The 288,358-nt window shown below is 34.9% G+C and overlaps 5 protein-coding genes and 1 long non-coding RNA gene across 9 annotated transcripts; 3 read left to right on the top strand and 3 right to left on the bottom strand.

Moving 5' to 3' along the window:
* The first annotated feature begins 5,814 nt into the window (after positions 1 to 5,814).
* Positions 5,815 to 7,635, top strand: LOC149569273 (uncharacterized). Its single transcript, XM_089816859.1, has 2 exons — positions 5,815 to 7,431; positions 7,528 to 7,635. Exons 1-2 carry the CDS (start codon positions 5,815 to 5,817, stop codon positions 7,633 to 7,635), a joined length of 1,725 nt encoding a protein of 574 aa, XP_089672985.1.
* Positions 7,636 to 85,723: 78,088 nt separating this feature from the next.
* Positions 85,724 to 87,715, top strand: LOC149569272 (uncharacterized). Its single transcript, XM_089816858.1, has 4 exons — positions 85,724 to 86,407; positions 86,806 to 86,958; positions 87,005 to 87,140; positions 87,252 to 87,715. Exons 1-4 carry the CDS (start codon positions 85,724 to 85,726, stop codon positions 87,713 to 87,715), a joined length of 1,437 nt encoding a protein of 478 aa, XP_089672984.1.
* A 4,549-nt stretch (positions 87,716 to 92,264) lies between these two features.
* LOC149569269 (uncharacterized) lies at positions 92,265 to 195,607 on the bottom strand. Of its 3 annotated transcripts, none has more exons than XM_089817721.1 (7): positions 194,817 to 195,607; positions 194,162 to 194,205; positions 193,881 to 194,063; positions 193,668 to 193,749; positions 132,172 to 132,230; positions 92,636 to 92,749; positions 92,265 to 92,555 (listed from the first exon to the last, which is right to left on the bottom strand). In XM_089817721.1, exons 5-7 carry the CDS (start codon positions 132,172 to 132,174, stop codon positions 92,316 to 92,318), a joined length of 357 nt encoding a protein of 118 aa, XP_089673847.1. In that variant the 5' UTR covers positions 132,175 to 132,230; positions 193,668 to 193,749; positions 193,881 to 194,063; positions 194,162 to 194,205; positions 194,817 to 195,607; the 3' UTR covers positions 92,265 to 92,315. The 3 variants fall into 3 exon arrangements, with proteins under 3 accessions (XP_089673847.1, XP_089673849.1, XP_089673848.1); XM_089817723.1 differs by having other exon boundaries at positions 193,881 to 194,034; XM_089817722.1 differs by having other exon boundaries at positions 193,881 to 194,034; positions 194,162 to 195,607.
* LOC149569271 (uncharacterized) lies at positions 94,412 to 95,530 on the bottom strand. Its single transcript, XM_089817720.1, has 2 exons — positions 95,177 to 95,530; positions 94,412 to 95,081 (listed from the first exon to the last, which is right to left on the bottom strand). The coding sequence occupies exons 1-2, from the start codon at positions 95,450 to 95,452 to the stop codon at positions 94,506 to 94,508; spliced, it is 852 nt and encodes a 283-aa protein (XP_089673846.1). The 5' UTR covers positions 95,453 to 95,530; the 3' UTR covers positions 94,412 to 94,505.
* Positions 113,889 to 117,237, top strand: LOC149569270 (uncharacterized). Of its 2 annotated transcripts, XR_016361742.1 has the most exons (4): positions 113,889 to 114,140; positions 114,305 to 114,549; positions 115,944 to 116,033; positions 116,854 to 117,237. It is a non-coding gene; the product is annotated as an uncharacterized LOC149569270 (long non-coding RNA). The 2 variants fall into 2 exon arrangements; XR_016361741.1 differs by lacking the exon at positions 113,889 to 114,140 and having other exon boundaries at positions 114,170 to 114,549.
* A 52,742-nt stretch (positions 195,608 to 248,349) lies between the features above and the next one.
* On the bottom strand, positions 248,350 to 252,920 carry LOC149569268 (uncharacterized). Its single transcript, XM_089822011.1, has 4 exons — positions 252,669 to 252,920; positions 249,395 to 249,606; positions 249,071 to 249,245; positions 248,350 to 248,974 (listed from the first exon to the last, which is right to left on the bottom strand). The coding sequence occupies exons 1-4, from the start codon at positions 252,700 to 252,702 to the stop codon at positions 248,772 to 248,774; spliced, it is 624 nt and encodes a 207-aa protein (XP_089678137.1). The 5' UTR covers positions 252,703 to 252,920; the 3' UTR covers positions 248,350 to 248,771.
* Between the last annotated feature and the right edge of the window lie 35,438 nt (positions 252,921 to 288,358).

Raw genomic sequence — 288,358 nt, 5'->3', positions numbered from 1 at the left:
TAGGTTATAATTTCTTCAAACACCAAAATCTTCTCTAGATCAGTTGTTCAACATTTTTTCAACACTTTTCAAGCAAGCTCTAATACCAATGTAATATCCTCTTAGAAGGAACCAATATGCAAGTACAATTCTTTTGGTATTTTCAATGCAAATACAAGGAAACTAGATATGAAACACAAAACAATTGACATACAATAATGCCAAAATTTGATTCTAAATTATCACAACAAAATCATATGCTTATGAAGTACAATGATAACTACTCATAGTTACAAGAGGAACCTGATAATAGTGATGCCCAAGAATGGAAATGAATCAGACATAGATACTGCAACACGACATCATGCATGCATACTGTAGCAGCCAAAATATATTCTCTAATTTAAGCACAAATAGAACTCTTGAATTGATGCTCTCCTGAATACCAAATTCAATGGATATTTCACCACCTCAAATGGTTTCAACACTAAAGAGATGATGTTCTCCAATGGCTGACTGAAATCGAAAACCTTAGTTTCTTCTCCCAACTTAACATCAAATGCAATTCACAATAATTGGATGATAAACAATGAAGCTCTCACCTCTATTTATACTTTTCCTTCACCCTTCTAAAAGGAAATAAAATATTTAATAATTGCATTCTCTAGAAGTTTATCCCTTTCCAATAAATAATGTGCTTTAGAAAATTTAATTACTAAAAATTTCCCCCTTCTAATAATTAATGCACTCGCTAGAAGCTTCGCTCTTGCAATACAATAATTAATCATGCTTCTAGAAAATTAAATTACTAAAATTTTCCCCCATCTAATAATTAATGCACTCTCAATTAATTTAATTAATTAAATATAAAGTCACCTTTTAATTTTAAGTTATTTAATGATTTTATAAGAAATTAATTTAATCAATTTCTCCTTATTTCTCCACCTAACCTTCGGAGAATGTCAAAGCTAAGAACTCCACTGAGATGCTAAAATGATGGGAACATTACACATGACAAATTACAATATATGTTCTATTTCAATGGCCAAAAAATTTAATTTTTTTTTTTCAATAAAACATCATTAGCATGCTAAGGCACATAACTAAATAGCATCAACAATTATTACAGATATTATTCACAAGTAAAACAAACAAACAAAAATCTAAAATGCTTGGCATCTTTAATAAAAATTTGGTCACTCAACAAATAATTCAGAGATTTTTTTTTCAAAACTTTTGCAAGAGTCAAACATTTATTTTACTAATATTTTTTCGTAGAGCATACAATTTACCTTTTAACTAGCATGATGGTTTTCGGGAGGCAACGTCTGTACAGCCACGAAAATGCACTTCCATACAAAGGAAAGGACTTAGTTAATTTTTAGAAAAGTTAGAAAAAGCAATGTAAAGGAAGTGCATTTTCGTGGCTGTATAGCCACGGGCTTTTCGGGAAACATAGCCTTATAACGAATATAGAGGACCAATGTGGCCACTCTTGAAAGAATTGCTTTTGATGCATGATTATGCAAGGTGATGATTTTGCCTTGCAATACATTATTACGACAAAACGATCCTTGACTAGAGCCAAGTTGTGGCAATCAAAGCTATTGATAAAGAGAAGGTTCTTAAAGTGCACATAATAGAGCAAATCAAAAGAAAAATTTATGTGATTTGTCTAGTCAGGCATCCCATCTATGCGATTAGTCTGCTCAGGCATCCCATCTATTTGAAGTTATGACAGGAAAAACCAAATAGCTAATGGAGGATGTGAAGGATTAGTGCAGTAGATTTCTGCCAGAGCACGAGACTTTACTACAGAGATTCAAAACCAAAAAATTTGCTTCTAACAACAACGACAATCTTAAAGTTTCTACAGGCGCTAAATTCTGAGGTAAGGCACCAATGCTGACGAACAAACATTACAGTAAACAATGTAGTAGTTCTAAGAGGGGACCTTTCCAGAAAGCTATATCCCCAAAGATGTCAAAGCTTTGTAGTTCATTGTAATTTTTGGCTTATTTTTGTTAGTAAAATTGATTTTTTTTCCTTGCCATTTTTCCAAAGAGCCAATTACGTAAAGCATAATTTTTTTTTAGAACTCACGGAGCGGGAGACGAGAACGCGGAATCGCCCAGAAAAAACAAAGGATTGGAACAAAGAAGAATTGGGATCGCAGAGAATAGAACGCGTACCTGCATGAATCCGTCCTCAGGTCTTTTTCGCATAGGTAGCGGTTTCAGTTCGAACCAGGGTTTGTTGGAACATTTTAGGGGTCGCCATCGCAATACCTCTGTTAGGGTTTCTGTGGACGTTTGGGGCCGCACTTTCCTTTCCCTTGGGAGATGAGGCTTAAAAACGAAGCTTGAGGAGGCAGCAATGCCAACATTGGGGATGTCTCAGCTACCGTCGGTACTGATTCCACGATCGTCGGGGTTGTTGCTGTTGTTGATAAATCTGGATGTGTCAAGCCTGACGGCCTTCAGATTAATATGCCTGAGGAACTGGGTAATAAAGAAGCGGGAAGCATCATTGGTGATTGCTCGATTCTTCAGGTCTCAGGAGAACCTGATGACAAGGAGCCTTCCCAATCTGAGGATCTCTCTGGTGTTGATCCAGGTAAAACCCTCGATTTTTTCCTTCCAGATGATGTTATCGATAGCATTGCTGATTGCCAGGACAGATCTGTTATTCTATTTTTCTTAAGGGGGGTTCCATCTGAAGCTGACTTCAGTAAATGGGCCAAAATGAATTGGGAGAACAGGGGATGGGAGATTGAAGCTTTGAGGGATCTGGGTAAGGGTTATGTATCCTGTAAATTCAAGCACACAGAACATGCTCAAGCCGTTTTGCAATATGGGACATGGGTTATCTGTGGACAAATCTGTTACTTGCAAGCCTGGACTTTGGACTTTCATCCAGAAGGGCCCTCTAGGTCACGTTATCCAATGTGGGTGGAGCTTCCTTTCTTAAATCTTACCTTTAGACCTTTTTTAAACAAAATTGTTGCCCAACTTGGTAGGGTCATCTGGTGCAAGAATAATACTGATAAATTTGCTAGCTTAAGGGTGCATCCAAGAGTATGTGTTGAAATGGACCTAACTAATCTTTGCCAGAGAATATTAAGCTCATTGGCTCAGGCTTTGAGTTTCTACAGCCTTTAGTGTACTTGAACAAGCCTAATGCATGCTTTTATTGTCGTCAAGACGGGCATCTAATCAGGGATTGTCCTACCAGAAGGCTTCGAATGAGTCATGCCCAAGTCTCTTCTCAGCCTAGACAGCCTTACGTTATGCACCAGTCATCTGATTCTTCCTTGCCTAAAGATACCCATCAAGAACAAAAGAATACTAGAGATCCTTCTGTCACTAACATGGAGGAAGATGATGCTCTTCTAGCATCCTCTTATAAAGATGTTGTTATGGCAGATGGCTGGACAACGATTCGGAAAAGGAAAGAGCGGTCTGAGCCTTCTAGTAGGAAGACTAGTCACCCCACACAAGGGGCTAACAAATCCCATCATACCTCTAGTTCATTGGTTCGCCCCTCTCTTGGTTCCCCTTCTTCTAGGCAAAGATCTAAATCTCCTACCCCTAAGGACTCAATCATTCCTTCAGCAGGTTCTTTGGAGAGGCCTAGATCTAGGTCCCCGCCTAATGCCAGACCTGATTCAGGTTGTCCCGATCATGCTGTAGCTTTAGCCAATCAGTTTGAGGCCTTGCCACAAGAAGATGCTCCTTCTACCTTGTCATTGGCATGAATTTCAAAAAAATTTCATGGAATGTAAGAGGGATTTCTCTCCCTCACCGCAAATATGGTGTCAAAGATGCTGTAGTAACATGGAAACCAGATATTGTTTTGCTCCAGGAAGTCAAAATTAGTGGTCCTCGCCTCTCTTCTTCCCTTTCTCATATTTGGAGAGATGCTTTCTTTTTTCAAACTTCTCATTGTGAAGGTAGGGGTGGTGTTGTTATTGGTTTGGCTCCTTGGATCCATAAGTTTGTCATTAACCATGGTGAGGATCCTTCTCATAGTTGTGTGTGGGTTCTTACCTTTGTTAATGGTTAGCCTATTGGGTTATGTTCTGTTTATGCTCCAAATTTCTCCAAAGATAGAGGTCAGTTATGGGATTGGATGGCTAGGAACCTCCCCCAGGCTGATTGGGTAATAGGTGGGGACTTTAACATGGTAGAATTCCAAAATGATCGTAGTTGGCCCAACCATTCTAAGCTTAGTATTGAGGAATTTGACAAGTGGCTTTTATGTCGTAATTCCATTGGGGTGATAGATCCTATCCATGACAAAAGCTCCATCCATGACAACAATTGGTTCACTTGGTCAAATTGCAGATTTGGTGATGAAAGAAAACTCAGCAGGCTTGATCGATTTTATATTTCTCCCAGTCTTCATATTGCTCAAGATGTTGCTGGTCTATCGGTTAGAGTAGACTATTCCCGCACTCTATCCGATCATTTCCCCATTATTTGCTCTGTTTCAGGTACTCCTATGGTTTTTGAGACTTCCAAGCTGCCCTACAAACTCAATAATTCTCACCTAAAGAATCCTTCTTGCGTTGCTGCTCTCATTGGATTATGGAAGTCCATTCCTAAGGACAGCAAGCAAGTCTCTCAACGAGATTGGTGGAATCAGGCTATTCTCAAGAGTGTTGATTTTCTTCGTGCTTTTGGTAGAAGGATGGCATGGCAACGTAAACGTAAAGAAAAATATCTAAAAGGAAAACTTGAACATGATAGAAAATTATTGAATAGCAGACCTAGTGACATAAACTTACAAAATTCTATAGCTGCATTAGAAGCCCAAATTCGGAAAATGGACAATTATAGGGGCCAAGGTGCTAAAATCAGGGCAAGATTACATTGGGCCAAGGAGGGGAATAGGGGTTCTAAATACTTTTTTAATTTTCTTAACTATAAACATAGGAAGGAACACATTGGGGCTATTCGAGATGATAATGGCATTATCCATTTGAGGCCTGAGGAGATTAAAAATTTGTTTCAGAATTACTATGAGGATCTTTTTAAAGAGGATAATAATTGGCTAGATGTCCAATCTATATTAGAAGATAACGTTAAAGATCACATTCCTATGAAAGTGGATAAGGACTATAGCCAATATTTGGATCGAAACCTTACCATAGAGGAGTTAGAACATGTTGTCTTTTCTATGCCAAGCGATAAAAGCCCAGGAGTTGATGGCCTCCCAATAGAATTCTACCAAACGATGTGGGAATATATCAAGGATGACCTTTATCGTCTTTATTTAGAGGCTGTGGAGGTTGGCTCATTAGGGGCTGATATCAATAGAGGCATTATTAAGCTCATTCCTAAAGGGAAAAATGAGGATACTATATCCGGGTGGCAACCTATTTCTTTATTAAACACTTCTTATAAGATTATTGCTAAAGCCTTGGCTACTAGGATCAAACCCGTGGCTCAAAACATTGTTAGACCAGAACAAACACGTTTTCTCGGTGGGAGGTTTATTCTTGACAATCTAATTCTAGCATGGGAAACAATAGACTGGGCTCAACACTCAGGCCAGAATGCTATCCTTGTGAAGTTGGATTTTGACAAAGCTTATGATCGAATGCATTGGAGGTTTATTCTTAAAATGTTACATTGGTTGGGATTTGTTCCTAAGCTGTGCAAGCATGTTGAAATGCTCTTTGCTGATGCCAATGCTCAGCTGATTATAAATAAGGAATTACTTAATCCCTTTCCTTTGCAGCGCTCTATTAGACAAGGTTATCCGTTATCCCCCTTCCTTTATGTGCTCACAGCTGATGCTCTCAGTTACTTGCTCCAAAAATATAACTAAATGAATCTTATTAAGGGTATTTCCATCCCCGATAATTCGGTGGTATTAAACTCTCACTTTGCTGATGACAACATGCTTTTCTTGCAGAATTATGAAGCTGAGATTTCTAATACTGTGGAGGTGATCAATCTTTATTGCGAAATCTCTGGTTCTAAGTTAGCACATCATAAAACAGAATTTATCATGACTCATATAGATGTAGTCCCTTCTTGGATTCCTAAAGAATGGAAGCAAATAAAACATGGCCAAATCTCTCGTTATTTGGGCATTCCCTTTGGACTGGGCGTCTCTTTGGCTGATATGTGGAAATGGTTTCTTAACAAATTCAAATCCAAGTTGTATGTGTGGGAAAATAAGTACTTATCTCTAGCTGGCAAGATCCAAGTGGTTAATCGTATTTTTTTGGCTTCTCATGTCTATTATTCTTCATGCTGGATGCCATCCAAAAAATGCTATAATGATCTTACTAAACTTATTCGAGGCTTTCTATGGTCTAAATGGAGTGGTAATGTAGGTTATACAGTTACCTCATGGTTGCATTGTATTCAACCTAAATCTAAGGGGGGCTTGGGCTTATTGGACCCTCAAACTCAAGGGGTTTGCCTAGCTGCCAAGTGGATAATTAGAATTATTGATGGGGAGGAACCTTGGAAGAAGTTGGTTCGGTTCCGTATTTCTCAAGCATCTGCTCATAATAGATGGCAATCAGTTAGATGGGTGGATAAAATTCTATTGGCCCCTTCCTTTCAAGTTAAAGCTTCCCTTCCTTTGCAGTCTATCTGGAAAGCTTGGCAGTCAGTTTGCAAGTTTTTGAATTGGAGAAATCCTTCCTTACAGCATGGTTTCAGTTTCAGTGATTCTTCTATTTGGTGGAACAAATTGGTTCAATATCATGAACAACCTCTTGCTGTAGCTTTTCATAAACATGCTCATTATCTTTTTAAGAAAGGAGTTCGTAAGTTCAAAGATTTGTGGGACTTCAATTCTCTTGATTGGGCGTCTTGGACAACCATTAAACACAATTTTCTTTTGCACAGCAGGTTCAAAGACTTTATTATATTTGTTAAATCACTAGTCCCTATCGAGCTTGCCATGAAAATCTACACTCCATTGGAATGCAACTTTTCAAAGGACTGGTTATGGCTGTCTACTCATCAATTTGGCCACCTCCCCCTCAGGAAAATCTATTTAAATCTTGTGCCGCCAATGCCTTTAAATCCACGACTTAATTATAAATGGAATTGCAAATTCAATGAAACCACTTGGAGTAATTTGAGTGCCCAGATTTGGCTGTCTAAAGCTGAGGCTAATGCTCAACTCTTGGCCTGGAAAGTTTTACATTTCAAATTGCCAGTTGGTAGTAGGCTGAGATGTTTGCTGACCCAACCTGCTAAATGCCCATTTTGTTTGCGAGAGGAAGATATAAAACATCTCTTTTGGGATTGTATATGGGCTAAGAAAAAGTGGAGTGCTGTCTTCACCTTTCTTCCATCTATCTTCGAACATTCTTTAAGTTGGAAGGAAGCTATTTTTGGTATTAATCTTAAAAGTAATATTGTGGGCGACTCTTTGCGGCAGATCATTTTACTTAACATTTGGAAGTGCAGATGTAGGGCTGTATTTTCTAATTCTACAACGTATCTTGAAGGAGAAATTTTTTAGTTTTACTCTGACATCATTTTCCAGATAATTTTTTTGTGTAAACTTTTGCAGGGAGGACCCAAGGCCCAGTTGAAGATTAGTAACCAGCTTGACAGGATTAAATACCAGCTGCTACAGCTTTTTAAAAGAGATGCTTTTTGCTCGAAGGAGCTTCAATGAATTTTAACATTCAAGCTGTAATGTTTGTTGTTCAGTTGTAGCTCTTTTGAGCTGGTTGTGTTAACATTCAGCTGTAATGTTCTTTGTTTGGTCATAGCTCTTTAGAGCCGGTTAGTTGCTGATTGGTTGTAGCTCTTTAGAGCCGGTTAGTTGTTGATCATGCTGTCCACTTTATGAACATTTGATTGACTTTCTGTATATTATTCTTTTTGGATTATTCAATATAAAAAAATAAAAAAATAATTATCCTTTGAAGAATTATAAAATATATTACGATAAAAGGATCCTTAACTGGAGCCAAGTGTTGGGTGATGGGACGCGCTCCCCTGCTCACAAGTGGTTAATTATGTGGTGTTTCATGTTCACTAACAGTCATGGCTTTTGGTGCAACGGCAAATGGGCCCTACAATTGGTATTAGAGCCTGGTTTTAGGCCTGGTCATGGGTTCAAATCTCCCCGGTGCCTTTCTGACCCACGTAAGCACCTGGTATGCGCGTCGAGGGGGAGATTGTTGGGTGATGCGACGCGCTCCCTTGCTCACAGGTGGTTAATTATGTGGTGTTTCATGTTCACTAACAGTCATGACTTTTGGTGCAATGGCAAATGGGCCCTACACCAAGTTGCGGCAATCAAGCCTATTGATAAAGAGAAGGTTCTTAATGTGTACGTGACAAAGAAAATCAAAAGAGAAATCTATGTGATGAGACTAGTCAGGCATCCCATCTATTTGAAGTCATGGCAGGAAAAACCAAATAGCTAATGGAGGATGTCGAGGATTAGTGCAGTGGACTTTTGCTAGAGCTCGACACTTGAGACCAAAGAATTTGCTGACAATGACAATGACAATCTTAAAGTCTCTAGGGGCGCTAATTTTTTAGAGAAGGCACCAATGTTGACAAACAAATATTATAGGAAACATTGTAGTAATTCTACGGGGAAGAGCTTCATTGTAACTTTTGGCTTATTTTTGTTAGTAAATTTGATTTTATTCCTTACCATTTTTCTAGAGAGCCAATAACATAAAGGATAATTATCTTTTGAGGAATTATAACATATATATAAATTCATAAACTTTAGGTCAAACTTAAATGTTTGACAAATAATTCAATGTAATTGGTTGGTGATTCACTAAAATAATTGTTAGGATTAAAGATACAAACAAGTATAGGAAAATATAACCAATATCATAAAATAATAAACCACACAGAAGAGAACACAAGGAAAAAATATTTAACGCGGTTCACCCAATTCCTGGACTACATCCACCAACAACAAGTCCAATATTCTTATTATCTAGTCCTAATGCTCTGCCCCAGGAAGCGGCGCTTCTCATTGACCCCGTCTTGGGGACACTACCCCTACACCTTTCTAGTAAAATTTGGGGGGAAACAACATTAAAAAAGTGGGGAAAAATTAACCTCTGAGTCTAATTAGGCTACACAAAAAATTCCCCCACTTGGAGACTGATCAAACTCCACAACAATATTAATTTACTATATACATTAAATGAATTCAATAGTATCATTTTGTCAATAGGAACTAATAGGTAAATGCATAATTGTTAGAATTACTAATCTTTTCTTGGTTGTATTTATTTAATTTGGATAAACCAAGGTATCCCTTATGTATTTTGTCCTCTTTTCCATGTGTGAGGACAAGTCATTTTTGTAATTCATTTATTAAAGAAAATAGTTTATTCCTCTGTAAAAGGATAATGGCACTCAAGGTATGCAGGCACTTATGAATATGGAAATCATTCACATGGGAGTTACTAAATAACTCATCTTCTCATCTCTACATAAGAGATGTTCCTCTTTCATTCTCTACAACACACTTATTATGTAGTTTTTGTAATGAGCCTATGGCTCCATCTCTCATTATCTCCCTCTTTCATTCTTTAAGTTTTTGTCACATTCATATAATACACAAGGCATTTTCTTTACTTTCCACTTTCAAAATCTTTGGCCCTTTTGTTTCTTCCTCTTGGTGTATGTGTTGAAAATACATTGATACAAGTATGAGAATATGTTTTAATCACTGTTTTGTCACTGATGTCAAACCTATTATGTTGGTAAGACAATTGTTTATTTGAGTTAAGCAGTATCATTTATTTGATTGATGAAGAGGATTTGATCAAATAAGATAACAAGAACACCTAGAGGAAAGGTTGAGTTATGATAAAGAAAAGAAGTACAAAGACCAGTTAACACAGTGATATTGCAGTGCATCGATTTTCTACTTAAAATTGCAAAAGATTGGATACACTGACAAAGTCTAGAAGAAAAAGCAAGAATAATTCAGTCTGCCAAGCTTGATCGAGTGGATAGTAGGTGTCGAGCAACACTAGTGCAAGCTGAGCAAAAAATCAGTTGAAGCCAAGAAAAGTCAAATTTCAGTCTATGTCGAGTGATATAGCGTAACTCGAGTAAAGTTTAGTTGATGTTGAGCACAAATAAACTTTAGTTTGTGTTAAGTGATTTGATAGTGGATGTCGAGCAACGTAGTATGTGCCAAGCATCAGAAGCAAGTTAATGTCGAGTGACAACATTATGAGAAAGATCGTGAATTCAATAAATCTAAGCTGACAAGTTTGATTTCTTGTATTGTGTGAATTGTGTGGAAGATAAGCTTGATGAGCTGGTGGCATAGAATTCAAGATGGTCGTTTTGAGACGAATTCAAAGAGGATTGAAAAAGAAGTTTCTAGAAGAGAATAAAATGAAAAGATGGGTAGATTCATTGAATCTTACATAATCCTATCTAACCCTACAATGGGTGATGGAGGATGAACGACAAATGTGTAATATCCTCTTACAAGGAACTAATATGAAAATGCAATTCTTTTGGTATTAATAGTGCAAATACATGGAAACTAGATGCAAAACAATGACTATAGTAATGCCAAAATTTTGATTCTGGATTATCACAGCAAAATCATATGCTAATGAAGTACAATGATAATAGTGATGCCCACGAATGGAAATGAATCAAACATAGATATTGCAGTGTGGCATCGTGCATGTGTATTGTAGTAGTGAAAATCTTTTCTCCAATTAAGCACAAATAGAACTCCTAAAATGAAGCTCTCCTAAATAACAAATTCAATGGATATTTCACCACCTCAAATGGTTGCAACACTAAAGAGTTGACGTTCTCCAATGGCTAACTGAAATTGGAAACCTTAGTTTCTTCTCCCAACTTGATATCAAATGCAATTCACAAAATCGGATGATAAACAATGAAGCTCTCACCTCTATTTATACTTTTCCTTCACCCTCCTAGAAGGAAATAAAATATTTAATAATTGCATTCTCTAGAAGTATCTCCCTTTCCAATAATTAATGTGCTTTTAGGAAATTAAATTACTAGAAGTTCCCCCTTTCAATAATTAATGCACTTGCTAGAAGCTTCTCTCTTGCAATACAATAATTAATTGTGATTCTAGAAAATTAAATTACTAGAAGCTTCCCCCTTCCAATAATTAATACATTCTTTAATAAATTAAATTAATTAAATATAAAGTCACTTTTTTTTTGACTTTATAAGAAATTAATTTTATCAATTTCTCCTTATTTCTCCACTTAGCCTTCGGAGAACGTAAAGGCTAAGAATTCCATTGATACACTAAAACGATGGGGACATTACAGTCCACCCTCCCTCCAATTGCTTTCCCTCAAGCAGCTTCAAGTCCAGATGCTAAAAAATCTCCTCATTCTCCCATGTCACATCCTCTACTGGTAGGTCCTTCCATTTCACCAAATACTCCCTTAGAGTGCACCACCTCAAGTTCCTTTCCTTGAAATCACTGATAGCCTCTAGCACCAATATCAATTTTCCCTCATCATCCAAGTGTAGGAACACTATAGAAGAAACAATATGATGTCCTATCGCCTTCTTGAGCCATGACACATGAAAAATGTTGTTCACCTTGCTCTCGGTTAGCAAATCTAACTCATAAGCCACCTCTCTCACTTTGCTAATAATCCTGAATGGACCATAGTATCGTGGCTTAAGTTTCTCGGCACCACTCTTCTTGAGAGTGGATTGATGGTAAGGTTGCAATATAAGATGCACGATGTCTCCAACCTTAAAAGTTTGTTATGTCCTCTTATGGTCTACATACTACTGTTGATTTTGTGCCTTGGTTATATTATCTGAGAGTCTTAACAATGTCTTGACTCTCCTGTAACAAATCACCTGCACTGGGCACTCTACTACCACTCAAAAGCAGATCCATAAAGTTGGGTGCCTCATACCCATACAGGGCCATAAAGGGTGACATCTGAATAGACATGTGATAAGTAGTATTGTAGCAATACACACAGACATAAATCCACTTTCCCATGCCTTTTTTTGCCCTGCTATATAATTTCTAAGATATCCCTCCACCCATTTATTCACTATCTCTATCTGGCCATCTGTCTAAGGGTGGTAGCTAGTACTCAGAATGAGGTCTATCGCACACAACCTGAATAGCTCTTGTCAAAAATGACTCATAAACTCGTTGTCTTTGTCACTCACAATACTCTGAGGTAAGCCATGTAGTCTGAATATCTCCTTGAAGAATAACTCTGCCAACTATGTAGCCGTGTATGTAGCAGTGATCGGAAAGAAGTGTGCAAACTTCGTAAGGCGATCCTTAACCACATATATGCAGACCCTACCTTGGGCTCTAAGCAATCCTGTGATGAATTCCATAGATAACCACTCCCACTTTCTATCAGGAATCGGAAGTGGCTGAAGTAAACCACCTGGATAGGAATGTTCCTGCTTATTTTGCTAGCAGGTGGGACACTCCCTAATATACTGAAGTAATTCTGCTTTGAGCCCTTTCCATGTGAAGTGCTCTCTAATCTGCTGGCATGTCTTGTAGAAACCATGATGTCCTACCATAGGTGAATCATGAAAATATTTCAGAACCATCCTCCTCACTATTGAGCTTGGAACCAAAAATATCTTCCCTTTGTAAATGATGAGCTCATTCACAAGGGTGTATTTGTTGTCCTGAATAGTTCCATCTATGAATTTGGTGGTCCACGCATTCTTTGCATACTTTGCAAGGATCAAGTGTCTCCAATCCTCTAATATATCTTTCAATAAGCTCAAATGGGGTCTACATGATAAAGCATCAACAACTACATTTTGTGTCCCTTTGAAATATGTAATATCAAAGTCATAGGACTATAACCTGCTCACCCACTTTTGTTGCCTATCATTGAGATCTCGCTGCCCCAAAAAGTGTTTTAGGCTATTATGGTCGATTTTGATACAAAATTTGCTACTTACCAAATATTGCCTGAATTTAGACAAAGCATGCATAATGGCTAACATCTCCTTATCATATATGTTGAAGCTCCGCTCTAGCCCTCTTAATTCCCTACTCTCATATGCAATAGGGTGCTTTTCCTGCATAAGCACTGCTCCAATGCCCTCTGACTTCCTCTGCACTACTCAAACCTCAACTTCACCATGCCAGAAGTGGTGAAGCAAACCAATGGGACCCATCCAATATATCATGTCAAACCTCTCACCACCTGGATCCCAAAACAACCGAACCCCACATCCATTTTCCATATAGCGATAAAAATATCTGGAAGTGTCTATAACACAACATCTCTCTACAGCTCCTGTTAAACTCCCATGGATTTGATAACTAACCAAGCCATCATGCCAACTGACACCATAGTCATCCTGTAATCATGTGCCCATGAGAAAACTTCGTGACATGAGAGTAGCAAACCCTATTGGATACATATCAGCATGATGTATAACTGACAGTTGTCCCTGCAAGTAATCCCCCACAAACAGTTGAGCCAAACACTTGTAGTCGCAAATCCCATCTTCCAAAGATGGTGAATACCTATCCCGCAAAGGATGGTATAATTCCAAAACTAATCCATACCGACGAATCATCAAGTCCTCTGTGCATGGGTCAAAAGAAAAGAAATGGGCACTCCTCACTGTATATTCGTGGTAAAATGTGCCAACTCCTATCAATGGCTCATCACTAACAATACTTGAATCAAGTAGCTGATCCCTCTGACTCTGAAAAATAACAAGTTGGCACCCATAATCAGCTGCATGGAATGAAGTGAATGATTTCCTTCCAAGAGATGGAAAAAATCAACATGCAAGCCATACTCTCAACCAGATGACACTTTCTAAATGCCCTATGTGGATGACGAAGTAGTGTCATGTACTACCACAACTCTCAGGAGAATCCACCATTGTAACACAAGAGCTACTAGTAAATTATCCTATATCAATTGTCACGGTATTAACCTCAAGAGAAATTGATACAACCAAGGTACTCATCCCAGCTGAAATTTTTGTACCTATATCTATGATAGATATAGCCACATCCCCACTCCCCACTAGAACCCATGGGTATAAGATCCTTATCAATTGCCTCTGTATGTAACTGTACTATATTTGTAGCAAGTGGACACTGTGCAAACTCAACTCCTCTATAAGCTTCTCAATCTATAATTGTGACTCTTGAAGGGCCAACTAGGCATTCTACAACGAGTCCATAGTCACCTCAAGCTCATGAGTGAGCTTATCAAACTTCTCCTCGTTTCCCTGCAATGCAACATAACAAATGTAATCCCACTCGAGAAGAAAATCTCTATCTATAAGTAGTTGTAGGTAATTTTGTTTCATCATTCCAATCACTACTTGGAGTGCATGTATCTCTGCAAGGCAAAAAACACTATCACCGTTCTCATCTGTCAAAGGAGTACTCCAACCATAAGTGGCCAACATTTGATGAGCAACATCAAAATGCTCAATGATTGTGGAAACCATCCGATCATTAACCTTCAATTGGCTTGCTAAATGATGATCCCCTTGTGATGAAACATTTCCACACAAATCTTCCAATTTGTCATCCACACTATGATATGAGGTTGAATCAATGTCACTCAGCATATGATAAGCAACATCGTGTATGTTATCATCTATGCACACCTCAATATCTAGGATTTTGTTGCTATGCACCTCATAGGATGGCTCAATTGGCGAGGTAGAAGCTATTGATATAATAGTATCTCCAAGCACTTCCACTTCCAAGGTGTCTGTGTGTCCATCCACATCATTATATTGGGATTCTTTGTCATCAAATTAATTTGCTGATTCATTTTCTAAGGTCTGATTTTTGCTCTCCATAAGGTCAACTGTATGATGATTACTAACTATTGAGAATTCATCATAGAGGCTTCTAGATACTATAGAGACCTCTTGTTCCTCTTTCTCTTTGTTCTGTGATGTAGTCCTCTTAAAAATGGAAACCATATGTCGTGCCACTTTGTCTAGTTTTGTAGGGTCTAAAATCAATTCATTCATCCTTTTCTGATTTCCATCCAACCTTTTCAAACTTTCTTTAAGCTTCTCCATATTCTTGTCCCACTACTTCTGGGTACTTGAAGTAAACATGATTAACTAATTGATTCAATGTCCAATCTACCCAATAGGATGGCAGGTCAATAGGTCAATAGCTCTGCTACCAATGTAATATCCTCTTACAAGGAACTAATATACAAATGCAATTCTTTTGGTATTAACAGCGCAAATACATGGAAACTAGATGCAAAACAATGACTGCAATAATGCCAAAATTTTGATTCTGAATTATCATAGCAAAATCATATGTTGATGAAGTACAATGATAATAGTGATGCCTACGAATGGAAATAAATCAAACATAGATAATGCAACGCAGCATCGTGCATGTGCACTATAGCAGCCAAAATCTTTTCTCCAATTAAGCACAAATAGAACTCATGAATTGAAGCTCTCCTAAATACCAAATTCAATGGATATTTCACCACCTCAAATGGCTGCAACACTAAAGAGTTGATGTTCTCCAATGTCTAACTGAAATCGGAAACCTTAGTTTCTTCTCCCAACTTGATATCAAATGCAATTCACAAAATCAGATGATAAACAATGAAGCTCTCACCTCTATTTATACTTTTCTTTCACCCTCCTAGAAGGAAATAAAATATTTAATAATTGCATTCTCTAGAAGTTTCTCCCTTTCCAATAATTAATGTTCTTTTAGAAAATTAAATTACTAGAAGTTTTCCCCTTCCAATAATTAATGCACTTGCTAGAAGCTTCTCTCTTGCAATACAATAATTATTGTGCTTCTAGAAAATTAAATTACTAGAAGCTTGCCCCTTCGAATAATTAATTCATTCTCTAATAAATTAAATTAATTAAATGTCACTTTTTTATATGCTTTATAAGAAATTAATTTAATCAATTTATCCTTATTTCTCCACTTAGCCTTCGAAGAACGTGAAGGCTAAGAATTCTATTGATATGCTAAAAAGATGGAGACAGTACAAAATGATCTAAGTTCTCTTTATAAGGGGATAGAAGGCATGAAACAACGGTTGGCATGTGCGACAACTAAAGAAAGACAAGGAGTCTAGGGCGTTGTATCATATGGTGGTCAAACTATAAAGTCTGCAATTGGCATGCAAAGTAAAAGAACTTAAGAGGATGAATGCTTGAAGGGTGAACAAGCTATCAAAGCTAAAATGAATGAAGTCAAGCAAAATGGAAGACTGAACTGAGATCTATAATCTACAAAGTGAGTCGTAATTTGTTATCAGATCAAACCTTACTATTACTCTCTAATAATTGTATCACTTTAGGTAAAATCCATTGGATTAAGGTTGCCCTAATAGTCATTTCTAAATCATTTAACCGGGTGTAATTCTAATGGAATGACCAAGAATCCTCTAACAAGGCTCACTCCTAATAGGGTGATTGAAATCCTCTAACCAGGTCACATTTAACAGTGTGCATTGTAACCTTTAACAGGGTTGGCCTTTCACGAGGCATCACTTCAGATGAGTGAGAATTAGTAGCATGTTACTGGCAATTTTTCCCAAATTGGGTTTCCATGTAAAATCATTGTGTCAAAGGTGTTATTGAATATATTATATTTCATTCTTACATTTTTGCAAAGTTGATTTAATAGTAACCTTTAAGTTTAAGAGTTGTATGATCTAATATGGATGCATGCATGTTGAATATGTTTTATGGATATGGGTTCACTAAGTTGTGAAAAGTTTTATTTGTACATCTAGACCTTGGATAATTGATTCACCCCCCTTCCCCACCCCCCCCAACCCCTCAGTTATTCTAAAGAATTCCAACAATATGCTCCTAGAACTCGGTTATTTCATGTTAACATATCTTCACACTTAACTCACTTTGATTGATTTAGTTTCCTTGCTCTTCTTCTTTTTGTAATTTTAAGCTCTTTCTAACACTTTGTATGTATAGCTTTTAACCATTGTTTCCTTCTATACCCGTTTAGAAGACATGTCGCCAAAGGGTTATTTACTTGGAAAAAATCATTTTTTCCCTCTTGCTATGGAAGGCTTGCTGCCAAAGCAAGAGAAACTATTCTCTCTTCTCTAACATTCTTTTTAAGTAAAGCATTATTATTTGAAGCTCTTATTTCCAACAAGTGCTTTATTGCTATTTTACTATTATTATTTTCTTTAAGACATTTATTTCATCTTATTAAAAGTTTCTTTCAATATATTTGAAAATATTTATTACAAATCTTGCAAGTTTTTATTAATATTTTGTTTTTCCATTTAATCAAATCTAACTTTCTACTATATATCCACTCATTATTTTTGTGTTTTAATTTTACTTCTTTCATAATATAAATTAATAGCCATCAGAGATACAAGTGTTTAGATTTAGCCCTCTATGATTCTTTTCAATTTACATCAAATGTGTAACTCACATATCTTTATTTTCTTATATTAATTTAACTCAAAACTATATCTGTGTGTTATTTTCCTTTCTAGTTGAAGGCACACATTATTAAATAATTACATTGAGAGGCGTTCCAAATGCCCAGCATGGAAATATGCCAAGATTCCTTGTCAATAAAAAAGAAAAAGCATGAGTTACAAACTTCTAAATTAAATATTAAATTATTAAATCATAAAATAAAAAATATTCCCGAAATAATAGGCCTGAAAAAATAGGGCCCGAAAAAATAAGAGCTGAAAAAATAGAGCCCAAAAGATATGCCCCTAAAAAAGGGGGCCCGCAAAAATAGGGGCGAAACAATTTCAATATGATTTTTTTTTTTTTAAATATAATTTTGCATGCAAATTCATGCTTATTTTTTGTGGGTGGTGGAGGAATTAAAATTAAATTCATCGAATGTGAGGAGACATCTGTTGGGGGAGTGAGGAGTCTCTCAAAAGCTATCAAACAAAGGCTCCTCATTTCATTTTCATTTTATGTTTTTGCAAGAAGGAAGAGGTGGAGATTATTGGAGGATTAGATTGGAGTTTTGGAACAGGAGTAGATTGAAGTTTTTGAGTAATTTTTTTGCTAATGAGATTTCTATTTTTTATTTAGATTTAGATGTAGATGTAGATGTAGATTTAGATTCAAAATTAGTTATAATATTCTACTTTGATTTAGATTTCAATTTCAATTAGTTCCATTTAGATTTAGAATTATATTCGAAATTGTTTACACTTGCATTTGAAATAGTTTTGATTTTTATTTATGTTATTTTAAAAATTATTCATTTGAAAGAATTTGTGTTAATTATGAATACTTTTTTATTTTGATAATTTATATATGTTGATGTTTGTTTATAACTTTGTAGGTTACTATTTGAGTTATGGATGCCTCGAACAGAGAATCAAACATTATTTGATACTAGCCTGACTACTTCAATGAGCTCATATGACTTCTTTGAGACTGAGTTTGACAAATGCCTACAAATAATTAAAGAGATGTGCACAACTATAATTAAAGTTGTGGAGAACACAATATTTCCAATTGATTATGTTGAGGAAATGGAAGTAATGCATATGAAAAATGCATAAAAATTCATGTGTGACACATCTACAAAAGTGGATGGGTTTCCCTCAATGATGAAAGAAGTCTTTCATGATCATTGTTCAAACAAAGGTCACAAAAGAATCCTAATCATTGAAGAACGTGACATGTATTTACACCATTACAAAGATTTTTAATTTTTGTATATGGTTCATTCTTGTCTCCAGTTTCAGAATTTTACTTCTAATTAGTTGTATTAGCAATTTTGTTTCCCCATTGCTCTATGTAACTTTCATGAAGAAAATAACAAGAAAAAATAAATTTATTATTGTATAAAATATTCCTTTAATGGATGTGGCTACTAAATATGTTAATTAAGAAAGAAAATCATAAGTCTAAATAGATTTCCTTAATGATAAGTATATTTATTGATTACAATTCTTAATCATTGCAATAAAAATTGCATTAGAATTATTAAAAATTCAACAATATATAATGTTCTCACATTATCATGGAGAAATAATTTCCATAAAATTGATTCTTATATATTCTTTCACACTTTTTACATCATCTAAATAGCTGTGTTGGGACTTATAATTTCCCTTTCATGAATTAAAAGTTTTCCACTATTTGAGTCATTTGTATAACATATATCCCAAATTTGACCATAGTTGTACTCCAAATACTCTAACACTACACCTAAATCTCATACTTCCCTTAACCATGTCCCTTATTTTAGTGTAACATTTAACCACTTATTAACCCTAACCATAACATTCCGTGCCATATAAATGAAATCGTAAACCTTGGATCCTAACTCTTACTCTTACTCTATATATGACTATAGTAAGCATTTAGTAAATTATATACCTTAACCTAACCCGATATGTACTAGAAACTAGAAATAATATTATATTTTTATAAGTGGAATATATATATATATATATATATATATATATATATAGAGAGAGAGAGAGAGAGAGAGGTGTATCTAGAGATTAAAGAGAGGGATTCAGAGGCATATTTAGAGACTAGAGACAGAGAGAGATTAGAGGGTGTATTTAGATAGGGGGAGATATTACTAGGTGTAGTTAGAGAGAGGGAGGGAGGGAGGGAGTGCGAGGGAAGGATTACATTAGGGCATGTGCAGGATCATGGTGTACCAAACTATGACCTTAAGTGGCAGTGAAAAACAACAAATCGGGGTTATGTCAACTTGATACATAATTTTGAAGTGGATATGGACTTTATATCAAAATGTTGTAAGAAAATAATCTGTAGGAAATTGAATATAGTTTCTAAACTACTAGGCCTTATCAGGAGAAAAAAATAAATGATTGTTCAAAAGTTTGAATTTTAATGCAGTACTACAAAAATTTCAAGGCAAAAATAAAAAGTAGGTGTATGTCTGACCACCTTAATCAAAATCAAATGATAATATTTTTTTAATATAATTATAGATATGAAAAGTAGACTCATGCCTGAATGTGACGCATATTTTTTGATATTTTTATTCTAAATAAATAATTAAATATGAAATTTTTACTAAAAAAAATTTGGAAAACAAAAAGTCTCGTGTCTAACCACATTAACTAATAGAAAATTTTACCAAATTTAAATTTTATTTTATTTTTCTTATACTAGGCGAAGCATAGAATGTGACACAACTTTTAGATTTAAAAAATGTTATACCGTTTGAAAGTTATGACTATTTTTCAATCAGTATGTCAATTAGCACTTTACAATAATTTTCATTGATAATTAACTAATAAATACTTATCAAACTTAGAATTTCACAAAAATAATATTGATGGATTCTCGAGAGCGATATTAAAAAACTCTTTTCATTTCATTCAATTTCGATCAAAATAACATTGTCAAATGACTACCTGAAGTCTGAGTATCACTAAAACCCTCTTCAAACACGTCTTTTGGGTTGACCGGGTAGGCTTGTTAAATACCAAGCATAATCGAACATTGGATTTCAAATCGGATATTGAGATTTGAAATCAGATATCGAATTTCAAATTGGATATCCGATATGGTCTAGGGAATTTTGGTGGAAAATTTGAAATCCCAACCCATTTTGGAGGGAAAATCGGATTTAAGAATTATAGCTTATGATTTATAAATTATTTTTGTTATATTACTCTGTAATATGTATTATAATATATTATATATATAATAACGTAATGTAAAGATATAACATATAATATATTATGTTATTCTCATTATAATCTATAAATATAATTTTTATTATTATTTTTAATAAATATAATAACGTAATATATATATAAGTATGCTATTAATATATATATATATATATATATATATATATATATATATATATATATATAATAATGTAATATTTTTATTAAATATAATAACCATATATATATATATATATATATATATATTATTGATATATATAATAACATAATATTTTATAGCTTATGATTTATAAATTATTTTTGTTATATTACTATGTAAATATGTATTATAATATATATTATATATATAATAACATAATGTAAAGATATAACATATAATGTATTAATATATAATAATATATTATGTTATTCTCAATATAATCTATAAATATAATTTTTATTATTATTATTTATACTAGATATATATATATATATATATAATAACCTTATATATATATATATGTTATTAATATATATTATTATATTAATATGTATGTTATTAATATATATGTATATTATTAATATATATGAGTCAAAGGGGGTCATAGGTTGACCTATGACCCCCTTCGACCCATTACATAATGACATATGTTCATAGGGGTCCTAGGACCCCTAATGACATATTAGAATCATTCTTATGGGTCGAAGGGAGTCATAGGTTGACCTATGACCCTTTTCGACACATTACATGACGACATATATCCCTAGGGGTTCTACGACCCCTAAGGACATATTAGAATCATTCTTATGGGTCAAAGGGGGTCATAGGTTGACCTATGACCCCATTCAACCCATTAAATGAAGACATATGTCCTTAGGGGTTAGGACCCCTAGGGACGTATTAGAATCATTCTTATGGGTCAAAGGGGGTCATAGGTTGACCTATGACCCCCTTCGACCCATTAAATGATGACATGTCCCTATGGGTCCTAAGACCCCTAGGGACATATTAGAATTATTCATATGGGTCAAAGGGCGTCATAGGTTGACCTATAACCCCCTTTGACCCATTACATGACGACATATGTCCCTAGGGGTCCTAGCACCCCAAGAGACATATTAGAATCATTCATATAGGTTAAAGGGGGTCATAGGTTGACTTATGATCTCCTTCGACCCATTACATAATGACATATGTCACTAGAGGTCCTAGGACCCCTAGGGATATATTAGAATCATTCTTATGGGTCGAAGGGGGTCATAGGTTGACCTATGACCCCCTTCGACACATTACATGATGACATATGTCCCCAGGGCTCCTAGGACCCCTCGGGACATATTAGAATCGTTCATATTAGTAAAAGGGGGTCATAGGTCAACCTATGACCCCCTTCGACCCATTACATGAAGACATTTGTCCCTAGGGGTCCTAGGACCCCTAAGGACATATTAGAATCGTTCATATGGGTCAAAAGGGGTCATAGGGTGACCTAAGATCCCCTTCAACCCATTAAATGATGGCATATGTCCCTAAGGGTCCTAGAAACTGTAGGGACATATTAGAATTGTTCATATGGGTCAAAGGAGATCATAGGTTGACCTATGACCACCTTCGACCCATTAAATGATGACATATGTCCATAGGGGTCCTAGGACCCCTAGGGACATATTAGAATTGTTCATATGCATCAAAGGGGGTGATAGGTTGACCTATGACCCCCTTCGACCCATTAAACGATGACATATGTCCCTAGGGGTCCTAGGACGCCTAGGGACATATTAGAATTGTAAATATGGGTCAAAAGGGGTCATAGGTTGACCTATGACCCCCTTTGACCCATTACATGACAACATATGTCCCGACGACCCCTAGGGACATATGAAAATCATTCTTATGGGTCAAAGGGGGTCATAGGTTGACCTACGACCACTTTCGACGCATTACATGACGACATATGTCCCTAGAGGTCCTAGGTCCCCTAGGGACATATTAGAATTGTTCATATGGGTCGAAGCGGGTCATAGGTTGACCTATGATCCCCTTCAACCCATTAAATAATGACATATGTCCCTAGGGGTTCTACGACCCCTAGGGACATATTAGAATTGTTCATATGGGTCAAAAGGGGTCATAGGTTAACCTATGACCCCCTTTGACCCATTACATGATGACATATGTCTTTACGACCCCTAAGGACATATGAGAATTGTTCTTATGGGTCAAAGAGGGTCATAGGTTGAGCTATGACCCCCTTCAACGCATTACATGATGACATATGTCCCTACGGGTCCTAAGACCCTTAAAAAAATATTAGAATCATTCTTATGGGTCAAAGGTGCTCATAAGTTGACCTATGACCCACTTCGACACATTACATGATGACATATGTCCTTAGGGGTCCTCAAAACCCTAGGGACATATTAGAATCATTCTTATGGGTCTAAGGGGGTCATAGGTTGATCTCTGACCCCCTTTGACCCATTACATGATTTAATATGTCTCTAAGGGTCGTAGGACCCCTAGGGACATATTAGAATGCTTCTTATGGGTCAAAGGGGGTCATAGGTTGACCTATGACCCCCTTCGACAAATTTCATGACAACATATGTCCAAAGGGGTCCTAGGAACCCTAAGCACATATTAGAATCGTTCTTATGAGTCAAAGGGGGTCATAGGTTGACCTATGACACTCTTTGACCCTTTACGTGACAACATATGTCCCTACGGCTCGTAGGACCCCTAGGGACATATTCTAAACACTCTTATGGATCAAAGGGGGTCATAGGGTGACATATGGCACCCTTCAACCCATTACATGATGACATATGTCCCTAGGGGTCCTAAGACCCCTAGGGACATATTAGAATCATTGTTATCGATCAAATGGGGTCATAGGTCAACCTAGGACCCCCTTTAACCCATTACATGATGACGTATGTCCCTATGAGTCATAGGACACCTGGGGACATATTAGAATTGTTCATATGAGTCAAAGGGGGTCATAGATTGACCTATGACACCATTCAACTCATTAAATGATGACATATGTCTCGAGGGATCCTAGGACCCCTAGGGACATATTAGAATTGTTCATATGGGTCAAAGGAGCTCATAGGTTGACCTATGACCCCCTTCGACCCATTAAATGATGACATATGTCCCTAGGGGTCCTAGGACCCCTAGGAACATATTAGAATTGTTGATATGGGTCAAAGGGGGTCATAGGTCCCTTTGACCCATTACATGACGACATATGTCCCTAGGACCCCTAGGGACATATGAGAATCGTTCTTATTGGTCAAAAGGTGTCATAGGCTTATCTATGACCCCCTTCGACACATTACATGATGACATATGTCCTTACGGGTTCTACGACCCCTAGGGACATATTAGAATCATTCATATCGGTTGAAGGGGGTCATAGGTTGATCTATGATCCCGTTTGACCTATTAAATTACAACATTTGTCCCTAGGGGTCCTAAGAACCCTAGGGATATATTAGAATTGTTCATATGGATCAAAGGGGGTCATAGGTTCACCTATGACTTTCTTTGACCCGTTATATGACGACATATGTCTCTAGGACCCCTAGGGACATATGACAATTGTTATTATGGGTCAAAGGGGGTCATAGGTTGACCTATGACCCCTTTCGACACATTCCATGATGACATATGTCCCTAAGGGTCCTTAGAACCCTAAGGACATATTAGAATCGTTCTTATGGGTCTAAGAGAGTCATAGGTTGACCTATGATCCCCTTTGATCGATTACATGATGACATATGTCCCTAAGAGTCCTACGACCCCTTAGGGAAATATTAGAATGCTTCTTATGGATTAAAGGGGGTGATAGGTTGACCTATGACCTCCTGCGATGCACTACATGGCGACATATGTCCAAAGGGGTCTTAGGACCCCTAGAGACATATTAGAATCGTTCTTATGGGTCAAAGGGGGTCATAAGTTGACCTATGACCCCCTTTGACCTTTTACATGATGACATATGCCCTTAGGGACCCCTAGGGACATATTAAAATTGTTCTTGTGGGTCAAAGGGGGTCATAGGGTGACCTATGACACACTTCGACCCATTACATGACGACATATGTCCCTAGGGGTCCTAGGACCCCTAAGGACATTAGAATCATTCTTATAGTTCAAAGGGGGTCATAGGTCAACCTATGACCCCCTTTCACCCATTACATGATGACATATGTCCCTAGGGGTCATTGGACACCTAGGGACATATTAGAATTGTTCTTATGGGTCAAAGGGGGTCATAGATTGTTCTATGAACCCCTTTGACCCATTACATGATGACATATGTTCCTAGGGGTCCTAGGACCCCTAGGGACATTATAAAATCATTCTTATGAGTCAAAGGGGCTCATAGGGTGACCTATGACCCCCTTCAACCCATTACATGATTCCATATGTCCCTAGGGGTCCTAAGACCCCTAGGGACATATTAGAATCTTTCTTATGGGTCAAAGGGGGTCATAGGTTGACAATTGACCCACTTCAACACATTACATGATGGCATATGTCCCTAGGGGTCCTGGGACCCCTAGGGACATCTAAGAATGTGTCATATGGATAAAAGGGTGTCATAGGTTTATCTATGACCCCCTTGGACCCATTAAATGATGACATATGTACCTAGGGGTCCTACGACACCTAAGGACATATTGCAATCATTCTTATAGGTCCAAGGGGGTCATAGGTTGACCTATAATCCCCTACGACCCATTAAATGATGACATATATCACTAGGGGTCCTAGGACCCCTAGGGACATATTAGAACCGTTCTTATACCTATGACCCCCTTCAACCAATTACATGACCACATATGTCCCTAGGGATTCTAAGGATATATTAGAATCATTCTTATGGGTCAAAGGGGGCTATAGGGTGACCTATGACCCCATTTGACCCATTGAATAATGATATATGTCCCTTGGGTTCCTAGGACCCCTAGGGACATTACAATCATTCTTATGGGTAAAAGGGGGTCATAGGTTAACCTATGATCTCCTTTGACCCTTTATATGACGACATATGTCCTTTGGGGTCCTAGGATCGCTAGGGACATATTAGAATATTTCATATGGGTCAAAAGGTGTCATAGGTTGACCTATGACCCCTTTCAACCCGTTAAATGATGACATATATCGCTAGGGGTCCTAGGACCCCTATGGACATATTAGAATCATTCATATGAGTCAAAGGGGGTCATAGCTTGATCTATCACCCCCTTCGACCAATTACATGACGACATATGTCTTTAGGGTTCCTAGGATCCCTAGTGACATATAAGAATCGTTCTTATGGGTCAAAGGTGGTCATAGGTTGACCTATGACCCGCTTCGACGCATTACATGATGACATATGTCCCTAGGGATCTTAGGAACCCTAGGGACATATTAGAATCATACTTATGGGTCTAAGGGGGTCATAGGTCAACCTATAACCCTCTTCGACCTATTACATGATAGCATGTCCATAAGGGGTCCTAGGAACCCTAGGGACATATTAGAATAGTTCTCATGGGTCAAAGGGGGCCATAAGATGACCTATGATCCACTTTGACCTATTAAATGATGACATGTGTTATTTGGGGTCCTAGGACCCCTAAGTAGATATTAGAATTGTTCTTATGGGTCAAAGGGGGCCATAGGGTGACCTATGATCCACATTGACTTATTAAGTGATGACATGTGTTTTTAGGGGTCCTACAACCCCTAAGTAGATATTAGAATCGTTCTCATGGGTCGAAGGGGGTCATAAGTCAACCTATGTCATCATGTAACGTGTTGAATGGGTTCATAGGTTGACCTATGACCCCCTTTCACCCATAAGAACTATTCTAATATGTCCCTAGGGGTCCTAGGACCCCTAGGGACATATGTCGTAATGTAATGGTTAGAAGGGTGTCATAGCTCAACCTATGATCCCCTTTGACCCATATGAACGATTTTAATGTCCCTAGGCATCTTAGGATCCCTGGGGACATATGTCATCATGTAATGGGTTGAACGGCGTCATATGTCAACCTATAACCCTCTTTCACCCATATAAACAATTCTAATATGTTCCTAGAGATCCTAGGACCTCTAGAGACATATGTCATCATGTACTGGCTCGAAAAGGAGTCATAGGTCAACCTATGACCCCCTTTGACCTATCAGAATGATTCTAATATGTGACTAGGGGTCCTATGACCCCTAGAGTCATATGTCATCATGTAATGGGTCGAAAGGGGTCATAGGTTAACCTATAACCCTCTCTGACCCATAAGAACAATTCTAATATGTCCCTAGGGTTCCTAGGACCCCTAGGGACATATGTCATCATGAAAAGGGTCGAAAGGGGTCATATGTCAACCTATGTCCCCCTTCGACCCATAAGAATGACTATAATATGTTCTTAGGGGTCTTAAGACCCCTAGGGACATATGTCATCATGTAATGGGTCGAAGGGGGTCATAAGTCAAATTATGACCCTCTTAGACCCATAAGAACAAATCTAATATGTTTCTAGGGGTCCTAAGATCCCTAGGGACATATGCCATCATTTAATATGTCAAAGGGGGTCATAGTTTAACCTATGACCCCCTTTAAGTCATAAGAACGATTCTGATATGTCCCTAGGGGTCCTAGGACCCCTAGGGAGATATGTCATCATTTAATGGGTCGAAGGAGGTCATAGATCAACCTATGACCCCCTTTGACCCATATGAAGCATTCAAATATGTCCTTAGGTGTCCTAGGACCCCTATGGACATATGTCATTACGTAATGAGTCGAACGGGGTCATAGGCTACCCTATGACCCCCTTTGAGCCATTAGAAGGATTCTAATATGTCCCTAGGGGCCTTAGGACCCCTAGGGACATATGTCATCATGTAATGGGTCGAAGGGGATCATAGGTCAACATATGACCCCCTTTGACCCATAAGAACGATTCTAATATGTCCCTAGGGGTCCTAGGACCCCTAGAGATATATGTCATCATTTAATGGGGAGAAGGGGGTCATAGGTCAACCTATGACCCCCTTTGACCCATAAGAACAATTTTAATATGTCCTTAGGGGTCCTAGGACCCATAGGGACATATGTCATCATTTAATGTGTCAAATGGGGTCATACGTCACCCTATAACGCCCTTTGACCCATAAGAAAGATTCTAATATATGTCATCATGTTAAGAATGATTCTAATATGTCCCTAGGAGCCCTAGGACCCCTAGGGATATATGTCATCATATAAAGGGTCGAAGGTGGTCATAGGTCAACCTATGACACACCTTGACCCATATGAAGCATTCTAATATGTGTCTAGGTGTCCTAGGACCCCTAGGGACATATGTCGTCATGTAATTGGTCGAAGGGGGTCATAAGTCAACCTATGAACCCCTTTGACCCATAAGAATGATTCTAATATGTCCCTAGGGGTCCTAAGACCCCTAGGGATATATGTCATCAGTTAATGGGTCGAAGTGGGTCATAGGTCGACCTATGACCCCTTTTGACCCATATGAAGCATTCTAATATTTTTGCAGGGGTTCTAGGATCCCTAGGGACATATGTTTTCATGTAATGGTTCGAATCCTATGACCCCCTTAGACCCATAAGAATAATTCTAATATGTCCCTAGTGGTCCTAGGACCCCTAGGAACACATATTGCCATTTAATTGGTAAAAGGGGTCATAGGTCATCTGATGACCTCGTTTGACTCATATAAAGCATTCTAATATGTCCCTAAGCGTCTTAGGACCCATAGGGACATATGTCATCATGTAATGTGTAGAAGGTGGTCATAAGTCAACCTATAACTCCCTTTGAGACATACGAACGATTCTAATATGTCCTTAGGGGTCCTAGGATCCCTAAGAACATATGTCATCATTTAATGGGTCAAAGGGGGTCATGACCCCCTTTGATCTATATGAATGATTCTAATATGTCCCTATGGGTCCTAGGACCCCTAAGGACATATGTCGTCATGTAATGAGTCAAAAGGGGTCGTAGGTCAACCTATGACCCCCTTTGACCCATATGAAAGATTCTAATATGTCCCTAGGGGTCCTAGGACCCCTAGGGACATATGTCATCATTTAATGGGTCATGAACGATTCCAAGACGTCCCTAGGGGTCCTAGGACCCCTAGGGACATATGTCATCATGTAATAAGTCAAATGGGGTCATAGGTGAACCTATGATCCCCTTTGACCTATAAGAATGATTCTAATATGTCCCTAGGGGTCCTAGGACGCCTAGGGACATATGTTGTCATTTAATGGGTCGAAGGGGGTCATAGGTCAACCTATGACCCCCTTTGACCGATATGAACGAATATAATATGTTCTTAGGGGTCCTAGGACCCCTAGGAACATATGTCATCATGTAATATGTTAAAGGGGGTCATAGGTTAACCTGTGACCCCCTTTGAACCATAAAAATGATTCTAATATGTCCCTAGGGGTCCTAGGGCCCCTAGGGAGATATGTCATGATTTAATGGGTTGAAGGGGGTCATATGTCAACCTATGACCCTTTTTGACCCATATGAAGCATTCTAATACGTCCCTAGGAGTCCTAGTACCCCTATGGACATATGTCATCGGATAATGAGTTGACCTATGACCCCCTTTGACCCATTAGAAAGATTCTAATATGCCCCTTGGGGTCTTAGGACCCCTAGGGTCATATGTCATCATGTAATGGGTCGAAAGGGGTCATAGGTCAACCTATGACCCCCTATAACCCATAATAACGATTCTAATATGTCCTTAGGGGTCCTAGCACCCCTAGAACAAATGTCATCATTTAATGGGTTGAAGGGGGCATAGGTCAACCTATGACCCTCGTTTATCCATAAGAACAATTCTAATATATCTCTACGTGTCCTAGGACCTGCAGGAACATATGTCATCATTTAATGGGTCAAAGGGGGTCATTGGTAAACCTATGACCCCCTTTGACCCATATAAACGGTTCTAATATGTCCTTAGGGATCCTAGGACCCTTGGGGACTTGTCATCATGTAATGGGTCAAACAAGGTCAAAGGTCAACCTATTGCCCACTTTAACCCATATGAATGATTCTAATATGTCTCGAGGGATCCTAGGACCCCTGGGGACATATTTCGTCATGTAATGGGTCAAAGATTTTAATATGTCCCTAGGGGTCTTAGGACCCCTAGGAATATATGTTGTCATTTAATGGGTCGAAGGAGGTCATAGGTCAACCTATGACCCCCTTTGACCCATATGAAGCATTCTAATATGTCCCTAGAGGTCCTAGGACCACTAGGAACATATGTCATCATGTAATGGGTGAGAGAGGTTTATAGGTCAACCTGTGACCCCCTTTGACCCATAAGAACAATTGTAATATGTCCCTAGGTGTCCTAGGACCCCTAGCTATATATGTCATTATTTAATGGGTCGAACGGGGTCATAAGTCAACCTCTGACACCCTTTGACCCATATGAAGCATTATAATATGTCCCTAGGTGTCCTAGGACCCCTAAGGACATATGTCATCATGTAATGTGTCGAAGTCGGTCATAAGTCAACCTATGACCCCCTTTGACCAATAAGAATGATTCTAATATGTCCCTAGGGGTCCTAAGCCGCCTAAGGACATATCTTGTCATGTAATGGATCAAAGGGGGTCATAGGTCACCCTATGAGCCCCTTTGACCCATAGGAATGATTCTAATATGTCCCTAGGGGTCCTAGGACCCCTAGACACATATGTCATTTAATGGATCAAAGGGGGTCATAGGTCAACCTATGACCCCCTTTGACCCATATGAAGCATTCTAATATGTTCCTAGGGGTCCTAGGAACCCTAGGGACATATGTCGTCATGTATTGTGTCGAAGGGGGTCATAGTTCACCCTATGACCCCCTTAAAACCATATGAAAGATTCCAATATGTCTCAAGGGGTCTTAGGACCTTTAGGGACATATGTCATCGTGGAATGTGTCGATCCCTTTCGACCCACATGAATGATTCTAATATGTCCCTAGGGGTCTTAGGACCCCTAAGGACATATGTCATCGTGGAATGTGTTGAAGGTGGTCATAGGTCACCCTATGACCCCCTTTAACCCATATGAATTATTCTAATATGTGCCTAAGGGTCTTAGGACCCCTAGGGACAAATGTCATCTTGTAATATGTTGAAAGGGTTCATAGGTCATCTTGTGACCCCCTTCGACTCATATAAACTATTCTAATATGTCCCTAGGGGTCCTAGGATCCCTTAGGGACATATGTCATCATGGAATGTGTCAAAATGGGTCATAGGTCATCCTGTGAGCCCTTTCAACCCATATAAATGACTCCACTAGAAATAATATAGTAAAAATAATAATGTAGTATAACAATCATATATATATATTATTATATATTAGTAATATAAGCCATAATATTAATAATATATTATAGATTATAATTTACATATGATAATAATAATAATAATATATTATAGATTATAATTTATATAATAATAATAATAATATGTATTAATAACATATATATAATATATTAAGTTATTATATTTAATAAAAATATAGTAATAATATATTATAATAATATATATTATATTTATAGATAATAATAATAATAATAACATAATATATTATTATATATTAATAGATTACATATTATATCTTTACGTTACGTTATTATTATTATTTTATATATATATATATAATATAATATAATATAATATAATATAATTATATAATATATAGATTATATATTATTTTAAATATAATAGCTATGTTATTATATTATATATTTATAGATTATATATTATATCTTTACATATTTCATAACTCAAATTAGTTATATCACTTACAAATTTGTTTTTCCCTCTAATTTGTGTTTCTTTTCCCTCCAATTTTTATGCTGCTGATATCGGATATCGGATCTCATATCAGATATCCGATATGAGATCCGATATCCGATCTCAAATCGGAAATCCGATAAAGCTTGGGCCTTACTTTCTAGGTTTGGTACCTAGATAGGTGAAAAAAAGTCAAAGCGGATTTTGAAGCATTTTTAGACGTGTTCAAACCCTATTTTTTTCACATTGCCACTTTTTGGCACACCATGATCTTGTACATACCCATTATTAAAAAGGTTAATAACTTGTATCACAATAGCACTAATTAGGGGCACTATAATAGAACTAACCCACATAAAAATTTAACCTAACAATTACCCTGACACTAAGGTAAACTGTAATAATAGCACTAACATTAGCTATAATATGATTAATAACCTAGAAATAACTATAACTAAAATAATAACACAAATCCTAACTCTAACTCTAATTCTAACTTTAACTCTAACTCTAACTCTAACCTTAACTAAGCCTAACCCTAACCCTAACCCTTACTCTAACTCTAACTCTAATTCTACCCCTAACCCTAACATTAACCCTTTATAACCCTAACTCTATACCTAATTATAACCCTAACCCTAAGCGTTACTATAACCCTAATCCTAATTGTTATTCTAACTCTAACCATAATTCTAACCCTAAACCTAACCCTAATTTTAACCTATACTCTAACTCTAATCCTAACTCTAGCTCCAACTCTATCTTCGACCCTAACCCTACCCCTAATTCTAACCCTAACGCTAACTCTAACTCTAACCCTAACTATAATTATAACTCTAACTCTAATTGTAACCCTAATCCTAACCCCAACCCTAACCATAACCCTAACCCTACCCCTCATCCTAACCCTAACACTATATATAATGCTAATCCTAACCCTAACACTATATTTAACTCTAACTCTAACCCTAACACTAATTCTAATCCTAACCCCAACCCTAAATCTAACCCTTACTCTAACCCTAACTCAAACTCTATCTCCAACTTTAATTGTAACTCTAACTTGATCCCTAACTCTAACTCTGATTCTAATCCTAATCCTAACCATAACCATAACCCTAACCCTAGCCTCAATTGTAGCTCTAATTCTAACACTAACACTAACACTAATTATAACCCTAACCCTAATGACAACCCTAACTCTAACTATAACCCTTGTGCTAACCCTAACCCTAATTCTGACCCTAAATCTATCTCTAACCCTTCTTTTAAGTCTAACTCTAGCTCAAACCCTAACTCTAAATCTAGCCCTAACCCTAACCCTAATTCTAACCCTAACTTTATTTGTAACTTTAATTCTAGCCCTAACACTAATTCTTACCTTTACCCTAACCCTAACCTCAACTCAATATCTAACTCTAATTATATTTGTAACCCTAATTCTAACCCTAACCTTAATCCAAACTCTAACTCTAACTCTAATTGTAGCTCTAATTCTACCCCTAACCATAACCTATATATCTGTAACTCTAATCCTAATTCTAACCCTAATCCCAATTCTAGCCCTAACCCTAACCTAATTTTAACCTTAACTATACTCTAATCCTAACTTTAACCCTAACAATAACTCTAATTCTCACCCTAACCCTAACACTACTTATAACCCTAACTCTAACTTAACTCTAATGCTAATTCTAATCCGAACCCTAATTCTAACCCTAAATCTATCTCTATCTCTTACCCTAACTCTAACTCTAACTCTAACTCTAACTTTATCTGTAATTCTAATCCTATCCCTAATTCTAACCCTAACTATACCTCTAACTCTAACTCTAATTGTACCCTTAAACCTAACATTAACCCTAACCCTAACTCTAACTCTAAACCTACCTCTAATCCCTAACTCTAACTCTAACCCTTACCCTAATTTAATCCTAATCCCAACCCTAACTCTAACCCATAACCTAAATCTAATTAGGTAACTCTAACCATCACCCTAAATCTAACCCTAACCCTAACTCTATCTCTAACTTTAACTCTAACTTGAACCTTAACCCTAATCTTGTCCCTAACTCTAACTCTAACTCTTACTCTAACTCTTATACTAACACTAACACTATCACTACCTCTAATTTTAATTCTAACTCTAATTTTAACCCTAACCCTAATGCTAACCATAACCCTAATTCTAACCCTAAACCTAACTCTAACCCTAATTCTAACCATAACCTTATTTCTAACCCTAAATATAACCCTAGCCTTAACTCTAACTCTAACTCTAACGCTAACTCTAACTCTAACTCTAACTCTAACCCTAAGTTGTTTTCTAACCCTAACCCTAACCCTAACTATATTTGTAACCCTAATTCTAACCCTCACCCTAATTCTTACCCTAACTCTAACTCTAACTCTAACTCTAATCATAACTATATTTGTAACCCTAATTCTAACCCTAACCTTAATCCTGACTCTAACTCTAATTCTAAACCTAACCCTAACTCTAATCCTAACCCTAAGTCTAGCCCTTACCTTGACTCTAGCTCTAATTGTAACCTTAACCCTAACAATAACCCTAAATCGAATCCTAACTCTAATTCAAACCCTGTCCCTCACCCTAATTTTAATCCTAACTCTAACTCTAACCCTTACCCTAACCTTTAGACTATCCCTAACCCTAATTCTAACCTTAACCCTGACCTCAACTCTAACACTAACCCTAACACTAACCTTAACCATAAACATAACTCTACCCCTAACTCTAACCCTAAATTTAACTCTACCATAATTGGACTCTAACCGTATAACCCTAACCCTAACTTTAATCCTATCTCAAACCTTAATCGTAACCGTAACTCTAACCTTAACCCTAACTCAAACCCTAACCCTAACACTAACCCTATCCCCACTATAACCCTAACCATAACCATAGCGATAACTCTAACCCTAACCTTAAACATGAGCATTACTTTAACCCTATCCTTGACCATAAACATAACTCTACCCCTAACTCTAACCCTTATTCTAACTCTACCATAATTAGACTCTAACCCTAACCCTAAATCTACCCCTAACTATAAGCGTAACTCTAACCCTAGATCTGACTCTACCATAATTGGACTCTAACCCTAACCCTAATCCTAACCTTAATTTTAATCCTAACTCAAACCCTAACCCTAACTCTAACCTTAACCTTGACTCAAATCCTAACCCTAACCCTAACCCTAGCCTTACTATAACCCTAATCCTCACCCTAATCATAACCATAACCATAACTCTAACCCTAACCTTAACCATGACCATAACTCTAACCCTAACCTTAACCATAAAGATAACTCTAATTTGAACCTTAACCATAACTCTAACAATAACCATAACCATAACTCTAACCCTAACCTTAACCATAGCTCAAACCCTAATCCTAACTCCAACCCTAACCCTAATGCTAATGCTAACCCTAATTCTATCCCTAAGATTAACATTAATTGTAATGGTAACTTTGTCCCTAACCATATATCTACGTATGACTATAACATTTTACATTACAATATCCCAAAGATAAAATATATATTTTTAATCTAAATTAAACTCCTTATATTAAATTTTTAAAAATATTTGATTCAAACCCTATCCCCACTATAACCTTAACCATAACCATCACGATAACTCTAACCCTAACCTTAACCATGAGCATTACTCTAACCCTAACCTTAACCATAAACATAACTCTACCCCTAACTCTAACGCTAATTCTAACTCTACCATAATTGGACTCTAACCCTACCCCTAACCATAACCCTAACTATAAGCATAACTCTAACCCTAACCTTAACCATGAGCATAACTCTAGCCCTAGATCTGACTCTACCATAATTGGACTCTAACCCTAACCCTAACCTTAATTTTAATCTTGACTCAAACCCTAAGCCTAACTCTAATGTTAACCGTGACTCAAACCTTAACCCCTACCCTAACCCTAGTCTTACTATAACCCTAACCCTAACCCTAATCATAACCATAACCATAACTCTAACCCTAACCTTAACCATGACCATAACTCTAACCCAAACTTTAACCATAAACATAACTCTAATCCAAACCTTAACCATAACTCTAACAATAACCTTAACCATAACTCTATCCCTAACATTAACTATAGCTCAAACCCTAACCCTTATCCTAATGCTAACCCTAACCCTAATTCTATCCCTAACGTTAACATTAACTATAATGGTAACTTTGTCCCTAACCATATATCTACATATGACTATAATATTTTACATTACAATATCCCAAAAATAAAATATATTTTTTTTATCGAAATTAAACTCCTTATATTAAATTTTTTAAAATATTTTGAAGCATAATTTTATAGTAACTTCATAGAACTCTAACTAAAAATTAATTAACAATTTTATAGTAACCTTATCAAAATAAAAAATAAAAAGTAAATATTTTTCCTATTGCGTCATGACTGCCACTAGCTTATATATACCTCTATATATTACGCTTAGAGTAATCATTCTCAAGGCGCCTATTTATATTTAATCCCAAAGTTATTTAAATTGGAGTTGGGATTTATGAAAATAAAAATAGGCGCCTCGAGAACGATTACTCTCAGTGTAATAAATATAGAGGTATATATAAGCTAGTATTAACTCAACCTTATCTCTTTATAGGCCTCAGGAGGCTCTGTCACTTTGCATGCATCTTGTTGCTTGTTCTACTGCCTCCCTTGGCATACTCTCTACCATATCTTGCAACCTGTCTATTTCGCATTAGCACAAGTGCAATCTTCTTTCCAACATACGCTTCCTACTAAAATTGTCCAAGTATCATTTTTCAATTAATTTCCTTCAGCATCGTCTCTATCTAGTTCAACACTCAAAGTGTTTTACTTTCCAAAAGCTATCTCTTTTAATCGACGGTTGTTTCAACAGGTGTACGTTACTCATTTTGTTAGTAACATTATTTTCTTTTCCTCATAAGTGTGTTTTATTATTAGTTCTTGCCAAAGGCAAGATACTATTACATTCATTGAATGCAATTTTTCAATTAAACCAATCAAATCAAAGAATTTAAAAGTTTATATGGAACTTACAATCTGTATATCTATTTTTCATTTTTCGTTATTTTATAAGTGTCATTTTGTGATCATTCTATTGGTCCATACTATTTTTGATAGGGAAAAAAATCAATTTTCCATAACAAAAATTCACATATTTTTCCAACAACAATAATAACATGCATTAATGATAGTTTTTTTTTTTCGCAATTGTGACAAATTAATTAAAGTTTCCAAAATGTAATTTTATCTTCTACCTCACTACCTATGACATAAATGCATGTCTAATCAATAATAACTAAATCATTTTTCTTATCAAAGATTGTAAATTTATCAATCTAGGTTATGTCTAATCAAAACTAATTATCATATCATTTAAAAATACATTTACTTAATTTTTTCATCATAATAATTTAAAAATATTGTATTCTAATTTAAAATTAAATATTTTATTCTAGATTATAATTAAATTAATTAATAACAAAAGTATATTTTTAAAAATATGATGATTTGACAAATCTTAACTAATTTTTTAAATAAATTTTATTTTTAATATTCTATATTTTCTATTTTAAATATATTTATTAGTTTTACATTGTTCCTTACTTTTGTCAATTCGTAAAATGCTAACTTTTTTCACACTATGTTTAACTAGCTATTTTTTCAATCTTGTTTTAATTCTTTTTTGCATTTGAAAATTTATAAAACTATTATTATTCTTCAAACTTACTAACTCTTTTGTTGGTTTGGATCAAGTAGTCAACAATTTATATTTTAAAATTTAATATTTGAATTTATATTGGAAAAGATAGAAACAAATACTTCATTGATTTAACTCAATTTTATAATTGTTATTTAAACATTTCTTAAAATAACATAATCCTTAATTTTCTTTTTTATATTCTCTTCCAACTATCTCTATTCATTGTCCCTATAATAACATATCATTCTCTCTGTTTTAAATCTCTTTCTATGCTTCATTTCTATCTATAAATCTCTATTACCATTATATCTCTTTTCAATCTGTCGTCATATATATATATATATATATATATATATATATATATATATATATATATATATATATATATATATATATATATATATATATATATATATATATATATATATATATATATATATATATATATCCATTTTCATTCTTTTCAAACTATTACAAGGAATATATCTCTTTAACTCTCTCTTCAATGTGTCTTTAAAGTACAACTAATAACGACTTCTTCCTTTTTGGATATACGTGGCTCAACAAAAGAATCACGCATGTGAAATCCCATATTGTATCATTTTTTTGATAAATGATCCATTCATCGCTTTTTATGAGTTAGAAGGCCTTCATTCCAACAACTTTGTCATTGCTCCTTTGTCACCGCAATGTACTTCCATCGGTGTAGTGATCTTCTTAAAAGAATCTATAAATTTTAATGGCCAACACTCAAAAAACATTGTGGCTAGCCTAGGGGCAAGAAGTTCCCGTGCATTTGGCTATTAACTAGCAATGCGATCACTACTCCATATTCATCAATGCACATCTATTAGTTTTTTTCTTACTTCTCTAAATTTTATTTTTTCCATCTTATTTCTACTTTTTATTTTTTCAACCCACAACACTACAACCATTGTGCATATGGCAGGAACTATGACCCTTGCATCTCTTGTTAGTGTCTCAAATTCGCATTTCACTTGTTTTATTCTTTTGCCTAACATCACATTTTAAAACTTCACATCATTTCTAAATATTTATAATTCCACTTTATAATACATCTCTATTCTTTTACATTCTTAATTATTCTTAATGTTTAAAGCATACTTATATTATATGAAGTATTTTATCAAAAAAATTATCAAATCATTTTTTAAAGTATTTTTTAACATATTAAGTTTTTTAATTATCACTACTTTGGTCCTTGTGTTTTTTATGAACTCTATTTTTAGTCGCAGCCCTTCCTAATTTAGGTAGCCTTTCCTCTCAACCCTGTCCCCTTTTCATACAAATCATGTCTTCTAATGTGGTTATGTTATTCTTTGTAAATTTCTCAATATCAGTTACATTTCGAATCAGTTACTTTATTCTCTATTATCAGTTGTAGAGAAGATGCCTTTAATTTTAGTAAAAATGAGCTTAGGACCACATCTTGGTATGGTAAAGGAGCTCTTAAAAATATTTGTTTTTATTTCTTTATTTGTTTTGATAGCAAGTGGTTATGTGTTCATTACCTTCTATGGCATTCTTTCAACTGCGCACAATCTTCAAGCATATTCTCTCTTCTAAAATAATTTTTAAAAATCATTATGTTCCTTATCGTCCTGGTTTAATCTCTTTATTTTCTTGGTTATTCGCTAACATTTTCTGCAAGGCTAATTCATTAATTGTAACATTTTTCATCACTAACATTGTTCATCATTATAGTTTTCAGTGTTTGAAATAGTTTATTAGTTCTCAAATGAAATCACGAGACAACCAAGTTTGTATGAGAATAAAAGCTTTAGTAAAGTTGACTTTTCTTAATCTCTTTCTTTAAAATTAAAAATTACAAATAAAAGCTTTTTTTAACATTTTAAAAATCATACTTATTTTATAAATCATACTTTCAAAAGAATCTATTTATTTCAAATTTCATTTTGCTAGCAAGGATTGCATATCACATTAAAACATACTAAGATAAGAATAAACTGTTCACTTAAAACTATTCCAAATTAATTTATATTTCTTTTTGATATATTTTCCTCTTCATTAATTCTATTTCCAATTATTTTATGCATGAAGTAAAATTGGAAATATTGTTCTAACTCTAATATGTGTATGTATTTGGTAACAATTCTAAAGTTTGTTATCATTATTTTTAGAATGATTTTATCTTATGAAGTTATATTTATATTTATTATTTGATGGTTTTTAAAGAAAATTCATGCTCATTAGTGGATGACTTTTAGAATACTTGTATATTCCATACTTGTTATGATTTGTTTGCTTACACTCTTCGAAATATGGGTAAATATCCATTTTTCGAATTTTATCACTTGAAGCATGACTCAAAGTGCCAAATTTGGGATATTGCAAGTTTTACTATTATTATTGTTTAACATTATTATTTTATTATTACTACCTTCATGAATATTATTATTTTATTAATTAGCATGAATTCATATTATCTCTTCTATGGTTTTACACCATATATTCACATAGTTAAAATGTTTTCATGATTTGATAACAGCCTTTTTGTATGCACCTAGTTCAATCTTTTTTGTAGCATCTATTTCTATCTCTACCCATCTTTTGAGATTATATCATTTTATCAAACATCAAGATTTTTGGTATATAATTGATAGTGCTCCTTAAAAATTATAATTATGAGTCATCCTTTGTTAATTGCATGGTAGAGACTATATTGTTTTAGATATATATTTGCACTTTTCTGTGTGCACTTTTATCTATACCATCAATATGGTCCAAGACCATTTTTACATCGCACTTGTTATGGTATCTTTTTATGCATCTCTATTGCATTTTATGGTAAGGATAACAAATTTTCAAGGTTAACTATTAAGGAGAGAAGTTCTATCTGAGTCCCAGTTACCTTATCCTACGAAGGGACATGTGGAATTTCCCTCCATCTCATCTATTGGGTTCCAAGTCTGCTTTTGGATATTATCTCTAATTATTGTTTGCATATTTTTGTGTATTTTTTGGTAAGTTGTATAGGGAGCCCCAAGGTTAATTATTCAAGGCCCATCAGTTTTATCTAATTCATAGGTACCATCTTTTGGGACCCATGTAGAATCTCTCCATCCACTTATTTGGTATGCACTTATCTCAGTTATGTTTATTAGTTTTTTCTTTTGATGAGGATATTATATTCCAAGGCAATAGAAGTCTTACACTCATAATTTTTTTAACACACTACTTTGAACGATATGCCACTGAATTTCAATTTCCCCCTACAATATCTTACTTATGATTCTTTAATTATGTTGTTTTGACTATTTCAATATTGTACACTTGTTTACCCTCAATGGAGTTTTATACCTGATATCCATACATTTATATATTGCTCATTGTTCTCCCCTATTTATCTCTACATTTTCCTCAAATTATTTGGGGTTATTAGTTATTATACACAATTGCTTTCACTTTTATTATATTCTATTGATTTTCACATACATGCAGTTTAATGCTTTTATAGCATCTTTTTATGCCTATGTTGGCACTTTATGGTTATATCATTGATTTATATGATTTTTTTTGGATTTTGTGTAGGATGCATAGGGAGCCAATTTGTCAAGATCAATTATAGGGGACCCCTCAGTTACACATGACTCATATCATGAATGTCCCCTCAGTATAATTAATGCATACTTACTTTATATGGAGTTTCCCTCCATTTGATTATATTTGTTCCACATTGAAAGATGGCAATTATATGGAGTTTACCTCTACTTTGATTGATAATGTCTACTTTGAAAGGATGATCTGTATATGGAGTTTCCCTCCATTTTGTTTTATTTTATTCCTCATGAACAGGACATTATTGATGGAGTTTCCCTCCATTTTTGGTTGATTTGACCTATCTTAAACACAATATGATCTTATTTGAACACAATATGTTGTAACTCCTCATAATCCTTTCATTTGGTATCTTACGGTAATCATGATGTGATAAACATGTCTCTCATATTAATTTAATTTATATATTAATGTGATAATGATTTGTTTACTTTATTGCTTTGATCATGAGTCATGCAAGTTATGGATTAGCTACCCATTAAATTGAAGTGAGATGACTCATTAGTGGACTATCTATATAAATGTGATCAATGCAATGTTGATGCTAGTGGCATTAGTTGGCATTGTTTGTGGTCATTTATGTCTTGGTATATTACCTTCATGAGACCACTCATAAACATTTTCATATGTAATCTTTTTTAATATTTTGAGCACATGATTTATCTTGATATCAAGTTAGCTTCATTATTTTGTGGTGACCAGTTACATTTACATTTATCACTCTATCCCAACTTACTCTCTGAGAGCTTTCTTATACATATAACATTTCAAAATGATTGCTAACTTGAATATAAGATGAAATTCTCCTTGTGTATAGTTGTCTTGTTTCTTCTTTCTATTTTTCAGGTAATCCATCAAGCTACATACAAGATATTACTATTTGTTGTACATATCCTATGCACTACAAATCCACTTGAAGATGTAACACATTCAAAGAACCTATCATGTTCTTTTGGGTACAAAGATGTACCCATGTTGACAAGAGACCTCTTGCACATTTGAAAACATTTTGGTTTGATAGATTTTGATATAAACTTCCCAAGTAAAGATTAAAGGTGGGTTCATTTTTGAAATTCCTTTATTAAGGAAAATAGTGTATTCATCCTTAAGAGCATAATGACACTTGGTACATGCACACACTTATGAATGTGGCAGTCATTCACATGGGAGTTACTAAATATATCTTCTTCTCATCTCTGTATAAGAGATGATCCTCTCTCATTCTCTACAAGACACAGTCACTATGTAGTTTTTTTAATGAGTCTATGGCTCCATCTTTTTTTTCTCTTTCATTCTTTAGGCTTCTGCCTCATTCCTACAATACACGAGGGGTTTTCTTTGCTTTCCCCTTTCAAAATCTTGTCTCCTTTGTTGCTTCCTCTTGGTGTGTCCTCTTGTAACTTGGTTATTCATGGTAATATATCTACACACTTAACTCACTTGGATTGATTTAGTTTCCTTGCTCTTCTTTACTTTTCTAACAATAATATAATATAGAATAATATCAATTAATTTAATCTAATAAAAAGTCAAAAGATGTGTAATATTTGGAAATCTAAACCCTTCAAATTAAAATATAAAAGGGAAGATAGTTCATTTTAAAGAGGAAGGAGAAAGAGGATAAGATACGACTTAAAGAAGGATTAATAGAAGACAAAAGAAATGAAAAGAAAATAAGGAAATGACTTTTTCAAATGGTTGCAATGATGAAAGGACACAACTCTTTTAAAAGGTTGTAATCATGAAGTGTTGTGACTCTTCAAAAAGATTTTAATAGTGAAGTGTTGTAAATTTTTGAAACGAATGTGGTTATGAAGAGTTGTGACCTTTCGAAAGGATTCTAATTATGAGGGGTTCTAACTTTTTTAAACGTAGATCACAAATAATATAAGATTTATAAATTAGCATTGAATAAGAGAGAGAATTGTATCAAAACGAGAAAATAGAACAAGATAACAAAAGACATATAGTTGCATATCTCTTGGCATATACTTAACATGAGAATCAAGACAACTATAAAAGATGGTAATGCCATCATAAACGTATGTATATAAGGTATATTATATACTCAAAGTTCTCTTTATGTGTGTGTGTCTGTGTATGCTTGTGTGTGTTTATTTATATCACTCAATTTGAAATATATATTCATTCAAAATGATATTTGTAGGTTCGTGTATACTTAATAATGAAGATAAACTTAACGGTATTTAATGATTATTTAATGTTGCATTTATTAGTTGAATATAAAAAATATTTCGCATAGTGTCAATATAGTGATTACATGCATCTCTATATCAATCACTACATGATAGTGTAGTGTTTGAGGTTGTCTCTATATGAATGCACAAGATGGAATGAATGGAACCTCGTAGTGCTAGTGGCGGAGCTTAGTATAAGCTCGTATGAATGGCTATCATGCTAGTGTAAGAGATTAATAGAACCTCGTACAAGAGGTAAGATGAGATTGTAGTGCTTGTATGAAGATTAACATAATCTCTTTTGACCAACACCATAGAGATTAGTATTGTCCCTATAATGTTGGTATGTGAGAATGTTGTAACCTTCATCTGACTGACATAACTACAACTACTATAATCCCAATGTATGAGAATATTCTTATGATGTTAATATATGCATTTGTAATCGGCCTTATGATGTTAATATGATGTCATGTCCAAGCATAATCTTAACGGGTGCAATACAAAGAAGATAGTAGAATAACTAAAAGTTAGGAGACTTAATCTGGAGATGTCTGTCAGGTTGGGGTTAGAATAGATGGTACAATACAATAATTAGACTTATTCATAACTCTGACAATTATTTTGCAAGTATTACTTGATCGAAGATAACCCTAATGGTGCAGAAATAACAGTCGTATCATAGCATGGTCCTATCATCCTATATGGTAAAAGAGGATATAGGAAACTAATTCATATCAAAAATTAACATGGGAAGTGGATGGAGATGGGAAGGGACTCATTCATATCCATGAATTATTTTTGACTAAAAGTCACACATCTTTGAAATCAATAGAACAAATTATCCATTTGCCTGAGGACAAACAATTTGAGGAAGGGCGGATTGGCATGTCCCTATTCTAATATAGAATTTTAATAACAATTACATAACAAAATATTATTTTATAAATAATGATACTAAAATCATATTAAAATTAATATAAAAATATAAAAATAAGATATAATAATTGAGTATCTAAAGTCTATTATCAATAAAATATTATTTGTAAAGATTGAATTAGTCATAGGCAAAAGCTTACAACATAATGGTGATTTTTTCTACAGGTAATAGCCCAAAGCCAAGATTAATTATTATTTTATGTTGTGATTAATTATTATTTAAGTTCAAATAGACTCAACCCAACATCTCTAAGACAAGGGGCTCAATAAAAATTTGGTATAGCTCTAATACCATGTAAGAATTTGCCTTAGGGAAAAATCACCTAAGACTAAGAAGCTCAACAACTAGCACAAAATAGACCAACAGAGTGTGATCAAAATAACAATATGATATTCAATTTTTATGTATAAGTACACTAGGTGTGCCTAAATATAAAGGCCTCTAGAATGCTCCAAGAGTGGATTATGCTCCATTAAGCATAGGAGTTAGTGCGATGATGAGAGGATAAGCCTACAAAGTTGTGTCAAGTAAAATTATGGTGCAGACACCATGTGCCTAATTCAGAGTGTGAATAAATGTGTTGTCAACATGACAATAATTATGCAAACTCTAGTGTTGTAGACACCATGTGCTAAAATAGAGTTGCTAACTCTTGTGTTCTCAATAAGACAACTCATATGAGTACGCAAACTCCTAGGTGTCTCAGTAATGAATAATAAAATAATGTATTTATCCTAAGTAAACTTAAGTGTAAATAATCATTGTTTACACTAACACCCCCTTAACTGCAACTTGGGGAATGCACTTAAGCTCACAAAAGCTATGATGAAATGCATAATGGGTCCCAGCTACTAGGCCATGTTAGTTACCCATGTACAATGCAACGAAATCTCGTTGAAAAAAGAGAAAGAAGGAAACACCCTCCTCCAAAAAGAGAGATATGTACAATATAGAAAGATGCATGTATGGATGGAGTAATCAAGACCCCCCCCATTATGACATACATCATGCATATACAAGAGAATCCCTCCATGAAATCCCCCCCGTAGTGAAGGATCTCATGAGTGCTTGAAGACAACAGAAAATCCAATGCCAACAAACAACATTTCTCCCTTTAGTAAGAAGATACACCAAGTATAGGTGCAAATATGCTTCCCACTGTGGATAGGAAGATGGAAGAGGGATCCATATATAGTATGGTGTGGATGCTACCTCTAAAGTCTACTCATATGTCGACAAGTTATTGATGAATGTAGATGCCACAAAATAATCTGGTGATTGCCCAAAAGAAAGTGGCAAACAAGGTAACATGTCGATGGATGAAATTGAATCAACCTCTAAAGATGATGAAGCATCCTGATAGGAAGATGTGAGAAGAGAAGCAATGTCGCCTCCCCTAAATGATGTATGCACACCCATGATAGAAGCTCCTTGATGACAGAAGACGTTGCACCATGAAAGCTGAATAATGTTCCTCCTTATGGGAAGAAATGGTGCCATAGGTTTAGTAGAGAACACTCCCCAATTGTTAGGAAGAATCCTCAGAAAATATGATGTCTGAGGAAACTGGAATACAATCTCCAAAGACTGATATGTCTCCTCTAAAGTGAAAGAGTTCTCCTCCAATTGTTGTAAAGAAATGTCCATAATTACGTCAATCTCAAAAGAAAGCTCAAGTGGTTGAGGGTCAGAGTGATCCCTTGCAACAAGTGAAGAAGAGGTCTCCTCAACAAAGAGAAGATGGATGTCATCGATGATGTCTCACATCTTCAATGCAAGACTCTACAAACAGTCCTGCAATGTCTAGAAGGAAGTCATCCCATGAAGCTAAAATAGGAAGACATTGTGTATTATGTTGCAATGAGTCAGGAGCAACTGTGGATGGAACTAGATCAGTTGAAGAAACAAGAGCATCAAGAGGTGGGATCTCAACTGGAGGTGAAGGTATGATAACTGGAGTGACTAAAGGTAGAATATCCTCTCGAAATGGAGTAACTGTAGGATCTCCAAATGTTTTCCAAAGAGCCATCCAAATGTCATAAGGATCATTGAACTTGTCAATGACTTTAAAGTACCAACATTGAAATTGAAATAAATGAGGTCCTCAATTATTTTGACAGGTATAAGATCATCAAAGGACAGTTCTTTGCAACATAGATAAGGAAATACTTCCTTATGCTCTCTTCTTAGATGATCAATTATCAAGGGACTCCATTTCTGATAGTTCCTCTTTATAAACCTCGATCTTATGTACCAAACTGACATGTAAACTAAAATTCCATGAGATCAATAAATGTATGCACCCCCCAAAATGCAAAAATAATCAATGAACCCCGCCCAAAAAAAAGTGGCAAACAAGGTAACATGTCGATGGATGAAATTGAATCAACCTCCAAAGACGATGAAGCATCCTGATAGGAAGATGTGAGAAGAGAAGCAATGTCGCCTCCCTAAATGATGCATGCACACCCATGATAGAAGCTCCTTGATGACAGAAGATGTTGCACCGTGAAAGCTAAATAATGTTCCTCCTTATGGGAAGAAATGGTGCCATAGGTTTAGTAGAGAATGCTCCCCAATTGTTAGGAAGAATCCTCAGAAAATATGATGTCTGAGGAAACTGGAATACAATCTCCAAAGACTGATATGTCTCCTCTAAAGTGAAAGAGTTCTCCTCCAACTGTTGTAAAGAAATGTCCATAATTACGTCAATCTCGAAAGAAAGCTCAAGTGGTTGAGGGTCAAAGTGATCCCTTGCAACAAGTGAAGAAGAAGTCTCCTCAACAAAGAGAAGATGGATGCCATCGATGATGTCTCACATCTTCAATGCAAGACTCTACAAACAGTCCTGTAATGTCTAGAAGGAAGTCATCCCATGAAGCTAAAATAGGAAGACATTGTGTATTCTGTTGCAATGAGTCAAGAGCAACTGTGGATGGAACTGGATTAGTTGAAGAAACAAGAGCATCAAGAGGTGGGATCTCAACTAGAGATGAAGGTATGATAACTGGAGTGACTAAAGGTAGAATATCCTCTCGAAATGGAGGAACTGTAGGATCTCAAAATGTTTTCCAAAGAGCCATCCAAATGTCATAAGGATCATTGAACTTGTCAATGACTTTAAAGTACCCAACATTGAAATTGAAATAAATGAGGTCCTCAATTATTTTGACAGGTATCAGATCATCAAAGGACAGTTCTTTGCAACATAGATAAGGAAATACTTCCTTATGCTCTCTTCTTAGATGATCAATTATCAAGGCACTCCATTTCTGATAGTTCCTCTTTATAAACCTCGATCTTATGTACCAAAATGACATGTAAAATAAAATTCCATGAGATCAATAAATGTATGCACCCCCCAAAATGCAAAAATAATCAATGAACCCCGCCTCCCCGCCTCCCCCCCCCCTCATGCCTGATTTGGCACTTTATAGGTAGTGCATTTACAATAGGCCACTTGCCAATTTAGGCCTTAGTGGACTTTTGATTTTGTTGTTTACAACCTCCTCTTGGAGTTCAAATTTGGAACCTTACAATGTAACTCAAAAATACAACAATTTTGAAGCAATGCAATGCAAACAAAGGATCTATTTTTGAAAGTGGTATTTCTATCCAGACAAGCCTATAATCTATTTGTAGATCTAGAAAGTAGACAAAAAAAATTCACTTTAAAAAAAAAACGGAACTTGATTTGGAGTCCAGATGAGCCCGTACTAAGCCTTTGAGGTTGCAAACATTGGGATTTGCAATTTGCAGAAAGATTCAGGAATAGAGATCTCAAACATCTTGCATCAATATGTAGATCACGAAATTCTAGCGCAAAACAAAAAAAAATTGCTCGAAAAAAGGAGTCCATAGGAGGGAGATATCGATGTTTGAAAATCACCTCTATAATTATTTTTCTTGAATCATCGTTGTCAAACCTCCAAAAATCAATTGACTCTAGATATCACCTCAAATGTCTAATTTTGATATTAAAAAAATCAATTTAAGGGTTTTTTGACCTTTTGAATATGATGCCAATATACGATTTGCACCAACAACCTCCAATCTTGTCCTACAAAAAATCTCTCCTCCACGGGCCTGATGACTAAAAAAAATTTAAACAAAATACGCAAATCCAAAAAATAATGTAGAGAAATCGCAAAGACTGAAAAAATAAAATATGCAGGTTTAAAAATTAAATTCAAAGATCTGAAATGATCATACCAAATTCCCAAATTAGGCCTTCGGGTGCTAGTTTGAAAAAAAAAAAATTGCTTCAAATTTGACTATGGCCTAGGGTAAGCAAATTTAAACTCAAAATTCACTGAATCGATCCTCCAAACGCAATGGCTGCGGATACTCCAGATTTGAATCACGATGTCCTCAGAGAGGTGAACCAAGAATGGTCTCAAATGGCTATGAATGACACCTCTATGGCTCTGATACCATGTAAGAATTTGCTATAGCTCTAATACCATGTGAGAAATTCCCTTGGGGCAAAATCACCCAAGACTAAGAAGTTCAACAACTAGCACAAAATAAACCAACAAAGTATGATCAGAATAGCAATATGATATTCAATTAACGTACAAGTACAGTAGGAGTGCCTAAATATAAAGCCCTCTAGAATGCTTCTAGAATGCCTACGAGTTAGCAATATGATAAGCCTCACAACTAAGTACATGTCCACCAAAAGTGGATTATCCTCCATTAAGCATAGGAGTTAGTGTGATGATGAGAAGATAAGCCTACAAAGGTGTCTCACGTAAAATTTTGTTGTAGACACGATGTGTTTAATTAATACTGTGAATAATTGTGTTGTCAACATGACAACTCAGTTACTTATGCAAACTCCAGTGTTGTAGACACCATGTGCTAAAATAGAGTTGCTAACTCTTGTGTTGTGAACAAGACAACTCATATGAGTACGCACACTCCTAGGTGTCTAACTAATAAATAATAAAATAATGCATTTATCCTATATAAACTTAAGTAAAGTGTAAATAATAATTATTTACACTGACAAAAATTAACCATCGCATTATAGGCTCTTGCCTAGAATACAATGGTAAATTGAGCCTCTCATCTAGGAGGTCTCACGTTCGAGTTTTCTCCAGTCTAACACATAATAATAATTAACTTCACCAAATAATAATTAATAGGGAATAAATAATCAAGGCTCTGACTCATTACCTATCAAAAAAAAAATGGTTTAGGCATAATTTAATTTTCCCCATCTTGGGGATCCATGGTGATTATAAGAATATACATGGCAATAGTTCAAATGGACTACAAAGATTGTTATGAGGGTCAAAGTATTATTTTCATCATAGCAAGATTTGGGCCATAGTCAGTTAGGAGTTGTAGATTAAAGCACTTATTATAAACAAACTTGTTGGATCATCTAGCTCTAGCTAGAATGGATACCCCAATCTACATGAAACCTGTGAAAATTAAAATGTCCTTTTGGGACAGCATAATGATTTTTATTGAACAATGATTAACATACCTTAGTTTTCTCTCTCTAGTTGATGGGACTACACTTAATAATCTCAAATAATTTTCTAGGGTCTTATGGGTTAAATTATAGATTAGATGTAACTTCATGACAAAAAATATGTCTACGATATGATAGATTTAAGATATTAGTCTCATGTATGATTAGGCTTTATTAATTTGACATGTAATGTCTACCACCAACTTAATATGGTGAGGTAGCTTTGATTAAATTATTGCTTTGATAACTGATGAAAATAATGATTAGATTTGTTTATTATGTATTGAATAACATGTTCTATGTAGAAGTGATAGAATATATGTTTTCAGGTCTCCAGACCATTATAACAACCACAATACACAAGTTGGTATACCATCTGAAAATGGAAGCACTTCAATTTAATGATTGTTTAGCACCTTTTAATACAAAATCATCATTTATTTGCATCTCTCCCCATTTATTCTCCTTTTTATAATATTTCCTAGACTGAATTAGGGTAGGACCTATTAAATCATCATTAATGCTCCTATTTCATGATGTAAACCTTAAGTTAGGATCTGACCTTTTATGTCCTCCCTTCCCTTGATCCAATCACTCATAATCTATTTTCACACTGTAGCAGACTTTTCTCCAAATTTGCACTTGATTTTAGGGATCTAGGACAGGTTTTGGCACCCTAAGGAGATCTTGAGGGTTATAGGTTTTTCTTAGCACAGGCATAGAGCATTCTTGCTCAATAAAGGATGCAATACATCCCTGTTAGGCCAATCAAGGATGTAGTGCATTACTTCTGAAGCCCTATTTTGGGTCCACTTCTTAGGTCACATGTTTAGATTGATTTGAGGTGTTAATTTCAAGGTATAGTTGCCCTGTAAGAGAAAGTTTATTCTAAGCCCTTTATAAACCAATTCATCTACTCCATTTGAATCATGCTTTAACAATATAACTTTATTCTCATTAGCTCTCAACTGCTCAAGTTCTAAAGCACCTAAATTCTCAAGCACCTACGTTTTCAAGCATTCAAGCAAGACTTCCATTGAAGACCAAGGATTCAAGCCTTCAAGCAATTCAAGGAATTTATCTAGCATTCAAGATCTTCATCAATACATTCAAGATCCTTTGTCACATCTTCCATATCCATTCATCCTCATTACACTTGATCTAATTTGATTTGTCAAGTGAGCTCATTACATTCAATTTAAGAGATCTTACTAATATAACGTGAATTCGGGAATTTAGTTTACATTTTAGGATTTCAATTATTTTTATTTCAAGGTTAATTGCTAAACTAAGATTTGAATAAGGGGAATCCCTCATCAACAAAACAAAACCCCTTTATTGTGAAAGTTTCAAATCTCGAAAGGAAGTACAAGGTTCACATTGAGATACCCTTTTCATCAATCTTTGCAAATCCTAAAGTGGTTCTGGATTCAATGACCATTGATCAAGTTTGTATATCTTCCCAACTGCCTAAAGTGGTCCCTACTGAGAAAAGTCAACTCAGCCAAATAGTCGAAACACTTCTAGATTTCAAAGATCTTGCAATTTCAAGTTTGGAGCTAAAATTATTTCTTGATTGGAGTTGTGGAGATATAAGAAAATTAGATCCTAAGTTCTTCATCTGGAAAGGAGAGTTCTCTAATTACCTTCTTTGTTGCAACACATCTAATTTCTAAATGTAGTGTTTCAATTTCATTTCATAGCTCTTGCTACATTAAAGGATATAAGGATCTTGCATTCTTTCTCTAGTTTAATGCAATTAGATCTTTGTTTGTAGTAGTGCCCCCTTCATCACTTGGTTGGTACTAATATTCCTAGATCTAATTACCTTAGAATTGGAATCAAAAGGATTGATTTCCTTACAATCCCCTTTGAGGTATTAGGTTATGTGGTGAACATAGGTTTACTTTCCTTGATTCGTATTTCTCCCTACACATTATTGGTGAACCTCAATGTGTCAACTCTTTCCATTGTGGTGTTAGATTCCCTCTTGCATTTGATTGGGTGTTTACCTTGTATATTACTGGAGAACTCGACAGTTGGCATTTCTACTTTTGAGAATCCCCTTTGATTTCTATTTAGATATCGTGCAATTTGGGTTGGCATTGTTGCATCCAATTGTATATCTTGTTAAACATATATATTATTTTTACATTGTATACTTCAAAATTTTGTCCATACAATAAGGTCAGATTTCTTTTGCGTGAACTTTCTCTTGCATTTCTTATTCTATGAGCTTCATTGCCTTTCATATGAAACCTTAGTGATCATATGGTTTCCCATGATCCTAATCCTTCCATGTAGAATGACTCTTCTCCTCCATCTCATGATGAAGATGATGCTTTAAGGGTTCCTCCTTAACAAGTTCATAAGCTTACTAATGACATTGATAAAATGAATGATTGGCTTATTCAAGAGAATCACAATACCAATAGTATTGCTTCATTCAATGCTCTTCAAAAATCGATTTGTAATGATGAACATGATGTCAATCTTTCGTGTGGTCATATCCACTCTAATGTTAAGCCTTTGGCTCAAGCTAGATCAGATATAGGAATTGTTCCACCTATCACTCCTACTAAACCCTCCTTGCATATTTCCACACCTATATCTAGCGTTAAAAAAGTACAAGGCTGATTGAACCCCCAATGGATGTGACCAAGCCCCCAACAAACAGACACACAACGAAAACACAAATCACACCACAAGGTGTGATGGAAAATCCAAGTCTTTCATTCATCAACAACTCATTACATGTAATGTTTCAAGTTGTAAGGCCCCCACTTATGAACAAATACAAAAGAAATTACAACAATAGTTCTGCAAAATCTCACAAGATCTAAATAACTCCTAGCTAGCCCAAATCTATAACAACACAACAATCTAGAGGAAGCACCAAGCAAAATTTAAAATTGTTGTCGCAAACCACCACGAAAATTTCTTGTTTCCTAAGCCCACACTAGGTTTCTAGCTCCACTAAACTTCATTCCACTCAGCTACACCTCTCTAGCTGACTTTTAACTTCCTAACTAACTCTCTAACAAAAGTACCGAAACCATCCTTTATACTTGCACAGCCACAAGTCGACCTATTGTAAAAACAATCATGGAGAACCCAAATAAACATAACATACCCTAGTCAACTTAAAACAATTATTAAATGCACATAGGAGAAAGAACCAAGACCCCGAATAGGTCCTCACACATTGCACAATCAATTCACATCACGATCACCTGCCACACATATTAAATTCACCAAGTCAGTTGATCAAATCTCCCTAGAGCATCCATTCAGTGAAACAAACCACTAAGCAACAACATCAACAAATGAGTGTCAACAACAACCACAAAGCAAGCCAAGTATCATTGAGCTTACCTAGCAAGCACATTCAACGAGCTCTCACAAGCATTACCGAGCACCATAAATGTTACCAAGTCCCTTCAGTCATTGAGTCCTTCAATCAAAACTACAACCTAGAACTACCCTAGCAATGATCGAGCATCACCTTTTTTCGAGTTCTCCACCTCCAAAATCAAAACCACTCCAACATACAATATTGCCAACTACCCTAGGATGCTACTGCATCAGACACCCCAGGTGTGAAAAGATGTTATTAGTAACTAGACGACAATCTTCCAAGATTCAACACATAAACCCTAAATAGATTCTTCACATACGTTTTATCCAAGTCTTCTACACTCTTGGATTTGTTCCACTTCTGCCAATATTTTCCTGCAATAGTCAAATGTTTAATCGGCCTCTTCACATCCCTCCTTAGTGTACAACAACTATGTTTCGCACACTAATCTCTAAACCATTGAGAATCCTTCAACTCAACTAACCTACCAAAACTCAAGTTCCTCCTACTAAGTTTTGCATTCTACAAAGGAATTGGGGAAAATTTCTTACCACCCTTCTCAATAGTAAACATATTATTGACACAATCATGCACTGCCCCGCAATCTAGTGCAGGAGCATCCTAGATTCTTACTTAGATTCTAGTTCATTTTTGGCTTGTGGGTGGTTCTAATCAACCACCAAGGTAATAAGGACTAATCATAAAATCCCAAGGTTGTTTTGGTGTGTGTGTTGAGTTAAGGATGCTTAGAGTTTGTGATTTGTATGTTCAATTAGGCTTCGGAGTCAAAGTCCTAGGGAAGTCAATGAAAGGGTCAAAGTTTGACCAAAACCCCAAAATGGAGTGGCACTTGTGTTTTTGATGTTTTGAAGTTCTTTGGGATCCAAGGAGTCAATTTTGGAAGGAGTTATACAAGTTAGGAAAGGAAATTACTCAATGAGAAAAAAGTTACAAAAGTTGCTCATCACAATTTGGCAAAGTGGTCATGACAACTTTTCCTAAAAACTAGGAATAAACTCTACAAGAGTCCTAAACTTGACCTTAGGGTCTAAACACAAGGGGTTGGCATGTTGGACAAACCTTCACCCAATAGTTAGTTAGCAGATTGTACAAATTGAGAATGGGGAAGACCAAGAATTGGTTGTATTTGCGTAACAAACCCTTCATCAAGTAATACATGGATTGAAAGGGCTAAACTAATGCATTAAGACTTTAGTATATGTTGTGTTCTTACCTTATGTAACATTGGTTTAGTTGTTTTATATGACTGGTTACCATTTTGGTAATTTATTGTGTTTTGTTGATTAATTGCCTGGTTGAGAGCCAGCTTTGTAAATATGGATCATACTTCGGTTCATGTAGCTGAGCTTCCATGGCCTCATGGAATCAAGTAGGAAACTTTGCATATATATTGTAAATATGGTTTGTGGAGTCATGGTTTGCAGAAGAGAACATTTTTCTACCAAGCCCTAGGCAAGTACCGAGGCATTATGGCTAGGACTTTCCACAAAACAACATCAAGGAAGCTTGCAAGATTGATTGGTTTGTGACAATCAATGGTAGGAGTGCGAAAGGGCATGTGTCATTAGCAGTTGACTGCAAGGAGGAGAGAAAAAGAATTGGATAGAGCATCAAAAATAAGCCAACAACCTAGACTCATTAGCATGCCTAAAAACCCTCAAAAAAGGGGTTTGGTGAAAGTCTTATGTACAAATACTTTGGAAGACTAAGACCTAGGAAATCTTGAAGCCTACAAAGACTTTAGAGGGGATCCCTAATCAAGTTGGGGGTTTGTTTGGAAGCATTTAGAGTTATACCAAGAAATCAGGCGTGAGGAGGGCTAATTAGGGCCAAAAGGCTACAAGGCCTAAAACTACAAAGGTAAGAACTTGATAGAAAACCTAAGAGAGAATCCATCAGAATATATCAAAATGGATTCAAAACCAAAAAGGAATAGAGGGGAAACCTATTCCTAGCCTCAAGAACTATTTGGGAAGAAGAGTGGCTAATTGAGCCCATGAGTGCATAGATTCAAGTTGAGGTATGGTTGATGTTAGAAATTGGTAGAGAGTGCTAAAGGGGATAGGGATCCTAGAACTAATCTCTGAGTAGGGTAATAAGAAGTACCTTAACAAGACCAAAGAATAGGTCTTAGGGAGTGCTAGAAGAGCTCTTGACAGGTAGTTAGGACTCCCCATCACAATCTCACTACCAAAGTCTAGCAAGTAATATGTGATAACTACTCCCAAAACACTTGATCTGCATATTGTCCAATCTAAAAATCAACAAGACATTATTCCCTTACTTCCAAAGCATGTTCATCTGGCAACCAACTGATCCTATAAGGACAAGGATGTCTCACTCTTCTCAAACCAAATTTACAAACCATATCCTCAGCAACTAGGTTATTGCTACTACCACTTTCCACAATCACATTCCATAAATAACCTCCAAACTTGCATTGAGTCCTCAAAAAAATCCTGCTTTGATGGTGTTGCTTCATCTTCCTACCAAACTATACTCGTTGAACCAACAAGTTATCTTCCACCTCAGGCTCAATCACCAAGCCTTCACTTTCATTCACCACATCAATTCTTTTATAAGAAACTTTCTTATCAACATTGAAGCATTCAAATGGTCTATGTCCTTCACCACATTTGTAGAAAATACCTTTAAATCTACCCCTAACTATTATTCTCCTATGTTCAACAAGTTTTAGTTCATCCTCAACTATCAATTTATCCTTTAATGAGTCATCCCAGTTCTACTTCCCTCGGAAACTACCTTAATGTCTTCTCTTCAACTTATCTTCTACCTTCAAGACATACTAATAAGCATCCTCAATCAAATCAATCTTCAGCATACCAACCTCATCCTGAATATTGAATATCAAACCATTAATATACCTAGCCACCTTTTCCATAGAAAGTTCTCAATGTTTAGGCTAAATAGTTAACATGTAAAGCTCCTTAATATGATCCTTCACTGACATATCCTTATATTTTAGATTTTGGAATATCGTAAAAACTCAAGTTCATACTCAACAGGAGTGAACTTAACCTTCAATTTTGTCACCATCAATCTCCACCTTGTGATTTTCATTTCAACTTCCTCTTCTTTATCTCTCTGCAATTCTTTCCACCGTAAAGAAACATGCCCTTTTAACTTAGTCTATCCCAAATTCACTCTAAGTGGATCACCAATATCCTCCAACTAAAAGTAGTCTTCCAACTCACCAAAACAATCAAGGAGGTCTTCGGGATTCAAAGTACTTGAGAGATTAGAAACCTTCATCTTATACTTCAATTTCAATCAAGTGTCACATCTTATCTTCCACAATCTCTCCATGTGATTGGTTCTAGCATCACCACTAGATCTAGCCACCTCAAAGTCTACATCAGCTTCCTTAAACAATCTTTTCTACTCACATTCCTCAGTACACTAGATTTAGCTCTCATGTTCACAACAATAATAACATTGTTCATCAACACCATCTCAGATTTGAAATCTGATCTAAACTACTCTTAAATTTTTATCTCGACAACATCACAAAGATCAGTAATTGCCTTAGGGTCCAATCTTCTTGGAAGCATCCTTCAAGATCTTTTAGAATCCAAATTAACAAATAACCGACCAGACCAACCTTCAATATTAGCCACCTAACCCAATGCAAGGATAAGTGAACTCCCAATGGAGGTGACCAAGCCCACAACAAACAACCACAGAATGGAAACACAACTCACAACACAAGATCTAATAGAAAATCAAACTCTTTCATTCATAAATAACTAATTACATGTAATGTGTTGGGTTGCAAGGCCTTCCCGTTATAACCAAATAAAAAAGCAATTATAGTAACAATTTTGCAAGATCTCACAAGCCCACACTTAGCCACTAGCTCTGCTAAACTTCACTCCAGTTAGCTACACCTCTCTAGCTGACTTTCAACTCACTCACTGACCCTGCTACAACACTACCCAAACCCTCATTTTATACTTGCATAACTACAGGTTAGCCTATTGCAAATAGAATCATCTAGAAACCAAATAAACATAGCATGCCTCAGTCGGTTTACAAAAATCATTAAATGCACATAAGAGAAAGAACCAAGACCCCAAATAGGTCCTCACAATTCTCATGATCAATCCACATCACAATCGCACGCCACACATATTAAATGCATCAGTTGATCAAATCATCCAAGCACATCCATTTGTTGTACCAAAGCATCAAGCAACAACCGCAATAGCTGAGTGTCATGAACAATCATTGAGCAAGCCAAGGATCGTTGAGCTTACGTAGCAAGCCATTCACAAAGATCCCACAAGAATTACTGAGCTCTACAATTGGGTCCCTCAAATAAAACTACAATCCAGAACTACCCTAGTACTGAGGAGCACCACCTTCTTTCAACCAAGTTCTCTATCTCCCAGATTAAAACCACTCCAACATACAAGATTGTCAAATACCCCAAGATACTCTTGCATCAATCATGCCCACATATGTTTAACCTATTGTGACTCCTAATCAACTATTTAAACATCCTATCAAAAGTCTTCCTATTTCTTGTCTACCTATGAGTTTTCTACCTATTTCATTGCCCCACAACCTTTATAGAATAGTGTTCCTAATGCTTATCCTAATCCTCCTAATGTGGTTCCTAGTGTCCCACCCGTAGCACCTCCTTTTACAATTAATTCATACATTATTCGTAGTGTGTCGAATGTGTCATTATCAACTATATTTTCTAATGATTCCACTATCATTAGTCTTTCTCAAACTATTTCCTCCTTGAAACAACTTGCTTCCCTAACTCAAAACAAGTTTAATGTGCCTACTTGTGATATCAGCAGTCCTTGCCCTTTGAAATTATCTACATTGTTTCCCTTCAACAAGCTGATATGCCTCACCATGTTACTTATAATGGTAAGAGTGACCTTGTGACTCATCTTATAATGTTTCAGATTCTATGTTGTGATTATGCTCATGATGATAGGATTTTAGCTAACTTGTTTGATTATACTTTTCATGATAGTTTTCCAATGGTATGGTTCGTTGCCACCATATTCTATTGGTTCCTTACACAAACTTGCTAATACTTCCATTCAACCATTTCATAATAACATTGCTCCTCAAGTATCTTTGATTGATTTGATGCAATGTAAACAATGTCCTACAGAAAAAAGTGACTATTTTTATTGGTAGATTTAAGCATTTACATGCTTGAATTTAATATGATGTGTTTGATATTGACATAAGATATGTTTATTGCTAATTTATTAAAAGACAATGGAGATAAGATTATGCTTACTGACTTTACATCCTTTTTCACAACTTTGTGTAGCACTTAATTATTATCAATTACAAGCGAGACAGTTTGACATCACCAATTTAATGGCTCATTTACCCATTGATAAAAGTGATGTCACACCTAGCAAAAATAAATTCCACAAACCTAACAACTATGTCAAGATCAAAAAAGCCACGAATACAATAGATGAACAAGTAGTCGCTACATCAAAAAGTCTCATTTCTTCTTTCTCTCTTTTTTGGATATACCGTAAGTTTACTCCTCTTTTTTAGTCTTTGCATTCAATTATGGGAAGGTTAGTTAGTACTAATATTATTACATTCCCTCATGTTAGACAACACCTTCTATCACATCAAGTCCGCACTTTGATTCCAAAGCCTTTTGTCAATATCATCAGCAACTTGGCCATTATACTAAGCAATGTTATACCTTGAAACATAAGATTCAAGACTTCATTGATTCCAATACTTTGTATGTTGATAGTCATGATAATGGAAATTAATTAGTGGCAACTCTTAATCAAAATCTCCAAATCTATACCAATCCTTTACCTCAACATACTATAATACAATTGCTCGACCATCTTCTTCTTCCCCCAATAAGATCATTGTTTATGATAAATAATGGGAAGAGAATGATTGTAATGTCAACATAGTGGAATGTGTACCTAAACCTCCACCTCCACCTAAGCCAAAGGATCCATCTAAATCTCATGCTCAACCTAAGCCTAAACCTAATCTTATGCATATTAGAGACCTTACTATTTCATTTGACAATTATGACATTTTACATGCTCTTGACGATCCTCTTTAAATTTCTACTAGTGTTACCAAGTATCCTTCTTATGGTTGTTGTGTTCTTCCTACTTCCATGGTTGATGTTCTCAGTGAGGAACATTTATTCGCTAAGCAATTGCACTATGATTTTTATGATTCAACTTATACATGGATTCAAAATTGTAATGGTTTCTTGTATCTGCCTCATGTCTCTATTTCTTTGACTCTTGAACATTTTGGTAAAGTGGTGAATAGTACCTTTCTTGTTATTCCTACTTCCAATCAAATCCAAGTGAAGTGTCATTTACCTTGGTTGACATCCATGCAAGACATTGCTTCTCCTATTCATCAATACCAAAAAAGTTCCCATGATGATGAGGTTAAGATGTTCAATCATAGTCTTTATCATCTTTACAGGCCTAGGCATTGTGATACCCTTGATTTATTTTGGCCTTTTGTTACTACTAACCCTCCTACTCATCCTGATTATCTATTCCATTCACATCAAACTCGTAAATGTCAAAAGTTTGTTGAGTTGAGTATGTCTATAGATAATACTTGTAGTCTTTTTTCTACACCTAATTCTATTAATTCTTCCATTTCTAATGGTCAACCACCTCATGAATTTAATGCTCCTTCTAGTATGGTTCATCCTTCTAGTTCTCAACCTGATGTTGTTCCTCTTCCTATCTCCTCTAAGGATAGTAAGGAACATGTGTCTAATGATACTTCTTCTTCTTAACCAAATTTTAGAAGTACTAAGAGAAATCGACATGCTTCTAAATGTTAAAAGAATTGTACATAGAAAGTTTGCATGTTTAGGAGGACATAGAAAACTTGTACGAAGTAAGAACACGACTAGGAGTACACAAAAAGTGCATATGAAGAAATTTGTATGACACATCACACCATGGAAGATCGTATGAGGAGGCTCATACGACATAGTGGCTTGGGAGAGGACACACATTCACATGGAGTTAGTATGAGGGTGATGTAGACATACGACGCGGAGTTGTTGTGACACGAATAGATTCCACAACACAAAAAAATGATGTAAGCCATTAGTGAGGTAAATCTATAAAATGGTGATGAGTGGTTCTAGGAACCCTAGTAGGGGAACATTTGAGGTAGGCTATAAAAATGTTGGAGTAAGCAAAAACACAATACAAGGAAAAAAGGTGACAACAAGAAAAGCAAGGGCAAGGTAGAAAAGGTTGCAGTAGTAGGCATCACATTTGGAGTGGTAGGCACAAAATGCTGAAACTAGCGGGATGCTAAAAACGACAACAAACACCCATTAAAGAATGTACTACAAAATGCTAAGGTAGAAAAAATTATTTTCATGCTCATTTTTTATTTAAAAGAAGTTGAACTAGTACTCAAAACTATGATACATGGCAACGAATCCATCATACAATATTTACAACAAAATGTGGTGGTTTTTGTTTCACCAAAAGATTTTGCTAAAGTATTTGGTGTACCCAACAAAGGACATGAAGCCACAAAACCTTATTCTAAAATAACAAGTGAAAATAAACAATTACTGAAACTCATACGTAGGTTGGACTTGCCAAAGAAACAATGCGACAATATTTGGAGCTAGAGTAATACAAGGTGCCTAACTAAAATGTCATTGATAGTACGGAATGGAGATGGAATTTTCACCTAAAAAAATGCAAGCTCACATAAGGAAGTTGAACCTCAAATATTGTTTTAGATTAAGGTAAAAGCAGGTTTTGAAGGGGCCTCGAAACCCTTTACATCTAAGAGAAAGATAAACCATTAAGCACGACCAGGTTAAAAAGAAACCTAAAACCAGCAAAACAACTAAACCAAGTCAAACAGGGACCTAAGACCAACAGATGTGACCAAAAAAAACAACCAAAACAGTACTGGAACCTGGATGGTCAACAGACTGGAATAGCAACCTGAAAAACCTCCCAGACCAAAAACCAACGAACTAGAAAAGCAACCAGTTCACCAACACAAAAAACCGGTCAACATAACGAAACAAAGGATTTTCCTTTTGATATGAATTTTCCATTACCCGACCGAAGGACCCTATCTAAAGGGGGGGCAAAAGAAAAAGACTTCTTCTTCCGCTTAACTGCAACCAACTGTCCTCAATCTTCGCAGCCTCAACAACCCACGCCTCAGAAAACAAAGACCCGAGGAACCCAGGGGATGCAGAAGCCACACCAACCTCTGTGAGAGAATCAGAAGACGCCTGACCCCTAGGAGGGACATCCGAACCAGGGGAAGAGACCAAAGAATCCACCTCCACCACCGGCTCGGATAGAACGCAATCCTCAGCCACAAAGTCCTTAGAAGCATCCAAGGAAAGATCCACCAGAGCATCCTTCTCAGTCACCGGCACGGATCTAGCCTCAACCTCAGAATCGTCAGGAGCAACCAAGGAATGCTTCACCGTGTAGTGCTCAGAGGAGGCCTTTGACCACCAAGAAGGTGGTCACCTAGGTTTGGATTTCCCAGCAGCACAACGAGCAGCAATATGACTCGTCAAGTGGCATATCTTGCAACGAAAAGGGATACCCTCATAATCCAACAATTGTGTCCAAGAACCCCTCGGGGAATCCAAATAAATCGCCTCAGGAAGGCCCTTAGAGATATCTAAGTCAACAAGAAAGCGAGCACAGGTCGAGTGGAGAATATCCGAAGTATCAGCATCCACATATAAGAAATCCCCAATAGCATTCCCAATAGTTTCAAAAATCGAATCTTGCCAAAGATGTAACGGAAAATTAGGGAGACGGACCCAGGTAGGGATCTTATTAAAGGATTCCGAGAGAGGATCGAAATCCATGTGCCATGGTTTGGCCATGAGAGGAAATCCGCCCTGCCAAGAAAAATTATTGTGACACAAAATAATTTTTCTATCAATGGTGCATTGAAATTTAATATTAAAAAAACCCCTAGCACACGGGAAGATGTGGGCTTTTTTATTTATCAGTGGCAACAAGTTCTTGGAGATCCAGCCATGTAGATCGGCAAGAGAGGGCCAGTAGCCGCGGAAGCGAAAAATGGCAGCAAGAGAGGAAAGGTCTTCAGCTGTATGGAAAATGTCTTCCATACTTCCATAGGTAAATGGTCTAAGTTGTGGTAGGGATTATAACTGGACAATTAGTTGGGACTGTGAAAAATAGTTATGTTTTACTCGTTGCATCTGGATACCATGGTAGCAAGAAATATAAGGTTGTGCAAGAAAAGACCAAGGCGAGACCTCCATAGGAAGGAACACAAGGGAACAGACGTCACAGGACAAGCAAAATGTACAAGTGATGGAAGGGCCTCTTCCAAGAACAAAACCTGTAGCCCACTCTAAGCATACGAGCATTGAGTGTACGAGCATAGGTAAAGCTCTCGACCATACAAACAATAGGCGTAGCACTAGAAAGCGCATATTGGGTGAGAAACTAGTTTGTACAAATGATAGGACTAGTACAACTGGTAGAATAGATGAGGCATCCACAATAGGTGAGCAAGGGGTTTGAAACAAACCATCCTTCCCAAACTAGGAAGCAAAGAGGATAGAGTTCACACCATCCCATCTCTACCCTACAACTCATTTGGTTCCTATAAAATAGATTCCACATGCTGAAGTGGTAGATATTATAAATGCAGAGAGAGTAGTCCACACTATACACATCACTACTTCCCAAGGGGTGGAAACAACATAATCCATTGCACTTGTAGTCACACCCACAGGATTATCCCCAATTCAAGCCACTCTAACCTTTTCCACTCCTGCACCATCAATTCACTCAAAGATCATAACCCCATAGATCATACCTACTACAGACATTGAGAAGGAGGGAGACACTAGGATAGATGTTGAGAAGGAGGCAAACATAATACTTGTCAAATTACAGATGGGAGTAAAGGATATACAACCACCCTCCCCAACCTTGATAAAACAACAAGAGGGCATGGATCTTTAAGTGGAACATGTTGGCATCGAAGGTGGCATAGAAGGTAAAAGTCAGCATGTAGGAGGAGGTCGAGTCATCATAGGTATTAAGGGCCTAACATCCTAGTTCCCAAGGGGTGGAAACCACAAAGCCCATTGTACTTGTAGTTACACCCACAGGAATACCCCCAACTCATGTCACTCCAACCTTTTCCACCCTTGCACCATCAGTTCCCTCAGAGATCATAACCACACTAGTCATAGCTACCATACACATTGAGAAGGAGGTAGGCAAAAGATAGATGTCAAGGAGGCAAACGCACAACTTGCCAAATTACAGATAAGAGTAGAGGATATACAACCACCGTCCCCAACCATGATGGAAGAGGGGCATGGATCTTTAGGTGGAACCTACTGGCATGGAATGTGGTATGGAGCATGAGAATCAACATGCAAGAGGAGGTGAAGTGATCATAGGTACAGAGGTCCTTACATCCTCTGGGAGAGCAAACAAAGAAATGATAACGTAGCATCAGTAGAAGTAATGATAAGCCTATGTTATGTGAATTATGTTCATCAAACATATGCTTTTATATATATATATATATATATATATATATATATATATATATATATATATATATATATATATATATATATATATATATATATATATATATATATATATATATATATATATATATATATATATATATATATATATATATATATATATATATATCTGTTTGGATAATTCTCATAACATACGTTTCGATGATTATCATAATATTATTGGCAAACATTGTAATGTGTATATTATTGATAGACATTATAATTTTCATTAAATTAAATTATTAATTTAATAATTTAATTTGACTTAATTAATAGAAAAATCACCAAAGACTCATAAGACAAAATACAAAAATCCATCATAGAAAAACACATACAAGATCAAACTAAAGGGTTATAATCACAATTTAACGTCATATGACGCATTCGAAAGGTAAACAACTCAAATACTTGTCCCGATTTTTTAGGACAAATGGCTTAAAGGTTTAGGATTTGAACTTAAGAATTTATCTCCCCTCTCTTACCATTGAGATAATGTGATAGGGTACGCTCATCCTAGCAATTTAGGCAAGTCGATACCTTGTACCAACAATTTACATAAAATCCACACATGTACAAACACAATATTCTAAACTAAATAGGCAATGGCAACAAGTGGTGCATCATGTAGATCCCGACTAGCAGATTACTACAACTCCCTTCCTTAACCACATTAGAAATGTCATACATAAAGAAAACATACAAGCACACCATACACAAGCAGTATGAGGTAAGTATCCATAAGAAATCATATGATAATCCATCTAACTAATCATCATTAATAACTGAAAACACTACAATAATCGTCACGCATACACGAAGTATAGAATACCAAGTAATCTCATCATAAATCAACTGAATCTGAAACAATATCTAATAATCTCAAAACAATACTACTAATAATCAAGCATAAAAGTGGCCTAAAAGAGTTTGGAAATAATAACAGAAATGTAAACTAGGGGCAAGCACTACATCCACCCCCCTAGACTTAGGCTTACTCCTGGAAGCCTACAAGAAAGGTAAAACTAAAGAACTCATTGTGCGGGTCCCATTGGACCTTGTCCCCCTATAGGAGGATATGACTCCACTGAGAACACTCTCTAGGATCTACCCATGTCTCAAACCATAGGTTCTGAACCTGCGGGTCTCTGGCCTGAGAATTGTGATTTCCCTTGAGGGCAATGGGACAACTTGTGTTGACGTTGTGCGCATGAGAAACATTCTCCATCGAAACTCCTTTGCACTCTAGGTGAACTAGACTATTGAAAAATACCCCCACTAGGATAAGACTGAATACTTTGAGACGACTAGTCATACTAGTCATACCAAAGTTGTGGTTACCCTTAGGTCTTGATGTTGTAGGTGCTCCCACAAAACCCCCATGTCCTAGGTTAACACTCTACTCCACAAGAATGGCTCAATGTACTGCATCCTTGAGGGTTTTAGGTTCAAACACCTTAACACCCCCAAGTAGGCAGTTGTTCAATCCTCTAATGAAATGTTAAGCCAACTGTGTTGGTTTATCACTAATTCCTAAAAAGGGCATGAGGTCATAGAACTTGCGCTCATACTCTACTACAGTCATAAGGAACTGTCTCAAGTTGTGGAATTCATCTACTCTATGATGCTTTCATTCCTCTGGTAGGAATCTCTCACGAAAGTTTTCCAAGAATAACTCCCATGTGACATTGTTCATGTCTATGCCCAATTTCTTCTCTTCGATAGTTCACCAAGTGGCACCAAAGAGTTACAGGTTGGTAATAGCAAACTGAGCTTTAGCATTAGTGACAAAATTTTGAATTGCAAAAACCCTGTCAAGAGCAATAAGCCACTGCTCGGCTACATAATCTAAACCTAATCCATTAAAGGGTTTGACCTTGGACCTGTGAAGGTCCTTCATCTGAGTAGATAAGATCAATCTCTGTCGATCCCTCCGAGGGCTCCTAAATCTAGGTCTATGCTCATGTCTTGTTTGATGTGCTCCATCCTAACCAACACCCTAAAGAGGAGGTAGGTGATCAATGACAATCTTCATCATTTGCCTCAGGTCAACTTCCTCTGAGTCAGCTTGCTGCTCTCTATGGTTCTCTCCCCGATGCTGACTAACATGGTCTTCCCTATCGTCTTCTTGATTAAGGCCTTCATGTACAGACTCAAGTACACTGATGTTTCTGCCTCTTCCACGACCTCTAGCACGGCCTAGGCTACAACCTCTAACTGAAGATCTCGTCCCAGACACCATCCTACAATAATATCCAACAGACAAAATGCTATAATAACCATAAAACATACCATTATAAAGCATATATAAAAGACATGTTTTGAAAATAGTGAGTTTCAATTTTCAGTTTTGCCTATTTTTAAGTTTACGTATAATTTCAGTTTTGAAGTTTAAATGTTCAAGTATGAAAATATACAACTAAAAGTTTAGGTTTTGTTTCAGTTCAACTATTTCAAATTTCAGTTTGAAAAAGATATACATAACAGTTTAAACTTTCATTTGTTTGTTCAACTAGTTAACAACTAGTGGTGTTCCAATATACTCAGAGCTCCCAATGTAGAAACTTGAGCTTTGAGACCATATGTAATGCCCCGCCAAGGGATCCAAAAAAATTAACCTAAAGTTTTGATGAAGTTTGCTAAACATTTTTCTATTTTTTTTAAACAAGAAAGAATAACATACACATCAAACATAAAGTAGCGAAGCAATAACATACAATCATACATAAGCAAACATAACCGATTACATACCTCAAGGACCCCAAGTCGTTGAGTCACATTTAATTTTTAATTAATACTAAGTCTAATAAATAACACATCCACATTAAAGAATAATTAAAAGTCCAAAGTCCATTTAAATAATATACATTTGTTCTAAATGCCACTTGGCAATAAAATCGAAATGCTCAATCATCCATTGTACATGTCATAGGGTATGAAAGGCTAAAAGAATATACACTTATAAAACTAGATTACATCATCCTTTTCAGATCCATGATACAAAGTAAAGATATAACTATCCATCATCAAGATACAACAATCCATCATAAAGATACAACCATCCATCATAGTACACAAGGATAGAATGAAAGGAAGTGCAGATAAGGAACTTCAACCACGGCAACAACAGACGGATCTCAATGGTAAGAGTAAAAAACATTACCACCCGATCACATGGAACCTAAATGGCCCACTCCCACCGCGCTAAGAAGATAGTCTCAAGTCCCAAACAAGGCATCAATCCAAATATCAAAACTACTCTCTAAGTCTAGGAAATCCTATAAGTACTCTAACTCAAAGGTTCCAAGATAAATCGAAATCTAAAACCAGCAGCACACACAAACACATAGGAAACCCACTATGTAAGTGGGCAAGTGTCATCACATGAATCATGCTAGAGTTACTTTGGCAATCTCTCAAGAGCCCAGCCCCTTAGTGATCCCTATGTGGCACTAGTATCCTGTCATACTGACAAAGTATACTAACGATGCAAGGTCGCAACCAAGCATTCTCTCTACTCCCATCCTAGTCTATACTAGCACTCAAGGCATGGGCGAGAACATACAAAGACTCTTATTAAGTTCATTTTATTCTCGTTTAGTGTAGTTTTTCATTTATTAAACAACTTACAATGGGTTACTCTAGCAGCCACTTAGGGCCACGACCTCCATTGCTAGCCACTTTTCGACATTACATATAGATAACCTGCTCTAGGCTCATAAAAGTATAAATCAAAGAATCATATAAAATCACCTCAGTCCTATACAAGTGACTCGAAAGCATCAAAAAATAATTCACAATAACACATCAGTTCTCTACGAGCAGCTGGAAAGCATCTTAAAAATATTGACTGAAGACTCAAAATGGTTAAGTAAAATATGTCATAGCACAACATCACCAAAACAAGTCATAAAAACACTTCAGTCCTATAAAATCGACTAGAAAACAATCCGAATACAACTGATTGAGACTCAGAAATGGTTAAGTAGGTCATACATTCACCTCAGCATCACACAAGAACAATAAAAAGCAATAACAATCAATAGATCAACACATATCATAGAGCATACCAGACATATTACCATGGTAGAGTTAAAAGAACCAACATAAAAACATCATCATGACAACACAAACACAAAACTCCTGAGCCTCTTGTAACATCCTAAGACTGGTCACAGCTACGTCAAACTCAAAACCTCAAAGCATAGACAGTACATAGAAAACATAATAATCTCATAGTTTGGTTTGATTTTGAAAACATATAGTTGAGTTAAATGTAAGGTTTCAATTTTGTTTCAATGTACGTTCCAAGTAAATGAGTCTCATAGTTCACCTTTACAATTAACCCATTCTTATTTTAAAATAATTCGCCCAATTACCGCTATCTTATGAGATAATCCATAACTCATCATTTTAATAATTTATAAAATAAATTATTTGAAATTATTATTCTAATAAATAATGTTTATTTTATTAATCAGAATTCTTTAAAAAATAATATCATGAATAAGTTTAATCATAATCCCATTATATTTAATTAAACTTCATTTAATTAAATTCAACTAAAAATTATGAACAGAACTATATCAATACATTATTAATTATTAATTAATAATAATTAACAAATTTGTTAATAAAATTATTAGTAACTAATAAATAATTATTATTATATTTACAATTTATTAATCAATTAAATTAATAATTAATAATATTTTATTAATAACATTATTAATAAAAATAATAATTAATTTTTTAAAAAAATAATTAAACAAACTTTAAAAAAATACAAACCTTAAACAGCATCTTTAGGCCCACCGGTCGGTCTTTGAAGGCTATCGTCGTGCGACCATCTGTGGCCGCAAACGACCTGTTGCCGTAAGCAGCAGTCATTACTACTACTGCGTGTAGCAGTACATCTACATACGCAGATGTACAGCTAAGCCACAGGGGGGTAAAAAGGTGGGGGGACATGGGGGTGTCACAGCCCCACCTCCCCATTATTATATATTAAATTTTTAATTATGTTTTGTATTTTATTTTATTTTTATTTTTTAAAATTATTTTGTTTATAATATATATAATTTAATTAAACAATAACCCCTCCACAGTTTTTTTTTATATGAACATCTTCAACCTGAGTTTGATAAGAAAGATACAATTAACCATTCGAATTTTCTAATTAAAAATTTTCTTTTCTTTCAAAAGCCCTCCCAAATTTAATTTCCAAATTTTAATTCTACGGAAGGAGGATTACTCCGATGTTTTAATCTTCTCGAATATAGACGAAAACAACATGCATATCAAAAATTCCAAATGACAAGAATGAAAATTTGTCGCAGTAAAACACAGACAATCAATCCACAGTCACGAAGAAGACAAGAATGGAAAGAAAACCGTAATAAATTGTGTGAATAATCACAAGCATCTACCTGGACTATGATGTTAATCGCTACACCCAAGAAGATTGTGAAAGAAATTTCTCCTCTTCAAACCTTTTTTGTCTGAAATCATTTTGCTCTTCCAAAATTCGAGGTCCTACGAAAATGAACCCTCAATTGGTGATAAGGAGTTCTATCCTGAAATCAGAGCACTAATTGTACGTTCACCCAAGAGGACTCCTTGCTCACCAGACTTTAAATCTTATTATTTTTTCTCTATCTTTTACATGCACATTTATAAATAAAAAATTATTTAATTTTCACTTGACTTCTCTTATCAATTAATTTATTAGATTTTAATCTCATGCACACATTATGCAATTTTGAAACTTTTAATAAATTAACATATTTTCCATGTTTTATTTTCGAAACGTTAATTGATAAAATACTTAATTAATAGAAAAATCACCAAAGACTCATAAAACAAAATACGAAAACTCATCATAGAAAAACACATACAAGATCAAACTAAAGGGTTATAATCACAAATTAACGTCATACGATGCATTCAGAAGGTAAACAACTCAAATACTTGTCCTAATTTTCTAAGCCAAATGACTTAAAGATTTAGGATTTGGACTTAAGAATTTATCTCCCCTCTCTTACCATTCAAATAATGCGATAGGGTACGCTCATCCTGGCAATTTAGGAAAGTCGATACCCGATACCTGCAATCTGCATAAAATCCACACATGTACAAACAAAATATTTTAAACTAAACAGACAATGGCAGGAAGTGGTGCATCATGTAGATCCCGACTAGCAAGTGACTACGACTCCCTTCCTTAACCACATCAGAAACGTCAGAAAACATAACCGCACACCATACACATGTAGTATGGGGTTAGTATCCATAAGAAAACACATGATAATACATCTAACTAATCATCATTAATAATTGAAAACACTGTAATCATCATCAGGCATATATGAAGTATAGAGTACCCAGTAATCTCATCATAAATCAACCGAATCTAAAACAATATTTAATAATTTCAAAACAATCTTAATAATAATCAAGCATAAAATTGGCCTAAAAGAGTTCGGCAATGATAACAAAAATGTAAACTAGGGGCAAGCACTACATAAGAATTGAAGTAAAAGATCAATGTGCAACAATGGAAAATTGAGTTGATGACAAAGAACTTAGCATGATAGCATTAACAGGACTTCCTCTATCTTGGGAAACATTTATTCGAGGCCTAAGCTCTCGACCCAAGCTTCCTAAATTTGAATTACTAAAAAATGAATGCACACAAGAAGAATCAAGATTAGTCTCAAGAGCACTAAGTATAAATAAAAAAGGAGACATTCAAGCTCTTCATGCAAATTCAAACATAATAGGAGGGAAATTGACAAATCATATAAAAAACGTGATTGGTCCAGAGTTAGATGTTTCAAATGTGATAAAATTGGTCACTCTCATAACTTCTGCCCTAAACAAAAGAAAATTCAACCACGTCTACCAGAAATCAAAGAAGAGGAAGTAGAGAAAGAAGAAAAAGAAATCTATGCATTTCATTTAGCTCTTTCAAAAGAATTAAACTCAAACAACAACACTTTGATCATAGAGAATGTAGCATCTCATCACGTCAACAGTTTTAGAGACAAATTTGAAACCTTAACAGAAGACTCCTTAGAAGAAGTTACCATTGGAGATAACTCCACTCATCCTATCACAGGTATTGGCTCCTGTTCAATTTTACCCAAATTCAAGAATTACTCTCCAGCTCAAAAATGTTTTATATGTACCTAGAATAAAAAGAAATCTAGTCTCTATTTCTGGTCTTCCTGATCAAGAATTCAAAATCACTTTTCAAGAGAACAAAGTTTTATCTTGGCCAAAGAACTCTAATATAAAGAAACCCATTTCTGTTGGATTTGAAGACGAAAATCTGTATAAACTGTGTAACAATCAAAACTTAGCTCTAAGACTCGAAACATCAAACTCTATCGAAATTTGGCATTGAAGGCTAGGTCACCTTCACTATCATGCATTATCATCTATAGGATAAATTGTAAAAGGTTTACCTAGTCTCAAAATTGATCAGTTAAGCATTTGCAAAAGATGCGCCCTAGGTAAAAACACAAAGCAATCATTTCCTAAAAGTGTTCACAAATCAAAATCCATTCTTGAACTGATTCACATTGACCTTTATGGCCCTATGCCTGTACCTTCTCTTAACGGATGCCTCTTTTATGTAATTTTTTTTTATGATTACTCTAGAAGAACTTGGATCTACTTTCTAAAACAAAAAGAATTAGCTAAAGTATTATCAAAATTCAAAGAATTCAAAGCCCCTGTTGAATATTAGTCAGGATAGAAAATAAAAATAGTAAGGTCAAACAATGGAGGTGAATACATCTCTAAAAATTTTAAAAATCTTTGCATTGTTGTTGGGATTGAGAGGTAGTTTTTTGTACCATATAATCCTCAACAAAATGGAGTTGTCGAACATAAAAATAGATCTATTGTTGAGTCAGCTAAAGCAATGATGCACTATCAAAATCTTCATATTTCCTTCTATGCTGAAGCATCTAACACTGCAGTCTACATTCAAAACAAATGTCCATAGTCAGTATTAGAGAACACCACTCCTGAAAAAATATTTATGGCTATTAAACCAGATCTAAGTCATCTAAGAATATTTGGATGTCATGTTTATATCCACATTTTTAAAGAGAAAAGAACAAAACTACAACCATACGGAAAGAAAGGGATACTCATTGGATATAGTGAGACAACAAAAGGTTGCAAGGTCTTTATTCGAGGCCAAAGAACAATTGAGATTAGTAGAGATGTGAAATTTGGAGAAGATATTGCCTTTAATGTTTCTAGAAACAGTGATGAATCTATTACTGAATCTATTCCTGAACTAGACGAAAATCACCAAGCAAAAATTGAGAAGGAGAATGCTATTGAACCATCTTCTACCACTACATCTAATCATGAAGATTTTGAAAATATGAACAATAAAAAGGGGCCACTTTGGGCTAGGAAAATGATAGAAAACATCAAGTTGAACCCAATGAAGTGATTCGAGAAAGTAAAAGAATGCATGCATCTAATGGCAACATTGAAAAGTACAAAGCTAGATTTGTAGCACGAGGTTTCTCACAGAAAGAAGCCATCGATTATGAAAAAACATTTGCACCAGTTGCTAGATACACTTCAGTTAGAACCATCTTGACTATCGTTGCATCTAAAGGATGCAAAGTTCATCGAATGGATGTCAAAACAACATTCCTAAATGGAAAAATTGAAGAAGTTTATATCGAGCAACCAGAAAGATTCTGCAGTCATGACAGCAAAACTCATGTTTTTAAATTAAAGAAAGCACTATATGGTCTCAAACAGGCTCCCAGAGCGTGTTATGAAAGGATAGATAACTATCTAATGAAGTTAGGATATTCTAAAAATGAAGTTGGCCCTAACTTATACTTCAAAATAAATGCTGATGATATGATTATTCTTCTGTTATGTGTTGATGACTTGTTGATAACAAGTGAAGAACATCTCATAAAGAAATGCAAACAAGAACTCACAACAAAGTTTGATATGAAGGATTTAGGTCTTCTATACTACTTCCTTAGATTAGAAGTCTGGCAAAAGGGTAACTACATTTTTATGAATGAAGAAAAATATACAATTGATATTTTAACAAAATTTGGAATGATGGAATGTAAACTAGCTTCTACTCCTATGGAAGTCAATCTACACACATTGAAGAATGATATGATCAAATCAAAACATGTAGATTCTTCTTACTACAAGCAAAGGCAGATCATTGGATCTTTAATGTGTTTGGTGAATGCTTGTCCTGACATATGTTATCCAAATAACACCTTGAGTCAGTTTATGTGTGCACCAAAGAAGATTCATCAACATGCAGCTAAATACATTTTGAGATATCTAAAAGGTGCTATTGGCATGGGAATCAAATATGATCAAGTCAACACCAACCTTCATAGATATTCTGATTATGATTGAGCACGTAACCCTACTGAACGTAAAAGTACTTCTGGATGTTACTTTAGTCTAGGATCTAGAATGGTTTCCTGGTTCAACAGAAAATAGTCTTCAGTTGCATTAAGTTCTATCGAAGAAAAATATATTGCCTCTTCCCTTGGGTGCTAAAGAAGCGATATGGCTACGTAAGTTGTTAGTAGATTTGTTCAAAAGACCTTTGAAGCCCACTGTGATTCATTGTGATAATCAAAGTTGCATCAAGCTTTTAGCTAACCCAGTTTTCCACAATCATTCCAAACATATTGAAATTCCTTACCACTACATTAGAGATATGGGGGATCAAGGAGTCATTCAACTAGAGTACGTCAGTACTAATGAGCAAACAACAAATATCTTTACTAAGCCTTTTGCCTAAGTAAAGTTGGATTATGATTAAATTGTAATACTGAATATTAAATTTAAGTTTTCAATTCATGTGAGTTTATGCTTCTATTTTTGTTTAGTTGCATCAGATATGTAACGAAAGGTGCGATCTTTCATGGACATATATATTCAGAAGCTAATCGTTTGTAAGGTGACGATCTTGCAAATGATAGGCATGTTATCATGGAAATCTCTAGATATTGTTTCAGACAATTAGAGATTATTAATAATGAATCCATTATGATTACTCTAGATATTGTTTCAGACAATTAGAGATCATAATATATGTTATGATAGTGTTCATAGCATGATGATTTTAATTATGTGACTAGTCAATGTTTTAGAGTGTTAAGATCAAATAATGTATTCAAATATTTTATTTTGAAGGTGTATTACTTCTCCCTTGCTAAGAGGGAGTGTTGATGTATAGCATCAGTAGAAGTAATGATAAAACTATGTTATGTGAATTCTATTCATCAGATGTATGCTTATATATGTATGTATGTATGTATGTATGTCATAACATACGTTTGGATGATTATCATAATATTATCAGCAGACATTGTAATGTGTATATTATCTACAGATATTATAATGTGTATATTATCAGGGGTCTTGTGCTTTACTGTCGATCACATAATTTGTTGTATTATATTTTTTATCTTAACTAAACAGTTGGTTGGTTATGCCCTCGTAGAGGCATGAGCCTACGTGGCCAAAGGATAGGTAGAGTCATGACTCTATGGGGGCATCACCTTTCACATGTATAAATATCAGAGTAGATCGATGGGAAATTTAATCAATCTAAGGCGCTACAATCTCAGTGATCTGTACATTCATTTTGCAGGACAGCTCTCGACATTATTCATTGGAAGGCGATTTACATGTTCTCACAACAATCTCCATTGTAAGACAGTGTATCTTTAGCAATCCTCAGCACTAAAGTTAAAGACTCAACAATCACTTGAGAGAACAAACTCTGCATCTCTGGTTCTACCATTGTTCAAGTAAGGATATCAATTATAGTCTACATTTGCAGTAATAGTTTTATCTATCAGAAATCACTAAAACTAACATAAACTAGATTTGTTATGAAAACATATGTATCAAAGAGACGCAACATTTGGTTTCCTTAACCAACTGGAGTGCTATATGTATGGAATATTGGGAACATGGGAGGTATGGTAAAATGGGGAATATTGGTAATATTGGTAATCTTAATAATGTAATCCCTTGGTACACTCAAGAAAATAATATTCTTCTATTGCGTGTGTGTTCTCTCTGATATTGGTATTTCTGTTATTCCTCTAATAGTCTCTGTGTTAACCATACTTCCATATTTGGCATATGAGCACCTCCATGTCTAGCATGTAAACACTTGCATATCTTGCAGATCAGTAATTCCATATTGGCATATAAAAATAGTCAGCAAAGAAGAAACAGATAATTAAATAGTATAACATAATATTTTAATACAATATTATTATAGTAATAAATAAAAACTAATATTTTAATACAATATTAGAAATCTATATTTATATAATAATAACAATAATATACATGTCTGTGAGAGAGACAGATATCAAATGCTAAAATAAAACACAATGCTGATAGGTGGTCTACAACGAATGTAATTAGCCAAACGAAAATAAAACAAAATGAAAAGTCTCGACCAAGAGAATCCTCTCGTCAGACGGACCCTTTCACTTGGCACAAGTAGAGGGATTGTATTGAGGACATTCAGAGAATTCTGCCAAAAAAAAGACATAATCAGGGGCAAGACACAATATATCTATTTTCTGTGAAGTCTGATAACATCTGAAGATTAAGATTCATTCTGCAAAATGGTAATCAAAAAGATAATTATAAAGAATGAAACCTCAATTATTTTCCTAATTCCTTGGTAGGTTCAAACCAAATGTATTCACATTACTTACAAGACTGCACAGAGTCATATCACTGAGAACAAGAACAGACGAGTATAGTAGGAGAATCATCAGACATCACACTACGTTCTCACTTCATATTATAAATACTTGGAAAATATTTCTTCAGGTTCGCAGCCAGTGCCATTGGGGCTCATCATCAAGTACAACCAGAGTATCATAGTACAAATTCTGTAGTGAAAAGGTTTTACACACGTTCAAATAAAGGCAATCGGTGGTTGTAATATAAAACTCGATGAACTTTACAAGAGTTGATAACAATCCCTCTATTTGAAAATAGAGCTTATTACACGGTAACCAATAGAGCTTGAAACCCATATAATTGAGTCTCCAGAAAATTATTATCTGTTAGCATTTTTTTAAACTACTAGTGTGATGTGATAATACTTTAATCCACGTTTGCCTCAAATGGAAGGATGTTGGATTCAAACTGACACCCGGAGTGGAATGTGGCCTTAGCAAGGACAAAATTGCACGGAAATTTCCATGTATTAGACAAACCAAGACTAATTGTGCACTATTTATTCAAATGTTGCTGGAAAGAACAATTATCAATACAAGTCTATAGGTCAATTTGAGTTGTATTGCAGATTTTAACTGACTAGCACTGGTAATGTATACACAGTTTGATGTTAATTGGGCCTCTAAGTAAAATCATCAGTTCAAAGCAATACAATTAACTCAGAACTGGAACAATCCATTTGCAATCAGAAAACTATTAACCTCTTCCTAGTTGCGCACATCACAGTGACATGAAGATTTTAACAATACCAGCAGTCTTATATAACAAAATTACAAATGACCATGATAGATTTATGAGAATAGTATATACATTCAAATGATTTGTATGAATAACTGAGGGATGAGATATTTATAGCAGATAACAAATCAGACTCAACATGTTATATTTCCTATTTAATTTCTGCTCCCTTAAACACTTGCCTTGTTGCCACAATGCATAAGAATATAACTATAATAAGCAAGCCTTGTCTAATACAGCAGAGACCATCATAGTTGGCTAGTATGGATGAAACTTTTTAAGATCAACTCATTAATGTTACATCAAATTGTTCAAGTCAAAGATCTAAAAAGCACTGATATTAGTCGATTCACACATCATTGACTGTATATTATCAATTCACAAGTTTTCAGGATTGTAATTCAAGAAAGAATAAGGAATTCAAGTTAATTTTCCTATGATTCATGAAAATCCCATGAGAGCACATTACATGGTCTCAGAATCATATTGAATGTTAATGACCTAATTATTTCCAGGAAAGGAGATACCTTTCGTTCTAGGAATCAGAGAAGAGACTTTGACCAGTAGTGAAGGCCATTAAAGACAATCACAAACAGAGAAGGTGCTTGCAGGATCTCTTGCCTGATAGACCAGTGTTATCCACTTCAACAAAGGCTTCTTTTAGAGAAGTGTTCAGAGTGTCACAGAATTCTTTAGGAAGCCCAAATGCTGCCACGGCCACAACGAGGAATGGCCTTTCAAGTCTGCCATAGACCTTTTTAAGGTCAAGGAGTAGCATTGCAGCATTCTACTTGGATGTGTTTGCCCATTCCATGGCTTTCCAATGGGCAGATTTTATAGAATATATCTTCCCTTAATAACCCCAGTCTGGGTACTGTTCTGAGGTTTTCACACCATTGCCCCATTGCAAATGGGGATCCCCTCTTTTCGCTTCACTTCTAGCACAGATGATCTAGGAGGCTTAGGTAGTAGCGACTTAAGAGTTCCCAAACATCAGACAAGGAGTTTGATGATTGACCAAGTCAGGGAAATGAGAGAAAAATCAATACCGGTTGAGTCTTAGAATTTAAGTCAAGAATTCCTGACGTCATTTTGAGCTGAACCGATATAGTTTAGAAGCCAAATCTCATAGAGGGTTACCAATCTGACAAAGAGGGGATAACCAAGGACCAAATCAGATTTCACCATAAGCATGAAAAGGGGATTCATTTGAACCGAACCTAAGATCTTGTTTGCAACTAGGGCAATGGGCAAAAGGTCAAAAGGAAGTATTTTGCTAAGTGTGGGTTAGTATAAGAGGATAGTGGAATTCCTTTCGCTCCAGGAATTATGCCCAAAAAATTTCCACTAATCCTGAAACAATGCCTTTATAAAAGATCAAAATCTTGATAATAGCCTGAGTCCTTGAGTTGGGTTAGTATAAAAGGATAGTGGAATTGCTCTAGCTCCAGGAATTCCACCGAAGATTTTTCCTCTAATCTGGAAAACTCAGCCTTGATAATAGCCCATGTCCTTGAGTTGGGGGAGTGAAGAGTAGCGATTAAACAATGAAAGTGATGGTGTTTGGCTGCTTGAGAAATAAGGAAGTTGAGCATCATGAATTCTGGTTGGAATTCCTCTGATCAAAGGAATTCCACCTTGAAGATTCCTCTCCTTCCCAAACCTCCACCCAGCCCAAAGTCCTGAATTTTCAAGAAATTTGGAATGTTGAAAGAAGGGAGTGGGAATTGAGAATCAAATTGAACAAATGGATACTTGTTAGGAACATCGTTCTGAAGGCAAGTATATATGCATCAGTTCTGGTCAGAATTCCACTGATCAGAGGAATTACACCCATGAAAATTCCTCCAATCTCAAGAGTTCCGCCAATAATCATCATTTCTCACATTTTGAGAGCTCCACCATTACGAAGAGAGAATTTTGATGCAAACTCAGTGACCTGATATTGAAAGAAGAATGAACAAAGAGGAGACTAAATGATGGCCAAAGCGAAGCTTTGAGCGTGGTGAAGGCAGCTAGGAATTCCTCTAATCAGAGGAATTCTGTATTGGAAAATTCCTCAAAAATCAAAACTCCACCCGCCCAACCCCCAATCACTGAAATTTGACTAACACTGAAATGACTAAGTGCAGAAGAGTACGCATTGAGGATCAGAGCAATGAAATTGTTGAATTACAGGAATTTTTTTGAGTAGGTTTCTGACTATGTGATTTGGTTGGCATTTCTCTATCCTTGAAAGTTCTGCTCCTACAAGAGGAAAGATTTTAGTTGCAAATTAAACACCATTCCAAAAAGGAGAAGACTCTATGAGGAAAGAGTTTAAACAATGACAATTAGGATTGAGTTGGTAGCTGACGAGAGCCAAAATTAAAAGGTCATGGAATTCATCCCATTAGAGGAATTCAACACAAATTATTCCTCTAATTCAAGAATCTCTGCTTAGGAGAATTATATGAGCAAAGCTCCCAAAACTCAAATGTTTTACTTTTTGAAAACAATCTGAATCTGAGGGGTGAGAAAATTGCCAACTTTGGGCTAAAATTAAGAGTACAACAAGGGAAGCCCCAAGAGATATGTTGCAGAATTCCCCTGACTAGAGGAATTCCGCTCATGGCTCCCAACTAAGAAAATTACGATTTTGTGAATCATGAAAGTCATCCTTAAGCATAAAACGAATTTGAATTAAAGGATATTTATTGATTCAGGAGGTGATCCGGCCTCCGATGTATTCGTGCTTCTTGGCCCCATAATTGGCTATTTAAGGAGAGTGAATAATGTCACTTCAACAGCATCTCAACGCAAATTAAGATCTGCAATTGGCAGCGAATTTCCCCCAGACTGACCAAATTCCTATTATCTAACAGCAATCTTAATCTTTCAAATAGGTAGCAATTTTCTATACATTAAGGCAGTGGGTTACCCTTCAATTTGCTTCTATTCTTCACTGGGAATTACCTTTTGGTTGCCAGTGAACTATACTCTCAATCAGCAGCGACTTTCTCCTCAATTTAGGAAGACACTAAACCATCATTTGGAGTAGGATTGAAACCTTTTGGGAGAAACAATTCTGGGTGGCTTTTCATCAGGTATTCTGAAATGAGAATGGTGGTGTGAATAAAAATTGGAACTTGTGTGACTTATAATATGTAATGGTTCCAAAAAATAATGTTTTAAAATCAAACATATATTGAAAACCCTTTCTCGCTAAATACTGATTTGATTTCTCTTGTGAAAATGTTCATCATTCACAAACTTTACATCTTTTCTCCATTATCTTGCAAGGTAAGTTGCTGAAAGGAAGTTGGAGGACAAGGAGATCCTCTAGACTTCAAGTGCTAAGATCTAACCAAGGAACTCCAATCGAGTGAATGGATGGAAAAAAATCCAACTCGAGGATTCCAAATGAGAAGAATGACTCAAGTTATCAAAATGCAAATTCAAAAGTCAAGATTGAGATGCAAGAAATCAAAAACCTACAAGTGAACGAAATTCTATTAACTTGGATTTCTGTGAAAGGTCCAGGTTACATTAAGACTTCACCAATTCAAGGCAATATGAAGATTCAAGTTTTTAGACACAATAAAGTTCAAGTTGGAGCAGTGAGAAAATTTTGGAGGCTGAGGATGATCGGAAAGATGAAGAAATTTGAGAATATGGCATCATTTACGAGAGTTGGACAAGATGTGTATCAACAGATCTTTTCTCTTCATCAAAATATTACATAAATCTACTGCAAGATAAGGGTAAGGCTGATTATGTGCCACCTAGTTGTCTTCTCCAATCAGAAAATCCAAATTTCAAGCAAAATCAATCAAATCATGCCAAGTGTCCAATTTTCTCATTGGCTATAAAAATATTTGTAATTTCCTTCCTAGCCCATGAATTTGTGCCTTCATGTAATTGGTTAACATTTCGGGAATCCTAATTAGAGTTTGCAATGATAAATTGTGTCCCTTGATCTTGCTCCCTCATTGTAATGGAACAAATATAAAATGGCCAAGGCCTCGTCATTTGTTACTCATAAGCTCAGGATATTAGACTAGAGACTAGCTCAGGGAGAAAATTGATAAAGTTGCTGCTATAATGCTATCACAGTGATTGATAATTCAATGTTGGTTCTTCAAGATGAATTACTTAATTTTGCTTTGAAGTCTTACATGGTTTCGTCAATTATTCACTTGGAGCATACTTCATTTCATTTTGAAGTAGTTTACTTGAATGAAAGTAGTTGTGGATGTTTGTTTGCTTGACTCAAAGAAATTCGAACCACCAGCCTTTTGTTGATTGTAAGTGCGCATCGTCTAGTTAGCCAATGATTGAAAGCAATTGACTTCAATTGATATTCAAACTTTAGTTTGGATCCACTCATGGGATTGAACATGAGATATTGATTTGAAAGCCATTTGAGTATTCCTTAGAAGCTTACACTAGGTGGATGGAGTTACTGACTAGATTGCATTTAGTAGAGTCCAAGTTCATCCACACTTCATTGCATTCCTAGCCAAGAGTAGAAGTAAAAGAAAACTTAAGCTTACTTTGAAAGGAAAAAGTTTGAAGATCAAAATTAAATCTATATTTTCACTGCACATTGTGAAGCTAAATCTTTAGAAGTGCAAGCAATTGATATCCATTGAATGAATAGTGCAAATCTAATAAGTGATTACCAAAAATCACATTATTTTACTCAGCAAGTACTTACAAATTAAAGGTAGCCTTGAATTCATTTGTGATCTTACTTTGCAAGCTTAACATAAGAGATGACCTTATTCAAAAGAGGATTGAGTGTTTGGTGTTTCACTTTGAGGCATCAAGTATTTAAATTTGCAAGTTGATGTAGAATAAAACTCACATCAACAAAAAATGACACTTGCAGGGTCGAACAAACTTCATTCATGAGGATATTGTTATCTCTAAAAGTTGCACCCTTCATTCAGTTCTAAAACTCAGTCACTTCAAGACACATCAAAATTTTCCCGACTCTACGGGTTACCCAAAATTGGAGAAAATCTCCGGGTTCTAAGCCGGTTCCTATGAGATGCTTTCACCTATTTTCTCTTCAACCAGAACTTAAAATTTGGGAGGGAAAGAGATAGAAAGATAACAAAATTATAACTTAAGACTAAGATGATGCACCAAACTTCAAATGAGATTGATATTCTTAACACAATGAAACCTTCCTGAAATAGTTCAAACATGACACAATTCTAATAACAAATTACTCATTTTGTAGACGCTAAAAAACTAAAGGATTATCACTTAGGACTCAAGATGAATCACAATAATGACAACAAAATCAGTACTTTTCATACAACAAGATGAAACTCAAAAAAGCTCTTCAAACAACTCTTCCATTCAAAGTTTCGAAAGGTGAGGCAATAGCATTCCCATAATTGTTACAAAGCAATTTATATGCAAACTATTAAGGATTCAAAAAGAAATAACAACAATAGATCTCTTACAAAAAAACCGGGAACCCTTACAAATGAGACCTAAGCTCATACTTATGCTTTTTCATACTCAACTATATTTTGGAGAGCAATAACTACTTCGTCGAATTCACCCTTCAAGGCTAATTTTGAGCCACTCAAAAGTCTTAAAAAAGGGTGTAAATATGACCCAAAAGTCATGACCACAAAATATCATCATAATTGCACTTTTAAACATAGTCATATCTGTTGGGTGGATATTTTGCAATCAACAATTTTTTGGCGACTCTACTGGGGATACAAACGCATTCGAAAGCCTCAAGGTTTCGTTTGAAGTTTAGTTCCTTATTCTAATTGGCATTACTGGTTATCACACTAGCAAGTTTTGAGCACCTGTATTCCCAAAGAAAGAAGGGAGATGGTTCTTCTAGTTCTACCGGATTATTTTGGGCACAACGGGCTCGTTTTGATTTACTTACTAGCATTCCCTCTCTCTCCTGTACTACAAGTTATCCTCCTCCTAAAAAGAAGTCTCCTGTACCCAGTGAAGATTCCCAGTTTTTCCTCAAACCTCTTGTGTCCGTTGCACAATTACACCTAGCTACTACTAACCCTCCAGTCATCAATATGGCTGCTGGTCCATGGGGAACAGCTTTTGGTCCGTTAAATCTCGCAGCAGCATTGCATGGATTACTTCAAAGTTCTCGTAAGAATTTTCCCAAATTCTACGGAGATGGTAAGCAACACCTTGATGAGCACATTAAAGCCTTTTACATTGCTATAGGAGTCTTTGGTGTTGAACACGAAGATATATCTATAAGGCTTTATATTGAGACTTTACAAGGTATAGCAGCTGATTGGTTCTATAATCTAGAACATAATTCCATCACTGACTAGGCATCTCTGCATGCTAAGTTCCTTGAAAGATTCAAGCCTACAGAAGATGAGCATTCTCTCCTAGCACAACTCACGCAAATGAAGGAGGCAAATGATGGAATGCGGGAGTTTATTGCTAAGTTCAATAAATTAGCTAATAGAATTCCTTCTGCTTCTCAACCCACTGCCACAAATTTGAAGTGTTTCTTCATCAACACTCAACTTCCTAAAGTTAGCTTTTTACTTCGAAGGGCTGCCCCTGGAACATTGGCTCTCGCACAATCTTTGGCAACTGAGATTGAAAATGATCTAATTCTTGCAAGAAAGATTCGCAAAGATGCTAGCCAATTCAAGAATAATTCCTCCTCGGAATCCTCTTCATCGGGTACATCTAATCCACTAGTTGAAAAGCTGGCAAATTAACTTCTTGCCCTCAAGAAGCAAATATCTCAAGGTTCATATGCAGCAGCATATAAGGATATTCCAAGGCAACCTTATCCTAATGCGGAAAACAATTATGCAGATAAGAATCAAAATAAGCTTCCTCCTCCTCCAGAGAGGCTTGCGCACGAAGCACCACCAATTAATACAGCTACCGGTTACTTCGAAGTTGATCCCCTAAATGATAATCAAAACGAATATCCATATGAGGATAATGCTGCTCTGTATCATGATGATTCTCAAACAGTTGGCAACTCTACTATTGGTTATGTGCAGTACAATGCTAAAGATCAAGAAATTAATTTTGCACAAGCTTATGCGGTGATGTGTCGTTCACAAACTAAATTGGCTCAACAACAAGAGGAGGCTGAAAAGAAGTTGGATGTTCCTCAGATGTCTGTTACTATTGCAAAGAGGGGAACACCATTGCCCAGTCTACCTAATGATCTAGCTAAAAATCAACTAAGTGCTGATCAAACTATTCTTGCATCTACTTTTTTAAAGTCGAATATGCCTAAATCACAAGCTAAGATTTTTAATTCTTCCTTAGCAAATTCTTTTCAAGCTTTTGATATCATAGATCATGCTAAGAAGAGCAAAATTCAAATGTCGGAGCTAGAATACCTACAAGCTTATCCAAATCAGCTAGATAGACTTGCTAAATTTGTCAAAGAATCCCAGCTTACTCAAACCCATTTGGTCAATCCTAAAGTCAAGAATGTGCCAAGTAACTTAGTAACCATTCCATCCTCAGTTCCAGGGAAGATTGAGCCTTTTCTATCTTTCTCTTTTGGTCAATGGTTTTAAGTTAAGTAATTGTGTCATAGATTTAGGTGCTTCTGATAAAGTCATGCCTGCCAAAGTTGTTGATGCCTTAGGTTTCACCTTAACCAAGTCCTTTGGTAGCTGCTATTCTATGGAGAACAAACAAGTGCCTCTAAAAGGGCAAATCAAAGATGCTAAGTTTGCCTTTGCGTCCTTCCTAAAAAAAAGATCAAAATGACGGTCTTAGTTGCTAATGTACCAGTCTCCTATGGTATGTTACTTGGTTGCAATTTTTGTAAGGATGTGGAGGAGAACTCAACATGGATATGACAAAAGCTAGAATGCCTGTTAGAGGTATTATGTAGAAATTGTATCCGGAAAGAGAAACAAAGTATGTGGTAGTCAAACACAATGATGCACATGCTCAAATTCTTTTTGAATCAGCAGGAATGGGAAATTATTATCTACATGCTAATGAAGTATCTGAATTTGCCAAAGATTGGACGGACTCTGAAAGTTCTTCATTATTATCCGACACTGAGAGATTTGCTGATCCCATAAAGGAAGATGTATTCCTAATGAAAAGGCTATTCTTAAAGATGATTCTATGGATTGTTTTAAGGATGAAGAGATACATTCTGAAGGTGATTCTACTGATTCTCTTGAAGGAAGAATTATTCTAAATGATTCTGGTGCCAACACAAGTAGCTCTACTACCGTTTGGGTTATGGAATTTGATGGTAGTTGTGTTTCTATGGGAGCCGGTGCTGGAGTTGTTTTTATTTCTCCTGATGGTAAATTCTTCCCGTTTTTGTACAAGTTGCAGTTTCCTAACACCAATAACACAGCTGAATATGAAGCCCTGATATTGGGATTGAACATGGCACAGGCTAGAGGAATTCAGAAATTGAATGTTAAAGGAGATGCTGAATTGGTAGTGTGTCAAATTAAGGGTCAATATCAAGCTAGAAATGACCGACTTAGACACTATCGTGACTTAGCCTAAGATTACATCAAGTTATTTGATGCCTTCTATATTTCAGTAATTCCAAGAGAATTAAATGATAGAGCTCATGCGCTTGCTGTTTCAGCTACTCTTCTACTTCCACATCAGGATTTTGAAGATAACATCTATAAAATACAGTTGGTCTACCAACCAAGTATTACAGGTAATTGTGAACATTGGCAAGTGTTCAACGATGATAATCAGATCATCAACTTTCTTGAAACAACGGAAGGATTTGATGAAACGTACTTTGAAGGAGGTGAATATGATCCAAATGAAGTTCTCTCAAAAGTAGATCCAGAAATTGGTCATGAATTCATTCAATTAAAAGGGAATAAGATTCCCAAAGGATTAGTTTCTTTGGAAAAGTTGTTCGATAAACATGATAGGTATATCTAACAACAACAAAAGACAAGAACCAAGTTATGGAATAGTATGAGAGACACAACACTGGAACAAATGAAGCTCCAAAGTTGGTGAACATTGGTAATTGGTGCACAGAAGAAGAGAAAGAAAAGTTCTTTACTCTTCTTCGTGAATATAAAGATGTTCTAGCTTATTCTTATGAAGATCTTAAGTCTTTTCGTCCTAAAGAAGTGCAGCATGATATTCCTCTGAAGTTTGGTGCAGCTCCTTTTCGCCAAAAGCAGAGGCAATATAATCCTAAGATTTCAGGTACTATTCTAGCTGAAATTCAAAAGATGCTTGAAGCAGGTATCAATTTTCCTATTCATCATTCATCTTGGTTAGCCAATATTGTTCCTGTCAGAAAGAAGAATGGCAAGATTCGCATGTGTGGATTTCCACAATCTTAATCAAGCATCTCTTAAGGATGATTATCCATTGCCAGTCATGGACCAAGTATTGCAAGCTTTCACTGGTTCTAAGATGTTGTCTATGCTTGATGGCTTTTAAGGATATAATCAAATTGAGGTCCACGTAGATGATCAATACAAAACAACGTTCACTACACCATGGCGTACTTTTGCATATAGGAAGATGCCTTTTGGTCTTGTTAATGCTGGAGCGACTTTTCAAAGAGCAATGGATCTTGCTTTTGATGGTTTAATCAATGACAGTATTGTCTTGTACTTAGATGACTTGATTGTTTATTCCAAGAAACGTCAACATCATTTCTTTCATTTATGACAAGTTTTAGAGAGGTGCACACAACATGGTGTGTCTTTGAATACTAAGAAGTCAGTTTTTGGTTTGATGGAGGGAAAACTCCTAGGACACATTGTGTCAAAGGAAGGTATTAAGATTGATCCTGAGAGGGTACTGGCAATTCAAAGCCTATCTCTACCATCAAGTATGACAGCAATTCATTCTTTCTTCGAAAAGGTGAATTTTCTCAAAAGATTTGTACCTGATTTTCCCGAACTAACTCGTCATATTGTTGAAATGATGAAAGGCAAGACAGCATTCCATTGGAATCAAGAAGGAAGGAAAGCATTTGCAGAAATCAAGGACACTATAGCACATGCTCCTGTGTTCGTATGTCCGAATTATACTAAAAGCTTTATTATGTATAGTTATGCTTCAGAGTATACCCTTTCTGCTATCCTGATGCAGCAAAATAATGAAGGTGTTGAATCACCTATTTCATTTATGAGTTATCCTTTGAAGGCTCATGAATTGAAATACAATCAAATGGAGAAAAATGCTTATGTTTTTGTCAAGGCGGTGAAGCATTTTAGATTCTATATTTTGAATTCACATATCATTGCTCTAGTTTCAGATACTACAGTCATGACTATCCTGACTCAGCAAGATTTTTGTACAAAAAGAGGGAACTGGATTGCTACGATTCAAGAGTATGATATGGAGAGACGCCCTACCAAGTTAGTTCGTGTTAAGAGACTTTGTCAACTTATGGCTGAAAATGAACCATTACAAGTAGAAGATGAGAACTCCTCACATCCTACTGTGTTGTTTGTTACAACAATAGATGATTGGTTTTCCGACATGACTTATTATTTAAGTTATGGCGAATGTCCTCCTCACCTGACATACAAAGAATGAAGAACTCTCAAGTTGAAAGCTTCTAGTTTTGTTCTTTGGGAGAATGGGCTCTTCAAGCAAGCATTGGATGGAACATTTTTAAGTGTGTTGATAAAAGTCAGAAAATCCAACTTTTGGATTCTTTTCATAACCAAGTATGTGGTAGACATTTTTCGCCACCTATCACTGCTCATAAGATTTCGAGAGCACAATATTATCGGCCCACGCTTTTTCAAGATGCATATTAGTGGGTAAGGAAATGTGAGTTATGCCAGCAGTTTGTTGGTAAGCAGAAACTTGTTGCCCTTCCATTGAAGCCAGTAGTAATTGACGAGCCATTTCAACAATGGGGAATTGATTTCATTGGTACAATTAATCCACCTTCAAGCAAGGGTCATATATTAGTAGCAACGGATTACTTCACCAAATGGGTTGAAGCAATTCTGGTGAAAGGGCTCTACATCAGACATTATTTGTGACTTTCTGAAGCAGAACATCATCTCACATTTTGGTGTTCCAAATAAGATTATCGCAGATAATGCAAGTGCTTTCTCTTCCAAGGAGGTTATTGAATTTTGTTTCCATCATGGAGTTACCTTGGCACATGCATCTGATTATTACCCTCAATGTAATGTTCAAGCAGAATCAACCAACAAAAATTTGGTAAACATTATGAAGAAGTTGATTGATTCAAATTAGTGAACCTGGCACAAACCTTTGTTTGATGCTTTGTGGGCAGATCGGATCACTCCAAAACGAGCACTTGGAATGTCACCTTTTCAATTGTTATATGGGATCAATGTTGAGATTCCAATAACTTTAGAGCTTCCCACTCTCAATTTGGTGCGTGCTATTGAAGATGAAACTTATTCAGATGCACTGGATAAGAGAATTATGTTTCTTCAACAGTTGGAGGAACGAAGAAAAGAACTGGTTGACACGCTTGCTACTCATCAACAACAAGCGAAAATTCTTTTTGATAAGAAGGCCAAGTATCGAGAATTTCAAATTGGTGATCTTGTCCTACTCTGGGACAAGAGGCGAGGACGAAAAGGAATGCATGGTAAATTTGATTCTCTTTGGCGAGGTCTTTTCACAATTCATCAGATTGTGATCAAAAACAGTTTCTGGCTCGCATATCGTGATGGAACACCAATGTCACTACCTTACAGTGGACAGCATCTGAAACATTACTTCCAATAACTATCAGATAAGTACCCCTTGTACATAGTTTTGGTTTTTGTGTCACTAGCTTAGTTTTTGTTTTCCCTTGTCGCCTGACTCTTTTGCCCGATGGAGTGGATAAAGGCACTTAGAGAATTGGATTCTATGTCACTCTTTGTTTCCAAGAAAAAATGAGTAACATTCCCCAGACAGAGCCAGCTGTTGTCCTGCATTTTGTCACCACAAAATGTTGGTAATAGCACGAAACTTTTTCAAGCTAGTTTTGCGTTTCTCTAGGCTTGAATTTGATATTCAATTGCTTAATGTTGATCAATTGATCCATTTCAATTCGTATATCAAATTGTTTTACTCAAGACCTTCATCAAGACTTTTTCGTTTTGCTTTATATCGAGCGTTTGCTTGATTTTTTAAGCATTCATAGTCCGTTCTTTGCTTTTGAGTTTGCATTTGCTTGTTTTTAGTCCTTTGGTTTTGCTCATGTCACGGCATTCGATTTCCCCTTCAATTCAATCTAACCTAGAAGGCAATTGGAGTTGTCAGTCAAGAGTTATGCCCGTTTTAGTGCCTCAAAAATGGACATTTTAGGTGCAACAGCACGAATTAAAAATATGATGTTATGTTTTCAATTTGACATTCACTTTTTTAAAAATATAACATTATACTCACATTTTGTTATGTTTTTAAGTTACTTTTACTTTAAATTTATAACTTAAAGTGACTATAGTGCACTTTATGTTATAATTTAAAGTTGAGTTACTTTTTAATTTTTCACTTAAAGTAACTATATTTTCACTTTGAATTTTGGTTTTAAAAATCAAATACTTATTTAAATGTTACTTTAAAATGATGTTTATGTATTATATTTAATAATACGATAAATGAATATTGTTTTTGACCCATTTGGTCACATTTTTATAATTTTAAGTGAATTACATGACTAAAAGACTTCAAAAGTGGACACTTTTCATGCCATTAAATATAAAATTCACTTTGGAGGAAACTTTTCATGTCATTACATTAAAAGTTCACAATAAGTCGACCTTTTCGATGCTATGACATGAAAAGTCAAGTTTTTATGCCTAAGCATCTAAAAGGTGAGATACACTTTAAAATATGCAAATGACCTCAAAAGGTCCGGATTCACTTGAGAGCATATTTTAAAACATGTTATGCATTCTAAAAAGAGTGATTTCACTTGAAGGTATATTTTAAAATGTGCATATGACTCCAAAAGGTCCAATTATGGAAGAAAGCATATTTTAAAATGTGTTATGTCCATCGAAAAGTCTGATTTTGAGAGAAAATATGCACTTGCTCCCCAAGAATCCGATTTTGGCCATAACTCAAGATTTTCTTCATGGATTTGCATGAAATCTTTTTCATTCAAGGCAGTTTTGGTTGGTGATGAGTTTGCTTGCATCAAAGATGGATTTAACAAGCTGAAAATCGTTTTTGAAAGGCCAATCCTAGGGCACATTTTTGAAGAAAACTCCAAAAATCTTCATTTTTTATCAACGTTTTTGCATGAAGATGAAGCGATTTGCTCTTATTAGATGATTACAATACATATTGGTTCATATTTTGGTGTTTAAAGACCAAATCGATTTGCTTGAGATTCTTGGTAAAACATGTTTTTTCCAAAAAAAACGTCCCATGAATGTTTATCTTAAAATACATTGGAGCATGGAGACTTTTTACGGCACGTTTTGGGATCTTTCAACAACTTCTCCTTGTTTGTTGCCTTCTCCCATTCGAATTTGCAAAGTTGGAAAAGTCTCACCATTTTTGGAGAATTTTTCAAACATTGGAGCATCTTTTCCCTTCATTTTTGGCACTTAATCTTCACGTAAATGGAATTCTTCTTCCTTGCTATTTAATTCATGTTTATCTTGCTGATTTTATGCATGAAATTACTTGATGGTTGCCATTTGTGAAAATGTTTGTCATGGAAAGTGCATTTTTCCTTTAAATATGAAGTTTTCATTCATTTTCATGTTTTTCGCTCTTTCTCAAATCCCAATTTCAAATTTGAGATTTGAAGTGCATTGCATATCGGCATGTTTGAGTTATTTTCCAAAGGTACGTTGTTTCTTTTGTGTTTTGTGTTTTGTGTTTGCTTGCCGATTTTCTCCACTTGGAGAAATTACAAGTTTTTTCCCAAAAACTTGTTTTTGATTCATTTCATGTGAAAGCATCGTCATATTCCACATTTTGTTTCCATGTCACAACACTTCATCTCAGACTCAACGAAATGCAATTACATGTTTTCCATCTCATTCGCCATCCACACATGCATGTAATCCCATTTTCACTCATCTCACTTTTTTGTTCCATTCGTATGGCATGATTACACGAAATGTCTTACCTGAAATTGCATCCAAAAGGTTCAATTTTGATTAAAAGTCACAATTAGAAAAGTCAAAAAGATGTCATTTTCACCTCCCATAAACTTTGACTTCTCCTTTCCCCCAAAAGTGATTATAAAAGTCATTATCTCACTTTCATTTTTCATTGTCATCCCTTCATATGTATTTGCATCTTCATGAGCAAATGCATGTTCACGTTTTTCCATGCTTTTCATCTTGACCTTCATTCACACATACATGTGAAGTGCATCCTCCACTCGCATTTGCATCTCATTTCACCCTCCACCTCCCATTACATGTAGCATTTACATGTACTCATTTTTCATAAGACAAAACCTTGAAAATGCTGTCACTTTTGAAATCAGCAATTTTCACTTTTGCACGCATTCCCATGCGTTTCACTTTCACACATTCTCATTCCATTCCATTTCATTTCATCTTACATTTTCACACGTCATATCATTTCATTCCGCTTTCTGTTCCATTGCATATGCATATGCTTTCTATTTGAAATTACTTTGTTGGATTTGTGAAGTCTCCGATCCATTTTCGAATCTTCACTGCTGATCCGGAATTCACTTGTACGGAGGTTCCTTCTGATGGTGTATTTATGTTTTGGGAATTTTGTATTACAACACAAGCACAAGATATGTCCTCACCATCCAAGTCCAAAGGCAAAATGAAATATTAATATGATAAAGAATTGGCTCATGCAACTCCTTCTTCAGTCACATCTGTTTTGGATAACGTGTTGGACATGAAGATTGGTCATATAGACATGGCTGATTTTCTATAAAGAATTGAAGCTTCAGCTACTCATGAAATCAAACACATTAGGAGAAGTAATATTCATTTGGTGTCCACATTTCCTATAACGGCTATAAAACCTGACTTCGTTTATGGATGTGCACGGCAATTTACTCCCAAGACAAAAACTATCAAAGATGTTGACCGCAAGGTTATCATTAGCCTTGATCCTGAGGTTATAGAACAAATCTTCAAGGTTCCGCATAAATCAAAATGTGCTTATTTGACTAAAGGATCATTATTGGCTTGTTGGAATGAGCAAAAGAGTAATTATCAAAAGTACGTCAACCTTTACTAGGTTAGTTAATAAAATATCCAATTTCTCCAGCTGACCAAAGACTGTTCACCAGTCGAATTTCAAACAAGAGTATAAAGATCTCATCATCCTTCTCAACAGGATTTGTGGCCTTAAAGATTCTACAGATTTTAACCCATTGATGTATAAGTTCATGTTTTAGATTATTGAGAATAAAGAACACATCTTTTCGGGAGAACTTATCAGTACTACGCTTTGCCAGCAAATAGGCCATTTGGGAACATCAGTACCTTTCTATATGAATTCTTATTTAGTCTACATCGCTGCTGCTATGGCGCCTTTTTCTGGTCTTTGTACCACAGAAGATCGTCTTCAAGTTCCTATTTGGGATTACTATGACCAAATCACTTTGGCAAATAGTAAATTCCACTACAGAAGAGTCCAAGATGCCTTCTTTGGACATTTCAAGTGCTTGTTTGATAAGTAGTTGTCCATCAAGAGAGCATTTGATGTAGCGTGGGAGAAGGTGAACCAGTATGGCTGTATTTTTCTTCAGTTTTCAACTTTCACATACTTGAGAGTTGGATATTCCAAGGGAGAGTCGTATACCTTACCTAGGTATGCTACAGATTGAATCATTCTGATGGAGTTAGCTAAACAGCTCATGGACATGCAGAGTGATCAGCATGCTTCACATAGGCCCAAATTTGGCATTACCTCAACTTAGCCTTTGGCTATTGGCAATTATTCAATTGTTTCTGTGCCTAAGGGCCCGTTTAGTTGCAAGCATAGGAATGGAATATTGGGAATAGGAATGGAAATGGGGAATGGGAATGGAAAATGGTAATCCCAATCTTGTTTGGTTCACCTGGAATTCAATTGGGAATATGTTAATCCCTTGTTTGGTTGTACACAATTGGAATTGGAATAAGATTAAATTTATTTTTTATTTTTTATTTTTTACATTTTAGTTGGTTAATTATATTATTTTTTGGTTACTTTTTTAATTCATTTAAATTGATAAAGATATTTAATATATTAGAATATTTTAAACAAATAGATATAATAATAATAAATGTTATACATAATAAAATACTCATGAAACTAGTAAAATTCGTTCATCATTTATATACAAAAATATAAAAAACTTAATCCTCATTATCATAATTAAGTACAAAACAACAAATAATCATTTCAGTACTACAATTATAACCAACATAACCAATAGTGCAATTATAACAGTTAGAACATAATTAAGTCTACGGTGAAACATGATTTTGGCTTTTGCCATGGAACCAATCTCTCTAGCAGCAGTCTCTCTAAACATGCACATCTTGCAATCATTCATTTCATATTCTCTAGATTTTGATGCAGTTGATGTAGATGGGCCAACATCGACCCACTGAAAGTATCCACAACTGTTCTCACCCTATATTCGAAAACAACATTAGCTTGCCACAATAATTTTGATATTACATAAAATTAAATAAATAAAAAAGTAGCGAAAACCTTTCGTTTATTTGGACAACACATAAATTTACGTCCAAGATTATTCTCAGTGCGTGAGGTCTTCATTAAAACAGGGGGTGCACCACAGATACACTCCGGCAAAGAAGCCATCGACTGTATATAAATAATGAACAAATAGCGAATTAGCAAATAAATTTCAATAGTTTCTCAATAACATTTATGAAAATAGATAGTTGTAGAATGCTAGGAACATCAACAAGACCCTTGTAACAATTACAAGATTGATTAACATATAATAATAATAATTTAATGAGAATCACTCCTCTGACACCCAAACATCTACCAGAGAATAACAGTTATAACAACAAAGATTCATATGAGACATAAAGATGTAATTTTTAAAATAAAATTGATGTTTCTAGATTCAAAAAAGCATGCCACAAAGCGTGTTTCCCCAATATAGTTTGGACAAATGTTTTGCCTTTCCACTAATACAGAATCTATATACTTGACTATAATGTTTGAAAGATAGTTCTGACTTTGTTTTGCTTTGTTTCTGTTGTGTTTAGGGGATTCCAAGGATCATTTGGCTGGACGATAGCGCAAAAATGAACCTGATACAATGAGATGTTGTAGAAGTGGAATCTCTTTGTGGAAAGAAAACAATTAAAACCTTATAACAAGTCCCCATACAATATTTTATATATATTTTACATACAGAGAAAGAATTGAAAAAATAAGCATATATAAAGATTACTATAACAAAAATCATATTTTCATAAATTGATTGCTCATAAAATTGCTCTACATGGGAAAAGAGAAATATGCAAGCATTCTATCATAATTAATTGGTGTATGATCCAACAATAAAAATCCAATCAAAATAAATCAAAGAAACAGTACTCCAGGTGTATATGTACATTCTACTATCTTAGAAATTGAAATCCATGCTTACAATATATATCCATAGCGTGGCACAAATGCCACAAAGCATAAATCATCTTGAAGAAGCTAGTATGGCATATAATATTACAACTAAAAATCCTAAGACAATATAGAATTAGGCTTCTATTTACAGCAGCCATAACTGATAGAGAAAAACAACATAACAATATTAATAGAAGTCACAAATGCCACAAATCAGAAATCATCTTGAAGAAGCCAGTATGGCATATACTATTACAACTAAAAATCCTAAGACAATATGGAATTAGGCTAGTTTTTACAGCACTCGTAACTGATAGAGAAAAACACCACAACAATATAAATAGAAGTCACAAATGCCACAAGTCAAAAATCATCTTGAAGAAGCCAGGATGGCACATAATATTACAACTAAAAATCCTAAGACAGTATAGAATTAGGCTTGTATTTACGGCAGTCGTAACTGATAGAGAAAAACAGCACAACAATATAATAGAAGTCACCTCTTGCTGTAGAAAAAATACAATACTATTTTATATATATTTTACATACCAATGAACAGTATTAAGCATATGAAAAATTAAGCACTAGTATTTTACATACCATTGAACAGTATACAGTACCCTGAGAAACATATGAAAAACTAAGCATATATAAACTCCACTTTAACAATGAACAATATTCTAGTTGCTTACAATAGATATCCATAGCCAGCACAAATTTCACAAATCATAAAATGAAACAAAGAAGCTACAAGCATGAGGTCTTCATTAACACAATGCCAACAACAAGAATTTGCAAAATAGGATAACATGATAAATCCAATATATTTCGATTGCTTCAAACAGATTGTAGGTTCATAAATAGTCTCAAAAATTAGGATCTCCTCAATGGACGAGTATTTGAACACAAATATTTCTAATGTAGATGTATAAAAAGTTTTATTACAATAAGCACAAAATTCTCCAATTAAAGTGCTGGAAAATTATATAACTCCTCCAAATTTATATCTAATATATTCTGCCCTCTCCTCTTCAGTCATCTCTATGAACGCCCAAGCTTTTGTAGGCTCAGAAGTAAAATAGTCATATGCCACAATTAATGTTTGCGGACTAAGTCCAGGCATGGCTATAAGGGCAGCATATGCACATGATATATCACGCTTTGTTTCCCTTTTATCAACATTGACATTGTGAGCCCTACCCATTCCCTCATCTATATTATGAATACTTTCACATATGACATCTAAACAAGAAGCCATCCTTTCCTTCCTTTTCTTTGGCCTCCTTGTTGATGACATAGATGGATTTTGTCTAATGGATGGAATAGAACTGTTTACATTCTGAAAATCTTCATCAAAATCCAGAGTACCATCCATAGGCATATTGAAGCCTCCATCATCATCAAGATCAATGGCCTCATCAAGTAGGTGCTCTTTGGTCTCTTGAGCTGTTGCAGCTGCATTTCCTTCAGCCATGTCGTTCCCAACAATGATTGCTAACTCATTGAAATAGGTGAACGGTTGTCTCTTGTATACTCTGGCATTTTTTAAATCTTTTCTCTACATGATGGAAAGTTGAAAGAATTAGATATGCCTTTCATTACAATTGATAAAGCGATATATAACTTACTTAAAAAATGTCTATAGAACATTACCTTCAGCAGCTCCTCCCAGACACTATCATCAACGTCCACACATTGCGTACTTTCATTCCATGAAAATCCACTCATGTTTTTCAGCGCTTTCATCATTCTATAACTTTGTTTCCATGTTTTTAATTTGTTCTTAATGTTATCCCTTATAAGATTCAAATTCATCTCTTCATTGAACTTCTTTTCTACCGTAGTCCAAGCTGTTTTCTTAAACCCCCCTTCAGCTTTTCTTCCTAGCTGAATTTTCTCAAGGACCAAATCTATCAGTTTTCTCTCCATCTCTTTTGTCAACTGCAGTAACACGAACTTCCTCTTCCATGCTTGTTAAGAGATGAGCGAACAACATATTCAGCAATCTAATGCGAACTGCAAAACTTCATAAAAAAAATCAACATCTCATGAGGGTATCGTAGTGTTAGCTATTTTTCTTAGTCCTTTACCAACAATCACATCCATTAAGGTATTATATCCTTCAATAAAATAATGATTGACATAAGGAAATATAACGTGTTGATGTACTTCACAACTTTACTACAAACCTTGGACCATAATATTTGGGTGTCAGCCTGTTATAAAGACTCTAAGTTTTGAAATTCCTTTCACCAGGGAAATTTTTTTATACAGTTATTAGTTAAAAACACAAAAAGTGGTGGGGTTGTTTGATAGCTTATCCATGAGGGATGTTTTCCATTGAGTGCCTAGATATGTGGCTAGATTTTGTAGATTTTGAGAAATTCAGCAATTTCATAGTCATGTGGCAGGTGATTTTATGGAAATTTGGAATTCTTAGGTTTATATGGCAACTTGCCTTCAGATTTAGCAAGAAGATGTGCCAAGTGCCACAAAGTGTTTTTGGAAATCACCATGTCATGTGGCAAACTTTGGGTCAAGGTTGAAACTGACATGCCCATGTAGTAAGGTCTCAAAATGCAACTTCAGAAATTCAACCTTCATGTGGCAAGTCAGATTTGGAGCCTTTATGTGGCATGGTGAAGAGTCTGGATATCATAACCTTGTGTGATTTCAAAAAATCTAAGACTCTTACTCAGTTGCTCTTTATGATTTTCATACTCTGAATGGTGGCCATAGAGAGTCCTATGATAAGACTCTTACCTTGCTGTTTATGATTTCGATACTCTGAGTGGCTTAAATGTCAATGCTGGTGATAGTCCAAAGTGGCCTCCTTTTAAGATTTTGTTATGTTAAAAGGTTCGCTAGATATGGTTTCATGAGATACTGGTTTCTTTTTGATGATGCTGCTATCTGTATTAGTTTGAAGTTTTTGACAGTCATAGCTTGCTGTTAATGTGCTACTACTGCCTATTGTGCTTTCTTTGCACCCTCTGAGATTTTGTGTAAAGAAACAGCACCCTGTCTATGCTGCTTTTAATATGAAGCACAATAGATGAAAAAAATGCATGCAAACTTGTACATGTATGTTTAGTGGAGTGACCATGTTTTTAGTAATTATTTAGAGAAAACTTTCTCCAATTCTGAAGAATAATGAACTTGAGCAAATGGAGTAACAATTGTTTTCTCTGAATTGAACCTCTTTCATCTTAATCTTAACTATTACAAATAAAAAATATGAAAAGATGAACTAATCAGTCTGAAGCTTGCAGCCAAAGATAACTTTCAATATAATGGACAACTTTAAAGCCTGTGCTCCTTCTTTGACTTTGGCACCTAAATTAACCACCTTTAGTATCGGCATATCATGTGATCAATTACCACAGGCAAACTACCATAGAGAGACTGATTGTTCACATATCTATTTCAAAAGAAAAAACCTCAAGTTTATATGCATCATATTAAAGTTCATCCATGTAAAAACAACTTTGTATAGGAATTGCAGGAAGTGCCTTAGGAGGAGAAAATTAAAAAGGACAAATGAAAAGATGAGCTAATGGCTCTTTTATTGTAAATGGTTGGATATTCTTTAACAGCTAGCTGGTAAAATCTGCACAAAAGAAGTAATAAAAGGAGAGGGGGTGTGAGAGGGGGAGAGAGAGAGAGAGAAGCAAACGTAGCGACCAACTCACCAAAGATAAATGGAGATTAAAGTGAGCAGCTAATAAAAATTTGAAAATATAAAGAAGCAAATGGGAAATGCAAATAAAAAACCAAAAAATTAGAATTAGTTGACCACGGAAGAAAATTGTTTGGATGTGTGCACACATTAACTAAAAAAGATAACAATATTTTTTAATAGAATAATTTTGAAAACTGTGGACACTTAGCTAACAGATTCCTCCTAGAGGAACAACAAAAACTGAAAGGCAGCAGATATGTGGCTAGATTTTGTAGATTTTCATGGCATGGGAACCACAAAAACATGAAGGCATGTGCCTCCACATGACCCCTCTATGATTACACAATGGTTGCCCCTCGCTTCCCATTATTCTACACATTGAAACAAATAGAATCTGTTCTCAGCAGGGGAAATTTTATGCAGTTATAAAAAATCTAATCTTTGAAATTCCTTTCAACCATAATATTTGGGTGTCAACCACTGCTGAAATTACTAGGTGTCCTACCTTTGTTTATGCAAGCTCAAATGCTTGTTCGCAGCTCAAGTTCTCATCTAGATTTCTTAACTATCAATTTTGATCAAAGATAAGTTGTGAATTGAATTAATATAGAATACTATATTTTAAGAGATTAATCATAATGCATTTGGTAACACAACTTCAGTTTTGAAAGAATCCCCACTATTTTTATAAGGCTGCAATAGAGATAAGCATCAAAAAACTTGTAAGCCCAAGTTGTAGAACATATAACGCTGCAATGGAGATAAGCATTCATGAGCTACAAATCACATACCATAGTTTGATAACTTTATTCATACAAGTAACAGACATTGTAATGTCCCCTTTTTGACAGGCACTAGCCACTTATTTTATTTTAGCCTTTATTTTCCCCAGAGGCTAAAAAGGGAGAAATACAGGGGAAAAGATATATTAGATTAATTACTTATAAGGTTACTAAACAATGAAATATTAAAAAGTAACTTTATATTTAATTGATTTAATATTAAAGTGACTAATATAATAAAATATCAAAAAGTCACTTAAAGAATAAAGTGTTGGATTCCTCTAGAAGCTTCTTGGAGTTGCTTGTGAAATCTATATACAAAGCCTTTGGGGGGTCATTTTACACATCTTGAGTTGCATATTCATCTATTGTGCTGAGAGCCTTAGTGCTTGCATACTTGCCTGAGGGTTTGAAGACTCTAAGGTGCCAATTTCGGTTGTGAGATATCAACACTAGTTGGGAGTGGAGGAATTGGTATTCAGCCAATTCATTTCTGATTAATTGGGAGATAATATTCAGTGATTTTTGTTCAGCCCGTGCATCTAATTTTTGACATCAGTTGGCAAGGAGAAAGGTTTCAGTTTTCATAGCAGATCCGAAAAAGCAATTTGAAAAAGCAGAACCGAAAAAGTAGTCCAAAAAAGCAGATCCGAAAAAGCAATCAGAAAAAAGCAAAGCCAAAAAGCATGTTATCTCAACTACTTATTCCAGGTTCTTTTGGTATTTACATTTGGCAATTGTAGATGGATACATTTGACAAGTAATATATGTCTTTTTGTTACCAAAGTATTCAGCCATTGTAAACATTGAAGTATTGAAGGGAAATCAACTTAATTCAGTTGTTCAATTTGTATGCCAAATGTTTGTAAAAACGTCTCATTGCATAGTCATTCATAAGATGCATGCCAAGTGTTTGTGAAAATAGCTTTTGGCTGTAGGTGTGCATTTTACATCAGAATTTCATGTACTTGCATTTGGAAAATAATAAAAAGAAGTTGCATATCACTTTGATTTCCAATTAGTTATTTTGCAATCATTGGCATTCAAAAATCATAGCAAAACAACAAACATCAACAAACTGAGGCTGCAAGAAAAGTGTTTAACAAAATTCCTAAGGCAGAAAAACAAGGATAAAACTTCAAAAATTGTCAAGGCACTTTACAGACATACATACTAAAGCCACAAATCCATATTCGTAGAAATATTTCTCTATCAAAATTAATATTAGCACAACAAAAACTCACTCAAGAGTGCAATACCCATATGCTATAGAGTGTGTTTCCTATTTACTACAAAGTGAAAATCAATGTTCAAGTTTTGTGGTACAATTAAGTTCGAGAGTTGTAGTTTTTCCACATGCTTCGGGTTATTTCATCTCGAAATCTCCCCCAGTCATCTCTATCTCGCTGATTCATCCCGTAAGTCTCAAGAATTGGCACATTTATCCCTACGCGATCATCATCCTCTTCAATTTCCACTTCAGATGGAAGACCATCCTCCATTGTATTGAAGTTATGTAGTATTCCACATGCCAAAACAATCTTTGTTTGGGTAAATAGATTATAGGATGTTGCATGCCTCAAGATAGGAAAACGTTGCTTGAAAATACCAAACTTTCTCTCTATCACATTCCTAAGAGAGGAGTGTCGGTGGTTAAATAGCTCTTGGGGACTGTTGATCGAGTTCACTCTACAAAACTCTTTTAGATGGTAACGCGTACACCTATAAGAAGCAAGGAATCTTGGTACATTTGGATAGCCAACATCCACTAAATAGAACTTTCCTGCGCATATGGGTTAAAGTCAAAATAGAGAAAACAAAATTTGATTTATTATAATCACAATATAATAATCTCAAATATGAATTCATATACCAGGTGGAACCACAAGTGGATCTAATCTAGAGAGAGCTGAAGCAAGCACCCGACTATCTGCAGCAAACCCTTCCCAACCAGCAAGAATGTATTGAAACTTATAGTCAAATGAACAAACACCCAAAATATTTTGTGACAAATTGCCTTTTCTATCGTGATATTTTGCTTGGATGTCCACATCAACATTAACTAGCATATGAGTTCCATCAAGCACACCAATGCAATCCTATTATAAGAAATATTATTATCAAATACAAATTAATATAATCAAGTTTCTAGCAACAAAATACATGTCACTAGGATATTTACCTTGAAATATGGATCAAACCAGTTGTTCCTAGCAATTTTTGGAGGAGTGGTTGCAAGAGGGGGTAAAAAATAACCATTATGAAGTGCTAAGATAGCTTTTAAGACCTTGTGGAAGTGGCAACTCACTGTCTCTCCTGAGTGACCAAAGTTATGGCCAATCTTTTGATTCCTTAGATTGTGACAAAGGGTGTGGAGGAACATCACTAGTTGATCTTCCAATGTTATGTTTACTGTATCTTGAATACTCCCTTTTTGCCTTAGAATTTTGGCCAAGTGGAAAAAGGCTACTCTACTCATGCGTAGTTGGTCATGGCAATCTGTGTTATTAGAATGGATAATGCGCTTATAAAAAGGACATGTAGCTCTTCTTCGCTTATGCCTATGTCTTCTAGCCTCTTGGGAAGATACTACTATGACTACTGCAAGGGTGGCAAGCAAAACAGCAAGTATGCGCATGATCTTGATCTTCCTCACTATGGCTCCTTGAACTTCTATATCATCAATAAGATCCATCAAATGACCTCCAACAACATAACGAAGTTACTACTTATGAATACAGGTAAGAGAAAGATGTTTGTCATAATTTTGAAATAGCCAACCGTTAAAACTATTAAAATTTAAAACTTAGGTTGCAGATAACAGCAGAAACAGCAAAATATGAAAGAGTTCAAATGCCAAAGGAAACTAGCAATCAGTTTTGGAAGAGTATTGTACATCAATCTATGACCCTTAACATTTGAAAACTATTGTACATCAAAACATACTAAGATTCCTTACAAGCAAAAGTCTGAGAGATGTCTGCAAATTTAACAAAAAATGTAGGATGATGATGTTTTCCAGCATACATTGATATAATTATGTTTGAATTTTATCCCCAATAGACTACTCACTATATGACACATGCTGGATGGATAGGGATTACAAAGCCACGAGATATTATCCTTTCAAAATCCACAAGGTCCAAGTGGACATTCAACAAATTCTCAAGGTTCTACAACAACTCCCTATGGCTCTTCTATATAACGTAGTTCACATCTTAATGATTCATAATTTTTGATAGTAGAGACATATGTAATCTTAGGATGATTAATGATTAATAATTTATAATAGCAGAGACATGGAATCTTAGGATCAATAACTTCAAAGATAGAAAAATGGATATGCACTCTAATCTCATGAGAAAGTACATATAAGTACCCGACTGGTGGTTTTTCATAATTCTTCTCTCGAGTTTAACAGTCACCATTACAGTATGTGAATGGTTTAAGGATCAACTTCAATTGCAGTGGTGGGGAGTGCTCCTTTCATGTGGCCTTTGCCATATTCTTCACTCTACCAATTGCCATTATAAAGGTTACTATTGATAAGGTATCAAAGAAATCCATTTTGGAAAAGAGGACTGCTAATGTTGTGAATTCTTCCATAAATGTACTCTTAATATTTTCGGATTTCCACATAATATAAGGCTGATATCTTACAAGATAAACAGTCTATGGATTTGTCCATTGGACGAAGTGATATATGATATATCTCTGGTTTGAGGACTGATCGACCCAAGGAAAATTTTATTGTGTTTTTAACTGATCTCTTTCCTAATAGGAGCCATAGCCCCAATCTTGGCATGGCTTTTACAAATGTTATGACCTAAGAAAAACCATCACCATCCTTCCACTTCAACTATAGTTAGTCCTAGAGACTTTGCATTCGAGCATGAATCTTCTACCATCTATGGCAGGAACTTGGCTGCACTGCAGCTCTTGCTCTTTTTATATAGTATCATTATTCTAGGTTTGTTTACAAACAAGTGCCCAATAGCTTCACCACAATAACTTATCTATCCAGTCTGTGGTATGAAGCATTTAATTATCTGTTCATTCAAAGAAAACATCATAATTTCAAAACATATAGCAAATGTATTGAATTAGAATAATTGACAGCATAACTTAAAACAATGTTTGGTACCTTCGGTTACTTGAGAATGTTTTGACAGCATACCTTCAAAAAATTACAGAACATCCTCATGTATGAATAATTCACAAAAATATGAACTAGAGATATGGTACAAAAACTTTTAAATATGTTGAATTTTTAATATCTAGTTAAAATCCTTGGGCATAAAGGGACATTTCGATCTGTGCAATATATATTCAGCAGTCCATTAACTAATAATTCCACTTGTGTAATAAATATCAGTACCTTAACTAATAATTCCACTTGTATATCTATGTTTTGAGGTGGCATTTGTAAAACTTGGTATGCAAATCCATGGCAATATAACAAGATGTGCGTTTCACTCTGAAGTTACCCTGGTGAATACCCTGTTGAGCATGTATGCACAATGTCGTAACATAGAGAAGGCACGCGAACTGTTTGATAAAATGCCTACTGTAGACATGGTTTCCTGGAATGCAATGATTACAGCATATGCAAAGAATACTGTTTGATAAAATGCCTACCATAGACATGGTTTCCTAGAATGCAATGATTACAGCATATGCAAAGAATACTTCTAACTTATTTTGTATTGGATTTTTCAGAATTTAAAACGTATTTTAAATTACTGATCATGGATTAACACTGTGAACATGAAAACACAAACACAAATTCGGAAATAAAAATAAAATTATAAGTATGTTGATGCACATAAACCATTTTTATGTCACCTAAGTAGATGATTGTTAAAGGCATACATTTTGGCAAACCACTCAGTTCCAATGGAAACCCTTCAACTTGTGAGACCACTTTTATATTACGTGTTTCATTCCTACACACCTTAGTATCCTTTACTCGGGGTCTGTCATAAAACTTGTAAAAATAGAGATAGTCGTTTGGCATAAAAGCCCTAACCACATTGATTTCAAGTGAAGGAAAGTCGTTTGTGAAAAAAGCCCTAACCACATTGATTTCAAGTGAAGGAAAAAATAAAACTAGGTTAAGGAACAACAAAAAAAATACAACTTATTCCTAAAACACCACGAGATCTACTGACACGGCCCTAGCTCAAATGCTGACTAAAATCTACTTCGAAGTTTTAGATGTCTGAACCTAAAACATATCAACAATGTAGGTGAATATGAGAAGATATACCACCCAAAACAATTCCATTTCTAATGGAGAGAACACAAACACAGTGACTTACCAATGAAAATCACCAACAACGAAAATCACCCAGCAAAATGACAAATAACCACTGTATCAACAATGAGCGGGAGTTTTGCTTCTACCCGAAAAGACACTCACGCGCAACTACGGACCCGACAACTTATTAAATTTGGCATAGTGAGATTGAGTATTGGAATGGCCCATTCCAATAACAAGTATTTTTTGGAATAGATGAAAGCTCATTTTGGGGCTAAAATAGGAATACGTTTTCCTATTCTCCATTCCAATTCCGTCAACCAAACAGGCAAAAAAATTTATATTATAATTTTTAATGCCTATTCAGGTTGTATTCAAGCAACCAAACAAGCCCTAAAGCAAAGAATATGGAAGCAGAATTGCAGTTGATTACATTGAAAAAGTTCAAGGTTAGGTTTGATTTTAACTATCAAGAAATGAATTCTCAGATAAAAAGAGCCTACACTCATGTTCATCGCATCGAAGACATCTGGATAGACATCAAGACAAAACTTGACATCATGAAGATGGATTATTGCAAATTAACCTTGTAGCAAATAATTGATCTTAACATGTTGGAAATCCCTTCAAATTTTCAAGTTGAAGATGATGGCGACATTCTTGATTCAGAGTTTCATCAACCAGCTTTGATAAAAAATGCCCTTTTCCTATCCAATGGCAACAAAAGGAAGGTACATCTATCATGGACCGATTCCAATCCATCTTAGTATACACTAATAAATGGTTGAAATGTAAAGGCCTTAAAAGAGTAAATCCTAAGATTGTGGAAGTTTTGGTCCTCCCGAAAGGAAATCACAACTAGAGATTATAGGGAAAGATGGTGCCTCATCTTAGAGTGCCAAGGGTTCCTTTAAATTCAAATTGAAGAGTGGAAAAGGAAATAAATCATTTCAAGTTCCTGAGCCAATTCAAGAATCAGTGACAAAATTAGAAGAAGAATTGGAAACAGAATCTGATAACAAAGATTCAGATGAAGAAGGAGAAATCATGATCACATCTCCCCCAAAGCCTGCACAAGCCTATACGTCTTGAATACATGAACAACAATTTTTGCATGAGGTTGATGATGATGTGGATTCATTTTCCACTATTTTTACTCCTTCCATTCCAATCTCGGAGATTAATACCATGGCTCTTCCTATTTCCTATGCTGCTCTTCGTGCTCTTGCACATGAACAATATGATCATTTAGCAAATGTGTTTGAAGATTTTCCAACTCTTACCAGTGGTCAACTTTCCCAACTTGATACATCTTTGACAGGATTCGAGCTTTTCATGATGGAATCTTCTTAGCATGTTCCTATGCCTTCAGCTGTACAGACTAAATCTTGCTCAATCACTACAGATATACAATCTGGATCAATGCCAATGGTCTCCACTGTGCCTGTTTCTGCGGATGAAAGTTTCAGCCTGCCTGCATGGTTGAGTAAAATAACAACAAAGAGAAAGAAAGTGGTTGTTCCTCCTAATAATCTTCCTCTTAAGAAGACTAAATCTAAATCCTTGAAAGATAAGATTGTTTTCAAAATTTTGGTTGATTCTGATACAACCAAATTTGTTGAGGTTGTTGAGCCCTTGGTAAATAAACCTGTTGAAGAACTTACTCATTCTGATTACAAGATTACTAGGGTTGAAGTTGGAAAGCAATGACGTTTAGGTTGCTTGCAAGATGCTGAGGATGCATTGACAAATTTATCAAAAAGTAATCATGAGCTTTGGGAAAAGATGAATCAGTTGAAACCAGAGATCTCTCGTTTGAATGAGGTTATTCAGAAACAATCTTCTCGAAGTGTTGTTGTTATGTCTCAAACGTCTAAAGAAAGAAAGCTGATTGAAGCTACTAAGTCTTGGATACAAGAAATCATTTATGGAGTTTGAGCCATCACAAAGACACTTGCAGTTCCTAGACGTGTCAAAGAGATGAATGAAATGGAACAAAACTTGATTTCTCCTTTGACACTAAAAGTAGATAACCTGAAAGAAATCTTTGATAATTCGAATGAAATCATAAAATTTGATCTGGATGCTATGATTTCATATGATATTCTTCAATCATGTGAAATGTTTTTTAGATTTCAAGGGCTCATTGGTTACAAGGAGACATTAAGGAAGCCGATTACAAAGTTGCAGGTGGCCTTGGGAGATTGTCAAGCAGTTGAAACAAGTGTTACTTATGATTTGGAACAGATGGGATGTCGTGTTACTGATGATTTTGGTAATCTTTTGGCAGCAGAGAGAGTGACTTCCAAATATACAATCAGGATCAATGCTGATGTAAATTCTGAAGATTTTGGTTCGCACATGATGAACAAGTTTGTTTTGTATAAATCCTTGATAGAACACTTGTTAGACACTACAACAGCAAATTCCAAAGTTGTGCAATCAGCATATGAAAATGCAATGAGAGTTGAAGCCATATCCAAAACTATGGAAATTATTGACCTTCCCACAATGCGTGACCTCATTGTCAAATTCAAAGCATTGAGAAACAATCTCTAAGATTGTTGTTTTGTTTCATGTTAGTAGTTGTAGAAGATGCATTACATGAAAATGTATAATTACATGTAATGCGAGTTACATGTATGTAAAAGGATGTAATGCGAGTTGCATGTGCAGTTGCATCTAACCCTTTATTTTTTGTAATTAGAGTAGGTCAAAGTTGGATGAGTTGCTCCCACTTTTTCCTCCTCCTTTTTCTCAACTTCTTTGCCTATACAAAGGAGTGCCCCCTCATTGTAATATTATCATTATCTTTATGCAAGAGAGCTCTGGAGAAATTGTACCAGCAAAACTTTGTTTGTGTAAGCACTATTTTGAGAGAAAGTGAATACAAAGGAGCATTTGAGACTTAACTTTGATTAAGTAAGATTGTTATTTGTGTGAATTATAAGCTTTGTCTATAATTCATCCAAGTTATCTTTGATTCCTATTATCTTGTGTTATTGGTAATTGTATCTTGTGAATTGAATAGAAAATATTTAAGAAGCAATTGGAGCCAAAGCTTTCACTAGGAGCAGTTGTGGAAATATATAGCTAGAAGCTTTGTCTGTAGCTTATACTTCTTTCTTAATTTGCAAAATAGTTAAATTATTTTGTACTATTAGGAGTTTTTGTGCCCTAATTGTAAAGTTTTTCCATATAGAAGTAGGACCGGACTTAAAGCCAAACCTTTACAATTTCAGCTAGCCTTTCAGTTAGTGAAGGTTTATCGATATCACAGTTTCCAGCTCTTGATAGAAGTGTAGTTAGAGATTAATGCTGCCCATTACTCTCTCCACGAGTAAGTGCATTCTTATTTGAAAGTTAAGAAAAAAGTATATTGGCAACACCCTTTTTACAAAATCTCTCAACTTTTTGGTTACCTTGAGCTGATCCAAGGAACGGTGAGAAGTGGGAGACTTCTCTTTAAGGTAGGAGAGACTCTATCTCACACGCTGTGGCTGGTCCTCCTATTTTGCGACTAGAGTTTTACCCAAAACTATCAATTGCAAAATATCCACCCAACAATATCCCTTAAAAATACTTACAAAATTTTCTAAAATGCAATAACTCTTCAATTGACTTTCCATCCCATCTCTTTGTCAACTTGTCAAAAATATCTATTAACCTTTAATATATAATAACAAAATATTTATAACAAATTTAATATTCAACTGAAAAATTTATAACTTACTAATAAAGAATACTAATTATATTAATATTATTAAATGCCCATTAAATCAAATAATATATCAATATAATATATTTGTTATTAATATTATAATTTTCTCATTTAATACTTAAATGTGTTATAAATAATTTTTTATATATTAAAAGTTAATAAATATTATCAAGTTTTAAAACTAAAAATTAATCAAGTGATTTATCATTATATCAATTTGGTCAATAATGGTTTTTACATTAATAAACTGCGGAAATTTACCACTTTGGCACTTTGCATTTTAAAACCAATATTCACCAGGGTATGTAGGAGATTAACAAGGAAAGAATAAAGGCAAACATGCCTTTTCTTACCACAATACATGAGACTTGGTAAAGAAAATGAAACTTGGAAAAAGGCACAAATACCTTTCCTCATTCACATAAAAATGTGAGGAAGATATTAGGGGTTTTAACCCTAAAACATACTCTTTTTTCATTTCATTTTTTGCTCTTGCGTGAGCTTAGCTGCCATGCAAAGGATGAGGGTTTGGAGGAGACATAATGGAGGTCTGCTAGAGTTTTTATTGTATTTTCAGCTGCCTTTCTACTCTGCATTTCAAGTTTCAGACCTATTACATGCAAATTTTGCAACTACCATATTGTGAGTTGCCCTATTTTGAACTTTTCCTAAATTGCCATCCAGTTATTGAAGCTTCCTATCGTCACTTCGTGTTCCCCAGTCATCGAAAACATTGTACAAAGCCTTCCGAAGCTTCCCATCATTCCTTGTGTTTGTCTGAACCTCTTTGAACCTCGGTTCAAAGTAGTTCAAAGCAGTTCAATCAAAAGGTTCTACGCTGACCTTTCTTTTCGACAGGTAATTCGCGCAAGACTTCGGAGTGTTCTTTTGAACTACTTCGAACCCCTTTGAATCTTGGTTCGAAGCAATTCAAAGCGGTTCAACCACTAAGGCTCCTTGGCGGAAATTGATTGTGGGTTGTTGAAAGCCGACATTCTCCCATGGCATTAATTACCACATCAGGAGGTAATAATTTAAAAGAGTGCCTTAATTTCAAGCATGGCAAATCGTCATCATGATTTAAAGTGGGAGATCTTTTGCCGAAAAAGAAGGATTGGGTGTCAAACGAAGTTAGTCATTGTCAGTACAGCCAAAAAGGCAAGTATTTAATAAAAAGGTCACATCAAAAGATTTTGAACGTGTGAACCTAGCTGCAGTTGATTTGTTATCAATGCCTCATTATGAGGCTGTAATTTCACATGTATGTTCTCTTTCCCTTAAAAAGAGCATAGATTTTCCTTTTTTGTTTATCATACGAAAAAAGGATTTGAAGAAGGAGCTAGTAAGGGACAAGAAAAGAGGTTATTTCTCTCAGCAGGTCGCAAGTGAGAACACAATTTAACGTTCTTTTTGTTCTACTGTTTGTCCGCATTTCAAGATAGAATCAATTTGACCCTTTCTTTCTTTGTTTAAGATGAAATCTATGTTGCATTTCTTTGGGAATGTTTCTAGTTTGGAATGCAAGAGACCTATTATTTGCTATGTTACCCCAGGTTTCCGAGACGAGGGGACATTGGGATGAGGAAACAGGTTTCCGAGACAGAATTTTTTTTCTTAGAGCAAGGGACGGCAGTGGGAACAGCTATATAAAAAGTAGGGAAAATTTTAAATATACAAGGAAATTTTAAATATTCATATAAAAACGTGGATAATGCATGCTTATATAAATTATAGAACCTTAAAATATAATGTTTGTGTTAAATAATTTAACTTTAGAGTTCACATGAGAGTGGAAATCAAACAAATTATCAAAACTGAAACATTAATTTTATGGGACAGCCAAGGGAAAGGTTTCCAGAAGTTTCCGAGTTTCCGGGACGAGGGGATGTGGGGACGGGGACAATTTTTGCTGGAAATGCGTCCCCGAGTAACATAAATTATTTGTGATACCAATTTAGAAGGTGTTAGACTAGAAAAGTTGCAGTCGAATTTTCTTGAGCGAGTCGAAGAATTGAATGGTTGTATGGAAATTTTGACTAGTGGTCTGACTGAAGCTGCAGCTTTCCCTCCTGCACTGTTAAGCCCTGAATTGCTCAAACTCTGTATTGATCATTATGATGTGAGGAGTAAAAGTATCCTAAACAAAGATGAGGAACCTGTGTTGTCAATCTCCAAGGAAACTATTGCTTTGGTGTTACATCTACCAGAAGGCACATTCACTGCATTTTCTCCCATCCAATCCCTAGCTAAGTACCAAGAAACCCCAAGAGAATACCATAACATCCTAGCCAAGAAGTGGACAGCAACTAATTATGGTGGAGGTTCAAGGCTACCTAAGATAGTCACAAAAGATCATCTAAAACCTCATATTCATGATCTTGTAGTGCTGTTACACCGAGTTAAGGGTTCAGCCGATGTCTTCCTTTTTGAGGAATGGATATTTCGTTATGTAGAGATCATTTTAAAGGGGGAGCAATGGATGGATTGGGCTGAAATAATCGCTAGCTTATTAAGAACGTAGCTTAAACATGCTAAGGAGTCTAAGGAAAATTTCTATATGGCCTCTTATCTCACATACTGCATTGCTTGTATTAGTAACCTTACTTCTCTACCTTATGAAATTTGGAGTGAGGAAATAACAGTCTATCAAAATTGTCCCCTACTTTAAACAGATAAAGTGTTAGAAAATTTTAGAAAAGTAGATGATGTATTGGTAGAAAGTATGCATCTATCTCTGAAATACCACTTGTAATATATCTTGATGACTTGACTATATACTCTAAGAGAAGGAAACACCACTTGAGAGACTTGGGAATGGTGTTGGACCGATACAGACAACAAGGTATATCCCTCAACCCTAAAAAGTTTCTATTCTTTGTAGAGGAAGGCAAATTGCTCGGACATATCATTTCTAAACATGGTATAAGGATTGACCCAGAAAGGGTGAAAGCAATACAAAAACTAGCACTGCCCACTAATAGAAGTGATTTGAAGTCCTTAGGTCAAATCAATTTTTTAAGAAGTTTTGTTCTTGAATTTTTTGAAAAGGTAAGACATATGTTGGGTATGATGAGCGAAAAAGATACCTTCAGATGGCAGGAAGAGGACAAGAAAGCTTTTGAGGATATTAAAACAGCCATTTCAAATGCTCCCATGCTAGTGAGTCTGAATTTTGAAAAAGATTTCATCATTTACTACTACGCTTCAGAACATACTCTATCTAGTATTATGACTCAAAAGGATGATAAAGACAATGAAGCCCCAATTGCTTTCATGAGCATTCCCTTGAAGAAGCATGAATTAAACTACACCCAAATGGAAAAACATGCATTCACTGTGGTGAAGGTGTTGAAGCAATTCAGGTATTACATTCTGCATTCCCATTCAATTGTCTATGTGCCAAAAACAACGGTAAAAAGTATATTAACTCAGTAGGAAATTGTGGTAAATAAAAAAGCTGTATGGGTAACTAAAGTATAGGACTATGATTTAACTATTAGGCCTACCACTTTAGTAAGAGGACGAGGTTTATGCAAATTGATGGCCGAAAACAAAGATTCGTCTTCTGACAATAATAAAGAAACGACCACTATTTTCTTAGTAAGTTCAACAGACCCCTAGTTCTCTAATGTAGCATGATTTTTGACATATGGTGAATGCCATCCAAACATGAGCTATAAAGAAAAATAGAATCTTAGGTTGAAGGGTGCAAAATATGTGAGAACCCTATGAAAATTGTAGATTCTTGTATGTTATTCATTATGAAGAATAATATGGGCTAGAAAGAATCAATCTACAAAGAAGCTATTAAAGAAATGCAATCCATTGAAAACAAGATTGTTGGGATGCATGAGGAGCTTCTTAAGGATATAAACATAGTGAATCCTACAGGAATTCTAGAGTTTGATGATGGCAACATGTATTCTGAAGCATTAACAAAAAGCTTCAATAATGTTATTGCAAAGATTAAAGATAATGAATCGCCTACTGCTAGTGATTTCACCACACCAGCAAATATTGAATCCATGCTCTGTTTAAACAGGAACCTCATGCCGCGACAGAGTCTGAAGATCAAAGAATTCAAATGGTAAAAAAATGCTTGTAGGCCTAAGCTATTGAGTTTGAAGAACCCCCATTCTCATGCAATGCAGGAATTTATGAACACCTTCAAAAGTTGGAAGCTGGTAAGACAAACTATGGGCAAGGGGGAAAAGGCTGGCGATAAAATCTGATCGAGATAGTTACTTCCGGTTGTGTCTTTTGCATCTTTTGCAACTGTTTTTTAATTGTTTTTATTTTACCGTAACTGTTTCAACCGAAATCGCTGGGCATTAATGGAGGCCTTTCGGATATGTAAAAAGGCTATAAATGTTGGTGCATTTAACTAATTAAGGGTTAGAATAGAAAGATAGAAAATACTTTGATAAAATAGGTACTTTTTGAATAGCAATAGACAGATAGCATATATATATTTGTTTTTTGAATGACTGTGTGCAGGAAAGAAGTTATATATATATATATATATCGTCTTTGATCCCACTTTAAAACTTGGTGTTTGAAGTGATTAAATCATTGTTACTTTGCGAACATTTGATTTATCATTTGAGATATCTATTTTTGTTTCTTCTGCAATATACATTGATCAATTTTCTTGAATAGTTATTATGAAGTAGTTGTAGCATTCAATTTCTTTTGAATAAGTGGTTATGGTGAAAAGATTGTGAGCTTTTTATCTTTATTGTATGAATGAATTATCAACTCACTACCTAGTAGTATGTGAGAGTAACTTATGCGCTTTCTGGGAAAAGTGCGAAATTGGTTTTTAATTCATTGACAAGTCTTATAAAGGAAGCTATACCTATAAATACAGAAAGAAAACAAATAACATGAAGTTTTCTCTAATGTTGTCAACAGTTTCGTACTTTCCAAGTCTTGGGCATAGAGAAAATTATCATTGTGTAATTAGAAAGACAATCTATTCACTAACAGGACGCTAGGGGATAGGGTCTTTATCTCTTAAAGTCGAGAAAATAGAAACTTTATCTGCTCTTCTCTTACAGCTATCTTTGTTGCAAGATATTCGTCATGTTGCCTCTGTTGCATATCCATCTCTTGCTAATTTTGGCAGAATTCGTAAACCGATTCATCATGCTCCATATGATACCCTTGTTGCCTATCAATACTTCTCATCTCCTCTTGAAACCATAACAAATAATCATCTAAGCTCATGTTTACAATATGCTGAGAATGATTCTGAAAATCAGCATGACAGTTGGAAACAAACTGGTTCTTATGAGGGTTATGATATTGATTGGAAGGTTGCCAAAAAGCTTGAGTAGGGATGAGGTGGTAGTAAACGTATGGAACTTGATGGGTATTTGCTGCTATATGATTTTTTATATTTTGTTGGGTATAACCAGCAGCATATGCTTCTTGACGTGGTTGGCAGAATGTGAAATGGCGAGGAATTTAATGGAAATGAGGGTGATAAAGCATGCTTGTATGAAAAGAACATATGCTGAAAAATTCAAATAAGCAGGAATATCGTTCAAAACATTGAAAACCAGAAAAATCAGGTTTTGATTTTCCATATACCAGCACTTTATCTGATTGAAACCAATAGATATCCTTCCAGAGTCGCCTAGTGTGTGTCTTTGTTGCCTCCAAAAGTAGAAATTCGTGTTGTACACATCGAACAACAGCAATATAATGAAAATATATGGACTCAAAAAGCCCAAACTATCCCACCAAGTGTGCCAAAATTGTTATCTCATAAAAGTAGACACTTGATTGAGTTTTAAAACTCACTCACTTCGAGACACATGGAAATACTCCTGTGTCTGTCGGTTACCCAAAATTAGAGTAGATCTTCGGGTTCTAGGTCGGTTCCTATGAGATGCTTTCACTTATTTTCTCTTCAAACATAACTTAAAATTTGGGAGGGAAAGAGATAGAAAGATAACAAAATTAAAACTTAAGACAAAGGTGATGCACCAAACTTGAAATGAGATTGATACCCTTAACACAATGAAACCTTCCTGAAATAGTTCAAACATGACACAATTCTGATAACAAATTACTCATTTTGTAGATGTTAAAAAACTAAAGGATTATCACTTAGGACTCAAGATGAATCGCACTGATGACAACTCTTCCATTCGAAGGTTCAAAGGGTAGGACAATAGCATTCCCATAATTGTTATAAAGCAATATGTATACAAACTATGAAGGATTCCAGAAGAAATCACAACAATAGCTCTCTTACAAAAAAAGTGGGAACCCTTACAAATGAGACTCAAACATACTTATTCTTTTCATACTCAACTATATTTTGGAGAGCAGTAACTCCTTAACTGAATTCAGCCTCCAACACCACTTTTGAGCCCCTCAAAAATCTTCAAAAAGGGTGTAAATATGGCCCAAAAGTCATGGCCCCAAAATATCATCATAAATGCCCATTTAGATATAGTCATATCCCTCAAAAAGACTTCCCAAAGTCTCTGATATTCAATAACTCTTCAACTGACTTTCCATCCCATCTCTTCATCATCTTCCCAAAAATATCAATTAACCTTTAATATATAATAAAAAATTATTTATAAAACATTTAATGTTCAAATCAAAAATATATAACTTTTTAATGACAAATACTAATTATATTAATATTATTGAATTAACATTAAATCAAATAATATATCAATATAATATATTTTTTATTAATATTATAATTTCCTCAATTAATATTTAAATGTGTTATAAAAAAAAATTATATTAAAAGTCAATAAATATTATCGAGCTTTAAAACTAAATATTAACCAAGTGATTTATAATTATATCACTTTGATTAATAATAGTATTTACCTTAATAAACTTGGGAACTTTACCACTTTGGCACTTTGCATTTTAAAACCCATATTCAAAGGGTATGTAGGAGATTAACACGGAAAGAATAAAGGCAAACATGCCTATTCTTGCAATGATACATGAGAATCGGCAAAAAAGATTAAACTTGGAAAAAGGCACGAATACCTTTCCTCATTCACCTAAACATGTGAGGAAGATATTAGGGGTTTTAACCTAAGTAATGTGTATCAGAAACAGATCAGAATCGGCAAGGAGGAATCGAATCGGCCACAAATCGGCAAATTTAAAAAACCCTTGAAATTTAATGAGTAATTATTTCATAAAACCTTTATCACTGATTCACAAAAAATCATTTGGCTTGAATTGAATCACTGAATCACGCCAATCGCCACAATTCTTGTTAATATGGTTTTAACCCTAAAACATACTCATTTTTTCATATCATTTTTTGCTCTTGCGTGAGCTTCAGCAGCCATGGAAAGGATGAGGGTTTGGAGGAGAAATAATGGAGATCTGCTGAAGTTTTGCTAGTATTTTCAGCATCCTTTCTCCTTTGTATTTCATGTTTCAGACCTATTACATGCACATTTTGCAGCTGCCATAAAAGAGAAAATGGTTTCGGTGAGGCCTTTTGGAGATTTCAGTAGCCCGATTTTACTCTTGCTGGGCAATTTTTTTGTAGGTGGGCATTGTTTGGGCTCAATGGCAGATTTCTGGGTACTTTTCTGGCCTTGATTCCTCTTGCATTCACGCTGTTTGCCATGAAAAGATATGGAGGGGTTTTCTTGAAGCTTTAAGCAGGGAAAAAAACATTTTCATGCATTTTTTTGAGTTTGAATAGCAGATCTATCTCTGCGCTTTTGGGTGAAGATTATTGCACTTTCTTCTGTACTTTCATGCTTTGAGTATGAGCATTTTTGCTGTCAAACTTGGACATGCCGCCCTATAATGGAAATGAATATCTTTTGTACAAATCTAGAGCTCGAACTTAGCATTTTCTGGGCAATTTTTTGTTCTCATTTACTGAAGATAATCATGGTATGGCATATTTACTCATGTAAAATGTTGAAGATGTTTCACTACTTCCAAGAAACATTACCTCCAAATTTGCTTATATTTTTCTTGAATATTTTGATAACAGCTGCTCTCTATAGACATATAGGAACATGTTAACAATACTCAGAAATTAAGACTTTTGATCTTTTAAACGCATGTTTGCTTCTTGTGCACTTAAATTGCTTGCATTTCATAACCATTTGACACTCCCTGTCATAATTTCAGGAAAATAAAGAGAGATTTAATGTTACTATCACAAAAATGCACCCAACAGCATGCATTCTTTCCATTTTACTGTTTAAAGTGTTGCTACAACAGTCCCTTAAAACTAGTACCTTGGTATGATGAATAACCTGACTGATATCTGCACTTGGCATGTTACTCTTATGAGAATGCTTGAAAATATCTGAAAGCCCTGTTGTATTCTTAATTCAATGATTAGCTCATCTGATATTGCCTCTACTATTGCGTATTGATTTGGTACATTTTGCTGATAATTGCACTTTGAACAACCAAATAAGTTGTTCAAGTGTATTTCTCTGTTTGCTTTGATGCTTTAAAAACATGAAAATGACCTTTGGAAACATATTGCTGATTTTGATCTATTTACATATATGCTGTGTTTACCTATCCTTGTGCTCCTATCATACTTATTTCCAAATTTGCTACTTGTTGCTCTTATATGTCCTTTGTCCATGCACTTGATCTTTACCTTCAGTTTGACTATCAATTGTAACTCCTGCTGTCTCTTTTGATTTCATGCAATGTTTTCCATGTATATTGTTTATCCAGCATCACTGAATAATTCATTATAATGATGCAATATATAGATGCTTGCTTGTTGATGTTGATATTTAGTACTTGATCATTTCAAAATGTATTTCTGTCTCTTTTAAACAAGCTGGGATATGTTTTACTGCATAAGACAAATTAGTTAGAGAGCAGATCAGGGTTTGTTTTGGAAATGTGGATGCATGTGTGGGGTATAATGATAAGATAGGCTGGTCATTGCTTAGATCCATTGGATCTAATTCCATGTTTTCATGTGATTGCAGGAGTTGGCACTAGAACACGGGAAAACACGAACAACAAACCATCCAGAGCATGCATGGTCAAAGCGAGTAGCAACATTGCCAATCATTCAGGCAATGACTGGCCCCTATGACTCTTTATGCCCTTTTCTTTTTTTACATATGTATTCATGCTTTCAAATTCAAAACTTAAATTTTCACTTTAGCTAGTTTCAGAGCTTGTGTGAAACATTTGAACATATATGATCAATAAAGAAATAAATTTTCAGAAAAAGCTTGTCAAAAAAATCAGCTTTATGTGATGTTCTTTCTTCTCTAAAATGTAATGTTTTAGCTCTCTAGCCATCCAGAGCATGCATGGTCAAAGCGAGTAGCAACATTGCCAATCATTCAGGCAATGACTGGCCCCTATGACTCTTTATGCCCTTTTCTTTTTTTACATATGTATTCATGCTTTCAAATTCAAAACTTAAATTTTCACTTTAGCTAGTTTCAGAGCTAGTGTGAAACATTTGAACATATATGATCAATAAAGAAATAAATTTTCAGAAAAAGCTTGTCAAAAAAATCAGTTTTATGTGATGTTCTTTCTTCTCTAAAATGTAATGTTTTAGCTCTCTAGTTTATATGAAATCAAAGCTCTCATACACAAAAATGCACCTTTGATTGTCATAACTAAAGTTCTCCCTATATATGGCCAGGGGCAGAAATTAAGGTGATAGATATCAACAAGAGTGATCTTTTAAGTTTTATTTGAGATGTGACAGATCTGCGTAGATGTTTAAACAGTCAAAAAAAAATTGAGAATGTGAAATATATATAAGTGGTTAAAAAGTTTTAAAAATATATATATAACAGTGGTTAAATATATATAACAGATTTATATCAGATTTATATCAGACTTTACTTACTTTGGGTTAATTGAATGCAACAGGTAGATGCCTTCAGAATGCTTCCGATATGCAGTGACTGGAATGTTGAATGCTGACAAGAATGTGGTTTGTAATCTGCAATGTTACTTTGTTGATTCTGGGACTGAAAGTATGTTATGTCTTTCATTTGCCTTGTCCACCGATAAGAGTAACTATATATATAAAGGTGAAGGGTTATGTCCCCGTAGGGGCATGACTCTATGTGGCCAAAGGCCACGTAGGGTCATGACCCTACATGGTCATAATCAACCATTTGTGAACCATAATCACTCAGTGATTAATCATGTTCGATAATACTCTTAATGTATATCGACGGTAAGACAAATGAAGCCTGATCCCTGATCAATGATGACAATCAATAATTGAAAGTAATCCGATGTGAATCAGTAGCAATAGTAATATCAATAATGGCAATAACCTGAGGTGAATCAATAGCAGTAGTAATATATGCCTGATTTGAATCATCTCTTGTCTAAGTTATATATATATATATATATATATATATATATATATATATATATATATATATATCAAAGCATAATAGATTCAGATACTCAATATTACTTTGATTGATGCTAAACTTTCAACAATTAAGACTTGAACCCCAAGCTTTCATAGATCCAATCCCATCCGATGATGTATTCACTCTACGGAACTGTCATTTTGTAGCTTGAGATATGTTCGAGAAATCCACACCTCCCAAAAGCAAACGGAAAATGAAATACCAGTATGACAAGGATCTAGCACACATAACTATGTCCCATGTTTCATCTTTTGATGAGATCACATATACAGATATTGGTCATGTGGACATAGTGAATTTCTTGTAGAGAATCAAGATGTCTTCCAACCAAGACAAGTTGTCGATCAAAAGAAGTCACATCCACTTTGGCCTCCACCTTTCCTATGGCAGACCTCAAACCCGACTTCGTGTTTGAATGTACCAACCACTTTGATCTCAAATCCAAAATAGTAAAGGATGCAGATGAGAAAGTTATTTTTAGCTTGCATCCAGGCGTAATTGAGAACATATTCAATGATCCTGAAACTCCATATTATATGGATTTGACAAAATAAAACTCCTGCAATGCTGGAATGAAAATAAAACTGATTATCTCAGGCATGCTAATGCCAAGTGGTTGATCAATAAGAGGTCAAACTTCTCTAAATGGCATACACAAATTTGATTTCTCCCAAGAGATCAATGATCTGGTCACCCTTTTAAGAAGAGTCTGTGGTCTCAAAGAATCTAATCACTTTAAGACCTAGATGTACAAATTCACATACCTGATTCTCGAAAGAAGAGAACACATCTACTCGAGTGAAATCATTGGTACAACATTATGTGAACAATTGGTTCGTGTGAAGTGCTCCCTCTCATTTCACATTAATACATATTTGGTTTACATTACTACAACTATGGGAACGTTTTCAAGACTCTCTACCAAGGGAGACCGAGCCCTAGTTCCCATCTGGACTTACGATGAACAGCTCACTCTCACAAAAAGTAAACATCACTACAAAAGGGTGCAAGATGTATTCTATGGGCATTTCAACAAGTTGGTAACAAAAAGAGTATCAAATGAGGCATGGGAAAAGATGAATCAGTACGGATGCATATTCCTACAATTTCCAACTTTCACTTACATGACAGTTGGTTACTTCGAAGGAGAATTGTACATATTACCAAGGTATCCTACTGACAGAATAATCCTCAAGGAATTGGCAAGCCAACATCTCTCCGTCCAGTCATATCAAACCAAATGACATAGACAAGGATTCAGGATTTCTTCCAATAATCCTCTCCAAATCCGCAAGTATTCACTTATCTCAAGATATAAGACTAAGGCCATGGAGTCTAAACTTCAGCTGATAGTATTGAAGAAGTTCAAATTTAGGGCAGACTTACATTTTAGAGGTATGCATTCTAAAATGACGAGGGCATTCACCCATGTTCACTGCATGGAGGATGTATGACTATGGATAGATCTGCATAATGAGGTAGATATTATCAAGATCAATATCTTTCATAGCTACCATAACAATTTCAGCGGATGAAAGTTGCAACTTGCCTGCATAGTTAGGCAGCATTACTACGAAGAGGAGAAAGACCGACCTACCACGAGATGATCTTCCTTCAAAGAAGAACAAGTCTAAGCTTCCAATGTGAAAGGCAAAAGTTGTCGCAAGAATCCTTGTTGATACTAAGAAAACTAAATATGTTGAGATTGCGGAACCTCTAGTGGACAAGCAACACGAAGAGCTTCATCTCTCTAATTACAAGTTCGCCAAATTGAACCTAGAAAACAATCACAATAGGGGTTTCAATAGGACACCTAGAATGCAGTCTATAAATTCTGAAAGACAAACAAAAAACTCTAGGAGAAGCAAAATCAGCCGAAGTTGCAAAATGCTCACCTTCATGAGGTCATTTGCCAACAATCTTCAAAACCTGTTGTCACCACGTCACTTTCAAATCAAATGAATTGGAGGGCTAAAGAAGCTAAGAACTGGTTCTAGGAAATCATCATAGCGGGAGTCCAATCAATAAAAGACATGCTCAAGGTCCTTGACTGTATCAGAGGTATTGAAGAAAGGCTTCATGATATGCTTGCTTCCTTCAATCAAGAAACAAACACCCTAAACGAAGATCTAAGTATATGGGACAAAATACTAGAAGTTGCTTTTGATGTTTTAATCACATGTAACATCATTCCATCTATGGACATGTTCTATGAATATCAATGACTCATGAGTCACAAGGAACAAGTAATGGAAAGACTACTACCGGAGGTCCGAGAAGCCCTTGAAAGCTGCCAAACTGTGGAAGTTGAGATCATGGGTGATCTAAAGTTGATGGAATGCAAACCAAGTACGAGAATTTTTTAGGCAAAGAGGAGATCACTTTAAAATTCACTGACAGGATCAAGGCTGAATTCAAATCAGACAATTTTGGAGCACATAGAATGAATAAATTCACGACATACAAGTTTACAACGAAACACCTATTGGACTCCATTGCAGAGAACTATTGGATTGTCAAAACTTGTCACACAAATATAGTAAAGCTTGATTTCATTTCACTAAAGATGAAAATTCTTGATCATCCTTTGCTCCATGCTTGTATTGCCAAATATAAGGCTTTTATTGACAATCTTTGAGATTGATTCAATGTTCTCCAACATTTTCTTTATATTTTTAACATTTCAGCTTAGTAGTTTCAAAAGATAGATTGTATGTAATCTGATTACACAAACCTTCAATCATGTAATCCAATAAATCTTCTTTCCTCGTTTGACTTAGTCAAGGTGGTTCAGTTTCTCCCACCTTTTCGTACATTCTCTCAATCTTTTGCCTATATAAAGGAGCGCCCCTCATTGTAAATATCATCTATATTATATGCAAGAGACCTCCACCAAACATGTGTAAACATAACTGTGATTATGTAGTGCAATTTTGAAAATAAAAGTGACTACAAAGAGCATTTTGTTTCGAAGTTGTGTCTAGACAACAATGTGATAGAATCAAATTGGAAGCTATGACTGCAATTTGAGTTTATTGTCTTTTATTCATGGTAATCTTGTATGTATTTTAGAACATAGTGACTACGGGAACCAATTAAATTTGAAGTTGTGATTGGGAGCAATTGTGCTAATATAGACAACAAGTTGTGACTTTGGTTTATATTACCATCTTGTATTTGCAAGGAAACTCAGGTGCAGAAACAGATTCCTACACTAATCCCTTAAGGAAAGTATTGTGCAAATTCTATTTAAATCCTTACAATTTCAGATTCGATATTATGTAAACAACAATATTGTACTCAACCATGAGTATAGAAAACAGATAGAGAAAGAAAACACAAACACAAAAATATTCCAGAAGGGAAAAACCTTTCGGTAAAACAACCCCACCCCTCCAAAACCTGCACAATGTATTATCTTCAATGCAAAGGTTACAACACACTTGCAATGCAAGTTCTTTCAGGACATGGAAGACAAATCCAATTGCAACAAAACACTACCAACAATACACCTTCACTCTCACCTATCTGCAACCCTAAAGTCACTTATATCATGCGCTTTCCATTTTCAAGTGTACAGTACTCAATGATCAATTGCCACATGTCTTCACGTCTTCACCCATCATCATATCTTCCAAAGATAGCTCTTACATGTCATAGGAATCTGTCATAACCGTTTCAGTCATGATCTCCTTACACACTATTCAAGATGTCGACACATGCAAGTGGAGTGACACATCAACATGCCAACTAGACATGTACACTCACACTTAATTACATTATTTGCAAAAAAATACATTTACAAAACAAATAATAACAATAGGAATTATCATAGCTTGAGACACCTTATTCCTAACATTCTCCCACTTGTCGAATACCTTGTAAGAGCAACAGGAACATAACAGGAACTAACTGCTATAGGCCAAAAGGCCCATAGACTCCGAACACCATTTGAACTTCACTGTGCCCACTGGTTTCATCAATGCATCTACAACATTCTTTACAGTGTCTACCTTCTCCAAATTTTACCTTTCCATCTTCCACCATGTTTCTCACAAAGTGAAACTGCACATCAATGTGCTTTGTTCTAGCATGGAAAGTTGGATTCTTTGCAATGCAAATAGCACTCTAACTGTCGCACCAAATAGTAATCTGTCTTGCATCAACATCAATATTAGAACACAATCTCCTAAGCCAAATGGCTTCCTTACAAGCATGAGTAGCAACCATATACTCTGCTTCTGTAGTGGACAAAGCAACCACAAGTTGTCACTGACTCATCAAACTGATGGTACCACCAAACATAGTGAACACATAAGCACTAGTGGATTTCCTGCTGTCAATATCACCTGCCCAATCTGAATCCACAAACCCACGAACACAAACTAAATGCAGAGCTCCAAAAGAGTTACCAAGATAACAAATGGAGTAATCTGATGTACCCCTCAAATATTTGAATACTCGTTTCACTACATCCCAATGTACTCGTCCAGGATTAGCCATAAACCGGCTCAAAACTCCCACTGCCTAGGCAATGTCTAGTCTAGTACAGACCATAGCATACGTAAGACTCCCAACTGCACTAGCATAAGGTACTCTACTCATGTCCTCCACTTCACTAGGAGATTTTGGACAATCATCTACAAATAACTTGGTTCCCATAGAAACAGGAACACACAATGGTCTACAATCTGCCATGTTAAACCTGTCCAACACAGACTTCACATACTTACTCTAACTCAACCAAAGTATTTTGTTAGACCTATCTCTACTGATTTCAATACCCAAGATGTACCTTGCTGCCCCAAGATCTTTCATCTCAAACTGTGTTAACAACTAAGATTTAAAATCAAAAATCATACTCGTACCCTTCCCAAACAGCAACATATCATCAACATATAATGCAACAATAAGAAGGCGATCATTTTCAACTCTGAAATAAACACAATGATCTGATTCCGAACTTAGAAATCCAATCGACAACACAAAGGCATCAAACTCAAGGTACCACATCTTAGGAGATTGTTCCAAACCATACAGAGACTTCTTTAATCTACAAACCAAAGATTCTTTACCTTTAACAATGTAGTGCTCAGGCTGTGACATATAAATCACTTCCTCCAAATCACCATGAAGGAAAGTTGTCTTCACATGTCTTCACATGATCAATTGCCACATGTCTTCACATCTTCACCCATCATCATATCTTCCAAAGATAGCTCTTACACGTCATAGGAATCCGTCATAACCGTTTCAGTCATGATCTCCTTACACACTATTCAAGATGTCAACACATGCAAGTGGAGTGACACATCAACATGCCAACTAGACATGTACATCACACTTAAATACATTATTTGCAAAAAAAATTTACAAAACAAATAATAAGAATAGGAATTATCCAAAGTTGAGACACCTTATTCCAAACAGTATTCGTGCAATTTATTAGAATAATAGCTAATAAATCATCTACTTCAAGAAGAATGTATGCCCAAATAGCAGAGATTTTTCTTATAAATTAGAAAAACTAGACATAGATCTAAGACGGTACACTTTCAATCAGCTTGTGAGTTGGTGTTTGGTATCGGTATCACTGTTTCCAACTGTTAGATAGAAGTGTAGTTATAGAGATTAATCTTGTCCATTACTCATTCCACACATAAGTGGATTCTTTCTTAAAATAAAAGGAAAGAATATCGGTAGCACCCCTCTAAAATATCTCTTAACTTCTTGCTTGCCTTGAGTTGGTCCGAGGAACAGCGAGAAGGGGGAGCCTTCCCTTTAAGGTAGGAGGGACTTTGCCTCACACGTTGTGGCTTGTAACCCTATTTTGCAACTAAATTTGCACAATTTGTTAGTTACAAAATATCCACCAAGATGTTTTTGGAGACTCTACTGGGGGACGATTGAATTTAGAAGTCTCTTGCTTTTGCTTGAAGCTTTATGTCCTTGTGCTGATTTGTGCTTGAAAATTACAAGCTATCACACTGGAGAATTTTAAACAAGTTTATTTGCAGAAGAAGCCTTAAAATTCATCAACTTTTGGGCTCAACAAGCTCAATTTTATTTACTTACTAAAATTCCTTCTCTTTCCCGAACTACAAGTTTTCCTCCTTCCGAAAAGAGGTCATCCATTCCTAGTCAAAATTCGCAATTTTTCTTCAAGCCTCTTATTCTTGCTGCACAGCTAATTCTTGCTACTCATATCCCAACTATTATCATTATGGAAACCAGTCCATGGGGAGCATCTTTTGGCCCTCTAAATCTTGCAACACCTTTGCATTCACTCACCCAAGTTTCCCATAAGAAATTTTCCAAATTGTACAAGTATGGAAAACAACACCCAAATGAACATGTCAAGGCTTTCTAAATTGTTGTGGGTGTTCTTGGTGCTGAATACGAAGATGTCTCTGTAAGGCTCTTTATCAAGACTTTACAATGCACAGCAATTGATTGGTTATACAACTTGTAATCTAAATCCATCATTGATTAGAATTATTTGAGAATTAAATTTCTTAAAAGATTCAAGCCAACGAAATATGAACATGCACTCCTAGCCCAGCTCACTCAAATGAAGAAAGAGGGACAAGAAGTAATGCAAGAATTTATTGCCAAGTTCAATAAGCTAACCAATCAGATTCCAACTGCTTCTAAACCTACTGTTCAGAATTTGAAGTGTTTCTTCATTAAAAGTCAACTTCCAGAAGTTAGTTACTTGTTCAAAAGGGTTGCTCCTGTGAATCTAGCTCTTGCATAAACTTTGGTGGAGAAATACTTCGTAAGGATTCTAACCAATTCAAGAAAAAATTTGTTTATGGGATCTTCTTCATCATGTTCAATTGATGCACTAATTCAGAAACTAGCAAATGAACTTCTTGCTCTCAACAAGCAAATTTCTCAAGTATCGTCTCTTGTTCCATATAAGGATATACCAAGGAAGCCATATCCTAATGCTTCAAATAATTATGCAACCAAGAACCAAAACAAGCTTCTTCCTTCGGAGACGCTTGCACTTGAAGCACCACCGATTAACTTAGCTACTAGTCACTATGAAGTGTATCCTAGCTATGATACTCAAAAAGAATATCCTTTCAAGGATACTTCTGCTCAATATCATAAAGATCACCAAGCAGCTGACAACTCTACCATTTTGCGCATTCAATACAATGATGAACACCATGAGATGGATTTTGCACAAGCATACGTGGTCATGACACATTCAAAATCAAAGTTTGCGCAATAAAGGGAAGAGGCTAAAAAGAAGCCTGGTGCTCCTCAATTGGTCATTACCATTGTAAAACAAAAGGGGGTCAATGTTACCAGCCCTACCTAATGACCAAATTAAAAATCAGGTGTTGATCCTTCTACTCGATCGAATGTTTCAAAGCCTAGTATGCCTACTACCACTAAGCCTCAAGCTGAAAATTTTACTTCCTCCTTAGCTAGTTCCATTCAATATTTTGACATTATAGATCATGCTAAGAGATCTTAAATCCAAATGTTTGAGCAAGAATACCTTCAAGCATATCAAGTTCAATTGCATAGGCTTACTAAATTTGTCCAGGAATCACAACCTTCGCAAATTCATGTACCTGCCCCTAAACGTAACAGCATGCCAAATAACTTAGCCACTATTCCATCCTCAGTTCCAGGAAAGATTGAACCTTTCTACCTTTCCCTGTTGGTTAATGGGTTCAATCCAAGTAATTGAGTCATAGATTTCCGTGCTTCTAATAATGTCATGCTAGCTAAACTGGTAGATGCTTTGGGACTAACCTTGACTAAATCCTTTTGTAATTGCTATTACATGGAAAATAAACAAGTACCCCTGAAAAGACAAGTCAAAGACACTCAATTTGCCTTTGCATCCTTCCCAAACAACAAGATCAAAATGAATATAGCTGTAGACATACTTGCTTCCTACGGTATGTTGCTTGGCGACAGTAACTGTAAAGACATGGGTGGTGAGCTCAAACATGGTTATCACCAAAGCACGAACACTTGTTAAAGGTGTTATGCAAAAGTTGCATCCTAAAAGACCTAAAAGAGGAAACCAAGTATGTTGTGGTCAAATCTAATGATCCTCATGCTCAAATTCTCTAAGTCATCTGAATGGGTAATTACTATCTGCATGTTGACAAAGTGTCAAATTTTGCTAAAGACTCGACAAGTAGCTCTGGAAGTTCCTCCTTTCTTTCAAATGCTGAAAGATTTGCTTATGTTAGTGAAGATCCAAAGGAGGTTATTAGTCCAAATCAACCACTTATTATGGTTGAAAAAGATTGTTTCTCAAGAAGATTCTATGGGTTTTCTTGAAGAAAAAATTGTTCCTATGGATTCTCCTAAAGCAAGCACTAGGAGTTCTAATGAAGTTTAATCATGGAATTTAATGGTAGTTGTCCTTCTATGGGATCCAGTGCAAGAATAGTGGTTATTTCACCTCAAGAGGAGCTTTTCCCTTATTCATACAAGTTGTAGTTCTCTAATACTAATAACATGACTCAATATGAGGGCTTGATATTAAAAGGAAAGGAGAACATCCCAGAAAGCCATATGAGATCAGTATGCACATCCTGTATCCAATGATTTCTTAAATAAATTCTAAAATGCAAATACAACTACATACTAATATGCCACAAAAGCGATAACAGACATAGTTCATTTAAAGGAAAATGCTTACAAATCCAATAAATTTCAGCACCATTACAACATACAAGTTTAATATTCTACAATCATGAAACTAGAAGAATGAGACAGAATAGAAAACACAGATATACATGGGGAAAACCATCTAGCCAAAAACCCCACCCTCCAAACCATCAAACTAATGTATTATTTAGCAAAAAGCTACAAAACATTATCAACCTCCACATGGAGATTTACATCTTGCTCCATCCTAAGAAAATCCGGTAGCATAATGCTATCTCATCTCTCTTACATCTCTCTTACAATTTCTAAAGCGTCTACATTCAATGTATTTACAACTTATTTAGAAACTTCCTTTAAGAACAACTCTTGCATAAAAAGCAAACCAAAGACGAAGATAAAGAGCTTGATCACAAATTTATTGTGGTTGCCTTGCAAAAGATTTATAATCATATTACTGTGGTGCGCACGTATTTCAAATCAAAATTTCTAAGAGTTCATTGAAAACAATTCATTTAAAGATCTATATAAATTCCATGCATTCCAATTAGACTTGATAAGGTATTCGGATTCTTAAGATCATTTGCATTATTTCATCATCACTGTATATTTTTTAGTTCTTGCTCTCTCATCCTGATGATGAATCACTTAGTGTGATTCGAAACGTTGATGGTAAAAAATCCCAACACAATCTAATCCAAAAGCAATTAAGAACAATTTTAATGGATTGTGGAAATCTGAAATCTAAATGTGATATTAATTAAATTCTTGAAAATAACATATCATTAAAGTGCAACATATCATATAATGTCTCACAAGTAAATTTATAAGTAAATAGTACCATAATCTTAGCAGATCATAAGGGGGGACACTAGAGTGGTATCAGAGAATGATCTTACCATCTTGCAAGAAAAATTTGAAGACAAGGAGATGTATTTCGTTTGGATTGATAAGATAAGATAAGATAAATTTATTAATGTCCAACTAAAGACCAACCAGCATATAAGGGACTGGGACTAGTACAATATGGCAAAACACCAACAGGGGGAAACACAAAACTGTGCCCACAGAAAAAGCAAGAAAGCAAAAGAACATAAAAGAAACAAGCTAAATACTACTCACAGACGAGATGTAGTCCAGAACAAAAGGCTATGATCTACAGGGAGAAGGTGCCCTAGGTCGCTGCCCCTGGAGACTATTGAGAAACGTGTCGCTATTGAATGTGTCCTCTACAAGGTCTCACAAATCTGGTTTCACTCAAAATAGTGCACAAAGACCACTTCGTCTACAGTTCACAAGTGTAAAGAATGAGGTGAAAAGTTCCTCATGAGTTTGTCGCGATTGGAATAGAAGCTGAAGACTATAATCTCGATGCTGCAAGGTCTCCTAAAGATAAAGTGCCAGACACCATTGGTCAGTGTATCTGAAGAATGAAGAGAGGGATCTGCACTCCCTAAACAAGCAATTGAACCTCCCCCTGACCTTATAGTAGATTGGGCAAGGAAAAATGAAATAAGTCTCATTCTCCACCTCGCCAAGGGGGCAAAAGCGGCAAATCATGTCCTCTCTATCAATCTGGCCGTTTGTTTGTATACGTAGCCGATCATAACCCACTTTAAAATATCTCAAGGAAATGCGAAGGGCATGATTCCAATGACGAGTAAGATACTAAGGGCACCTAATTACCCCGTCCTAGATATCAAATAAGTGCTCAACATAGAAGGCCATCCTCAAACGGAGCCCCCCCAAAAGGGTTGCTCCAAATCGTCAGAATATACGGTCTGTAGATGTCGAGTCTAACATGCTCGTTCAGCTCCTACTGAGATAGAAGTAGGTGAGCTCGAGCATCTAACGAGAACTAGAAGTGAGGGAGGCGATCCATTGCAATACTAATTGAGCCAAGAAGGGCAGAGGCTAAGTGAACCAGAAGCAAGGCCTGCCATCAAAATCAAACATTGTGATCCCCTCTGAAGAATAGTAGGCCAAGTAGGAATATATGTGGCAACCCTCAACAAATTCAACGAAGCTCTGAAGCCAGTGAAGAAACCAAATCAAATAAAAAATAGTCCCCAGTATAAAAGGGTGAGCCCCAAATTCCGCCAAAACGATGTTGTGAGGTTTAGACCAATGACATCTAAGAATGTGCTAAAGAAAGAGAGTCTAAACTCACTCAAAAGAGGCCCAGTCTGACTCCAAAAGGGAGTGACCCCACACAAGAGAGCCATAGAAGACAATCGGTCTAACCAGAGAGTCCAAAAGCGAGATCTTAGTCATGATGTCCTAGAAATGGTAGCAGAAACACTATCTCTCAAGCATAGCAACGGAGTCGAGCCCCTTACTAACCCCAGGATGCATAGCTTGTCTCAAACTGAAGCGAGGCCCAAAGAACTTGACCCCCAAGTAAGTATATGAAGATGTGATCTCGATCTCATTGCCCTGAAACTAGAAATGGAGATGCGAGGTCTTCAAACAATTGAACACCATAACCCAGGTCTCCCCCAAGTTAACCACTAACTATCGTGAGTCACAGAAGGAGACAAGCCTATCCAAAAGTCTCTATAGACCCTCAAGGGAAGAAGCTAGGAGGACCACATCATCAACAAATAAAAGAATGGAGATCAAGACGTCGTGTAGATAGCAACCATCACTAGGGAGCAAGAGATCCCGAAGGAAGAACTCAAACTTGTCAATGTAGATACCAAAAAGAGTGGGGGAGAGGAGACAGCCCTGCTTCACCCCAATAATGCTCTGCATAGGATCCAAAAATCCTTCAAGAGTCATGAATTTGCCAATAACACTCGTATAATCTAATAATAGCCATCAAGAGAATTTGGGAAATCCCAATCACCCTAAGCCTCTTAAAGGGAGTCGCTCAAGGAATAGAATTAAGGGCTTTGCATAAGTATACGAAGCAATAATAGACTTTCGCAAAGCGGTGTCAAGAATCCTCAATAATGGTCTGTAAAGTCAAAATGTGATCCATGGTCTAAAAATCTGTGTGAAAGCCTGCCTGCCCCCTAGCCCGACATTATCCCTAGTCAAGCTCTCTAGATAACATAGTCTTCAACACAGTGGCATAGAGTTTGGCAAAGGTTCACCCAACCATAATGGTCCTATAGTTGCTAGTATTTGAGGCCGGCTTGGACTTGTCAATTGGATAGATAATATTTCATGACCATGAGTTCGAGAAACTAGTGCATACCACCCTTTTGAAGAGCATTGTGAGGAAGGAGCCCAGAACTAAAATACCAAGCTTGAAGAGCTCGTCCTGAAACCCTTCCTCATCCGATGTCCAAGTATATCATAAAGCGTGGAGGTGTGAGAAGCGAGGGAGCTATGATCGAGAGTGAAGGGCGAAGGAGGATGGCAAGGGAATATGGTGCACCAAAATAACTCCAAGGACTGCAGAAGAGAGGCATAGAGGGCTCTACACTGCAACAAGGAAAACTTTCGCTTCTTGTGGCAAAGATAGCGATAATATGCAAGCCTCAACTAAGTGGAAGAGGGAGAAGGAGTGGAGAGAGCCGAGCGAACCGAGCGATGAAAGGACTTGCAGTCCTCATCAAATATTGTTGATATATGATATTAAAAATAGGCATCAAAGTGTGACAGAAGATCATTCCTCAAATAAATATCATGATAGTAATTAACAAGCACAAGTTAGAGATAAAAATACTAATCAAGATATTACCATGAAGAAGTGAGAAGTCAATAGAACTTTGGAGATTCTCGACCATAGCCACGACAACAATTTGAGCATTCATTAATGTGTAAGTTTATTTTCATTATTATTAATAGAAAACTAAAAGGTATAAACTAAATAAAGAGAGAGTGGTAATTAAGGGAGAATTACCTATTGTTAGCACCTTCCTAAGGCCGCAATTACAAGAAAATCGTGAGGGTGCCCTATTATAGCAGCATGTTAGGGAGAAGTAGAACAATGGCAAGAGCACCCTATTGCTTTGTTATTAAGCAAGAATTGCTAGCACACACTATTACAGATTGCAATAAAGGGAGAATGGTGAAGGACACCCCAATGTAGTGGCAGTTAAGGGAGAACCATGGTAGGGACACCCTGTTGTGTTGTGAGGGAGAACTGCTAAGGGCACCCTATTGCAGAAGTAGTTGAGGGAGAACCACTCTCCCTCAGACACCCTATTACAGTAGTAGTCAAGGGAGAACTGCTAGTAGGGCACCCTACTCTATTGTGATTATGGGACAAATGCTAGGGCACCCCACTATAGGAAATAGATGATATTTTTAGAGCCTTAGGATGAGATAAAGTCTCTCCTAAGGATTATAAAGGGGGGTAGTCCTAAAGGGTATCCATAGAAACGTAGGGCGAAATAAAGTCTTTCATCAGCACTTATCAGGGGTCAAAACAATGCACTACTAGGAGAACAAAAGCACGACAACAAATCAGATAAGTTTATCATTTTGAAATATTTTTAAATTAATGATATGATTAGATATTTCAAGCCAATAGTTTATATTTATGAATCTATTGCAACTTTAACCCTAAGTTGGCATTACTATTTTAGGATTCTTTGATTCGAAGCCAATATTGCACGTCAACACTTGCATTGGAAAGTTTGAATTGCTTAACGACAAGCAGTTTTGGGAAGGGCGGACAGCAACATCCCCTTCTAGAATGAAGCTTAACAAAAGTAATAATAATATAAGATTATAGAATTAAAACAATAATATATAGTTATAATCATAAATGGAAAACTTGGACTCGACAACAACTCGCCAAGCTTCCTAAAAGTTTATTTAGGACAAACTCGGCCATTTTTCTAAAAAAACTCAGGAACCTAAAACAACCGCTTAAATTTAATTCAAAATACATTTTTTTGCAAATTTCAATGAGAAGATGCATCTAATGAGTTAATTAAAGAGAACATAAAAGAAACAAGTAGAGTTTAGATATATATGAATGCATAGTGGGTACAAAATCACATTCTCTCCCCTCCTCAAGCCTTTGATCGTACAATAGAAAACTGGTGTTGAAAAAATCAACCTGTTTTGTTGGTGTTGCCCAAGTTTTCAAATCCACGAGTTAATGGCGGAAAAACTCGCCCAACTAAAAAACTTGGCGTGTTAGAAACTCACCAAGTAAATGGCGAGTATGCCAACTATGGTTATAATTAAAATTATAACTATAGTCATTACAATAATGATAATCAAATTAATAATCACTAAATAATAAAATATTATTATATAAATAACAATATTAATAGATATATATAAAAATATTATAACATAATCTATTACTAAATATATTATTATTTTTATCAAATAGAATATAATATTACACCAATTGATATATAGTGATGATACAACATAAATGAATTCTTAAACAAATACAATTAGATAAGATAGTAATATGTATATACATATCTTAAAGACAATTAGACTTATGTATTAAATAAAGATATCTATAATTAAGCTTAAGAAATTATCATTTCCTAAATAAACTGCCAGGCCAATTAAATAATTAAAAATGGTTGTGGTTATCACCAAAGAGGCACATTAATGAATAGATGTGTCTATGAAGAGACCACCCTAGCATCATATTTATGCAGGAGAAATGGACAATCGGAAAGATTATCTAAGTCAGAAATTACAAGAGCATTGAACAAAATCTGGAAAAGCACAGAAATCAGTAGTAAAGGATCTTAAGATTAATAACGCACACACAGTAACAACAGAGAATGAAATGCAAAGGATTGTGCAAGCAGTCTTGGACAATGTATGAAGTAACAGTAAGATGGACATGAAGCATCACAGACAAAATGAGAAGTATCAGCATAAGAGAGTTACATGAGACAAGGACTAAATAGACATCTACTTAGTTTCCGATATGGAGATTTGTGGTTATCATACATTCAATGTTGTTACCAAGGAAAACAAATTTACATCAATGAGGAGAAACACTCAGTCAGGGCAAAGAGCTTAAAGGAGGATTCCCTGTATGAAAAGGAAGATCCAGTCAAGAGTTAGTATGCAGGGAGGAAAACAAAGCCATCCATTAGCGGTTAGGAGGAAAAGGGCATTTAGATAATTATTTTATTCAATCAATAGAAAACATAGAAAATGACAAAAATAAGAAATGCACCACAGAAGGTAAAGAATTGTGTCAAAAACTTACCATGCTAAATAGTTGATGAGAAACTTTTAGGCAGTGACATGCAAGAACAAGATATTGGCCTGTGAACGAAAATGGGAATTAGAAATGGAAGAAAGGGGAAAATATAATCAGAAGTGAATAGAAATAATAGAAGAAAATATATACTACAGTTGCTAACAATATCAACCACGAAAAATATGGATAGAGAACTGTACTTGACCTTTATGATTTCAGCAGTGGAAACTAGAAAGCATATCTCTTATGAATGAGTGAGTCCATCAAGCATACAATAATATGACTATTGAATATGATTGACTCAACCAAGCACCAGATTGACCAAGATCATACTATAACTCAGAAATTTTTTAAAACTCCAAGTGGGTTACAATCTCCACTAGCATAGATGACTTTACCAAATAGATCGCATGATGATAAGAACTTATTAAGAATACAAGGTTTCATGACTATTCCTTCATATGAAGTTAGCCACAGATCAGAACTTAATAAGGTTAAATGGATGTCGAACGAATTAGAAGTCATCCTACGACTGAATGCATGGTCAGAATATGTAACCAAGATTTGACAGTTAGAGATACTACGAATTAGAACATCATAAAAAAAGAAGGGAAAGGACATAAGAAGAAAACATATACACAAATATTGATGGAATATGACTTATGAAAAGATTGTATGCAAATGATAACAAAGATAATTATTACTCGCATTCAACATAGAAACATAACTATTAGAACTCTAAGAGAGATTGTCATGTACATTAAGCTTTCATATACAAAACATCAGAGATCATAGTGGTCATTAAGTATAAATTAATTTGACAGAAAACCAATCCTTAGTTTTATATCTAATTATCTAAATCAAAGATACTAAGTGGTATTGATTTTGATACATTGATATATCATTGAGATTCTCTTACTAATTCACCTGGTTATATTGGAATCAAGAACATAATCCATAAAAATGATAAAGAATTCACAGTAGTTGTACCAAATTTTTGAGTTATATTACAAGGGGACACTACATTTTGTCTGTCATACTTTTAGTTTTTGACATTTGGGTATCATACAAAGTGTTGGGAGCATTTAAGCACTTCTTCCATGCTGAACCAAAAAAAAAAATCCTTTCCTTTCTGCTGCAGGGGCATCTTGCATCATAAAATAAAAGGGGGCATGAAAAATAAATAAAAAATAACAAAAAATTGAAGAGAGAAAGTGACAAAAATTGGACAAAAAATAAAAAATAAAAATAAAAACAAAATAAAAAATTGGAGAAAAGAGGGAAAAAGGCATTTAATGTTTGTTGCCAAGTGGATTTATGGCTTGAGTGTTTGTTTAATGTAACATCCTAGCCCGACTTGTGGCTTGGTTTGGTATAACTAGAGAGTCTTGTCTTGTCATTATTCAATTCAGCATAGCGTAGCTGAGAGGAGTAAAGTTAATGAGCAGGGCTAGTAGTTGCGGCTTAGGAAACAAGAAGGTTTCTTGGTGGCTTGCGAGCCAAGTTTAGATTTTTCTTGGAGTTCTCTACCAGATTGTGGATCTGGGCTAGCTAGTGGTTGGATCTTGTAAGGTCTTGCAGAATTACTATTGTATTTGCTTTGTATTTGGCCGTAACCTGGAAGGCCTTACAATCAAGCATGTTAAATGAAAATCTTATGATTCTATTATGAGAATTGGCATTGTTGTGGATCTTAATTTATGTGTTATTATTTATATTTCATTGTGTGGTTAATTATTGGGGGTTGGGACATCTCCTTTGGGGATTCTCCTGCCTTGCACTGCATCAGGTATCAGAGCAGAATTTGATCTTGTGGTGGATATTTCTTTCTGGAGTCTCAGATATCTTTGTTGTGAGGTAGTAGATTGTGGTTCTAACTCACAAATGCAGAGGACTCATAGATGGGTTTTGATATAAAGAGATGGTTGCGAAGATGGACGCTTGATCTTTTTGAGTGAATATTGGAGTTGATTGGAGATTTGTTGCAGAGGGTTTGCGAAGATCTTGGAAGATGCCTCCGAGAAGATTTGACCTTGGGATGATTGCAGATCTCTGTGACATGCTAGAGAAGAAGATTGTATAGACATCGACTCGGTTGGAAGCTAGTTTGACTGATCAAGTTAAGGAATAGTTGAGTTTCACGGAGATTTTTGGAGCTAGAGTCTACGAGTCTGGAAGAGAGTGGTGTGGCCGGTTAAGAAAATTGTTTAGAGAAGAAGACAAATTGTTGTTGAGGAAAAGGTAAGGGACAATTTCGCTAAAGCCAGCTAAAGAGGTATGTGTGGTTGGTTTTGTTGATCAGTTTGTGCAGTCTGATATGAAACTTGCAAAGCAACTTGTGGTCGTTGTTGAGATACTTGAGCTTACCGATGTGATTCCTAACCTTGTTGAGACTGGAAAAGGGGATTTGTTTTCATGATCAGTTGTAATGTCCCTACTTGCAAGGGCTTATAATATTGTCCTATTTTTTTCCAAGGAATCAATTTAAAATATTATCATTGCAATATTTAATCAAAGATAATTCTTCATTTATGTTCATATCCTATCCAATACATTGTATCTATAGTATACGTCATTCGGGGATTGGATAAGGAGACCGCACTAAAGGCTTGACAGAACCTTGGTCCTCGCCTTTCAAATGAGTGTTTTCCATCCCTCACCATACCTCAGTCCCTGAACATTGTGGTGGGGTCCCATAGCTCGATAAACCTAAGCCCAAGAGTCGATATATTCCCCCCTTGCCTTAGGACTCAACCCTACCCTCTTATCCACCTACTTCTTACTGATTATCATAATCTTGAGATCTTTCTTGAATCATTATCTCTTCTTAATTAATTACATCGATTAGATGTTTATTTCTTTTATTTAATTATGTCAAATGAAAGAAAACGATCACTCTTATTACCTTGGTATTTTTATATAATTATGTTACCTTCTTATTATCATAATTGATATTAAACAATATTTAAAATAACAAATGTTTACCTTATTACCTTTTTTTCTTTTCCAAGAGTCACAACCTTTCATAATACAAATCCTTTGAAAGTCACAACACTTATAGTTATTATCCTTTCGAAAAGTCACAACACTTCATAACTAAAATCTTTTGGAAAAAATCCCAATACTTTATAATCACAATATTTTTGAAGAGTCACAACCATTCATAATTATGACCCTTTCGAAGGTTCACATCCTATCAATATCATTCATACCTTTTCAAAAAGTCACTTCTTTATTTTCTTCATAATATTACTTTCCTCTTCCATTTTTCCTTTTTGAACTCCTCTCTTCTCCTCTTCTTTTTTCCCCACTCTAAAATAAACTCTCCTTCCTTTTATATCTTTATTTTAAGGAATCATGTCTATTTGCTAAATCTCTCTTGACTTTTCATTAGGTTTAGTTAATTTATACTATTCTATGTTATATTATTTATTTACTTACTTGTGTTTATTATTATTTATTATTAAATTCTATTTAGAAATTTAATATACTTTCTACAATATTGTCTCTTGTATTTTATTTTATTTCTTTCTTTACTCATTGAAATTTTATTATTTTTTAATTATTTAAAATATCATACTAAATATTATTTTATTAATAATATAAATTAAATAATTATTATTTCATTGTTTTATATTTTAGTATTAGTTTAATATAACTTTATTATTTATTCAATAACATTGTATTATCTAATTATTATTAAAATTCTATCTTAAAATGGGGATACGACATTCCGCCCTTCCTCAAATTGATTGTCTTCAAGCAATTATATAACTTCTTCTATTGAGTTGAAATTTATATTTCTTTTAGTCCAAATTCTTAGATTGCTATCATGGATATGTTCGAATCATTTCTAATATTCATTAAATTTCTACATTAATCTTTCACATAAATTATTATACTAAATCCCCTTTAACCCTATAGGATGGCAATATCATGCTCTAATACCACTGTAATGTCCCTACTTGCAAGGGCTTATAATATTGTCCTATTTATTTCCAAGGAATCAATTTAAAATATTATCATTGCATTATTTAATCAAAGATAATTCTTCATATATGTTCATATCCTATCTACTACATTGTATGTATAGGATAGGTCATTTGGGGATTGGACAAGGAGACCGCATTAAAGGCTTGATAGGATCTTGGTCCTCGCCTTTCAAATGAGTTCTTTCCATCCCTCACCATACCTCAATCCTTGAACATTGTGGTGGAGTCTCATAGCTCGATAAACCTAAGCCCAAGAGTCGGTATACTCCCCTCTTGCCTTAGGACTCAACCCTTCCCTCTCATCCACCTAGTTCTTACTAATTATCATAATCTTGAGATCTTTCTTGAATCATTATCTCTTCTTAATTAGTTACATCGATTAGATGTTTATTTCTTTTATTTAATTATGTCAAATGAAGGAAAATGTTCATTCTTATTACATTGTTATTTCTATATAATTATGTTACCTCCTTATTATCATAATTAATATTAAACAATACTAAAAATAACAAATGTTTACCTTATTACTTTTTTTTCTTTTCCAAGAGTCACAACCTTTCATAATACAAATTCTTTGAAAAGTCGCAACACTTCATAGTAATAATCCTTTCGAAAAGTCACAACACTTCATAACTAAAATCCTTTGAAAAAAATCTCAATACTTTATAATCACAATATTTTTTTAGAGTCACAACCATTCATAATTATGACCCTTTCAAAGGTTCACATCCTTTCAATATCATTCATACCTTTTCAAAAAGTCACTTCCTTATTTTTTTCATGATATTACTTTCCTCCTCCACTTTTCCTTTTTCAACTCCTCTCTTCTCCTCTTGTTTTTTCCCCTCTCTAAACTAAACTCTCCTTCCTTTAATATTTTTATTTTAATGAGTCATGTATATTTGTTAAATCTCTCTTGAGTTTCCATTAGATTTAGTTAATTTATATTATTCAATGTTATATTATTTATTTACTTACTTGTGTTTATTATTATTTATCATGAAATTCTATTTAAAAATTTAATATACTTTCAACAATATTGTCTCTTGTATTTTATTTTATTCCTTCCTTTACTCATTGAAATTTTATTATTTTCTAATTATTTATAATATCATACTAAATATTATTTTATTAATAATATAGATTAAATAATTATTATTTCATTGTTTTATATTTTAGTATTAGTTTAATATAACTTTATTATCTATTCAATAACATTGTATTATCTAATTATTATTAAAATTCTATCTTAAAATGGGGATATGACATCAATTAGATGCATCTGACATGTAAATTGCAGAGCATCTTATTGTGGATGATGAGATGTTGATTATGAGGATTTGCATATGGTTGCTGATATGAATCTGCATTCATTTGTTGCTGAGATGATTGAGGATGTACCATTTACTGGTGATGTGGTTGATATGGATTTCCATATTGCTCCTGATGTGGATATGGTTTTGGATTCACATGTTGCTAGAAATTCTTTTGTTGATGATATGGATGTTGGTATTGATGTGGAGTTGGATGTTGTTGGTGTGAATTCACTAGTTGCTGATGTGGTTGAGGATCTACATGATACTGTGGATCTGTGTGTTCTTGATTTGCCTGTGGTTGACATGGCTGAGGATTTACATGTTGCTCTTATTGTAGATTTGAGCTTACATATTACTGAGATCGTTTAGGATGTTTCTGACATGGACTTGTTTGAGCATATTGTTATTGTTGGTTGTGATCAATTGCAAAGATTGTTGGTGAAGCATTATGTTCATTTGTTCCAATGCTAAGATTCATTTGATTCTAGTGGTTGAGTGGATGAAACATAAATGGTTGACTTTCAAATTTGTCTTCTTGTCTGGGATGGATTCGAAACCTTTGGTGAAGATGACATTGTCTGCAAATATTTCTTTCGGCACCAAAGTATGGGACATACTTTCTTATCTACCTGGGGAGTCTGATGTAGGAGCATCTTGCATCATAAAATAAAATGGGGCAAGAAAAAAATTAAAAACATTGGAAAGAGAAAGTGATGAAAACTAGAGAAAAAATAAATAAAATAAAAAATAAAAATAAAAATAAAATAAAAAATGGAGAAAAGAGAGAAAAAGGCATTTAATGTTTACTGCCAAGCCGACTTGTAGCTTGAGGGTTTATTTAATGTAATTTGTTAGGTCAACTTGTGGCTTGGTTTGGTAGAAGTAGGGGATCTTGTCTTCTCATTAGTCAGTTCAGCATGGAGTAGCTGAGAGGAGCAAAGTTAATGAGCAGAGAAGGTTGCTTGGTGATTTGTGAGCACAAGCTTAGATTCTTCTTGGAGTTCTCTACCAAATTGTGCATCTGGGCTAGCTAGTGGTTGGATCTTCCAAGGTCTTCAAGAATTACTATTGTAATTGTCTTATATTTGGTCGTAACTTGGCAGGCCTTACAACCAGACATGTTAAATGAAAATCTTATGATTCTATTATGAGAATTGGCATTGTTGTGGATCTTAATCTCTGTGTGGTTAATTATTGAGGGCTAGGACATCTTCTTTAGGGATTCTCCTACCTTGCACTGCATCACTTTGTCATCATGTGTCATTCTTAAGATCTGAGCCATAGTTGGCAATGATGAAATATCCCCTTAGACTAGATATATGTCTACATGTCTAGTTTCTAACACCAATCCATCAAATTCGGTTGTGTTTGTATAAATGTCATGTTAACATGTGTCACACGTCAAGAAGTGACATTTCATGGAAACATCTCAAATGTTGGCATGCCACAAAATCTTTTCCTTACATGGAATAGTCTATGCTCCTCTCTAAGAAACATAGCCCATCCCAAAAGTAACATGTGTTATCTATGTATCAGATTTGGTTTACCTAACAATGTCTATAAACTATAGATTTTTCCCGTAAAAATTTTCAAAACTTGACATTACTTGGCTTTGTGGGATCTAAACTACTAACTTTGTGTTTCGGCCTTGCCCTATGTTGATGTTAGTTTTTGAACCACTACATAACATATTAGCAATTGAATATCTTATACGTAGTATCAAACACACAATTCCTCTCTTGAAAAGTTAATACTTATGAAGACATAAGCAAAACTCCAATGTTCCTTACACCTGTGGATACTAACTCAGTATATCGATGTGATTTGTTGGTAATCACGTAGCCGGCCTTACATTGTTTGTCTGAGGAGGATTTGGACTTTGGTGAAATGATGGTGATGATGATTCGGTGTGAATGCTAGATGATGTTGATGGTGATGGTGATGGTGATGGTGATGGAGGGTGAATGTTCTTATGGCTTATGCCTTTCTAGTTTTCCTCTTCAAAACTCAAACTCCTAACTACTTGCTATTCTACTCCTACTCCTATGAATGGAAAGATTAGCAAATGGACGGGGATCGAATCTAATAAAAGTTTACTAGCGGCTCTACCTCCATAGATGCAATGATTCAAAAGAAAATGAACTAGTTTACCACACAAGGCTTCCCAACAAGCCGCTAGGATGCTAGTGGTCTAGTTATTGATCCCTATCAAACATCCACTAATGCTCCCATGCAACTATCCATCTACTTTACTCTTACTTAGCAACTTGAAATGAAATTTACTTTAACAACTTCAAAATGAAATCTAGTTCTAACTATTGGAAATAGAAACCATGCAACAACACCAAAAGCTCTTAATCACCATGCAAGTCACAACAATGAGAAAGAAAAGCAATTTTTTGGCATTATCTTTGCAACAATTTTCTCTGACCATTACAAATGAGAGCAAATGGCCTTATATAGAGGCCAAAATGTACAACCGACGGTAGAGATTGAATCTTAGAAACCCTAATTAGGGTTGCCACCCCATCGGCCAATGAGAAAATGCCACCTCATCAATGGACCAATAAAAAAAAGTGGAAAAGTAGCAACCAATACGAAAGCACCAAAATGTTGGCCAACCAGAATTAGACACTTGTCCTACCCTAGAAGATAGAGAAATTGCAACTTGAGCTTACATAAAATGATCTTCTAATATAAATCTCCCTTTTTCTTTTGTTCTTTTAGCTAAGGCAATGAACTTAGCTAGCCTTTCATTGACTTATTCCATAGGGGAGCAAGGTGTATGCTTTATCTTGAGCTCAGCCGATCTCAATCATGTTACTTGCTGCCTGTAGTGTCTTCTCATAGTCCTTCTCATACTCTTTTGCATATTCAATAAAGGCATTGAGGGAGGAAAAGGTGCCCAAATGTATTTTTTTGAGAGCAACCTTTCCTAACTCATCCAATCTCTATCCAAGCCCTGTCTCATTGATGTCCCCTTCTCTGATGTCTTCAAAATCAAGTGTCGCCCCAATGTCGCTCATCATGGTTGAAATGGAAGTGTCGACATTTGGGCCGTGCTGTGCAACTGCATTCTGTATCTCCTCGAGTGTTCTTAATCTGGTAGTCAATGCAACAAACCAAGACTACCATATTCAATCCTCCTTCATCAATAAACTTGGCCCTTTCCAAATATTTCTCGGGTAGCCCAATGAACGCCTCTAGCCTGGGAATAGCAAAATCCTTGACTAGAAGGAAATCCTTCCACTCCTCTTCAAATACTTTAAATTTGTTTCTAACAGTCACTAATGACTGGAATGTCGAGATAAAGGAAGGCAAGAAATTTCGCCCACCTTTGATTGTATCATGGATCCAATCTTTGACTTCATGTAGCTGAGCCACTATCTCTTCTATATTGCTCCCACTATCTTGAGGAAGGGCTACCTAGTGTAGCTATTGGATAGGCTAGCGATCTCTCCAATATTTGTTCTTGGCCTCCAACTCTATGATTCTTTTTCCTTCCTCAATCTTTCTCTTATTGAAACTATGCCTTCCTAGATCTCCTCACATTCCATGTCATCTGTGTTTCTTCCCAAGTTGTGCAATACTATTTCATATTCTTGAGTTGCAATCTCATCCAATGCCTTGTTGATTGTTGGTATAGCAATTTGAACCTTTCAGTGACCATCATTGTCGCTCCTAATTAACTTGCCACCATTTTTGCCATTTGTTTCTGGTTCTCACTATTACCCTTTTCTATTAGTCCTTGGATGTCTTCAACTGTTTGGGCAGTCACTAACTCGCCTCTTGGCATAAGCATTTACCTTAACCACAATGGTGCGGTGCATCTTCCCAAATCTAGATTTGGTTCAACTAACAAAGCATCACCAACGGCCTCAGGCCCCTGACTTATTTCCTCAATATTAATCGGTCCATCTTCTCCACTAGTAACTGCCATGTCATCTCCTTGTTGGTTTTTTGAGAGAGGAGGGTACTCGATGCTATTGTTGTAACCACTTGACTCTAATTCAGAGCCCACCTCTACTGCAGTCCTTTGTTCACTTGTGTTATCTTCCTGGCCTCTAGCCTCAATTATACTTTCCCTTGACAGTGTTGCGTGCTATCTCTTGCTGGAGGTTCCGGATATTCTTTGTTTTTGTCAACCTCCAAAGCTCTCTTCTTGCTTCTAACCATTCCTTGCTGCTAGCTACTTCCTTCACCCTTCTGTCTGACTGGTTCCATTGGACCCTCTTTTGGCTTCATCTTCTCATAAGTAATGGGTATCCTTTGACTTTGTAGCTTCCTTAATCTTTCATTGTACCACGACTCGGTATGCAAATCAACTGCTCTGGTAACTGCCTCCAGGAAGGATCCTAATGCTCATCCCAATCTACTGGATTCAACTCTGTTCCCTCTACTGTATCATAATATTCTCTCAGCACATCTTCATCATCTTCCAGTTGATCGAGAATATCAAGGCCTCTCAATTTGATATCTCTCATCATGTTCACCAACAATCTTGAGAAAGCTAGCTTTCTCACATGAAAGCCATCCTTTGCATTGGCCAAAAAGTCTTCTCTAGTGGGAACATGTTTAAATGCATTTCCGTAAGATACCTTGATAAGACCATTAGGATCAAATCCTTGCCTTGCTTTGTACCATCCTAGATGATACCATTCCAATTCCTTCTTCACAGCTGCAAAGGCGACACGATTGGGGCAACTATCATTGCCAATTCCGAATGAGAAGGTAATCCCTGTCTTACCTTCGAGTCTCATTATTCTATCATACTGCTCAAGTTTCCTAGCCAATTCCATCAAAACTACCTTTGCGGGTGGGTATCTTGGATGCCTCTTGGGACAAACTGTGCTTCCCGCTACTCTAATGTATGTGAATTGAGGAAATTGGATGAACCAACTCCCATAACTTCTTTATCTTTGCTTCTGCTTTTGATGAGAGTCTCCTAGCAGGTGTCCCTTGTAATACCCTTACTATCTTCATGGCAAAGGCGTCACAAAACATTTTGTAATCTTTTTTGTTCTGCAAATGAAGCTATGGATAGCATTCATGCACCAAATATTGCCCCGACCCACTGCCAATTTCTCCTAAGGCCTCAAGTCTCGAACTTTTATACAATCTAGCAATTAGGTAAAACAGATAGGATCCCATGTAGAATTGCTTTTGGTTTTGTACAGTTCTAAGCTGCAACTCTAAATTCTCGCTTATGATCCTAGCCCAATCAAATCTTCTTTTTCCTTTTTCAATTTCATCAATAAAGAAGTGCATCCATTTTTCAAATTGCATACCTTGAGCTAGGCCCATGATCCAACTGAGGAGCACAATGAGATCGTCATATTCTGATTTGAAATCTACCACTGTGAGCCTCAATGATCTAGTTACTACTTTCTTTCCCTCATGTAGCCAATCCTATTTTTAGATGCATGAAATAAGCTTCCTGGTTATCTGGAAATGACTTGGCTGCCTGATCCATCATCACCACTGTCATGATTTTGTACTAGGGAATGTTAAATGCTTCGTCGATCGCATGTCTGCCAATGTTGGCCAACACCCTCTTCCCTTCATCAAAAATGATGGATTTACTAATCAGATCAAACTTGGATGTGCACTGCATAACCAATTCTGGACAAGGCAAGGTAGGAGGAAAAGCTGCTACGTGTACAATTCCATTTCTGTAAATCTTCTTTGCCATGGGGGATTCTCCTTCCTTTAGTCTGTCCTTTACCCGTATTATATTTATTATATCGACATTGGTATTGGTTATTCGCCTCATTTTCGAGAAAAAAGTTGTTTTGGGCATCATATTCTCTGTCTTTCTTAGTATTTGTTCCCTTAGGGTTCTTGCTTGCACTAACATCCACCATCCTGAACACTTATTTATGCCCCTTCGTTCTAAGTGATATGGACTACCCTTATCGATCTCCAATCTTCTCTCTATCGATGGATTCTAACTTATTCTTGCCTCGCCAAGTCATATCACTACACTTATCAATCTCCAATCTTCAACCTAAGGGTGGGACTACCACTTATTTCTGCCTCTTCGTGCCTTAAAATAAACTACACTTATATCTCCCAACTTCAACCTACGGTGGTCTAGCTTATTTTTGCATCTTCAAATGTCCTATCATGAATTCTACCCTTATCAATCTCCAATCTTCAACCTAGGATGGGATGATGAAGTGGTGGATGATGAATGCAAGAACCAAGAGAAACAAAACTAGACAAGAACAAAAGAGAAATCTACTTAAGGTCCACTTTCAACTCTAAATGAATTGAATTTACCTTTACCAATGGCTAGGTCTTCTTTGAATTTTGGATCAGACCTTAGAAAGTGCAAGCCCCTTGCAAATATTGATGCCTTAGCTAGAAAAATCAGAATTTTGTCCTCTTGAAATTGCCCATGCATGTGTCAAAAAATCAAATTTAATCACTTGATTTCTTCACCAACCAAAATCAGCCAACCACTAGGAGAGAAATCGCAGCCTCTTTAGAAGAAATCAGACCTCAATATTAAATCGTCCAAGGCCATAAAAGTCGAATCTGCCTTAGGGAACTCACCAAACATGGAAAATCTGGCCCTTGCAACAATTCGCTAAGCATGGAACATGTTCTCGTTTGCAAATAAAAATCGCCAAGTTTGGAATCTTCTTTTAGCTCATAAATCTGCCCTAGCAAGAACTTAAAAACTTGCAAATCTATGCCTTATCAAACAAAAAAAATCATCCAAGATAAGAGAAGCCTGTCCCCAACATGGAAGAAAATCGCCAAGAGCTGCTGCCTTAAAAAAACGCCAAACAAAATGCAAATATGTCCTTCGCCAAAATCGCCAAGGCACACAAAATATGCTCCAAGTATGGAAGAGGAAGATGGAAGAATGAGGAGACAAGGGGAAGGAGATCCCTCTTATACCTAATTCACTTGCCCTCCCTAGCTAGCCGACTTGCACCTAGGAGAGGAAAAGAAACAAAAGACATTAATTAGTGCACAATCTGGTCTCAATTAAATGATTAGCCAAAATTTAATTTTGCCACAATGAAATTTGCATTTTTAAAGTGCCGGTTAGACCAAATTTTAAAAAATAAAATAAATAAAGCTTTGGAGATGCTAAATGTTTCCATTTAATGACGATTTAGTAATTAATATATCATTAAAAATCGGATTTGGCAAGCGAAGATCGATTTTTTCAATTTTAAATTACTAATTTCTTTAAAGACTCTAAAATCTTCAAGGCAAATTTAATCCATTTCATGCCAATTTTTGCAATTTAATCCAAATTGATTTTGCTATGCAATTTCAATTTTAAAAAAAATAAATAAATCATTTCTCTAGAATCTAAAATCAATTTTCCAATTTGATTTCACCATCACAAAATTAATTTTTTGATCGAAAAAATCCAAGATTTTCCAAAAAAAATAGATCTAACAAAATTTCATTTTTTGAAAATTACTCAAGTTTATACATTTGTGTATAAAGTTTCAAAAAAAATCATCTAAGTACAAAATTCACAATTTTATCTTGCCGAGTGTTGTTCTTTGAATTTTGTTTGGCCTAAGGATAAAATTATTCATTCCGGAAAATCAAGCTTAAAACCAAGTGAAAAATAAACCTAACCCTTTCTCCCTCCATGCCTGAAGGCGTCCAAGAAGTAAAATTTTCTAAGACCGAAAATTTTTGGACAACTTCAAAAATTATTGCCAAGGCGGCCAAAAAAGGGGGTCCCCAAAATTTTGGGACTCACAACACCCTATCAAAAGCCTATCTAGCTCAATGTTATGTGTCTCAGTGTGATCTTAATCCACCCTATCATATGCCTATCTAGCTCATCGCTACATGGCAATGTAACTAAGCATCACTAACGTACCTAACTAGCATTCATTATGCATATCAACGCACTATCAAAGTCTCCCTATCACATGCCTATCTACCATTCACTACCCATGTCGGAGCATTATCAAAAATCACCATATTATATGGCTACTTGGCATGACAACTTGCTAGCCATATCAACATACCATAAATGATCTCATGGCCAACAGCTTGCCTACAGCATCTAGCATGCTCTTTTGCAACTTGCATGCTAGATAAAGCTTATCAAAAAGTAAAGAATTCCTACCTGAGGGACACAATGTGCAACAGAATTCGTATAGGTAAATTAGGTAAAGTTATCTCTCACTTTAGCCTCGCATCTCAAAGATAATATTCATGCTAAAGTGGGGCAAAATGTAATGGTTTGAATATTATAGCCCTATGTAAAAGATCACTTTCACATTTCCCTACCTTGGCCTAAGACTCCAATTTGACATAGTCCATGTCACCCATCAACATTACCAACTCAACGCCCACTCTGAGTTGCCTACCACACGACTTCAACACTTTACAACAAGTGTATCTTGTAGACGCGTTTGTGCAGTGCACTAAGATTTGGGAATCTGCAAATGTCGAGGTGGGAGTGTAAAAAAGTGTCAACCTACATTTTTCATGGCCTACTAATGGGCTCGCCTACGCAAGATTTTGTTCGAGTATCTTGTAAACCCTTCCCTTATCCTTCATTTGGTCTTCTTACTTGGTTATTCATCTCTTTGGATCCCTTGGATCTTTACCTATCATCTTGTTTGTTTTTTACACTTAATGTGTGGGTTTTCACCATTGTTGAAGCTTTTTAACTCACGCATTGGCCCTACCATCCTCATTTGGGATCCTCTCTAGGGATTCTCTCATCCCTCCTCCACATCTTGATAGTATATTGTTTCTATTATCTCTTTCATGTTGATGTTATTGTAGCTATGATCAGATTCCCTCAAGCTGGCATAGATAACAAAAAAGTTGTGATAATATAATTATTGTATTAACAATAATCATATTATATATATTATATGAAATTGAAAATATAATTATTATATTAATTATTATTATATTATATAATTACAATTATACCATAATGAAAGGTGGTGTCCCTTGCTTATGTGGCACCACAAACATACATGTAAGATAATTTAGCCTTCCTCTAACATGGATTTTGAGAAAAAAAAAATTTCTAACATTTTTAGCATGTTATCAGAGTAGGTATTGACTTGGGCATATTCCATCCATGCACAGACAAGGACACCACTAGTGAATATAGGAAAGATGCTTGAAAAATATGTTAAATCTAGGTCTACACCTATTAATGTATTAGCTTGATGGATTCTACAACATGTTCAAACGCATCCATGTTGACTTCAATAGCTAGGCAGATCGGGTATTGAGCGACAAGTCTTAGAGAGCTTCGTGAGATTTCAATGGAGAACACTCATATATGACAATCGAGTTCCTTCAAATTTTATGAAACAATAAGTCCAATTTTAATAATACAATTAGTGACTTCAAAGGAGATTAATGCAACAACTTCCCTATTAAGACAACTAAGAAGCTATTTTATCAATGTAACACAAGGATGCACACCCGACCCGAGACCCCCCTGAACCGGGTGTTAGGACATCCGCGACACGGGTACATCATGCCCCCGAGCACCCCCACCGCAATGGCAGCATTGCTGCACCATTCTTGTCCTGGTCTCCATCCCTATGCCCATCCCCGTCTAGTACTACAAGATGTGGGTGTGGCAGGATGATACATAGGAACCACCTAGGCGTCCCTCAACTGAACCCAAGATGGGATGAGGTGCAATTGGAGACGGCAGCACAAAAAGCAACAAAAAATTAGTTTTTATTTTTATTTTTTTCTATTGAGCCCTAAATCTATGTAGGTCCCATATTGGGCCCTCTAAGTCTTCAAAAAAGAGCATTTGCTTCCTTTGGCATTCAAATTTGACATTCCTTTTTTTGCAACAGCTGAGAGCAAAGTGAGAAGAAGAGTTTGAAAGAGTGAGAAGAAGAGCTTGGAAGAGCTTGGAGATTGATTTTGCAAGTAAATGCAAGATCAAGAGGAGGAACAAGAGCAAGAAAATTTAATATTGCAAGTGATTCATCAAGCACGAAGTAGGTCAAAAGTTTTTTATTTTACTATTCCCTTTATTTTGAATTTTGATTTATTTTCATATTTTCAATCTAGTTAATTGTGATTATTTTTAAAAACTAGATGTTCAAATTTGTCACTAGAATGCATCATTTGTGTTTAACTTTAAAATTTTATATCTTTAAGATTTGTGTTGCTAACCTGGTAGTTCTTTTGTTGTTGAAATTTTGATTTTAAATGCATTACATGCTGAAAATAACTTTTGATTATTAACTCATGCCAAAACTTATTTCAATTTCTAAACTAGTCTAAAGGTAGTTTTTTTTTTTTTAATTTATTAATTACACTGAAATCTATGATTTTGTGAAATGTAGTCTACAAATGGCCTCTGGTCAAATTGTAGAAGACATGGAACTGTACGAGAGAAGTCAAAGTGTCATTTTATCTAAGTATGAGCCGTAGCATGAGGTTGATCCAGAGGCACAATCTGAACTTCCTTATGTTGCACCAAGAGCACCTTCTCTTGATTGCCCCTCTAAGACATTGGCACCATTTTCTAGGGGTCCTTTTGATCCAAAATCATCTCTAAAATTATTTTCTATCAAAGTGTCACTTCCTACAGCTACAAGTGGCAGTACATGGAAATGTAAATGTAATTTTTGTCGTGTAGAATGGTATGGAAGCATTACTAGAGTTAATTGACACCATCTCTTTTGGACTAGATAGAGTGTGAGTTCTTGTGAATTCCTTGGAAATGCTGAAAATGTTAAGTATAGAATTGAAATAAACAAATTGTGTGGCATTCCTAATGATAGTACTGTTCCAGTCCCTAAATCTTTGGCTAGTAGGCAACAAGTTCAGGCTATTAAGCAATTACAGGTGCAGCGAGATACTTCTATGCGTATCTTGCATCATAGAGTAGGGACATATTCAAAATCAACTTCCCTAAGATGATAAGGAAATTATTGTAGAGAATATACCTGATGGTTTACCAACAATAAGAAGCATAAGTTATTGTATGGATCTGATTCCTGGAACTAGTCTGCCGAATAAAGCACCATATAGATTGACACCTACTCAGAATGAAGAACTTACTAGACAAGTGCAGGAGTTATTGCAGAAAGGTTTGATTAGAGAAAGCTTGAGTCCATGTGTTGTACCTATTGTATTGGCACCTAAGAAGAAAGGAGAATGGAGAGTGTGTATTGATTTCAGAGCTATTAACAAGATCACAATAAAATATAGGTTTTCATATGCCAAAGATGAATGACATAATGGATTGTTTGAGTGGAGCAAAGTATTTGACAAGATTGATTTGAAGAGTAGTTATCATCAAATTAGACTCAGAGAAGATGGTGAATGGAAGATTGCTTTCAAGACAAAAGATGGTTTGTATGAATGGTTGGTTATGCCTTTTGGTTTGTCTAATGCACCAAATACATTCCTGAGATTGATGAATAAGTCTTAAAGAGATTCTTCGATAAATTTGTAATTGTTTATTTCGATGATATTCTGAAATTCAGTAAGACTGGGGAAGAATGTCTCGAGCATTTTAGACAAGTATTGCAAAGAATGAAAAAGCAAAAGTTATTGATTAATTTGAAAAAGTGTTCCTCTATGCAAGAGGAGATTGCTCAAGCAATTTTGGGATGGCCTACACCTGAGAATGTGGGTGAGGTAAGATCATTTCATGGTTTGGCTAGTTTCCACAGAAAGTTTATAAAGAATTTTGGTTTTGTTTTTAATGCCATCACTGAGACTATGAGAGGAGATCAAAAGGATTTCAAGTGGACACATGGAGCAAATAAGAGTTTTGAGACTTTGAAACAAAAGGTTGTTGACTTACCTATATTTTCTTTGCTTGATTTCAATAAGGTATTTCAAATTGAATGTGATGCTAGTAGTGCAATAGAAGTTGTGTTGAGTCAAGAAAGTAAATTTGTTACTTTCTTCAGTGAGAAGTTCAATAATGCTAAAAGGAAGTATTTTGTGTATGATTAAGAGTTTTATGCTACCATTCAAGCCTTGAAGAAGTGAAGACATTATTTGATTCCTAAGGAGTTTGTGTTGTATACTAATCATAGAGTTTTATAGTATTTGGGAAGTCAACATAAGTCGAATCAGAGACATATGAAGTGGGTTGAATATTTGTAGAGTTTCACATTTGTATTAAAGCATTAAAAAGTGGAGTCACTAACCGAGTTGCAAATGCATTGAGCAGAAGACGTTCTTTGTTGACCGAGATGAAGGTTGAGGTTCTTGGTTTTGATGAGATGAAGGAGTTGTATGATACTAATCCTGATTTTTCTAAGTAGAGAGAGTGCAGAGCACCAAATCTACCACGTCAACCAAGTATGATGAGTATTTCATTGAAGAACGTATCTTGTTCAAAGGAATTCAATTGTGTATACCAAGAAGTTCTATGAGAGTTAAATCTTATTAAGGAAAAGCATTGTGGTGGATTGGCTAGACATTTTGGAATTGATAAGACACTGAGTTTGCTTAAGGATAAGTATTATTAGCCACACATGTATAAGGATGTTCAGAAGTTTGTAAGGAGTTGTGGAATTTGTCAAGTTGCAAAAGGAGTGAGTCAAAATACTGGATTGTATACACTTATTTTTGTTCCTGAAAAACCTTGGAGTGACATCAGTATGGATTATGTTCTTGGGTTACCTAAGACAACAAGAGGGTATAATTTCATATTTGTTGTTGTGGATAGATTTTCTAAGTGGCACATTTCATACCATGTCAGAAGACATGAGATGTTGTGCATGTTGCTAAGATTTTCTTCAAAGTGATTGTTAGATTGCATGGATTGCCAATACGTATTATCTCTCACCAAGATAGCAAGTTTGTTGGTTATTTTTGGAGGACTTTGTGGAAAAAAATGGATACTAAGTTGAACTTTAATTCTACATTCCATCCACAGATAGATAACAGACTTAGGTTGTGAATAGAAACTTGGGTACTTTGCTGAGATGTTTAGTTGGAGATCAGCCGAGTAATTGGTATATGGTATTGGCACAAGCTGAGCTTGCATATAGTAATTTTGTAAATACAAGTACTAGGAAAACACCTTTGGAGATTGTTACTGGAAAACAATCTAGAGGACTCTCGCATTTGAGGGATGTTGTTGGTAAAGAGAACCGATGTGCTAAAGGGGAAGTATTTGCTGATTTTATGAACTCTTTGCATAAGGAAGTGAAGTTGAGGTTGGAACAAAGTTATCAGAAGTATAAGGAAAATGTCGATAAGTCAAGGAGACATCATGTTTTTGAAGTTGTTGATGAGGTGATGATTCATTTGAAGAAAGGAAGATTTCTTGTTAGAACATATAGTAAGCTGAAAATGAAGAAGTTTGGTCCTTATAGAGTTTTGACAAAGTTTGATAGTGCTAATGCTTATGAAGTTCAATTACCTGATGACCTGGATATATCTCTTATATTCAACGTTGTTGATTTGCATAAGTATCATGAGTCAAATGACGAAGTTGTTAGACTAGATGATTATCCTAAGAAACAAATTGAAGAGGTTGAACAAATATTGGATCAAAGAGTTGGTAAAATCACAAAAGGAAAAGACTACTATGAATATTTGGTGAACTGAAAGAATAGACCAATTAACGATACTACATGGATTTCTCAATCTAAGTTGGATTCAGCTCAGGTTGTGACATCTCGATGATTAAGGAAAATCATTTCATTCAACCCCGATTCTCTGATGCAGGAGCATCCTAGGTTATTGTGCTATCTTGCTCATATTTGTTCATTCTGCCAATAAGTGTCAAGTTCCAGTCATTGCCGAGTTCCAATGTTTGTCAACCTGCAGTTGCTGCCAAGCTTAGTGTTGGCTGAGTTGTTCAATGTTGGTTGAGTTCTTCAATATTGGCCGAGATGCCTAGTAATGACCAAGTGCTTTAGAGGCCGAGTGTTCCTTATGTGCCGAGTGAACCTAATGTTTTTTGATGCTCGGTTTCTTCTTTGACCAAGTTTGTCTACGATTGTCTTTAATTTGGGTCGTGAATTTAATGTAAGGCTCTTGTATTGGGATGTGTGCAAACCCTTTTGAGGTTGGCCTTCTATTATGTAATAATCTAGAATCTTCTGTAAGTCATTTTGGCAAGTATAAATAGGGGTGTTTAAATTTAGGTTAGGCAAGTTGGGGGCGTACAAAGTCTAGGGAGATAGAAGAGTTGGTATGAAGGATCTGTGAAAAATTCGAAGTCTGGAATTTCATAAATCTTGTGGCCTGTAACCTGGAAGGCCTCATAGTCGAGCATGTATGTGGATAATTTGATGAATTAATAAAGTATTTTATTGTTCCGTCTCTCCTTGGTGTTGTTCTCCTTTGTTTACTTTCGTTGTGTTTACTCTACAAGGTGATTGGACTATTAGGTGTGCCCTTGGTCCTAATTTTCCCAACCATACTTGTGTTAGTTCCTCCTACTTCCATTCCTTCTTCACTACCTTCATATAATGTCATTCCTTTTACATATTTGAACCCTTTACCCATTCCTTCTAATCTTCCGCCGACATCCTTACATATTCCTTCCACTTCTTTTTCCTAATCCATCTAGTATACTTATGCCTACCAACGCATCCTATCGTTAGTACCTTGGTTCAAACCATCACTGCATTGCAACAACATTCCTACATCTAAGTACAATATTCCTACATGCGACATTGATAATCCCCTTTCCTTAGATATCCTCAGTGTTGTTATCCCACAACCTGTTGAGGTACCTCGTCTTGAGACTTATTATGGTAAGGGAGATCTCAAAATTTATGTTAAAACTTTCGAGATTATATGTAGTGATTTTGCTCACGATTAAGAGGTGATGGCTAAGTTGTTTCAGCATACTTTTAAGAATAAAGCCTTGCAATGGTATTGCTCTCTACCTCCTTATTCAATTAATTCCTTTCAAACTCTTGCTAATTCTTTCATTCAACAATTTCAGAATAAAATTGGTTCACAAATTTCTTTAACTGATTTAATGCATTGTAAGCAAAATGTTAAAGAGAAAGTTACTAATTTTATTGGTAGATTTAAACATTTGTAAACTCAAATTTCTTATCTTGTGCCTAATCATGATATTCAACACATCTTTATTTCTAATCTACAAAAAGACATTAGAGATAAGATTCTCCTTACTAAGTATACCTCTTTTTCACATTTATGTGTAGTGCTTCACCATTACCAATTACAAGTGAATCAACTCAAGAGCTTTACTCTGATGGCTCTTGTTTCTAGTGAGAAAAGTGATACCGCTGAAAATTCAAACATGTTCTTCAAACCTAACACAAAATCAAGTCAACAAATGATCAAGTGGCTTGTCTTCCTAATCGTAAGTACACTCAATTATCAGAACCTTTCTCTGAGATGATGACTAAATTGACTCATGTTGGAATTCTTAATCTTTCTCGTATTCATCCTATTAATACTAATAAAGAGCTGCCAAAATCTTTTGATTCAAATGCTTTCTGTCAACACCACCATTAACCTAGTCATGATACTCAAAGGTGTTATGCTTTGAAGAATGTTATTCAGCACCTTATTGACTCTAAGGCTATATTTATTGATGCTCAAGTTAATAATACGAATAAATCTGTTGCACCACCTAATAATACTAATCCTTTACCTTCACACTCAAAAAATGTTATGAATCAATCTTCTTCTTCCGATCACCATATTAATTATGATGAGAAGATACAAGAAGCAAATCATGTGGTTAATCATGTTGAGTCGGAGCCTTAACCTCCAAGTTCTTCTCTGCGTGAACCTAAAAAGACACCTCTTATTAGCTTTAGTCAATTTGATAAGTTTAAGGCACCTAATGGTCCTCTTTACATCATTGCTAGAAATGCTCACATTCCTTCTCGTGGTACTTTGATTGATCCTTCTTCCACTCTGAATGTTATCACCGAAGAACACCTTTCTAATAAAAGTTTTTAATAAAGGGTTGCGTAGAGATACTTATGATACAACTCTTGTACGGATTTGGACTTGTAATGGTTTTCTTTATCGTCCTCGAGGTTCTATTACTTTGCCTGTTACTCTTTTAGTGAAAGCTATTTTTACTATCTTTGTTACTAGTCCTACTTTCGATCAATTTCAAGTTAAGCTTGGTAAATCATTGACTTTCTTCAATGTGAGGTGTAGCTTCTCCTATTCATAAATGCCTTAAATTTCCCCGTGATGGAGACATTATCACTATTAATTATCCCCTTTAAAAGCCATAGCGCCCTAGGGGTTGTGTTGAGATTGATTTTTATTGGTCATCTCGTCCTGAAAAACCACCTACTCATCCCGATCATCTTTGTAGAAACTATCAAAATCGTAAACTAGCCAAAATCATCAAACTCATTCTTCCTAAGGGTTATTCACCTATGTCTATCTTGCCTACTCCATCTACTCCTACTTCTCAACCTATTTTAACTTCTACATCTGTTCCTTCAACTACTGAACCTGTTGTTCCTTCTTCGGAACCTATGGTAATTAATCCTAATCATTCTACTTTATCTAGTAAGACTATCCATAATCAACATGCCCGTTAGTGTCGCAAGAACCATCAAGCAAAAGCTAAGGCTAAAGCTCGTTCTCTTGCTTCTCCACCTACATCTTCATCTCAACCTTTACCTTCCTTTGATCAAACCATGTACGAGTCTTTGGAGGAAGCTAAACAAGGTAACACTATGCATATGACTAAACATGATTTTGTTCGTATTCTAGAATCTATTAATCTTGATATGGAAGATACTTTAGATGATGAAAATGTTAGTAGTGATGAAGAATAAATTGATATGGATAATGATTTGGTTGCCATGGTTTCTATGCAGCTTACAATTACTTCTAGTAATGAGCATAGTGACTCACAAAGTCCTTGCTTAAAACTCGATGTGATATCTACTATGATGCACTAAGATGGGGTGGAGGCGGCCACACGGAATGATTGATGTGGACTTCATCTATCATGGTACTCTTTGTGTTCTTGTGTTGTGTTTTCTCCCGTGGTGTGTTTTTTGTTAAATGTTTTGATTTGATTGCTTTAGATGATCCTTGTTGCTTTGTTGAGCACAAGAGAATAAAGAGATTGCCCTATCGTATACATTCTTTTATTTGCATCTCTTTCTTTTATATGTTGTTATATGTTATGTCATACTTGTGCTATTGTTTGTACTAGTGATCTTGTATAAACATCTCAGTTGCTTATGATATGGTGCAATCGATTCTTTTTGGTCTCCATGTTATTGGCCCAAAAAGACTAGGTAATGCTCACAGAGGTGAAGCACCAAGACTTCCCAGGAGGTCACCCATCCCAATACTACTCTAGCTCAAGCACGCTTAACTATGAAGTTTCCTCCATGGTTAAACCCACTCTGCTTGCAACTCCATTTGCAAAACCTTCACCAAGTGTTGTGTCTTATGAACCATTCATTACAAAGCGCTTTAAGCTCATCAACTGATAAGTAGGAGACATTTTTCCAAAAGTCAAACTATGATATATTGCTACTCATGAAACATGAGCCAATGAGTTTGAATCAAAAACTACGTAGTTAAGCGCGCTCAAACTAGAGTAATATTGGGATGGGTGACCTCCTAGAAAGTCCCAATGCTTCACCTCTATGAGCATCCCCTAGATCCAATCAGTGCTAAGTGTTCCATTTATTCTCATGAGAGATGGATTCTTGTGAATCACTACACATGAAACACGAGTCGATGAGTTTGACCGAAAAACTACACAGTTAAATCCTAATAGCAATATCATAATTTGGCTTGTTGTGGTAAAATGTCTCCTGCTTATCAATTGATCAGCTTAAGGGGCTTTGTAATGAATGGTTCATAATGAAGAACACTAGGTGAAGGTTTTGCAAATGGGGTTGCAAGCAACGTGGGTTTAACATGGAGGAAACTCAGTAGTTAAGCGCATTCAAGTTGGAGTAGTACTACGATGGGTGACCTCCCGAGAAGTCCCGGTGCTTCAACTCTGTGAGCATCACCTAAATACAATGAGTGCTAAGTGTTCCATTTATTCTCATGAAATGGATTCTTGTGAATCACTATTCATGAAACATGAGTAAATGAGTTTGACTCAAAAATTACTCAATTAAATTATTGTGGCAATATCATAATTTTACTTCTTGTGGAAAAATGTATCCTACTTATCAATCTTGTATATATGTCATGTGCTTCCAAATACAGAAGCATCGACTTCATATGTATCTGAGATTGTGGAAGGATATCCATAGCTGAAAGGTGTCTCGCTATAAAGAGACCAATAACTCTTTTTCTTTCTCTCATTCAAAAATCTCTTTGAAGGCGAAAGATGATACTTTATATCATTTAACAAACATAATGAAAACTAGAAAGTTACACCAAGGATCATCAAGGATAGCCAAGGATGGCAGAGATGAGTGGTGCAGTCCATGTAAATTGGGCAAAATAAATATCCTACATAAAATAGAAAGATGGATCAGAGTTAAGATGAATTACAAACTGAAATTAGTAATCTAGTTAGCTCGTGGTGGGAATTGGTTATTGTCTTGTCTATAAGTCGAGCAGTGGATGATCAGGCACATAGTACCCTTGGAAATCCCTAGCCAGGGTAGGTTTAGTGGAGAATGATGCTCCCATGATCACTAGAGGTCACGATAACTTATAGTCCAATGGGTAGTTTGTTAGAAGGGTTCCACAATGTAGCCGACTGTTACATCCCATTTTTCCCAGCCTTAACTAACAAATATCATATCATTGAACACAATTATTTTTTCTTATTCATGGGCATGAGAGGGCGCTTATAACAGCTATTTTATATGTTCATATGAAAGTGATCAATGGTTATAACAGAATAATTGAATTATCTTAACTAACAATGTAAAGAGCAATCATCCATCAAATGCAATATATATAACTGTCATCAATACTAACCATTACTTAATGGAAGGAGAGATCATTTTCTACCAAGTTCAACTAATCAATACTTTAGATAATACTTGCAATTTTCACATAATATTTTCATATTTAACTAAACTTGAATAACATATAAAAGAATAACACTGATAATCGTGAAGGCTTAAGAATACAGATATTGACCCTGTCTGGTGCAAGTCTTGGCATCTCGTGGAGAGGAGAAGCATTGTTAAGTGCTTAACCTCCCAACCGTGGATCCTTAGGTATCCCCACACAATCTCAACTGAGAAAGCCCCTGCCTACCTAGGATTAGGCATGAGATACCCCTATCCTGCAACTAAGCATCCTGGTGTTAGGGTGTTAGCTATAAAGTTGGCTAGGTCGGAGTTCTTGCCATCAGCCCATCCATCTGTCTGCAAGCCACCCTATCCTCTAATGAAACTAGCAAGTAGTGCGACTATCCTACCTTGCTCAAAAGAAGATTTATACCCATTGATCACCATGAGCTAACTCAATCTATTTTACTTGCTTATATTCAAAATTGATTTGTTTAGTGTTGATACTCTTTTTTTGATTTGCAGGTTATTCCATGTAACCTTTGGTTATTAGCCCACACCCTTCATCTCAACCTTTCTAGTCATCCTTGATGAATCCTGGTGTGGCTGTCCAAGATTTATTGATGGAAACTCTGCTTATTTAAGACATAATATCTGTTACATGCCAATTTTTGCCCTAAAATTTTTAAGTTGTTTATAGCCGTTGAAACAAATTTTTTTTTTTTCATGTTCATCTAAAATCCAGTTAGTTCATAATAGTCGTTGTTATATCATGTTAGTTATAGTTGTTATTTAATTCTTCATGTTCATGTGAAATTGAATCAATTAATTATAGTCATTGCATCGATTTGATTATCAAATGAAACTAATCAGTTAAATCTAGTCATTGTGTTCATGTGAAATGGAATTAGTTAATTTTAGCCGTTGTAGAATGAAATTTCCTAATGATCACTTGATGATTTTGCTTAACAAATTATTAATCTTGAATTGATGTTTTGGCAAGAATGTCGTTTAAAATGTTTACAAGATGAAGACCGGAGAGAGAGGGGAAGCATTACGAAAGGAGATCATTAGAAATGGAATAATCATATGATTCAGTCATCAAGAATGACAGGTTTGACCTAAAAGTCACCATGGCAAGGTTATTAGGGCTTGACAATAAATTTCTTAGAGGAAAATTGATGGAGCTAAAATTTAAAATTAAAAACCATATAATTATTAAAATAAACAAAGTTCTTACCTTTATTGAATTTATTAATTGATAATATCATTTAATATTATTTTACTCTCTCGGTTAAAATCATAAATAAATATATACAAAGTGGCACTATTACATTAGAATTATTAATCCAATAATGCCACCTTGCAAATACGTATTTATAAATTTAACCAAGATAATAATATAATATTAAATAATATTAATAAATGAACTTTTCATCTTTCCTTTTCGTTTCAATATTTCTCTCTTTTCATATTTCTTGTTTTCAACCGATTGAATAGAAAACGATTATGAATCTTGTAACAGCAGGAAGCCGTAAAGTCATTCCAAAGCTTTAAATATATTGACCTTGTTGTATTCGGACATAACAGAGATAGTCGGCTTCTTCTACATTTGCAATTCCTTTTGATATCCCTGCTCTGATTTCGGTGTTCTTAGCGTCCGAGATTATTCGTATTTGCATGCCATAATCTACTGCATTTTGTGGAGTTTTGAAGGAGGCGTCAGAGGCCAAGTTATTGCCAAATTCAACTATTAGCAGTGAGTCACGTAAGGATGAAACTTATAATTCCCTTCCTTATTTCATTCTTTAAGACCTGTCAGGCTGACTCAACTTTGAGTGTTGTTCCATGCATTTCTTCTTTTTTCCAGTCAGTAAAAAACAAGTTGTCCTTCTCATGATCTAATGCACGAGTAAATCATCATAAGTTTGTGATTACTTCCATATAATACTGCCTTTAAAGTACAACCTTAGCTGATATAATTGTTTATTTAGGCAATAATTCAAACAGTCTAATGTCTTGAAGGAACAGAGTAACCCCATGGCTGCCAATTATATGAATAATCTCTAAGGATTTTTCATTTAAACTTTGTTTCTTTCATCTATGTAAATATATTAAAATAACTGAATAACAGCAATGAGAGCATCATGGTTGTCACCTGGCTAGTGCCAAAATGAGGTGATTAAAGTGTAAGATAATCAAATAAAGATAATGTTCAGGCACCAAAGAGTCATCGGCCTGAAGACCTGATAATGGTGAGGAGGTGTAGATGAACTTGTAAAAAGAAATACATGAATAAGATCAGTAACCATTATTTACATAAATAAAATCTAATGAAATTAGCTCATGCAAAATCCACTTTCGAAATTAGTTGTCAAGCTTGAGTGGTGGAGATCAGGTTATAAACCCACATCTTGAAATCCTTGGCCAGGGTGCTAAAAAGGCCTACTTGCCACAGCAAATTGATCGTGTTGACGTCCTGATGCTTTAGTTATTCTTCCGAATAGTTGTTGGGACCTCAGCCCACCCAATTACTCCAATGGCTGGATCAATGAACTTCTCGTGCCCGACCTCAGGGTAGGGAGGGTTATTCTATTAATTTAGAACTTGTGGGGATAAGTAAAAAAGTTTGCGGTTGGGAGGTTAAGCCTATGATAATGCTTCTCTTCTCACCAAAGTCAGAGCTTGGACAACCAATTAGAAAGTTCTCAACTAAAAACAGCATGTTCTTTCTTACCCGAAAGTTTAGTAATTTTCTTTTCAAGCTGTAAGTTTCTTTTACTGAAAGGTTAGATATTATCTGAAAATTTAGTTAGTTGTTCAAGAGCATAACTATATTTTTCATTTCAGTAATTTATAAATAAATTAGATTTGTTTTCAGCTGATTATAATAGTTATTAGTTAAAGATAAACTTGTTTTCAATAGAAAAGCTATTTAGACTTAATTTCAGCTTTAAAAATGTTTTTTTTTTTTAATTCTATGTAAAGTGAATATGAACTTACAAATTCAGTTAGTTTAAGTATGAAATTAGTTAATAGATAAACCAGTTGTTACAATATCTCTGCCCAATCTGGGCTTATAACATATTGTATCATGAGGTTCTTTGGCATTACATTATTTTATTACTAAATCTCTGATGGTGCCTCTTTTCTTACCTCGGAGACATATAGATTATGCCCCTATATAAAAATTGCAAAAAGCTGAAATCTTCCTCTTTTATTATATTCTGAAAAGAAATTATTTACAGCTGAATAAACAGGTTGATTTATGTACTTCAACAATCATCTAGGAAAACATAACATCGAAATTCGAACCCCAGTCCATATGGCTCTATTCATGGCATTGTCATTTATTTATGTTACTTGCATAAATACTCAAAGCCTATATTCATATTTAATGTAAGAAATATGTCGAAAGAATGCGAAACTTGAATGGTAATAGGGGGTATAGACACCCTCGACTATTGATGGGAACTTGATATGATTGGACGGCTCCTTGACTGTAGTATAATAGGCCTCTATCGATATGGAAGCAACCACACTTTCCAAGCATTCTCCAATATACAATCGCAGATAGGGATAATAAGCCCAAAATAGAGTCAATCACAAGTGATATCAACCAAGGTGTGGATGAAAAACGCATTAATGAACAATGGCAATATACTGCAACTCACAGATATAAATCAACGGAATATGGATGCAAATACGCAAGCATAATTTCTGTTGCTAGAAGAATGCAAATTGCGGAGACAAAGGATTGGTATGGGTGCAATCTCATATACAAATCACGACAATGTGAGTGCAAAGCACTGATATGAAACAAAGGTAAATGCAATCACAAGTCTCAGTATGGAGGCAACGCAGATAACAACTAAAATCGCAGATAGCTAATTACTCGCAAATAGCAATATGAAATCACAGATATGGAAGTTCCCTCTGCTATGAAGGCAATCACAGATACATAGAAGGCTGGCTGCTCAAACACATGCTCCGTATGCTCTACCGAAAATGGAGTTACAAACAAGATAAAAGAAAGGTGGCAAATACATAAGTTACGTTCTTGGCTTCATAAAATTAAAAGGCCAATAGAACAAATGGCTATTTCAACAATATCACAAATTGGTTGTTGGAAATATAAAGGCCGATGACTCAAAATAGTAATATTAAAACATTGCCAAAGGTGGAATTATAAATTGCTCTTAAAGTTTTAAGATAAGGATACCATCTTATGTCCACCTTTACTCATATATGCATATACACATATATGTATATGTACATAATATTCTAAATACAAGTACTCGTGTATACATCATATTTTAAGTAAGTGTATACATTCATGTCCGTTATATTTGAATTTATGCATATATACATATATATGTATGTACATCCACAAGTATGTGTAGGTACCATGGTATCAATATATTAAGACATGTCAATCATAACAGGAAGCTCTGAGATCATTCCAAATTATAAAAGTAACAATTTTTTCTTAGCTTGATTATTTTATTATCTTATTAAATGCGTTGACCAGTTAGCTCAGAGTGATCACTCGGTAAACCCTTGCTTGCCTAGTCTAGTTTTCCCTTGACCAAGGTGGTCTAGGACCCATACTTGTTAGCTCAATGATAGGCAATGTTGTCATGCCCTTTCCTCTTTAGGAAAAGCTTTCCCCCTTCATCGCGTTCCCACAAAAAAAGTTTATCAAGGTAATAACATATTTCCAAATTTTTTAATCAAATCAAAATAATCATATTATCTAATCCACTTGCCATTCATATAACATCATAACGAAAACCATTATTTCAATTTCTAAAGAATCATAACGATTAACCAACTCCTCAATTTCACATGGCCATAACAAATAACTAGCACTTCATTTTCACATGTAATTAACCAACCAAATAAATTTTGTTTGAAGTCTCAATGGCTATAATGAACATCCTTAATTAAACAAAAATTTGGGATGTAACACTAGCTATGTAGTTGACAACTCTAAGACTAGGATGCTTAGGTGGCAGGATGAAATGGTGTACATGTTCCTTATCCTATGCAGGGTAGGGCCATTCTCAGTTGAGAATGAGTGGAAATCACACTAAGTCCATGGTTTGGAGGTTAAGCCTCTATCAAAGATTCTCCTCTCCATCAAATTCCAAGACTTGCACTAAACAGATTGGATTCTACTTCACTTGAAATGGTGTGATATGAACCTTTATTGTATTTCATTTTCCTCTTTTCTAATTGCATTGTATTTTAGTTTCAACTATATATCTTTTAGTTGCATTATCTTAAATATATCATGTGCAATATATTTCAGCTAATCTATCTGATTTTCTTGGTATCAAAGAATAATTAATTTTCAGTTGTTAGTTAAGACCTTAACATGAGAATGAATTAAACAGTTATTTTTGTTATTTCTCTTTCTTGTGAATGGGTTGTTATTTGTTTATTATTTGTTAAAGATAAAAAGTATCTTTAAGGCTTGGAAGTTTTAGTTGTTACATATGGTATCAGAGCCAAGTTCAACACTAAACCTTGGGTTTACCATTGATTTAAACTAAAATAGAAATGTTTGATTGGGAGCTAGATGAGAATCTGAAGGACGCCTCAAAAGAAACCCTACCTCACCTAGTTCATATCTTTACAATTAAGAACATGCCTATATTTAACTACTCATTCTATTCCATACCAAGAGATGATGAAACATTAGCCAATGCCTTAATCAAAATTAGAAAGGAAAGGGTCAAATGGAGTCCTGCCAGAAGGCAATCATGAGAAACAAAATTATCCAAATCTAGAATTCAAAACAAACTGATCTACTTATGATGCATCATGCACCTTGTATTAGGCAGAATAAGCTTATGGAAGAAAGTGGACAGGATGCACAAGGATAGGGTGTTTGATTTCCTTAAAGAGCAATGTTAGAAATTTTGTAGTCACAGTAGTGGGTAAACTTTTTTAATAAATGTAGTTGTAGTTGCAACACAAAGCCATTCCCTTAATTATTTGAAAAATAAAAATCAATAAAGAAAGTATAGAGAGCAAACGAGATTGTTTAGTTACTTATTCTTATTATTTCCTTAGCAACTAGTTATTTTTACAAAAAAAAACTTATGGACGAAGCCAACTATATTTCAGGAAACTTGATTAAAAGCAATGGCAAATAGTGAAAATAACAATCGTGTACAAACTAAGATATCCAAGGATGCTAACTCACGAGGCTCTATGGACCAACTTGTTCAAGTACTACTTGAGACCCAAACTCAGATGGAGAAAATGGAACAAAGAATGATTGATTTAGTAGTATGTAGACAAAGAACCCTCTAGGAAGAAGGCAAGAGAGAGAAGAAAAGGAAGATTTAAGCATGTTACTAATGCAAATGTATAGCATATATGCAGTCCCTAAGGGGTATATTAATCATATTAGCTAATTCATATGTGCCAATACCATAATCTTCTGTGGCGATGTATGGGCCAACCTAATTATGACTGAAATTACCATTTTCTCCATGTAGAGCATTTACATTGCATTGATTCTTATACAAAACCAACTCTCCAACTGCGACAGATCGTTCAATCGACTCATGATTACATTGCTTCTTTAAAGATTTGTGATATTCTTGAATATGTTCAAGGGCACTAATGTATTGTACATCCAACATTTCCATTTGTTGAAGTTAGTGTTCTCTCAGAGTGTCATTATAAATTTTGGTATTTCCAACTCCAGAGGCATAAAACCCCACCCACACTGTAAACTAGATTATGAGTTGTTCCCATTGCAACACAAACACTTGTCCTATAAGCCCATAAAGCGTAAGTCAACTTCATGTGTTGATCCTTAGCATGTTTGTTGACGATTTTCCTAAGAATTTGCTCAATGATCTTGTTAGATGCTTCAGCTTGACTATTAGATTGAGGAGAGTATAGAGTAGAAAAGTGTTGTTTGATAAGATATTTTTTCAGAAACTTTGTTACTTCCTTATTTTTAAAAGGAATACCATTATGAAATATTATCGTTGACTAAATACCAAATTGAGCAATAATGTTTTCTAGGATGAAATTTTGCAATTGACATCGACTCTGGTAGAGAAAAGGGGAACCACTTCTACACATTCAAGAAGTAAACAATATCAGTGTTGATGTATGTCATTGAGGTGATATTGTTCCAATCGGATCTAGGCCTCAAAGATTAAAGGTTCGTAAAGCTTCCTAACAACGAAGTTTGTGCACAAAAACATGAATGAAATTATTGTGGCGTTTACATTGAGGACATCATTTGACAAATGCAAAAGAATCTTGTTCCATAGTTCTCCAGTAATATCCCATATGAAAGAGCTTGTTAACTAAGGATTTTCCACCAAAATGCCAACCACAAGATCCTGAATGAGCCTCTTGCAAATCCGTAGGAATCACAATCTTATTAAGGCATCGAAGTAAAAGACCACTGTAAGAGCACCTATAAAGAATGTCAGCAAGTATGAGGTATCTTGTACCAAGTTTGCGAATTCAAGATCTACTATTTCTTGTTGTTGATGCAAGAAATGCACTATCTTGCAAATAATGAAAGATAAGTGGATACCACTCATCTAAATGAAGATTAAAGCAACAAGCCTCACTATTAGAACTTTCAGAGATACAAAGAGTCAAGATTGTGTATGGTCAGAGATAAGAGAAGTTGCACTTGCCATAAAATTCACATGTCTATTACCATTATGTAATAGAGATGAAATAGAATGAGAGGAAAATTTACCGAGTAAGCTAAAGCTAAATCACAATATTATGTCAACTTAGAAAGTTTAGATTGACATGTTCTATTAATTTGCTGCATTTCTCTCTAAAGGTATAAGTTTCTTTGAAGGAGATATAAAGATAACACTAATTGTGAAGTCAGTTCTGCATCTATATCCATCAAAGTATAACACCCATGTTTCATTAGTGTCAATAGCTAAAACAAATTCATTAGGATAGGATTAAAAATTGTAGTAGGTGAAGGAGCTTTGGCAAAATGATTAGTCAAATCTTGTCCATTAATTGCTTTTTGAGAAATAAACTTTAAATCAATTTTTCTCAGCATCACAACCCATTTACCTAAGCACCCTAACAAATTATTTTCTAAGAAAATATGTTATAAAGGATCATACTTTATGATGATATTGATTACAGCATTCAGAAGATAATATCTAAGTTTCTGGAAAGCAAAAACTAAAGTGAGCAAATGTTTTTCAATTGGTGTTTCATAATCCATCAAAGTACTTATGTAATATACCAATAACTATGTTCCATTCTTACCATGTTGAGCTTAAACAACAGCCAAAGAATTAGGGGAAAAAAAAGTATATAATGGTTGAGCAAGTTGAGCAAGTTGTAAGATAGGAACATTAGCAAGATATTGCTTGAATGGATTGAATGTTTGTTTACAATCATCATTCCACGAGAAAGTAGTATCTTTCTTTAACAAGGAAGTGAAAAGAATCATATGATTCACCAAGTGCGATGCAAACCAGCAAATAGCTAGTGTTTCCCTTGCAAACTAAGAAGTTATAAGATATTTTGGGGAGGTGCCATTATAACAATAGCATCAATCTTTTTAGTATCCGCCTCAATATCAATGTTTGAGATTAAAAATTCAAGAAGATTTTCACTATCTACACCGAAAGCACATTTTTTAGTATTGAAGTGCATGTTATATTTACGCATTTGTTCCAGATTTGTCAGAGGATAATATCATGGTCCTTACAAGTAATATATTGGGCGAGAATGTTGGTTGCCCTCAATATGATTAATTAAATATGCTCTCCAAAATGTCGAAATCAGCGAATCCCCCGAAGGAATACTCATTCAAGCGAACTCTCGGGAACAAATTTGCCTTTCTCCATCAGGCGAATCTGCACCAGAAGAAGGATATAGGCATATTGCAAACACGAAATCAATTTGAAGTCCTCTCATCTAATCAACAAGATCAATGAACCTGCAAACCCAAAATAAATAGCTTCAAAAACCTAATCCAACTCCATGTGGAACAAAATGTAGTCATCCAAGAAAGTCAGCACAGCGAAAACGAGGATGGATGGCAAATCACTCGAAACAAGAAAAGGCGACAACGGCGCTTGTCACCACAAAACAAAGAAGACAACATAGCTCAGAGATTGCGGAGTCAAAAAGATTTCTTTACTAGAACGAAATATTCAATTTTGGAAGATCAAAACCCTAGATCGGGGAAAATCATCCACAAAAAGCAAACAGATCAGCCTAAAGTGATTTTTGTGCCAAACAATATACCATTAGGCCCTTCATCGACCAATATACGGGCACGAACCGGAAAATATGACCCTCAAGCACTTATCTCCACAAATAATATAGGGAAGGGAACGATTCCTCCAGCAAAGGGGGCATATATCCCCCGCACTGGAAGAAAAATCAAGAAGCAATCAATCTAAGCAAAGGAAGGAGCCTTGATCTAGGTCATCTACCCGAAATCAACGATAGTGACACTATAATTATCAGCAATACTCACAGCGAAGCTAAATGGTTGGAATGCGCTGAGAAGGGTATTTATGTGCACTGGAACGAGCCAACAAAATTCAGATTCAAGTTGGAATGCAATTTAGCCAAGAGATGGGGCAAGAAGGTAAGTAATATAACCCCCTATGCTGATAAACATTGGTTTATACAATGTCAAGACACAGTAACAAAACATGAAATCTTAAGTTTATCAAACTATTTCTATAAGGGGCATCACATTAAGTTCATAGCATGGCAACCAAACTTCAAAGAAAACTATAATAAAAATAAACAATCAATCAAATGGATGGAATGCATAGACATACCATCGGAATTAATGGAGAATAATATCATTAAAAGAATAGGCGAATCTCTAGGATCTCTCATAGGAACCTAAGTCAACAAAATTAAAACCAACAAAACTAGAGTCTTGGTTAAAACAAATCTAAGCAATGAAGAAGGAAAATCATAACAAACAGATCGATTTACAACTTAATTTTCAGAGAATATATAAGAGAAATAGGAAAAATTAAGGATCCAAACTTCAACAATATGCATATCAAGAACAATCCAAAAGGTAGTCAAAAGATAAGGAAAAGAATAGATTAGAAAAAGGAAAAAACTATGGCAGAAAGATCATTAGAGAAGGATAACAGAGAGAGCCCAAGAGTATTAGAAAAGAATAAAAGTCAAAATATGGGAAATACAGAGACAGCAAAGGAGCATCAGCAGGAGAGCTTGGAGGGAGAAGGCAAGGAGGAAAACAGATGGATGACAAACATGAGCTACCAGCACTCACTAGACAAATTCAAAAAATGCAAGGATTGTCAAATGGAAAAAGAGACAATAGAAGAAATGAAACTCAACATTAAAAAAATGAATATGCTATCACATGAGATCCTGTTACTACAAAATGATCTGATAGATCAAAGTATACTAGCAAAAGCCGTCCACAGAGAGCATAAAGGCAAAAGGATGTTAACATCAAATCCAAAGAAGTCATCCTAAAGTAGAAATAGCCAAACCAAAGCTCTAGAAGAAGGGACATCATAAGCTCAAGTTGAAAAACTAGGCATTAAACAGATGGAACAAGAGAACTATAAAGAAAAGGAATCAGACCAAGAAAGAAATCAAAAAGAAGCCCATAAATTGGAGATATCAGAACAAAAACTATGTATCCCACCGACAGACTTAGCTCATTGGAGCAACATCACTATCAGGAAAAAAGCAAAAAAGAAGAGTTCCAAATTTTGGCAGACTCCTAGCAATGGCAAGGACATGTTTGACCTAAATGAAGAAGGAAGAGGATCAGAAGCAGAAGCAAGGAAAACAAACCCAGAAACAGAGCAAATAAATTTGCAAAATGAAGAGCAAACAATGTCGAATGACTTTGGAGCTTTAGGGGACAATCCCAGCAGGGGAAATGAAATCAAAGAATTAAGAACAGAAGAAAAAGAGCAAACCTCAAAAGCAAAGATTATCAAATAAATAAAATGATACTCAAAGAAATACTAATAGAAGACATTCAGGCAAGAGAAGATTCAGACATAGCTGGAAATGTGATAAAAGAGCAAAACTTGGAAAATATAGGTATATCAATTAATAAGGAAGGACTAAAGACACCTAATTGTGGAAAACCCACGCAGAAGCAAGGAAGGAAATCACTAAAGGAATTGAGCGAAGCTGCAGAACTGGTAAAGGAACAAAGTAAGATCTTCGAAATTCTACAAGGTGGGAAGGGGAAGAGCCTTCCCAAGGAACAATGAAAATCACTACTTGGAATGCTAGGGGCCTAAATGCCCCTAGCAAGAAACGCTTATTAAAGCACAATCTCACACTGTTTGACTCAAATATCATATTAATTCAAGAAACTAAATTAAGTAAAGAAGAAGGGATAAAATTAAGTCAAAAACTAAGAACATGGAAATCAGAATTTAAACAATCACAGGGTGCCTTAGGTGGACTCGGAATCATATGGAACACTCGGGAAGTCAATATAGAAGACATATCTACCTACACTAAGTGGAAGGGAAGCAGAGTCATCAGTACAAAATCAAATATATAGACGACTGTAATAAATGTCTATGGGCCTACTCAATCAACAGAGAAATTAGCAGTCTGGAATGAAATCAGTTCATTCTTCAATACAAAACCGAATGAGACCATCATCATAGGAGGAGACTTTAATGTTATTAAAAAAAGAGGAAAAATATGGTGGGATAAGTTCAGTAACTAAAGCCATTGAAGATTTCAGAGAATCAATTGGGAAGAACACCCTAATAAACATCCCTACTAAAAACGGTTTATATACTTGGAACAATAGAAGGAAAGGCTTTTGTTATATCGCAGAAACACAGGACAGATTCTTTCTAAAAGGAGAGCTAAAAAACTGGATAGAGAGATCAATGCAGAAATACTACCAATGGCAGGTTCCGATCACTTCCCTGTAAAAATGGAAATTAAAGAGCAGGCTAAGCCAAGTAGGAACCAGTTTAAATGTGAAAAGATGTGGTTTATGGAGAAAACATTCATAGAACAAATAAAAGGATGGTGGCAAGAAGAACATTTCCAAGGTCCAAAAATGTTTTGTTTTGTTTCAAAGTTAAAAAGCATAAAAGAAAAGATTCTAAAATGGAACAAAACACAATTTAAAAACATCTTTAAAGAAAAACTAGATATAGAAGAGAAATTAGATAAATTAAATAAAGAAATAATCATAAAAGGAATGAATAATGAAACTTATCTATTAGAAAAAGAGTAGCTCCTAAAACAAGAAGAAATACTAGCAAAAGAAGGGAAGCAAAAACCTAGAGAAAAGTGGCTGTCGGAAGGAGATCGTAATATGAAATTCTTCCACAACAATACACTACATAATAGGACACGTAATAATATATCAAAAATAAAAAAATTTGCAAGGTGAGCAAACAGAAAACCTAGAGAAAATAGCAGAAATCTTCGTTGACTACTTCAAAGATATTCTCAATAATTACGATACCTCGAATAGAATAGAACAAGAGGAAATGCTTAAATCTATTCCCAAGTTGATTACAGAAGAAGACAATAAAGGCTTAAATAAGCCTTTTTCTCTTCAAGAAGTCAAAACAGCTCTATTCAATATTAACCCAAATAAATCGCCCGGACCGGATGGATTCCAAGCATTCTTCTTCCAAAAATGCTAGGACATACTAGGAGAAGACTTATGGAAAGCATTGGAAGCTTCCAAGAATGGAGGATCCCTCTGATCAGAAATCAGTCATACCTTCCTTACGCTTATCCCTAAAAAAAGCATAAGTGTAGAACCAAGAGACTTCAGACCCATAGCTCTATGTAATACTATTTATAAAGTGTTCTAAAAAGTCTTAACCAATCGTCTCAAAAGATTTCTACCTAAACTCATATCAGAAGAATAGATAGGGTTTGTTCCAGGGAGATCAATCCTTGATGGTATCTCGATCATCCAAGAAACAATCCATTCTGCAACCAAGAACAACGAAGTATGCATGTTATTAAAACTAGACATCCAAAAAGCTTACCACAAAGCAAACTGGAGATTCCTATGTAAAACTTTGGAAGCTTTTGGGTTCTCAAACAATGGATTAACATTATCTTTCAATGCATATCCACCCAAAAAATCTCCCTAATCATCAACGGTACTCTGCAAGGTTTCTTTAGTATATCAAGGGGGATTCGGCAAGGAGATCCTATCTCCCCATTCCTCTTTATCATCAGGGAAAAATACTTTGGAAGAGCACTCAAAACTGCACAACTTCACAACAAAATTAAAGGAGTAAAAGTAACCAATAATGTGGAAAATACGACGCATCAACAATTTGTCGACGATACAATCTTAGCAAGAGTCAGCACCATGAATGAGGCAAAACATATGCGAAAAATTCTAGTAACATATACAAAAGCCTCAGGTCAAAGAATCAACGCAAAAAAATCAGAAATCTTCTTCTTAAATACACCAATGGAAAGAGAAGATCACATATGCAACAAATTAGGATTTAAAAAGAGCACCTCACCATTTAAATATCTAGGAATATTCCTAGATAAAGGTAGCAAGACCAATCCAGGATGGGATCAAATTCTAGGGAAAAATGACAACCAGACCAAGACTTGGAAAGGAAGATGTTTGACTAAGGCTGGGAGAACAAAAAAAATTAAAGTCATTTTATCAGCGATACCCACCTACTAGCTCTCTTGCTCACAACTACCTATGTACATAAACCAAAGAATAGAAAAGAAATTATGCGATTTCTTTTGGAATGGCTTAAAGGAAAAAAAAGAAGGCAGCTTTAATCATTTGGGACAAAATTTGCAAACCTAAAGAAGTAGGGGGTCTAGAAATCAAAAACCTAGAATGGCAAAATGAAGCATCAGGAGCTAAACAAGTTTGGAGAATGTATCAAGAACGAGACAGCAAATGGGCCAAAATCTTATACAACAAATACCTCAATTCATCCGACAACACCTATTTATTCAAAACCAAAATGCCCCTTAAGGGCTCAGCAGCTTGGAACTTCCTAGTGAATTGCCGGCATCTGATAACTAAATACCTAACATGGGATATTGGAAGAGGTGATGAAGCAATGTTCTGGGAAACAAATCTCTCAGAGGCTACCTTAGATGCTAAAATACACCTTAAGTCTATTTGGGGCTCTAAAGTGAAAGACTATATACAAGCAACGCACTCTGAGACATAAACGTGTTGAAAATGGAAATCTCTTGCCAACTGTGGGCTTAACCAGGCGGATCAAGAGATTTTAGAAAATATCCTTTAAAATCGTCTGATCTCAGTTAAAAACAGAGAGGATAGACTAATTTGCGCAGCCTCAAAGGATGGGATTTATAAAGTCAAAGGGTATAAACACATTACACATTCTCAAAGGTGGGAAGTAAGCACCCTCCCAGTTAATCTATGTTGGGACCCAACAGGGCTTCCTAAAGCAAGCATATTTCTATGGGCGGCCATCCAAAAGAGAATTCGAATAGCAGATAGAATCCAAAAAATGGGATTCAAAGGTCCTTCAAGATGCACTCTCTGTAAAGAAAGTTCAAAAACAGTAGAACATCTTCTATACCACTATAAATATGCATAGGAATGTTGGGGGTGGCTCAAAACCAAACTCAACTGGACAGCCCCCCTAGCAGGTAATTGGCAAGATCAATTAATAGGTTGGCCAAAAGACTCAACCAATAAAGTATATGGGAAACTATGGAATATCACTACAACTATCTTAACCAAGGAAATTTGGAAAGAAAGAAATAGACGCATTTTTCAAGATCAAGAACTTAACTCTCAAGCTATCTGCACCAAAATTGAAGTCGTCATTACAGAAGTTATGAATAGTGACCTAAGGAAAAGTCTAAACAAGGAAGGATCATTCATAGAATGGGATGCAGAGATTAAAAAACAATGGCCACACCTCATTAATCCACCCCTCACATATATAAAGAAAAACAATATAGCCAGGAAAGAATGCAAATGGGAACCCTTGCCGAGTGGATGGAAAAAACTGAATTTTGACGGAGCCTCAAGAGGCAACCCAGGCAAGGCAAGAATAGGATGTATAATTAGGGAAGAAACATGAAACTGGCTAGTAAAAAGAGCAAAGTCGTTGGACATAAAAACTAATAACATGGCAGAACTAGAAGCAGTAGAAGGTCTAAAAATCTGTATTAACCTTAGCATTAAAAAGATTATAAGCAAAGAAGACTCACAGATAATATTAAACTCCCTCACGCAAGGGGAACGCCAAATTGGATCATAAACTCCAGACTAGAAGCAACTCTAAAACTATTAGAAAACTTTGAAGAGGTAAGATTCTTGCATATCTATAGAGAAGGTAACATCGAAGCAGATAGCCTAGCAAAAAAAGGTACAAATGGATAAAATCAGTTATTAATTAATCAAAGCAAGTAGGATAATTTTATTATATCCCCTTTTAATACTCACTCCCAACTATCTTACGGTTTCATGATTTTCCTAACAATCATTAAATCAAGCTCTCATACCAGAATTTGATGCATATCTTTCTCCCGTGCCTCAAGTATCCGCTTAATAATGAGATCAAGTGATGTTATCAAGCCCTTTTGGGTGATGGTGTCATCATACACGGTTCTAGATTCTTCCCCCAAGCTCTATATTAAACCGGATTTTAGTTCTAACGCTTACACCTTTCACTGTACAGCTCAAGTATGTCATATAGCCCCCCCATGGACACTAACATCTGTTTGTATCATGCTCACGAAAATCGCACCATGGCTTTCCGTGGTCTAGTAGAACAAGAAAGATGGAATAGGATATTTAGGCCGATAGATGACATGAGACGTATTGCAGTCAGCAGAGCACTAGGAGAACAGGCCTTTAATTACTATTTTTCATGGCAAACTAATAGTGACATCTTGGGGCAATGGGTAGGTTGCCTTGCTAGGGTGGGTGTAGAAAAATGGGATATTGTTAAGCTTAGCTACAACCTATTTGACCCATGTTGGCTACTAGGGCTAGAGGTAGTTGTGGCCAACATTGATGGAAGGCTAAGAATCCCCCTGCCCGAAGCTTATATAGAACATGAATTGGGTAGCCCTGAACTTACCAGTAGCCCTAAGTTCATGCTTGGTTATCAGAGACAACATTCTCTTTTTTAGAGAATGGCCGAGGATGGAAGCAAATACTCACTTCTTGCTGAGATGGAGAGGAATCATAGAGGATCCAGGCAGAGATTGGCTCATGAATTACCTACGGGCCCTTGATGCATACATCCATCCGAAGGCAAACCTCTCGAACTTGGAAGCAATGGAATTTTGCCTCCCCAACTATGATAAATCCAGCAGAGGAAGGATTGCATACGAATTTCCGCCAAGTTTGAAGGCTAAAAACCTCCATGAAGCTTCAGAAATTATAATGGTTTACAAAAAACAAAATTAAAATCAGAGTAGGTGTACTAGGTCAATTTTGATGGCTAGGTCTGATCTAGCCTCGTCTCGAGTAAAGCTTCTATGTATTTCGGTTAAGCTAGCTTAATTTAGCCTAGCTGCATTTTCCCTATAGCAGTTGTATAGGTCACATTATATGAAAGTTGTAAGGATGCATTTTTATAAGCAATCATTTAGTCTATATCATTAATACTTTCTCTATCAAATAGGTTTTCAACTTCCTCTATAAATGCCGCTCTATGCAATACAATATGCTCTTTCTTCCTGGTTAGTTTCATTCTCTATCATTTGCGGATTGGACCTATGGTTTTGCTTCTAAGCATTCGACCTGTGCTTCCTTTCTCAAGTTTTTCCACTATGGCTGTGTCCTTGTTTCCGTGTTTATCTATTTTCAATTTTCAAAGCAAAAATGTGGCACAAGCAGGCAATTTTCTACTATCTATCCCAAAGAAGTTAGAGTTAGATCGATATAAGGACAATAAAATAATAAAGCTTGCACTCAAATCAATCAATTGTTAAATTTTCTTAAAAAACGGTCACCCTTAATTTTAACTTATCAAACTATTTAAAATCTAACTCTTTTAGAATATACTTAACAGAGTGATTCGTTTCCTCTAACCCGGCCACTTTTATTTTGAGTATCATTCATCGGACCACTCGGGTTATCAAAGGTTCTGGCCCTCCATGCATTAATGTGATGGTTTTGATATTATTCTAATTTTTAACTATGTTTGGTGGCTAGCTTGTGGTGTCTTGTTGTAATCAGGGCGATAATTTTAACCCAAGACTGCATTATTCGGAGCTCTGGTGGAATATCTAGCCCAAGGTTACAAAGCATAAATGCTTGCAGATAATCCTATAAGTTATTTGATCAATTTCTACTGGGGCATGCCCCTTTTATTTTTGTATAATAAAGGACTTCGGTCCCGGGCTAGACTGTAGGTTTTCTTGCTCCGTTCTTTCCTACCATTGCTTGTTAGAACAGAGAAACTCTGTAATTATTTTAATTTTATTAATATAATAAAAGGCTTCAGCTGTTTACCGATAATAATAAAAAAGATTGGGCGAGAATGTCATTTACATAATCTTCAAAAATATTATGCATGGAATTATGAAAAATAAGCGGCATAGCTAGTGTTTCCCTTGCAAACTACACAGTTATAAGATATTTTGGGGAGGTGCCATATTAACAATAGCATCAATCTTTTTAGTGTCCGCCTCAATATCCATGTTTGAGATTAATAATCCAAGAAGATTTTCATTATCTACACCGAAAGTACATTTTTGAGGATTAAAGCACATTTTATATTTATGCATTTGTTCCAGATTTGTCAGAATATAATAACATGCATAGTAACGAGAATCGCTCGAAAATCCCGTGAATCGGCAATTCAACGATAAGATTCAAGGTGGGTTATTTTTTTGGAGTTGGGAATCACCACACCCGATTTTTTTGGATGAATCGCATGAATTGGATAAAAAAAATCGGCAATAAATCCCCTGCAGCCAGAAAAGTATAGAGCTGTAAATTTTTAAAAAATAACTTGTTTTTTTTACTTTTCTTTTGACCTATTCTCTTTGTTATAACCCTAAAGGGCCTTCTATTTGTTAAGCATGAGTAAAAGAGAGGAAAAGTGAGAGAGAAGAAGAGGCTTGAGCTGGAGCCTTGTTTTTATATTTTGTTTACACTGCATAGATATTGATAGTGATACTGAATCATTGATAGACATACGTTTCAAACTTTCATGGATCTTCATCTTCGATTTATACATACATTTATGATTTGGTGTCTTATAGATCTTCATAATTTCATCTTACATACATTCTATGATTTGAATCATTATGATCATTTGATTTTTATTTACTTCAGGTAGCCTACAATTTACATTTTAGTACATAATGATAACATAGTTACGTATGTGATGGATTTATGTTTCATGTTTATGTATGTTAAGTTTTAACTTCTATTTGATGATGTTATAGTGTGTTTAAGTTATATTCAATAAAGGGTGCTTGAAATAAGTCTTAAATTGTTAAAATCTCTACATTTAAAGGGTTTTTTCAAATTCGCCAATTCATCGCTGATTTACCCCAGATTCACAATTCGATGGCCGTGCCGATTTCGATTCTCGTTACTTTGATAACATGGTCCTTACGAGTAATAGATTTGGCTAGAATGTCATCTACATAATCTTCAAAAATATTATGCATGGAATTATGAAAAATAAGTGGCATAGCACGTTGAGAAGTTACACATTATTCAACTCAAAGGGCATGACAACCCAAAAAAATGTTCCCCAAGGAGTGATAAAAGCAATTTTGTATTTGATCTTGAGCAAGAATCAAGATTTCATTACAATGAGAAAAACCATCCATGAAGGATAATAAAGAGTGACTTGATGTGGAATCCACAATCATATCGATGTTTGGTAGCAGGAAATCATCCTTCAGAGAAGTTTTGTTTAAGTCTCAAAAATTGGTACACATTTTGATTTTATTGTCATCTTTAGTTATCACTACATTGTTGGAGATTTAAGGAATAATAAATAGGATGAATAAAGCCAGCATCAAGGAGTATTTGAATAATAGCTTTCACAAGAAGGGCAATATTGGGATCCATCTTGCATATATCTATTTTATCGGCTTCACATTAGGAAGAAGTACAATGTTATGTGTGACAATTTTAGGATCAATATCAGCCATATTGGAATAAGCCAAAGCAAAGACATCAGGAAATTCAAGAAGAGTAAGCTCTTTTCGTTCATCCTCATCTACACATTTTCCAATTTTGATCGCTTTTTCAATGTTATAAGGATCCATTTGCACAACAATGGTGTCAGTAATCTAAAGCTTTCCCTTTAGAGACATCTATAGGCAAAGGAAAATCATGTTTATGTTCAAAAATAGCTTCTTTTCCAAAGTATGCTTAAACATTTAAAAAATGAGGAAATCCCTGATTGTGATGAAAACGAGTGAGATCGTGATCTTAGATTGCCCCTATGAATTTAGCTAAAACAAAAGAAGACTTTTGATCAAAATTAATGAGGTGAGGATTCACAAATTTCAAAGGTCCAAAAGAGATAGTGTTGACATTAAGAGTAACTGGTTAAGATGGTTGTTTTGTAGTTTCCAAACCATCGCCCCATTGGAAATGGGGACCCCTCTTTTCATTTTAGCTGTAGATCATAGTGGTCTTAGGGAGTCTAATAGCAGCAATTTTCAGGTCTTAACCCTTGGTCAGGGTTGTTGAGAGGTGAATGTTCCTTGAAAGTGGGAGACCAATCACAGTTTGTAAGGAAGGGATTTGAAGGGGCTGACAAGTTAAGTCTAGGGTGACAAATTTTGTGAATTCAGTCCCAAATGAACTCTTATTTCCATCCCTCCAATCAAGCCTTTAAGTCGTGACAAGATGAGGAACTTGAAGATTTGACTGAAATAATGTGGAATAGGCAGATTTGATGACTCCAAGACAAAAAAAAATTGTGCAATAACTAAGATCTCCCAGAGAAGGTTGGATTCTAATGCTTCTTGGGATATATTTACCAATGTGAGAAAATTTCTGACCCTACTTTTCAACAAAATTTATCAAGATTTGGAAAAGAAATGACTTAGTAAGATGAAATTTGGATGGAAAATTGTTCAATTGTGGAATCCGACCATCCTTGGGAAATAATTCCCAAAAGTTGTAGGAATCCGATCATCTTTAGGAAATAATCCTCAAAAGTTGTAGGAATCCAGTCCTCTTTGGGAAATAATTTCCCATCGACATGGAACTTCTGACATTAGAATTTAGCAAGAATGCATGAAATATTATTTCAAAGTTTGAACAGTTATAAATGAAGTCTGTTGGAAATCTGATCAAAAGTGGGCAAGTTTGGATTTAATGCAAGATTTTTTTCTTCTCAATGAAGGTCGGATTTCAACCTTTCTTGGGAAATAATTCCCAGTATCACCTCATTTCTGTGCTTCGAACAAGCAAAGTAATTCCCAACAGCAAGCTAATTCCGATGCAAAATTTGAGGGAGATGAAATTCATTTGAAAGCTGGTCATAGAGGACACAAGTTTGAATTTGATGATGAGGGGAAATGATTTATAATTTTTGCACATCAAATATTTTCCAAGAGAGGGTGGATTCCGCCCAATCCCAGGAATTTTATTCCCATTGATTTTCCATTTCTGCCCATCCAATTTGGGGCAGCGATCACCTAATAGAAAGGGCTTGAGACTAAGTTTTGTTCAGCAAAAAAAAAATGTCATTTCCCTATGCCAAGAGGGCCCTTTTGTGGAGGTGAAGAGAATTTAATTTCATTAATTTTTTTTGAATAAAAAGGGTTATGTTGACCTTCTAAAATAGCATGCCTGTTTACATCCTAAGTCACCAATATAAGAAGGCTTTAAACATCTCATTTTACACCCAAGTAAAAACAAATTGCCTATGTATTTTAGCAGCAGTGAATTACCTGTAATTAGCAGTGAAATAACCATCAAGGGAGCAGTGAATTACATCTTCAATGGTAGAAAACTTTTCTTGAATTACCAAAACAAAAAAAAATGTCTGAGATTGCAATATCTTCCTGGGATAAACAGTGAACTTATCCTCTAGAGGTTCTGAATGTGTTCCTAAATGGGGGCAGCATTTTTTTTAAGAATGCTGGAGCTATTTAACAAACAAATATGTTAATATCCAGGGGTGGTCGTAAGAGTGAAGTCAGGGCATCATGCATGTCAAAGAGCATATGTATTTTCAGATCTCTGATCAATTTATGCAAATTTTGATATTGAAGTTGAGAAATTCCTCTCTAAGCAAACACTTTGTTATTTCCATTTCATAGATTGTAATTTTTCGCACATTTGATTGGCCTTTCACAAACTTGATTCTTTTCTTTTCTTGTTTTACAAAGTAAATTCGAGAGAGAAAGGCAAGAGGAGATCCTCAGACATTAAGGCTTCAAGCAGATACTTAAGCTCAAGTTCCAAGACTCAAATGAGGAGGAGTTCAAGTCAAGTGAAAGTTCAAGTTCGAGATCAAGAAGAGATTGAATTACATGAAGACATACTTCAGGTCAAAATAAAAGTGCAAGATCAAATCATCCAAGTAAAATCTGAGTCAGATCCAGTTACATGAAGACTTCAAGAATTACATCAGTTTCACAAATGCAATCAAATTATGGATTAAAAAGAGGACACGATTTGAGAACATGAACCATTGCCACTATCTTCAAGGGGATTGATAGTCTCAGAAGAGTTAATCGAAGTTAAAAAGGTTGAGTGCCAAGATTTTCTTCATCACAAGTTACCTTCTAACAATCGAGGAAGAAATATTTGCAATTTTAACAAACACCATCTATAAGCCAAGATTCAAAGCACATATTCTTAAAAAAATCTACAAGATAAGGGTGATGAGGTGGTACTTAGTTGTCTTCTCCAATCAGAAAATTCTGGATTCAAGCACAAGCAATTACAACATGCCAAGTGTCATTTTCTCATTGGTTAGTAAAATCATTGTAATTTTTTTATTGGCCCATGAATTGCTGCCCTCATGTAATTGGTTATAAACTAGGCAACCCTAATTTGGGTTTGTAGGGTTAAATCATATCCCTTGATCTTGAATCAATCTTGGCCCTTCAATGTAACTTAACACTTACAAATGGCCAAGGCCTTCTCATTTGTTAGGGGTTAGAAAGTTAGATTCATTAGACTAGAGGAGAAGCATTAGAGAGATAGAAGTAGAATAGGCTAGTTGAAGGAGAGACTTGATCAAATTGTTGCTAGCCTAGTTTTAAATCAATCATTGAAAAGTAAAATGATCCCCCAAGATAGTCCAAAAGGTCCTCTATCCTTGGTATTGGAAACCTGTACCTTATTGTGATTTTGTTTATGCCCTTGAATTTGTGCACAACCTACATTTACCATCTTTTTTTGGAGCAAGTATAGTGGGTACTATACATGGGCTCAAGCTTTTCCTAATCAAGCCCTTATCAAGCAATTCCTAAACTTGTTTACCTATTTCTTCATTCTAAGATGGAGTCATTTTATAAGCAGGTTTATTGGGCAAGGTTGCTCCAGGGATCAAATTTATTTGGTGGCTTATATCCCTTATCAGTGGCATAGAATAGAGAGTATCATTCACTACTATACCTTGATACTTATCCAATAGTTCAGCACTTGTAATGTTATTTATGTCTTTTGTAGGTTAGGGCATTGTCTTGGTTTCATCATTAAGGCATACCCTTGACATTTTTCTTCCTTCATCAACCCCATAAACTCCTTACCACTAACAAGCATCGTGTTAGACTCATTATCCCTTCCCCCTAGGTGTTTTGGCAAAGGATTCACTCTTTTTTATTATAGAAGTGGTCTTTTCCCCATCATATTAGGCTTTAACATCGAATTGCCAAGGACATCCTAATAGGAGATGGCAAGCATCCATAGGCACTATTTCACATAACACTTTATCTTTATAATCCCCTACTTCAAATTCAACCCATGTTAGTATAAGGCAATTTCTTTAATTTAAGTTTTTATACCATCTCTATAGATACAACATTTTTAGTGGATCTTGTATCAACAATAATTTTGCACAGTTCTCCATCAGCCTTACCTTGTGTTTTGAAGAGAGCCTTCCTCTCTTGGGGTAATTGCATTGAGGGTACTTGTAATAGGGTCTTCTTGACCATCAAACTTTCACCTTCTAGAACTAGAGAAGCACTTCCAATGGGTGAATCGATGCCTTAACAGTCTTCATCTTGTATTAATTGATTCCTCCTATTTTCGTGTTGGCGACTTGAAGACTTCTCTAGGCATTTGCTCATTGTATGTCCTACTTGATTACAACTGAAACACTTACCAGTCAACATTCTTGGTCCTCTTCCTTGTCCTCCAAATCTGCCTCTACCATTGGGCCTTCTTCCACCTCTGAATCCTCATCTTTACCTTGTTTCTCTAATATATTCTTGTGGATCACCCCGTCCTTCCAATTGTTGGGCCTCTCCCTCCAAAATTTTCTTTGTTATTGGTTTAGTAGTTCCTACCACCTCTACCTCTATTATTTTGCTCATTCCTTCTCTTCAACCTTTCCTCTACTTTGAGCCCCAACTGAAAGCATTTGTACACCATCTCTGGAGCCAAAAAACTAATCTCCTCTTGAATATTCATCCTTCGGCCATTGAAGTACCTGTCACCTTTTTTGGTTCATCTTATTGTCTCTTGGATATGAGACTTAGTTTGTGAAATTATTCAGTATATGTATTGACATCTAAGTCCTTTTGTTTGATGTTTTGACACCTCCTATGCATTTGCACTTCATAATCTATGGGTATGGATTGTGCCTTAACCCTTGCCTTCATCATTTTCCAAGAGGCTATCATATTCTTGCCTTCCTTTACTCTTTCTCCCTGCACATAGTTCCACGATGATCAGTAAGACCACTTCAATTTTCCTTTGGCCAACATGACTCTCTCACCCTTAAGGACTTCATGGCACTCAAAGTAGTTACTTAGGGCTTCTATCCATTCAATTGCTTCATATGCATTCATGCTACCTCCATACATTGGTAACTTATCAATAACATCCCCCTTTACTAATTTCAGGGCTTTCACAAAATCCTTTTGATCTACTGGAAGATCTACCACTTGTATTGGTGTTTCTTCTCCTCCATCTTCTTCTCTATCTGTATCATCTTTACAATCCTTGTCCATGATCTTTGACTAGTTTAACTCTCCTAGTTTGCTGCAAGCAGCTCCACCATCCTTTTGATGACTTCTTGGCTCATTCTCTATGGAGGCATGATGTTAGCCACTAGTTCTCCTTCTTCCTCTAATATGCATTGTAATCAGACACCAAACATTTGGTTCTATTACCAATATAATGCAGAGTGACAATACGATCCACAAGAATCCTTTGGGTTTTATTGGCTTGGGTATGTTCTAAGGCACCAAACTATGGTCCTCACACCTTCCATCCTACCAAGGTTGTTCCTATCCTCATCCTTAATCCTAGGCCCTCCTTTGAGTCCTTTTTCCACCAAGAGTAATGTGACATTCACCTGGGTTCATAACCCTTACACCGATACCCCTCTTCCTTAAGACCTTCTTTGAAAACTTTCACTTGCAACCTAAGATCTTCTTACCAAGTCATAAAAGACATGTGTGAGTACCCTCCATCCTTTCTATGAACAATTTGCTCACTTTGACCCACAACTTATATTATGTACCCTCCATCCTTAGTAGCATTGACAAAGACCCACAACTTATATTATGCAAATAGGCCGAGTAGGATTCTTCAAACAATTAGTCCTCCAATCTAACTAATTTGGATCTTTCTCCCAACTTTCCTAAACAACCCTCAAATAAACTCCAGTTTTTTATACCCTTTTGGGACAGGTATGAAATATCACAATTTTGGATGTGAGTTTTCACTTTGACTAGGTCAACCAGAAACTTCTCTGCAACATACATTTTCCTTCTTAACGGGCTTGTCACATCCTGATGCCAAGCCTAGGGCATCATGGCAAAAATCATGGATTGTTTATATGACACTAGAACCAAATGCAATCTGTAGTATACAAAGTGACCTAACACTCCCCCAAGAATCATTCAATTCCTATAGTAGAAAGTCCAAAAAAAGCCACAAGTTTGTGAAACACTCACTGTGACTACTATTCTAGACCAATTTACACTAAAATACTTATTATTCCTTTCAGCAATTATCAAAAGGACTCAAACAAAGTGCAATGGAAAGCTATCTCAAAGGGTTGTCTATCCATACCCATAGATCCAATGCTTTAATCAGTATATGTCCGTACAACCACAAGAAATAGCAAAAAACAATGAAAAAACTTTGATGAGTAGCACTTCAATCCCTTCAATTCCTTGCCATATCACAAAGTTGCATCACCAATCAACATCAAAGCCTAAAACATGCCTTCTCAAATTCTGCAACTAGTATGCATTTTTGTTAAAGCTGTCAAAGTGCAACTACTTTGCAACATTATGACAACTTTTACAGTTTTTCACATTTTAAGCAATTCCACCCAAACGACTCAAAACTCTGTATTATCACACATAATGACATTTTCGGGCCCTATGACTCTTCTAGCCAAGATATTGCAAGGTTTGACCCATTTTGACCATAATTGCCCAATTAGACAAAATGAGGCCATTATAACTATGTAGATTGCAACCTTGTTACAAATCACAACCAATTAACTATAATAGTTTGGAAAATGTCTTATTACAACGCAAATAAGAAAAGTGTCATGTCCCCTTTCTAATGACATAAATTTAAACAGAGAATTTGCCTATCATCGACTATCGTAGGCAAATGATTAAGGAAAGAGGGTCGTTTTGTCTTCGGATGATTACATTTTTGCTCTCGGAGGGAAAATAATTCAGTTAGTGGGGCCTACTCGTTCTAATATTAAATTAAGGTTGTACTCTAACTTTATAAAGTTATTTATTTAATTTTATAAAGTTTAGTTTAATGATTAAATGTACATCATAAAAGATGATTCCGGAAAACTTCCAGTAACTTCTCCGCGAAGTGAATAAATAGAGGACATAAGGCACCCATTAGAGCAAGCGATTTGTGGATTTGTTTCTCTATTCCATTTGGACCAATTTGTAGCCATTGGTCTGCAAATTTTCAGTCTATCTGTGGGAGCGATAACTCTCATGGATAAGCAATTCTGAGGGTGTGAGATATCACCCGAATTATTGCACTTGGAGGTAGCATTCAGCTATTTCAAGTTGGGCGAATTCGTGGCCTAGGGCCAGCATCGAGGATTTAATTAGGAGGAGACAAATTACTGCAGTGGTGGAGAGGATTTCTTCATCTGGAAATAAGCAACCTGTGTCTTTAAACTCGCCATTAACAAGAGCGCTTTTCTTCCTCAATTCGAAACTCATAAAAACGACCAAAGAAATTCGTGTGCTGTTCGTTGTCGGCTTGGGTACTCCATCCCGCGCATACTACTGTTAAATCGCAAGGCCGTGGTCACATTTCGAGGGGGCAACGAATGGTGCAACCATTATATACCGCAGGGTATAGACGAGCTCGGGTCCGACTGATTATTCACCATAGGCGGATGTAATAAGTGGGCGGCAGTTTCAACCTAGCCGGAACTAATTTTTCAGTGGTTGATCGGGTAGCACCTTGCGGATCGGCACATTCCTTCCTAGCGGGCCATTCAGTGGAAAAATCTCTCATTCTTATTCGAAATTGCAAAGGCACCCTTAGACAACATTTTTGATTGGAAGCACTTATGAGCGCCGAATTGCTCTGAGTATGGGGACGCGTCATTCCTGAAGACCGGCCGGATGCATTGAGGAGGATCAGCGATTTGGCAGGGGTCTCAATTACTCTCAGAGAAATTGCGTGGGTCGGCTCAACGATCTTCAAATTCTAAACCATCATTAGGAGACGGAGGGAATATTCTGAATTGTAATCATTGCTCCCAAATACATGCAACCCCGAAGCACGATTCTTCAAAACGATGGGCGGATTTAATTATATCAGATCGGGCTCTATTTGAAGACTGCGAATTATACTTAAGTTCACACGCAAAGTCCAACAGCAGCGAGTAACAGGCTCAAGGGCAAACTTAGGAATACAACCCTGATTCATAGGAAGAAAAACGGCAATTTGGGAGTAAATTGGCAATATCGATATTGTTCTCCATATTCAGGAAAGGACAGACAGGAACAGACTCGAACTACCACAAAGGTTGTGCCCAGGCAGAGAGGAGTACCATTTTCAGGGACTCATGCAACCCATGAAGGCATTTCCAGGTTCTTCACGTTACCTATATCTAGAAGCTATTATTTGCTTATTCTCAATACTGTAAGGATCCGCTAAAGTCTGTAATACAAAATACAATAAGTTTTTATTATTCATTGTTATTTAATTCAGTGGCCTATATAGTAAGGGTCATTTCAAAAAGAGATCCCTGATCAACCATGATTATAGAGGGTGCTCTTGCACCACCTTGTCAGATAGTTCATAAAATTGGACCCAATGCTTATGAGACAAAATTCCCATTAGGATTGGGAAAATTCCCAATTTTCAATGTTTCAAATCTGTCTCCTTCAGGGCATCATATGGTACAAATGGAGATAATCAAACAAAGAATGTGGAGGATGATGTGGAATGGGTTAAGGACCTTCCACCCACTAGACCGGTCCAGTTAGAGTGCATCCTAGACACCAAGGTAATCAAGCAAACAAAACGAGGCACCTACAAAGAGTACTTAGTGAAATGGGGAGGTCTACCTAAGTCAACATCCATTTGGATGAATGAGGCATCTATACTTCAACATGGAACCACTTTGCAGCAGTTAGCAACTCAAGGGACTTGAGCTTTGATTGTATCAAAGAGTATGGTGCAAGAGCACACTCTCCAACCAAGGTTCATCGAAGATCAACCCTCTTTTTCTTATTTTGAGTTGTAATAAGGAATTATACAAGCCATTGAAATTAAATTGATAAGATTTGTAATAAGGTTGTGACCTATTTAGTTGTAATGACCTCATTAGTTCCTGATTAGGCAATTGTGGTCAAATTGGGTCAAATGGTGCCAAATCTTACTAGAAAAGTCTTAAGGTCCAAAAGTGTCATTTTGGATGTTGATAGGGAGTTTTGGGCTATTTGGATAGGGCAAATGCTAAAAATGCATCAATATGTAAAACATTGTCTTAAATCTGCAATGTTGTTAAAGTGCAACTTTGACAACTTTAACAACAATTGCTATTAGTTGCACACCAACGGTTAATTGGTTGAAACAGTTAAGGAAGACACGTTTTAAGACCTTTGGTGTTGATTAAAGAGGTAATAATAAGGTTTGGCAAATCATTGATCGGATTGTATTATTGTTTTATAGCATTCTTCACTGGTTTATGTTATTTCTTATGACTATACAAAGAAATATTCATTGGGATATTGTATCCATGAAAATGGTTGGATAGCCCTACGAGATAGCTTTCTATTGCATTTTGTTTGAGTTCATTTAGTAACTATTGAAGGAAGCTATAAGTAGATTAGTGAAGACGGTCCAGAAGAACAATCCAAAGGAAGGTTTTGTGAATTCATGGCTTTTCCCTGACATTCCACCGTAGGAATTGAACAATTATGTGGGAATGTTAGTTCCACTTGTACTCTACAAAATGTATTTAGTTTCAATGCAAACCAATCAATCCCTGATTTTTTCTGTGATGCCTTAGGCTTGGCATTTGAATGTGACTAGCTTGACAAGAAGGAAAAGGAGTGTTGTAGAGAAATCTTGAAGTGTGAGTGCCAAGTTTTTGTTGATTTGGAGTCACTAAACATAGATGGGACTGGATCACAGACCATTTTTCCTTAATCAATACATTTGGATAGTGACTGAGAAAACCCTTAGCCTATTTGGGCTGATTTCTTATTGACCCAATCAAAGCAAAACCCACATCCCATTTTGTGATATTTCATGCTAGGTCCAAAAGGGTGTTAGAAATGTAGTTTATTTTGAGGTTGTTAAGGAAGTTTGGGAGAAAAATCCAAATTAGTCAAATTGGAGCGTTAATTGTTTTAGGTCTCCCATTAGACCTATTAACACAAAGTAGGTTGTGGGTCATCATTAATGCCATCAAAGGGGTCAAATTGGATGGTATGATAGATAGGAACAATGGAAGGAACTCACACATGTCTCTCATGACTTGGTGATAAGATCCTATTAGCATGAATGTTGATGGTATTTCTATGGGGGAGTATGCTACCTTTTTTGGAGAGATGTTTTTGTGCTTATGTGTTGCATTCATGATAGTGTTTGTCATTGATGTCAACATATACACTATCTTGTGAAGATTATCAGAGTTGCAGAGGAAGAAACCTTTCGCGCAGTTAATGGTCAACAAATTGGGTTCTGCGTTCTTGGGAAAATATTCAGTGATGCCTACAGTTGCTACAGTTGTGAGAGCAGAAAGAGATATGAAGATATGTTGGAGTTATGCGATACTTTTTGGAGATGGCTTTCAGAGAGAGTTTTTCGAAAGCAGGTACTAGTAAATCAGTTGTATCTTTTAGCAAAGATGGAATTTGGTTAAGCAAGCTTAGAAGAAGGTCAAAGACATGTTTAGGATGCTATGTTCAAGATGGCACAATCAAATGTTCATTCTGTGAGGCTTGGTGAAGACTATTCAACATATGTTTCCCAGGAGGGCGAATATTGACGGAAAATGTTAATTGTAATGTAACGTGTATTGTAATATCTTAGAGATGTCCTATATTATTAATTGTAAATTAAGAAAGCCTCAAGGCCGACTGAATACTTGTTTAAGGACTTGGTCGAAAGGAGAGATCATTTCCTTGAGGTAAAAAGTCCATATGATCTAGTGCGGATGTTTTCTAATTAGTTAGATCATTTTGTTGGTTATACGAGCTTGAATGCAAATTTGGCTAAGATCAGAGTACAGATCGATGTTGAGGATGTATTGTGAGCTTCAAAGGAATTGTATTGGCAAAGAAGTTGTTGTTTAGTCAGTTCATAATTTGGATATGTTATCTTGAAGGTTGTTTAGTGAAGACAGTGTGAAGCAATTTGAACAGTGGGTTAAGTTGTCATCCTTTCAACTCCTAGTAGGTTGGCACAACTCCTAACAAGGTTGGAATCTCCTAACAAGGTCTCATATGTATTGATTGTATTTTACTAGCTCCTAACAGAGTCTATCCTTTCACAAGGAACTTTTATTGTAGTACATCATCTTGTGGGCATCATTCCCACCGGGATTTTCACTCTGATCAAGGGTTTCTCTAGTTAAATCTTTCTATGATTGTTGCATCTATTGTTTACATGTTTCAGAATTAATAAAGATATTGAGAGTTGTTTTAAATGTATATTGATTCATAACTCTTCTCATCACAATGATGTTTTATATGCTAGTACTGAATAACTATCACTATCCAAAACATATCCTATGATCAACACCACCAAGAAGACCAAAACGGCAAGTAGCCTAAGAGATGCCATTTGAAGCACAATAAACATATGATGGCAATTACAATCCAGCATTTATGTAACTCTCTAGAACTAAACATCGTTTAAGATAACCAAAGAATGAATAGCTCGATCAGTTGTATGTAACTCAACCACATTATCAAATGACTCTCGTCCAATAAGAAACACAATGATCACAATAGAGAGACCCAATCCAAACATAACAAAAAAAAAAAATACATGTCAATACTTGCTCTCCTGGAGAAATTGGAAAGGACGGTGGCAACTGTGAATGGTTGTGTATCATCTTCAAAGAAAAAACATTTGAATCATCAAATGTGTAGACCTTTGTAATGAGGTCAAGGAGTGATTATTGTAATACATGTTGTTCCATCAAATGCTTGGACCCCAGTATTGTCGTTCCATTAACAAATGTTGTGACAATTATCAAAGGAGATGATTCATACACTTAGATTGTATATATCATATAGCCATAACTAAATGCAACATATGAGGAAAAGGCACATTGTTGAAGACTTCTACAATCATGAAGTTTTGTAGAAGTAGATATGTTGCAATTGATGTAGCTCTTCACAAAGAAACATACATGTACACACATACGTGGAGTTAACAATATCACAAGCAAACAACCATTATAGGTACAATGATATCTCCCATAGCTACCAATCATTAACAAGAGGCTCCTACAATAACTCTTGAGACGTATGGTCTAGGCAATGAGTCGAAGAGCTTCAAGGATCTTAAGAAAGCAATTAGGAGTTTACAAGTTTATGAAGTAGATCACATAGTCGAAGGTATTCATTTATTAATTTAAGGAAAAGGAACTATGTGATGGAATCAACATTGGAAGAGTGTGGCTTAATCTTGGATGGAAATCAATAGGGAACAACTAATGATATTATTGTTGTGCAACTCATTCACTGTAGAGCACTACACCTTGGATAATTTGAACTAGCAACAATCAAGTCAAGCGTTCCCTACTATTTCCTATTATATATTATGTATTATGATTGAAGCATTGCTAAGTAATAAATGCATATTAAAGTATTGAGTGCATTTTGGGTATATTAGTAATCTTTAAATTATTCAGAATAACACATCACCATCCTAAATATTATTATAAGAAAAGTTCCCAAAGTTGTTAGGACTCACCTGAACTTGGCAATCCTAAGCTAGGTGACCTTGGGCGAGTCCCAAGGGCCTGAATTTAGACCTGGCCAAGTCTAGGTAGTGACTCGCAAAGTCACGAGTTGCACAATGGCTTGCCAAGTCCCCATGACAAGACTTGGTTAGCAAAACTAGAATTGCTTACCAAAATAGAATATAAACTAGGGTGTTTTAAGTTTTCTTTCTTCTATTTGTTCATTGCAACCTTAAAAGATGTTTCATTTAATCGTACTGGAAAGAAACGAGAAGAGTGAGATTGGAAGGAAAAAGGGAGTCCATAGAAGTGCAACCAACAAGGAGGAAGAGCTAAAAAAAATCAATAAATCACAATGGGACAGCATACTACTTGCATTTGGAGCATCAAAGACTCTATACCAACAATTACAAAGTGCTCTCATCTCATTTCAAATATGTTGCAGGAGGTAAGAGAGAAATTTTATGGAGTTTTGGGTTCGTGTTTTTTTTGTTTTTTAAAAACAACAATCTTCGTTTTTTCCAACTTTCCAATTCTTGAAGTTGAATGTTTTCCTTTCAAAACTGAATTTCAAACTTCAATGAAAGAACAGGGAGGTCCATGATGCTACAAAAAGAGCAATTTGTAAGTTTTGGTACTTCTGCAACATTCGATCTATTGCAGCCAAGTAAATATTTGTTTTTTGATTGTTTTAAATTTATAATTTATAGTTTGAACTTTCCTTTGTCTAATGAATTTTATACTTTTATTGCACATACTTACCTGATGTATTTTTGATAGGTTTGCTTACTAGCAAGGCACGATAGATGTTAAAATCATTATTTGAGCAGGATTTAAAGCCCCCACTAATGTCAAGTGGCCCTTTTTTCTTAGAAATGGACTAAGATATATAAGTTGAATTAGAAGACATAATACAAAGGAGAATACAACTCAATCCTCATATGTGAATATCCATCTCCTAGCTATCATAATAGAAGCATAAGATTTACATCCAAGATGTCTCGCTGTAAGGCCTTCCTAGTTATGGCCAATAGAAAGAAGAATACAACTCAATCCTCATATGCGAAGATCCATCTCCTCGCTATCATCCCTCAAGATGCTCCTAGCTACTCCATACTCAACTGAATCTTTCTAGACATCAAAAGACCCTCTACTTATACCAAACCAAGTCACAGGTTTGGCCTGATAGATTACATTAAATAAACACTCCCATTAAATAAACACTCAAGCCACAAGTTAGCCTAGCAGATTAAATAATACTTAGGACAAACCCCAAGTTTACAAGCATTACTAACTCACAAGATAAAATAAAATTATGCGGACTTAGTCATAGGCCCACACCTCATCCAACAATCTAGATCCAAGATCACCTAAGCTAGCTCTCACGGATTGAAGCGCGCAGAAACAATCTCCAAGTCTACCCAAGAAATAAAGAGCACATTACCAGCAGCCACCGAAAAATCTCTAACTCCAATAGATCAACCCAATCGTTATGCGCAAATAGGACAAGGTAAATAGATATGCCTTGAACATAACCCTAAGCTCGCAAAACACAGGGTCCACAAAAAAAGTGCTCAATGCTCCTGCATTAGAGTCTGATTAGTATGGTTGCATATGTGTAGCTACAGGCTGAATAGACGAAAGGAAAACTATGTGTATAAACCTTAAGAAAACAATCTCCAAAGTCTGCCCAGGAAATAAAGAACACATTACCAGCAGCCACCGAAAGATCTCTAACTCCAATACAATCAACCCAATCGCTATCCACAAATAGGAAAAGGTCCACAGATATGCCTTGAACATAACCCTAAGCTCGCAAAACATAGGGTCCACAAAAACCAAGCTCGATGCTCCTGCATCAAATTCTGACTAGTACGGCTGCATATGTGCAGCTACAGGCTGAATAGACGAAAGGAAAACTGTGTATAAACCTTAAGGACATCTGCAGCATTTGTTGACTGCTAATATTGTGAATTCTGCCCAGATCAGTGAAAAATGTGACCAGATTTTCGATCCTAGCATCCCACTTCCAAGCTGGGTCTGAATCAAAGCACTAAGTGGTACAGATGGCTCCAAGACCCTATGTGATCAATCCATGGTACCACCACTCATGCTACACCATCTAAGTGAAAAGTGTCGAACCTAGTCACCTCCTACTCTGAAAGAGGCTTCAAGGATATGTAATTATCTAACTTTTGCACCCACGCATGAACAGAACATCTATCGCCCTCATCAAAATGTGGCAAGGTCAACTTGCTCACAGCCTGCTAGAAATCTCAGTTACCCTCTGGAGCCCTGATAAACTGGTCAAGGGTCAATAAATCTCTAGCCTTAGATGGTAGAGTCATATACTCTGTGAAATGATATTGAATCTCGTCTTCCCCTGAAATCTGGAACTCAAACACGCAACCCTTTGAAGTAGGTGACTTCTCTCATGGAGTGAAAACTGGCTGTAGAGGAATCAGAACTGAACTGGATGTTGTCGTACGCACCCTATGGTCTGCTAGTCTCCCTTGTATAAGTGGTATGTGGAGGCTGATCCTCACGTGACTGATTCTACCTAGCTATTTGTCAGAACAGTTGAGACATCATATCCATCATACTCTCAAATTTTCTCTATCCAGGTGCTAGAACTAAGCGGCCTAGATTTTTCCTTCTCTTTCTCAGCCATGGTGTCTACCAAGGTGTCACTGGCTCTAAAGTCTAACCTGTGAATTCCTCTCCCGGTTTAAGTTAGAAAATGCTGATGACTCATCCAAAAACTATATTCCGTTCACAGGATGGCAGGAATTGTCTGAGCTCTAATACCGTTATGATGACCAACACCCCCAGATTGGTTGTTTCCCAATTCTGATTTCTATGTTTTCAAATTTGACATTGACCTACGATTGAAGAAGATTCTGATTTTTCAGAGTTTTTTTTTTTTTTTCTGATTTTTTGGGGGTTTTCTGTAGACTTTTTCATTTTATTTTTTTGTGCTTTGAGAAATAATATGCAATGTTAGGAAAGAAAATAACCAAAATGCAAAAACAAATAATTCTGGAATAACCACCAAACTGGTTTTAATTCAGATTTATTTTTAAAAGATCCCAAATTATACTGCACCATGTATTATACGTGACGGGGGGTATAAAAGTGACTAGTTTGGTTTTCTTTCAATGTCCCCAATCTGAACTCTTCTCCAATCTGCTGAAACACTCCTGACAACTGATTTTGAGAGGGAATCTGACTCGGGCAGGATATGTGCAGCTATTAGCTGAATAGATGGCTGGAAAGCTATGTGTACTCTGCAGTGTTTGCTGACCACTAAATACTGTGAATTTTGCCCAGATCAGTGAAAAAGGTGACCAGATCTTCAATTCTGACAGCCCACGTCCAAAATGGGTCTGTATTAAAGCAATATTAAGTGGTACGGCTGGCTCCAAGGCCCAAAGATATGATGCAAATTGTGATCCACCCTTCTGATCTGTCAATCTATGTCTAACTTTTCTGGATCCAACCTGATTTCTAATTGAAAGTTCTCATAAACTGACCTCCTCTGCAATGAATGACCTGATTGTGCAAACGAAAACCCTTGGATGATGTTGTCCACCTGTAGGTTTTCAATCTACTGAGAATTTCATTCTCAAAAGATATCCATGACTGAAAGCTCTTCATCCAAGCTTCTCCTCCAAAATTGATTTTGCAAATAACCTGAAATCCATCCTTGTTTCTTCATTTCCCTCCTTTATTCTTTGTTGCTTCCCTCCAAAACCATTTTAATGGCTTCTAGGGTTTTCCTTTAATTAATAAATATAACATTGTATTTAACTTAATCAAAGTCACTTCCTCGGGATCGAGGGGGTATTAGGAAGGGGTCCCATGAGAGTTGCTTGGGCTCTAGTTTTTAGGGAATAAGCATCCCATGAGAATTTTTTTGGGGGCTAAAGGATCATTTAGTATCTTTTCCTTCAAAATAGGAGCCCCTGTTTTTTAGCCCTCTTAAATTGAGCGGCTGAAAAAGAGGTGGGGCTGGAAATGGCACCACCGACTTTGGGAAAAGCTCTTCCACATGGCAAGATGTGCTCATTTTTTCCCACTAAAAAAATTGTTTTCACTTTTTTAAAATATTCTCAACTTCCACAAATTTAGAAGCTGAAATTTTTAAGCTAAAATACATGGAACCATTCCCCTTTAAACATTCCTAAAAACTCTCAGCGACCACCCACTCTATTTTGAAAGAAGCCCCCCTCCATGGGACACAGCCTTATTCATTATGTAAATTGGCCCATTTATTGAGTTATAACATCATTCATCACCTAGGGCCTTGGGTCCATTGTTTCTACAAATTATCATATTATAAAGTGATTATAGTAATCACTTTTATTACTAATTTATCAAGACTAAGTTACAAAATAATTTAATTATTTTTCAAATTATTCATATCTCTCTCATCTGACCCTGATCTAAGTTCAATCTAATGATGCATGTCTGTTCCTGTTGTGACCACTATGAGCTAACAGTCCCTTCCTAAAATTTAGGACCCCTCCTAAAAGATAGGAACTACACCAAAAGTTTCCAGACTGGTCCCAGAGGTCTCTTGGTGTGTCCCGAACAACTCTTAGTCCATCCCTAATATATAGGGTTCCTCCTCAAATCTAGGACACTGCCACAAACTAGTCAAACTGGCTCACAAAGCCCTAATATGTTTCCATAAGCTCCTAAATGGGTCCGCTACACAATCTTCTGCTCTACAAGAACCATATAATAGGTCAACCTCAATGGTCAACCAACCTTCCTAAGGAGGGTACATTACATATCATAGCTAGTCTACTTGGTCATTGCAAGGGATGGTTACCAGCACAGCTCAATGAGATGGAGTAGCTAGACAAGGACACTTGCAAATGGTTATCTCGAATGGATTGTTGTAAATACTAAAACCTAAAGAGGAAGACATGTGGTCATAAGAACAAAATGTGGATTCAAGGCATACTTTTGAAGTTTCAATCACTAAAAGCCATTAGATACTATTAGTTTTTATGTTATGAGTCAACTTATGTAATTACTGATATTAAGCAAATGTTGAGTGTTTAATTTCAACAATTGAAAATAGTTGACATTTTAACAGTATCGCTATAGTAAAATGCCTCCATTATAACTGTTTTAGCATGTAGATTATTGAATAGTTAACCATGTCAATTTAAGGAAATCGTCTCTTCCCTTGTGAACTAACAATGACAACAAAATTGATCTAAATATAATATAATTTTCTGTTGACATAATAAAAATCCTTATTTCCAAAATTTCAACAGTTTCAACCTACGAGCAACTAGAAAAGCCCTATCGAATTTAACCAATATTTAACACTAAAATTCCAATATATACAGACGAAGGACACAACTTACATTGAGCTGATTATTATAATGCCAGTGTGTTAAAAAACAATTAATTAGAATGACAGAACTTGTTTCTGGATTCAATTGTGTATGTGTTTTTAGCATCAACCTTTTGGATCACACTCCATGATCCATCATCAGAATGAGAAAGAAGGATAGTAAAGAAATATTTCACAAAGTGTGATCCGAAACGTTGATGCTAAAAACACATACACAATCAAATCCAAAAATATGATGTGTCATTAGAAATGGACTTTGGATATCTGATACTATAAATTAACAAGAAAATATGCACGAAAAAATCTTGTACTTAAAAAGGAGGGAAGAAAATAAGTACCTCAACAGTGAGCTGCACTTTGATGCCGCCATGATTGTCTTTCAAGACCTTTACTGGATCTTGAATTTTGTTTTCTGTGATCCTTTGCAATACAAGAAAATATATACAGAAAGAGATACAGAAAGACTTCATTATGTGGGCTTAAATGGAATGTTAAAGAGTTTGGTCAGAGAATATGCTAAAAAGAAGAGAGGGAAATAAATGCAAGACTACCTTTGTCTGCAGGCAAAAAAACGCCAACAATTCCTTGATCAACATTGTGCATGATTGGAAAATAAAAATCGTTGGCACTCTGCTCGTGCTGCTTTACCAGAGCCAATTACCCACTTATGATATGCAGTTCTGTCAATTTCCAGGACAGAAGACCCTGAAATTAAGAATTAGAGGTTTTGATTCCTAGCAGGTCCACGCTAGGCCCAGGTTAGCAAACCCAAACAGAACATGAATAAATAAAAAATATATCATAACATTTCCATAATATTCAGCAGTCTTACTAGATCATGTGATTCCCCAATGTTTTACAAGGCAACTGCTACAGCTGAGCCATAGCCATCAGACTTAAGTTACTTCATCTACCAACATATAAGTATATAAGCATATAAGCATTGCAATCTACTTCCCTGTGAACAAAAACACTGTAGGTTTCTGGAAAATAATTGAATGAATTTAGTAAACATCGCATAATTAAGAAGAGAATGAGATATTAACTAAATTCATAGTTCCCAAAGCTCCTACTCTATTCTGAGCCTCGTGTTTGAAAGCCCCTGGATATTAACTACATTAAAAGGCTTCTGAAGACCTCCTGGCCACCACATTCACACAGTTTTGAGGAAACTCCTACTATATAACGGACTGTAAGAACCCATGTTTGTCACTCTTAATGTGGTCAGAGTGGAATTACAAAGACAGTCTGATTGCAAAACCATCACATCCACTAGCATAATACAGAAACTAAAATTATCTATGGAAATCCAGCGACGCATACTTTTCACAAGATGAATTCACATCGACAAAAAGAAGAGCCCCACAGAATCTAATGCGATAACCTAAAGCAAAGTAATATACAATAAGGCAGGTCTAATGCAAGAAAACATGTTCACATAGAGAGGAAATCCCTCGACCTAATCAAAAAGAGTTCTCGCAGTTTACCTGTATAATGGACTTGAAAAGCTCCTGCTCTATATAATGGACTGCAAAAACCTCGTGTTCTTAACTCCTAATGTCGTTGGAGTGGAAAACAGAGACGGGTTGATTGCGGAACCATCGCGCCCACTAGCATAACACAGTCACACAAAACTTGTCTATGGGAATCCAAGAACCCATGTTTTTTCCAAGTTCAATTCTCATCGACACAAAGCAAAATCGCACAAAATCTAATGCAAACACCTCAAGCAAAGCAGGTTTGCTGCAAGAAAAAAATGCTCGCATTCCCCAAAAAGGCCACCGCTCACCCTACCCAAAAAAGAAGAGAGCTCGTAATTTACCTGTACAATGGCCTTAAAAGTTATTGTCATGGGATACAGCTCGATGGTGAACTGAGTGTAATTCACCAGAGCCAATTTCCCGCTTGTGACACGCAGTTCTTTCAATTTCTTTACCCCATGCATGTCTGTACGCCCTGAGCTCGTTTATTATTTTCAATGCTCTTGTAAATTTTCTGCTCTTGCGTCATACCCTCGCTCTGGGGCAACAAATTTCTGAGTAATCCCTCTGCATTGGACCGGACTGACATCCCTCTTCACGCTCTCTCCTCTCTTCAATTCATCGTTCCCTCCCGCAATTAACTTACAGGTATCATTTCACCTCATGCCGCGCCCCTGGAAAAGCAATTAAATCGAACCCAAGAATTAAAGCCGAACTACTGAGGCGCGCCTTGGGGAAAAGCAATAAAGCCGAACTAGCTAGCCGTTCGTCGACGAGAACTATAAAGCTTTTCCGTTTCAGTGCAATTCAAATTTTTCTTAATCACCCCGCCAGCCAGCTTTATAAATATTTCTAAACTTAGAACATAGTTGTCCATGGAAGGACAGCTATTTCAATTATATTATAATTATAGGCTTCTAACAATACTTGTCAACGTTTAAGTTGTTCATTGTCAATTTAGTCGCTGCTTTGTATTTATGATCAGATAATATTTTATTTCTTCTAGTCCTCTATAATTTCTCTTCTTTATAAGAGTTGATATTATATATACATATATATTTGATTGTATTGAAAAAAAAACTCAGCGAAATAAATTCGTCATGTGCCAAGATCAAAATATATCATTAAATCGTAAGTAAAAGGGAAGAGAGTTAAGCATGTTGCATTAGAAGGTAAAATAGAAATATGAATATGGAAGTGGAATGTAATCTTCTAATAGAAGCTAGTTGTTGGAGAAATAATAATGATATGATGGTACAAAGAACGATGGGCTCTCTTGTAGTTCAAAGAGCCATAATTGTGACAGGGAAAGAATAACTCACATTGGAAAAGGTCAAATATTTGGAAAATAGATAAGAGTAGAAGGAATAGGCAGATTATTGTCACTTTCATGCATGAAGAACAGACAGAGCAACAATTGGAAGGGAATGAAGAGTTTGGTGTTAACAAATTCATATGGTGATACTCATCATACAAATATCTCACCAAAACTTCAAGTGGTCTATGAACTTTTTGGCCTAGCAGTTCAAGAGTTGCTGGATAATGGAGAGGAGTATACAGAAAGGAGAAAATAAGACTTTTCAGATAGGCTTCTAGATTTGGATTGTCCAAAGGAGGGTGACCTATTTAATGATGGTTTGAAATATTCGAACCATGGATAGTTGAACATGAAGATATAGGATTGGTTTCTTCTTGTTGTGAGAAAGTAGAGGATGGAGAGGACTATGTAAATCAAAATCATGATACAAGCTATCATGTTGATTCAACAAGGGTAGTATAAATAAGAAATCAAGATTAAGGAATATAAATGTTGTTATTAGCTAAAGTGTCTCTAGATGGTGGGAAGAAAATCAAGAAAGGGAAAGGTGGTAAAAATTAAGAAAGGGGCAGGTTGTAAATTATTATTTTACTTGAGAAGTGAAGATAGAGAGGATTCAAACCAAAAATAATCATAGTCTATCTACATGTAGGGAAGCCAAAATTCCTTTCCAAGGAGAAATGAAGAGAGTATTGGGGAATGTTAGGGGCTTAAATGTCCCTAACAAAGGCAGATTAATCAAATGTTGTTTCTTCTCATTCAAAGTAGAAATGATTATGCTCCAAGAGACTAAGTTGAATGTGGGACAGTCACATAAATTTAAAAGGGCAATAGGCAATTGGGAGTTAGAATAAGTAGAGGCTATACAATCTTCAAGGAGTTAAGCAATTATATGGAATCCATGTAGAAGGTGAACTGCAGTAAAGGATTCAAGTGTTTGTGAACTAGATTCAGTTGCTACTTGTCACCAATCATCATATTCATAAGGTATTTATTGTGTGCCGAGCTAAGTTGTCTAAATTATCACAAACCCTAGTTATTTGAAATCGCATCTAGTTCTTCTAGTATTGTTAGGAAGGAAGGAAAATAGGTTTTAAATGTTCAATTAATAAGCAAAGAAGTTACACAACCACCCTTCCAAGTTATTCCCGAGACTGCATACATGGGAGATGATCCAACTGGTGTGTTATCTATGATACCACCACAAGTTTTGATGATACAATATGTAAGATGTCACTACACTTGTAAGGTTGGAAGTATTGGAGACATGGAAATCAAAGATTTGTATGGAAAACTATGTGTTGATGGAGTGTTGAAGGGGGAAAACAAGATTGTAGAGAGAAAAGGGTTTACCTGTGCCCTAGATTTTCCTAATGTATTCAAAACGGAATGGATTAAGATAGTGTTGAGCAGAATACATGATCACTTTGTATGGTTGGAAAATGACCCTACCAAAATCAAAAAAAGGATCATTCAATGAGTAATAGGGTATCCTACCCTTGATAGACCCAAGACCATGTGAAGTGATGCAAAGGAAGTAATTGAAAAGAATACAGGGAATGTATGGAACAAAAGAGGGATGACAATAGAAACAATTTCAGATCCCCTAATTGCATTTGCAGTGAGAATTATTTCTCACAAGTTCTTTCAATCTAGTAGATTGAACATTGTGTCTTGTATGGCTATGGATTTAAGCTACAAGATAGTGAAGAAGGATCACTCTTATGACCTTATCGAGTTACAACTCCAACAGTTATCAGAAAACTTGGGAGCCATAAGAAAGACTAAGAGTGCACAATGCAAAATTTGATTCATTATTAGTTTGCATATTCTTCTATGTGCATAACACATTTTCTTCATTTGGAAAAGTTGCTTGGAAGACCAATAGGTCTGTTGCAATTCAAATTAAAGAGTTCATAGAGCAACTTGGGGACAAATTTGAGTCAGTCATGACAAGTTATTTTGAATGATTTAAGAAGTATATGAAGCAAAGACTAAGGATGCTTGTGTCACTAGTAGAGAAATATTGTGATGATGTTTGTTTTCTAGTTGATGTTGATTTCACATATGTACAAGCAGTTGTTCCAAGGGTTAGATGGCTTGGGCCATTTCCTTGTGAAATCAATGTGGATGATGCATCAACATCCATCAGAACTTTACTTGCAGAAGAAGTAGAAAAGGGTGCAACCTCATTTGACAACCATGAGGAAGCCAAATCTAGAATCACAATAGATTTGAATACAACTTTTGTGGTGAGAAAGAAGAACAAAATTGTGAAGAAGCTTAAAGAAAGATTTGGTAAAAGGGGAGAAGAAGAAGATGATGATGATGATGAGGATCAAGAAGATGAGAAACCTTCTCGATCCCCTCTTGCACTAACACAAGGTCAAGGAGAGGACCAAGAAGAAGAGGAAGTGGAACATGATGAAGGTGTCGAAGGATAAGAATCCAATGAAGCACCTAAACCTACAAAAAAGAAGAAAAGAAAAGCCAAGCAGCTAGTCTAAAAGAAACCAAAGAAGGTTGTGAAGCCAACACAATAAAAGCCAACAATACGTGTCACTAGAGCTAGCACAAGGGCTATTGCAGAGAAAATATAGGAAGCTAACAAACTCAAAGGCAAAATAACAACTACTACTTCAGAGAAGAGTCGGCAAGATCAACCAAAGAGGAGGAAGTATATAGCTCCAAATGAATCAGATTAGGAGAGGACCAAGTCAGATGACAATAGTAAATTCCAAGTAGTAAGTCACGGTCCCTCTTTTGATTTAGACAACTTGTGTGATAACATTAAGAACAATATAGATTTATCTGGGTTCACACATGTTGAGTTTGAAAAACTTGGAAAGGTAGAAATGAATAAGATTGAGGAATTTGTATATAAGATGATGGCCACATTTAAGAATACTCCTATTGAGCTTGCCACCTCTTTACACAAAAGTCTATATGACAGAGTTGAGCAAAGGTGGCAATACAGTTTAACTACTGAAAGGAATATAAGGGAGACTACTCTAGCCAGAGTAATGCCAAAATTGGACAAGTCATCTATGAATAAGGCCATTGATAAATACAAGGGGAGATTTTCTCCCAATTATAGAGCCTTCAACATTTTGCATAATAATATCGAGGAAGTTGTCAAACAAAGCACCCAAATATGGCAGGTTATCTATGGGTTGCAAACAGAAAAGGCAATTGAGAAAGCACTTGAGGAGGTAGGTAAGGACAAAGATGAACAAGAGGTAGTGGAGATTACCAAGGATGAATATGTTAAAGTTGGACATGAGGGAGGCATAAAAAAGGAAACAGATGCAGAGGCTACAACTAATGTAGAGTAGCAACAGGATCATAATGTACTTGAGGTACATATGTCAAGTGCCAGTCCCCCTCATGTGGAACAAGCTAGTCAACAAGAAACAATAAAGATCAAGAATTTTTTTGATAACACAGTGCAGAACATCAATCCTTTGACAGAGGATGATTTGAAGATGATTCTATAGGATTCAAATTTAGCTGCTAAACTATGCACTAATCCTGTCTTAATCAATACAGATGAAATTGACAAGGTATCAATAAGGGAGAAACAAAACACTGACACATCTAGTGTACCCCTTTCATCTACAAAGACAAAAGGTCCAGAAGCACTATGGGGTGTCACCACTGATACTCATGTTTCAATGCCCATTGTGGTATACCAAAGAAAGGACATTGTGACATCAAATGTCAACACATTAATGTCAAATGCTTCAGTGCAAGCAGTATTGATTGTTGAGAAGGATGGGACACAAGTCCATATAGGTCAGGAAGGCAAACCTGCACCTAACCCACAAGCACAAGGTGAAGAAGACAAAATAGAGAAGGACAAGGATAGGACTGAAGAGTCAGTTTTGACTATAAAACCAGAGGAACAAATAGCAATTCAGACATTGGTTACCCTACCAATCTTTGCATCTCCTATTCCTATTCAAACTCTTCAAAGGCCTAGTGTAGATGCTACACCATTGCAGTCATCAAGGCCTAGTCCTGATACATCTAAGGTTGGAGAAGGCACATCTTATGGAGATGTCAACTTAGATGAGGTGATTAAACTTCCAAAGCTTGATCTAGCAACAATCACCATAGAACAAATGAGCATATTGAAGCTCTAGCGAGGAAGTAGAATCAAGAGTTACTCATAAGGGAGCACAAGCAAAGATAAGTGTTATATGACATCAAAGACATATTTTTTGATGCATTCAACCTCCTAGAACCTAATGCAGAAAAACCTATTATTGAGAAACTGGTGAATTTAGTGGATAAAATCAGTGATGCAGACCTGTACACAAACACCAAACTTTTAGAATGGTCTGAGAAGAGGTTTTTAACAAAGGTTGATGAGAAGATTTCTAGTGCCAATCACTCAGATAGGTTGACTTAGTAATGAAGATGGAAGATGTGAAAAAGGTGTTAGAGAACATATTTTCTCTATACATAAAGCTTTGTGATGTGAACTTGTTCACACAAGAAGCATAGAGGGCTATTGACTAGTTGCAGGGAGATTTAAAGACAACAGGGAATATTCTTAAGTTGTCTCATAGTCATAGTTAGACCAATTTTCAAAGGTTATTATCTACTCAAGGTCAGCTAGTTGTGAAACAAGCACAAGATGCAAATACTAGGGCTACCTTAATAAATATTCAAGCCATGTTGACCTCACACATGGAGGTGTTGCACAAGGAAATAGCCTTTGCAGAAAAATTGATGAAGAAAGATGCTTATCTTTCTACTCATGAAGGCTTAGTAGACCTTGTTGCCGAGCTAGAAGTTCAAATCAAATCTCTAGAGGTGGTGTGCAACAATTAAGATTATAGTGGAGGTCCATCAAGCATTTTTGGAAAAACACACTATATGGGTACCACCCATGACATAAGTGTCAAAAAGGGGGGTATTGGGTAAAAATGGGAATTGAGACAGAAACTAATAGAATACCCAAAGGTGGAGTAAATGTAGAAACATAAACAAAGTATGCCAATAATTGAAGCAAATTTACTCGGCAAGAGTATCAGATTTAGATACATCACAAAAAAATCAACTTAGGGGGAGTTATGAAGTTTTGAGTTATGACTAATAAGTCATCAGTTTTGCAAACTTTTGATATTTTGAAATTTTGTATGCAAGTTGAATAAAGATATTGCTATAAGTCATGGTGATGAGTGTTTTTAGTGATCGAAAATGAGGAGATATTGCTATAGAATATAGCAAACTCTTCTATCGAAAAGGAGGAGACATGGTTAGAAGTCATGGTGATGAGTGTTTTCGGAGATCAAAAAGGAGGAGATATCGCTATAGAATATAGTGAACTCTTATATCGAAGAGGAGTTATCGCTATAAGTTATGGCAATGAGTGTTTTTGGTTATCGAAAAGGAGGAGATATCACTATAAAATATAGCAAACTCTTCTATCAAAAAGGAGGAGATATCGCTATAAGTCATGGCGATGAGTGTTATTGGTGATTAAAAAGGAGACATCCCTATAAGTCATGGTGATGAATATTTTTGGTGATCGATAAAAGAGGCTTATCGCTATAGAATATAGTGAACTCTTCTATAAAAAAGGAGGAGATATCGCTATAAGTCACGGCAATGAGTGTTTTCAGTGATTGATAAAGGAGGCTTATCCCTATAGAATATAGTGAACTCTTCTATCGAAAAGGAGGAGATATCACTATAAGTCATGGCGATGAGCATTTTTTATGAGCAAAAAGGACGCTTATCACTATAACATATAGCAAGATCATCGACAATTTGGTCAAAATTTGGACCAAAGCAAAAATTGGTCGAATATTCGACAACAAAAATAGCAACAAAATAGTTTGTTGAAAATTCGACCAACATGAGTCAAAAATTAGACCAATTTTCGTCAAAAAATGAGTCAAAATGTACAAGTGGGCCGATAAGAAGGGGAAGATCAGTATATTATAACACAATCAATAAAAATTTAATGATTTTTAGTTTCCCTAACATTCTCCCAACTCAACAAAACCATGAAGTTACCTTGAACAACACTGAGAAGATCATCATCACACCTAAGAACAACACTGAACCCTCTTCCCCACACTTTGCTACATGAAAATAAAAAGAAGTTTCACTTTTCTTTTTTTCTTTATATCTCAACAACATTAAAATTTCGACAAAAGAACTTAAGTGTCGTCAAAATGTCAACAAGAAACTTAAGTATCATCGAAATTTTGACATTGTCGAGATCATTTTTTTAAAAAGTGAATTTGACAAGCCAAATTGGCATGTCATTGAAAATTTAGGTAAAAAATGGAACCCAAATGTACTAGTGAACATTGTATAAAATAATAGTAGAATGGATAAAATTAATTGTATAAAACTTTAAAATTGTGTTTTTTAGATTAAAAAGATATGTATATTTGTTTGATAAATTATAGTATAACAAGTTTTTTCTCCTTTAGTTTAATTGTTCTTTTACCAATAAAAGTAAAAAAAATCAATTAATTAAAATAATTATTGCAAATTTTCTTTTTTCATTAATTAAAAATAATAATATTCTTGAGTGAATAAAATAAAATTATATATATATATGCAATGATAACATTTAAAGCAAACCAATTTTAATAATATCTTCAAATTTTTAAATAGTAAATTTAAGATTACTTTTTATATTAAGAATTAAATAAATACTTTTTCTAAGTTTTTATTCTTATAAAAAAATTATCATCTATTTAATTAATTTAAATAAACTTAATATAATAAAGTTAAGATTTTTTTTTAATCAAAAATTAATTTATTTTTTTCAATTATTTTATTATCATAAAAAATAAGTATCGTGTATTTAATTAATTAAAAAACTTTCATAAAAAATTATTAATAGAAAAGGTATGTTGTTTTTAATTAATAATTTTGAAAATTAAAATAAACAATAATATTGTACAAAATAATAGTAGAATAGGTAAAATTAATTGTATAAAACTTAAAACTTATCCTTTTTTTTGGTAAAAAGGATATGTTTTAATCAAATAAAGTATTAAAATTATAAATAAAAAATCTCATTCTAATTAAAATAATATCCTTGAATGGATAAAATAGAAAAATGTAAATGCAATAATAATACCTTCACATTTAAAAAATCAAATTACAATAATATTTGAAAACCTATATATGCTAAATTTAATATTAGTTTTTATATGAACAATTAAATAAATAGTTTCTCAATATTTTATTTTCATAAAAAAATAGTTAACATCAATTTAAACAAATTTTAATTTAAGTTTTTTTATATTAAAAATTAAATAAATATTTTCTCAATATTTTTTCCTCAATATATTTTTTTCTCTATTTGTTAATAAATAAAATATATTTTTAATTAAATAAAAATAAAAAATAATAAGATATATAAATTTCTAGAATATTAAATAAAATAGATTTATATTAATTGAAATAAAATATTTTTAAATTTAATTTTGGCAATAAAACTAATAAAAATACTATTTTTAAATAATTAAAATTATCGATATAAATTGTCTATTTTATTAAATAAAAATATAAAAATTAGACTAAATAATATACGACTCATAAACACCGATCAAAACAATATGACTCGTAAATCTTTTAAATAATAAATAAAACAAAAAATCATTTTTTTTTTTTTTTTTTTAAATTTTCTTAAAACTATGCATAAATCTTATCATGTGTTGAACTTCTGCCTATAAATGTAGGGTCGGAATATTTCAAATAATCACAAATTTGAGAAGACACGCGTATTGAAAGGTCTTTGACATATTCGTCTAAATGAAGTTCAAATTGGATTTTTAATTGTTAGTATTTTGGTAGTTGCCTATTTTGTATAAAGTTAAATATCAGCTATCCATTCAATATATTAATTACAACTAAAATGGAACAACTGCTCCAACCACTAATATTTAGGATTTGTGAGTTTGTGTTTCAAGGTCCTTTGAATAGACCCCAAAAATTTTGTCAAAGACAACTTGTCACCTAATAATATCTACATGTCTTTTAGATTGTATAATTTTTTGGGTTACAATGTGGTATGATTTTATGTTCAAATTAGTCCTCTGAAGAATCTTTCAATTGTTTTCAATTCAGTTTCACTAAGTAATTATTACATGGATGGTTGGTTTCTTTGGGTGTACTAACATTTACTTTCCTTGTTTTTTGAACCTTTTGATCAGGATTTAATGGTTTTGTATGCATAATGTTTCATTAGCATCTCTATGATTGATATCAAAAGTAGGTTGTGATAGACACTTGGTCTATTTGAGCTAACTTCGATAAAAATAATTACCCTGCAAATGAGTCTTTAAGAAGTGTTACCCTGATTTTCTCTTCTTATTACATATGCAGGTTTGCAATTATGTGGGCAGACTCAAGCAATTGGTCATCAAAATGATTTTCATACCTCCTTTGGGATGAAGGGGAGTTCTACTAGAATATACAATCCACCAATATAACTGAGAGGGGGAGGGGGGTGAATCAATTATCCAACTATTATCACAATTATCAACCTTATTAAATATGAGCAATATAATCAAAAACCACAACAAGATACTCATGCACAATAACACCAAATATGTTAACTAGGGAAACCCTTGATCAGAGGGAGAATTCTAGTAGAAATGTTACCCACAAGATGATGTACTAATATAAATATTCCTTGGTAGAGGACGGACCTTATTAAGAGCCTATAAAAACATTCAATACATATCACTCCCTATTAGGAGACTTTGAATCCATGTTAGGAGAGTCCAACCTTGTTAGTAGTTGTGTCAACCCTGTTAGGAGTTGTAAAAGGAAAATGGACGGGCCACTATCCAAACAGCTTCAAGGACAAAACTAGTGAATCCATTGTCTAAATGATCTATGCATTATTCCTTGTAGAATAATAAAATCGAACTATACTGCTCCTTCCTCTTTCTCTGTCCTGTCAACCAGACTTCTGCTCCTTCTGATCTCAATATAAGATCATGAACTTTGTATCCAATAGTCCCTTAGATCGCTTACTTGCATTTACCAAATACTTTGCTCTTGTTTGCACTTCCTTGAACATGTCGCATACTCCATGCATCATTACAAACAAGGAAAATACCTTCCTTTATACCAAGTCCTTAAAACAATTTCTTGAGTTGCCCTTGAGGCTTTTCCAGTTAATTATAATGGGACCACAATAAGATAATTAACTATTTTGCAACCATACAACATTGTTTGCTCACGGTCTATATAACTTCTCACACACACAACTCTAGGGCTTGCACACTCTAACATCATCATCATACTGTCATCTATCACTGTCTAACTTTGCATCTCCATATTATATCTATGTTAGAAGATATAATATAATTATCAGAAATTGCTTTACTAGTACTCTGCTTCTATGCTTCTCTTTGTAAATCACTTATAAGTTTTGTATATCTTTGACTTAGGTTACGCGAACTTAACCTCATCATTAGGGCATATTATGGAACATGTTTATTAACTTCGCATCACCTAATCATCAAAACTTTGTATGTACGACCACAATCTTTGTCTGTTATTCTGCTAGTCTTCACATAATTACTGCTATGTTGACATCAATGACAAACACAGTCATGAATGCAACATGTGAATACCACCACATGCTTCTCCAAGGCTTGAGATACTCCCCTAAAGGAATACCATCAACATTCATGCTAAAAAGTTATATGTCCAAGATTGGATAGAAACATGTGGAAAGGGTTCACTCGACAAAATTCTCAAAATATCAAACCATCAAGAGGACAACTACCAAACATGAAAGAACATTTGGGGTTATGCTATAAATCTTTTTTTTTTTAACTCAATAGTTTGTCACTTCCAATCATCAAGTTTCCAATGAACAAAGTAAAGAGTGTTGAAGCTTTAAAAAGAAAATCACACTTGCCTCAATACAACCATGACAAATGGCAAGGGAGACATGAAGTCTTTGACTTAAAGATATCCTTCAATGTCACAATGAAGGAAAATGGACTTGATGCCCCCTATAAATTTGAGAAGCAAGATAGTGTATGGTAGTTCTCCCTAGAATTTTCACTAGTAGAGAAGGTTGAGATATATTTCCTTCTCTTGTTTTTAGAGTTATTAGGTCCATCTTCCATGACAAGAATTTGTGGCAGAGTAACCTATCTATTAGGCAACTCTATTTTTCATACCATGACTATAGGAGCCAAGAAATCTCTTTGATTGGGACAAATGATGGACACAGTAGAAATTACCTAGATAATTTGTTCAATTTCACACAATTTGGCATATAGGTAGTTAAGTTAAAAACATGTACAAAATTGCCTATCAGTTATTCCCTTGCAACTCCTATGGCACAAGTGATAGTTATAATTAAAATTATAATTGATTGAAAGTCTACAAACAAAGCGATTACTTTCACCTTATAATTAGCTGATAGTCTCATGTTGGTATATGGTTTTCTTCAGTGAGTTATATACGGTTTACTTTTGCAACATACAGTTGGCATCTTTGGAGTAAATATAGAATACATTTTCTAATCAAATTAGATCTCCACGATATTCAAGATCTTTGTGGTAAATGTAGATATGATTTTCCATTTAATTTTTCTAAAATTATGTTATGGGTGTTGCAGATGTGGCATGTACTAGTAGATTTCTTTCTTATTTTGTTTTAAAAAATACGTCTTTGTATTCTCTCTTCATTTTAAAAAACTAGGATATGTAGCTAAAGTAGTTTGTTTCCCTTTCTTGTAACCTTCTCTGTTTTGGAAACTTAATACAAAAGTTATCTTTTAAATACTTTTATTTATTTAAGCATGAATTGTATCCCTTTCCTTATTTCTCTTCTTAGACTTGGAAGGAATAAAAGTACAAATTCTTTTAGCATGTCAAAATATTGTTTAGGAGTAATCTCTTCCTTGATCTAAGAAATGAATAAGATTTATTTATTATTTAATTTTTTAATTAAATAGTTTCTTAATTAATAAGGAAGTTAATAGTTGTAAATTAATTAATATTCAATTTTTTTATGAATTAATATTTAAATGTAGAAAATCTTATGTCCAACTTAAGAATTCAATTTTCTTAAATCTATCTTTTTTTAGATTATAAATATTCAAAGAAGGTGAGTACCTCAAGATGATCAGTTCTACTTTGAGAACTTACAATGCCTACCAACTTTTTAGTGAAGGAGATGGATTCTAGAATTTTCATAGTTGCTCTACAATGTGACCGCATAAAACCATGATAAGAAGAAAAAAAAATCTTTTTTAAAAAAAATTTATGGCGAGTATAAAATGTGGAAATAAGATTAATGTCCACCTATAGAGAAGTGTTGGTGCCTAGATTTTGAGGACCATAGGTTTTGGAGGTTAGACTTAATGTGAGTTTTCCACATTTGGCCACTTCAGAGGTTCTCGTTAAAATTCTTACAATGGCTATAAATCCTCTGGATTGTCAGGTGGGCTTCCACATTCATTTTTGAAAGAGAGGAGTAAACAATTAATTATACATGGGAGATGATCATTTATAGTTGTGCTCAATTTTTCTTGTAATTTCCCTCTAATTTGTCCTCCAAGATTGTTGGAAAAGATTTTAGCTTCCAATTTGTCTCCAAAATTCTCTTGTGCCTTCCAAATTGTTAAGGGAAAGGTGAAAGTTTTGAGGTCACAGAATTACTTTTAGTGTAGAAAGATCACCACTACATTTGGAGGTGGTGCTCCAAGTCTTGCAAGAAGAAGACAAATGGTAGTGGGGATTCTTATTGTTTAATATTGTTGTTATAGTTATGCTAGATGAACTTGTATTTGAAATAAATTCTCTGTAATTATTACCAATTGTTCTAGTTATACCTTTCTCCTTCTTCCATGTTTCTCCATAGACAACACACCTTCCACTAGCCTTGTAAGTTTACATATTTCCAACATCAAATTTCTGCAAAATGAAGCAACAATTATCTGGTTTTCTTTGATTTGCTCTAATGCATTCATAGCTCGTTCAACAAGCATTGTGAGGACATTGGTAATTTTTAAAAAGCAAATATACTTCAAAACATGCTTTGGGGAAGTGAGATACCAAAGTGATGTTGCGGTGAAGCCCCAAGATCTCAATCTCATTCTCTATTATATTATGCAAGTGAGTGCGGAAGTTGAGATTGTATCTTTGTAAGATGTCTCAGTTGGAAGACTTTACCCATTCTTTTCCTCTTATAAAGATAATGATCTTCATTACTTTATGTATGTTTACTAGAACAAATTTTTATGTAAGATCAATTATCAAGCATTTATGATTTTCTAATTTAACGTGTTTTCATTGTTTATAAACAATGCATTCTTTATTTCATCTATAAAATGGCACTAGATATGGGGGAAAATCATAACAAAAGAGTCAAGAGAAATATAGTGGAAAATAAGAAGAATGTAATGATGTGGAGAAGACCCACCTCACCCCCCCCCGCTGCCCTTCAAAAAAAAAGGTCCAACTAATGGATATTTTAGGGCCACTCTGCATATAGTAGAAAAAAACTAAGAAGGAATGTGACTGTAATTGTCTTGTCTAAGGTATGTAAAGCATGCTCAACATCATGTGCTTGAGTCACTTGCAGTTGGTTGGAGATTATAATATTTATTTGATAAAGAGATATCTCATCATGCCATATTCTAGGCTTATAGTATCTCAATTTATTCTCTTGTCAAAACCCCTTCAAGTTTCCAAACAATACATATGCATTAAGTTGCATTTGTACTTTTTAAAATCACCAATTAGACATAAATCAGATTGAACATCAATCTTCCTACAACTATTTATTTTTTATTTGACAAAAGTGGTCATAGCCACTATATATATATATATATATCAGTGTTCCTACAACTATTTGTTTTTTATTTGACAAAAGTGGTCTATATATATTACACAGGTTCAACAAGGGCTTGTGGAAGAAACAACCCAGAAAGAAAACCTCCACATATGCCCAAAACAACCTAATTGAACTACAAAATACAAAAGAAAGGGATAAGAAATAAAATTACCCCTTCAATACTAAATCTATAGATGATAACAGAGATGGTCATATGAAAGAAGACTAAATACAAAGAAGCCAGTAATTTAGGATTCTGATACAATGTGCCAAAATGTGCATAAAAGTGTTAGAGTAATTAGATATTTTCTAATTAACTCTAGTTGCTTACACTAAACTTTAGGCATTTAATAATTATTTATTTTATTAATTATTATGATGCAACCTAGGTTAGACCTTTTTAGGATTTTGATCTCTTTTATAAAGACGATCTCTTATTGTAAAGATTAATTGAGATTAATTCATTATTGATTTTAGCAATTTCTCTTTTTGCTCATCAAGAATGTCTCATCTATGGATCTGCCAATTCCAGCCTCCATAGCTTTTTGCTTCTCTCTTCTGTGACAGGTGTTTACATGCAAGTGATTCTTGGGAGTTATGGGGTTGATCTTTCATCAACTTCAATATGGGGTTAGAGCTTCAAATCTTCATGCCCATGTTCTATTCATGAGAGATTTGGCATCTATTTTTAGATATGAGCTTTCAGTGGTTTTTTATATTAGATCTGGTGGTCACTATTTTTCGGAGCACTTTGAGTCCAAACAGACATCACAACACTCAAAAACCTCCATTTTTATAGAAAATATGTCTATAGTAATTTTTTTTTTTTTAAAATATCAAAAAATAGTTCTCTACAATGAAAGCCAGATAATTTTTTTTTAAAAATTATTTATCAAAAATAGTTCTTTACAATGAAAGCCAGCCAAATAACGTTTTCTTCTAAAATTGTATTGCATATGGCCTATCCAAGCCAACTCCATCTACTCGACCCTCGTGGATAAACTTTTGGCTCACGTAGCCCAATTCTGATGTGTTTTTAGAAGGCCCCTTGTTGACAGTTCTGTCGACTCCATCTACTGTTAGGCCTTTTCCAAGCCCCATGCATGGTTTTTTGCTTAGTTGTCAACAAAATTTTGTGGGCTTAAGCTTTTACTAAAAAAAAAATTCAAGCGAGATTTGACAGGCCTTTGCCAATCCTTCACCCCACCCACATGCAAGGGCTCATCGCTTGGTGATGTCTATTCAACAGAAAATTTGCACCCGATTTGACAATTTATGCAATTTATTAATTAATTTTAAAACTACAAAACCACTAATCTGTGATTTTAAAATTAATTAATAAATTGTATAAACTGTCAAATCAGAAGCAGATATTTAGTTGTTTAGCCAAGGGCCTCATCGCTGACCATGTTACCAAAAAAATAGGCACATTTTTTGTGGTGGCTCTTTCTTCATGTTTTCTATGCATGAACATCAATTTTTGGTACGAGTACCGTAGCCACCTCAAATCGGAAACAGCTACCCAAGCAAGAGGATTGACTGCCTGGGTATGCCCATCCTCATGCCATCCCCATCATCCCATCCGGCCTCCTACGTCCCTCTGACAATGTCGTACTCTGACAAATATTGACAATCACACCAACCCGATGATCTAGCGAAATGGACAGACAGCTTTCAATGGCATAGGGTTGAAAATATTCTCATCATTTCGAGGAATTTGTATGCAAAGATTTGAGATGCTCAGATCCAAGTGGGTTCTATTTTTTATTATCGCCATTTTAGATATATATGATTATCTTTAAATATCGATATTATTTAAATTAAATATGCTTTAGAGTTCTTGTAAATGTATTTGGTGAATTTGCTTATTTACTCGACATTGTAAGATTCCATCTTTCTTGTAATGATATTATTTTATTCACATTTGTAGAGGTTCTTCGTTTCTTTCTGACTATCATTCATTTTATTTGTATAATATTTCTAATAAAATTACATTATAAAAAAAAGTTTTTATAAGAAATCGATATAATAGTTTGAAAAATGTAGGGTTTAATTGTTGTTGATGGTAGAATATAAAGTAGATTTTTTTAAAATAAAGAGGAAGAAGATTAATTTTTTAATTAATATTAATCATTTTTTAATAAAAAATTAAAGAGAAGATTCATTTTATATCAAACTTAGGACAAATCTAAAGACATTTAGGTGATATATAAAGAATGTATTTATTGAATATAATTGAAATTTGAGAGCAAGAAAATGAGTATAAGAAATGTTAGAATTGTTTTTTTCTTTTTTTCGTAGTCTTTTGAATTTACTTCTAGATTTATGAAATTCTATTTGATTTTCATAAATTAATGCTCACTTAAAATTTAAAAATTTAATTTGAATATGTCAAAACACTTGTCTTAAATATTTTAAGACATATTTTTAAAATTTAAATTCTTTTATTTTTTATATGAATACAAAGAGTATGTATTCACTACAATATTTTAAGGTTTTCTTAATGAATCCATTTCTCATGCTTAATGGGAAATGTGGTTAAAGTGAATCCCAACATGAGCCATTAAAGGGAAAGGGTGAAGATCACCTCAATGGAAGGTAGGGATATGTAGCTCCATGATTAAAGGTGAATTCATATAAAAAATAAAAGAATTTAAATTTAAAATATTTGTCTTAAAATATTTAAGACAAGTTTTTTGACATATTCAAATTAAAATTTTAAATTTTAAGTGAACATTAATTTATGAAAATCAAATAGAATTTCATATATCTAGAAGTAAATTCAAAAGACTACGAAAAAAAGAAATAAAATAATTCTAACATTTCGTATACTCATTTTCTTGCTCTCAAATTTCAATTATATTCAATAAATACATTCTTTGTATATCACATAAATGTCTTTAGATTTGTCTTAAGTTTGATATAAAATGAATCTTCTCTTTAATTTTTTATTAAAAAATGATTAATATTAATTAAAAAATGATTAATATTAATTAAAAAATTAATCTTCTTCCTCTTTATTTTTAAAAAATCTACTTTATACTCTACCATCAACGGCAATTAAACCCTACATTTTTCAAACTATTATATCAATTTCTTATAAAAACTTTTTTTTATAATATAATTTTAATAGAAAAATTATACAAATAAAATGAATGACAGTCCGAGAGAAACGGAAAACCTCTACAAATGTGAATAAAATAATATCATTTACAAGAAAGATGGAATCTTACAATGTCGAGTAAATAAGGCCCCGTTTGGTTGCTGGAATATGAGTGGAATAGGAAAACGAAATTAAAATGTGTTTTATATTCGTTGTTTGGTAAGCTCAATTGGAATTGGGAATAGGAAGACATATTCCAATTTTGCCCCTAAAATGAGCATATGTTTATGCCAAAAAATATCTGTTATTGGAATAGGCCATTTCCATTCCCATTCCGATTTTCCATTAAAAAATAATTTTTATTTTATTTTTTTTTAAATTTTGAATTTTTTTTTTTTTTTTTTTTGAATTTTTTTTTTTTACTTTTACTTTTTGAATTTTTTTTGTTAAATTTTTTTTAATAACATTTTTTTAAATTATATCTATTTGTTTAAAAAAAAAAAAAAAAAAAAATGAATTAACTAAAAAAAAAAAATTAGAAAAAATGTTTTTAAAAATACAAAACTTAACCTTATTCCTATTCTATTTTTGGACAACCAAACAATAGATTAACATATTCCAGTCGAATTCCAAGTGCACCAAACATGATTGGAATTGCCTATTTCTATTCTCTTTCTTCATTTCCATTCCCATTCCATTTTTCTATTCTAATTTTCTATTCCTATGCCAGCAACCAAACGGGGCCTAAGCGAATTCACCGAATACATTTACAAGAACTCTAAAGTATATTTGACTTGAATAATATCGATATTTAAAGATAACCTAAAGATAACCATATATATCTGAAATGGCAATGTTAAAAAAATAGAACCCACTTGGATCTGAGCATCTCAAATCTCTGCATACAAATTCCTCCAAATGATGAGAATATTTTCAACCCTATGCCATTGAAAGCCGTCTGTCCATTCCGCTAGATCATCGGGTTGGTGCGATTGTCAATATGCGTTGCCGGACGGATGTAGGAGGCCGGATAGGATGATGGGGATGGCACGAGGATGGGCATACCCAGGCAGTCGATCCTCCTGCCTCGGTAGCCGTTGCCCCTCAAATCAACACCTTGGCGGATTTGACGGAGGTTTAGCATTTTTTGAACCCTCTGTCAATGCACGTAGGCTGCTCCCACGGTATGCGCATAGAGAGAGAGAGAGAGATAAGGTTTTTGTGAGAGCAGGGGGGCAGATTTCGTGGCATTTGACAGAAGCCATGGCGATGGCGTTTGGCAGAAACTTTCTCAGGCATTGTTCCTTGGGCAAGATTGGCATCGATTCCGCCCAAATCAGCGGCTCCCTCTTTAAACGATTTTGTGTGACTTGGCGCTAAGTGTAATCTTTGGATACCCTTTCTTTGGGCATGTGATCTGCGATCTACATAAATGGGCAGAGCTTTTGCCATCGCAGATTGGACACGTGCAATCCCATTTGATGTGTTCGATCTCTTTTTTCATTGGAGTTCCTTGTCCTCCGCGGGCTCACCTCCGTTTTGCGCAACGGATTCGAACTCGGGTCCATGCATGTGAGGGTCAGCGGTTTTCTCGAAGTCACTTCAAGGGCATGGAAGCTAAGGATTGGACGAAAGTGGAGGTGCCACTGGCAGTAGAAACAGTGCTAAATCCTACTCCCCCATCTTCTCCCGCTAATTCTGTCTGGCAATCTAAAACAGACAATTTGAGCGGATGACACGAATCTATCAACCTTGTCATAGCAATGGTGGTCTGTTTTTTGGCGATTAATAGAGTTTATCTCCTAGGAGAAATCTAAGGGAGTCAAATAAAACTAACCTTGACATTAAGACCTACAAACAGATCCTAAAGAAGAAAAAAATCGATTTTATGTCCACAAGGAGAGAGGAGCTAATTTTCTTGGGCAGAAATAACCCCAAACGTTTTTGGAAAGAACTCCAACCAAGGAGGAAGCAAACTGAAAATAATATTACTGCCACCCAATGGTTTGATTATGCTAAAAAACTTTATGAACAAGAGGGTGGAGTGGGACAGCCACCTTTGGTCAATGATACCACAAATATTTTTACTGTGCAAGAGATAGAGACAGGGATTAAGAAGTTGGGTGGAGGCAAAGCAAAAGACCATGTTGCGCTTCAAGCTGAATATTTGAAGTGGGGTATGAAAACTCTTGCACCGCACATCACTGAAATCTTCAACAAAATCTGCCAGGAAGGGTTTCCGAAAGATTGGACAATCAGTCTTGCAATACCACTTTTTAAGAGTGGTGATGTTAACAATCCCTCCAACTACAGGACTATAATGATCAATCCCCTCTTTGCTAAACTTTTTGGCAGTATGATAGAAACTAGGATCAGCAAATGGGCAGAAGAAAATCATAAACGTGCTAAAGGGCAAGCTGGTTTTAGGCCAAAGCACTCGACAGTGGATCACTGTGTCACTCTGAGACACATTATTGAAAAAGAGTGGGAGAAAAAAGAAGAGGTTTTTTGTTGCTTTGTTGACTTCAAAAAGGCTTTTGATACCGTTCTGAGAGACAAGCTTTGGTTGAGGATGGAAGAATTGGGGATTCCTAGGCATCTCAGAGCTGCTGCTCATAGAATGTACGAAGAGGTGAAAGTCAAAATCAGAACTTCAGATGGCATTTCAGAATGTTTTAGGAGCGATATCGGGGTCAAACAGGGCTGCCCTTTATCCCCTACTTTATTTGGTTTATATATTGACAAACTGGAAGAGTGGTTAAACACGCAAGAGCGTGAAGGCATTCAGCTAGGGGAATTTGTTATAAAGCTACTCCTATATGCGGACGACCTCATTTTAATTGCCAAATCTGCTTGTGGTTTGCAAGACCATCTATCTTCTCTTGAGCGCTTTTGTAGAATGGTGGGGATGCAAGTCAATATCAGCAAAACCAAGGTTATGATTTTCTCTAATAATAAAAAACAGCATCAACATGAATTTTATTACAATGGAAGTGTTCTCGAAGAAGTTGCGGAATATAAATACCTTGGCATCGATTTCAACAAAAAACTAAGCTGGTCTAGCTGCAGGTATAAAAGGACATTAGGTGGATGGAAGGCTTTCTACGCTCTTCAGAATAGGTGCCGTGAAGCGGAGTTGTGGGATTGGAAAACTATTCAAACCTTGTTTGGTCTTCTTGTGTTGCCAGTTGTTCTTTATGGGTGTGAATTATGGGCCAGCAGCACTACTATAGCACAATGGAAACAAATCGAAGGAATCCAAAAGCGCTTGATTACAAGCAAGTTTAAAATTAAAAGCACTGTTCCATATGACATCATGCTAAGTGAAATGGGGGCTGCACCTATTGAGGCACTTGCTATGGTTCGCCTTTTAAGCTATCTAAAAAGAATCGAAAAAATGGAAGAGGATAGATGGCCGAAAGTTGTCTTTAGTGACACACTATGTAAGCGAAAAAGGACATGGATGCAACAAAACATCAAGTGGATGAGTAAATGGAATATTCATTTCAATATGTGCCCCACAAGTAATAAAGAAATAAAGGTCTTTGTTATGGAGAAATTCTACAAGAGAAATTGGGGAAGCGAGATTGGGAGGAAGAAACTATATTATATAAATGAGTTCAACCCCACTTGTGATCAACTCAAAAAAGTGTACATAGGAGCCAACATTTCTTGGAGAGCTAAAATTCTTATTGCTCAGCTGAGAACCAACTCTCACCAACTTCGTTGTGAGACCGGGCGTTGGAAGAGGCCAAAGGAGGCTTGGGAAGAGAGAATTTGCAGATTTTGCAATTCTGGGAAAGTGGAAACTGAACAGCACTTTATTCTAGAATGTGAGGCCTACAAGGATAGCAGGGATAAGTTTGCGGATACTATATGTGACAGTTCTTGGCATAACCTGTTCAACGAAGAGTACATTGAGCAATTGGGGGGGCTCATCATTAGTCTACACAAGAGGCGAACAGCGCTACTTAAGTCTGCTTGAGTTGTCTTGCTGTCCCATAGGCTATTTTTGGCCTCATGGACGTTAAAATTTTATCTATCTATCTATCCCATAATTGGTTGGTTTATTTTGTGTTATTTCCAACTATGTTTGGCAGTTTGGGCTTCGTGGTTGTTTTGGAGACGCCCGTGCACCATTTTCCAATGCTCATTTTTGGCTTGCGCATGCCTATTGTCATGTATTTTTTAAGCATAGTCAACTGTAATTTTTATTTGCGCATGAACTTTGGCAAGTGCATGTTCTATTGGTGGACTCTTGTTTTTGGCACATGTTTTTAAAGGCCACCGGAATATTTCCTTTCTGGCACCGATTTCTTGATAAACTTTTTGTTGGCAATGTGTTTCCGATAACAGTGATTTGCTTACTATTTTGGCCACTAGTTTTTAATTCGGCACTGACTCTTTTACTGATTTTTTTTGCAATCTTTGTCTTGTTTCTAACGATCAGATTTTTTTCCACCAAGGGTCATTTTATGGCATTTTTTTTTTTTGCCTTAACGGTCGTTTGACCGTTAAATTTGGGTTCGTCACTTGCTAATGTTAGCAACATCAACGCCCTTGTCACCTCCTTAGGGTCTATTTGACCTACTTTCGCTTTTTTGCTCATATCTTAGGCATACAGACTCAATTTTTCGCAAATAAGATATTGTCGAAAAGCTAATTCCGAGCCCGTCACAGTGGTACAGTTAGTTTTCATTTTTTATGCTTTTTGATGGCTTTTTATGTTGTCAAAGTTAAGGGTATAATTTTGCACTCTAAGAGGCATATCTTGAGCATCTGATCTCTGACCCTCCCGCCTTGTGCTACGAGGAATGTGGGGTTCCTATAGGTAGCCATGGAGAGCCCACCCTTTTCTCGGTGGGGGTGCCCTCCCTCTAATGCTGACCTTTCAAGGAGGAAGGGAAGGTCGAGAGGCATGCCAGGGAGGGTAAGGGGCATTACTGATTGAAGAGTCTTACCATAGAATAGTAGGGGAGGGACGCACCACCCCAGAACTATCGTTTCCCACCCATATTCCCTAATGACCATAGAATTTTGAGGCCCCTACTATTCTATGGGGTGTGGGGAAGTATCAATGCCTTAACATGCCATCTGGAGCGAATTTGGAAATTCTTTATATCATTGGAAAGGTCTTTCTGAGATCTTTTCATTGATGTTGGTTATTTTCCCAAATTCTGCTCCAGGCACATTCTATTCGATCTTTTGCTTTTTTGCATTCTGGTGAATATCTTGGTTGTTACAAGTTCAAGGATCAATTCTGTTGCTTCAGATGATTCATCATGACTTGTACTATCTATTGTATTAGTCTTATGTCTTTTCTAGTCTATTTAAACATCATTTGCATGCATTCTTGAAAATGCATTGAGATAAAGTGTCATATTGCATATGTATTTTTGTTTCAGTTGTTTGCCTTGTTTCGCCTTCTGATTCAAGCAGTGTCATTTGAAGACACTCATGCATAATTGTATTCTTGGAATTCACCATATCTTGTGCCTTATTGTACATGCACTACTCATGATTACAGTGCCATTGGGGGTTGATGTTTTTGTCTTTGTTTGTCATCTTCCTTTGTCCAGTGAGTGTCCCTTCCGTGACATTAACCTCATGATGTGTCTGTGATTGATCACCTAAGTATACACATATGTACTCTTTTGTGCATCTTGATCGTGGTTCCTTGACATGTAGTTCTTTTGTTGATTGATCAACTCTTCTGGCTCTGGTGTTTAATGTCATCTATATCTTCAAGTTTAGTTGTTTGCCTTTGTGTGCCTCTTGATTCGATACAGATTAAAGTCTTCTCTACTTGGTCAAGTTATATTTCAGCGAATGTTTTTTAGAGCAGCAGTTACTTTTGACAGAGCTTTGCAACGTCTACATGCTTCAATGATGTTATTCATGATAATCTTTTGTTCCTATCTTCTGGAACATTCCCTAATTTGGAGGCTTCTTTAGTCCTTCACTAATTTCTTTCAACATTTTTTCTCTCTTTTGGAGTGGGATTTTTCCCATGTGGTTTTCTCTATTTCTTCTCTTTTTAGAGATTTGGTTGTGCTTGGGTACCTCATTAGGCCTTGTTTGTCAGAAACCAAATCTACTTTCAGTAGTAGTTTCTGAATTTTTAGCTACTCCCTAAGTTTATCCTATGGGGAGGTGTTAGACTAATTAGATATTTCCTAATTAACTCTAGTTGCTTAAGCTAAACTTTAGGCATCTAATAATTAATTATTATGATGCAACCTAGGTTAGACTTTTTTAGGATTTCAATCCCCTTTATAAGGACGATCTCTCATTGTAAATATTCATTGAGATTAACTCATTGTTGATTTTAGCAATTTCTCTTTTTGCTCATTAAGAATGTCTCATCTATGGATTTGGCAATTCTAGCCTCCATAGCTTTTTGTTTCTCTTCTGTGATAGGTGTTTGCATTCAGGTGATTCTTGGGAGCTGTGGGGTTGATCTCTCATCAACTTCAACAAGACTTACTCCTCAGCCCAGTTACAAAAAAAGAGACAATATAATAATACCCCCATAGGAGTTGCACTATAGAAAAATGAGGTATTCCAACATATGAAGCATAGGCCTCGATCAGTAATGCAAGGCAAGAAGAATGTGATGTCGAAGAGGAAGCATAGGAAAACAACCAATTGCACTACAAGCAAGTTACAAGAGGACCCTAAAATCACTACCATAATGATTTAGTATATGTGCGAGCAATATCACCAGGGAGTAGAATCATGCAAACCACTTGAATACAAGCAGTTATCCAATCCAAAAAATTCACAAAATATATATTGAGAAGCTCAATGTAAGAACTTGTAATGAAAAGGGTAAAATATACCACCATCTCCAAAAAGACAGCCTGTCGAACCTCCATACCATACCCATAGGAATACCTTCATACCTAAAAAGAACCAACTAGGCAAAAATTGTGCATCTTATAAAGTGATTAGTGAGTTTCAAAGACCTACACCAAACTTGATTGATGAAGACCATCAAGCTACAATTAATTGTTTTTTTTATGATCTATTAATGATAACTTAATAAAGAACATATGTGATCTAGAAACCTTGAACTAATTTTTTTGACTAACTTAAAAATAACTAACAAGTGTTAGTTGTGTCAACTAACTTAGCAAATAATGGACAATTTAAAGTATGTTAAAGCATTGGTGTTTGTTTGTATTCACCAAATGCTAAAGCAAACATGTAGAAAATAATGGTCAATCCAACATCAACTACATATATATCTTCTACATAGTTTAAAAATAATTGATAATCATAAATTGGATTCCAATACAAGTGTTAGTTGTGTCAACTCAAAAAATAATGGACAATTTAAAGCATGTTAAAGCATTGGTGTTTGTTTGCATTCACCAAATGCTAAAGAAAACATGTAGAAAATAGTGGTCAATCCAACGTCAATTGCAAATATGCCTTCTGCATGGCTTAATTTTCTATTGTAGTAGACTTTATTGTATCCTACAATAAAATACCTATTAAAGGAATAATGTATTGATTGTACTTAATTACATAACATTGTTATTATGGTCAATTCATAGATTGAAATTTCTAGATGAATAAATAAATTTGTTGGGCACCACCCTATAGAATTAGTACCATAGAAAAAAATCCATAAAGAATAAACCATATTGATGGAGTCACATTTATATAATTGTTTGGAAACAAGAATGATAACCTTAATTTCAATCAAAATCATTGAAAAATAAAAGTCAAAATGCAATATCTTGAATATCTTCATTTTACATATCATTCTTTGACATAAATATAACTCTTATTCCCACTTCTTTTAAAGCTACAAGAAAATTTCCATTTTTTTCTATCGCACACATAATTTATGAAAATCATTTTAATCATTTACAAAATGTTGGGACTGTAAAGAAACTATAACATGTTGATATTTTTAAAAATTTGACAAACAAGTTAGTATTGGTGTTATGTAGAAGCGATAAACTCATTTAAGAAAAAAGAAAAGGACAAATGCATAACTCAATCCTAAACAAACACTACTAACTCTTCCCTCGATAACTGCATAAACTCAATGCAACTATAACACACTAAAGAAACATGAACTTAATAGACTCTTGTAACTAGTGAATTGTCATACTAGGAATCCTAATGTTTTCTTTGTATGTATAGCATTCGTTTGCACTAGTTTGTTCTTTTCGTTCTTATAGTTAGTATTTTCCCTGTCCAAAAAGCACTTAATGTATTGTTAAAAATTAGTATAGAAGCATTTAGGGACTATAAACTTGGGGAAAATTATTATATTAATGAAGACTAAGTTAATATTAAGCTAACACCTAAACAAATTATTATAATGTTAATAAGGTTCCATCTATTCCTTTTGCAAAAATTTGTGTTATTGTCATAGGTGGTGGACCCATCTTGTCAATAGTCACAGGAGGCCTTCAAGGATAGTCATTTTGTTATGTTTAGGAGTCAAGAACTAAGCAAAGTCTATTTTAAATATAGAAGAAATATGATATAAGAAAAATATTAATAGGGTGAACTTGCTAATGTTTATTTGACAATGATTCTGAATATCTGAAAAAACATTTCTTGTAATTCACTATTTTCATTTAATGGCCACATGAAACCTTTTTGTTTGATATTCCTTTTATATTGCTATGGGTATAATTATTTTATTTATCTAACATTTTTTTAGCTAGGAAAGGAACCTTTGTACATCATAATTTGATTTTTTAAAATCCAATAATTATCACGACTATAGACTGAGTTAGGTTTAGTTTATTTGTAGTTATCTAAAGTTTAATTTCTTTGATTCTCAAATGATTATTTTATTTAAGTAACATTTTGTTTAAAAGTTTTGGTTCTTATAATGACCTACCTTGGAACCCAGATGACCCATAAAGTTTACCTATAATACCTATATATTTGGGTAATTGTAGACAAATACCACTATGCATGGCATGGGTGATCACTATCCATAAATCCCAAGAAATTACAATATGCAAAGCAACAATTGATATAGGTAAAACAAGAAGACAATGGTCAACTTGTACAACTATATCAATAATTTAATCATTAAATGACATTTGTATAGAGTTATCATTTTCCATTGATTGATATGCAAGAATGCAATTGGTTTCTCTCATTCAAACTGGTTCAAACATGTGCATTAGGTATCTTCCATGCTAGACTATCCATGCATTACTCAAAATAATACAATAAAACCTCTTTTTAATGTGTAGGTATGCAATCAAGGAATGAATTGGAGAGCATTTATATTTTCTTATACTTTACAAGTGTGAGGAATCATAGTATTTAGAAATTTAAAAATTTAAGGTAAAAAAAAGAAACATTATGTAATACATATATTATTTTAATATTACAAATACAACTATATGGAAATGCTTCTAAAGTTTTGAATATTAAAAAATAGTGTGTCTACAACATTGAATCCTAAAATGTAGCTTCAAATCAAATAATAAGAAAATACAGTAGCAACTTACACAAGTGCTAGTTACAACTACAGTGGATTGTCTATGTCATTTATCTCATTAAACAAAGTGACTTACTTTCACCCTAGAGTATTCAACCCCACATTCTTTGAATTGACGTTGATTCCTATTGATCATTTAAAACATGTTGGATTTGATGGCTACATCAGAAAAAATCTGGATGTAGAAATAAATCTCTTGCGGCCATCATTCGAATATTTTGTTTTAAACTTAGACAACTCTTAACTTTTTTCCCATGTATTAAGACGTCATCTTGATGAAAAGTTTTTGTCTCCAATAAATAAAACATTTAAAATATTTTTTGAACAAAACTCACAAGGCACTTTTGACTTTTCACTAGGTATTTGGGTTTTTGGTGTTTTTTTTTTGGAAGGGTTCAATTTCTTCTAATGTGTCCTTATTATAAAGAGGAAGATGTTTCTTATATTGTGTTGTGTGCAACAACAAGGTCCTCAACTGCAATGACAATTATTTTTCCAGTGTCAGAGATAGTGTTTTTCAATGTGTGTGTTGCATTTTCAATGAGCTACTCCTATAGATGATGTGAAACCTGTAGATTTTAAGCCCAATAATTATGGTTATCCCAAGATGGTAATGCATGAAATGAATGCATAGTCAATGGCCCAGTGAAGCAGGTTTGGATAAGTTTTCTGCTTTTATTTTTCCAAGAATGTTGGGATTTCATATGTGACAAGGTTTGGGAACCCATAGGGGAATATAGGAAGAAGAGGAGGATTCTTAGACATATCAATACCACAAATATTGTTGAGACAAGGAAGAAAGAGAATGCTAATTTCACACAAATGTTATGCAAGTTGTTTTGGGAACTATAACTGTTGACACAAAACTCTACGCCCTTGCTTGAGGTATGACCCTCAAGTGACCTTGTGTAACATGGAAATGACCTCCAAGTGTGGGACTTGTGCTTTGAGGTCGAATCTCTAGAGAAGGTCAGCTTCCTTACTATCAAGGTGCACCTAAACTATAGCTCCAGAGGAAACGAGAGAAGTAGAACATAAGGTAAAATGTTGAAAGGGAAAGTTGATGTACCGAGATAGAACATGGTTACAATCTCTGCCTATGAATGCACAAAACATAAATGAAATACCCAAATACACAGATCTTGACTCTATTCTACCCTCTCATAACTCACATGCAGGTTTCAAGTTAATTAAATGACGAAAGGAAAAACATCTTCGTAGTATAACAATAATCAACAAATTAAACATAACATATAACTCTAAGAAGTAGGAAAGAAACATTCAAAACAAGACAAGATACATGCACAAATTATGAATGGAAACAAGAGGTAAGAAGCAAGAATTTCATTAATGGAAGGCAAAAGGAATCTCCCTTAACGAGAGATTAAAATGCAGTTGTCAATCAAGATGAACTTTATTTCCAGCGAAAAGCTGAGATGCAGCGAAGAGACTCCAAGATGAGCCAAATCCAATGGTTGTTGCGCAATCTCAGGCTTTAGAGCATTGAGGGATCATGGAAGCATGACGATACGCCATAATGGCAACACATGACAGCATCACGTACCTTGTCATTTGACAGAACAAACGACAATCTTATAATATTTCGTTGAATCTCTATTGTTGATCTACACAATGCATTTTGGGTTAACCAAGTGCCAAAGATGGGAGTTTGTGGACCGATCGCAGACAAGATTTCGTCACTCGTAGACCCACCGGACCCAACTTGTTTGGAGCGCTCAACATATGTGGTGCAATTCTAGACCTCAGAGTCTTGCAGAGACACTACGATATGAGGAAACGTTAGAATGCTGACATGTGGTAGCATCTCGCACTTTCAAGATGATAGGCAGATAATTCGTGAGCACATGAGAGTTGTCGAATATCCCCTGCGTGGGCCAAGCCAACCAAGAATAAACCAAGTTCACTCGGTCAATGGAGAAACTGAGCTAACACAAAATATTAGCCGCCAACCTTAGTGTGTTAACCCAAAATCAAAATCCAGCCCATTGAAAGTTTCTCGGATCAATTTTCAATGATGGGCTGAATGGGGGCGATTGGCCAACATTCTTGGCAACTCAAAGGGGATGCTTGCCTACTAAGCATAGATAAGTGGCCTTAAGCAATCCATTGAGCATGGAGTCACCAAAAGAGAACAAGATGCCATTCCACCTGCAACTTCACAAAAATTGCTATATCCAAGAGGGAATCGTTGTGCTTGTGCACTTTTTGGAAAAAAGAAAAAATACCTACTCTAATATGTACAAAAATTTACAAAACTGAGAAATCAAACAAAGTCATTAACTAGCTTGTTAAAGTAACTGCCCTTCTTTACAAGTGGATTTTTTTCTCTCATGCACATGGGTAGCTAGACAAATCAGCAAGTATGACGAGCATATTGATGCATGTAGTACCTTCTTCCCAATGCTCAAAACAATGAAACTTTCCAGCACTAGGGCATTGCCTCATTGAGAAAGACATGCTTGCTCTTCCTTGTGATAATCTCCTCATGCTCTGGAATCAGCATGACTGGGGGCGAGCAACATGCATTGTTGTAGAGCTCGATACCTTATGGGGCATCCTCTTGATGGTGCTTGGTCCAAGGAAATATCCTTGACCACGTTGTTGTGCTCCACCACACTCAAATCCTCTTGGCCAATAGGGGCTAGCTCTGATGGTATGCTGCAAAAGGAGAGGAGTGCTCTGTCTGAAGTGAGAAAATTTCCTCTTTCGAGGCTCCTGCGCTTTAGCTTCTTATAATTGGGAAGGCTTGAGCCTTGTCTCCTCCTGGTCTACAGCAAACCTTCTGTCAAGGTCCTCCTTTAATCTAGCCTTAAGCACCTCCCACTCTAGAGAGTAGATTAGGGCCAAAAACTCACTTTCATTCTCATAGTATGGAGGGAAGAAAAAGGGGTCTCTATGAAGTGGGTCCATGTTGAAGCATTTAAATAAAAGACTTCATAGAAAACATGAAGAACAAAAAAGATCAAAAGATCTTTACACAAACCAACACTTGGTTTGTTCAAACCAGTAGATGCATAGTCACCATAGTGTTAGATGAATGCCTTTAAAGGATTATTACACTAAGAAAACACTTAATTTCTCAATGAATAGATCTCAACTAGCTAGCCAAGGGACTTATGAAGCTGAATGTGTGTCCCATCGGGCATGCCAAAAACTACTAACACAAAAATCTACACCCTCACTTGAGGTATTACCCTCAAGAAACCTTGTGTAATATGGAAACGACCTCCAAGTGTGGGACTTGTGCTTTGAGGTTGAATCTCTGGAGAAGGTTGGCTTCCTTACTATTGGGGTGCACCTAAACTACAGCTCAAGAGTAAAAGGGAGAAGGAGAACAGAAGGTAAAACATTGAAAGGGAAAGGTGATGCACCAAGATAGAACATAGTTAAAATCTATGCCCATGAATGCACAAAACATGAATGAAATACCCAAATACATAGATCTTGACTCTATTCTACCCTCTCAAAACTCACATGCAAGTTCAGAGTTAATTATATGTTGAAAGGAAAAACATCTTCACAGTGCAACAATCATCAACAGATTAAACACAACATACAACTCTAAGAAGTGGAAAAAAAATATTCAAAACAAGACAAGATACATGCACAAATTATGAATGGCAAGAAGAGGTGAGAAGCAAGAATGTCATTAATGGAAGGAAAAAGGAATACAGTTGCAGAGCATAAAGCTACTACAAAAATAGAACTAGAGAAGAACCTCAAAAAACATATTTACAACTACCTTTTAAAAAGTTCAGGCATAATGGTAATGCCTACCCTACTTAACTTTTTTGATTTGTTTTGATCGAATTCTTTTAGGCCTATTTTATTATTATGTGTTATGATTAGCGGTGCTGGATTACCGGAATTGATTAGTTGTATTTCATATTCAATATATATATATATATATATATATATATATATATATATATATATATATATATATATATATATATATATATATATATATATATATATATATATGTTCATGTATTGACTTTCAGTTATTGAATGATGTTAGTTAGAGGAATGATTTTTATGCGGTTTCTATGGATATTTACCCCATACTTGCATGTGTATGGTGTGTGTGTGTGTTTTTTTTATGTTTGACGTTTCTGATGTGATTGAAAAAGGGAGTCGTAGTCACCTGCTAGTCAGGATTTACACGATGAACCACTTCTTGCCTTTGCCTATTTAGTTTAGAATATTGTGTTTGTACATGTGTGGATTTTATGCAGATTGCAGGTATCAGGTATCGACTTCCTTGAATTGCTAAGATGAGCGTAACCTATCATAGTATTCCAATGGTATAAGTGGAGAGATAACTCTTGAATCCAAATCCTAACCTAAACCAGTTGTCCTAAAAAATAGGACAAGTATCTAAGTTAGTTTCACCTTTCCGAATTTGTCAAATGAAACGAATTCATGACTTTGACCATGAAATTAATTTTTTTATTATGTGTCTTCAGTTGAGTTGTCATTTTTTGTTTTGTGAGTATGTGGTGATTTTCAATTATAATTAAATCAAATTAAAATATAATTTAATGAAAATTTTATAAAGAAATTTGATATTTAATTATATTTAACTAATTAAGAAATTAATTAAATAAAAGAATTAAATTTAAAGATTTTATTAAAGTGCTATTTTTTGACATATTTATAATTATTTAATTTAATAATAATTTATTTAAGAATTTTATTTTAATTAATAAACTCTAAATAATATTATTAGTAAATTAATAGATATGATATTAAAAACATCACATGATTAATTAAAGTGAAGAAAATTAATTTAATAAAGATATTTTTATTTTAATTGCTTGAAGTTATTGCATGAAAAATGTATATAGAAAATTCAATATTTAATTATATTTAATTAATTACATAAAAGACTTAAATTTAAATTTTTTTATTAAAGTTCTATTTTTGACATATTTATATTTATTTAATTTAATGATAATTATTTAAGAGTTTTATTTTAATAACAAACTCTAAATAATGTTATTAATTAAGTTAATAAATATTATTAAATAATATAGCGTGAATTAATTAAATAAAAGAATTCAACTTATATATAAAGTTTTAATTCTAATTTAGGCATAATTATATTTATTTAAATTAATAATTATTATTTAAGAATTGTATTTTAAGTAATAAACTCTAAATAATATAATTCGTTTAATTAATAAATATATTATTAAAACATCTCATAGTTTTGAATAGGTAAAAATCGATTTTGAAAGGACCCGATACCTTTTAACAAGAGGCAATAAAGATATAACAATGAAGATCAAAATACAACTGTGGAAGACCACCCGACAAAATAGAGGGACACACCAAAGTTCCCAACAAGAGAGCATACAACCCAACAAGTAAAAGACCATCAAGATTTACATTTTGGTCCAGTCTTATGAGAGCGTAAAGACATCTCAAAGGAGGATTTTCCTTTGCCCTTTTTTCCTTTAACAAATGTCCAACCATCCTCAACCTTCCCAGCAGCATTCTGTCAGTCCCCACTAACCCCCAACAACCCCTCATCAACAGAGTCAGCAACAGAAAAAGGAACAACAGCATTATGATCTAGAGCCAACAAAGGAACAGCAACCAAATCAATAAAGACAGCAGTAGGTAACGAGTCAGAGACAACAATCTGATTCGAAACCAACGTAGAAACAACAGTAGGTGATGAGTCAGTAGTGTTGGGTGATGCGACGCGCTCCCCTGCCCACAGGTGGTTAATTATGTGGTGTTCCATGTTCACTAACAGTCATGGCTTTTGGTGCAACGGCAAATGGGCTTTTGGTGCAACGGCAAATGGGCCCTACAATTGGTATCAAAGCCTGGTTTTGGCTTGGTCATGGGTTCAAATCTCCTCGGTGCCTTCCCGACCCGCGTAAGCACCTGGTATGCGCGTCGAGGGGGAGATTGTTGGGTGATGCGACGCGCTCCCCTGCTTGTGAGAAAACTTGGCAATAAAGAATATAATCGTTTCCACATAACCCATAATAGATTTGAAATAAACATGGAATTAAAATGCACATGCAAGAGAATAGACAACATACCCACAAAATGTGACACAAGATATACCCTGGGAAACCCTCATTGAGGGAAAAAACCCAGCCTCCAAAAGCATCCATCATCATGTATTATTCAGCAAAAATACCATTGTCGTACAACCATGGAAGCCTTCATGGCCATAGCCACAACCAAGCAAACTATGTGAACAAGCATGAATCCACACATCCCATGCCATGCTTTCAACCTTCACAAATGCTCCCTTGGCTAACCTGTCAAGCCTTGTCCCACTCGACTCTTGCCTTTTGTCTTCTCCTTGTCACTCTTTTTCTCTATCTACAACAACTACCCTTGTGGCTGCTTATATAGTAGCAAGTTCCACAAAACCACTAAGTGGTATTACATAAACCATGTGCTAAAACCATGTGTTACCTAACCCACTGACCCACATTTAATATTGGGCATTTAATTCTTTTCCCCAATATTAAATAATTACATGAAATATTTTCACAATGTTACAATACAACTCATCAAGAATATTCCATGGGAATCTTTACATGTTGCACGTCCATCTAGGTACAACATTACATAATAAAATAAAATAATAAAATAACAATATTATGCAATGTGTGCAACACCCATTATCTCAACAAGTAGGAACGTTCTGATGCATACCTCGCGTAGAGGCAACCATCAAATCACCAAAAACAACAACAGAATCCTCGTTCAAAGAGAGGTCAAAATGCGAAGAACTATCTGAACCAACCACCTCCGAAGAAACTTTAAGAACCGTGTAGTGATCATCTAAAACCCCCGACCACCAAGAAGGTGATTTCTTTGATCTAGCCTTGTCAGAGGAGCAGCTCGCAGCAAGATGGCCGATATTATGGCATTTCCTGCATCTGAAAGGAATACGCTCGTAATCAAGCATTTGAATCCAAGAAACAGTAGGAGAAGCCAACTTCAACATTTTTGGAAGCCCCTTGGAAGTATCCATCTCCACCAAGATGCGAGCATAAGTTGTCCTATAGACATTGGAATAAACCGAATCAACCAAGATGAAATCCCCAAGAGCATCCCCTATAGCCTCCAGGACAGAGTCCTACCAGAAATGAAGGGGAAGATTCAGTAACCTCACCCAAAGAGGAAACTTATTAAAGGTTTCAGTAGTTGGATTAAAAGCTGGAAACCAAGGTTTGGCCATCAGGGGGAATCTTTCCTCCCAAGAGAAACCACGACCCAGGATGGCATTTCTGTCATCAGCACTAGCAAATTTCACAATAAAAAAACCTCGAGCCACAGGGTATATCTGCATTTCATCCGAAATGATTGGTCCCCAAAATTTGGAAATCCAAGCAAGTAAATCTGAAAGAGAGGGCCAAAAAACCTGAAAACGAAAAATAGCAACCGTGTCGGAGTAGTCCTCCACATAAGAGTTGATCTCCTCAACTACATCATGTTCAAAATGAAGCACAAGGGGAGAACAAACCGGGAAGGGCATAGCCGAACAACTAACTGAGGACGACCGGAGCCCCTTCCTCACAAGATCAGAAATAGCTGCCTCATATGCAGCCACATCTGCATAAGAAAGAGTAAAACGAATAGGACTATTCACAGCAGGAGAAACATGAGGAGGACCACTCCTAGCTGCAGCAGACACCACATGAGGAAACCTAGCCGCAACCAACGCAGGAACAAAGGTCTGAGAAGCTCCATGGTGAGTCGTCGCAGGAACCCCTGAAACTAGCACAGAAGTTGAATGGCGAGCAGGGGAGGCGCCAGACCCAACACGAACGACCCCAACCCCAACCGGCGCAACAACATTGGCTCGAGTAGTCGTTGTATGAATAGCAAGAGCAAGCACAACTGACACAGCAGCATCCGCAGGAGCAGTAGCAGAATGGACAGTTTGAAAATGCCCATGGGCGGGAATGCGGGCAGGAGTGGGACTCCTCGTAATCGTTCTACCCAATCGATGCAAATAATCTTAAAACATCTCATAGTTAATTAGAGAGAGAAAATATAAATTTAATAAAGTTATTTTAATTAAATTGCATAAAGTGTATGCATGAAATTAAAATATAATTAATTAATTAAAAAGAGAAAGCAAATACATTTAATAAAGATATTTTATATCACAAAAATGTGCATGAAAACATAAAAGATAATTAAAATATTAAAAGATTAAAGATTTGATATTGTTTTATTGTGATTACTTAATTAATAATTATTAAATTAGAGTTGCATTTAAATAATGAGCCTTAATTATTCTTATTAATTTAAATAACAAACTATGATGTAAATGGTGCTTACACTAATTAATAAGTGAAGAAAAAGAAAATATATTTTTAAAAAAATTAATTAAAAATTTAAAAGATTTGATTAAAGTTATAATTTAGGCGTATTTATATTTATTTAATTTAATAATAATTTATTTAGGAGTTTTATTTTTAATAAACTCTAAATAATATTATTAGTTAAATTAATAAATATTATATTAAAAATGTGAGAGAGAAAGCTTTAATTTAATAAAGTTTATTTTAATTAAATAGCATAAAGTGTCTGGATGAAAATTAAAATATAGTAATTCAAGAGAAAGGGTTTTCACATGATTGCATGATCAAAGCCTTGATTTGGGAGAAAAACTCTTTATTAAGGAAATTAGAGCTCATTTTGAAAAACTCTTTATTAAGGAAATTAGAGCTCATTTTTAGATACACAGGTTTGAAGGAGCCAATTTTCGAAAAAAGGGTTTTCAAAGGAAAAGGAAGATTCTTGCATGTTTGTGCATTCATTGTTTTAGCATAAGATCCAAATAAGATCTTGTGGGTTTGTGCAATAATTGCTTGTTCTTCGAATTCCTATTTTCTTCGTGTCTATTGTGTTTATGTTTTCAAAATTTCTCTGGATTGAAACTCTTGTTTGAGAAAATTGATTTCCATTATAGAATTCCCTACAATTTAATCTTAAAACCTTTAATAAATATTGAACTTTAGGGTTTTCAAAACCTAATGAATTATGAAATTCACTTTTGTATGTGCTTTATGTAACATGTGATTCACTGGTCTTGGGATTTTTGGATTTGTCTTAGCTTTGGCCGGTCAAGATATTTACTAGAGGCTCAGGAGTTCTGTTTTGTGATGTTATGATGATGTTTTCATTTCGATCTTTTATACTCAACCATGGTAATGTCTCTAATATGCTCTATGATGTTTTAATGCATTGATTGTTATTGCTTTCCAGTGTTCTTGTGTGAAACCAAAGTGAATGGTGTGACCTATCTGATATAACCTTTGAGTCTTCAATCAATTGTACTTAGATTACTTTCTAGACGCTTTTGTAAAACTCAGGTGTTTGTATTATTTGTTCTTGGTGATGTCATGTTATGACATGTTTGACTTAACCTTTTTGAATCTTTGATCAGTTATTTTTGGGATGCTTTCCAATTGCTATAAAGAATTGAAGTATTATTGTCAACCATTTTTTATGCTTTTCAGTCACTTGTATAGCGCTGAGGTGAAATTTGTGTTTGTTTGATTTATATTTTTATGAGCCTAAGGTAGGTTATCTAATTGTAATATTGGGAAGTGGCTTGCAATGGACGTCGAGGTCCAAAGTGGTTGCCAAGGTAACCAATTGTAGGTTATTTAATAAATGATAACATTTCATTAAATGGGTTTAAAATGAATTAATAAGATATTGGTACCATAGAAAGTCACTAAGGGGTCGAAGGATTAAAAGACTAGCCGGGTAACCCTAGAGTTGGTTCATGTGATGACACTTGCCCACTTGCATAGTAGACTTCTTACATGTCGGTGTTGCCTTTGGGATTAGTTGATACCTATGTCTTGGTACCTTTGAGTTAGATTGCTTTTAGGTGATTCCTTGAACCTAGATGTTGGATTTGATTGTTGAGTTTGTTATCCTGTGTGGGACGAAACTATCTCCTCGGCACGGTGGGAGTGGGTCATTTAGGTTCCACGAGGTCAGGTGGTAGTGCTTTTTCTCATACCATTCACTGCTAGATGTGTTTATGTTGATGTTCCTTTCTATATGTTCTTGTATTTCTATGATGGATGGTTGCACTATTGTATTGTATTTGATTTCATAAGATCTTAAGAGATGATATAATTTATTTCAAACTTTCATACCATGCGACATGTACAGTGGATGATTGTCAATTCTATTTATTGCCAAGTAGCATATAATTGTATATTATTTAAATGGATTCATATTGGTATATTATTATTTGATGTAGATTTATTATATATTAGATTTATTATTAATTCAACTTAAATGTGATTCAATGTCATGGGACCCTTAAGAATTGTAATCTATTTTATGGTATGTGTTTATGTGAATGTTAGTTGCTTCCACTATGTTATAACTGTTGTTGTTAAGTTATTAAGTGTTTAAGAAAAAAAAATTGACCAACTTAGTAAAACTTTAGGTTAACTTCTTTTGGGTCACATGGCGGGACATTACAATAACTCTGATTAACTATGTAGTTCAAACCCCAATCAGGTGGAGTTAAGATGTAGAGGAGAGCAATAACTAAAAATTAGAAAGAAATCTGATCGTGGAGTGCAATTTGATGTTGGAAGTGACGGGAAGAACGAAAAATGAGTGCACCTAGCCATAAGAGAACAAATCATCGAGAATATGATCATTCCATGCATTAAAGAGGCATGGAGTGCAATGGTGTCGCAAAAACAAGGCCCAAGAAGTTGTTGGGCATTGAATAATTGGCCCTGATGGCGTGCCATGGACAAAGAAAACTGAGGGGAAAGATAACAGGACGTGTTATTCGCCTGCAACATGTAGGGTTGACCGCAGGGGGGAATTTGTTATCTCTAAAAGAAAATGTTGGTCGTCGATGAAGGTCTTCTCTTTGAAACGGGTGGTTCAAATACTATGGGAAATCTCCCCAACAAGAGATTAAAATGCAGTCGTCAATGCAGATCTTCCCCTCAAGATGGACGGCCGAGATGCGAGAGAATCTCTCTTAACGAGAGATTAAAACAACTCATTGACCAAGATGAGCTTTATTTCCAACAGACGACTAAGATGTAGTGAGGAGACTCCAAGATGAGCCAAATCCAACAGTTGTCGCACAATTCCAGGCTTCAGAGCATGTTAAAAGAACAAGTGTGAGGAAACACTAGAATGGCAACACGTGGTAGCATCGTGCACCTTGTCATTTGACAAAACGGACGGTGATCTTATAATCTTCCATTGAATCTTCGTCTTTAATCTGCAAAATGCATGTTGGGTTAACCTAAGTGTTGGAGATGAGACCCTCCACCATGTGGCACAATTCTGGACTTCAGAGCCTTGCAAAGACTCTACAGCATGAAGAAATGTTGAAATGGCAATGTGTGCCAACATCTCATCTACATGCGTATGAAACTTTGAACCTTGCCAACTACTGACATGGAGTTTGTGGACCAATTGCGGACAAGAATGTCACCTACAGATCCATTGGAGCCAACTTCTTCGGAATGCTTAGCATACGTGGCGCAATTGTGAACCTCAAAGTCTCACGAAGACACTGCAATATGAGGAAATGTCAGGATAGCAACACGTGGCAGCATCTCACGCTTTTGAGAAGATGGGTAGATAGCCCATGAAAACATGAGAGCTGACCAAGAATAAATCAAGTTCACTTGGTCAACAGAGAAACCGAGTGAACACAAAAATATTAGTTGCCAACCTTAGTGGAAGGGTTAGCCCAAAACAAGAATCCAACCCATTGAAAGTTTCTCAGAGCGATTATCGGCAATGGGCTAAATGGGGTCAAATTTGGCTATGCTTCTTAAGTTGGACATTAGCGAAGCATAGGGAGACTTCGAAAGCCTTTAGTTTTAGCAATGAACGGCTAGAATGGACCTTTGGAAGCATCTCAACAATGAGATGCTCAATAGTGAAAAAAAATTTAACTCTCAAGCCTTCTTTTGAAATGATTTTAGTTCAAACAAGGGCAAGGATAAAGGTAAATCTTATAGGCCTTCATGCTCAAAAGTGAAACTTTAAAAAAATAAAAAAAATAAAAAATTAACTCTCAAGCCTTCTTTTGACACGATTTTAGTTCAAACAAGAGCAAGGATAAAGGTAAATCTTATAGGCCTTTGGTTGTAGGTGGGCTGAAGGTTCCTCTAATCCTTTCATTACTTTTTGGATGTATATCTGCTTTCATAGAATATTTGTGTCGATTTTATAAAAAGTTTCAAATCCTTTCAAAATATGTTTTATCGTTAATCAAAAACAATAACTCTTGCAACTTGCTTAACTTATGTGGGCTAAGGGAAGAGGACCTCATACCACAACTTCTAATTAAAGTAATACTACATGCTTCAAGCAAATTAGTAAAATCCAACAATGAAAACAATTTATATAGGGACATCAAAGTACCTAAACACGTGGAACAATCTACACATTAGAAATTTGTTAATGATATGATGTTAAAAGAGATGACCAACCTCAAAGCAAATCAATTTAAATCAACTCTACATCTATCAAAATAGATTTACTAGTTAACAACCTATAATCTGCAAACTACAAAGGAAATTGCAATCTATTGTGTCACTATAATTTGGCAAAATAGGGTTCAATAGCTTGTATTGACAAACTAGGAAGGTTAGGCCTCTTTCCACTTTAATTAAGTTCAAAAGAAAAATGATCCACTTGGCTCTATGGCTATTTGGGCACAACGTGAATTCAATCATCCATAGTGGGGATTTGGAAGATGATTATGAAATTATGGAAGATGGATGAAGAAACTAGGTCAAAGGAGAAGGGATAATGACTTATAAAAGACTAGCAATCCAAAAATAACATACTATAATTAACCTCTAATCCAAATTTTAGGCCAAAGTGGAGAGAGTGAATTGGTTAGGGCGACCTTTCAAGAAGGAACAACTGAAGCTATAACTTTTTATCATGCCTAAGATAAATCCCAATTTTCAAATTAACCATGAAATATAACTAATGGAAAATATATAATTGAAAGTGTGATGGTATTTAACACAAGTTAGATTTGAGAAATAGGTTGTCTCATGATGTTTTGTGGCAGAGATTAGATTTGAAAAATAATTTCTTATGCATTATTAATGCAATATTCTTAAAATGGGATCACAATTGTCCGTGCAATAACATGAGTCCACTAGTCTCAAAAAGACAGAGAAAATATAATAACATAATCATAAGTTGATAAAAATTTTATATTAATTACAATATTATAAATTAATAACAATTTATACTATATTTTTGATATATTAAATTTTTAATGGGATAATAAAAAATATTATATATCTTCTAATATAATCCATCAATATTTGTTAAAAAGGAGAGATGAAAATGTATTCTCACTGAAACATGAAGCACATTCTTTGAACTTAAACCGACCAATCAAAATCTCATGACACTAACTAAAGAGGTAACACAAAATTTATAAACATAGTTCTCACCAACATGATTTGTATAGCATTCAATGGGATTCGAACCCATATCACTTCACACAAACGAAGGCTCTACCAAGTTGAGCTATGAAGCAATTGTTTGTGTCTAATCTAAATCGCAAGCTCAATAGGATAAAAACAAATAAGATGTGCCCTACAATTTAGTTGAAACTCTAACAGCAATATTACACCATTCAGACCACCACCCCCTATACTAAGAACACCACAAAGTATCACAATTTCATAGTAAGTATAAACCAAGTATGTTAATGACTAATGACTGCTATATAACATTTGAAATTTAACAAAAAATTTAAAAAGTTGCAACAATTTATTGCACATCACAAAATGGGGCTTGAACAAAAAATTGAACGCCACTATCAAGGTGTAATGTTTTACTACCAACCTATAGTATTCTAGGGCAGCATTGCCATAAGTTTAAAGGAATCATAAAATCTACCAAATTATGATTAAAGGTTTTCTTGATTAACACGAACAACTTATGTAGTTTGCAAGCCTCTCACTAATGAAATTGACATGTTATAGTCAAATAGTAATATAACCAAATATCTTTTTACTTGACCAATTACCTTGGAAACAATTCCCCCAAAACCCTAGGAAAATATAAAACTAACCAAATAATCAAACTATACCAAATTATGATTTAAGGTTTTCTTGATTAACACAAGATAACTTATCCTGTGTGGGACTTGAAACTATCTCCTCGGCACGGTGGGAGTGGGTCATTTAGGTTCCACGAGGTCAGGTGTAGTGCTTTTTCTCATACTGTTCACTGCTAGATGTGTTTATGTTGATGTTCCTTTCTATATGTTCGTGTATTTCTATGATGGATGGTTGTACTATTGTATTGTATTTGATTTCATAAGATCTTAAGAGATGATGTAATTTATTTCAACCTTTCATACCATGTGACATGTACAGTGGATGATTGTGCATTATATTTATTGCCAAGTAGCATAATATATAATTGTATATTATTTAAATGGATTCATATTGGTATATTATTATTTGATGTAGATTTATTATATATTAGATTTATTATTAATTCAACTTAAATGTCATTCAATGTCATGGGATCCTTAACAATTGTAATCTATTTTATGGTATGTGTTTATGTGAATGTTAATTGCTTTCGCTATGTTAATACTGTTGTTGTTAAGTTATTATCTTTAAGTGTTTAAAAAAAAAAATTGACCAACTTAGTAAAACTTTAGGTTAACTTCTTTTGGGTCACATGGTGGGACATTACAATAACTCTGATTAACTATGTAGTTCAAACCCCAATCAGGTGGAGTTAAGATGTAGAGGAAAGCAATAACTGAAAATTAGAAAGAAATCTGATCGTGGAGTGCAATTTGATGTTGGAAGTGACGGGAAGAACGAAAAATGAGTGCACCTAGCCATAAGAGAACAAATCATCGAGAATATGATCATTCCATGCATTAAAGAGGCATGGAGTGCAATGGTGTCGCAAAAACAAGGCCCAAGAAGTTGTTGGGCATTGAATAATTGGCCCTGATGGCGTGCCATGGACAAAGAAAACTGAGGGGAAAGATAACAGGACGTGTTATTCGCCTGCAACATGTAGGGTTGACCGCAGGGGGGAATTTGTTATCTCTAAAAGAAAATGTTGGTCGTCGATGAAGGTCTTCTCTTTGAAACGGGTGGTTCAAATACTATGGGAAATCTCCCCAACAAGAGATTAAAATGCAGTCGTCAATGCAGATCTTCCCCTCAAGATGGACGGCCGAGATGCGAGAGAATCTCTCTTAACGAGAGATTAAAACAACTCATCGACCAAGATGAGCTTTATTTCCAACAGACGACTAAGATGTAGTGAGGAGACTCCAAGATGAGCCAAATCCAACAGTTGTCGCACAATTCCAGGCTTCAGAGCATGTTAAAAGAACAAGTGTGAGGAAACACTAGAATGGCAACACGTGGTAGCATCGTGCACCTTGTCATTTGACAAAACGGACGGTGATCTTATAATCTTCCATTGAATCTTCGTCTTTAATCTGCAAAATGCATGTTGGGTTAACCTAAGTGTTGGAGATGAGACCCTCCACCATGTGGCACAATTCTGGACTTCAGAGCCTTGCAAAGACTCTACAGCATGAAGAAATGTTGAAATGGCAATGTGTGCCAACATCTCATCTACATGCGTATGAAACTTTGAACCTTGCCAACTACTGACATGGAGTTCGTGGACCAATTGCGAACAAGATTGTCACCTACAGACCCACTGGAGCCAACTTCTTTGGAATGCTTAGCATACGTGGCGCAATTGTGAACCTCAAAGTCTCACGAAGACACTGCAATATGAGGAAATGTCAGGATAGCAACACGTGGCAGCATCTCATGCTTTTGAGAAGATGGGTAGATAGCCCATGAAAACATGAGAGCTGACCAAGAATAAATCAAGTTCACTTGGTCAATAGAGAAACCGAGCGAACACATAAATATTAGTTGCCAACCTTAGTGGAAGGGTTAGCCCAAAACAAGAATCCAACCCATTGAAAGTTTCTCAGAGCGATTATCGACAATGGGCTAAATGGGGTCAAAATTGGCTATGCTTCTTAAGTTGGACATTAGCGAAGCATAGGGAGACTTCGAAAGCCTTTAGTTTTAGCAATGAACGACTAGAATGGACCTTTGGAAGCATCTCAACAATGACATGCTCAATAGTGAAAAAAAAAAATTAACTCTCAAGCCTTCTTTTGAAATGATTTTAGTTCAAACAAGGGCAAGGATAAAGGTAAATCTTATAGGCCTTCATGCTCAAAAGTGAAAAAAAAAATTTAACTCTCAAGCCTTCTTTTGACATGATTTTAGTTCAAACAAGGGCAAGGATAAAGGTAAATCTTATAGGCCTTTGGTTGTAGGTGGGCTGAAGTTTCCTCTAATTTTCCACTAATCCTTTCATTACTTTTTGGATGTATATCGGCTTTCATAGAATATTTGTGTCCATTTTATAAAAGGTTTCAAATCCTTTCAAAATATGTTTTATCCTTAATCAAAAACAATAACTCTTGCAACTTGCTTAACTTATGTGGGCTAAGGGAAGAGGACCTCATACCACAACTTCTAATTAAAGTAATACTACATGCTTCAAGCAAATTAGTAAAATCCAACAATGAAAACAATTTATAGAGGGACATCAAAATACCTAAAAATGTGGAACAATCTACACATTAGAAATTTGTTAACGATATGATGTTAAAAGAGATGACCAACCTCAAAGCAAATCAATTTAAATCAACTCTACATCTATCAAAATAGATTTACTAGTTAACAACCTATAATCTGCAAACTACAAAGGAAATTGCAATCTATTGTGTCACTATAATTTGGCAAAATAGGGTTCAATAGCTTGTATTGACAAACTAGGAAGGTTAGGCCTCTTTCCACTTTAATTAAGTTCAAAAGAAAAATGATCCACTTGGCTCTATGGCTATTTGGGCACAAGGTGAATTCAATCATCCATAGTGGGGATTTAGAAGATGATTATGAAATTATGGAAGATGGATGAAGAAACTAGGTCAAAGGAGAAGGGATAATGACTTATAAAAGACTAGCAATCCAAAAATAACATACTATAATTAACCTCTAATCCAAATTTTAGGCCAAAGTGGAGAGAGTGAATTGGTTAGGGCGACCTTTCAAGAAGGAACAACTGAAGCTATAACTTTTTATCATGCCTAAGATAAATCCCAATTTTCAAATTAACCATGAAATATAACTAATGGAAAATATATAATTGAAAGTGTGATGGTATTTAACACAAGTTAGATTTGAGAAATAGGTTGTCTCATGATGTTTTGTGGCAGAGATTAGATTTGAAAAATAATTTCTTATGCATTATTAATGCAATATTCTTAAAATGGGATCACAATTGTTCGTGCAATAACATGAGTCTACTAATCTCAAAAAGACAAAGAAAATATAATAACATAATCATACGTTGATAACAATTTTATATTAATTACAATATTATAAATTAATAACAATTTATACTATATTTTTAATATATTAAATTTTTGATGGGATAATAAAAAATATTATATATCTTCTAATATAATCCATCAATATTTGTTAAAAAGGAGAGATGAAAATGTATTCTCACTTAAACATAAAGCACATTCTTTGAACTTAAACCGACCAATCAAAATCTCATGACACTAACTAAAGAGGTAACACAAAATTTATAAACATAGTTCTCACCAACATGATTTGTATAGCATTCAATGGGATTCAAACCCATATCACTTCACACACACGAAGGCTCTACCAAGTTGAGCTATGAAGCAATTGTTTGTGTCTAATCTAAATCGCAAGCTCAATAGGACAAAAACAAATAAGATGTACCCTACAATTTAGTTGAAACTCTAACGGCAATATTACACCATTCAGACCACCACCCCCTATACTAAGAACACCACAAAGTATCACAATTTCGTAGTAAGTATAAACCAAGTATGTTAATGACTAATGACTGCTATATAACATTTGAAATTTAACAAAAAATTTAAAAAGTTGCAACAATTTATTGCACATCACAAAATGGGGCTTGAACAAAAAATTGAACGCCACTATCAAGGTGTAATGTTTTACTACCAACCTATAGTATTCTAGGGCAGCATTGCCATAAGTTTAAAGGAATCATAAGATCTACCAAATTATGATTAAAGGTTTTCTTGATTAACACACGAACAACTTATGTAGTTTGCAAGCCTCTCACTAACGAAATTGACATGTTATAGTCAAATAGTAATATAACCAAATATCTTTTTACTTGACCAATTACCTTGGAAACAATTCCCCCAAAACCCTAGGAAAATATAGAACTAACCAAACTAACCAAATAATCAAACTATACCAAGTTATGATTTAAGGTTTTCTTGATTAACACAAGATAACTTATGTAATTTTACATACCATATTTGTGATATATTAAATTTAAAATGGGATAATAAAAAATATTATAACTTCCAATATAATCCACCAATATTTGTTAAAAAGGATAGATGCAAAATGTATGTCTCTTGCCAAAACATAAAGCGCATTCTTTGAACTTAAACCAACCAATCAAAATCTCATAACACTAACTAAAGAGGTAACACAAAATTTATAAGCATAGTTCTCACCAACATGATTCATAAAGCATTCAATGGGATTCAAACAATTCTAAATGGTATAATAAAATATAATATAACTTCCAATATAATCCACCAATATTAGTCAAAAAGGAGAGATGAAAATGCATGTCTCTCGCTAAAACATAAAGCACATTCTTTGAACTTAAACCAACCAATCAAAATCTAATAACACTAACTAAAGAGGTAACATAATATTTATAAGCATAGTTCTCACCAACATGATTTGTATAGCATTCAATGGGATTCGAACCCATATCACTTCGCAGACGCGAAGGCTCTACCAAGTTGAGCTATGAATCAATTGTTTGTGTCTAATCTAAATCGCAAGTTCAATAGGACAAAAACAAATAAGATGTACCCTATAATTTAGTTAAAACTCTAAAAACAGTATTACACCATTCAGACCACCACCCCCTAATATACTAAGAACAACACAAAGTATCATAATTTCTCGATGTAAACCGAACGCGTATGTTAAGGACTAATGACTGTTATATAACATTTGAAATTTAACAAAAAATTAAAAAAGTTGCAACAATTTATCACACATCAACAAAATGGGGTTTGAACGAAAAATCAAACACTAATATCAAGGTGTAATGTTTTACTACCCACCTGTAGTATTTTAGGGCAGCGTTGCCATCAACACACTACCATATATAAGCTTAAAGGAATCATAAAATCTACCACAATTATGATTAAAGGTTTTCTTGATTAACACACAAACAACTTATGTATTTCACAAGCCTCTCACTAACGAAATTGACATGCTATAGTCAAATAGTAATATAACAAATTCTCTTTTTAGTTGACCAATTACCTTGGAAACAATTCCCCCAAAACCCTAGAAAAATATAAAACTAACCAAGTAATCAACTATACCAAATTATGATTTAAGGTTCTCTTGATTAACACACAACTACTTATGTAGTCTACAAGCCTCTCACTAACAAAAGAGACATGCTATAGTCAAATAGTAATATAACAAATTACCACCCCAATTGCTAACCAATGATGCATCATGGTCATGAAATCTACAAATCTATTTCAAATGCAATCCCCCGTGCAAAACGTGTTATAGTTTCTACCATTGCAAATCTCATTAGACAATTGATGAATCATATAATCTCCAAAATTCATATGTTGAGTTGCAAATTACTTTGTAACCATTAAAAAGACACATGCCATTTGTTTAAATAAATAATGATTGTCAATCAAAAATTGAACAATAAGTAAGTTAAACATAGAATATAATAAAATCCCGCTAGACCAGTGATGAATCATAAAATCTTCAAAAGTTGTATGTTGAATTGCAAATTACTTTGTATTCATAATAAAACCAACAATAAAAACTTATCTTGTTTAGCATGCAAGACAACCTATTTTCTATGCAAAAGCCTATGTCATGCCCCCTTGTCACAAAGGAACATGCAATTTTAGAATTTTACATAAACTCATCTTTGTTTATATATTTTTACTCTTATTCATTTAAACATGTTCTCAAGGGTATTATTATATTTATGATGAATGATTTATCATTTCTCAATAATTACAAGATTTTAACAATATTTGAATATTTTCATTCACTTTCTCAATGTTCATATGTACAATAAGAACTAACGATGTTCACAAGGGTTTATAACCTTTATGATGAATGATTTATTACCACTCATAATAAAAAGATTCTACCAATATTTGAATATACTCATTCTTAACACTTTGTCGATGTTCATATGTACAATCATTATCATGATTATATTAGCCAAAAGGGTTAATGTGAAATAACGACAACAATATAACAAGTGTTATAGCATGAAGGAAATAACAGAATGGATTATTAAAAAAAACCTATCAAGAGTAGGTTCTTGTGCTAGAACACTCTTTAACTATAATCCTCCTATAACTCATCATGCTTTTGAGATATCCAACTATAGTTGTATTGATGCACAATTATATTTAGTAATAAAGGATTTTTTTAATTTGAATTAATGTTGAACTTTAAGATGACACTTACATGCTCCACAACAACACTCACCTTAGATCCCCATACACATATTTTTAGTGCAATTTCAACTTGAGTTTAAGTCGTCTAAATATTCTCATGCAAACTTTTAATCTCACAAAAAAGATAAATTGGTTTTTTTCCTATACTAGTAAACAACTATTATATAGGAATTGAAAATAAATTGTAAGAAAAAAGAGAGTGCTAGAAATAAGCAACAATTGCTTATTATGAAAAGGTCCAAGCCTTCTCATATTTCCATCTCTTTTCTAAGTTTGCTTATAATCTTGTTTCCAAATATATTTATAAAGATTATGCTAATATTTTTATTTTAAAATAATATTGAAGAGATTGTTCTAAAATGAGCAAAAAATTTACATTCATAAGATCACCCACTCCACAAATGGGAACCTCCTCTCTTTTTGCCCCACCAATTTTTTTATTGGAACTCCTCATCTATAATGCTAATAAAATTTATATTAAAAATACATTTATAAAAATTATTTATTTATAATTAATAAAAATAAAAATTATACTAATAATCTTATTTTAAAATATTATTAAAGAGATTATTTTAAAATGAGCCAAAATTTTACATTCATAAGACCACCCACTCCACAAATTGTTCCACAAACGGGAACCTCCTCTCGTTTTGCCCCAACCCCTGTGCACCTCCAACCTTCGCCTCCTTGCCTCCCATGTCTCCATGTTGTATACAACATGACATCCCAGGCCAAGCCTTTTTCAGATACAGAGACATTGGTATTTCTATGATCTTACTAACAATGATCACGAGGGTTATATGAGACAGTGGTTGGTAGACTCAGGACCATCAAAGGCCTCTTCAACCCTCTCTAGAGCACCATTGGTGTGAAGTAGGGTTGCCCTCTCTCCCCCACCTTGTTCAAAATCTACACTTATCAACTTAAGGCCTTTTGCAGTGATTCCTCGCTTCCAACTAACCATTGTCATGTACACCACGTATTGATCTCCATCCTTCTCTTTGTTGACAATGTGGTTCTTTTTGCTTCTTCTCCTTAGGGTCATCAAAGGCTTTCGAATAGACTTGCATCTTTTTGTGACATAAGAAAGTTGGTCATGAACCTAGAGAAGACTCGTGTTATTGTCTTCAACAGTTTGAAGACCTCACATCTCCATTTTCACTTATAGGATCGAGAAGTGGAAATTACATCTTACACATACCTTAAGGTTCAATTTTTTGGATCCCATTTTCGCTAAGATCAACCATTCAGCCTCGAATCAACAAAGGGTTGTGTTCCCTTTGCCATGCTTGAGAGACAATGCTTACAAACTCCATTTTCAGGACACATCGTCTACGCTATCCATCCTAGATTCCTTAGTAAGACCCATAGTGCTTTATGGTTTGACGATATAGGGGCCTTCCCATTTGGACTAAGATTGGGTCATGATCGAACGCACCCAGAGTCAACTCCTCCATCATATTATCAGATGTCATAGACCTACCCCCCACAATGTTATTTTGGCAAAGTTTGGAGCCCACCCATTCAAGCTTGCAACCATTTTTGACATGATCTAGTTTCTCCATCGTCTTCATAGCTTTGCAAACTTGGTTGAAGGCCAACATAGATACCCTTACTTAGCCTACTACTCTTCAGTTGCTATTGCAAACTCTAATCCAACCACTAGAGCCCATTGTTGGTATACTCATGCTACTATCTCGTTGAGATTGATAGGGATTGACATTGACGATCTCTCTCCCTTCCAGTTCTCATTGGACGCTCTTGCTCATCTCCTCCCCTCTCAATAGGAGTTGAACGAGCATGTCAAACTTGACATCTACATGTAGTATATTATACAAACCTAAGTTGACCCTCCAAGGGGTCCACGTTCAAGGATGGCATTCTATGCTGAGCACTTCTTAGATATTCGAGATGGGATTATTGTACGCCCTAACTACTTACAGAGACATTGGACACGTGCCCTACCTATCTCCCTTGGTTCCTTCAAGGTGGGCTCGCACATACTCCAAATCCCAGTCGATCACCATATTGCTAGAGTATCAAGCTTGTAGACTTTGTACCTTTGTAGAGGTAAATTTTGAGATCCATTTCCTTTTTAGATGCCCCATATACTACGAGATTAGAGGGAGATTTTTTTCTCTATTTAGAGATTGTAGATCCTTCTTAAAAAAATTCAAGTATACAAATCAACATTGCATTGCAATCTCTTTAAGTCCTTACATCTTCGAAACCATACTTTACAACTATCATTCCCCACAAGTCAGACCCAAGCATAGCTTATCACAACCTCCTTCTCACCCACAGCTCCACTCGAGTTGTGAAGCGACCATGCAATTTCCCCAACATGGACCATTCCAAATCATGAAGTATCAAGCTTGTAGACTTTGTACCTTTGTAGAGGTAAATTTTGAGATCCATTTCCTTTTTAGATGCCCCATATACTACGAGATTAGAGGGAGATTTTTTTCTCTATTTAGAGATTGTAGATCCTTCTTAAAAAAATTCAAGTATACAGATCAACATTGCATTGCAATCTCTTTAAGTCCTTACATCTTCGAAACCATACTTTACAACTATCATTCCCCACAAGTCAGACCCAAGCATAGCTTATCACGACCTTCTCACCCACAGCTCCACTCGAGTTGTGAAGCGACCATGCAATTTCCCCAACACGGACCATTCCAAATCAACGAGACCCCACACTGGACCTCTTCACCAATTGCACTTCTCTTGCAACACTTAGCTACACTAAGGCCCCTAGTAGCCATCGACCATATCAGTCGTTGGATTTTTTCTCTTTTGAAGACAAATACCTAATCTTTTATGTGATGTCTCCTACTTTCTTCTTCCTTTATTGTGCTTGTTCTTTTGTGGACATCGTTTGATGCTTCGTTTGTCCACTATCTTCTTGGTTCTAAACTTCCAATCCCATAGACCCAAGATGAGGTCTTTTGTTGGACATTTATAAAATTATCTTATCTTGCCATCTATAGGGCCAATCCCTTTTATAGAACTATGCATGAGGACTAAGCCTAATTTTGAGCACCTACATTTCCTAATCTATGTGTCAAAATTTGTCAATTTATTTAATGAACCTTCGTAGGTGAGTGAAGAACTCAAAATTAACATTTCCACTTTCATGCATTTATGAAACTTTCTTTAGCACTAGTATGAGGTAGTCTAAAAGTGTCATTTTAAAAGGTTCATCCAAAACCCACCACAAAGACCCTCAAATAAGGGAGGGAGGAGGACCTAGTACTTGACTACATTATAATAGTTGTGATGGGAGTTGTTGACTTGATACCTACACTTATTAATTTGATGTCCAATTCTTTTCACAACATTGTTACAATACTTATGACTTAAGGTGTTAGTATAATGATGATTACCCAAAATTGAATGAAATGAACCCTTAAGTTTTTAAACTTGTCACGAACTTTGGGAGATGTTTGTGTGACACTAGCTATCTCAAGCAAAATAAGTATGCAAGCCTAGCGCACATGTGAGTTGTGTGACACTAGCTATCTCGAGCAAAATAAGTATGCAAGCCTAGTGCACATGTGGGCTATCAAACTACGCCACCTATATGCCGCTGCAAAATGTCTACTTATCAATTCTCATCACTTCCAATTGTATGCAAACAGTTTAATCTAGCAAGATATGTGAAATGGTGCCAAAAGCAATAACATACACCAAAATGTATGGTGAGGTAATTCCTCTAATATCCAATATATTAAGTGCAAACCAAATTACAAGCGACAATGGATAGGATGTTGCGTTCACAAACACAAATCGTCCCTATTGTGGATTTGTGTCAAACAAGCTTAGCAATCCCTTATTACAAATGAACACTAAGTTCAAAATCCAAATGTCTCCAAAAGCAAGCCAACTGAATGTGGTCAACTGTCAAGATAGTTCAACCAACAATGGTTGTCAACTCCTCACACTTTTGTGCTCCTCCTCTACTCCTTGCACCAAAGACTACAATCACTCTGATTTGTCTACCCTCAAGCAAATATGCAATGCTTCTTATATAGAAGGTTGCTTGAGTAGATTCCCAACTAGATGTTGCCCAATCCATTAGGATTAAGCTCCTTAATTAAAAGTTAGCTAGGGTGTGCCATGTTAAAATCTCCAACCAAGTTAACCGCTTAAGGTCATAATTGTTGGAATCTTCAAGGTCACTACTCATTAAGTGCTCTAATCCAATGTTAGAGAAACCCCACCATGAGACGCATCATGCCCTTGTTCAAGTGTCAAGCAAGTCAACTTCATACTCAATGCCTCGCCCAAGTATGAAGACCCCAATGGACTTGCTTGAGCCATTTGAGCAAACAAACTTTACCAAGTTCATTGTCTCTAACAAGGTAACTTGTGCATTATGTCAAGATCTTCGAATCTTCGAATCTTTCATGCACCCTCCTTATTGAGAAATCTCTCCAAGGCCTACCACATCCTCGAAATAATGTGACTCAAGTCCATCCCAGGTTTCCACAAAATCATCTCTATGATGATCATTATTGAACCTAATGAAGCCTGAATAAACATCCACTAAGTCAATCTCCTAATGTGCTAAATCAATCACATGTTGGCAAAAAGCAATAGGGAATGCATTGATTATCAAAGGCATGTCTCATTGCTCTGCAATATGTGGCATTATTTCCAACTTGTTTACCTCTATAATACCAAGTTGAGATGTCTCAAAAACTTCACTGTCTTACACATCACTAATTTCTTACCCTTCTCCTTGAATGGATTTTGCCAAACAAATAAGCCCATCTCTGAAAGGCTCATGGGACACCTCTCTTTGTGATCTTCCCATGCCCAACCGTCAACGACTTGCAAGCACTATAAATCCCCATACTAAATCACTCTATCCCAACTCCATGTCTAGAAGATTCTATCTTGGTGAAGTTCATCTCCCAAACCAATGTAATCCAAAATGATATTAACACTTCTGAAACACAACCTAGTTGTGTCATCCTGAGACACTTTTCCCTATTCCAATTTCAATTGGACCCTAAAAGAAGTCCTAATCACAACTATTTTATCTAATCCACACAAGGACATCGTCAAACAATCAAATAAATGCAAACAGAAATTCATAAATTCATAAAATAAACGTTTAATTCTTAACACCAAATGTTTATTCAAAATTGGGACTTCAAAACTAAAACCATAATAACTTATAGGTTTACCCTAAAAATATCATCTTAAGTAGCATTTCAAGGGAGAGCAATTATAAATAAATATTTTTAAAACTAATAATATATATGTATATTTAAAAATATTATATTACTCTATAATTGAAGCTTGTGCAACACATAAAAGAGCTTATATACATAAATAAATAATTATTCTTCCAAATTTTATATACCAAAAATTGATTTTACACAGTAATATAATTCATGATCTTGCAGCACTTACTATAAATTAAAATTTCCAATAAGGAGTTCGATGACAATTTTCCTCCTTCGTACCCTTTTCTGTATATTATATACTGTACAGACTCGTAGATGGCAAAACATGCTCCATATCAACAACCATCGGCAAAAGACTCGAAAATTCTAAATTTGTTGAAACAAAGGCATGATACTCATAGATAAAAAGAACCCACTTAAATCAGTGGATACTTCAGGCACTCCCAAACCAAAATGAAAATACTTTTGCAAGCTTATACACAACCCAAGAAAATTAAAAGAAGAGGGATTCAACCCTGAAACGGCATAAACATACATGACCCCAAAAACGTTTTTGCTTATAAATATAGATTTTCCAATTAAACATAATTTAGACTCATAACATATAACATCCAGTGCACCAAAATCAATAAAGAATAAGCAACAGTAATCATACACAATGGCTTGTTCAAAAGGTGAGTATGTAAACAATCAAGTAAATATAGTATTAACTTCAATTTTATATAGAGATATTACTGCAACTTAGTGAAAACTATATTTCAACACATGCTTCAAACTAATAGTTCGCAAACATGGCCGACTCAACCATTAATTAGGCTCTGCACAACCTTAGCAGCTCTTAACTAAAATATATTGAGTTTAAGCATCCGGGATACCAAAACAGGTTAACAATAAAGTAAATATATTTGACGTTAAAAAATGACACAAAATTCAATTGATTAAAGAGCTCTAAGATAGATGCGATACTTATACAGCTTGGTTCAAACGGGAAGTACTATTCAGTATAAGAGGCAGCTATCGCCCTGAAGCTGAAGCCTCAGATACCTGATAAATTTAGCATATATGCTACAGAGGTTTTAGAAACTGCCTACAATTTTCAACAAAACTGAGCTCTAATCTTTGCAAAAACACAAAACAAGGGCTCTAATCTTGTGAAAACGCTATGAGTTAATAAATTAGTCCCTCACACCAGAAAAGGAAAAAAGAAATAGATCACTACCATAATACAGGGTGTAAAGGGACTGAACCTTCCTCGTGGAAAATTTAAAATTTTCCCTCCTGACATATGATACATAGGGTACAGACACGTGGGCCAACCTGCTAAAGCTAATAGGAAGGATGTGCATATGCATATCCAGAAGATGAACCATGGACAGCAGATCTATGACCCATATGATGGATTGATGACAGGCAAGAATCTAACCTGTTTGCCTCAACAACATTTGAATTGTTATAGTATGGTGGTTGTGATTGTGGTGAAAATTTCTCCGAGTTATAGCCATTTTTTATAGCTCCACGACTATTATAAGCTGTAGGGCAAACAATATAATAAGAATGAGAATTCAAGCTATCACTTAAATTCATTAAAAATGTCCTGCATTAGCTATGAATGATTACTAACATACCTGATGGGTAGCTTGCCACAGGAGATAGGTAAGATGAATGTCTTGAAGATAACATCTCCGCAGGCGAGTAAGGGGAGGGAGGAAGCTTTTGCTTCCCAAATGCTGGAGGTGTCTGAATGGCAAGGGGTGGTTTTACAGCTATCTGAGTAGGAGATGCTTTATCCTGTCCCGATATCTACTCAATTAAAAGAAGTATCTTGTAAGCTTAATTTACTAACCAATAAATGTCAAAACAATTGGCCAGAAAAACATATGCTAACCATCTTAAAATAATTCAACAACAAACGGAGCGTAAGGCATAAAGAACTTGGCAGAAATACAAACCGCAAAACGAAGAGTCCTGTTGTTGAGGCAAACCAATCCTGAAAACAACTTTATTGCATATTGAGCAATGTCTTCTGTCTCGTACTCTGCAAAGCCATAACCCTTGTGTCGATTTGTCTCTTTATCTCTCGGAATATAGAGGTCAACAACAGGTCCTGCCTGAATTAGAATTTCGTATAGGACCCTCTCATCCACTTTCTCATCCAGATTTCCTAAAGTATGAATAGAAATAAAATTAGAAACCTTTAAATACATCGTTGGAATCAAACAACACGTATAATTGCCGGAAAAAAACAGATAAAACAAAAACAAATTCAGATTAAAATGAACATAAATTTGTGAAAACAGAATCTATATTAAAATAAGAAAACCTAAAGACATCGTACTCTAGTCTAACACAGCACTACTGTTAGAAGGCTCTTTACAAAACTGACATAACATGGTCAAATTCCTTTACACTGCAATGCCCCTTATTCTTGTTTAACATGCTGACCATCACATAATACAGAACAATAAGTAATGCATCAAATGCAGACAATTGTGCCTCTTTTTTAAGCATAGTACTTAAAACTTTCTGCACTAAACTCCGATATACGATAACTGCATATAATTATCACATTCAAATTCAAATAAAGTATAAATAAAACATACTAAAGACATCGTACTCCAGTCTAACGCAGCACCAATGTTACAAGGCTCTTTACAAAACTGACAATCTATTTCCAATCCTTAGAAACTCAAGGCAAGCGTCACCTTAATAATTTCTGTACTCCACTCCCATATCATACAATAGGGCATATAATTATCACATTCAAATAAATAAAATATTTCATACAATATTAAATAAACTTCATGAATTCAAGTATATTAAATATACTTACTACATATTTACACCATACTTGCTTACGGACACATCCCCCAAAAAAAATTAAAACTCACAATCCCCTGTACAGGAACATTTCCAAAACCCGGAGACTTCAATGGCACAAGCAAAACCACTACCTCTGCCACACCTATCACAAAACCACCATATTAATTGATTGCAATCTTTTAACTTCGTGAAAACTATTTTGTCTTTCATTAGCCACACATGCATACTATGTTACAAATTTAAAATTAAGATTTCAATTAACCTCAACAGATTTTATATTTAAGACTTCGATTCAACTTAATTTGTATATGTGTATATTAGTAGCACTGTCTCCCCACCGCCATTCCCTCACCATTCCTAGACCCATACCCTCATGAGGAAACTCCATGGCGCTATGATATTTATAGATCTTAATATGAAATTCTCATGCCCCAAACTATTGGGGCATATATTATGTTTAAAAACAGAGCATATACACGTAATAAATCAATATAATTAATTACTTCTATATCCAACTCTGTGCCACAGAACACTAGTCCACCAACATGAAACATAGGAACCTCTTAAGACAAAAAAAAATATTCCTAGCCATTCAATAGAGCAAAATCTTTAGCCATGAACCCGAGACTCGCATTATGGCTAGAACAGGACAACCAAAAACAAAAGAATGCCCCTTCTCCACGAGGAGATAAGGTTTCGGGCAATTCCCAAATAGAGAATATCACAAGCTAGGTAATATTTTCTGTGGGTGGTTTACCGTCACTTCTCTCGCCAACGAAGTAGACTCAAGAAGAACCGTTCATTGTCAGCACACATAGAATGTTTACGAAGCAATTTTGACACAGTAGATCCAGATCAAGATCAAATAATCTAGTGAAATGTATCAAAATTCGGCTAAATCGTGTAAATCTCTAAACATTGCAGAACAGCAAACCAATGACTATAGGACATCAATATCATCCAGAAACAAATTAATAGTAAAAAAAAAATATCTAACAGTTGGAACATATGGAATAAAAAGAAAATATGGCATAAGAAAAAAAAATTAGAGAGAGAGAGAGAGAACCAAGTTTAAATATGAAAAAATGTATACAAGTACTTCATTCAATTCGTTTTCGAATTCTTGTTCCCTTTCCATAGTGAGAGAGGAGATTACCAAAACAAAAAACCATTGAGACTATATCTACCTAACCGAAATGCGTTCTATACCCACTTCGGCCAGATCGAAAACAAATCATACAGAATGATTTAAAAACCGAGAGGCCGTCAAGAATGAAACATTAATGGGATCATTGAATTTATAATCTTATAATGATTGAAAATATGAATATCCCAAAATAGTTATACAGAACAGATTCAAAATAGTTATACAGAACAGATTCAGGGCAACCAATTTAATTCTGCTACCTTGCGCTCATAAATTCAATGGCCAAAAAAAATGTGTCAAACATATGCTAGAAGAAGGCAGACTAGTTTTAAGTAACTATCGAAATTCGTTCTACTTTAAAATTTTTGAATCGGTAGATAATGAAGAAGAACCTGAAGAGGCAACAATAGAATTTTCAAAATCTATCCGAATTTCAGATGGGAATCCAAATTTCTGAGAATAATAAAACGGTTATTTTCAGATGGGCGTTTCAACAGAATAAATCTCAGACTTGCAAATTGAAATAAAAGGCACTGAAGGATTAAATGAAATTTAAATTAATATTAAACGGTGCTAAAATAAGAATAGGTTCAACCGACTGAATTATTAAACCCGTGGTTAAACACGCCGTACAGGAAGGTCATGTTCAATATGAGCCCACCAAACAGACAAGACGGTTTTGACTTTAAAAACCTGTAAATACCCATTCTCATTTTGTTAAAACCCTAACCGCATATTGGTGGACGCTCCTTGTAGAGAGTGTTAAAAGGTAAGAGACAAACCATATATGGATTCAACAAAGCATAAATTTACATTAAAACCCAATCTGATTCGAATCAAATCTTACGCACACGTGAGTTCAAAGAAAACCGCATTCCAACCCAATTCCAAACCCTAAGCACACATTACCAGACGCATTTAACGCTGCGGTGTTCTCATTAGATTAAAATCTGAAATCGAGCATCTCATAAGAGGATCTGATATTAAAATCTCAATTAAGCTCCAGAGAGGTGGTATTAATAGATAATCGCTGGTAAAGATCAGGAAAACGAAAAGCTAAAGATAAAACCCTGCTAACATTTCCAGATCTATTATAGAAAAGCATAAAATACCTAGTAGCAAAACTTCCACAGCGTTCACGATTAAGCAACAGAAATTTCGGAAAAAAAAAGAGAACAATATAACCCATCTGAAGACATTGTCGCTAATTAGAGATCAGACAAAAAGAGAAACAGAGAAAAGAATGTCATGCTTACCTATGAATAATGTACAGACTGGGTTTCCCGGCATCTTGAAAAGAAGAAACGCCAATATCCTTCAAATTATAGCAGGATTCAGCCTCTCGCAACCTCAGGCACCGGATCAACGGACTACGAATCACCAGAATAGAACCCAAATCTACCGAAATCTACCCTAGATTAGTATAGATATATACCTAAATATCTAACCTAAGAATTAATGACACTCGCGCTGAGAAATTACAAGAAACACACAACCTCTATCTGCGAACCCCGTCCTTCCTTTCCATGCTTTAAATAGAGATCGAGCACTTTTTCCGTCTAGAGTCGTCTATGGAATATTCCGTCTGCCAAACGTTTAAAAACGAAACGCCGTGAGATGGAAGGAAAAGTCTATTCTGCCTTCGGGGAAAGGCAAACAGCCGACGTGAAAAGCGAGATATCTACAAAGTTGTGTACTGCAAGAAAAAATCCTCCCTTTCTCAATTCACATTTAATTCTTGCTTTGATATTTAGTACTTGTTATTTCTAATTTTAACTATTGTTTTTGTTTTCTTATTTATTTAAAAAATAATTACTTGTATGTCTACATTAGTTAATATTATAGTTTTTAAAATTATTTATATTTTAGTTTTTAAATTATTTATATTTTAATTTTTTTAATATTAGTTTAATTTTTTTTTAAATATTGTTTTTAAGTTTCTATAATTTATTTAATCAATAGAATATTTTGTTAGAGATTTTATTTTTTCATATTTTTATTTTTATTTTTCTTATTAATTTTTCATAATAAATTTTTTGATGGAGTTTTTTTAAATAATTATTTTTTTCATATTTGATAAATTAAATTTAAATAAATAATATTTATTAATCTATTCAAAAGATTTTAGAAAATATTATGTTATTTAAAATGAAAATTATTAATAATCTAATTCGTTCACATAAGATTATTTTAAACCTCCACTTTTAACTCTCTTTTTTTTTTTCCTATTTATTTAAAAAATAATTACTTGTGATCTCCACATTAACTTATGTTGCGATCTCTATGTATTTAACTTTTGATTTTTAAAATTGATTTAGGTTTTAGTTTTTAAATTATTTTAATTTATTTTTTATATTAGTTTAATTTTTCTTTAAATATTATTTTTTAGTTTCTATAATTTATTTTGTCAATAGAATATTTGTCAAAATGTTATTTTTTAATATTTCTCTTATTAATTTTTCATAATAGATTTTTTGATAGGAATTTTTTAAATAATTATTCTTTACATATTTGATAAATCGAATTTTTAAAAATAAAATGTATTAATCTATTTAAAAGATTTTAGTAAATATTATTTTATTTAAATTGAAATTTATTAATAATCTAATTTTTTCACATAAGATTATATTTTTTAAAATAATTTTATTATCGAGCACCTATTGACTTATCGTTGTAAGCACAAAAGTATGCAACTACTAGTTACTTATAACTAATGTTTCGACTTCTTGCCATCAAAATTGGTATCATTTATATGCTTCATAGTAAAAAGCGTTCATAGTCTCATTTTTCGAACCCCCTACCTATCCAAGTCAATTACCACCCCTAATCTTTAGATTACTCTGTCCCAATACTTGTACATTTTATCATGCTAAAATTTGTGTATATAAGTTTAATACGAACATATAACATACATTAAAAGTAAAATATAACATTTTGTAACGCCCCGCCAAGGGATCCAAAAGAATTAACCTAAAGTTTCACTAAGTTTGCTAAACATTTTTTTTTTAAAGTAAGAAAGTATGACATACACATCAAACAAATAGTAGCGGAAGCAATAACATGTAATCATCGACAAACATACATTGCAAGTTACATTTCTTAAAGATCCCAAGACGTTGAGTCACGTTTAAATTTAATTAATTCTAAGTCTAACAACTATCACATACATATAAAAGAATAATCAGAAACTCCAATGTCCATAATATACATTTGTTCCGAATGCTCCTTGGCAAATTAATTCGGAATGCTCATTCATCCACTGTACATGTCACAGGGTATGAAAGGCTTAAAAGAATATACATATGTAAAGATCAAGATACAACATCCTCAAATCCATGATACAAAGTACAGTAAAAATATATGAAACTATTCACCATACATGATACATCCATACATCCATAATGATAAAACATCTATCATAAAATCTAACCATCCATCATACTAATCCAAGAACATAGTGTAGGTAAATGCCAATCACGAAATCTCCAACCACGGTGACCACGGAACGGATCTCAATGGTAAGAGTAAAAGCACTACCACCCGACCGCGTGGAACCTAAATGGTCCACTCCCACCGCGCTGAGGAGATAGTCTCAAGTCCCAAATAGGATAACAAAACCTATAATCATAAATACTCTCTAAGTCCAGGAAATCCTATAAGTATGCTAACTCAAGGGTTCCTAAAAAGATCGACATCTATATCCCAGAGGTACCACAAGACACGTAGGAAACCTAACATGCAAGCGGGAAAGTGTCATCGCAAAAGTCATGTAGAAGTTACCCGAGCAATCCCTTAGGAATCCCGGGTCCCTACTGATCCTGCGGCCACTAGTATCCTCTCGTACTGACGAGGCATACTATGGAATGCAAGGTCGTAACCAAGCGTTCTCTCTACCCCATCCTAGTCTGTACTAGCACTCATGGCATGGGAGAGAACATACAATTATCTTGTTAGGTTCATTTTCTCTCATTTAGTGTAAATGTTTTCACTTATTAAAAACGACTTACAATGGGTTTCTCAAGGCAGCCTCTTAGGGCTTCGACCCCCATTGCAAGCCACTTCCCGACTCTACACATAGATAACCTACCCTAGCTCATGAATTCGTAAATCAAAGAATCATAATAAAACCATCTCAGTCCTATACGAGCAACTGAAAAACATCATAAAAAGATAATCCACAAATTATATCAGTTCTTCATGAGCAACAGATAACATCGAATAGTAATCATGTAATCCCGACAGTCCTCTATCAGCAACTGAAGGCATCAATGATAAGTCACAAAATCCAATGGTTCTCTAATGAGCAACCAGAAAGTAATACCAGTATAACTAATCGAGACTCAGAAATGGTTATCAAATATAACTGATCGAGACTCAAAAATGGTTAAGTTAGGTATTCTCAAATACATACACCTCAGCTTTACACAAGGAAACTGGAAAGCAATAACAAACAGTAAATACATCCATCATAGAGCATACTACCACATTACCTTGGTTGGTTTGAAAAGATCGAGAACAAATCATCCTAGCCTCACATTCACAAACCCCGAGCCTCTGGTAACATCCTAACTGGTCAAAGCTAAACCAACCCCATAACACTAAAAGCATAGACAATATATAGAAAACGTCATAGTCTCTCAATTGGTGTTGATTTGAAAACATACAGATGAGTTTAACAATAAGGTTTCAGTTTTCAGTGTTTATATTCAAGTAGAAAGTTTTATAGTTCAATTTGATTGATAATATACTATTGAGTTAATGTGAGATTTCCATTTCCAGTTGCACGTATGTTTTAAACAGATAGAACCTTATCCTGTTCCTAACTCCAAATGGAACACCTAAATAACCTTAATTGATTTTAAGTCAAAAATCCTAAAACAATCTAAGGTAATAATTAAATTATTAATAATCCTTATTGATTATAATAATCTACGCTTCCATTAAAATCGGTGTTATAATATTAAATTTGATTAAACAAATTTTCAATTTAATTAATCCTAATTAAGTCAAACCTAAATAAGATTAATTAATGATACATAAAGAATCATATGATGTTTATTTAATAATTTATTTATTTATAAAATTATTAATAAACAATATAATTTCAATATAATTTAAAGTTTTTATAAAATTTAAATTAATTAACAATAATATTTAATAAACAAAAAAAAAAATGAAATCGCATTAATACTTACGACGTTTTTAAAGGCCCGCCGGCCTGCCGTCCACCTGCTGCGACAGTGTGGGGAACGGTGTGGGGCGTGGGAAGTGGTGGCCCTGCCCCACCCAAAATATATAATATATATATATATATTTTTTTTAATTAATTTTTTTTTTTATATTATTTAAAACAAATCTCAAATTTCAATTTTAATAAAAGTACTAAATAAATTAATTTTATTTTAATATAGATTTCTTTAATTTTATTAAAACAATAATTTTATATATATATATATATATATATATAAAATAAATAATGTTTATTTTATATTTAGTTATATTTAATTTTCATTAAGACAATATCCTCCAAGTAAAATATAAATATATATATGTATATTTAAAAGAATTTAGAACTTTCAATTTTACACTCAAACCCTTACCTAATCAAATCTCAATTTCTAAATCAGGAAAACAAGGGCTCTCATAATTCATCCAGTCTTCATGGATACAGAAATTATTGACGAACAATTAATAAATTCACAATATTGAACAGTTAAAACTTTCATCACAGAGAATTCAGATCTACAAACCACAGACACGAAGAAGACAAGAAGGGATAATTGCATATTTAATGGATAGTCAAAACACAAGACCTTACCTGATCCTGATGCTATTATGCAATCTCCAGGAACTGTATGCGAATTTGCTCCTATCAATAACCTTCCCCTCGAAGACTTTCTTCGTATCAGCCTTCTGAAATTTGCTTCCAAAAATTGTCTCCCCCAAAAATTCCTGTCCAAATTCCTCCTTCTCAAAAATGAACCCCCAAAGTTGTGATAAGCAATTTCTCCTCAATTCGGGGCACTAATTGTGCGTTTACCCGAGAAGACTCTTTGCACAACTCAGTTAACTCCAATTTAACTTTTATTATCTTTTCTTATTCTTTTGCATTCAACTTTCATGCACATTAAGTTGAATTATTAATTAACTTTATTTAAAATTTCACTTGACTTCAATTCTTAATTAATTTATTACTTTAAATCTTATGTGCACTTTTAAGAAATTAAAATAACATTATTAATTTTTATAATTTAATCTTTTAATTTAATTCTTATATTTAACTCATGTTTAGATCATGCGATCTAGAATTCTTAATAAATTAATATCTTTCAACTTTTTAATTTATTTTAGAACTTAATTGATAACATATTTAATTAATTTAAATAACAATAATATTTAGCATTTATTTAAAAATGAACTCCAAATATATTATTATTAAATTAAATAAATATTATCCTGTTCTAAATATATCTTGAACTTTAATTTCCAACTTTAATTCTTTTAATTAATTAATTAATTAATTAATTAAATATAAAGATATCATAATAATTCCTTATTAAATTAAATCATTAATTAGTCTTTTTATTTAGACTTAATTTATAGAAAATACACCAAGGACTCATAAAGCAACATACGAAAACCCAACATAGAAAAATACATACCAAATCAAACAAAAAGGGTTATAATCACGAAATTACATCATTTGATGCATTCGGAGGGCACTTAAATCATATACTTGTCCTAATTATCAATTAGGACAATTGGCTAAAGGGTTTAGGATTTGGACTTAAGAGTTTATCTCCCCTCTCTTACCATTGAGACAGTGCGATAGGGTAAGCTCATCCTGACAATTCAGGGAAGTCAATACCCAGTACCTGCAACCTGCATAAAATCCACGCATGTACAAACACAATATTCTAAGCTAAACAGGCAATGGCAGGAAGTGGTGCATCGTGTAGATCCCGACTAGCAGGTGACTACGACTCCCTTCCTTAACCATATCAGAAACACCATACATAAATAAAACAACACGCACACCATACACATGCAGTATGGGGTAAGTATCCATAAGAGGCACATGAAATAATAAGCCATCTAACTAATCATCATCGATAACTAAAACCATTGAATAATTATCATACATGCACGAAATATAGAGTACCAAGTAATCTCATCATATAATAAACTGAGTGTAAACATCCTCTGATAATCTCTAAAATAATAATACTACTCATCAAACATAAATTGGCCTAAAAGATTTTGGCAATCATATCATAAATGTAGCTCGAAAAATGTAAACTAGGGGCAGGCACTACACATTTATATTTTGAGATGGTTATATTCTTTATTTAATGACTAGCTATCTAATTATCAAACAAATGTTATCATAAATTAACATTTTTTAAACTAATAAATAATTATACATATCTTCATATTTGATGTGAGTTGACCTAACCCTAAAAATATTTTCCCAATACTCACCTAATCATACCACTAGTCATTTTCGAGCGATGTCTTCTGGGTTGGCTACTACCATAAGTCGTTTCATGGCAATGACTTGAAGAAGTTGCTGCCACTCATCGTAGGTGAGTTGGACTCCATATTTTTCTCTTCCAGTATTAGAGATTGCATTTGTTCATCTTTCATCATTATTAGCCCTAATCGATATGAGCATGCAGCTAGGGTTTATATCTAGGGCATGCAATAGTCATTCCATATCTAGGGCGATGCCTCATCAAAATGGCTCTCCTCTCACTAGACTCTCTCTTGCATTCGGTGGCACTCACATGTGGCACAAAAATATCATGGAGGTCGAGGAAGATGTTTTCTTGCACACCCAAAAACTTGGCCTTAACATTCGGGCGGCCATCTTTCTAGACTACGTGCTGATGGAATCAAAAAGGTGGACTAACATGCTGACCTTCTCCCTCTCCCTCTCAAACATGGAATCTCATGTGACCTTCCTCATTTCAAACCTTAATTGCTCATGATCCACATCATCCTACTTAGTGACAAACATTTTGCTCGGTTGGGTAGTTCCTCTTGCTAAATGATTTCATCTCCTCTCTGTTTCACTTTGGACAACCTTTGTCACAAATTTTTCCATCTTGTATCAACTAGTCTTGGGTAATGAAGAGAAAATTAGGAACCATAAGTAGTCAAATTGTTTTTATTATTGGAATTTAAATTGAGAACTGATTGTTTGTAGTTTGTTGCTATTGTAGTTGGGTCATGGGGTAGCATAGATGATATTCCCAGTGTGCCTTCGTTCAACTCAATGGAACTCCAGGACACCCTTTTCCCTCCCTCCCCTACAACCAATAATTTTGTGTAGTGTTTGACAAACATGAGAGAAGCGAATTAGATTATTGCCAATTCTTTCTACGCCTTGGAGAACATGGCAGTGTCCATGCCCTGCGCCACAAAATCCATGTTCAGTGTGTGGGGCCTCACAAAGTAGTAGAAAATAGTTGGAAGGTGAGGTGTTTCTAGAACAAATCCATTTTTGAGTCTTTTTTTATTGTAACATCAATATTTAGCTGATGTAGGAGCATCTAGAGGTATAAGGGCAATCTTGTGTCAACCCAAAAAAATATACCTAGACATAGTTTCTGTTTCATGTGTTTTCATTTTTGGATACCCATTTGGGTCAAATAAAGGTTCCCAACTCTCACAGTTCCACTATTAGTGTTTTGGGTTAGAGTTTTAAAGCACCTTGGGATATGTGTAAATGTAAAAAAAATAGGACTATGTAATTGAGCCATAATTATGGTGAGTTAGAAGGTGTAAATTGGAGGGATGATTAAAATTGTAATTTAGAACATTCCAAAAAAAGAATCAGGTGAAAAGGCTGCACGGTTTGAAAATTATTGCAGTTTTTTAGTTTCTGGAGACCTCCTAAGAATGCTTCAAAGTCAGGTTCGAGGCACTAAATGACCTCGTATAGGATTGAAAAATGGAGGACAAGCAAAGCTGGTCCATAGCGCTATAGAGCACTCCCAGAGCTTTCTGGAAATGTAAACAGTTCGTTAATCAGAGCTACTGTTCAAAAGTTATGCCTCCCGAAAGTTTGGCTATCGTTTCTGGATTCTTCTAATTTTGCATCGACCTCTAAAGCGACTTTTGGAGCCTTCCATTTTGGCGGTGGATGCCAACTAGCACTTTCTAGAATGTATTCCTAATCCTTAACCCTTTGGGGTCTATTTAAGAACATTTCTGGCATTGTAAAAGGCAGTTCAGAGTGGAGTTTGAGAGGAGGTACTGGGAGAAGAAATTATCTCCAGATTTATACTATTGTAAGCCCATAGGGCATGTTTTGGAATCTATTTTCTCTGCACTAAGTATATTGGCATATTTTCATAGTTAATAAAGTTCTCCCTTTCCTATTGTGTCCATTATGTACTTGGGTTGTGTCCAAATTCATTTTTGAGTCTTTGTTTATTGTATCGTCAATATTTAGCCCAATCTTTAAGCTCATCCATCTTTGTTATTTGGTTCTTTGTATTCATGGTCTAACTTGATATTTATTGTGAAGGTTGTCATTTCATCTTCTCAAGATCAGAGTTGTGGAGACTTGTACACAAAGGAGACTTTTACAAATGTGTCTATCGATACAACATTATTTAAGGGGATTTGACAAATCTTGAGCAGGTGAGGTCTTTCTTCGACCTTACTAGGCAATGACCTATCTATTTTTTTTCAAATAATTTGTTTTTAGTTATGTTGTATAGAGTTTGTGGTATGCATTTGTTTCTTTTGACTCCATTTTGTGATTCAAAGAGAGTGATATTTATTTTAATTATTGATCTTATTATCCACATAATCACTTCACTTTGTTTCTTCAAATTAAACTATGCAAAATCAAAGTTGAGTCTTTGTGTTGTATAGAGTTGTTGGAAAAAATACAATAGAGTTTGTGGGAAGACATTAATATTACATGATGTATATATACATATGTGTGTGTATGCAGTACATAATTGTATAACTATAAACATGTATACAAAAAATTAAAATACAAAAATTAAGTGATGTGTCTATAAAAACTCAAAACTTGTCTCAGTGCAAGCGTAATTTGTATAATAGTATGCAATAAATAATTCTTCACATTTATACTAGAGGTATTGCATAATAACTAATGTTCTAAGAATTGCAAAATGACCACCTTGTTTGGAAAGATGTTTAAATAGAAATATGCAGATTCATATATCTCTACACATTGATATTACAAAATGATCAAGTTATGGAATTGGAAAATTAGCATGGTCTAAGAAAACTTACATAGTTGGAAACAAAAGCAAAATATTAAGTTCACCATAAAGCCAAGGAAGGGTTCTAGCACCTCCACAATACTACTCGTTATATGATTGTTTGCAATAGATAAGTCAACAATTGATATTACAACATGACCAACTTGTGGATTTTGAAAATTAGCATGGTCTAAGAAAAATTAGATAGCTAACAACATAAGCAAAATATTTAGTTCAACATAAAGCTAGGGAAAGGTTCAGGTACCTCCATAGGACTATCTATTATAGGATTGTTTGGGCTTGGTCAATGAAAGGTCTTCATTTTGGAAATCAATCTACACTACCAAGTCCTTTGCTTCTTTAACCCAATTAGGTGTACCAAATTGTGTTGGCAAAGACATTTCATCTTGCAAGTCACTTTCATATTGTGTCTGGCTGACATGTGTTGGTGAAAACACATCATCCGTTGGTGAATTTCTATTTTCATTTGTATTCTCTATATGCTCTTTTGTCATGTGTGCCAAACATTGTTCAATAGCATCATCTTCATAACCAACCTTAAGATTCTTACAATGCCTAAAACATCATTTTCATCTTCTGCATTGAATGCTTCACTTGGATTCATGTCACTACAATGTGCATCTCTATCTAGTGGCCAAATTCTAGTCCTTTGAAAACCAACCTTTATGTTGTCAGACCCAAGGGCAAGTTTGAAAGCTTTGCTTGCATGTTCTACCAATTCTATTCTCCTTATCTCTATATGTGGATGTTTGGCCATCCATTTTGACCTTTTAGCTTTGAAATATGTCTTGAATGGAGAAAAAACACTTACATCTAATGGTTGTATTTTATGACTAGTGTGAGCAGGCAATGTAATAAGATCTATGCCTAGGGATCTTGCCTCTTAAATTGTTGCAAAGGAAATATGGCTTCCATGCCTATCAAAGATGAAGAGATGCTTATTTTTAAATGAAGTACCACTTGGTATAGACCTAGAAAAATGATGCAACCAAATTAAGAATAACTATTTTGTCATCCAAGCATGTGCTTGTGCTGTTGTGCAAGCTCTTGCTTCACATTTAGCAATGTAAGTTCAAAGTTTTCTTTTTTGCTTTGAATAGATAGAAGCCTGGTATGCTATGACTAGTTGCATTTACACAACACAATATTTTGATCCATTCATGGCTTTTATGTTAGGATAAACCACGGACAAAAATAAAAACTACATGCAAATATAACCAATAACAGAAAATAATAGATCACACAGAAATGAACACAAGGCACCAAGATTTAACGTGGTTCACCCAATCCCTGGGCTATGTCCACCAAACAACAAGTCTGATCTTATTACAATCCAGTGATTACAACCTGATTACAATCTGTAATCCCTTACAGCTCAATACCGTCGTAAGAACCAATTTTGCATCACAACATAAATTAAAAAAATACCCAACCCTAAACGCTTTTATACCAGTATTAAATTGCTTTAGGGTTATAACATATTGGCCATAATTAGCCATAACTTTAGTGGCGAATCTACGAATGGTGAATAATATCCAAAAAAAAAATTTGGAACCCCACTAATTATGAAGTATGTACAGTACTTTCCTGATCAGTCACCACAATCTAACAATCTCCCACTTGGGGACTGATCAAGCTCCACACTAAACAACAATCTCCCACTTGGAGACTGATCCTGTAGTAATACCACTACCACATGGGGCTCCCACTGGATCAAACCACATTGGACGCTACTATTCTTTTATTCATGTTTAGTCTAAAAGACCAATCGAAGCTGAAGAGGAGTTCAGCTTCTCCCGTGTTACAACCTTTGTCAACATATCTACTGGATTGTCATTGGTATGTATCTTTAACTGTCCATCCTCCAAAACTGACCGAATGAAATGGTACCGCAACTATATGTGTTTGGTCTTAGAATGCAGAGCTGAATTCTTTGCAAGATGAATGACACTCTGACTATCTGTAAACAAATAATTATCCTTCTAAGGATGTCCCAATTCTTCCAAGAAGAACTAAAGCCATATCATCTCCTTGGTTGCCTCTGTAGCAGCAACATACTCTGCCTCTGTAGTGGATAGAGCATTAATCTTTTGTAACTTATAAACCCAGCTCACAGCTGCCCCACCAACAGTAAAGACATAACCTGTAGTAATCTGCTTGGTATCAATATCCCCTGTCAAATCTGAGTCAACATAGCCCTGTAAATCAATAGTAGAGCCCCTAAAGTGTAAACACTTATTGGATGTTCCTCTCAAATATCTAAGAATCCACTTGACAGCATTCCAATGCTCAAATCCTGGATGACTCATATACCTGCTAATGACTCCCACTGCATGGGCAATATCTGGCCTAGTGCATACCATAGCATACATCAAGCTTCCTACAGCTAAAGCATAGGGTACCTTGGACATCTTATCCTCCTCTTCCTGTGTCTTAGGACAAATCTCCTTAGTCAATTTCAAATGACCAAATAAAGGTGTGCTGATAGCTTTAGCATTCTCCATAGAGAAACGTTGCAACACCTTCTCAACATAATTAGCCTGAGATAGTGTTAATGTTTTGTTCTTCCTATCTCTGCAAATCTTCACACCAAGGATTTGTTTTGCTACCCCCAAATCCTTCATAGCAAATGCATGTGCTAACTGGCGTTTCAGCCCCTTAATATGATCCATGTTAGACCCATCTACAAGCATATCATCAATATATAAACATAAAATAATGTAGCTATCATCATCCAACCTCTTAAAATAAACATAATAATTCGAATGACACCTGTTATAGCCATGCTCATGCATAAACCTGTCAAATTTCAAATACCATTGTCGAGGTGCTTGCTTCAAGCCATATAAACTTTTCCTCAATTTGCACACTAAGTTCTCCTTACCTTTGACCTCAAATCCCTGTGGTTGAGCCATATAGATTTCTTCATCCAAATCACCATCAAGGAAGGTTGTTTTAATATCCAACTGCTCTAAATGCAAATCTTCAGTAGCCACAAGACTTAAAACAGTACAGATAGAAGTCATTTTAACAATAGAAGAAAATATCTCATCAAAGTCAACTCCCCTTTTCTGTGCAAATCCTTTTACAACTAACCTAGCCTTAAATCTTTTCTTACCTCCTTCCTCTTCTTTCAACCTGTAAACCCACTTATTTTGTAAAGCCTGTTTACCTGCAGGCTACTTGCACAAATCCCATGTCTTATTCTTCAGCAAAGAGTCCATTTCATCTTTCATTACAGACTCCCACTGAATCTTGGTATCCATCTGCACAGCTTCATCATAACTTTTAGGTTCGCCAGCATCGGTAAGTAAAATAGAATACAAAGAGGGAGAAAATCTTTGTGGAGGTCTAATTTGCCTCGTTGATCGTCTAACATTCACTGGTGTGTGTGGTATTTGTTGTTGTAGTTGTTGCACATCATGAGGAATGGCTGGAACAACAACGTTTGGAGTATCATCCAACACTACATAATCATCTTCTTTCTTCTCATGTTGCTGCAACAGATCTTTGTACAACACTTTCTCATTGAATATGACATCCCAACTTCTAACAATTTTATGATTTTCAAAATGCCAAAGCCTACAACCAAATTCATTAATGCTATATCCAACAAAGACACATTTCTTTGATTTTGCTTCTAGCTTGGTTCTATTTTTAGAGTTTGTATGAGCAAAAGCTTCACAACCGAAGGTCTTTAGAAAAGAATAACTCACCTTCTTACTAGTTTGTGCCTCCTTTGGAATACCACAGCCCAAAGGAGTAGAGGGACCTCTATTAATCAAATGTACTACAGTATTGACAACCTCTACCCACATGTGTAAGGGTAACCCAGCATGCAACCTCATGCCCCTTGCGCGCTCCATTATAGTCCTGTTCATGCGTTCAGCCACTCCATTTTCCTGTGGAGTCCTTGGAACAGTTTTCTGTCTACGAATACCATTAGAGGAGCAATAATCTTCAAATTCATGACTGCAATACTCACCACCATTATCAGATCTAAGACATTTTAATTTCTTACCACTCTCATTTTCAACCAAGCATTTCCATTTCTTAAAAGTTTGAAATACATCAGATTTATATCTAAGGAAATAAACCCATACTTTTCTAGTTGCATCATCAATAAATGTAACATAATAATGAGAGCCAACAAGGGAAGATATCTGAGCTGGTCCCCATACATCTGTATGCACAAGCTCTAATTTCTCCTTTTTGTTTTCCTTCCCAGTCTTTATAAAACTCACTCTCTTTTGTTTTCCATACACACAACTTTCACAAAAATCCATATTAACACATTTCAGACCTGGTAAAACTTTCTTTGAATGAAGTACTTTCATACCTTTCTCACTCATGTGCCCAAGTCTGTTGTGCCACAATGCTGTATCAGAATCTACAACAACTATTTGTTCTCCCTGCTCAACTGCAGCAATTGTTCTTGAACATTCATTTTTCTCTGAAACAATCAAAGTAGAAGGAACAATATGACCTGTACAAAGATATAAGGTGCCTACTTTCACACCTTTTGCTACTACAAGGGAACCTTTTGAAACTTTCCAATTTTTATCATCAAAAGTAACTACACAACCGTCATCACCGAGTTGCCCTGCTGAAATTAAATTCCTACTCAGCCTTGGAACATGTCTTGCCTCATGTAGTAGCCAATGATTCCCATTCTGCAACTTAATCTTAATTTTTCCCTTTCCAACAATTTGACAAGGTTCATTATCCCCCAAATAAACAAGCCCAAAATCCCCTTGGACATAATCAATGAAATAACCTCTATGAGGTGTAGTATGAAATGAAGCACCAAAATCTAAAACCCATGAATCATCTACACTTTCTAAAGACAGAAGCAAAGCATCCTCTTCGGATTTGTTACTTACCACATTTTCCTCATTGTCTCCATCTGATTTATCTCTTTCATTTTTCTTTCGATTCCAGCAATCTTTCTTTTTGTACCTTGGTTTCCCACAATACCAGCAATGGTTTGGTCCTCTCGATTGAGACCTCCTCCCCTTTGACTTTCCTCTTGATTTCTCACGATTTCCAAAGTTACTTCCTCTCTCAGTCATTCTGCCCCTGCTTTGTGCATTCAAAGCACTTCCTGATGTTGATCCACCTGAGGATTTCCTACGAGTTTCCTCACTCAAAACAACACCGATCACATCATCATATTTTAGGGTACTAGATCCAGGAACATAATTACTCACCACCATTACCAAGCCATTCTAGCTTTCAGGCAAAGAACACAAAATCAAGAGAGCTCTAATTTCTTCATCAAAATTGATACCCAAAGAAGATAACTAACTAGTAATAGTATTAAACTCTTTTAAATGATCTGCAATAGATCCACCTTCTGCCATTTTCATATTAAATAAACGCTTCATGAGAAATACCTTGTTTGAAGCGGAGGGCTTTTCATACAGTGTCGCTAGGGTTTTCATCAAATCTTCTGTCATCTTTGCTTTTGTAATATTAAATGCCACCGATGGTGCCAAGCATAACCGAATGCTTCCAAGTGCCTTTCTATCCAAAAGATCCCATTCAACCTCTGACATAGTTCCCTGATTCTTGGCTTTGCCTTCCAACGGCTTCCATAAATCCTTTTGATATAGATAGTCTTCCATTTGCATCTTCCATAATTGGAAGTTCTGCCCATTAAACCTGTCAACCCTTAGCTCACCCTCATCTGCCATTGCTCCCACTCAACCATGAGACTCCCACTCAACTGTGAAACTTTCCTGTAGAGGATAACTGAAAAACAAGTAGACTCTGATACCACTTGTTAGGATAAACCACGAATAGAAATAAAAACTACATGCAAATATAACCAATAACAAAAAATAATAGATCACACAGAAATGAACACAAGGCACCAAGATTTAACGTGGTTCACCCAATCCCTAGGCTACGTCCACCAAACAACAAGTCTGATCTTATTACAATCCAGTGGTTACAACCTGATTACAATCCGTAATCCCTTACAGCTCAATACTGCTGCAAGAACCAATTTTGCATCACAACATAAATTGAAAAAATACCCAACCCTAAACCCTTTTATACAAGTATTAAACCGCTTTAGGGTTATAAGATGTCAGCCATAATTAGCCATAACTTTAGTGGCGAATCTACAAATGGTGAATAGTACCAAAAAAAAATCTACGAATGGCGAATAGTACCAAAAAAAAAAAATTCGAAACCCCACTAATTATGAAGTATGTATAGTACTTTCCTGATCAGTCACCACAATCTAACATTTTAGATAAGACTTGGGGCACACTTCTACAACCCAAATTTGAAATCACCCACATCCCACAAATTTTGCCTGCTTGCACCCCTGTTTCATCACAGTTCCATATGTGAGTTGGTTCATAGTGATTAGCATTATACAATTATGTTAAATTGTTATGAAAATATGCAATAATACTCGATCGTAACATCACTGCTTTATCCCTATCTAGACCCTCTACAATTCTCAATATCAAATCTTAGATGGTGTTTGTGGAATCTCACCCACCATAACCTCCCTAGTAAGCCATTCTTGAATGGATTTGTCCTTGTTTGGCATATGTGAGCCACATGTGACTTGACCTAAATTATCTCCAATCCATAACCAAGCTAAGATAAAGATTTACACCACTAAACAACCTCCATCTCTTCTTCTATTGAAAGAATTGTTGATGGTCCCTTTGTTTTTGTTGTTGTGAGTCTTGATAGCCAATATATTAAGCTACTAGTATGAATTCTCCACTTTCTAGCTACTCTCTTATGGAAAAAGAATTGTCTTCAACATCTTGAATGATACCTTTCATCTCCTCCTTTGTCCACTGGTTGCCTCAGAACCTTTTCCTTTCTTTTTTCATCTTCAGAAGGCTTTACAACAACATCTACATTATATCTATTATTGGTAGCAAGATTGCAATCTGTGTTATCAAGAGTGGGGTTGTTTGAGTTGACAACATGATTTTGTTGTCAGTAGTTGGGCTAGCTGAATCATCATTGTTGGTGTAAATAAGTATTTACTATTTACACTTTACTTAAGTTTACTTAGGTTAATTCACTATTTTATTATATTGCATTATTTTATTATTTATTTAGGTGAGACACTTAGGAGTTTGTGTACTCTCATGAGTTGTCATGTTGACAACACAGAAGTATGCAACTCTAATTCAACACATGGTGTCTACAACACTGGAGTTTGCATCATTCATTGAGTTGTCATGTAGACAACACAATTATTCACACTTCTAATTTAGCACATGTTGTCTATAACACTGGTTTGTGTGCTACACCATTGTAAGCTTATCCTCACATCATCACACTTATTTCTATGCTTAATGAAGGATAACCCATATTTGGTGGACATGTGCTTGGTTTTATGACTTATCATGTCGCTAACTTCTATGCATTCTAGAAGCTCTCTAGAGGCCTTTATATACAAGCACTCTTAGTGTGCTTTGATATGGCATATTGAATGAATATATTGTCATTCTGATCATTCTCTCTCTTTGGTCTATTGGTGTGCTTGTGTTTGAGTTCCTTGGTCTTGGGTGAATTATGCCCTAAGAAAAATTCTTACGCAGTATCACACCTCAAGGAGATTCTCTACACATAGCCATTTGAGATTGTTCATGCTTCAACACCTCGACTTGAATCTAGAGAATCTGTAGAAATTGGGAGCATTTAGAGCTAGATCTGACCTTGCCATTGCGTCCAGAATGTCAATTCAATCAAGATCAACTATAAATTTGCCTATGTTGGGCTAAAGTTGATTGTGAGGTTTTTCTTTTTTGCAAACTGACACCCAAAGGCATCAATTTGTAAACTGGGTATGATCTAATTCAATTTGCGAATTTATTTCGGATCTGAATTTAATTTTAATTCTCTACAATTTTTTGATTAGGGTATTTTTAGATTTTTTTGCCCATTTAGAGAATTTTTTTTGCAGAATCGAGCAGTCACACCTCGGCCCTGCTGAGGAATATTTGTATTTATTTCGTAGGGATTTATCCTAATCAGTGGGCACATTACTATTTTTTGGCACAAATTACCGATGAGGGCACCTCATTCTAGCTTACTTTACACATCCAACCAACAGGACCACACATATTCTTTTGGCGAATTTCAATAATCTACAATGGGTCTTTATATCTGAGGCTGCGGGCTTCTTCTTTTAAACTATATACGTATCCCCAAACCCTGCTATGTGTGGGATAATTCAACAGAATTCCAATGAACAAAAATAAAAATCTGGCCCACGAAATACCCCCGGCAATAAACAAAATATAAAATTGGTGCACATTGATCTCTGATGCCGTCTTCTTCTCTTCTCGCATCAGTTCTTCAAAAATCTGGCACGATAATGGCGTTGTTGCCCACAAAATAAAACTGGCAACTATAATTATTTTCGGCAACACTTTTGAGAGCCTAGCGATAGAAAATTTGTGCAAGACACGTGGTAGCTTCAGGCCGCTGCCATGTGGACCTGTTTTATATGTACCCACCCATACATGTGGACCAATTCCACATAGCCAGTTGTACGTTGCCTGCCCAGTCAGACCAGCTATCGCCCACGTCACCAACTTGTGACTGTACATATAGTCAATGATCCACGTAGCAAACACATGGCATCCACTCATCGCACAGTTAGCTTGTATAATTAGCCGGTACATGTCAGTGTCTGTATGCCAGCTCACCCGAACACGTCATTTGTGTCATATGATTTCGTACAAATATGTATTGCTGACATCATCATGAGGCTAAAGTTGCTGACATCATCAAATCTGTGAACCTAAATTTGATGGTCGTCTGATCGTCATTTTAGGGCAAATTAGAACTATTGCGATGACCCTATGACCATAAAATTTAACCCTATCTTTTGCTGATGCAACCCTTCTCCAGATTGATTTTTGATTTTGTAGTTTGACTTTAGGAGGCCATATCTTAGTCATCTATACTCCAAATCAAGTGCGATGTTTTTGAAATTAGGTAGAATTTCCTAAACTTTTCAGTGGTGCAACTTTTTTCTGGATTTGGTACATGAATTTGTCAAAAATTGCATCTTTTGGTGATTGTACTTGCTTAAACCTACATTTTGCAACTTCAAACGCTCCATACAGGCTTATTTGGACTCAAAAACAAGTTTCATTTTTTTTTAAAGTGTGTTATTTTTTGTCTACTTTCCAGATCTGCAATTAGATTGTAGGGTTGTGTGGACAAAAGTGTCACTTTCAGAAATAGGGCCTTTCTTTGCTTTGTATTACTTCAAATTGTTCTACATTATAAATTTCTAGATTTCTGATCTTTCAAGAGGTTGTAACAAGATAAATTAGAAGTCCACGAAGGCCAAAATTGGTAAGTGGCCATTGTAATCACACTACTTATAAAGTGCCAAAAGCATATATTTTGGGGGGGTTTCTTGATTTAGTGAAAAGGGGGGGTGTTCTTGGTGTTGTGTTCCTTCATTTCTGCAATTTTCTTTCATTTTTTGCATCATGGGCAATTTTAAATCTCCTAAATTAACTCCACATAACTATGCTATATGGTCCATCAAAATGTAGTAACATTTAATGCACAATGGAGTTTCTCAATATGTAGATGGTACCCTTCCTAAACCAGCAGGTGATAATGTATTAACAAGTGATATTTCAGCTTTGGTGGTAATGGATAGGAAAGCTCTAGGTGATATATGTTTGGGGGTTGATGACAAGATTATGTATCAAATTAAGAAGTCTTCTACATCCAAGGAAGCTTGGGATATCCTCGAAAAATCTATATAGTAAAGTGTTTGAAGAGGATGTTTTCAAAATTGAAGACGAGCTTGTCTCCTTAGATCCTAAGTCATTTGATTCTATACAGGATTTCATCATTAAGGTGAATGAACTAAGGACAAATCTTACTGATTGTGGGAGTCCTATCAAAGATGATAGATTGATCTATCTCATACATAACAAGCTGCCATCTGAGTACTCCACATTTGTTTCCCCTTATAACACCTCAAAGACCACATTAGGATATGCTTATAAGAAAGTCTCTTTTGACAAATATGTTGATCTATTGGATACAGAAGAAAAGAAGTTGAAATCAATGGGGATTCTCAATTTACCTAAGTCTAAAGCATTGGTGGCCAATAATGAGGGTTCTCAAAATTTAGGTCGACAGTCTTCAAATAAAGGAAAGGGTAAGAATAAGAAGTGGAAGAAGAACAAATCAGAGGATGTAGAAAAGACAACACCACAATCCAATCAACAAGGCAAGTCTTCCTCAAATTCCAATAAGAAGGGAGACAACAATAAGGAGAAGAAAAAGTGTGCCTATTGCAAGAAAATGGGTCATGAAGAACATGAGTGTTATCATAAAAAGATTGATGAGTTGAACAACATCATGAAGAAACATAATGTTCCATTGCCTAATGCCTATAAGGATAAAGGGTCTTCTTCAGATTCAAAGGGCAAAGGGCAAGCACTCATGGCAAATACAAATTCTTCAAAGAAATAGATACTTTACTCAGGTGCCTCTTATCACATGGGTTCTTCAAAGGAGGATTTTTCTTCAATGAAGCAGTCAAAGGTACTACACATCTTTGTGGGAGATGATACCAAAATGGAAGTTGAAGGGAAAGGAAATGTGGAGATGGAAAAAGGAGAGTTCAAAGATGTTCTCTATGTTCCAAACCTTAGTTCTAATCTCCTCTCGATTTACCAAATCACTCACCTTGGAGATGGACATAGAGTTGAGTTCCATCCTGACTTAGTACAGGTGCATAGTCTAAAAGTTGACTCCTTGGTTGCAATGAGGAAAGTGAATCATGACAAAAGGTTATGCTCTTTCTCCCATTTTGTGCCCAAGTCTCCTTCAAAGGCCTTGTTAACATAATCAAATTATGGCATGAGTAGTATGGACATCTTTCCTTCTGTTATCTTCAACAACTTTGCACAAATAGAATGGTCAAAGGTCTACCCCAAATCAACTTTTCCCACGATGAATGTTCAACAGATTCAGTTGATATGCATCCAAAAGGGAAGTTACAGAAAGGGAAATCTTCAAGAATGCTAGTTGTTCTTCAAATGGTTCACATGGTATTAGCAGGACTTTTTACAGTGACATCAGTCAACCAGGGTTGTTATATACTTACTTTCATTATGACTTTTCAAGATACACTTGGGTCTACTTTCTTCATCATAAGAATGAACTGGACAAGTTTATTGCCTTCAAGACTCATGTTGAACATAAATCAAGAAAAGCCATCAAAGTTCTAAGAATGGACAATGGAAGCATGTACATGAATAGAAGATTAAAAGACTTTTGTAGACTTGAGGGAATTGATCTTCAAAATCCACTAGCATTCAGTCTGCATAAGACAAATGTAGCAACACTGAGGATCCACACTCTTAAGTCCTTGGCAAGTTGCATGATATAGGCCAAGTCTCTAGATCCATCACTAGAAGTCAAAGCAATCAACAATGCCACTCACATTCTAAATAGATCTCTCATCCAACGTTAGATGGGAAGACTCCTTTTGAGGCATGGTGCGGCAAAAAACCTATTATGACACACTTCAAAGTCTTTGGTTGTCCTGCATGGACAAATACATCTTCTAGGGGATGCAAGGCACAATCACCTTGCCCTTGTACTTTCATTGGTTATGAAGAGGGTGTGAAGACATACTAACTCATGGATCTAGAGACACGTTAGATTTTTGGGGAGAAGGATGTACACTTTGAGGAAAGTTCACCTAGCTTGTCCTCTAATCCTCTCCATACATCATACTATGTGGAAACTAATAGTGACACCAATGATAGTGCTTCAACAAATTCTAACACGTGGGGTTCTATCGACAGTTGCAGCGAGAGGTCACCACATCAGTATAGTCCACATGCATATATCGCCATAGTGAAAGGTCTAGCACAACAAGGTACATCTAGTCTTCTAGGTCCAACATCAGTGATAGATTTGGGGGATAGTATTAATGATCTGCATCTTCTTCTTGATGCAGTAACACCTTCTTCAATTGTCACAAGGGCTCCATCTGACCCTCTTGTTCATTCTCTACATGATCAATCGTTATAGGTTGAAGCGATTGTGGATACTTATGATCAGCAGTTGCAGAAGGGTTCTTCATCAACTAAGGAGATAGACAATTCTTTGAGATAGGTTCTTTAGCTAGTTGAGTAGGTTTTAGAGACATCACTTAGCAATGGGATTCTTTCCATGCACAGTGGAAGCATCTCATTTGTACCCTTGACCTTGTTTCTTCCTAAGGGGAGGAATACCATTCTGTAGTCTTGGATCAACTTCTTCATAGGAGCAATCACTGGTAGCCATTCTTCTTTAGGGGGGGGAGCCTATCCTATCTCTCTTCCTCTTCTCATTTTTCTCTTATGTGTATACTGGATGTATATCATAATGGGGGGGTCTTGATTACTCCATCCATCTGTACATCATATGTGTTTTTCATCTCTCTTTTTGGGGGAGGGTTTTTCCCATGAGGTTTTCCCTCTTTCTCTGCTTTATGAGAGATTGCATTTCATTATGTACATGGGTACCTAACATGGCCTAGTAACCGAGACCCATCATGCATTTCATCCTAGATTTTGTAAGCTTAAGGGCATTCCCCTAAGTTGCACTAGGGGGGGGGGGAGGTGTTGGTGTAAATAAGTATTTACTATTTACACTTTACTTAAGTTTACTTAGGTTAATGCATTATTTTATTATTTATTTAGGTGAAACACTTAGGAGTTTGTGTATTCTCATGAGTTGTCATGTTGACAACATAGAAGTACACAACTCTAATTCAGCACACAGTGTCTACAACACTAGAGTTTGCATCATTCATTGAGTTGTCATGTAGAAAACACAGTTATTCACACTCCTAATTTAGTACATGTTGTCTACAACACTGATTTGCATGCTACACCATTGTAGGCTTATCCTCACATCATCACACTTATTTATGTGCTTGATGGAGGATAACCCATATTTGGTGGACATGTGCCTAGTTGTATGACTTATCATGTTGCTAACTTCTATGCATTCTAGAAGCTCTCTAGAGGCCTTTATATACATGCACTCCTAGTGTACTTTGATATGGCATATTGAATGAATATATTGTCATCTGATCATACTCTCTCTTTGGTCTACTATTTTGCTTGTGTCTGAGTTCCTTGGTCTTGGGTGAATTTTTCCCTGAGGCAAATTCTTACAGTCACCATCATCATACTTAACACATGCAACTTAACACCATGTGGATAACGAGTTCTTAATTTCCAGGTTGTTCTTTTGCTTATTCTCTTTCCTACTGTCATAATGTCTGAACAAAGAAACATCAAATGTTAACTTGCATAAAACAATCTTGAATAAAGAAGTTCATTCCCAAAAATGATATGTTGTTATGTACTTTGTTGTTATTTCTCCAATCAAATGCAATCAATGACATTCTTCACTTAGGATACAAATATATTAGTAATATAGGTAGTTTCAAATTAAAATGCAAAAAGGATAAGTATAATCAATACAAATAATGGAACATTCATCTTAGTATAAATGGCTTATTTTGTGTAGAATACTTTCATGTGGTATGTTGTTAGTTTTGGGAGAAACAACATTTTTAGCAACAATTTACTTATCTTGTGCAATATACTTTCATGTAGTATGTTGTTATTTTTTTGGTGAAACAACATTTATATCATCAATTTATATAGTATGATGTTATTTTTGGGAGACACAACAATGTAACAATAACAACATTTTGTTGTTATTTTTTTTAGAAAAAATTGCTAGAAGCAATATTTATAGTAGCAACAAGAACATAATGTTATTATTGATTGTTTTTCCCCCACAAACAACAACATGCTATATGAAAAATAACAGAAATAATAAGAATAGAATCCTATTATTGACAATGTTTTTCCCACAAATAACAACATATTATATGGAAAAATAACAGAAATATAGTTTGGAGTATGGATTGTGACAGGACTATGGATTATGACAAAATTTACATAGTATGGATTATGACAAAAAAATTAATCCTAGAAATAACAACACACTATATGGAAAATAATAGAAAATTAGTATGGAGTATGGGGTGTGACAGAAGTATGAATTATGACAAAATTTGCATTGTATGTGGCTTATAAGGATTATACCAAAAATATAAGATGACTTATGATAGAATTTGTAATCTTAGAAATAACAACATACTAGCATGTGACACATAAACTACTATATTATGTAACTACAACATTGAAAAATCAAGCTATTAGGTAAAATACCTGGATTAATTGAGCCCTTTGATATCCTTAGTAGTGTGATATTCTCTTCTATGTAGTCCCTCTGATAATCTGGGCTCATAGAGAAGTATGATATTCTCTTTTATGATAATAGGGGGTCATAGATTAATCTATCTATGCTGGTATTCTGTGCTCATAGAGATTTGTCTATGCCAGTATTATGTGCTCACAAAGAATGTTAATGGCAGTATTCTGTGTTCACAAAGATCTCTGTCTATGCCAATATTATGTGCCCACAGAGAATGTTAATGGTAATATTCTATGCTCACAGAGAATGTAATTGCAATTGTAAAAGGACTCTTTCACAGTATATCATATTAATAGATAATTTTTCCCTCCAACAATTTGAATTTGAAATTAGTATTTTGTTAGCTTTCCTTTCAAAATGTGCATTTTGATTTAGGTGTTCAAAATTGGATGATATGTGGCTTTCAAAGTTTGCATTTTCATTTGTTGACAAATGATGAAGTAGTTTTAAGGAGCAAATTTCAAGTTGTGTTGCATTAATTGTTTGATTTGAATGGATTGGTGAGCTTAGACCACTCCATGTTTATGACGTAGGTACTCCAATTAGCTTGTCAAAGACTCCAATTTTACTTCTAGAAGACTCTTTAGTTCAACATTTATTATAAAACATTGTTTGATTTGAATGGATTCATGAGCTTAGACCTCTCCATATTTATTATGCAAGTACTCAAATTGGGTTGCCAAAGTCTCCAATCTTGTTTGTCGAAGACTCTTAAGTTCAACACATAATTTTTATGTCTTGTCCATGTGTTTGGAAAACTATTTAACAATAAGTATACAATTTTAAATACAATATTTTGTACTCTTTCTTTATATTGTGTAAAATGTAATTTGATTTATGCAGACTAAAATTTTATATTGTTTAATATTAAGTAAACAAACAATGTACCTTGTTCAAAACTTGTTTCAATTTTAGTAATTTAATGATATATGCAATATAATTTTTTAATGATTTAATGTCTTATAAATATTGACAAATAAATAGTTACAAAGCAATATCTTATTGTTCAACCAATAGACTATATTTATACTATTATTAAATCAAAGAATCTTAATAGCCCTCACAACAACTGATACATGCTCATGTTTTGGGTCCTCCCCCCTAGTTTAGCACGGTATTCTTATTTTCCATTTGTCTCCACCGTTGCAATAGATTTCATGCTAGAGGGCCCAAAAACTTTCATACTAGTAGTCCAAGCTTTTGTAGCTAGTAGGAGTGTTGATTTTAACATAACACCTATTTTAGATGGCATTTCTACAAAATAAAATTATTAATGATTCCTAGGCAATACAATACAATGGTAACGAGTGAGTTTAAATGTAGGAGGTCTTGTGTTTGAGTCTATTTGAGCTTAACATATAAAAATAACTAACACTTGCACCATAAGAAGGTGCAATGAATACACCGATAGGTGTTTAATTAGAAAGCTTAAATGAAACTTAACATTACATAAGGAAGTGTAGAAATTTGAAGATCTTCAAATATGTATTATTGTACAAGGTAGTTACTTATTAAACAATGTTGTTTCTTATAATATATAAAGGAAAAGAAAAATATATTCACAAAATTATAATACATAATGGTTATAATGGTTATGGAAGAAGAGTATTATTCTTCACAAGATTATTTCTTGAACATCTAGAGTAAACTTTTTTAATCTGCTTTGATTTTATATAATTATTTAGAAAACTATAATATTGTATCTTTAATAAAAATGATTGACAATGTAAAAAATATTATGGTAACATAAAATATGCAAAAATAGAATATTAATTCTTTACAAATATAAATTTTCTAAAATCTTAATACCTCACAAAAAAATTATAGTAAATTTATGTAATGATCTTATGCTTAATAGAATTGCGTATTATAACTAGGAAATATAAATAAAAAGACATTCAACCTTATATTTATAATATCTAACATTATATGTTGAATCACTACTCATGAAATATGGGTCAATGAGTTTGACTCGAAAATCACACAGTTAAATCCTGATAGCAATATCACAATTTGACTTGCTGTGGAAATTATCTCCTACTTATCAATTGATGAGCTTAAGGGGCTTTCTAATGAATGGTTCATAAGGCACAACACTTGGTGAAGGTTTTGCAAATGGGGTTGCAAGCTTTGGGTTTAAACATGGAGGAAATTCCGTAGTTTAGCGCGCTCAGGTTGGAGTAGTACTGGGATGGGTGACCTCCCAAGAAGTCCTAGTGCTTCACCCCTGTGAGCATCACCTAGATCCAATGAGTGCTAAGTGTTCCATTTATTATCATGAGAGATGGATTTATGTTGAATCACTACTCATGAAACATGGGTTAATGAGTTTGACTCGAAAATCACACAATTAAATCCTGATAGCAATATCACAATTTGACTTGCTGTGGAAATTATCTCCTACTTATCAATTATAAATATATCTAAATTTACATAATAATGTTTTATAATTTTTAAAATATATTTTTGAAACATATAATATTCTATATTAAAATAATCTTAATTTTAAAATAAATAATTATAGTTCTCTTGTATAATCTTAATTTTAAAGTAAATAATTATTGTCTTCTTATATAATCTTAATTTTAAGATAAATAATTGTAATCCTCTTATTTATAAGAACATTTTGTACTTGTATTACTTCTCTCTTATATGTTTTGTTGATGTACTCATCTTTGTAATCCTTTGTTATAATTAAGTTTGATTTGTATTTTTTGGTTCTAAGATCTTGAAATTATATTAAACCCTAAATGTATTTGTCGTTATATATTTTTTCCCAAGGGATTAATTTTAAGAAATATATAAGGAATATTTTGGGCTGATTTGATCTCTTAATGATGGCTAATAACTTCTTGAGTTTAATCAGCAATTACACTTTGTCGTACGAATGTTGCTAGCTAAAATCAATGACTACTGGACAAGTTAAACTAGTTTTAGCATGCGATGTATCTCAACATTTACTAAAGTATAATGGCATGTGAGACTTTTTGTGGAAAAGTATTACTTTTCCACATCCATTGTTTAAAGAATTCCAAATGTATTTTATTATATTCCCAATATCATCTATTGAGAGAGTTATAAAGCATAATAAAGATAGAAATTTTCATTAAAGACACAACTATTTGCATTGAATTACAAATAGGATAGATGCATGAATGTAAAATAGGTTTTCCATTCAAAACAAAAACAAAATGAGATGTACATCTAAATTCCTAATTGCAAAACAATCACATAATGGATATCTTGTACATATGGTACTAATATATATATATATATATATATATATATATATATATATATATATATATATATATATATATATATATATATATATATATATATATATATATATATATATATATATATATATATATATATATATATATATATATATATATATATATATATATATATATATATATATAAAGAGTTTAGTGAAATAAATATTTTGAATTATTTTAATGTCTTTAATATATATATTTATAGAAAAGTAGTGATATTTATATGTTTTTATATAAATAATTGCCAAATTTTATATTGATGGTTTAAATTTTTTTATAAGTAAGTTTTTGAAAGAAACTGCTTGTAATCTCTAATGACTCTTATAATCCATCTTTAAAAAGACACAAAAGTGAATGAAAAATATGCATTGACTCAAAAAATGATATTATATGAGACTCATTATATAAAATTATTATACATCAACTTTCATAGTGTTTATTAGGATATTTAATAGACATCAATAATATAAGACATTGAACAGATTTACTTGAACTTTGTCCCTCTTAATATAATTACTAAACCTTGAGAATTGGGATGTAGGACGAGTAATACATGTCTATATTTCAGTCCTTTACTTTTGTTTCTATTCCTTATTTTACACATATGAAATTTCTTTTCTAAATATTGATTTTAATAATTTCTCAGCTTTCGAGCACCTAGATTGTGGGTGTGATGTGTGGCATACTATAGAATATTTCACCTACCCTCTCATGAGACATTTTCCATTCAAATCAAAAAGTGGAAGCTAAAATGTGCTTGAATCTCTCTTATAACAAAAGTTTGATACTTTATGTTGCTATTGGGTACATGGCAACTATCATACCAATGATTTAGCAGTAGCAAGCTTCATGGGAAAAATATGTTTTGGTCATAGGCATAATCTGTGTTCATCGATTTAAGGGTGGATTTTTAGTTTTATTTTAGTGAAATTAAATGAGATCAGAGAATTTGCATTGGATATCAATGACTCATGGCTTACTCAGTGTTGTTTGTTTTGTGGCAATGTTATAGAATCTTACAAGTGCATGTTGGGACTTACCACTTCATGTTAGCATTATTAACTTATCTAGTGGATATGAAAGGAAAGAAACAATTAAGATGAACTGATATAGAGACGTGGAATTAACTTTATGGTTTATTTAGAATTTTATCTCTTTCTGGTATGTGCTCTCTTTACTACTCATTGAGTTAAACTTTTGATGATTTCAATATTTTAAACTCTCTTTCTTCCTAGAATCTCATATGGTGCATTTTCATCTTAAGTATGTATGTCATAAAAGAATTAGTTGAGGGGTTTATTGAAGTAAGCTATTAATAAATAGCGAGTTGTGAGGAAACCAATTTTGCATGATTTTGGTGTTCTTATAAGCTTTAAAGAGACAAATTGGCCTATGTAATTACAAAAGATAATAACAAGAATTATATTTTTTTGCATATAGGAGAAAATATAGAGTACAATACAACAAATGGAAAAACATACAGAATCCATAGTGATTTAACATTGTTTTCTTATTAGTAAAAAAATATATAGATAATCTCTGACAAGATCCTTGCTAAATTTGGCAGCCTCCCTTGCACCCTAATTTGCTTCTAAGGCTCCAAGATGGATACAATTTTGGAGTAATTTGGCAGAAAATAGGTCCAACTATTTATTCTTTGGCATCACATCTCTTTCTCTTGAAAGGTTGTTTTCTTCCCCCAAAGTGGACACTGATCTAGCAAAATATAAATATGATGATGGCATTGGTGAGTGTATTAACATTGTTGAAATATGTATGCCTTAATGGGTAATGGAGTACTTGAAGGAGTTGGTAAATCTTGGAAGGAGAGGGACATCAATGACATGGTACTTAAAATATCTTCCCAAAATTTGTCATAATCTGAAGATATTTACTTTGCAACCAGACTATTGTATAGAGCTTGCTACTTTGAGAAAAGAAGGGTGGAGTTCAAAGGATGTAGGAAAATTTTTCAACACTGATTACAATTGTATCAGGAAGCTTACCAAGAATGCTCATTTTCCTTAGTGTATTGACAACCCTCACCTCATTTTTGGAGGCCTTAGAGACTAGTTGTAGCTCTGATTATGTCCATGTCCAAAGTCCCCTTTGAACAAGCTTTCCAACTCCGACAACTAAAAAAACATAACAAAAATGAATTTAAAAGAAAAACTATGATTGTGAAAAATATAAGTTTTTTTCTTTGGAATAATTTAGAATTCAAATATTGACTACTAAAACTTGACGATTTAAGCTTTTAATTATACCCCATGATTATCGTTATTGAGCTCTTCGATGATCAAGGTTGCATATTCTCTGGTTTGTTCCTTTAATATTGAAGGCTTATTTGCATAGGCACTCAACATAATCCCCTAAGAAAATCCACTCTATTCCATAAATGTTTCCACGACATCGACATGAACATATAAATTGGGGCAAAAAATATTGGTCCATGAATGGCATCGTATCTACACAATTCTAGAACTTCAATTTTTAACTAAGTAGGACTCACCTCCTTCACCTCTTCTTCTACAAAGTATGAGCAGAATAGGAGAAATATGAATAGAAACTAATCAGTATTTAAAGATCCACTATGCAACCCAAATAATTATCTAAACACAAAGTTGTAAAATAATGGATAGATTCATTAAAATCAGATATGGTTGTCACTAATACTTGTCATTACTACTTATTCAAATTTAAGAATGTATAAAAAATGTTCAAGTGAAATCTTATCAGAGATTGAACATAATCTCCGAATTAAAATTTGAACATAAATGATGAAAGATTTAGTTAAAACTAAATATTTCTTCAAATCATTCTAGGGGCATTAGAATTCAAATTGAACACAATAACAAGTTTTAACGTAAATAATGAAATATTTAGTTAAAACTAAATCTTTATTCAAATCATTCAGGGGCATTAGAATTAGAATTGAACACTATAACAATTACGATAAGAGATTGTGGTTAAAAAATAAATCTACTTTTAATCATTCAACACAATTAAGATTACATAGGGCCCTGAAACTATTTATGTGTGAGTCAAAAACCATTTACCAATTGTCATTTTCTAGTGTGAGTCAAATTCTGATTGCAAGCAACCTCATAGGAAGAGCCTATCGATTAATAAATTTAAAAAAAAAAAAAAAAACTAATCTAGGCTTCGACCAACTACCAATCGAAAAATTTAATATAAAATTATAAAATTGAGCGATGATTATTGTAAATTGCTAGGCAATTAAAGACAATTATCTCTCCTTGTTGCCAAATTCAAGTTGATGGGTTATACTAGCCAAAAAAAAAAAAAAAAAAAAAGACGCATAGTGCCTAGGTTCCTACCCATATATAATTATGTTCCAATCCATAGAAAATACAAAACAAATCACAATTTTAAAGGAAGAGGCAAATATTCATTTGCCAAAACATAGTAGTGCCAAATTTTGGAATTAAAAAAAAAAAACTTAGATTAATAATTATATATAAAAAAAACCAACAGTAGCATTGAAGCTACAATTTATGCAATATTTACTAGTATCTTCTAAGAAGCAAGAATTGAATGATAATCATATATCCTATAAGCATAGTGCCATCAAAGATTCACGTCGACGTAATCTTCGCGTATTGATTAGAAAAAAAGTCCCAAATCCAATTACCTGCATTTTGTATCCTACTTTTAACTTCAAAAAATCTGGTCCATGGATTCCATATTTGTTAAAGAATTTGTCATTGCTTTTGATTTACAATCTACTCAATTTAAGTTAGGTCTATTTTCAAAAACACCTATTAATTTGTTTAAATAAACAAACAACATCTACCATAAAATACCAATAGAAAAAAACTAATTAAAACTATAGTCTTGGATTTACAACATCACCTCTGAAATTATTGTTGGAAACTCATATCGCCTCTAAAATCATACTGCCTCTAAAATGGTTGTTGATAAAATAAAGAATTAATGAAGAGAAAGAAGTATATGCATGTGAAATCATATTGCCTCAAAAATGTTTGTTGATAAAAAAAATTTAATGAGCAGAGAAAAAGTATATGTATATATTGTTAATAATCAGAAGACTCCAGAAATAGTGCTAATTAGAAGACTTTAGAGGAATATTTAAAAGATTTTTCTAAATTTTGTCGTGAAATTTTAATCTTATTTTATCATTTGTCTTATTCAGAGTGGAAGGGATGAGTTTTAGAAAAAAAAGTAGTTTTATCATCCACAAATTTTAATAATAAATAAGACAAAACATATAATTGCATGCATTTGTTAAAAACTAATTATTTAAAAATCAACCAATATATTTTCATTCTTATTGGTGGATGCTTTGACTTTAAAAAAGGTGACTAATCAATTTTGAAGGTTGATTGATTGATACTTTGGTATTTAATTAATTTGAATGAATCTTGCCAAATATATATAATGTCGAAGTTCATAATAATAAAACAAAAAATTGTGCCAAAGTTCATAATAATAAATAAGAAGATATAAAGTTTACAAAATAGACAAATGCTAAAAGCCAAAGTCAAAAGTGTAGCACAATTCCACCAATAGCACTGAAGATTAAAAAAAATTGTTCAAATAAAAAATTAGTAAGATATATTATGAAGAAAAAGTGTTTAAAAAATTAAATGTTGTGATTGGTTGATTAAATTGAAAAAGTTGATTTTCATGAATGCAATAATTTTTTGCCTATGACAGGAACTAATATAGCGTGGCTTTCATTTAATGTTATTATCTATTATGCTTTGTTGAAACATTGGATGAGCCAAAATTGAAGATCTCAATTAGCATTACCAAAAACATTTATCACTTTGTGTGAGTCATTGTAGTGAATCATTTTTATATGATTTGTGAGATGCCTCTCTAGTTTTAGCATCGTTACAAGGTTCTAACTCATTGCCTCCTTTTGCAAAAGATTGTATCCCTTACAAAAAATATAACTACGGTTGTTAATTAAAGGGTTGTACAATGAGTGTTGCTAGGAAAACAAACAACAAACTTAAAAATTGATATTTTTATCAGCAGAGAACAATATAATATTTCATGTGGAAAAAAAGATCAAGATACGAATGTAAATTTGTAAAGTGAACAACGAATGCAATTTGCAATGAATCAACGAATGCCAATTGTAAATTGAACCAGCGAATGTGAAGGATCTGTAAACTAATTTATAAATTGCATTATTTGAAACAAAGGCTATTATGAACATTTTGCTGCAAAGAAATTCCTCCTGGTTTTTTATTAGTATCCTTGTTTTGTTATCAATTTCAAACTCATTGTCACTCGAGGGTCAACCTTTGCCAATTTGTGATGGCCAAGACATGTCGAAATAAATATTCGTCTTTAGCGATCAAGCAATTAAATCAAAGTGCAATTCAAGTTATTACTATTATAGCAAGTTGATTACATTACAACGTGATGACTAATCAAATATCATTAAATAATATTGTCTGCTACAACATAAATAACAATGTATTATTTATTAGTTGACCTGTTCACCTTCCTCTGCCCGATTGGCATCATTTCAATTTGTAAATAAAAAGAAGGAAAAGGGTTTCAATATGGAAGGAGAAATATAGCTCTAGTTCAAAAATACATTGGCAAGGGTAGCGACACATCTGTTAATTAAATCCGATGATCAAGAATTCCCCTTCGAAAGGAATCTGATGATCAAGGAATTCGCAGTTTGTGTGAGCTTTGAACACGTGACCTTTTTATTGTATAGATTCTATTGTTAACAAAATTATATCACAACCTCTGTGATTTTATTATACTTTACTAGTAAACAATTTATACCTTCATTCATCAGCTTTCAAAGCAAGTTTGGGTCGATCTGACGATAAAAAATCAACAATTTCTCAGCACAAAGGCTGCAAATTCTTAGGGTTTTACTAAAAATTTATTGATGAAGTTTGGGTTATAATTGGTGTAGCGCTAGGATTCTTGAGCAGCGATCATGACATGGTTTTTTTTCATACATTTAATATGCTTTGAAGTTTAATTGTACCACGGAAAGGTTTTCTTTGTTCAAGTTATTAGCCATGAAGTTCAAGAAGAGAAGGGGCACAGAAGCTGACAAGAATCTCAATCACACGATCATCAATAATACATCGAGTGCCACTAATCATAATTATTTAGAGAAATACATAGAGAAGATAGGGGTTTGGTCAGTGATCAATCCAAATGGGTATATCAACATGGTTAAGAGATTTTCGAACCAAAATGCCTTGGTTATGAATAAGGAAAGCTATTGATCTAATATCATTTTTTCTATTGATAGCCTTGACAATCAATTTTAATTTTTTATTCATACAAAATATGCTTCCCCCGAGAGATGGCCTTTGCATTCCCAGCAGACAGGTCTCGTTGATAAACCTTATGCGAATTCCCCCAAAACCCTTAAAGCACATCTTTGTAAGCTCGAATCCTCAAAGTTCAAACCCTTGCATAACCTTCCAAAAACATATATTCCCTCACATTGCAGGAATCATTTGCCCAATTCTCCCTCTCAATACCCCAGTCAACTTCAAAATATTGCTCAATCCAATATTAAAGCTAAAGAATAGATACTTATCATTAGCAATCCGGACAGTGAAGAGCATTGGCATGTATGCAAGAATCTCAATGTTTTTGCACCATGGAATGAGCCAAAACAAGATATGATCAATCTAATTAATTGGCTCCAGGATTTCTGTCAAAACCAAGTAAGTATATCTCACCATTCTAAAAGAGTTATGTTCATTTGGTTTAGGGATGAAAATGTCAAAAAAGATTTTCTCTTTGCCTCTGTTTGCTATTTTAATGGTTATGATGTTAGATTCCTGGAATGGATACCAAATTTTAAGGAAGAATTATTTAACTTTTCCTTTCCAACTTGGGTTTCAATTCATTTACTCCCACTGAAACTTTTGTATATAGAGATTCTGAGGAATATAGGTTCATCAATAGGGAACCTGATAGGAATAAATGCTTCATACAAATACATTAATAACATTAAATTTTGGATTAACTACGAGATTAATACTCCTGAATTCTAACCTATTAAGATAATAACCAATAGATCTATCTATAACTTAAATCCTCATAGATTTGAAGGCAAAATCTCTAAAATAATCAGATTAAATAATGAAAGAAAGATCACATTTAAATCTATGCAACCAACCTCTAACCTTAAAGACATCTTCCCTATGATGTATATAAGGAATATAAATGAATTTCAGGGGAAGTGTAGTCATTTTATAGTAAGGAAAATAGTTGCAGAGTTGGAAGTTGGTAAAACAAGTAAAAAAAAAAAAAACAGTTATAACTAAAACCACATATATCATAGACAAAAATAAGAAAGAAACTATAGAAAATCCACAAGAAACGAAAGAAAAGGAAGTGCAAAATAAAGAAAAGGGAAAGTATTCAATATCATATAATAGTAAAGAAATGATTGATCTATTAGATATAAAACAAAATAAAGGCGCTAATCCACAGCAAGGAAATGAGCAAACCTATGAAGATCAAAGTAATAAAGGTATCAACAGAAGAGATGGAGTAAAAATAGAACTTAAGACAACTTATATTAGGATGCAAAAGACAACAAACATATATAGAAGGAATAAAAAGAAACAAAAAAAAGGTCAAACAACGAAGGTTACAAAAGAAATGGGTTGGAAAGAAAAAGCATCAAGGAAAGAACCCAAGTCCCAAGGGAAAAATATTTTGGATAACTTTACCAACACTCTTGAAGAAATTGAAAATGAAGGTCTCTTATCTATTGTATCTCTTAAGAGTAGTAAGAATAAACACACAAAAGAAGTATTAGAGACCCTATTGCTACAGAAAGTAGAGTCTATAAAGGAAACCATAGAAGCCAACAAAGAGGTAGTCAAGAAGTGTACCAAATTTTTGTAGACACCAAATACAACACAAGAATCTCCAAATAATAATTTTAGTGGGCACATTGTAAGAAAGAATGATCAAAGTAAGATAAAAGGAATACCAATACAAGATTTTCATGGCTTCTTGAGTAATGAGTTGTTAGAGAATGATAATATGGAAATTTCAATGTCAGATGAAGCTTAGAAAGAAAACTTGGAACAATTAATAGATGAATAATACAAGTTTTTAACCATGATAATATTGACAAAAGTAGTGATGTACAAAAAGAGGAACTAATTCAGCAAGTTTTGAAACTAGGAGGAGATAAATACACTTTTGAAATGAAGATAAGAATAGTAAAGAAAAATAGTTAATCGAAGATAGAATATACTCAGGACAAGGAAATGTTACAAATGTGGGCAGAAAATGGAATACACCAGATTTAGCAGTTAATATGAGTACATATGATCAGATAATGATAGAATTAGAAAATGAAGAGATAGATATGAAAGAAGGTAAGTATTCAGAAAGTGTAGCAAATGTGCAAGAGAACATAGAACATTCAGGTATTTTGATGAATCAAGAAGGGATAAGCATCCCTAAATATGGTAGTAGGGAAGCTAACAAAGGAAGGAAGTCCCTGAAAGAACTAAGAGAAGCAAATGGGCAGACAAAAGAAAAGTCAGTTACTTAAACCTGGGAAGGGGAAGAACCTTCCCATAGTAGCATGAAGATCACTACCTGGAATGCTAGGGGCTTAAATGCACCTAGCAAGAGACATTTACTAAAACATAATTGAAAATAATTTGATTATGAAATTATAATGTTACAAGAAGCAAAACTATATAAGGAAGAAGGAATTAAGCTAGGAAAATTAAGTAGCTGGAACATCATCTTACATGAATCTAGAGGAGCATTAGGGGATTAGGAATGATTTGGAATCCTAGGAAAGTAAATATAAATATGATAAATTCAAAAAATTCATGGATGAGCAACAGAATTAAAAGCACAAGGACTAACTTACAGTTAATTCTAATAAACATCTATGACCCAATCCATAATAGAGATAAAATACTATTATGAGAAGAAATAAGTCTATTTATAAAAAATCACAGTAATGGACTTATTCTAATAGGTGGAGATTTCAATACTATTATGAATATAGATGAAAAATTTGGAGGTATCTAACAAATTCCCCAAGCATCTTTA

This window comes from Cupressus sempervirens, chromosome 3 (genome assembly GCF_028749045.1).
Source record: "Cupressus sempervirens isolate cs-2001-9-10 chromosome 3, ASM2874904v1, whole genome shotgun sequence".
NCBI classification, from domain to species: Eukaryota; Viridiplantae; Streptophyta; class Pinopsida; order Cupressales; family Cupressaceae; genus Cupressus; species Cupressus sempervirens.
The sequence above is the reverse complement of the archived record's forward strand: the minus strand, read 5'-3'. Positions and strand labels throughout refer to the sequence as shown.

Excerpts from the sequence above, each read along its gene's own strand:
- LOC149569268 (XM_089822011.1), bottom strand. The coding sequence starts at position 252,702 with ATGCCGGGAAACCCAGTCTGTACATTATTCATAG. Across the intron at positions 249,607-252,668 it reads AGTCTGTACATTATTCATAG|GAAATCTGGATGAGAAAGTG; the intron begins GTAAGCATGACA and ends TTCATACTTTAG. Across the intron at positions 248,975-249,070 it reads TGTGGCAAGCTACCCATCAG|CTTATAATAGTCGTGGAGCT; the intron begins GTATGTTAGTAA and ends TTTGCCCTACAG.
- LOC149569273 (XM_089816859.1), top strand. The coding sequence starts at position 5,815 with ATGAATCTTATTAAGGGTATTTCCATCCCCGATAATTCGGTGGTATTA. Across the intron at positions 7,432-7,527 it reads GGAAGTGCAGATGTAGGGCT|GGAGGACCCAAGGCCCAGTT; the intron begins GTATTTTCTAAT and ends AAACTTTTGCAG.
- LOC149569269 (XM_089817722.1), bottom strand. Across the intron at positions 92,556-92,635 it reads GTTGTCCAAATAAACGAAAG|GGTGAGAACAGTTGTGGATA; the intron begins GTTTTCGCTACT and ends TTTCGAATATAG.
- LOC149569272 (XM_089816858.1), top strand. The coding sequence starts at position 85,724 with ATGGAGGGAAAACTCCTAGGACACATTGTGTCAAAGGAAGGTATTAAG. Across the intron at positions 86,408-86,805 it reads CTGAAAATGAACCATTACAA|AAACTTGTTGCCCTTCCATT; the intron begins GTAGAAGATGAG and ends GTTGGTAAGCAG. Across the intron at positions 87,141-87,251 it reads ATCTGATTATTACCCTCAAT|ATCGGATCACTCCAAAACGA; the intron begins GTAATGTTCAAG and ends CTTTGTGGGCAG.
- LOC149569271 (XM_089817720.1), bottom strand. The coding sequence starts at position 95,452 with ATGGAGAGAAAACTGATAGATTTGGTCCTTGAGAAAATTCAGCTAGGA. Across the intron at positions 95,082-95,176 it reads TCTGGGAGGAGCTGCTGAAG|AGAAAAGATTTAAAAAATGC; the intron begins GTAATGTTCTAT and ends TCCATCATGTAG.